We start from the raw sequence: 236,714 nt of genomic DNA, 5'->3' as shown, positions 1-236,714 counted from the left end.
AAATATATTATAGACTATAAATAAAGTTATTCTCACTTCCCACCTTTTCTTTCTCTAATCCCATTGGTTTCACCAGGATGTTGTCTAAATTTACTCTGCATTTAATATAGTTACTGTAAATGTTTCCAAGATTAAGATTTAAAGCGAGCGATTACCCTTCTGTAAAATCATGAACACGTTTAGTCGGTCGTCTTCACGGTTTCCAAGTAGCAACAGCAACTGCTAGCAGATCCCAGACGCCACACTTCACACCACCACTTGAAAACAAAAATAAATTCACAGTGTTTGCTTACACCTCATTTACATTTCTCCACCGCTGTCAAGACAAATTTATGTTCAGATGCTCTCGCAGCCAGTTGATTACTTCATCCACAAAGTTGGGAAAATTTTAGTCAACGATGAGGTGAAAAAGCATCCAGAAAGAAAGAGAAACTGGAAGAACTAATGGACAGATGAGAGTGCTTTGTGTGTCAGGGTTAGATGTATTCTGGCTTTAGGTCTGCCAGTCCCCTCAGAGAAAGGTCTGTGTTTTTTTTCCCGATTCTGAACATGCTCTTTGAGTCTGGCCATGGCACTGGCATTTGATCAGGCCTTATTTTCCCCATGGCAGCATGAGTTCATGGCGCTGCAACACATAAATGTTCTCTCATAGCTTGGAAGGGAATTAGACGCTTTCAAAAGATGTTGGTTTTAGTTGTGGCTCATATTTGCATTTCTCACATGCTGATTTTACCGTAAACACAGAGAACCGTTCTGAGCTGCTTCACAAGAAATGAGGTATTTGAGTGCTACAGTAAAAGCAAAATGTCTTGTTTTTGTAGGTGATTGGGTTTGAGTGTGTCAGATCTGCTTGTCACTCTGTAAATACCTCATTCAAAACTGTCTGAGGGAAAATCTCCTGCATGCATCTTTAAACAGTTTTACCCAGTCTGACTTCAGGAGTGAAATAAAAGCTTCTGAGATGTAGCCAGGAAACAGATGTGTTTCTTTCTTAGCAGCGAGGGTTGAATTCCCTAACAAGGCGACATGGAGCACAAACACTCAGTGTGTTTCCATTGAAGCATTTCTGCGCTGTCATGTGATTCTCCCCACCCCCGAGTGTTCGCCAGCCAAATCCCCATCAGTGACGCTGTCAGGGTGTATCAGAAAGGAGCTGATAGATGTACGGTCATGTTGACGGGCTATCAGCTGTGCTTCTCGCCTTGCCGCCCCTGACAGCCGGCTGGCAGGAGAGTGATTCTCCCTGGAGAGTCGTCTTCGTAGAATAATGTTATCACAAGTCAAGTTTACCTCCGTGAGGTCAAATTAAAACCCCGCATCTTGGAAATGTGAAAGAGCTTTCATGATTGATGGAGAGGCTTAATGCAAATGTTTAGTGGCAACATGAGCAGTTTATAAAACAATGGGATGTTGTCTGCATTCTTGTTTAGCATCTCAAATTGTAATTGTATCATAAATCAATAAATGTAACGCTATACATTTGAGAGAAAATCTTTTAATTAAAATATGATGAAGCATTAGACACATTTTTGTAGAACAGTATTGGCTACTTTTTTTTAGCACTGGGTGTAAAAGCTGCTTAAAAAAACATTTTTAAGAATTAATCTAACCTATTTACATTAGCTTACACTGAATGTTTTGAAAAATAGCGTCAATTTGAGTGGATTTATTAAGTGGGGAAACAATCTCATGTTCAGAGATTATTGTTTTCTGTAGGATTTAGGCCTGGGCAAAAGAAAATGAAGGAAGGCTGGTTTTGTCTCTGGTAAACAACTTTCATGTTCATTTAGCTACATGCATTCGATCAAAATCTTGTTGAGATTATTAAATGCTTTCATTTGTTTTGCTTTATAGTTTTAAAATATTGCTAATGGGATCAATAAATGCAAAAACAAAGCTCAATGATTTTAACCTGGGTTTTTAGTTCCTGGCTATACAAATGTTTCTTAATTTAGAGTTAAAGTCTGTTTTGTTTTCAATGTTGGTTCATGGAAAACATTTAGCTCTGCTGGCTTCAAATCTTTGCTCTCATTTTAAATATTGATAAGTAGTGATCGATCTTCTCGATTCCGGGTTATTATCTATTGAATTCTCAGTAATCCTATTCTTGTTACTGTTCGGGGGCTTCTTAAGAAATCTGGTTGAAATTGTAATTTGACATTACCTTGTTTGCTCACCTTGTTTGCGCTAACATTCAGGCTTTATTTATTGTTATTATTATTATACAGAAAAAATAAAATTTTCTTCTCAGCTGTTACTCATGTTAACAAGCACCCTATTATCTATACATGGCATTAGAAGACATTTTCTTGGTGTTTTTTGTTCTGCACGTTCTTGGGAAGCTCTCGCAGTGTGTATAATTATTCTGAGAACAGCAGCAGGTGTTTATTCCTGTGAACTACGGAGGCACAATAGACCCCAGAAGCTTGTGTCACAGAGTTGGACCCTGGCCCTGAGTGTAAAAATAGCCATCTGACCCACAGTGTTATCTCTTCATTCCCACAACTATTGGCACTCTCTTTTACTCCCACTTAAGCCACGACAAATGCGCTGCCCATCCAGCAGTGCTCATAATTAAAATCTCTGTTGCTATGCAAGGGCAGTGATAAGTTCAAATCGAACTCAGATTTGCTTTCAAAAGTAGAAAAGCTCCATGCGCCCCAGCTTATTCCAAGGAGAGATGATTTCTAGTGTATTTGATTACTAATATGTTTTTTTTAGATTTGGATTTCTGTCAAGTTAGGGAAAGAAGCAGGAGGAGTTTTGTTCCAAATCTATTTTTCCTCACTTCACTTTGACAAAGCAAGCCACAGATAGGCAGCAAAATATCAATAGTGGAGTCTAAAGTGCTCATAGCTTTTTATAGACCAGTGTTTCTTAATTCAGGCCCTGCATATTTTGGATGCGTTTCTGTTCTAGCACACCTGATTCAAATGATTGCATGACCTCCTCTGCATGCCATCAAGTGCTGAAGAGGCCTGTTAATCACACACTTATTCAAGTCAGGTGTGAGGCAGAAGGGAAACACCATAAACATGCACCGCACTATTGAGAAACACTGCTATAGATAGATGCCAAAAGCTGTCAAATATGCACTGCTTTCATATTTGTTGGGGTTTGTTAGTTTTGGGAATCTGTTCAGAAAATCTTCAAATACAATTTTATATGTTCAATTACTGTCCAACGTTTTATCTGGGATCCCAAAATTAACATCTAAAAATAGATACAAACATATTGAAAATGCATTGGCAATGTTGAAATATCAGCAGTAATAAGTATTAACATCGAAATTAGTTCTGTTTTGGGCTTTTGGCTGATAGTTATGATGAACACATAATTCAAATAGATGTAAAAAGTATGAGAAATTATATTAAAATAATCATTAAAGGGAAATTAATCACAGTCAAAGTTCTGTCTCCCAAGTAAGATCTAAGACATTGCAATGCAGATCGATAAATCCCAACAACAGACTTTGCAAAAGAAAGCTGTAAGCTTCCATGTCAAAAGCATCTCTGGTGTCTAAAAGCATTAACATAGACAAATTTGCTAGAATAAAAAGGCAGATAATTTAAAACGTTTCAGTTCAGAGACGTGCTTTAAAACCGGATTGAAAAACGTTCTTAATAACATTACCTATAAATGACTGGTGCTGAATAAAGATGGTTTTAGTTGGAAGAATACAAAACTAATTTATTTGTGTCCCCTTTTAATAATGATTTTCCGTTATGGGTACCTTAATTCAGCTGATGACTGAGCAGGTGAAAAGCAGAAAAAAAATATTTTAAAAACCCTTGTAAACTTTAATTCACAAGATTTTTTTAAACAAACCCTTACTAGTCAGTGCAGTCATTCAGGAGAAACCGAAGACGGTGAATTTTGGGTTAAATATCCAATTTCTCTAACTTGAGTTGAAACAGAGATACCAGGTATTGGCAGAAACCTGATTTGCCTGCTGAACTTATATATTTTCTCCAGATCACCTGCACATTACAGACAGCACAAATCGAATAATGCAGAGGCATAGCTGCCTGCATTATTATTTTTATGAAAGTTGTGCCTCTTCATACGTCACTGTCAAAATTCAGGCAGTCTGATTTTGTTTTTTTATCACTTTCAAACACTCAGTTTTCATTCCGTTACTGAATCAAATAAAGAGACTCATCCTGTCGCTGTGGCTTGCATGCATTGGAAAACACGCAAATGCTTCATGACATCATGTTGCTTCATTTCATAATTAACTTCATTAAGAAGCAAATGCGAAATGAAACTTGTTTGTTTAATCGCCTGAAGACAGGCAAACCATAATTATGGTGATTACTGCACACTTAAAATGGCATAATTGTAATAATTAGTGAAGTGGGAGCTCAACCCCATGTCCCATTTTTTTTGTTTGTTTTTACAGCAAAGCATTAGCTTAATTTCACCTGTTATTGTTGCACATCTTACAAAATTTATTCTTTAAATGGTGACCTTTGCACTAATGGCAAAACATAAACAAATTCTGCAGTCAATGGAAAAAAATGTGATGCAAATGCAAATTGATTAGTATTTTCCCAAAGCTATTATTATGTGTCATCAAATGTCATGAACAAAACACGGACTAATGATGTCATTTCCCCCGTCTCATTCTCTCCTTCTTCGTGTGCTTTATGCTTTTCTGCATTGGCAGGATTATTTGATCTGATAATGGTGAAACCAGATGGTTAGAGAGGTTTGTACCTTTCCTTTTCTAATATTTGCTGCCTTCCTATCAACCTTCCTTTTTGCACGTAAGCTTTCCTTCGGAGGCAAATATCTGCCAAGCTCCAAAGTCGAAAACTGCTGGAGAATTCCTCACAGAAATGTGTTTACACCAGTATGAGATTATTTAACTTCTACCGCTCTGTTTATGTCCATCTGCTTTTAATTTCTCTCACCATGTGATCTCAATAAACACTTGTCAACACACACGGACGCTCCAGAGATGAGCAGAAGAGCAGTTGGTAGGATCCTTACCAGATCCTACCAATCTGGTAACCGATTAATAAATCGGTTTTATTAACAAAGCACTAAAACCATCGTACATGTGTTGTAAAAAAAAAAAAAAAGAAAGAAAAAGATTTTTATCCTAATTCCAAGTTTTGTGCTAAGGTACTGTTGCACCTTGTTCTCCTGTTATACCACTAGTGTTAATGTCACATGTGAATGCAAACACACAAGTGGGTGGGTGAAGCTGTGTGACGTTCATCCTGACAGGGCTGGAAGCTAATCTCTGCTGCAAATTGTCTCAAGTGTTTTTGCCCATCTATGTCCACAGCAGACAAACTGGTATTCAATCAGTCATCAGGATGATAATTGAAATGTTCAGCTTGCAAACTTTTGAACATGCTTGCAGCTTTAGACACATTATAATAAATTAAATTAACCTATATTGTCTCATTCGGAACCAAATAACTTTCTGTGTGGCTTTCCGCTGTGTGTGGGTGGTTTCTGCGCGCTGTCACTAACAACTTGTAATATAATTTTGGCATCGGCATCTGGACAGCCTGAAGAGAAATACATGCAAAAGTTTGATTCTGTTTTATCCCACGTAATGTCGCCTTGCAGAATTAATGAAAACATTTATGCATCTGAGACAAGAGTGAGGTAAACATGTGACTTTTTATTTGTATAAAATATGGCTTAACTTGCAGAGTGCTGGGCCACCCTAAATAACAGTTTCTTTTTATTGAAATCTAAAAGAAATAGATTTTCTGATTTGATCTAATGAACTTCTTCACATTTTATTAACATTTGAAGGTTTTTATTTAATATTTACATAACTTCAAAGTGTTATTGGTTCCAGCAAGGCAGCATTTATGTTGAGGGGGAGGCCAGAAGAATATGGGGTAAATATTTAAATTGGAGAGAGACAGATGGATGCAAACAAAAAGCAGAAGGAAACTGAAGGAAATTGTTTTAGAATGCACTTATTGTATAATAAAAACAAGAGGACAGATGGAAGACAGGGTGTATAATTTGACAAGATTTGACAAAAAAAATTGTGCTTTGTTTGACAGTTCGGAACTACATGCTTATGTTACATTTCTTTGTTTCTCTTATTTTTTTTAATGGAAAAGGAGGAGCTAGATCACAGATTCTAAATCCAAGACCATTTGTAGATTTTATGCATCATATATCACATTAAAAATTGTAAAAGTGTCCTTTTAGAAGTGATTATAAAATCCATGTGAAATACAGTACACTACTGCCTCCTCAGGCACAACAGAGCCAGTGCAACCAATTCACACTGGTTTCTGTACATCTCTCTGGTGTGATTTACACATTAGTGCAACAATCATCGTGGGTTTTGTCTCATCTCCCCACATGGGAACAGAACATTGGGTCCTGCTTACCTACACAGTGCCTCAAATGCAATTAGCCACTCTCAGAAACAATCACTTCTAATACCCACTGACACACAAATCTCCAATTCCTTTTTTTCCGTCCCTTTAATCGACTCTGCAGAGACGGCCTCCGTGACCTGTTTTTTTTTTAAGTCTCCGCATCCTCTTTTGGATGCATGACCGGGACGTGGAGATGTTCTAAAACCATCTGTGCCTTTGAACTAAATGTCTCTAGTAATAGAGCGGTAAAACCAAACAGATTCATCTCTGTGAAATCTAGAGGGCTGATCTTTTCAAAGTCCATATGCTAAATATTCAAATAGGAAGGGAGGATGCAAAAGCATGCATTGCACAGCAAACCCCTTGATAAAATTAGCAGAAAATGTTTAAACATTTAAATCAAGACAGAGACACGGCAACATCTGCCCTGTAGATAAATGTGTCACACGGGTGTAAAATGATAACCATCATTTGACACACAAAGAACTTTCCCACTTAAAAAAAAAAAAATCGAAAGCACTCAACTGAAGAGGTCCATATTTTCTCTTGATATCTAAATGTTCCTCCCTCACTGGTTGGCGTCAAACAGATGACACACCAGACAACAGATATATGAGCGCCTTTGGACAACACCCTGCATCAATCGTAGGAGTCAAGATAGAAGAACATACCAAACCGGTGAGTATAAACTCTGAAGTCTAACAATTGCGTACATATTTTTTCAATGGTTGTGTCATAAAAAGTGTCTGAACAAGTACACTAAAACTGAGTTTAGAATCGATTTATTCTAGCCGTTAAAGGTTGACTTTATTTACTAGAATTTATGAGAATAAGTACATTTAATTTTCTTTTGGGATCAGTAAAGTATTTTATTTTCATTATCTGCTGGAAAAAGGGAAGATGAGTAAAGTTTGTAGGTCTAACTTACAAAAGGAAACCATTTTTTACTTCTATGTGGATTTCAACTTTTGTTCTTCTATATAAAGGACTGTTAGTTTCAGTATCAAGACAAAGTGTGCGTAAAGTTGATGCTTATTGTGATTTTCAGCATATTTTAAAGGCATAAAGGCAACATCGCCAACTTAGCATAAGCCACTGAAAATAAAGCATGCTCAAATACATATTACAGTACAATTAATGAATATTATTTTAAATTGTTTGCCCCTTGACTGACTGGCAACCTGTTCAGGGCGTACCCTGAGTCTCGCCCAACAGGTATAGACAATGGATGGTTATTTAAAATGTTTTTTTATGACAGAAAATCTTTCAGGCGCAAACATTAAAAATTTTTCTAACAAAGTTTACTTTCATAACTTGACAGCACAAACTTTACCCCTTATAAGTCAGACACACAAGTAATTAAATTATATGCAAATGGTTCGAGTCACTTTTTCAACAACTCCAAAATTGCAAATTTACTCATGCTGTAGACGAAAAAACAGCCAATCATTTAGATTGTGCTTTGTTTATTTCACTGTCAAAAGATGTGCTTGAAGAAAAAAAAACAATTGACTTTGTCTGTAATCTCGAAGGAAAAGCTTATTGGTTAAAAACTTCAGTCCTCTGCAGGTGTGATTAATCCCACAGGAGTGTGACTGGCCTGAGGTGAGGCTTGTAGCAGAGGGAGGTTGGAAACACCATTCGCAGGGGGGCTGAGGCTAAAAAAGGTCTACAATAAAGCAGATCAGTCCCCTTGATGGCAAGGAATAATCACAGGCTGGTCTCAGTAGTCCATAGCTGGAGGCAGCTTAGGTGTAATGACTATAAGAGAGTGTTTAAGTTTCAGATTGTGTGCAGAGCAATAATCAGAGCTGCAGCAAACAGTTTTCTAGCTTTAAATACAATCTGCAGAGAAGATTGTGTTCCTACTTCCAGGAAAATATACAGAGATTGCAGCCAACACCTATGCGACCCTCATATATTAAATCAGCGTTTCATCATTCAAATGTATTACATTTATTTCCCATTTTAGCATTCTTTGTTCAGAAGTAGCTTTAGAAACAATCGCATGTAGCGACTGACCTTTAAAAAGCTCTACAACATCTACAATCATTTATTGTCAGCGCGCAAAGTATGACCTTTGCTGTTTAAAACTGAGAGTTGATGCTCTTTTATTCTCCTATGAAAGGACGAAGGAGTCTCTGAAGTGTCTTAGACATCTTCTCGTTCAGGGAGTCGTGTTTCCCGGAGGAGAGCCCACACAGACACAATAACAAAATAACAGCCTGAGGAGAGGTCCTGTTGGTGTTTGTAACATGTTTTTACTGTCTAACAGCTGCCTCTGCAGCCACTTTGTTCCTGCTGAGATTCGACTGCTCAGAGATCACTACCCACGGGGACTAATAAAGAACTCCAAACTGTCTGATGTGACAGTTTGGAGTTTTGCTCAGTTGGGAAAAGGCTAAGAGAATGAAACAAATCATGAAGATAACTCTGGGCTTTCATGGAAAAATCCTTTCTCGCTGTTGCTGTATAAATTGGATAACAACCACGACTTTTGTTCCGTTCTCTCTTTCAGAGTTCTTGCATTTGCTGGTCAACATGGACAGATACTTCTTGCCACTTAACTCAACCTCTGTTTCTGCACAAGTCCCTCACAACACCACAGTTAATGTCAACGCCACTGTTAAACATTTTAGCGTGTTTGATGGCTGTGAGAGGTACTTTGAGGGAGTTCTGTTTGACCTTACCATACAAATCATCAATGTAATCGTGGGAATACCGGCCAACTTGCTTGTCATTGCAATTCTTGTCCACAATCGCAAAGAACCGTCCACTTCAGACCTGTTCCTGGGTTGCTTGGCCTTCATGGATGCCTACTTTGGCACCATGACCCCCCTCAACTTTTTAAATCTTTACATCTGGCATAGCAAAGAGGTCTGGGCAGCTGTTAAGTTTTCCTTCGGTGTTAAAGACACGAGCGGCCCACTGTTTCTTTCTTGCATCTGCCTGGATCGATTTGTGGCAGTGCTTTTTCCGATCACGTTTGGGCAGCTGAAACCCATCAAATACAGATTAAACCTCACACTGCTGGTACTCTGCCTCACCTTTGCCTACTCTACAGCCAAGATGGTGGGCGGTTTTCCTAACTTCGAGAAGGTGTTCACCGGCGAGGTCCTTGCAACTTTTACCTGGATGGTGGTCTGTAATGCTAGCATCTTATGGGTCCTGAAGAAATCTCGTGGCGCCGGGAAAGACGACATGCATCCCATGAAGAAGAAGGCTTTCAACATGGTGCTCTCCATCCTCCGTATCATTATTTTCAACTATTTGCCCCTTGTTGCACTGTTTCCGTTTGAAGATCATTACACCCCCGATGTGTTTCGTTGCTATGTGCAGCCCGTTGGCTTTGCTTTTCTAAACATTAGCAGCACTATCCAACCACTTGTCTACTTGTCCCGTCTGGAGAAGGTTCCTTTCCTTCCAGATGCTTGCATTAAGAAGTTCACTTCCTGCATCACCACAGAAAAAAATAAAAATATATCCACACAAAAACCAACAGCTTAGATTTGTAAGACTACATTATGAAGACAAAATATACTGTAATGAAATAGACTGAAAGAGTTTTTTCCTCTAGAAATGTGTTTAGATCTAATGTTAATTTCATGCCAAGTAAATAAAAGCAGTTTTGAGAAAACGTGTAATGATATAATAATAGTTTGTCCATTTCAGCTTGATATTGTAACAACCTCATTATGACATGAAATGTAGTGGCATGTAATAACTTTTACTCACAAGTCAATTGTTTGGGTTTGGCGCCCTCTTGTGTATAAAAATAAACCATAAAAAAGAAATGATGTCATTTAAAATATGAAGTTTTGTCAAACTTTCCTTTGCTATGCCATTGTGTTTTGTGCAACAACGATATGTTTTGGTCTACAGTAGATGTAACATTCCATTCAGTCACCTGAACAGAAATTAAACACTTTGTTTTGTTTTGGGGTTTTTTGTACGTGAATTTGGCTTTATCTTTATCATATTCACTGAGCTAATCCCAAACATGTACATCTCACAACAAAAAATAGGACAAATCAGCCAAGATCTTCACAAAGAATCTTTACTACTGGTGACAAACACAACAAGGCAGCAACAAAATTACACAGAGGGGGAAAATACATCACTACAGTATTTTCTATTACTGTCCTATGAGCAAAACAAAAAGACACAGGCCGATCTTCTAAAGAACATATCAGATATAATGACACTGTTCACGTATTTTAATATTTGGCTCAGCTTGTGTTCCTGGAACTAAATGAGGAGCCTAAACCCTTACAAAGAAAGAAAGAAAAAAAGAAAGAAAACCTACTTACTGACGCAGCACTGTGATAAGCACCTTCTCTGGCATTATTCTCAGAGGGTGACTACTCTGTGTATAAAAATATGGTAATAAAGGCTCTGTGAATGTCTGCGTGAAAGCATACAGGAGCGAATTGTCCACAGGGTCAAAAAATGACACTGTTCCCTTGTTGTAATCCAGTTGAACTTTGACCTGTTCGAGCTTAGTTGTAACAGTCAGCAGGGTGGGTGGCGAGCTCATTGCTCTGAGCTCTCCGTCCCGGAAGCACAAAGTCCAAAAGCCTTTTTCAGGCCGAGCTGCGACCTCTGCGTTCCTCGGCGCAGACAATGAGGCCACGCCCAGGAGCCAGTCTTGATTACTTCCTGTTTCCACAACCCAGTGGTGGCTTCCTGAGCCGAGCGAGGTCATTCCTACCACTTCTGCACTCACGTGGAAACGCTCAGGATTGTCAGGGCAACATCTGGGCTGCTTTGAGTAGTGGAGGGAAGTGAGGTCTTCGGACAGGACGAGGCATGGGTGTGCTGTGTTTGGGTCTAAAGTTACAGAGGCTACAAAGCAGAAAATTAGCCAAAGAGTATTGATCACCTACAAATCAGGTTTGCGGTGGACAATTCTTCTGTTATACAATTGTTAAATATACTTACTGTAGTCAATGTTGTCCAGTATTTTCTCCCAGACACTGTATTTCAGGTTAGAGAGGTGTTTTGTTGCATCTAACAGTAAACCCGACATGTCATCAAAATCATCCTCCATATCTTTATCCCTGTGATTAAAACAGAGTAATAATTACAACATACATGTATTTTATGACATTAATGTTTTAAAATATTAGCAACCTACCTTCCCTGAGTGGCTTTAAAATTCTGAAAGAAACAAAACAGCATTAAGGATAAGTGTGTTTTTAACCCTCAGGAGTATTGCTGCGTTGTGCATCTCGAACCTGTAATATAATCATATCGTCTTCTTTGAGCTGTGTTTTGATGGCAGACATGGTGTCAGTGACAGAAAGCATTTCTGCTGAAAGTTGATTCATTTTTTGTTTGATCGATTCAGTCTTCTCCTCTTCCTCCTTCTTCACAGCTTCTCTCCGGACCGACTCTTCATCACAAAGGGCTTGATGTAGCTGCTCAAACTGGTTTTTTATCTTGTTTTGAGTTGTCAGTGTCTGATACTGTCAGGAAGATTATCAGAAACACGTTTTAATGTTTTCTGTCTTCCTTATGGAAATAATTGTTGCTTCTGTTTAACCATGCATTACCTTAATGTATGCCAACATGTCAGCAGAGGTCCTGTGTTTTCTCTTGAGGTACTCCAGTTTGCTTTCCAAGCTTTTCAGCCTGAACTCTAGTTTGTCCTGGAAGCCAAACATGTCCAATCAGCAGACATCACATCGGGTGTTTTTGATCTTGTCTCTTTCTCTCACACGACGGTTGACAATCAAGACGGACTAGTAGAACCGCATTCTGTCAACAGCTCTCAAAAAGGCGGTTTATTTCCCTTACCTTGCAGCCCAGAAGTGCCTCTTCAACCGGGGAACAGTCATGATTTTTATGAAGTTTGGAAGTCTGGCACACCACACAGATGGGCTGTTCGTCAGCTAGACAAAACAACTTCAACTTCTCCCCGTGTAAGCTGCACCTCCCCTGCTCCTCCAGAGAGTTTTGCCTCCTCACCTGCTGAAGAGCTTCACAGACATTCTTCAGGGCTAAATTGGACAGAGGAGGGCATTTGGACGCTTTCCTTCTGCAAACTGGACATTGCCTTGCCCTTGTGTCCCAACATTTCTTCAAACAACTCCTGCAGAAGCTGTGGCTGCACGACAGCAGAACAGGGTCCCTGAAGATATCACAGCACACTGGACATGTCAGATCCTCCTCTGGGAGAGACATGATCCTTACCTTACGAATGTCAAACGCTCAGTATTAAAAAAGAAAGCTCTTTAGCGTTGGTTCCAACACACGCCGTCCTAGAGTCTCAGTTTGTGTTAACTGCAAGCTGACCTATTGTTCTTGATGAGAAGAGGCAAATGCTCCTGGTTTTCCTGTGCTTGGCCTCTGTGGGTGTAACATCAGTCATGCAGCAGTGTGAGAAAGCCCCGAATGTAGCATGGCTGGCAAACAGGAAATAAAGCCTCATTGGCCAGTTGAGAAGGAACTTAAAACTGGTTGGTAACTTTCTACAAGGCTGGAATGTGATCTTTCAGGACATAAATTTGAATGTTTCAGTTGCGACATCTGTGTTGACGGCTCAAAGCAGCACAACAAGCTGCTTTAAATGTTTAAAGCTCCTATTGCTTTAAACAATAGGAGCTCTAAACAATTTTCCCTGGCAAATGGCCATCAGATCAGAGGAAAGTGAGATATAAATAGTTCAACTATTTTTATGTATGAGCGAATTTAGTGACTGCAGTTTTGTGTGTTTTGTGAATTTGGAAATTAATTGGCTTGAAATCTCAATTAAAATAATTTTCACATCACTGGCAAAATACGAGGTTTTCGTGGCGTTAAAAAAAACAAGATGAATACAACTTTTCCCACCTTTCTGGATAATTCAAGTTAAATTACGTATTTACAGAAAAACCTTTGATATTAAATAAAAATTTCAAAGTTGCAATTTCTTGGTTGCAACCTTTAACCAATACTTTATAAAAACATATTTGATTCTACCAGTGTAGCACATTAAATGGATACACTAAAATGGCAAGAGCTAAGCAAATAAATGAACCATAAGAAAATGATCAATTATCAGAAACTAAAATGAAAATAAATTAGTTCAATCACTTAAATCATAACAGCTTCAAGATGTCTAAAGGTGTGTAAAGCTTAAGCAGCTATGTTAGAGGATTTTTTGTGCCCATTTTTTACACCAAACACATTAGTTAAATTTTTTATTAAATTGTAAAGGACACATGTCAGATCAAAGGTGGAAAAAGCTTCATCTTGTTCTAATTTTTAACATCACAAAAACAATAAATTTGAACACGGGTATATATACTTTGATAACAGCTGCATTTCCGATTATATTTTAATAATATTTGTCAAAATCTCAGTGCTGCTGTACTTTATTCCTTCTTTATGTTATCCTGCTTTAGTCTCTCCTGTAACTCGGTGGAAGCCAAAAATAGATTAAAGACAGAGAGCATTCAGATTAAAAGTTTCTGTTAGAAGAAAGGATGTATTTTTAGGTTTTGGTGACCATTTCTACGCTGTGATATTATTTTAGATTGTTAGGCAGTTGTTAAATATATCATTTAAATAGTTGTGCTTTTTATGAATATGAAATGCTTAACAATTTAAATTCAGCAATTTAAATCCTGGTGTTGCTTTTAAACACCATGTGAGCTGATGAATGCCGAATACATTACTTAAGTTTTAAGCTACATTAAAAGCACTTTTGAATATAATACATCAATGTCACCCTCCCATTATCAACTTGTTTTGGCAACATTTTTTTATTTATTTTTTTGGTATTGTCAGTCGGGCAGAATAAGTCATATATAAAATTGTATTCTCTTTGTAATCTGATGCCGAGTTGCAAAGTTGGAGAGACAATTAACAGCAATTAAAGTGCCATTTTGATAAGACTGAAGGGAACCAGCGAAGGAAATGTTTTGCATTAATATCAGCTGATTCTTGGGTCCTTTTCGGTTCACACCAACATGCCAAAGTTCCAGTATGCCACCAAATAAAGTATTTTGTATTTAGTATCATTGTATTTTGAAATACAAAGAAGTTCTAAATAAAACTGATGTTTACACATTTTATATAATTTCATGCCAAACATGAGTAGCTGATCAAACTGCCTCCCACAGTCTCAGCGCATGCCCACTGTGTGTGCATGTCTGTGTTTTGCAGCGGGTCAGTCGGTTCGTGAGAGAATCTGGAGTGATGCAGCTCCTCACATCCTATCCACCATTTCCACTGGGTTTTGGCTCCTCCAGTCTTTGGTTGCCATGGCGATGACGTCAGATTGCACCGCCGTTTCAGGCCAGTAGAGAGAATCTTAAAGGCGGCGCAACAAATCCTGCACAATCGGCTGCAACAGGGAGCCATCATCCTGTGTATCTCCGGCGCTCAGATTCCCAGCTCCTACTCGACCATCCTCCCATCTCTCTGCCCAAAATGCGCGAGATTGTGCACCTGCAGGCGGGCCAGTGCGGAAACCAGATCGGAGCAAAGGTAGTTAATGTTTTATATGTGTAGACCTTTGCATCGTGGAAAGATTTGTGCAGATTTTCACGCAGACGCACCTCGGTCGGCGGCCACTAACCCATCCTCTCGGAATTCTCCAGAAGGAACTCCGTGCAGCGAATCAGAAAACGCTGCGGCGCTTTGAATATGCAAAATGCAACAAAACATTAATCATCAATTTAGCGCGTGATATTTTCTGCAGTGCATGCGCTGTGGTAATTATTTAATTGCAACAAAAGCAAACTGGCTATAGAAATGAATATAAAATCAAATGTTTATAAATATATATTTCCTTACTGTAGCATTAAATTTTTAGGTAATCAGATCGTGTGTTGTGCGTCCTTACTGTCGGTGGAGGAGCAGCCTCCCCTCCCCCTTTTTTCTGACCTATTTTCATCAAACCACTTTCAGTCCAATCTTTTCTGCTTGACCAATTATAACCACACTTTTCTACGTTTAAATATTAGATTGCATATATCTCTTTTTATATATAATATGCAAAGAGATATTTATCAGATCATTGCCATCAGAAGTAAACATGTTTGTTTACTTCTGAGAAAGTGTTTCAGACTGATGCTTTGCTCTTTGGATCTGTTTTTCACCATTTAGTTTGCTTTTGATAAACCCTCTATTTCTGCAAATGCAAAGTTGTTATATGTTTTTCATACCAGTAGGTAAAAATGTGAAATAAAGTTAACTTGTTGTTTTACTTCACTCACCACCACGCCTGTTTTTCCTCACAGTTCTGGGAGGTGATCAGCGATGAGCACGGCATTGATCCCACTGGTACCTACCATGGAGACAGCGACCTGCAGCTAGACAGGATCAGCGTCTACTACAATGAGGCCACAGGTAGGCTGCCGATCCAGCATTAGCAATGCTAAACAATAATAAGATTTCATGGTTTTAATCATTTCTCAATATTTTCAGGTGGGAAATATGTTCCCCGTGCCATCCTAGTGGACCTGGAACCCGGTACAATGGACTCAGTCAGATCTGGACCATTTGGGCAAATCTTCAGACCAGACAACTTCGTTTTTGGTACGTTTGGCAAATTTAATGTGAATCCACTGTTTTTAATTTTCTCTGTGAATCATAAATAAAGTGGAACATTTTGACCTACAGGTCAGAGTGGAGCTGGGAACAACTGGGCTAAGGGTCACTACACAGAAGGAGCGGAGCTGGTGGATTCTGTCCTGGATGTGGTTCGGAAAGAGGCCGAGAGCTGTGATTGCCTCCAGGGCTTCCAGCTTACTCACTCGCTGGGTGGAGGTACTGGCTCTGGGATGGGCACCTTGCTCATCAGCAAGATCCGTGAGGAATACCCCGATCGCATCATGAACACTTTCAGCGTGGTGCCTTCTCCCAAAGTGTCCGACACCGTGGTGGAGCCCTACAACGCCACCCTCTCTGTCCACCAGCTGGTAGAGAACACAGACGAGACATACTGCATTGACAATGAAGCCCTCTATGACATCTGCTTCCGCACACTGAAACTCACCACTCCCACCTACGGAGATCTCAACCACCTGGTGTCGGCCACCATGAGCGGGGTCACCACCTGCCTGCGATTCCCCGGCCAGCTTAACGCTGATCTGCGTAAACTAGCAGTAAACATGGTGCCATTCCCCCGTCTGCACTTCTTCATGCCAGGGTTCGCCCCCCTCACCAGCAGGGGTAGCCAGCAGTACCGCTCCCTCTCAGTGCCTGAGCTCACCCAGCAGATGTTCGACTCCAAGAACATGATGGCCGCCTGCGATCCACGCCACGGCCGCTATCTCACCGTCGCCGCTGTCTTCAGGGGTCGCATGTCCATGAAGGAGGTGGATGAGCAGATGTTGAACGTGCAGAACAAGAACAGCAGCTACTTCGTGGAGTGGATCCCCAACAACGTGAAGACCGCTGTCTGCGACATCCCGCCACGTGGCCTCAAAATGGCCGCCACTTTCATCGGCAACAGCACGGCCATCCAGGAGCTGTTCAAGCGCATCTCCGAACAGTTCACCGCTATGTTCCGCCGCAAGGCCTTCCTCCACTGGTACACAGGCGAGGGTATGGATGAAATGGAGTTTACTGAAGCCGAGAGCAACATGAACGACTTGGTGTCCGAATACCAGCAGTACCAAGACGCCACCGCGGAGGAGGGCGAATTTGAAGAGGAGGGAGAGGAGGAAGTCGCATAAAATAACCTCGTCTCACACAGCTGCTATACCTCATTTTACATCACCCATCTCCCAGCCCTTTTTTTCTCCACCCTTCCCTTCTGAAATGGAGAAGTTCTCCACATTGAGCAAACTAGATTGCTGTTGCTTTAGTGTCAGACGTTGATATTAACTGGTACTAGTGATGTGATTGGTTTACAAAGTCGTGTATGTTGTGAAAGCACTGGATCGTTGAGCTCCATACATTTGTCTTGTCATTGCCTTGCTATTTTCAAAAGCAAGTGATTTTAACTGTGAAGCCTTGAAAGTGAAGAATTTAATAAAATCACATTGAAAGGCCTGTTCCATGCCTCTGAGTTCATTTAGTGTAATCTCAAACGTCTGCGTAACAATCAGTGCTATTTTGTTGAAGACAATCCTGAGGATCTATTTGTGGTATCTTTAGTCGTATTTAGATACTTAACCTAAATTCAAACCTTTTGAAAACAAAAGAGAAAATTAGAAAAGATCTGTCTGTTAAATATTACGATTATTTGATCACAGTCTGTAATTTAGGCTGATAAATTGAAGGAACAAGATTTAAAAGCCACTTGCAGTCATTTTATATTTTTCTTCAAATATAGAATAAAAATTGGACAAAAATGTTTATAGAAGTGTTGATGCAATTTAGAGACATGCAAAATCTGATGAAGCTTTTCTAGATTGTAAATATTCTACATAAATACACCTAAAAGCAGTAATTACTAACATATAAATATTTACCCAGCCAACTTCATTTTCAGCATATCCAGTCTAATTTTACCAGCTTAAATAATAACTCCTCCAATCTTGGCTCCCATTTATCTCTGTTCTTGAGAACAAACAGTTTGTTTGGTTTAAACTTGCCTTCCTGTGCTTAACGCAAAATCTTTAAAAGATAAAGCACAGTTAAAACTGACACTGATAAAGACTCGTTTAATTAATTTGTAAATCATCTTTAATGTTTTAAATATGTTTAAGATTACTGCAATAACAGTTCAAACTAATCAGTCAGATTTAAAGACTGGATATTTATGTACTGCTTTACATGGAGTTCAATAAAACATAACATTTGACCCCTTACAGATTTCACTTTTGCTACACTGAAAGCTTTGTTAAATACAATCTAGTGCCAGTTTGCCCCCAGCAGTGAGTCCCTTAAATCCCTGTGGAGGAATCCTGACCCACTCTCGTCTGCAGAGTAGTTTTTAATCCAGCAACAGGTTGTGTGGTATCCAATCCAAGTGATCTGCGATTCATGATTCATGCCAAATTATCTCACTTGATTCCATCAGGATTATCTATTGCACAGTCAAGTCAAGCATGCATGCACTGAAACAGCCCAGATTATCACATTATCACCACCTTATTTGACTTTCATTATGACTGTACTAGTTTCATGTTAAATGAAACAGAATCCATGCCTTACAAAACGTTCCTTTTTTTATTATCAATTGACAAGACTCCCTCTCCAAGGTCTTGGGAATCATCAAGAAGATGTTTTAAGAAATGTGAAACTGTCCTTTCTTTTATGTTTGAGCAATGGTGATTTTAGCCTTGCAATTTTCCAAGATATGTTTTTACCCACACTTACAGAAGGAGTTATCACTGCACTCATGCTTTGATAAACCAGTTTTTCCTGGAAAGGTTCATCAGTCTTCCATGCCTTCTATTTTTGGATAAACGTTTTCATTGTTGCTGTTCGCTGGAGATCAAAAACCCTGGGGAGTTTTCTGTAACCCATTCATGTTTAAATGACTATTCATCTTTCCTTGAATTTCCTTAAATCTTGGCACACTTCACGTTGTCTATTCTGGTGATATAGTGATTCTCTAGGTCAGACCTGGGTGTGGCTACTGAAACTAAAGCAAAGGAATATGGTTAATCACAGTTAGTTAATGTTTTAACAAAGTTGACTACTGCTTCTTTAGAAAGGGCCAGGTTTTATTTGGATTGCTTTCCCTTAATTAACCAAATCATCAAAGAAAAACTGCTTCCTTTACATGCTCAATGTAAGAAAGGGGAGCAAAAACCAGGTTTTAGCAGAACCATGAGGCAGGTGAATTTTGACACAATTTAAATTCAATCCATTAGATATTGTAGAAAGCTCTACCCTAATCATCTATGGACTGAGTGAATCTATCAATTTCTCCCAAAAAGGTCAAAAAGTCTTTGTGTGAAATTATTAGTTACTAAGGTAGTCTCACATTGTTTTGAAAAATGCTGTAAAAATGCTGCTTCACCTTAATGAAAGGCTTTTCAGTACCACAGGAAAAAAGATATAATATATAATTTATAATCAATACCTCAATTAAAGAGACTTATAGCCAACACTGTTTATATTTTACAATCCAATCTGATAACTTTGCTATCAGATTATGATAGCAAAGTTACTTGGAGCTATCGGTGACAGCCTTTCATTATGAATAATCAGTTTGTAACATACAGTAAGTCCATGGTGTGAACTGAAGCCTGGGACAATGAAAGTTCAGTCTGTTTTCTATGAATATCGGCTGGTAGAGAGGAACAGCGCTTTCCTTCTGCTAGTTTTTCAACAAATGACTTAAACCATGACTCTGCATTTACTCTTCTCACATTCTTGTTACAGGAAATGCTTATCTGCAAAGTTGTTTTATCATTCTGAGACTTTTTGTACAAATACAATGATAAGGTTTCTCATCCTGAGAATATTTTGGTAAGTTCAGAAACTGTACGTGTTGATACTTAATTATTAGTTTAGACATCTGTTTCCTCAACCACATTTTGTCCACCATCTTCATGCTCGACCGACACGTTCAGTAACACAAACTAATATTTCACTATTTAATTGGTAAAAGCATAAATAAACATGCAGAATTGATCTGATGAAATGTATGAACCATACCACTGTAAATAATGATTGCTCCAAGAATACTTCAAAGTGTAAACATTTGATAGCTTTTTTGCTTTTGCTTGGAGAAAATCAAAACTGTTTTATATTTACACAGCAGGTTAAGGTTAAAATAAAATCATGTTTGATATAATTCATCAAATAAAAAGAGACTTCCATGTTCATTTCAAATGAAATTAGCTGAAAAAAATAATCTAACATTATAGCATAGATTTAAAAGTGACATCATAATGGGCTTAATCAAGTGATGTGTTACATTGGCATATGGATACTAACCCAAAAAAAGAAAAAGAAAACATATAATAGCTACAATTATTAATGCCTATGAAATACTGCAGTATCAAATGTGCTTATCTGACATTCAGAGTTGATTGAAGTGTTTAATTGTTCTTGATTCCCTCCATAAGATCGTCGAGTGCAGTTCAGTGCTTGTTTAAAAAGGAAGCAGTGGGTTTATGCATCATGCTGTGGAGTTTAAAAACTCACTCCCCATCCTCTCTTGAACCTGAAGTTCTTCCTCAGTTTATCAGCTTAAAGCCACATCACTTAGCAACACCGAGTGTTTGCAACTTTTTGTCCGTTTTGGTATTTTGCACAAATCTCAAATGAGTCTCTCCTCCTTTGGTAGCTGTAAGGCATCTGGTGCGGCCACGCTGCAAGGGCCAGAATTTTCCTCAGCGCTGGGCCTGTAGGTTCCTTCGGTTTGTCTTTTCTTCTTCACCACAAAGAACAGCCAGCCGAGAACGCCCAGAACTATGGCCAGAATACCCAGGGTGACTGTCGGGGCCACGATAACCGCAATGTTTGGTCCCTGAAGGAGTTAAACAGTTAGTTCACAAGTTCACAGATTCCATTGCCACTTCATAATATAAAGTAACAAATGCTTCAGTTGCATTTTTGTGCTAACTCTAGTGGTGACGCCAGAAGTGTTGTTAAAAATAATCACTTCTTAATTCAACTTTTTATCCTCACAGATCAGGGGGTTTTTTTCAACTACATTTTGAATTTTGCTAATTATTTCTGCTTAAACATGTCCTGCTATAGAACAATTAATTAGTTTATACGATTTTCGCATATCTTTATCTTGAGTTACATTATTTTATAGAGAACATTACAAAATAATTCCACTTACTGTGTTGTTAGTGGGACTGGCGGTCGTAGCATTGGAATTTCCTGTATAAGAAAATGCAAATCTAAACGTCACTTTGGTCCCAGTGAAACTGATTATAAAATCATTGTCGGAGATCTTTTTCTGTGCCACACATACAATTTTTGACTGACCACAGGACACAAATCAAAAACAAACCTCAGAGACTCCTATATTTATTAAACGGCTTGTGAGTAGAGGCACAGTTTGACCTGTGAGTCCAAAAATTAATTTTATAAGACCATTTTCTATAATATACTTAGTGAGTTACATATTGTGAATAAATAGTGAAGTAAACAGTAAAAGTAACAAAGTTAAATATTTTTAGCTTAGCTTCAATGTTTTGTTTTTATTTCCAGGACCACTATAGAAGAAAACAAGTTTTTGAAAAATATCCACCTACATTCAGTAGCTGCTCTTTCAGGTACGCCTGTTCACATGCTTGTTGACACAAAGTGTAACTGGGTCAAAGACATGGCATCATCTTAATGCATTCGGGAATTTAAATGCAGTTAAGATGACTTGCTCAATTTCAAACCGATCATCACAAAGAAAAAGGAAGAATATTTTGGGTATGGTCATTGGTGCCAAATGTGGCAGATATGCTGATCTGAGTATTTTTGGAAACTGTTAATCTGCAAGGACTCACACCAATTTCCCAGAGAATGGTCGAAAAGAAAGAAAATATCCAGTGAGCGGAAGGAGAACGGACAGACTTCTTCGAGATAACAGAAAGGCAACAGCAGATCCAGAAACTCTTTGCTACAGCAAAGATATTTAGAATACTCTGATTGCCCGAACATGTGAAACCTTAAAGCAGAAGGGCTACATCAGCAGAAGACTATTTTAGGTCTAATTTCTTTCAGCTAAGAAAAATAAATAGAAGCTCCAATTCACACAGGCAACCCTCAGTCCTTTATATTATTTAAAAAATGTCTGTTTTGCTGAATTTCTATGCTGCTTCACATGGCACTGTGGTGACCTCCTCTGTCACCAGATCTCAATTAAACAGAGCACCTCTGGACATGGAGGAAGGGCTCGTCACATCAGGGATGTGCAGCAGACAAACCTGCAGAAATGTGTGATGCTATTATGTCAGCATGGACCAACTCTCTATAGTATGTTTCCCATAACCTTGTAGAATACAAATGCCGTACTAGCAAGGTAAAATGGCCTGAGTGTCCATATCACGAAATTAGCAGCTCTGATCTCATAATGTTGATTTAAACATTGGCTAAACATAGTAACAAAATTGGTTTACAAGTCATAACTGAGATGTAACAGCCCAATAATTGGATAAAAGCCTTAGTTAGGATCAGCAAATTGACAAAATGCATAATTTTCCTACATGGAACCTTAACAAGAAGTCCATGTTAAATCATATTTTTCTCACAATGAAAACCTAACAAAAATAAAGTCAAATTACTAACACCAGTACATTACTTTACATTACTCCCTACTCTTTTTCTAATTTTGTTTGCAAAAGATCAAGACAAAAAAAGCAAACCAAATCTGCAGCTCAGCAAATTATTTGTTGACCACTTTCGAGAAACCAGCAGCAGATACTCCTCCAGTCAGGCACTGCTTATCAGCCATTTGATCCTTGTCCAGCCATGTAACCGCTCGCTTACCTCATGAAGTTTCATAGTAACTCCTTAACCAGCAGAGCGAATAAGCAGCAAGATGAGAAACATAGCAATGCAGAGTCAACATCCCATTCAAGTTTGAACAATATAGAGGGGGAAAAAAACTCAAATTTGCCCAGTTTGCTTGTGTTAGGTATCCTGAGTCGTGTTAAAGAGAAAGTCTTGTTTTGAAAACTGAAACCTGCGCCTAAGGTATCCTGAGTTAATCATTCACCAAATGGCAAAGAGTGAGATTTTCAAAGACGAAAGTACAACTTGATAACAACCGAGGGTCAGAGAAGGGACACTGCGAAACATTTTGTCTAAATTCAAGATTAAAGCAGGATTGTGTACCTTGTAGGCAGCCTTGTCTCTTAAAAATACACCTGTCTCTTTAAATGTAATGCTCTTAGGAAACACTAACAAGCCTTTACATGTATCCGATTTTGTCTCTGAAGATTTGTTTTTGAAAAGATTTAAAGTTGTGATTGCGTGTGGGTGTGTGCGTGTGTGTGTGTGTGTGTGTGTGTGTGTAGGTGTGGTCGGATGCTTAGCTCATTTGTGTAGGAGTGTGGAGAATGGTCGCTTACTCACCCCATACGGGATTACTGCTCAGCACCAGCAGTAAAACGCTCCCAACCACGGCTTCAGGTAAGGGCAGCACCTCTGGACAGGCTGCCATCTCTGCGGGGCAGGCTGGGGTTACTGAGCATCAGCTTGGGTCCATTTCACTGCTTCCACCACTCGCTCGGGGAACTTAACGCCTCCCTTTAACTGCTACAAACACAGTGTTATTATCATTATTATTAAAGAGGAGGTTTATGTTCTTCTGAGTTCACCCAGACACTCTGTATTGTTGTATTGTGTGGCTGAGTCAGGCAGCTGATACCACAACTGAGTCACATTCATTCTGCTGCTGAATCACCATCAACCTGCTCAGACTGCTTGAAAATAATAATAAAAACCCCCCCTATAAATAGATAATGTGTTGCAATCCGAATATAAGTTTAAAACAGAAAAGTTGACTTTCAATTCATATTCTTATCAGATCTATTGACTAAGTTAAATAAGACAACACCCAGCTACCTGCTTTGATCCGGACGGTCGAAGCAAATCGGGAAAACATCGAACAGGTTGATTCCTCTCGCACGAGCAGCTTCCGCCTTACTTCTGCGCATAAATAATCATCCGGATGGAAGAAAAAATAGATCCAAAGTAACGTAAGGTACTGAAATACTGCTAAAATTGATTCAAAGTGTTTTTACCACCGGACTACATCCAAGGTTGCTCTTCCAGTAGATATTTTATGCAAAGCAGTTTTTTTTTCCAAAGATCCCCATTGGTCACATGATTCAGTTTCGTGTTACACTACCTGTGCACAGTTATCTACCTGCAGCGAGGCGGACAGATCCTCCTTTGTACCAAAGTCGAAGAAAGCTGCAGTTTAGTGAAGCAGAACAGCTCCTTCCCCATGAAGCCCTTGAGGAAAAGAATAAAACATCTCAAAATCCGTTTAATTGTCTGTTTCCTAAATGTTAAATATGTCTCAAACCTTTTTGTGATGTGAATAAGCCTAGTTTCTGTCACTTGCCCCAAACTGCACAAAGACAATGTGAGTTCAACTGCGCTCCCTGTCCTGTCCAGCTCTTACCTAGCAACCTGCTCATGGAGGTGGCACTAAACAGCGCCTCCATCAGGTTCAACGGTTCCCATCATGAGAGGGGGTATCAGCATTCCTGAGATATTTTAAGGATGAATTTGGGAGGCCAGCTACTCCAATGCACTCTAATCCTCCAGTAATCTCCACTTCTCAGACTCGGGGTTGGGGTGAAAGGAAAAAATTGCCTACTTCAAGTCTAATCTCCGCAGACCTGAATTTATTAAGATCATTAAGAGGGCACTGAGGTGTGTTTTGTTACGCTCCTATTTAAAACTATATCAAGTGTATTGGTGTGCAGTGTTCTCAGTGCATTGGTTTGTGTTTTTACTATGTCTTATTATCAGTGGTTGATAATACAGGTAAAAGAATGAGAAGGAAAAAAGTTAAAGTCAATTTTCAGAAATGTCTATGAAGTGTAGAGGATGTGCGTTTGTTACATAAAATCATCTTCTTTGTTAATTAAAAGGCTATAAATAAGTGTTTGTCCGCAGAATAGCAGCTTAGTTTAAATGAATATGTCCAATTAATATAGACAGGCAATGTCTGCAAACTGGAAAACACATAGCCTTCTGGACGCTGTACACATTCTTTTAAATGTTATTTTTGCATAACTTTGGCTGTTTTTATCCTTAGGGCATAACATGTGAGCAAAGTGTTTATTTTGAGAAGAATTTGAAATGTTTGCAACATTTTTTCAACAATTTCACTCGCCCTTTAAACCAAGTAGAACAATCTGTAATTTCTTTTGTGCCATTGTAATAAAAATGTTTTTATTACAATTTTATTTTTAATTTTACTTTTTGGTCTCTATTTCTTTGCGTGCAAAGGAAAGGTTTTTCTAAAAAAAAATTTATAAAAAAAAAAAGTGACTGAAATATGTTGGTACATTTCTATGAGAAATGTACTCACATTTATGTCTCACATGATGAAATTTCTAGAAAAAAAAAAAAAGCCAAATCTATTTCATGAATAATTGTAGGATATTTCTAACACCTGTATCTTCTGCACCATGTACTGCTGACGTAAATTTCTGGCACACAAAATGAATGCAATTTTTTGTCAATCAAAACCTAAACAAGATATTTATGGTATATGTTGCGACCGAAAATAAGATTAATTGAAAACAATAAATGTAATTTATAGTTGTCTGGATGTATGTTTTGTTTAAAAAAAAAACAAAAAAAACTAAAACTGAATAATCTATCTTTTATTCATGCAATGTTGTTAAATCTATCTGAAAAACAGTCAAAACCAGATTGCACCTTTGCAAATGTACAAAAATCATATGTTTTGTTCTTGATACTATGTATCAAGGACATAGTCAGCATTTTCCGACTATTCCGGTACTCTTGTTATGTACAGTGATAGATTTTCTTTGTTTGGACTATCTCAGATAATTTAGAAAGTTAAAAAAAAGTTTACAGCTGATATTGTGTGTTTTTACCACTAGGGGTCAGTAAAAGCAGTCCGTCTCTGTTTTCAAACAAGCGCACTGCACGTCTTCCACGTACTTACGGCTTGCCATACTCGCGGTGACATCTGGGTAGGACAGTCAAAGCGGCGGGAGGGCGGCAATTTATTGTTAAATACTAAGACACATTACCTAGTTTAACGTTGACATTGTGAGAAGTTAAATATTTTTCGTGTGGTTGAGCCGCTAAACACGGAGGCGTGTCTCGGGTACATCTGTTACTAATACTCGCGTGGCAGTGCCGCTGTTAAAGCTCCTCTTGGAAACTGGACGTTTGTTTTTATTAGCCCCGAGTTTAGCGCCCCAGCAACAATGGCAAAGGTACAAGTGTTGAATGTAGCCGTCTTAGACAACCCGAGTCCTTTTGGAAACCCTTTTCAGTTTGAAATCACCTTTGAATGTATGGAAGACCTTCCTGAAGGTGAGTACCATCGCAGAAAAACCTTCATATAACTGCTTGTGTGACGCTAAAAACAGACTCCTCGGTGGAGGCTAACGGCTATCGGTTTACTTCGGTTAAAGTTAACAGAGCGAGCTGTCCAGAAAGACTTTTAATACAGCTTGACTTAAATATTCGTCGGGATAGACACTGAGAATATTCGCATAATACGGTTTTGTTTAAATATAGCCTTCTCGATTTGACTTTTAGAGAAAAAAGAGACAGCAAGTTCAATTTGTTGCAGTTTAAAAGTGTAGCACGAATATAAAATGACAGTTTTTGCTACGCAAGTAAAAATAAACACTAATGGACAATTTCAATGTTTTTTTTTTTTTTCCAACACATGACGTGATATTTATGAAATACAATTAAAGAGGAAAACTAGCTGATTTACAAACCGGAAACTTCTACATTTGGTAAATTTAGCTCCATAACATTTATAGCCAAAGATAAGAGCCATCCTGAAAGGTCCAAAGAGCCACTTGCAGCCCCAGAGCCACATGTTGCAGATAATTGGAAAGTCATCAACAACCAATGAAAAGATTAAGCTGAATCTGATCAACGATACTGCCAATAGGTTGACTGCAGCACTGAAAAAGCTGCAGGGATTTCTAACAAAATCCCTGGAGCTAACAAAAGCTGCAGGGATTTTAAATGATGTGACAGCAATATTCTGTATTCTCTAATGAATACAGAAAGTCTTCTGATGGCATAATTGAATGTTCTTCAGCATCTCAAAGAATTTCCATGAGGTCTGGTATCTGTGGTGGCTAATCCATGTGTGGGTGGAAATTCTGCCTCACGCTCCCACAATCAGTCTGTTGATATCATTTTTCGGACTCCTAATGCTGGAATAATTCAATTTGAACAAATGAGACAACCTTAAACTTGCTTCACTTTTATGCATTGTAGTTAACTCCTTTTTAATGTGTAACTATAGTATATCTTTTTAGACCTAGAATGGAAGATCATCTATGTCGGTTCAGCAGAAAGTGAGGAGTATGACCAAATCCTGGACTCTGTTTTGGTTGGGCCTGTTCCTGCTGGGAGACATATGTTTGTTTTTCAGGTATGTTTGTTTTCAGAAAATGTAAAAATAGAAAAAAAATACTAGAAAGGTTACTGTTTACCTGTCTTATGTAACACATACTCCATTTGAAGTTTTAATGCTTCTGTTTTTTCTTTTGTCAGGCTGACGCCCCAAATACTGGTTTGATTCCTGAAAGTGATGCTGTTGGCGTAACTGTAGTTCTAATTACGTGCACTTATCGTGGCCAGGAGTTTATTCGTATTGGTTACTATGTGAACAACGAATACACAGACCCAGAGCTTCGTGAAAATCCTCCAATCAAGCCAGACTACACACAGGTCAGACTGGTTTATTTATGGTAACATGGCTTTTGCTAACATAAATGTCTCAATGTTTTAAAATAAAGTTCATACACATAAAATAAAAAATAAATATTGACTTTACGTGTCACTGGGTAGTAATATTCTATTTTTGGTTTTAGATAAACATAAAAGGAAAGAAATGGATGGTGAAATAAATAATGATGACGTATTCACAATTTTATAAAATGGCAAGTGTAACCTCATATATGCTGAGAATTTTGCTAAATTATATGAGGAAAAATAGAATGTAGTTTTCAAATTCCCTTCATTTATGAAAGGGAAAACACTGTCCCCTTTTAGTAAATTATGCATTAACTGTGACAAACCAAATTTAAATTTCACTATCCTGACTGATACTTTCTCTCTGACAAACCTATAGTGTCAAGAAATCATTTACAGATATCCCAAAATACTCAAAAGATCTTAAAAAGCAACACATCATGCATAGATGATCATGCCAAAGACACTCGGTTGAGAAACGGTGTCATTTACCTTTTCCCTCTGGAAAGGGTCACAAAGACATTTCTAAGAAATTGGGATTCTATTGTCTATCTGCCAAAGTTAGTTCCAGAGTGGATTGATGATTTATCTCTGAAGTCACAAAAGAACAAATCAAATATCTAAAGCACTGCAGGTTTTACTTTCCTTCCTTAAGGTCAGTGTTCATGATTCAGTTATAAGAAGAAAATTGGACCAAAATGGCACCAAAGAAGAGTTTCAGATTGAAAAACCACTGCTGACCAAACCTCACAAAGGCAACTATAACATTTGCCAAATAAGACTAACCTAGAGTGTAGATATAGTATTCTGTGGGTTGACAAGACAAAGATTAAACTTTCTGGAAGATGTGCGTCCTGTCACAGCTGGTGTAAAAATAACAGCATTTCGGAACAAAAACACATCATACCGAGAGCCAAACATGTTGAATGTATTGTGATGGCTGGGAACTGCTTTGCTATTTCAAGACTTGGCTAACTTGCTATAATTAAAGGACCAGGAATTCTGGTTTCTACCAGAAAATCCAGAATTTCTGGGCCATCACTTTGTGACCTTAAGCTAAGGCTCATGTGGGTTACGCAACAATAGAAATGGGTCAAAGAACACCAGCAAGTTTGATATCTCAAAAAAATAAGTTGAAGGTTGGTTCTATTGGAGCTTAGAAATCCAAATTTGAATATGGTGGAGTTGCTGTGGATGGTGTGACCTAAAACAGTCTCTTCATGCCTGAAAACCCTCATATGGGACTGAATTAAACACATTCTTCAGAGGACTGGGGCAAAATTACACTACAGTGGTATAAAATCATCAGGATGGTTGGATAGCTTTTTTCCTCTTATTATCACTATTTGAAAACAGCATTTTGTTTTCATTCAAGCTATTTTTGTCTGATATTAACATTTGTTTGATAATCTAAAACAACTGAATCAATAATGCAAAAACAGAGGAAATCTGATAGGTGAAATCTGTAGAACATATTGATAGATCCATTCTAAGAAACTTTAACCATTTGAAGCCATTTCAGGGTTTGAGGTTTTTCTATCAGACCGAAAACCTTATTTAAAAATACCACAGATAAATATTAGCAACATATTTATTTAAAAGCAAAACACATGGTCTGTGTTTGCCTACATTTTTGTGCTTGCAAATTTAAAATATATAAAAATTTAAAAAAAACTTTCACACCATCAAGCATGCTTTTATGGCCCACCAAAGTCCTGTGAATCGCTAATTAGCCTATTCCTGATTATGTAATTTGCAGAGATTTTCTGCCATTTTGCAAGCAGTGACTCATTCAGATATCCGCTTCGATCGTAAGTTGCTGTGAGATTTGCCGTAATGAGAAAGGATTTTGATTGTAGGTGTCACATTTTTCAGTCATCTCACATGTGGAATAAGAGTTCACCTAGAGGCACAAAAAAGAAGGGTTAAAGCTGCAAAGTGATCACTTAATGTACTTCCTCATTTCATATTAAAAATGTCTCAAGTCAAAGGTTGTAAGATCCAAATTTCCACTAAGTTGTTTTTTCTTTGACAGTATTATTTTTCCTACAGTTTTAACTTTACCTCAGTAGTTAATGGCAGTCTAAAATACCTTCAAACATTCACCATATTTATTTATTATACCATAAATCTTACTGTTCTACATGGTAACTCATTCTGTTTTTTGTTTTTTTCAGCTCCAGAGAAATATCCTAGCATCAAACCCACGTGTTACAAGATTTCACATAAACTGGGAAGGCTGCGCCGAGAAAATGGAAGACTGTGAAAACGTGGATCCTACATCAAACTCCATGCTTCCCCCACCCTGTCTGCCAGGCAAGGTCCCACCAGTTGGCATACTACCAGATAACTCTATGGATTGCTTATAGAGATACCCAAAAGGTGATGATGGCAAGTTATCTTGTTTTTAAAGGATGCCTATGGACATTCTAGTGTGGGTTAAATGACATTCAGATCTCTCAGCCTTACTGCTTCAGTTTTTCCTGAAACATCCTCAATCCTCACTTCCGGTGTTTATTCCTATGAGATTATGAACATCTTAATGGAATCATTGTTCTTTTGAAGGTGCCGTTCTTGTGATTATCGAAAGCTACATTGAAGTGTTAAAAATAAACGGCTATGAAATGATGCAGCTAAACTAAATTTAACTATATGCTGCCCTATGACTTGGCCACATTCTTTGGTTGCAGAGTGGATTTGTAACTGTTTTGACATTACAGCACTGAAGTATTCGACATAAACAGCAATATGTATGAAGAAGTTTGGTAATTTAATAATATTTGTGTGAAATTGCACTTAAACTTCTACTTAACTTAATTTTTTCAGAAAGGCTTTGTAAGAACTGTATCACTTCCTGTTTTGTTTGTTTCTTTTCTGATTGGAGTTTTGTGTTACAAATAAAGAAAGGTTGTTATAGTTTTCTGCGTGACTGGGGTTCTCATTGTAATTTGGAAGACAAATTAAGTTATTTTATTCATAATATCTTTTTTACAGCTACCAGTTCCCACCGATTTAAGCTGAAGTGCCAGCTGTGTTTCTCTTTGTATTCTCACATTTTACTAAAAATAGCCCACGTTAACGTCACGCCCAGTCACACATTGGCGGGGTAAAGGAGGTGAGCTGTGTGCGTAACTGAAAAAAGTTGTTCAATAAATGAGATGAAGACTGTAAAATGTACTTGCTTTGCTAAAATAAATAATATAAATCCCAACATTTAATAATATAAAGCCAGAAAATACACGTTCATGCGTATTGGTTACTAACAAGTGTGGAAGGCGGGATCTAGCGTTCAACAGGCGAATCGCATCAATCCAATATTTGGATATTTTCTACTCAACCAATGGGAGGTTCTTGTGTGACACATATCACGCAAGTATTTCGGTACGAGGCCAATCAGATACGAGAAGAGGCGGGACCAGGTGGATGGATGACTGGAGTTTCCCTTGCGGTCTGAAGATTAATGGAAGAGGTCTGTTGATCTAAAGAATCGACTATCAGGTGGTCGGTCCCAGGATTTTGTTGCACCTCACGACTGATCAAGAAACGAATGGAACCATATCAATTTAAATATCCGACTGCAGGAAAAACGAGTCAACCGGATATAAATTCTCTCACCTAAATATCAACTGACAAGGCCTGAGACAGCACCTGGTTTATTAAGGCCAGGATCCGAAATGCTAACGTTAACTTGCTAGTTAAAAACAAAAAAGCATCTTTCGACGATTTGCATCGGGACCGGATGTTGGAGAAAATTACGTGGCTTCTGGAATAAAGAAGAAACCGAGTGACACCCGCAGGATTCGTCGGGGCTGTGTTGGAAATTTGTATGCTAACGTCAGTAAGCTGATATCCGCTGGCTATCTCCGCGAGCTAACGCGCTAGCTTAGCTAACCTCAGCAGTTAGTTTTAGCTGCAGACTTGGAGACGCTCTCTCTCAACTGGACTTTTTCCCCGAACTCACAATTCAACGGAAAACTGCTGGAGGAAAATTTTATCACCTGGGTTTTCTAATAATGATAGCTGTCAGCTAGTAGCCAGCTGTCAACTTCATTGAGTCCTACGACTTCGTTAGCGGAGCACGTTAACTAGGCGACTTCTAAGAAAAAGTCATTCGGAGCCAAGAGACCCCACCATCAGGCTGCAATCATGGGCAACACGCCCACTGCGAAGAAGGGCAATGAAATGGAAAGTGGTGAGTACCCCCGTATTGACAGCATCCCCTATAATTGAAATGCAACATGAAAAAAAAAAAATACTCAAAATTACAGAATTTTGTTTATAATAAAAAATAATAATAATACGCATTTTGGATTTTTCACTGGGATGGTCAAGGTAATGTTACTTTTGCTTATTTGATGACGCATGCACAGGTATGTTTCATAAATAAAACACACGCACACACAGCAGCTCTATATCTAACTTCATGTAAGTGTAGATTGTTTTGGGTGTAACCATTTACTGCAGTACGTTCTCACTGTGGCAGCAATTTATCACCTCTTCAGAGTTTCAAGAGCCAAACATCCTTCGTGAAATGCAGCGTTTTAGACCTCAAAAGCTTGAGAAATTTCCATTCACTTACACACACAAAAAGTCGAGCCAAATTGTTGGAGCGCAGAAACTGCTACACAGTCTCATCCTGTGGGAAAGCTCGTGATCCTTATCCCCGGGTTAAATTCAGAGGTACCAGTGGTTACGACAGCAAGATCTTTTAAAGCAGTCATAGGTTTTCTTGTGGTTTCTGTTGTTTTTTTTCCAACTTTACAGTTTTGCATGTCGGAAAACATTCTTAGTATTCACCGATTGTAAAGCTATAAAAATAGGAATGGAGATACAGTTGTTTAGTTTGCATTTAATGAGTTGCATCTCAAAGAAAATAAAGGGTTGGGATTGTTTTTTTTATCAGCAAAAGAAATAAAGATACCAGGGTGGAGTCATATGATGCACCAGAGTGATCTTCTCCAGGCAGAAACTTGGGAGCTGAAGAGTCTCTTGAACACCATGTGATGAGCAACAACTCCAACAAAGGCACTTGTATGTGTCGCAAAGTTTTTGTGAGCACACATTGTTTCTGATGTAGGGAAATTGTTTTATGCTGTTGCTCTCTGCAACTTTTGCTCATACGTATAACTGATGCAAAGTTTTACCACAATAGACTACAAGTTATCAAAAAACTGGAAATACATCCAGATGAGTTTCTAACAACTGAGTGATCCAAAATATTTACTTTGTTTCAAAGTTTTCTGACAGTTTCTTTGCTTTCTTTTTTTTCAATCAATCTCACCAGCCGTACAGAATACTCAGGATGGTACTGCTTTGTGTATTTACTTATAACGCCATAAATAATGTCCAAGTGTGCAAAGTCTAAACGTGGAGCTGTGAAATAATCATCAGCTCCTTGTTACTGATAGAGAGTAAGTGTGAACCCCAGCCTCTGTAACAGTAACCCACAGTTGATTTAAAAAGTACATTTTTATGCTTTAGAATTTAGGTACAGAGGAGGTGCTATATTCAGGTCCATGTATCATGCTTCACATTCTTATCAGCCTGTTCGCTGTTGGTCCACCCTGATCTCCAGAGACAGGTGCAGACCAGGGATTTTAGAGCCCCACACGCAGAGGTGTCTTTTTTTTTTTCCCACTGAGCAGCCAGAGATTAGGCACAACATGGCAGGACATTTTGGTTCCTGCGGAAAAAGGAACGTGCGCGTCGAAGGTTGCTTCAGGTGCGCGGCCTCTGTCGCCATAGGACATTGCGGATTGGGGAACAGAAGTAGTGAGCTGCTGCGCTGGTATAAAGGGCTAATTTCTGGCCCACAGGAAGAAGCAGGGCGGACAAAACTGTGAGCTGCAGCAGGAAGTGAAGGAGCGAGGAAGGTCCAGCCCCGGCTTCGCACAGTCGGCCGTCTCCTCTCCTGTTCTGTAGACTACACACAGGCTAATTGAAAGTTTGTACCTGGTTTTACGTTGTTGTGGACTTCCCGCTTTGTAAAAAGGTTCGGGCATACTGCAGAGTCTCGAAAGCTAGTCTCGAGGCTGTTAGTGCGCCTTCTGTGGCCTTGCAGGATGTCTGTTATTCACAAGCTGGCAGGAAGGTTGTTTCACCGAGGCGGACCGTGTCTGGGGGACGTGAGCGGTGGAGAAGGCACACATCCCCGACCACAGGAGGAGCTAGAGGCCTGCCACTCCAGTGAGTTGCCTTTCTGGAACTTGACAGAGCACGGGGTTATGGGTGGAGCTGTTTTTCATGCCGTGTCCCACTTATGTAGCCAGTCACAACAGAAATGTAGTTGTCTGAAACATAACCTCTGTGTATTTTTTTTCTCTTAATAAGATTTGCTACTAAATCCATTAAATGGAGTGTTAGGTGTTTAGTGGCTTTGGAGTGACCTTTCTTTCTGGGAAACATTAGTTGTTCTTGATTTATTATTTATGACAAGTTTCTACAAGTTTGTGCATACTTTGGAAAGCAGTGTGAAATTTATGTTTTCTAACTACATATTTTTCATTTCTGGGTCTTCGTACTTCATAATTTATGACTGCTATTAAGATGTAGTTGTATTTCCACCCTCTAGTAACATCAGGACAAGTTAAGACTATGTGATACGTACCTTGAACAGCATTGGTTTAAGTTATGTCGTACATTAAATCGCGTTTTCAGAGTTTTATCGTCCAGTACTTTGGTGCTCTGTCAAAGTGCAACTTTCTTTCTATAAATATCTGCATTGTTCACGTCCTTCCTCCTCTCTGCACACAGCTGGTTTGTGTAGCAGCCAGGTTCGTGTTTGGATCACTCTCATCACTTCCTGTCTCTACATAAAGGGGCTTTGTTATAACCCTATGCTGATTAGCAGCAGACTATGCCGTTGATATGCCAATCAGCTGCTTCGGGCATCTTGGAGAGCAGAAATGGCAACTTCTGGCGCTGACCTACAGCTAAAACATGCTACATCCATCTATTTTCTATATGCTTTCTGGAGCCTGTAAAGCACTCAATGTCCTGTGAAGCTAATTACTGCACTCCTATTTAGTTAATCCAGGAACATACAAAGTAAAACTGTGGAGATATTCCAGAAAACCTTCTGTGGTGTTTGTCAGATTCAGTTGCATGCTACTGCGAGTGACCTGTTTTGCTCTGCCTGTAGCCAACCCGCATCAATAAAGGTACTAGTTTATTCTGATTCTTACTTTCTGAGCTCTAGGTGGCAGAGATGAGACGGTGCAGAGGTCAGTAATTTTACACTTGTGCCTATTAATACATTTATCATAGTGATACACATGGAGCTTCCTCTGACAAATGATTACACATGGGTCAGTGTGAGATTATTTAATACAGAAAAGCAGCAATTATTCATAGTGCTGCTGAAATAGCATAAAATATTGGCTATTGTGGTTGTAATAATGTTCCATAAAACTTTTTATTATTGATTGTGATATAGATTTTTCTGCCTTTTTGGTTTTCTGCCTCTTTTCAAAGGAACACTTGAACTAAGGTTGGGCAATAAAATACATGTGATGCATATATTTTTAATCGTTGTGACAGAAAGATCATCAAATTCTCCTCAGTCCTTGTTTTTGAAATACTTTAAACACTCATTAAGATCTTTAGGCTCTTCAGTACCTAAAGACTAAATCCAACAGGTGGCTTATTTTGGAGCCATCTATTATGAATACCTAGCTGAGATTATAACATGCTGATATTAGATGATGGTAGTTGGGCTAGTTGCTCAGGTAAAGCCTACATTTAGCTGGTTAGTTTTAAGATGGTGTTACCTTTTAATACAAGTGATGGGTGGTGGTTCTTTCATTTTCTTATAATGAGTATACTTTTTTCTTTCCCTCACTGGAAATATTCATAAAGCCTTATTAGTCGATCTTCTCAATAAGGAGAATGTTTAGGAATCTTTCAGCCAGCTGTGACTTTGTATTTTCTACAAAATTTTAGCTCTAGACCATTTCGAAGTTGGACAACCGCAAACGTTTCGCGTCTTTTTGCTGGAAGAGGCATTGTTAAATAAACTGCCTTTCTCTCACTGTCAGACACAGGACCACAGTTTTCTAGCATCAAAGATAAACTGTAGTGCAGACTTAAGGTCCAACATGGTCGTGCTGAAGTCAAGCTGTCAGGACCCAGTCACATGGTTTTCAGATGTTCGTTTTTGCACAGATCCTTCACGGTCGATAAGGCCCACTGAGCCGAGCTCCTGTATAACCTTCTCACTGCAGGTCATGGTGTTTGACCATACATATAGTTTACAACAGTGAAGTAAACACAGCTTTTATGGCACAGAGGATCAACTATTATGAGTTCACAAGTTCAGAGGAGGAGGAAATAATGATTGACAAACTGGAAAATCTTGTTTTATTTTCCATGATATCAGAACATAAGAAGAGACGGAATTGGTAAAACTTTCTAACGCTAAATTGGACCAGAATCGACCGGGGGGAGTTAATGTTTCACTACGTACTTGTTCACAGCGTCGGCTCCTCAAAATGATCCATCCTCCTCTCAAGCTGGAACACCGGCTTCTGGAAGTTGAGTGGTTGAGGCTGTTTTCCACATTAATAAACACACGCACGAAATTCAAACCAATCAACAGTTTCTCATAGAGGGGTTGTGACAAGAAAGGGTGTTTAACATGTGGCTGAGAACAAAATGATGTGGTTTTCGTCACGTAGATGCGACAATGAGAACTGATTTTGACAGTTTGACTCGACAGCATTGGCATGTTAAAACGAAACAGTTTAAGGCAATGTGCATCTGTATTTACGCACTTATTTAGAAGTTGCTGTGAATTTAGGATTCCTGTCACCAATGTTTTTTTGTCAAACTCATGCAGGTTTCAGGCTAAAAAGGAAAGCCAGCAAATGGCTAAGATGAAATTCAGACTGTTTTTACCATGGTCCATTGTTTGTTTTTCTTTTTTTGTGTGTGTAATACTAATGCTAAATAATTGACACTGACACTACAATCTGAATATTGTATCTTTTTTCAAGGTATAACTAGTGGGGATGTTGTTTGTGGACAGAGGTTTGTGATGTGGTTAACTGTAGTCATTGCAGTTGTTCAGCTTCTATATTTAAAGCTCATCAGAAGAATCTTTATCGAGACTCACTTTTCTGTTTTATTTGTAGGAAAATGGAGCTAGCAAATTAATCAGCAATGCAGCACAATAACAAGAAATATGTGAATTAGATATTCACTTTCACTTCTACGCTGTTCTCCTAAAGGGGGCTTTCTGGTGCTATCGCAGTAAGTTTGAGATGGGCCAGAGGAAGGAACGGCTCACATTTTTATATTAATAAAGTTTCAGTTTTGCAGTGGAATAACATGAGCGCACTGTCACTGATTTTCACATTCTTCGTTTTGATATTACCCGTCACATGGATTACATAAACACTGATTTGATTCCATAATCTCGATTTTTGACTTAACATGTTGTTTACTATGAGGAGATGCTGTTAACAACTCAAAATGTTCTTTTCTTAAAATGTTACGGATCAAATATCAGCTGTTGGGAACCATTCACCAACACCACTTGTTTAAAGCAACATTGATGAGTTATTGGAGCGTAGAGTCTGAGAAATTTGTGATTTATTTATCTAAATGTTGATATGAGATTAATAGATTGTCCAGTTTCCTAAAAAGCAGGGATGTTGGTCTTTACAAATCATGTGATAACTTTAGCTTCATCTTACACACCCCCCCAAACTGATCAAATTAGTAACCAGATATGTATTATTAGATCATGCTTATGTGTGACCATGTGGTTTTTGTTTTGTTGGAACAACCCACCTGGGAAATATCTGGTCTCAGATTAGTCATGAATGAAACTTCAATAGAAAACTGTGTTTCTACTTGACTTTTTATTTAAAATGGACAAATGGAGAATAACATTCCTATCTAACTTCAAGTTGACTTGTATTTAAGGTTGTCAAAATGAGAAGTATGTGATATGTCAATATTATAGCTGGTTCTGGGACTCGGAGTGCATTCACACCACCTACAGTTTGATTTAAGCCTACAACTGCTAAAATCGGACGCCACTCCACGTCTTCGTCAGAGCTAAACAGGTTTTCCAAGGGGTTTGGTTCTTTTGACACAGTGCAGCATGAAAGTGAACCTCCCCACTTGTGAAAATGTAACAAGTGTTGCAATTTTGGTCCCCAAAAGCCTACTGGACTATCACGTGTGAAATCACCCTCTGAAACTACTTTAGCACAACAACGATGTCTTTGGTTGAAAAGACGAAGGCAAATGTGGTGCTTGGGTGTATTTCTACTTTTGCGGCAGGCAAAAAGGAGAAGCCAAAGGATGTTACGTCCTTATCCAATCTGTGGAGCAGTGTAGTGACCACAAAGCTGAATAGTAACAAAAGCCTGGTATCAGCAAAAGACTGAATATACCAACAGCATAATCTAACATTATCTGTTTTAAAAGTTAGCAATGCCCCATTTTGGCTCTATGCCTACGGGTACAAATTGACGTATGGCTGGTATGACGACTGACCGGTCCATTGGGGGAAATGACCAGCATCATCTCCCTCTTTATTATCTTGGCTCTAGCTAATAAAAAAAAAAAGTAAAAGAAAATGTTAAATATGCTGCATTTTTCTGGGTGAACTCTGTTAATTCAAGAAATTAAAAATCTTGTGTTGTTTGAAGACAGAATCTAGCAAAAGCTAACCAGAAGTTGGTCAATAACTGTAGCAACCTACCCTAGCAACTGTACTTCTTTGACAAATAAATTATAATGCAAAATTGTCTGTTACACTAATTTGACAAAAGTATTATTAAAAATACATTGTCAACTTCAGTGCTATTTACAATAAGTAGAGCCATGGCTTATTGATGTGCATGTTTCCTGGTCATACATAGGTTTAGCTGTGTTTGTGGCAAAAGTGAGGTTATTTCTTAACATTGATTCTTTAAAAATATTTTTATGAACTGAGACTCTCTGGCTGTCCTCACATGGCTGAATTTAAGTTAAAATAAGATGAAACTAGCAGAATACCAGTGAGAAATTCATGAGTTACTGTGTTTCTGATCAGTTAGTAATTTTTCTGGCCACTGTGTTTCAGGACATTAGATTATAAAACAACTTTCCATTGGTGAGTTTTTGAGTAAGGGCCCCCTGGCTATATGCAGCTGATGTCAGAAATTGATTTTTCAACTTTGCAGACTGGCAAACACATTTCTAGCCTAAATAGCACTCTTGTTTGCCGCCTTAACCATTTTATTCTGCGCCACATTGTCCTTATTTCCATCTGACCAAGACTGCCTGTCGACTAAGACCTGATTTTCCACACTTTTATGGTGTAAATGTCAGTTGGCCTGCCCTAATATAACCCTTCTGCTTCTGCGTCAGAGTGGGCCAGTGAGGCCCAGGGGAGAAATGTCGGATTGATTTTTGGAGGATCAATTCAGCACTGGCACTATGTAGGCTCTGCTACATTTGGGCTTAGAGAAAAATTTTGTGTGGCAGACCGTTTCCTGTTTTGCTTCTCTCCTGAGAGTGCCACTTTTTTTTTTTTTTTTATGTTTCTTGAAAAGCACCCAGATCCTCTCTAAAGATTTGTCATCAAAGATGTGAAATCTGATTGGGTCTGCTAATTAGGGAAAGTTTGACTGCATCTATTGGTGTCTGCTGCATCTCTGGGGCCTCTACTTGGGCCTAGTTTTCCATAGGACTTCATCTCGGGGCCGGTTTAATATACCAGCTAGTGTTTTATGCCCCTCCCCCTGGTGATTATGCCCCTGTTTAGATCAATATATAGCCTCTGTGTGTGTGTGCATGTGTTTTAACATGAGAGGGAACAGCAGAGAGCACTTTCTGTACAGAATAAATATTGATACAAACCAAGCAAGGGTCCAATTGATCTGAATGAGTGTTAACACGAGCGCTGCTGCTCAGTGGAGGTGGATGCTACTTTTTTAAACCCGGTCTCTGGCAAAGAGACAGTCTTTGAAAAGCCTCAACACTTGTCCGCTTGGCAAGGACACCCGACTGGTTTTCGTCAAGGTTTTGGTTGCTGATCTAGTCAGATAGCTCTCCGAGGGGGAGGACAGGTCATGAGTCACTAGCTGCGAGGAAGAGGCAAAGGAAGAAGTACAGGGGAGACTTTGCAAGGCTAATGTGTGACAGGAAGAGCTCCAGAAGGCATGCAAGCAAGAGGGAGTCATCCTCGCGCTCAAGCGAATCTGGGTCGCGCTCAGCAGAGGCTGCAGCACCAGAGGTACCCATAGTCCTCCCAGATGGTAAGGAGTTTCAGGGTACAGCGGGAAGCGTTTTTTTTTTTTTTTTTTTTTCTTGTTGTTCACTTGTAGCGCCAAAGTAGTTCTGACATCTACAGAAAAGCTGACTAGATGAAGCCCAGCATCCTTCAGGACAGCTACCGATCCTCCAGCCACTACATCCTTGTTTTTTCCTCCACATGCTCCAGCATAGTCCAGTAATTGCTCCATTTTTGGCTCTTTCTCCTTGGAAGTGGAAGTAGAGCAACTTTCTCGGAAAATGTTTTCTCCCTGGCGACCGGCTCCGCTTTCATTTGCTCTCTGTGGGAGCTGCGGCGCTCCTGACATGTTTACGTGAACTTTAGTCTTTGCCATTTTTGCTGGCTTTCTCCCATCCTATTGTTGGAGCTGAAAGTCTTTAGAGGGTTTGCAGGAAATTGGACCACCTAAGCAAAGATGGAGGTTTGGTGTTTGGTTGCCGTGAGGCTTTCATTTCCAATTCAGGAGGAGTTTGGTTGCAATTTAAGTTTTCTCATTCAAACACAATGCAAGATTATCATTTGTGTCAACATTTATAGCCCTAAACTGATAAATGAATTACAATTCACTTGCACTTTATTGACCACTGGTCGACTTTATGTAACGTGCCCCAGGCAGCTGCTAGGTATTGATTAGCTAGATAGAAAATTTACATAATCATGAAAGGCTTAACTAGAGTTCTGCTGTTTTTCCTGTTGATTGTGACTACTAAGTAGTTTTATGATGGTATAAATATTCTTTTCTATTGTTTTTTTTTTCTTTCAAATTTGTTAAATTAAATACACAATTGAAATTGCAAGAATTGCAATTGTTAGTCTTACTTCACACAAGTAATTTAGCAGCTTGTAGTCCTTTATCTAACAGCAGCTCTTTGTTTCTAGGTTCCGTCGTTGTCTGTCCAAGGCTGACAGTAGAAATAGCACTATTCCCTCGGTTACTGTGGCCAGTGCTCACATGGTGGGGAGGAATGAGGAAGGGCTAGTTATCTGCATGTTCCCACAGAGCGCTGTGAGAAGCCCCATAAAGATAAGGGGCAAAACTGAACTTCTCCATATGACGACATGTGTGCCAAGTTGTAATTAATCTGTCCACGGCTGTACATGTCTTTAAGCTAACAATTGTATGTTTAATGTTTACTTTCCACCGATCTACAAATTCAAGCAGGGATTGAGTCGTCGTCCTGCTGAAACTGCTCGTGTTTAACCCTCATTTAGTTGTTTATGGTATGTTTATCAGCACAAAAATAATGTGATCTCAGGAGTCTAGCTCAAGTTTTTCTTTTTTACTAGTGTTACTCAAAAAGCCAACGTCCTCAGAAAAATGGGCCATTATGCTACACATGGCAGTATTTGGACACAAAATTACTTTGGTCATGGGGAGCTGTAAATAACCAGCCAAGCGGGAACTACCGTTAAGCCTGTCACAATAAGCAATTAATCAATTAATTGCGTGGGGAATTAAAATGAGCTCGGTAATTTCCATCCAATGCTTCTTTTTATGTCACTTTTGTTTATAGACACCACAATCCATTTAATTTATGGTTTTGGTTGTACATGGGTGCTTTGTTTTGTTTTTATTGTTTCTGGTTTTTGTTTTATTTTGGATAAAATAAAATGTAAGTGGTTTTACAAAGTGAAAAAGATTGGATTTTGAGAGCGTGAACTTGCTCTCAAAAACCTCATGCCAGTATCAATTTCAATATGTTATTTGAAAATGGTCAATAACTTTTTTTTTTCATCACAATAATTGGGTCAATTTATTGTCCAGCAAAAGTTGTTGTGGTGACAGGCCTAACTACACTTTCCAATTCCTGTTTTCCTCTCTGCACGACATTCAACTCATAGTCTGCAGCTTGACTTGTTTGTATTTATTTTTTATTTTTTACAAAGTCATAAAGCTTTCTTGCTTATTTAAGTCTCCTAGTTTGCTGAGCAATACTTTAAGTCACAGGTTGAGTTAGATTCTGTATATCGTTTATTTTTGGGGTTCTTATGTTTTCACCTCAGTTTCTGCACTGAGGTTTCTTTGACACAAACGAGTGTCCACCTCTGGGCATTCTTTGATTCATTTTTGTTGCTGTACTTGTTTTTTTGTTTGTTTTTTTTTCTTTTTGTGTTTGTTTTTTGGTTCAAATCTGTATTTGTTTCTGTTTGCAGTGAAGGAGTTTCTTGCCAAAGCCAAAGAAGATTTCCTGAAAAAATGGGAGAATCCAGCTCAGGTTAGTGAGGAAATGATCAGTCCATTTCTTGTTACTGTCTGTGCTGTTCTCTCTTCGATAGTGAAGATAATACAAATATGCTACACAGAAAATGTTCTTTTTCGTATGTTTTTTTTTTTTCTTTAGTTATGGTTTGATCCTGGTTTAAGCTTTTCTTAGGCTTTTGCTGATGTCCTGCTATTGGTTATTTGCTGGCTTTTTTATTTTACAAGACCAGGACACCCTCTGCTGGACATTTGTGAAATTACACATCAATTCCTAAGCCTTAGCTGCACAATGTCACAGTTCATTTATTTTAATAAGGATTAATTTTAATAGACTTTGTTTTCTGTGTCTAGTTTAGTTTTCTTACTGATATTTTGTTCTGCCCTTCCAGCAAACTGCAGCGTTGGATCACTTTGAGCGTTTGAAGACCTTAGGCACTGGCTCATTTGGGCGCGTCATGTTGGTTAAACACAAAGAGACGGGACAGCATTTTGCTATGAAGATACTTGACAAACAAAAGGTAGTTTAAGCTTGATGCACGACCTTCAAGTCAGAAAATAGCTTGGATGATAGCACTAATATACAGCACCTTTTTAAGTAAATGTCTGTTAAAAGACTGATTTGAAAAGCACCTTTTTTAATTTCAAGCCGAAACAGAATGTGTGATTAAGCCTTCTTCCATGATTTGTTTCCCAGGTAGTGAAACTGAAGCAGATAGAACACACACTGAACGAGAAACGCATCCTGCAAGCTGTCAATTTCCCCTTCCTGGTGCGACTGGAACACTCGTTTAAGGTGCGCCTTGAAATGTTTACCTGTGCATTTGTTAAAGTGTGTACGCATCGTTTTCTGCACCCTCCGGTGTAACACTTTTGCTGTCTCGCTGTAGGATAACAGTAATCTGTATATGGTGATGGAGTATGTGCCTGGGGGGGAAATGTTCTCACATTTAAGGAGGATTGGTAGATTTAGGTAAGTTCACTTTTTGAATTGGCTCAGGCCACGTCGTTTATCCACTTTGTGTTTGACTGTAAATATTGAGGCTTGTATGTGTTGCAGTGAACCACACGCCCGCTTCTACGCAGCCCAGATTGTACTGACCTTTGAATACCTTCACTCCCTGGATCTCATCTACCGAGATCTGAAGCCAGAGAACCTCCTGATTGATCAGCAAGGCTACATACAGGTACATAGAGATTTTCGCAATTACTTTTAAGCCCCCCGTCCAATCGATACCAATTTCTATTTTGTCTGTATAAAGCATGTGGTCAGGGATTTTGACCTGCCTTCTCTGCTACTCTCTTTAGGTAACAGATTTCGGATTTGCAAAAAGAGTGAAAGGCCGAACCTGGACGCTTTGTGGGACTCCAGAGTATCTGGCGCCAGAGATCATCCTCAGTAAAGTAAGTGTTGAGCTTAGTGCATTTGATGCAGCTCATAGTCCTGCAGGAAATTCAGTAGCATGTTCCTCCGTCATATTGGGTTTTGTTAAATATGCTCTGTATTTTTCTGTTTTCAGGGTTACAATAAGGCGGTGGACTGGTGGGCTCTGGGGGTTCTGATATATGAGATGGCTGCTGGTTATCCTCCCTTCTTCGCGGACCAGCCCATTCAGATTTATGAAAAGATTGTATCGGGGAAGGTGAGTTCAGGGAAAGTCACATTAATCACACTGTCTTGTTTTTGACAGTGAAAATTTATTTCCCATTGCTATCAAAATTCCCACTGGTTTAAGTGACAGTGTTTCAGCTGCAATTGTATTATTCCTCATGAAATAAATTTTACATGTTGCGTTGGGGGGTCTAAAGCAGACTCAGTTGTTTTATATTTAGTTTAGGCCTTTTCTTTGTTACGAAACCCATATGATGCCGATTTTAGCTGGATAATTTTGTCAAATCTTGTTCAATAATCACTACCTGAAATCAGTTCACTTTTTCTCCGTCAGGAAAAATGTGGGGGGAAAAATCACTGAAATTGTATGAAATTTCCAAAAATAAAATTTTTGCTGAATTACTCTTCCATTTTAGTCTCCGCAGTTTTATGTCAATTCCTGTAAATTTATTTTCTCTACTGTGGTTCATGTCCTCACTTATTGTTTGGAAGTGAAAATTTTTGCTTGTTTCAGTGGTAACTTGCAGACAGAACTTGTTTTTAGGACCTGCGACTAACCTGACATTTCTTTAAGTAAAATCTATCACTGTCATGTAAATAAACATTTTGAAAAATTATTTTTGTATTTACATATTACAAAACAAAACTGCTCACGCTAACGGTTCATGAATGCCGCGTTTGCTGTTTGCAGGTTCGTTTCCCGTCCCACTTCAGCTCTGACCTGAAGGATCTGTTGAGAAATTTGCTGCAGGTGGACCTGACCAAACGCTTCGGCAACCTCAGGAATGGAGTCAACGATATCAAGGGTCACAAGTGGTTTGCTACCACAGATTGGATTGCCATCTACCAGAGAAAGGTGGGGCTGGCGTTTTTTATTCTCATATTGTGTAGAGAGGGTGTTGTGTTACAAAGGCAGAGAAAAGCCTTCAAACAAAACAAGATGGAGTTTAAATTAAACTTTGATAAGTGGAAATAGCTCTGGCTGTGCTTCTAACAGGATCTTTGTGAATTGCAAATTACTAAACCATGAAGAAATTACAATTAATAATATCAGAGAATTTATTATTACCACTCTTGCACAATAAGTACCAATTAAAGGAGTAATATGAGAAAAAAACAACGTTTTAAATAAACTTTGTGCAAAGAAACATACGTATTCAGCCCCCTCTTTTCTAATCCCACTAAATAAAATCCATTGTAAATGATTGCTTTTAGAAGTTACCTGTTTTTTGCAGATACATCCGTTGGAATTCAAATACTTTATAGATCCCAAAGGAAAATTAAATGCTGTTATACCTCACATTAATTAAACTCTTCAAAGAGTTATTGTAGATAGTGAAGGCAGTTGTCACATGTTGGTGTTTCAGAACCTCAAACCAATTGAAATATTAGTTGAGGACAACACAAGTAAACACAAAGTGCAGTTTTACAATTAAGGTGTTTATTACTAAGGGAGATAAAAATCCAAACCCACATGTTCCTGTGTGAAAAAGTGATTGAAAACATGGATCAGTGGGGAAGCCTCCCATATTTGAGCGACCAAAATTTACCCCAGGAGCCCAGCTATGACTCACCCGAGAGGTCATAAAAGACCCTAACAGCATCCACAGTCTCATTCACCTCAGTTAAGGTCAGAGGTCATGTCTCCACCATAAGAAAGAGACTGGGCATTAAACGGTTACATGGCAGAGTTAAAGATTAAAACCACTGCTGAGCAGAAAAAACATTAAATCTTATTTAAATTGAATTGGATCCCCAAGAATTTTGGAAAAAACTTTTTTTTTCAAGCAGGAAAGGAGTTGGCGGCACTGAGTGATAAATCAATTTTATCCTTAAATCAATTTTTATCTATTAAATTAGCTGCTTCTAAAAATTACATTCTTGGAAAATCGTGATTTTTTTTTTTTTCACCGATTCACTCCTTGGTGTTTCCATAGTTTAGAGTGATGTCAGCTTCCCCAGGGTTTGCCATCTTGTTTTGCAGCTTGTATTTTGCTAGACTTTGAATTCAGGTCAAACTTCGGAAGGGATGACAGAAAATATTTTGAAAAACTCGCTCTTATTTCAATAATTTGTCATTTTCTTTAAGAAAAGGCAAGAGAAGGAAAGAAATGATTAAAATGGGATTTGGTATGAAAAAAATCAGAGATTTTATCTTGAAGTTGTATCGCCCAGCCCTTGCATAAACACGGCCAGAGCTACAGTGGTTTAGATCAAGGCATTAAGATGGGCTTGTTAAAGTCCAGATCTAATCCTTGTTATCTTCCGTGTGTTTTATACAAACTTTTAAAAAAGTCCAGTTAAGAATTTGTGACATGATTTGGAAAAAAGATGCTCACAGATCCCCCCCTCCCATCCACCCTGAGCTTGAACTTTATGTAAAAAAAATAAAATAAAAAATCTGGTAGAAAATTCAGTTTCTATGTGCACAGCTAGTAGAGAAACACTTGCAGCTGCTAGAAAGTGTTTATTTTGAGCCGAGTATAAATGCAGGCCACAATTTTTAGACTTTTATTTGTAAATCCTTTCTAATACAATGTCCTTTTCCTTCTGCTTCATCACTTGACATTCACTTGTGATTGGCTGTCACACAAATCCCAGTAGATCTCACTGAAATTTGTGAATGTAGCCTGTGATTAATTATCCAGTTTGATCCATTTGTAAGGGGTGGGGGGTTGATTTCTTGTATGACTCACTATGTCATTATATTTGCCACCTTGTCTGTTTGCAGGTGGAAGCTCCTTTTATCCCAAAGTGCAAAGGTCCTGGTGATACGAGCAACTTTGATGACTACGAAGAAGAGGAAATCCGAGTTTCCATCACAGAGAAGTGTGCAAAGGAGTTTGCAGAGTTTTAGACTCCAACCACGAGTAGCAGAGTGAGGGACAGAGATTTAGAACGTGTACGGGGATCCGAATACAGGAAACACTAGGTTGGACTGACAACTTGCTCATTTGTAATGAGGAAAACAATGTAAAATCATCCTCTACCCCAGCTTCCCTACTCTCCCCCCCAAATTGGTAAGACAGGCAAAGTGAAGAAAGCTCTACAGAACCAGCAGTGTTGCCTTTTCTGATTGTCTCTTTGCTATTCATTTATTTCTCCCTCCTGTGTTTGTGACTGGGCCTGGACAAGGACAAGCATAGTTCAGCTACAATTGTATCTTTCTGGAGGCATAATGACACATTCGCAGTCTTTTTAAAGGCGGAGGCACTGATTTTTTTTTTTTATTTTTTTTTTCTGTGACGGTACTGAGTTTGTTCGGCTCCTTTTTGAATGGGCCCACTCTACAAGCTTTTAACAACTGTAGAGTGATTGTTGTATCCTGTCAGCCTGTTTCCCTCCATCTCTCCAACCTGAATCTGTCCAAGCAATACCAAGTCCAACAGATGTGCCTATCATAATGCCAACTGGTTGGAACAACTGTGTCTAGTCGGTGCAGAGTTTTGGCTGTGGCTATGTCGACCCTCGTGGCCATTTGATTGAAAGCTTGAAACCTGTCTGCACCTGCCTTTGTCTGCTCAATGTGGCATGATTAATGGGTGGATGATGCACTTAACTGCTTGCATTCGAAGCAGTTGGGACCTGTTCGATCAGAGTGAAAATTATTTATCACAGTAAACTTCATCTAGGTCTTAATCCTTTTGGGGACCTGAGAGAAGTAAACGTGAGGTCTGCATTTAAGTCTGTCTTTCTCTTAGATGAATTTATTAGAGCATTTTACAACTACTATTGGTGATCATTTTGTCCTTTTTATGTCAATCTCTGTGCTTGTGTGTTACTTAGTGCTCTAGGGTGGGTTAATAAGCCGTGGTTTAGCAGCTGCTAACGTTGTGGTCACACTCCTGATGATTATTCGTTTGATTAATTTTCATATTTCATAACCAAACATAGGAAAATCCATCTTTTCGACATCGTCTGTTAGCTGTACAACCGAGATATAATTTTGTCAACTGTAGATTGCGGTTGTCTACATGTAACTGATGGTGGATATAAATACGCAAAAACAGTAGCAAAACTTTTTAACACGGCGTGCATGGCATTTTTGTACAATATCACTTTCAAAGAGAGAAAACTAGAGGATTTATCTGAGCTAAGGTATCTGAGATTATGGATGAGATGTTTAATATTAAAATGACGTGTAATGATTCATTGAACATGGAAGAAGACCCAGTGAAATGCGTCAGCCTTACTGGGCCTTGCTCAGCTTTCACTCGTAGGGCGGACATTTGCAGATTACTGTCGCTGATGTTGATATTTTTGCTTTTACTTCTTTTTTTTTTTTCTCCCCTTTCTTCCTTGAACACTGTCGCATGGTTTTACTGCCCAGCCAAATTTGGGGGGCTTGTTTTGAGGTCGTTGTTTGGTTTCCAGCTTCCTTTGTTTCAAATTCAACTAAGGAAGCTGATCTGGAGTTGTCCCCTTTTTGCCAAGTTTATTTCTGTGGATGCAAGACAATCACAGACCAAATCTTAGTGCTGGTTTGTTGACTGAACCCATTGTTTTGTTTCGAAGGATGTAGGCTCTCACCAACCTGCCCCTCATTGGCCCGAGGTGCTAGACTTTGTCCATCTCACTACAGAAGCTTCTGTGAATTGTTTGATTTACATCAATCTATTTGTCAGAGTCTTGTAACATGACATTTTTAGAATGTTTGTGACGACATGATTTCAGTAGGCAAGAGTAATTGTTTGGCAGTGTCTTAATGTAAGTGAGATCAACCACAGGATACCTTTTGAATGTCTTGGTAAGGAGATGTTTCAGTGCTGTTTGAAAACCTGATGTGTATTTTATTTTATTTTTTTTTATAACGTGTTTCTTTGGTGAGCTTGGTTTTCTTGCATGTTGTACAGCAGAATAATGGAAAGACCTCTGGACCTGAGACATCTCTACGAAAAATCATTGTTTCTGGAGCTAACAGTCTGTATAATCTTTTTTTTTTTGTTTGTTTATTTCTTGGACATTACACTAAATTATGCCGCGTATCATTGACATGATTTGTCTGAATAATGAAGCACTTGCCACGCATTTTCTAATCAGTTTCAATAATTTGTGCTTACTCTGTATACCTTTGTATTTTAAAGAAAGCACATGTAATAGTTTTTCATCCTTTTTCTGACAAACAGCTAAATCAGAGTTTGAGATATAGAAGACGAATCGACTTGATCCACTCCAGACACTAAAGACATTAAACTTCTTTTTGTTACACTTTTTCTCACACAAACTTTGTCAGCTGTCTCATTCTTTTTTACCAGCTAGACACTATCGACTGATCTGTGCTACATTCATTTTGTCTCCTGTTTGCCTTCTATTTCCACACACTTTATTCAAGCATAACACTTTTTACATCGGAGCTGTTTTGCGTTCATATTTTCTAATTGTATTTTCAGAAAAACAAGGAAAAAAAGCAAAAACAAAACATCGACCTTTTTTTCCTCATGACCTGGGTACAGTGCTTGTGTAGTCTATTGTACCTTTTTGGGAAACAATACTGTATATCTTTGCCTTTGACAGTCTTAACTATCTTACCCTCTGGAGAACTTGAGAGATACCCTTAGAACACAATGAGTATGTTTAAAAAATATAAACAAAGTAATATTTTGCAAAATGTATCATTCCAATAAAGTTTTACTTGTTAAGACTAAAATGTGTGGCTTGTAGTAATCTTTCACTTTATGCAGTGTGTAATTTTATAAATAGATGATACAGATTTCACTTTTTCCACATAAATCTTAAGTCCTTTGGTTGGCTACACTTACAGTTGTGTTCAAAATGATACCAGTTCAACCAGCATTGGTTCATGCATGAATCGCTCTGGAGGGGGGAGTAACGCACAAAATCTAGCTTCCTTATTCTCAGTAGCAAACAGGGTATCTCTACTTCTCTGAACATCCATAAAAGCAATAGAAAACTTGCTCAGTCCACAACTAACATGAAAAGATTTTATTTTCTGGCTGTTGCCCCTTTCTAATATCACCCTGGGTAACTGCCCATGTTCTCATATGCTCATATCCACAACTTTCTTTAAGCCCAACATCTTCATCTCTGCTTTTTGGTAGGAATTACATTCTAATGTGTTGGAAAAAAATCGTATCTGTAGGTGTAGAATTATTAACTGAAATGTCCCAAATAATACACTGGGATTCAAACTGTGGAGTCATTTATTCTGTATAAAATGCATTCAAAAGTTTATTTAAGGACGAGAGCAGCAAATGTAGAGGATTGTGACAGTCTGGGTGAAATAGCTTCTTACTTTGTTAAAAAAAACATTTGGTGAAATAATTGATTGCAGATGGGAAAACACATAGAATTATAGAAAATTACAGACTGCCTGACTAAAAAGTTTCCCAATGTTTTAAAATGGAAAATTAAACTAAGAAGAAAACAGAACTCTACTTATCAAGCAAATCAACGAGTTGCCAACAAGGATTCAACCAATGGTAAGCTCCAGAATGATCAACAATGATCTCTAATTATCAGTGAATGTTGCAACAATTAGAAGATGCCTATCAGCAAGAAGACCTGCAAATAAAAAAAAAAAGACATTGGCTGGATGGGCAGCGCATGACAAACATATTGCAACATGTTATTGTCAGATGAAAGCCAGATTGTGTTTTCAGTTTAGACACTAAATCTTAATCCACAGGACTACGAGACATGGTGGCTAAAGCATCATAGTGAGATATGTATCAGTTTGAGTTCATAAAAATACTTAAGACTTAAGGCACTTATCCTTATGTGAGGCTATATTGTGATTAAAGCTTTAGATGTCTCTACTAGTGGAATATTTGTTGTTCCACTGTCACATTTAAAATTTTTAAAACATAATTTGGAACAACTAAACTAAGCAATGCAACATTTTTATGGATGAATTCATTAAAACGGCTGTGACATTGTTTGGATAAACGGATTACTAGGGGTGGATCTTAAATTACCACAGAAAGAGGAGTCAGATTCAGGAAAAAGTAAAAAGAAATACAGTGGACAATGTGCTGAACTGAGTATTTTGCCCATGAAATTCCATGAGTCTTTGCAGCATTGTGAGTCACTGGTTATCTAAAACATTTAACTTTGACAAAACTGAAAAATCTGTAAGGGGCTAGGGAGGAATTACTTTTACAGCATAATATTTTCATCTGTTAAGCTATGAGGTAGTGGTTTGGTAAAGGTAAACCACTTGACCATTTGCTAAAGGTAATAAAGATGTAAATGAAAAACAGGAAAGAATAGAAACTTATTTATTTATCTATACACAAGAAATATGACTAAGGGGAACTGAATGTGAATATAGATATAAAATTAAGGCAGCCACCAAACATTGCCTTATTGAAAGCTGTAGTTATCACATCCTCTAAAATATAAAAGAGAAAAATATCATTGTGTTCTTATCTGGAGCCTCATTGGATTTTCTGGCTACTCTAAGAAAAATGGGAACTAAACTTCTGCTTAGGACTTAGGACTAGCAAAAGTTTAGAAAGAAAAACATATACAACTCAAAAATTTAAATGTCTTTACATTCTTTTTTTAGAGAATTTAACATAAAATATAATTAGCAATTAAAGGATCTGAAATGTAGAACTGCTAGTAGTATTCATACAGAAAAATATAGCTTGGTAGGTATGTTAGCAGCCATAACCTGAGGTGTTTAATCATTTCTACTGGTTGTTCTGTGCAGGATTCCATGAACAAAGTAAATGCAAATTAATCAATAAACAGAGCAATTGATACATATTTCCCCACTATTGTCCCCATAAATCTAGTTTGACTCCTAGTAGACTTACTTATACATCTATATTTTCTCTCTTGATTGATTAATATTAGTTTACCCAAACAATGCTGCTTCTTTAGTGACCACCTCTCCTTTCTTAAGTAAAGTTGTACACAAAATGTCTCCTAATGCAAAAGGGCCGAGAGAAACCTGGCGCGGGCGCTCGCTCCCGTCCAGGACAGCAAATTCCACCTTAAAAGCGGCCTCTAGAGTGAAACTTTTCGCCCCAACTCAGTCAGTCCACCTTAAGCGCACACGCAAACGCAGGAGGCGTAGAGCGAGGTTTCCGCTTCTCAGTGTGGCTCGGACCGCGACTCACGAAAAATCGCCGTGTGTAACGTTCAAGCTTGACGCACTTAGGTAGAAGGGGAGAAAAAAAGCGAGGAAAAAAAGATGTCCGAATCCAAGTACCGCGAGTGGATTTTGGATACTATCGACTCGCTGCGGTCTCGAAAAGCCCGGCCGGACTTGGAGAGGATTTGCCGAATGGTCCGGAGGCGACACGGGTCCGAGCCTGACCGAACCTGCGCGGAACTGGAGAAACTGATCCAGGAGCAAACCGTGCTCAAAGTTAACTACAAGGGTTCCATCTCCTACCGGAACGCCGCCAAGGTTCAGCGGCGGAGCAGAAAGAAAGACGATGTTTCGTTAGCCACGGCTGCGAGACGGAGCGCGATGGAAGAAGCCAGTCATTCCGACCTGAGCAACGGGGATAGCGCTTTCGGTGCCGTGGACCAGGACGAGGAGGATTTGGAGGTAATGCAGACCCGATGCAGGGGGGAAGCCACGGTTGACGTGTTTACATGTCATTGTCATGTCACGTCACGCAAAACGTACAGGTGGAAGTTAAAACAGTCATTGTGCAGTTGGGGGGTGAAAAAATGGTGGAAAAGCTCCTCTTTTTGTTAGTAGAAGGGGAGTGGTGAGGGGAGTGATTTGCAAGTGCACCCAAAAAGTGCCGCAGACGGGGAGCGGCGGTTGGAGCTCGCTCGAGCGCTGCCGAGGTGGAGAAGAAAAGAAGGTGCGCGTGTAGCTTGTGCGAGCGTGCCACATTTCATGCTGCGCCGGTTGTTAAAGAAGCACAATAAAACAACTGCGCAGACGGTTTAAAAACGGACAACAATCATAAAGTTCTCCCATTTGGTCCGCCCGCAACAATCCCAGCCTCCATTTACAGCAGGCTGGGGGGGGGGGGGCAAAAGCGCTTTTCAAGCCACAAACTCGGCGTTAAGCGAAAGGGGGAGAAACGGGTTACAGTTAGACCGGAAGTAGACTGATGCAGCCTTCAAAATAATAGCTTTCAAATAGACTCTATTTAAATAGACTTTTATTTTCGAATTATTTGGGCTGGAATTGCTTGTTGTTATTGCCTCACGCTTATCATATGGGAGTGGGTAAAGGTGGGGGAAAAAGTGTCGAACACCGCGGATGTAGAAGCCTGATCGGGGACGACGGGACGGTTGATCGTTGATTTTTTTTGCTTTTTTTTAATGTCTGGAAACGAATTGAAACACTACCTATGGTGGATTGCACCATGTGGCCAAACGTATTTTCGCGGTCGGTCGCAAGGGCTTGTGTTTATAAAACGATTAAATCCATAACTGTATACAACAAAGTCACCAACAGAATATACGCTATGATAAATCATTATTTTGTAATTTGGTTGTATTTTTATTTCCCGTAGTGGACTGGGGGATTTTTACACGGTGCATAAAGTCGAACCCCTAGATCCATTTTCGGACAGCCTCCCAAACCCGGTCACGTCCAAGACGTGCGTTGACTGTCGTTGTGGTTCCTTCAGTCCTGTGCACAATATGTATATTTCCCCTTATTTTTAAAATCTCTGACAACTACTTGCAGTGTGACGTTTGAGTCAAATCAAAGCAAAGTCGCTTGACTCGCAGGAACCGGCGGCTGTAAACTAAAAGCGATCGCAAACTGTTTTCCTGGCGCTAGATGGCGGATGCGCCCATCCGATTTGGGTTAAGCCGAGATCAAAATTGACTTTGTTCTCTGAAAGACGTGTGTGTCGCTTAAAAAAAAAAAACACGAATGCGGCTGGTCAGTGCGACCAGAAGGCTGCTGTTTGACAATCTTGCAATGCGGGGCTTGCGGATGTAGGTGCCTAGGTGTCCGATAACGGATTCATTTCTTTGCGCTGGCTCGTTTTTACACTAAACTGTTGACCCGCTGCAAAGTCAAAGTAGGCTGGCGATCGAGTCGTCTGCTGACGCTGATCGGAGAGCTTTGTTGAAAACCTCGCGTTTGTTTCTATTGTGCGGATGTTTTGAGCCGCGACTGGGGAAAAGCCCTCAGACACAATGGCGAGGTATTTGCCGCGGCTCCCAACTCCATGCGCACTTTGGAGGAAATTTGAGACAGGATAAAACGCCTCCCATCGGCCCTTTTCGTGCTCCCCGTGTGTTATTAATTTTACCGCTCAACAAGGCCTCTAAAACAAAGAGGGGGGGGCACGCCGAGCGAAGCGGCTGATTTGTGTGAAACATCCTAGTTCAGAACCCGAAATCGCGATGCTTTTGACAGCGCTTTTTAGTGAAAGTTGTGCAAAATGCCATCCTGTGGGGTGAATTCCACAGAAGCGGCTCTTTCCACAGGAGCGGGGCGGGCTTTAATGCGCTCTTGTGCACGACTGCTGGTATAGGACACGCAGTCGCACACAAGGTAATTTTTTCTTTTCCTCCCAGGGCGCCGTCGAGGAAAAAAAAAAAAAAAGAAAAAGGAAAAAACCTTCTCTTTGCCCGAGTACAAGTGATGAGCACAGATGGTAAAACTAGTTACCGTCCACCAGACTGCGTTGTAATCACGTTTTCACGGACGGCAACCCGTTTGTAATGGCAGGACGCGCAGGCACTCAGAGGCAATCATTTACCAAATTGCAACATCAGTATGAGCATGTTGTTTTTTTTTATGATGTGACACCGACATACAGTCAGTCCCGCTCAACTGTCTTTGCACTTTTTAAAGTGTTTAAGTTTCAAAAAGGTTTGAATGGTGAATGATTGAGGTTTCTAAATAAATTAAATTTGGAAATCTTACATGATTGTGTCTGGCAGGGTGACACCTCTATGGCTATGGACACAGACAGTAATCCTGATGAGGAGGGGGCAGAGGAGAGCCGTGATGGGCAGGACCGACCTTCTCCCAGCCCCCAGCGTGAAGGAGCCCCAGTGCAGTGTGCCCCTGTACGGGCCGCCTCTGCTCCCTGCTCTCCCTCTGGCTCCCGGCCTAGCTCTGGCCCCAACTGCAGCGCTGGCTCGGCTCTGGACTGTGCCGCGTCCCAGAAGCCAGGCGAGAGGCCCAACTCCTTGCCCCCCTCCAGCCCCGCGGTCCTAACACACAATGAATGGGCTTATGATTCAGCTGTCAGCCCAGTGGAGCGCCAGCATCCAGGAATGCAGAAGGACAAAGGTATCCACACTGCTAGACACGGGATGATGTGGGCTGCCGGCGTATTTTTTTTGGGCACTCTGATATTGTTTTATGTGTGGGCTTACACTAAGCTTTGCAGTGGATTCCAAGCTGTGATGGGAGCTTTCAAGCAGCTATGATTAATTATTGGATATTTACAGCAGAAATGCAGTAAAGCCAGATGCAGTGCTGTGGGAGGAACTGATGCATTTGTGAGAACTTCATGCAGATTAAATTTTCTCACCAGTTATTTAGGATTCATTTAATCCGCTCTCTTGGTAGCATTGCTTTATGCTACAGGTCATCTTTAGGGTAAAGTTGGTCCTTGTAGGATTGTGTTGGATGGGTGAACAGCTGTTTTCTAACCTTGTGTTTGCAGTAGAACTGAAGCCAGCAGACCACTCTGGAACGATGATCCCCAGCGCTTTAACCAACGGAAAGAAAGAAGCAGAAAGCAGGGAGGACAGCAGCAGCCTCTCATCTGACCAGTTGGTACCCGACTCTACAGCACGCCCGGTAACTGGCCTGCCATCCGCTTATTGTGTCAAACAGCATCTGCATTCTTCCAGCTGGGATTTTTACTTGATGTTTTCATTTTGAATTCATTCATTTCGGTCAAAAGGAGGAAGTCAGGAATGTCTCTGATGGAAGATTACAGACGGTGTCTCCACCCCCTGAAAACGGTGAGTGTTAGTTTACCAGTTAATCTTTTGTTTCATGTGGGTTTCTTTTACATAAAATATTTATTTTTTCTGTACTGCTCACTAACTTGGAAAGTGATTTCATAATAAAATGTCAATTTTGATAAAAGTCTGTGTTTAAAATCTATCTCTGGCTGCCATTTGGCTTTTGTTTGCCTGAAGGCTTGCTCAAGATTTTTTGAGTTTTTTGCAAGCTTGTCCTGCTACCTTCCATCCAGATGGTCTTTGTTTAGACCAAGTTATTTTTCTCTTCTTTGCTACTGCTATGCTGCACGTTTCCTAACAGTTTATAGTTTTTGGTAAAGGAAGTTCTGTTTTATCATTTGAAACCTGTGAAGTGAGTTTTCTTACTAGTTTTTATTGGGACATTTGTGGACAAAGGACATATTAGAAATGGACATCACCTAGTCATTTTTACCACCACAGACACCACGCCTCTATATGTTATGCTTCTGTTGTTTGCCCAGTAGGGACATCCCGCTGAAAGATGCTTATAGATCCCTGTCATGTGTTTCATGCATGCCAAGCAGCATGATGCCCATCGTTGGTGTTGTTCAAATAGACAGGCCCACTTAGGAGCTGCATCATTCACCAAGCCCTCTCTGTACTGAACCGTGAACCATTTCTAATAGAAAAACACATCATACCATGACAGCAGAGGCTTCTGTACAGAAAACTAGATACAAGAAAAAAACAAAAAAGATATTTTCTAGTTAACGTTTCATCTCACAAATGAATATCATTACGTATAGTTGAATAGATTTGTTCTCCTGGAAAATATTCATACCAAACAGAAGTGATTTGTCTTCAGATGACCAAACTGGCACATATATAAATAAAAAGAATAGCGAACAAGATATAGTTTCATAGAATAATGAAGCTTGTTTTTGTCTACAGGTACGCTTAAGAAGATCGAGCCGCCCTTCACAGCGGCTGAAGGCGGTCTCATCAATGGTGGCACAGCTGATGAAGTGTGAGTATCCTGCTGTTATTCTGAATCTATAGATACATTATTCAGTCACTCATGATAAGCTAACTTTCTATAAAATTTTAGTATTTTCCACATTTAACAAGTAGGGAAAATAAATTCCAGAATATACAAAGACTTTTGTGTTGCAGCATTATATGTTCTGGCCTTTAACAGATAAACTTACATTTCCAAAAATAAGTTTCTCAAACACTGAACAGGTTTCAGCTGTACCATACAGTGCATTGCAAAGGTATTTATTCTCCTTGAGGTTTTTTTCATATTGTCACAACCAAAACATCAACGGATTTTTATGACGGACCAACAAACAGAAAAGTGTAGCTGTGAATTGGAAGAAAAATGATTTATGTTTAACGTTTTTCACAAGTATAAGTCATAAGTGTGGCATGTATTCTTATTCGGCGCCCCTAGTGGGGGAAGCTTTGTAAAACTTCCTTTCCCCGCAATTACAGCTGCAAGTCTTCTAGGGTGTGTCTCTACCAGATTTGCACATCTAGAGAGAGAAAATTTGTCTTTCTCTTGTTTGCGAAATAGCTGCAGCTCAATCAGATTAGATAGAAAACATCTTTTTATTTTTCCAAGTCTCGCCACCGATTCTCTGTTAGATTTAGGTATGGACTTTGAGGCATTCCAGCACATGACTACGATTTCATCTCTATGTAATCGTAGAGATGAATCAATCACTGTTTTGGGTATATGATTTTTGCAGAATCTAACAGGTTTTCCTCTGCGATTGCCCTGTATTCATCTCATTCATCTTTCCATCAACTCTGATCATCTCGACAGCATAATGCTGCCACAGCCATGGGACAGCGTGTTCGGAGAAGTGCTAGTTTTCCAACACACATGATTATTAGCGTTGAAGTTTGTGGCTGTGTTATGACAAAATGTGGGGATAGTTTAAGAAGTATGAATCCTTGTGCTGCGCTCCGTATTTAAAATCGAACAGTCACGTCTTGCTTTATCTAACATACAGAGCTCTGAGTTTAAAGCTTTCGTCTTCAACATCTTGGTATCTCAGATACCACTTGAAGACCTTGAAAACTCAAGCTTTTACAGAGTTGATGGATAACGAGTGGCTGTCTCAAGATGTAAAGCTAGTTTTCCTCTAATGGAAACACAGTTCTCTAAACATATTCTTTCATGTGTTAATGTGTCTTTCAATGAGGCAATGTTAGGCCCACTGACATCACCTCACCCAGCAGCTTTGTGTTAATGAGAAACAAGCCCTTGAAGACTTTATTTTTAGTCCACCTGATTATGAATATAAACAAACTAATAAACTTGTCATTTGCACAAACTACCATAAGGAAAGCTTGAAAAAGCTACTCAAAGTGATACATAAGATTAGTTTTGAAGTTGTTTGTAACTCTTTGTGTTCCATCTTTCTGCAGCTCGGTGAAAATGGAGAAGATGAACCAGAACTTGTTGCAGTGGACTGTGGCAGATGTGGCCAGTTACTTTTCAGCGGCAGGCTTTCCAGAGCAGGCCGTTGCTTTCCGAACACAGGTTAGTTCAGTTCAGGGCGCTAAAAGACCATAACTTCCCTTCATCTGGTAACACTGAGGTAGAATATTTTCTCATGCGTTTTGATTTTCCCTCAACAGGAAATTGACGGGAAGTCTCTCCTCCTGATGCAGCGCAGCGACGTCCTGACCGGCTTGTCCATCCGACTCGGCCCGGCCCTCAAAATCTACGAGCGCCACGTCAAAGTGCTGCAGAGGACCCACTTCCTGGAATGCGACGACATCTGAAGGGATGATCGGCATGACAGACGATGCTGTATGAACTAAGACATGCATGCAGTCCCTCTGCCATCTGGACCCCACTGCCCGCCTTCATATATATAAGTAGAAGGTGCGTGGAGTGGGACAGGCTGCGGTGGAATTCGGCTTCACTGTGAGAACGACCAGAAACTGAAAGACAGTCATCCTACCTCTCATTGTGGTCTTTGGTTTTTCAAGCGGTTTTCATTTCACTCCTGTGGCCCCTTTCTAGACAAAAGACAGCTGCAGGCAAAATCTGTTTAAGCGGAGCAGCGCTGACCTTTCTGCAAGAGCGAAACTTTGGGTAGCAGACGGTAAACAGAGCTGCACCAGGTGGACCACCACAGAGTTGTGGCGCATTGCTGCCACAGGTTGGGGTGTCTTCCCATCAACTTTCTGTAACATTTAAAACTGAAGGTCACAAAGAACATTAAGCACACCAGCTGTTGCTATGTGATGAGATCTAAGCGTCAAAGTCGATGTGTCTGCGTTAAAAGTTAGTTTCATTCCTGAGTTCCCATTCCACCGGTAGCTGCTGCAGTGGATTATTGCCTCAGTGTCTCTGCCACACTGAGATATAACCCTTAATGTGTTTTACTATCTGTTCAGTCTTAGTTATAAATGATTGTGGTCTGACGATACAGATTGACTTGGGGGAAATAATTCCAGGTGTAAGTGACCATAAAATATGCAGCCCAATATAATGTGCTCTTACATTCAAGCAAAACAAAGTAATAATGTTGCAAGAAACGCTGCTCTTGCTGGTTATGTAGTTTGAAATTCAATAGAGCTGCTAAGCGACTGTTTACGGATAACTTTAAGAAATGCAATATTTTATGTTGTTTACAATTGGTCTGTCCTGGCGTTGTGTTTTGATGGCCAGTTGAACTGTGTAACATTCCATATTATGTAGTCTTCATCTCAAGTGTAGCCTCTCCCCTTTTTATCTGTAATATGAAACAATTCTTCCAAAGTTGGAAAATAAAGCTCATCTCTCTCAGTTGGTTGATTTTTTAAATTGTTTATTTACTTAGAACCTCTCTGGGGAAAAAAGCAGTTTCATTGCATGAATGAGGAAAATATTCCAAACTTTGAAAACAAACATTTTGCTTAAACAAATTTCTGCTCATTTTCTTCCTGAAAAATCTTGTAAAGTTTGCATCACGGAAGTATCAGTAACATTTAGTCGCAATAGCAGCCCCAGGCTGCCATCGGTTAAACTAGCAAAATTAGCCACTTCATTTCCCATCTGAAGGGTAAGTGTCCAATGTTTTTTTATTTATTTATACAGTAGTATGAAAAAGTTCTTGCCTCCTTCCTGTTTTCACTTTCAGTGTTTTCAGAACATGAAACAATGAAGTGTAATAAATATTCAAAATTGAAAATCAAGAAGGGGTCACTCCATTTTCCACACATCTCTCTCTCTCTATAAACATAAATATATTTGGAGCAATTTGTAATGTGTATCTTAAAACATAAAGTAGCAAAACACAAAATGACACATTTCACTAAATTACACACTTTATGGTAAGACTTTACTGCAATTTGCTGCCTTTATTTGCCCATAAAAGTCCAACACCCAGAGAAAAAAATGACCAAAAGGCATTTACAGTGCATCTCCTTGAATTAGAACACCATTAAAAAGTTGTTTGTTAAATGCTTTCAAAAAGTAAAACTAGAGTTTATATATAATCTGTCACAGATAAATGTATCTCAATTGCTTATTTTGACTCATACTGTGTGAAAACCCAAACTTCACTGCCTAAGCAAATTAAAATACAACGAATTGATGGTCACTGGAGGGTAAGCAAAAGAAGCCGGCCGTTCAATGTGCTCTATCCAAGCATATACTGTAGTGGGAAAGTTGAGTGAAAGGAAGAAGTGTGGTGGAAAAATGTGCACAAGCAACAATAATAGTGGCATTTTTGATTAACCTTTTTTTTTGACTGTTTAAGCCAGGGCATGGGGGAGATTTACTGCAGCTGGAGTCAGTGCCACACACAGACGTCTCATGGACATGAGCTACAGTTGTTGAATTTGTTGTGTTAAGCCACTCTTGAGCCATTTGAGGTCCAATGGGAAGTTTTCACACTAAGTGATGATTTGGAGAGCCGTATCATCTGCTGATGTTGGTCCACTGTTTTCTCAAGTCCACAGTCAGAGCTGCACGAATCTATATTTGACTGTTTGGATTGGATTTCCGAAACACATGAGCTCTTTTGTGGTATTCTATTTTATGGAGATGCACCTGTACACCCCTAACCTCATGGATGTGAGCAGGAATGACAGTTCTCCTCGCCAGACTCTATTACAGGATGAAGGGCAGTATGGATGAGCGGAGGGTGGGATAATCTCTAAACTCCTTTAAGTAGCTGCGATGTTTGCCTTTAGCCCACACAGTCATCTGGACGAAGGCCACGATGGTGAAGAACGCCACGGGCACACACTGGGTCATCACCGTGAAGCCAATCCAGGATCCCAGCTGTGAGTGAGAGGTTCACACACACAAATGGTTTAGTACTAACAGAGCATGTTATGCGTTTTACCAGTAGGTGGCAGCAATAGCACATATTGTTTACACAGATTAAAGCACATAGAAATATCTCATTCCTTTTCGTGTTAAAATTTGCTAACTAGCTTATTTTAAAGCACTTGATGTGAGATACCTTGTTCTTAAAATTGTTCCCCACATCTTTAACATACAACTACATAAAAAACATTTTCCACTCAATGTAAATTCTCTGAAATAAAGCATATTTCTTAAAGTGACAACTTGAAAATATTGATAAATGTAGCTCCTTACCTCATATGTGTAGTTGGGACAAGAGACTAGCCAAAAAATCCATGTGAAGGGATTTTTTGTTGGATAAGGTATTTTCTTGACTTTTGAGCCTGAAATAATGAGAAAATTTCTGATTAGTTAGGGAAAAACCAAAATAAACAGAATAAAGACATGGGTATTTATAAATACAAAAAATACAAATACAAAAAAATTATTACCTTGAACTTTTAGGTTACGAAGTGCAATGTGGATTGAAAAATTTCCTACTTGGCAGAACTTTAGTCATACAGAAATCAAATGATGAGAATAAAATAAAGCTCCAGTTCAATTGATTTAACATTTGCAGGATATCAAACCCAAAACTTACCAGGAAAATGTAAAGCCCAGAGTTCACCTGCTGCTGCCCGTAATCTAGAAGTGTTTTAAAGAGAAAATACCAACGATATCAACTCTGCTTGATTTGGAAAAGGAAATATTGCAGTGGTCAGCTCTTACAGGGTGTGGTGTAGAGTGGATGGTTGATGTAATATGCCATCCAAGCCGCAGAGCACCAGTAATAGCCACAGTTCTGGAAGAGAAAGTAAGCTTTATTTATAGAGTCCATTTCATAAAAAGACATTTTTAATAACACAATAAATGCAGACCATAAAGCCAAGAATAAAATATACCCAAATATAATAAATGAGTAAAGCTAAAACGACTCCAAAAAAAGTGATATTTTGAATTTGCTTTTAAAGAAAGACATCGCAATTGATGTGACTCTTCAAGTGAACAGGCCTGTAATGATAGAAAGAGCCATGAGTTGAGTTTGAAATGAGTCCAGGCATGAGGAGAAGACCTTTTCAAGAATAGTGTAAAGGCCAGTGATATGTGCAGCATGTGTTTCTAAAAACTGAGCACACAATCTAAACCCAGGTTCATTCAAACTGGCTGATCTCTTTTGACTTTCCAATTGTGTCAAACAAGATGGCAGCGTGTTCAAGGTGGGGCTGTTAATAATTAGCCTATCAAAGGTTTGTGGAAGAAAACCCAGAAAGTTTGACCCAAGTCATACAATTTAGAAGACAATTATCCCTGATATATACCAAATCTTTTCTCACATTTCTCACTGGGCAACTATTTGATCCCCACTTTAATACTGGGGGGAGGGAGGAAATCACAAAAAGTGACCAGAAATTGCAATTTTAAGATTGCAGAGAAAAGTAATGTCAAGGCCTACATAGGTCATAAAATTGAAAATGTAAATCTGGTCATGAGAAAACAGAAAACAAGTAAAATGGTCTGTGTCAAGCTGTAAGCTCACTTGAGCATAAAATAGCTTCACCTTAAATATGTTTCTGAGAGGCATGGTCCCATGGGAGATACGATGGACAAACAGAGTCTCCAAAACCCTCTTGATGTAGTGGAAGGAGTGACACATGCAGGCCAAGCTGCAACAGAACACACACACATATAAATACATACGTATTTGGTCATGATTTAAACTTTTAAATCAGGACTAAACATTATACTGGCACCTGAGTCAAGACTTGTCATGTTTGGGCAAAAGATTAAGACACTGGAAAAAACTAATTGAAACTTACTGTACAACCCAGTGCTTGCTGCTGGTGAAATCATACTTTGGAGAGTAAATGAAGGGAAGGCGGAAGTAGAACATTAGGTAAAGAATCAACGGACCAACACATTCGGCTAAAAATACCTGAAACGAGAAATTACAGCCAGTTTATAATATACATATAGTGCTGGCCACATTTATTGGTGCAAATGGGGAAAAATGTGTATATATTTATTTTTATTGCAGGAGCATAACACAACACTAAAGTTTTAGTCCAGTTATTCAATACGGGAAAAAAAAACATCTGCTAGAAAATAGTTAGTTCCTCTAATAATATTTAAATATAATTGAAGATTTTTTTTTATATGCTTGACTTTTTAAGCTGTTCATAATTTCCAGGAACTTCTAATTAATAATTCATATCTTTCTGTTTAAACAAGGCCTATTTCAGGTCATTAGGCTGAATGAGGACCCATATTTACTTTTCTAACAGGCACAGTGAGGGCAATAACGTGGGATATGAAAAGAATATTAAAAGTTCACTGTAGTACAAAGTAGCATTTTGGGATCACTGTGTCTGAATCACAACCACTACATAATATCAATGGTGAAAACCAGGATTTCTGGGAGCAACCTCAAAAAATGTCTTCTGCCCACTATCACAAACATAAACATGCCGTTTGCTAAAAGCTACAGGGACTTTAACAGGAATATTTTTTTTGTTTTCAGACATAAACCTCCAGATAGGTTTGAAGCGTGGAATAAGACCTTAAAGCCACAAGCCATGTCGACTTTGACATGGTCAAAGTCGAGGATCTGTAATGGGAATCTTGTTAGAGTCTATCACATAGTGACTTCTTTAAAATAGAAGAACATTATAAATCAAACTATGCTGCTAAAATGAAAATAGGTCATTGCTGAATCTTTTTGTTTGATCAAACACGTTCGACCAAATTAACACCAAAATGGTTAAAAAGATTCAAAACTCAACCTCTGTTCACAGCCATCTGACTCCCATGACTCTTACAGTAAACCTGCACAGCACTGTATGAAACTTAGTCACCAGGAAACTTTAAATACCGGATATCTGAAAGGAATGTTGGTGGTGTAAAATATCTGCCAAAAGGAGACCTAACATGTAACTGACACCAGTAAAGGCCTTGGCTTCTCCAGGAGCTCATTTTACAGTGGCACCTCAACGCAGAAGCAGTTGCCCTACTTTCTCTGAGCTGTCACATTTAATGCAAAATAATACACCTATAAGGCAAATCTTACAACATGTAACACTTATACGATCAAGCGGAGCATCTCAGCTGACAGTGAAAACAGATTCTTGATTTAGCACCTCCAGGAGGAGCCTCGGCTCAGGTTGCCTGACCGGTAGCACCTGGTGGTTTCGGCTGGGGCAAGTCGCGGTTCTCCACCCACACCGCCACCTGTGAAGGTGTCGGGGGTTGAGTTTATGTTTGGGGGGTGTGGGGGATGAAAGAACGGTGTAGGTAAGGGTGAATAATGAGGCACAGTAAAAGGCAAGTGAGAGGTCAGAGGGATAAACACCTTCGGCAGAAATGGGGCCATGAGATTATATGTCCTGCTGGAGAGGACACGCAGTGCAGGGGGCGGGAGGGAGCGTGAACGACAGCAAATCACCTCTATCTGTCACTGGAGACTGGTATTTATGCACAGGAGGTACTGAGGGTGTCGGTTTATATTTAAAGCACATGAATGTTAGGGGACTACTGAAGCGGATTCAACGCCTTGAAAAATGAGGTGAAAATCTCTCTCTTTAGGTTTTGGCTTTCAGTTATGTGCAAGACTTCAAAAGGCAGACATGACGATGAAAAAAGCTATTGAGAAACAGATTAGAAGATCTTGCATACTGGAAAAACAAATCTAATTTATCAAATTAAGTGAAGAAAAGCTCTTTTAGTCAAGCAAAAACAAGTTTAAACTTTTAGCCACATAACAATTGATTAACATTTCCCCATGAAATAGTCAAAAACATTGAGTGTATTTGTGTGGTCTTACTGTTCCCCATGTGAGCTGGGGTCCCAGGTCACTGAAATAAAAGCTGGCTGTGGTTCCCACAGGTAGCATTTGGAGAACTTCCTCGTCCCTGAGACACTTGGCCTCTAAAACAATTGATAATCAGACAATATATCATTATACTATCCCAATACTCTCTAAGCAGCGACTCTGCATACATCAGAGAACAGGATGAAAAGCATGCAGATGTACTTGAATCCAAACGCAGAGACTGTCTGGCTGGATACCACTTTGGATCTGAGAAATAAAAAACACAGTGTGGGCTTCACTCTTGGTATTCTAAATATTAACATATATATATTTTTAAATGTTTGTACACCAATTTGGCTATGAGCATAATTTCCAATAACCAACACTGTGAATGATAAACTTACATGATTTGTGAAACAAGGATTTAATATCCAAAACTGTGGCTGTTGGCTCCACCTAGAATGTGGAGATAAAGAACATGCATGCAAGATCACTGTCACACTGTGCCTTTAAAATTCAACATAAATTACACTTGTTTTATACCTGTGTGCTTTTTTCATTATCAGTTCCCCACATCATGTTTATGCAAGCAGCTTATCATGTCTGTCTATCTTCATGACATGCAGCACAGGCATGTGCTGTAGTTGGAATAGATCATTCTTCAGGGATGAAAAGGGAATTCTCACCTCCTAAATGCAACGCTTGCTCAATAGACACGTAACTGATAATGACACAGTCAGGTAACGAGTGGATTATTAGGGATTTATTTGTAAAATGACACTTGTGCTCAAATCTTTTCAATTTAATTAAAAAGATTTGACTCATAAAGATGTGTATCTGCAATAACAATCAGAATATCCCTAAACTTATTTACACTCATTAGATGTGCAACTGATAAGAACACGATCAGGTAATGAGTGGATTATTAGGGATTTATTTGTAAAATGACACATGTGCTTCATATTTTTCAATTTAATTCAAAATATCTGACCTGAAAAGATTTATACCTGCAATGAGAATCAGAATATCCCTAAACGTATTAACAACACAGAACATGAGACTCACCTTGTCCAGCAACAGCAGCTTCTCTTTAGTCTTCAAGTCCAAGATCTCCACCTCAAAGTAAACAATCCTTTTAGCCTTCTTGGGCGCTTTTGACTTTGGCTTGGGTGTAGGCTTCTTTTCAGCTTCTGCTCCATTTTGGCTTTTTGCTTCTAAGGCTAGAATATCCATGATATGATGGTGTTTGAGCCAAAACTTCGAAAGTACAGTGAAGTAAACTGTGATGTCCTAGTTACACTAAAAGTAAAAGTTCCCAGGCTTTTGTCTTGCAAAATCTTAAGATCCAAACTGAAGATATCTCAGTGCAGAAAAGACAAAAAAAAAGTCTCTTCCAGAGTTCAGAAAGGAGATGGAGTTTAAATGAAAAAGAAGAGCTGGTTTGAGACTATGAGACAGACCTGCTCAGTACCTGAACAGCAGCCTCATGGACATCCACAGTCCTTGCATGAAACAAAACGCACCGAAGACGAAACTGGAGAGCCCCAAGACATAATCCATAGCGCACCATTTGCAAGGCTAAATATAAGTTGCCCGATTCGCTCAGCACCGGCTTGGTAACCTCAGGAAGCCGTATGAAGCTCCGTTCGGTGACACATGCCAATGCGCCTTCATTAGACTTGTAAAACACATATCCTGTCTGTTTTGCTGCACACTTGGTTGCAAAATCTCCATCTGCCAACACATGGTACCCCAGTCCCCCACCCTGAGACCACCCATGGAGCTGGCAATCTCTTCTTCTGAAACTCTGGAACAAAGACAACATGTTCATCTCTGGAGCTCTGTGTTAAATCATCTCTGAAAGCTTTGTGGTGGGAGGAGAGTGGAGAAAATGCTGATTGGGAGGAGATCAGAGATATCTTTCATCACAACAGGGTCAGCGAATCAGCTCACATAGCCAGCTGCATATCTGTATACTACTCTATTTATAACAGGTTCGAGCTGTACAACCAGGCAGTAAACAACAGTAGTATCCGTTCTCGTTGAGGCTCTGATTAAAAACATTCCTGTGTCACGCTTAATGGTCGGCAAAGACTAAAAGGAGCAAGAAATCTGAAAATTGGATAAATATGATGCATTTTTGTATACTTGGTAAAGGAAAGTTGAAAATGCAGAGTGCTAACTAAAGGGGTTTTCTTGTTTTTTAAAAAAATTCTTGATTTCTGTACTCAAGCACACAAGTTTGAGTTATAGGTTGTTTTTAAATTAAAAGGAAACTTGAACACTTTCTGAGAAAAACAGCTAAATAAAAGCGGTTTCCATTGTCCTCTAAACATGAATCTAAAATTGGCCATGCACTGAGTGCAGCTGGGTAACGAGCTTTAAGGTTTTTAAATGTGTGGTTTTATGTAAAATGGACTTTTCTTTGCTTTATATAATTTTATAATGTTATTTCCTCACCAAAAACCCACCTGGAGTTTGCTTTGATTCTTTTGCACACCTTTAAGGAATCCTTGACTCTCCTGTGGCAACCACCGCACTCAGCTCCTCCAGACTAGCAGCAGCAGCAGTTAGCAAACACCTGGTGGGACTATGTGTCTGCTGAGAAGTATTTCTAAGTCCTAAACTCATAAATACAGTGGTGAAAGGGAGGAGCATTGTTGTGATAAAGTGCTAATGGTGGAGATGGTGGCTCAATTTCAAGGCGTCAAAATGCAAAGTCAACTTTCTTTACAGTAAGTCAGGTTTGACATATACAGCATTTTTATAAGACCTAAAGGTACCTCGTTACTTTTGTTGTGTTGCTGAGAAATACATAATACCGCCCCTTTAAAAATCAAGACATTTTGTTATTTTTCCAGCTTAAGAAAACTTTAAAGGGAAGAGGTCATGGTGACACATTACATTGTAAGGTAGTATGATGTCAGGGTTGTAAGACTCTGCAAATGTTAGATGTCTCTCTGCTTCAACAGACCTGAATGAAACTATGAGGTCATAGCAGGACTGGAGAATGTGACTGCAGACGGAGGAAGTAATTCAGCCATTTGATTCAGCCACACGTGTCTCACCAGAGACTCTTGTATGAACTTGCCAACAGTGAGCTTATTGTTGTGTACAGTATGAACCTATGCAAAGAACCACAAGCCACGCATTTTCTTATGTTAAACTTGAACAAGGTTGACAGGATTTTGTCGTAAGTACTTTATTGTGCTACAACATTCACACCTTGAAAACTGGGCCAAAGTTTGAGGTTTTTTCTGCATGTCATGGTGTTCACTGTTAAACTTGTATAAAATTGTGTATAACAGGACAGCTGGCGTACATAAAGTGAAAGGACACACTGGATTGCAATCTTAGCATGTACTTGACTAAATTACATAGAATAGGATATTATGAGACATTGACAAATCTATGCATTCTCAGTAAGTCTGTAGTGAGTTACATTTATCACTCTGAGGCCTGTTTGAATTCTTAGAAATATTGCATTTTCTCTGAAGCATTGCATCTACGCCCGGGAAGACAAACATCTGTTTTAAATATTTTCAGCTTGTGGATAATCACTGTAGAATATCCCTGACTGTTTGGAAAGTGCCTGACAGCGATTCCCAGATTGACGGGCAGCAACAATTGCTTCACTAAGGTCATTGCTGACGTCTGTTCTTGGCATTGTGGCAACACGCACCTCAGCTGGATGCTCAGGACGGTCAAGCTGCCAACTCTCCCGTTTGAGGTGGTCACACTTCCTGGTATTCAATCCATCAAATGCATTTGGTTGGCAGCACTGACAGATACTCTCTCCTCTTGAATTCTATGAAAAGGCTTTAGTTTTTTTTTTCTCTCTTTACTTACAGTTTCAGCTCCTTCCGTTTTGTCTAAACTTTTTTTTTTTTGCATTTTTATTCTTCTATTTTTGTCACACTTAAATGTTTCATATCATCTGGATAACCTAAGCAAGTGAAAACTTAGGTTTTCAAATGGTGAGTTCATTAACAAAGGGGAAAGCTATCCAAATGAACCTGAACCTATGAAAACAAACAAAAAAACCTGACCATAAACTCAATAAAGGCGTGTTCCACCTGTGATAATAGCAAGTGCTTTTGAAAACTATCAATTGACATTTAACATTGATGTGGAGGAATTTTGGTCTATTGTTCTTCACAAAGTTGTTTTATTTTAGACATATGAAAAAATGCCTGAGCATGAATAGCCTGTTTTAGGGCGTGATGCAGCTTCTCCAGCAGTCACCTAGTTACTGCATTAGAGGTATTCAGAAGTGGACTGGCTGGTTTCGTCGCAAACTGATCGCCTGACACACTCCTTCAGGATTTTCTTGTAGTGTGCAGAAGTTGTCTTCTACAACTTGCCATCAATTCTGGCAAGTTGTAGAAGACCTTAAGAAACAAAGCAGTCTCACACCATTGTGTTATCACTACCATATTTGACTGTTGGTATGAGGTTCTTTATTCTGAATGGTTTATGTCAGATGTAACAAGATATTCACCCTCTAAAAAGTTACAGTTTGGTATCAATGTTCCCAAAAGTTATTGGATCGATGGGCCTCAGTGTTCTTCTTGGATAACAGTAGTTCTTGCTTTCGAACTTTTTCATGGATGCCATGTTTTTTCCTATTTTGTTTTTATTATTGCATTATGAGCACCTTGACTGAGGCAAGTGAGGGCTGTGGTGCTGTAGATGCTGTACTGGGTTCTTTTGTGATATCCTGGATGATACCTGGATCTGCTCTTGAAATAATTTTGGAAACAGCGAGCTCAAGTGGCGGCAGTGGCAGTCAGCCAATCTCTCCTGGGAAAGTTCACCACTGTTCTATGTTTTCTCCATGAGGGGTGGATTATTTTCTGTGCTTCGGCTTTAAAAAACTGTTTGTAACAACAAAAAAAAAAACAAAACGTGGTTATCACTGTCAAATAATGATTTAACAAGGGATAATTACCAAGGTCAGGGATAGATTTCCTCCAGTAAAAATGTAATTCCTGATTATGCATTTTCTATTTACTCAGGTTTCAGTTTATTTTTTTTTTTTGAGGATCTGAAACAAACCTTTACGATACATTTTGACAGATATATTGTAAAAATATAATTTTAGTGAAAATTTCTTGGATATTTCTTGCAGAAGAAATCGCATAAGTTACAATTTTTGCGTTTGAGGAACGACTGTCATGTCTAATAATATTTTAATAAACAGGGTTGATTTATTTTGAAGGGCACAAAAGCGGAAACCCTCCTCGTCAGCAGACGCGTCAAATAATGTTCTGAATATACAATAAGGATTAAACAATAGATCATTGCCAAATTTCAAAACATAACATACTAGTTTCAATCGTGGGAGTTCGGTTGGTTGCCCGGTTCAGTTTTAAAAACAACGAAATCCACCGACGCACCTTTAACTAGGTCAGATGAAACCGGAAGTTGTTTGGAGGGAATCCTCTCGACCTACATTCGTCAGCTTCTTCCAGAAGTTTCTGTGCCCGGCTTCTCTTTAGCGCCGCGGCATCTCATCTCTAAGTACACTTTGTTCTTTACTTTTTTTCATAAAAAAAATCTAGATAAATAAGCGGAACCTTTGTCGTCGGCTTTTCCGCGCAAAAACGAAAGTTTTCCTCGGACTGTCACGGCCACCGGACGGTTTTTGCCCGCCGGAGGTGACACCAGCTGCGGCGTGGGAAAGCAAGTTGAGCCGCCGCACACATGACCACCTGGATGTCCCCGCTGGCTGTGCTTTCATAACGGGGGTGGGGAAAGCTGGAGCTGACCGTTCAGTGTGATGGGTAAAGATTATTACAATGTGCTGGGAATAGCCAGAGGTGCATCCGACGACGAGATCAAAAAGGCGTACAGAAAACAGGCTCTGCGCTTCCATCCGGACAAAAACAAGTCACCCGGAGCCGAAGACAAATTCAAGGAGGTTGCTGAAGCTTATGATGTCCTCAGTGACGCTAAGAAAAGAGACATTTACGATCGTTTGGGAGAAGAAGGTACCTGAACTCTCTCACACAAGTTGCATGCTGCTTTCTAGTTTTCACCACTTTACCCTAATGCTAGCATAATTCGTCCTCACATATTTTAATGCATAATTGCAATCGATGCATTATTTGCAATAGAGTGGGGTTCCCTGCATCCTTCTGCATCAGCTGTCACACTATGTAAAGGTCTGTGCACAATGGATGCAGCTGAAGAACCTGCTGGAAACCAAAGGCTCTGTCCTCTTCTCCCATTCTGCTGTCTCACATTACAGTTCTGGATTAGCAAGTAGAAAACACACAGATTTATATGTTAATGCTTAGTTTTTGTTTTTGTGGTATTGGGGCACAGATGAACATGCTTAGATTTATGGGCTGGAACCGGAGCTGGTCCGATATATAAGCGACTTTAGGGCCAGGATTATGTAACCCTCGGCTATCGAGACACTAGAGGGCGCTATTTCTTCTGTAGCTTGTTCTAAAAGCTCTACTGACATAAACAATAGTTAATTAAAGAGCTGTGGTAAAAGTATGCACCCCTTCAGCTTCTGCTTTTTTGGCATTGTTGCATTAAATTGATGTTATTTAAATAGGACAGTGCATACTAATGAGCATGCACCAGATAGCTAAATGCTAATTCGTCATTTTGACTTGCATCATTAAAACAATCAAATATCAAAGTTAAACTGAGCAAAATGTAGTTTTCACATTTTATTTCAGGTTATTTAAATCAACCAGGTACTATGTGCATATAATGAACTGCTCTAATTTAATTGTGATTAACCAATTTTTTTTTTTTAGCAAGCTGAGTTCTGTAGCCACGTCCAGACCTGGTTACTAACTTTACTGTTAGCATAAGCTATTCTGAAAGATCTCTAAGAGCAACAAATTGCCTCAATCTGAAGAAATTCAAGTACAAGTGAGAAACAAAGTCACTAACATTGCTAAGGGTTCTCTAGGGAACCATGTTATCCAAAAATAGAGAAAACGTGGAACCCAAAACAAAATAAAAACATTACAACGAATGTTTGCAAATTAACATTAGTTCCTTATAAAAACAATTAATTCGACTCGTCCACACCTTCCTGATTCCATCCAAACCGAATTGCGCTTAAAATGAACAAGTCAGACAATATGTTAGGTGAATAATAGAAAATATGAATTCGTGTTGCTGCGGGGACTCAAATTCTACCCAAGGCCTCCTGAAACTTTGCTCAGGCTCTAGCAAAACTATAATTTTTGTGCTAAGAAGCTGCATATGAGTTATTTAAATGCTGCTTTCAAATCTAAAGTGTAGATCCAACCATCACTTGATTCTATTTTCTTGATAGCTTCTTTGTCTGTCAAAATTTTAAAGAAATTAAATGAAGATTTTTGAATCATTCCGAGGCAGATCTTATTTATTTATTTTTTTGTCATTTCTTCTTTCCATTGATACTAACGTGCAAAAACTTAAGCCGGATCTTTGTTGCCTTCCTCCTGAACAGGATTAAAGGGTCCAGGAGACGGCAGAGAACACTGCGGCCCCACCTTCAACTACACCTTCAATGGAGACCCCCACGCCATATTTGCGGAGTTCTTCGGCGGCCGCAGCCCCTTCGATCACTTCTTCTCATCGTCCATCGACGGCGACATTGACGACCCTTTCTCCCCGTTCGGCATGGGAGGAATGGGCGGCTTCCAAAGGTCCTTCAAAACCCAGCCCGGTGGTCTGCACAGGCCGCACGAGAAGAGGCAGGACCCGCCCGTGGTGCACGAGTTGAACGTGAGCCTGGAGGAGGTTTTCACCGGCTGCACCAAAAAGATGAAGATTTCCCGCAAGAGAGTGAACCCCGACGGCTGCACCATGCGCAAAGAGGACAAGATTTTAACGGTTAATATCAAACGCGGGTGGAAAGAGGGGACGAAAATCACTTTCCCCAAGGAGGGCGATGAGACTCCGACCAACATTCCTGCCGACGTGGTTTTTGTGGTCAAGGACAAACCCCACCCTGTGTTCAGGAGAGACGGGTCAGATATAGTTTATCCTGCAAAAATCTCCCTCAGAGAGGTAAATAATCTGGTATATTTCCTTTGATTTATTAATAAAAGTTCAGAAAATGATCATAAATTCTTATTATTTTCCCTGTGTTTGCCACCAGGCGTTGTGCGGATGCACGGTCAAAGCGCCCACTCTGGACGGCCGCACCATCACTGTTCACTCCAGGGAAGTTGTGAAGCCCGGGATGAAGAAGCGCATCACGGGAGAGGGGCTTCCTCTGTCCAAGTGTCCCGACAAACGAGGAGACATGATCTTGGACTTCTCTGTTAAATTTCCAGAGAAACTGGGCGAAAACACACGAGACGCACTAGAGCAGATCCTCCCCATGTGACCAAAGCATCTCCATCGACACTTTTAACAACAAGCTACCATTTCCAGTCATGTTGGCGTTCTGCGTCAAGTTTCGGCCTAAATGATTCAGGATCGGGTTTTATTCCCGTTTGGGTTTCAGAACCAAATCTGGTTTGATGTGAAGAAAGAAAAATCAAATGTCTTTTAAAAAGTTTGCACGGCTGATTTTGCTTCACAGCAGACGTTTTCAAGTGATGTGCAGTCAGCTACTTAACCCGAACCTCAGGTGCATTGATGCAGGCTTGAGCGTAGCTGTACGCAAACAGAATCAACTTTGACTAAATCGCATATTTCCTATTTTGTGTCGTGGGGAAAATTCCACGACAACTCGATTGTGATCCTGTTGAACTTCAAAAGAAACAAAATAATCCACCGAAAGTCTTCTGAAGGCTTAAAATGTGAGTCGTGTGTTTGGAGTTATGATGCATGCAAACGATCCCAGTTGATTACAGACTGCTGAGCGGTGTGACACGGTGGGGAATAACAAATCCTTTCGTGCCTGGGATGAAAATGTAGGGGAAGAAAACAAATATCTTTATCAGATCAGTGAGCCTGATCGTTAAAGATGTTACTTTGCTCCATATGTACGTTGTTTGTTTTGTGCCAAACAGCCGTCTCTGTGTAATTAAATTATATGTGCATCTAATAGTGTGAATCCTGCTGTTTTGCTGATTACATAAAACATTTATTTTCTACCAAAATCACATATTTAATACATGAATTTGTTTTTGCCAGGCAGAAAGAAACTTCAGTATCATTACTTTTGTTTAATTTCTACTCTGTACACTAACCTATGTTTTGATTCCAAGCTGTTCGCTCCCTGGAAATGAGTGGTTCCACGGCTCAGACTGATCACTGGGAGATTGTTTGATGCTTGAGTGGGGAAAAAATGATTTGAGGTTACAAAGTCGGGAAATGTGTCAGTGCTGCTTTTTTCTGCTTTTCTTGGAACTTTAGGTTTCAGACACAGATGGGTGGTTTAAACTTAGAGATGTGTCATCTCTGTGATGTTTTTTGTATGCAAAAAGCCTGTTTACTTTGTTCCTCCTTTAGGGGGAAACCATAGAGCATTCATGTGTTTATGCTTTACAGTCTGTGGCTGGGGGTTCAGAATCCTTTTATTTGTAACAAGAATGATTTTATCACAGGATATTTTTTTTATCCTTTTTGATTTGACATTAAAGAAACTCTAAACCACACCTTTAGCAGTGTTTTATTTTAGTATTTTTCTCTTGTATGAGAACTACAGAGCTGAATGTTTGTTTCAGTAAATAGTGATCCGTTTAAAATTCTTTCTCAATAGCAAATATTGGCAGAAAACCTAAGGGCTGTTAGCAAAAATATTTCTTTTCTGCAATTAACTGAAGCTGAAGCTTAAATATAAGTACAGACATTTGAGAAATGCTTTACAACGTAAATTTCTCTTGAAATCTGAATGTTACACAGGACCAATAGAAATCTATATTTGAGACAGACATGTTATGTTATGACACTGCAGAATGATATTAAAACTAACAGCAACATTTATTAGATGTAGATATTTTATCATTAGATAAGAAACTGTTTAATAAAAATGTTCTGAACTTTAAACCTAAAAATAGTAATAAAATTGCACTTATTTAAAAATATCAATAAATGCTCAACGGCAGATAGATTATCAAAACTTATAAGCTGTCCTTTTTTGAAAGTTAATGTAATATTTGCGGCTTTAAATTTGTTTTATTTAGCTGAACTAAGGGCAAAAATGGCAGCAGTAGTGGCGATAGTCTGACTCGTGGCAATTAAAATGATCAACCGCTAGAGGGCAGAAAAGAATTACATAAAGGAGAAATGCAACAGGATGTGTTTTTAAAAATCATACCGTAGAAATAATCAGAATTCGTAAGCACCACTATATAAACCTTTACTTTTTTATTATTTACTTATTTAGCGTTAATTTATTCACATATCTGCCACATTCCTCTCATTTAATGACCATGTAAATCATAATCAATGAAACCATCTTTTCACATTCTAGATTATTCACTCGGTATTCGGGGGAGGAGTTGTTTTTTACGAGGTTACATGAAGGCGTCATTGTTCCACCCAGCTTGGCTGGCTCTAAGCTAATTCTACAACAACACACCGCTACTAACACACACGCTGTAATTTCCCACCAGTCTGATCGGGATAACTAAACATCGCAGCTAGAAGCGGAGCAGCGTGAAGAGCGTACTTCAATAGAATAAGGTTATTTTATGAATATTATCAGTAGGTAGGGGGTTAGTGGGCTGCTCAGCTAACAGGAAGAGCTAAAAGTCGAGCCCTGCCATGTTTTCGCTTCTCTGTTCATGTTTACCGATCGTGCTAATTAACCTCAACACTTCTTAGTAACCATATGGCGACAAGAAGCCACAGGCACCTGTTTAATTAGTGTTATTTTGCTGTTAGCTCTGTAGCTGGGTACCTGTCAAGTGTTGTGTTTTGCTTTAACTGGAAGCCAGCTAGCAGCTAGTGTTAGCCTCGTCTCATGCATTGATTGTCCAGGCTGCAGTGTGGTGTTAGATGAGAAGTAACTTCAGTATATGTAACACATTTCTTTAGATTTAACACTGAGCTTGCCTCTTATTTGTGAAGCAGCTCATGATACTAAAGCTTTTATATTGTATTTATATTGAATATTGTATTCTCCCTGGCTCTGTTTGATGTATATTAATAACTGGAGTTTTTGTTTCTCTTGTCCAGCTGATCACAGAACCCAGCTATGTGAGCTGCTCTGATGTGTGTGTTCCTACATTCATTCAGTGCCCGGCTGATACAGCTTTCAAACTGGTCTGGAGGGCTTTGACGTAAACACTGAATAAATCTGCTGCTGAGTCAGCACTCCAGGTTTATGTTGGTCTGGATTGTGGGGTAACTTCCTAGAGCGGCGTCCACAATGCCTCTGGGTCTGGGAAGAAGGAAGAAGGCGTCCCCCTTGGTGGAGAATGAGGAAGCGGAGCCCATCCGCGGTGGTCTCAACATGCCGGGCATGGAGGGCTTGGATGGAGGAGTCGCCGGGGAGGCCGCAGGGTCTGACGGCCTTCCTCCCCCACCAAACAACATGAGACCCCGGCTGATTTTTCACACCCAACTGGCTCACGGCAGCCCCACAGGCCGCATTGAGGGCTTTAGCAATGTGCGAGAGCTCTATTCCAAAATTGGAGAGGCCTTTGGCATCCCAGCATCTGAGGTCAGTCAGACTTTAAAAAATGTAAGATGTTTTGATTGGGATGCAGATTAAATGGTACAGTTTCTCTCCACAGGTTATGTTTTGCACGCTGAACACTCACAAGGTGGACATGGATAAACTTTTAGGGGGACAGATTGGACTGGAGGACTTCATTTTTGCCCACATTAAAGGCCAGAAGAAGGAAATAGAAATCTTCAAAGGAGAAGACGCTTTAGGACTGACAATCACCGACAACGGAGCAGGTTATGCTTTCATCAAGGTGAGGAAAGTTTTGAAAATCTACAAAGAAGGGCCAGAACCTGGATTGTTGTGTGTAAATATTCATACAGTATTGACAAAATGTTGTGAGCTGGATTGTTTTTACCTGAAATGTTTTAACTTTTGGTGCTTTGCAGAGGATCCGGGAGGGGAGCATCATCCACCAAATCCAGGTCATTAACGTCGGCGACATGATCGAGTCCATTAACGGCCATCGCCTCATTGGCTGTCGACACTATGAAGTTGCCAAAATGCTGAAGGAGCTTCCTAAGGGGAAAATGTTCACCATCAAGCTTGTGGAGCCCCTCAAAGCTTTTGGTAGGTTAGAGAGAATGGTGACCTAAATTATGCAGCCTCATTGTCATATTTCTTGTTCTCTACTGAATTTACTTTAAGATATCAACTGCAGCAGATAATCCTGCATGGACTTTCCTCTGCATGGACAGAGGAAGTCTGATACTGACTTCCTCTGTGGCTTTGGTTCATTATTTAACATCCTGTTACAAAACAAAAAAAAAAAAGCATCAAAATCCCGAGGTAATAAAATAGCTGCAGTATCTTCATAAAATGACCTGAAAAGACCAAAATAACTGCACTGAAGCTGAGCTAATTGTCAGAAGTGGGCATTTGGCGATTTTGTCTCACACTGCTACAAATAATAAGTTGAACAATTGGAGATTTTCAAAGATTTCACAGGTATTTCAAAACAAAACATGATTTTTGAGTTTCTAGCTCGAAGTCACATGCGTGTACTTTACGCTAAGTACATAAAATGTTTTGACACAGATATGATAGGTCAGAGGTCGTCAGGCTCCAGGTCGGGCTCGGGGGTCCAGCTCGGGACGGGCAGAGGGACCCTTCGTCTGCGCTCTAAAGGTCCCGCCACAGTGGAGGAGCTGGTGAGCTGATCACAGGAGGTTTTGGGTTGTTTGTTTACTAAATTACCTGATTATGCACATTCATTTTTGTTTTGCCAGCCTTCTGCATTTGAGGAAAAAGCGATTGAGAAGGTGGATGATTTGCTAGAGAGCTACATGGGCATCAGAGACAGCGAACTGGGTAAGAATTGGTGTCTGTAGACACAAATCCTATTTTGTGTTTCTGACCGATTAAACAACCTGTTGTCTCTCCTCAGCCGCCACTATGGTGGAGCTGGGCAAAGACAAGAAGAACCCAGACGAGTTTGCTGAAGCGTTGGATGAGACTCTGGGAGACTTCGCCTTCCCCGACGAGTTTGTTTTCGACGTCTGGGGCGCCATCGGTGACGCGAAGGTTGGACGTGTGTAACTGCAGGAGCTAACGGAGCAGAGGGCCCTGTGCGGGTGTTAACACTACCAGAACACACAGCACCACCATCATGAGTTTATTTTTATTCCAGTGTACAACACTCCTTCTATTTTTGTGCATTTCCACCCTTTTGGGAGCCAGAGCGGGCCGTCCGGTTACACGAAGGGGAAGGTGACTGCCGTGACTTTCTAAAGTGCTTTAATGTGTCTTCCAGCGTTTTTCCAGAAATGACGTCGTTGAGCACATTGCGTGACCCCCACCTCTGCCCCTCCCCCCGCCCACCGAAAACCTCCCTGCATGTTGACGTTGTAGTTGCCGGCAGCGGAATGAGCGCCGACTCTGTTGTCTGATATGGGAGAAACGAGATCTTTGATATTAAAACTACGTGTCTTTCTGCACTGCAAACCAACAGCAGAGGTGAGGATGAGCCGCACGTCGCCTCACCTGGTTAGATATTGCACTGCGTGACTTCCCCCCTGAGCTACAGTGCTGTTCTGAACCACTTGATGTTACTGTGATGGGTCAGTTTTACAAGCATGTGCTGTTACATTTCTTATTTTACATTTCTTCCTAACATCTGGTCTTATGTTAGAAATAAAATCTCTTGTTACAAAGAGGTGATAGTAAACCGTAGCTTTACACTAAAAACTTAAGCGGCTCACTGTTAGTGAAGCAGACCGGAGACTCTGCAGTGTTAAAAGGAAATCAGTGTTTACTTCCTGTTCCTCAAGGTCAAGCAGGAGGTTGGTTTGTGGACTGTGTCGACTTATTTTTTTATAGCTAGTGTTTTTATATGAGGTGATGTGATGTCTATTAAAAAAAAAAAAAGATTAAGAATTGTGTTAAAGGATGAACATTTTCACCATGTCGTCGCATCTTTATTACTAAGAGAGTTGTAACAAAGAAACAGTAATGGTTTGGAATTGCTGTACAAGAAACAAAATCTGCATTTCATCCATTTTTAAAAAATTTTTAATTTAGATATGTCGGCCTTTTTTTTTGTTAACGCTCAACTGCATGATGTTGATCCTGAATGAGATGCTGCTTCCATCGTGCAACAACACTTAATTTAAGAAAAAGAAACAAACCCTTTTGTTGTTCTAACATTTTCAGATGATCCAAATGTGAAGAGGCTATTTTGTAGTTTTGTTTCATTCCTCAGAGTTGATAATAAATCTACATGGGTGATGTAATTAACACTAATAATTATTTTGATGGCTTTGTGTTACACGGTCCATGTTCAAATACAGCGCAATAACAACACCCACGCAGCATTTTCTGTTTGGTCTTTCTTCGTGATGTTTTTGTCTTTTGCCCACTTTAGCATCTGAATTTTTTACGGGCGCTCACAGAAGCCACCTAGAAGGGTGTTTGTGTTTCTTCTCCCTCCTTTGTCCTCCTGAAATATGCATGGCGTTTATTCAGACGGTGAAATCACTGTCAGCGGCTGTCGGCTGGTGTAATCAGATCGACCTCGGCTCACTTGATAGCTCACGACGGACTCATCGAGGTCACTTACAGGCCTTTGTCAGGAAGGTGGCAAATTAGAGAGCCAACGTGGAAAATGTTTCCTCTCATTGTTTGGAAAATGAATAGAAGTCTAGGAAAACAAACAAGGAGCGTAAAATTAAAAAGGATTTGCATGTAATTGAGTGAAATAAGGATTTAATCTCTCAGCAAAATAGGCATTGGATATTGGAGGAGAAGCCTTTGTGTTCAAGCATTTTCTTGTATTGGTAACCAGCGTTTCAAATATATCAAGCTGAATTTTGGCATATTTTCTCTTTTAGCAAATGAATCTGGATCTAAAAGCTCAGACTAGAATAGAAATATCCTTTATTGTTCCACAGTGGAGAAATTCAAGTGTACCAGCAACAAGTTAAGCTGAATGGAAGCATAGTATTATGATTTTTCTTTAAATGAATTGAGAAATGTTGCTTGGAATTGTATTCCAACTATCAGAATCGCGATAGGAAAAAGCAGTTTTTAGAGTATCTGACAAAGATAATACAATTAGATGATACAATTTTGGGTTTTTTTTATCCAGTACCTTAATCACTTTTTTATGAAATTAACGATTACCAACTTGTTTGCAATTTGTCAAATGAGATGTAATCATGGCATCAAAGTATAACTTGAGGCGTTCAAAAGGTAAAATATTTCTAATAAATTGAGAATTAGATTCAATTTAATTCTTTTCCCAATATGCTTCACTTGTTAAAACAACATAGTGAATCCAAGATGACCCCTAAATATGTGGTGTTCTAATTATGTTTTTTTGTGTTTTAATTAATACTATTTAGTATTTTAAAAAATACTAGAATCACAGGTGGTATTTGCATTTTTTAAGAAATACATACCTGGTTTTGAATAAATTAAGATGTAAATGAGATCTCTGGATTCAATCATTAACATTCACAACAGCTTGTTCCTTGTCCTTTGGTAAATCATTAATCAATCTGAAAAGCAAAGGTCCCAACACAGACCCTTGTGGTACTCCATAACTATTTATCAATAATCCCAGATTTCATATGCGTTATTTTAAAAGAACATCTTGTATGACAATCCAGTTTATTGCTGTTAGTGAGTAGTTAAAATTGGGCAGTCTAGTTAATAATAATCAATGATTGATAGTGTTCCATAAATTTTATGCTTACTCTTTTCTGAGCATTGACGGATCACAGACCAGGCAGTTTTTATTTCACTCACTGAGCTGAATAGAGATTTTTATCTTTTCAGCCCAGCTTCTGCTTCTCAAAAAAAAAATTAAAATACTGAAAGAAGGAAAAAAATGGACAGCCGATCAAATAATTCTTATACACACTGGGTCTAACAGAATAATACATTAACTTGTTTTCTAGAGTATTCAAAGCTCTTTTCATTGGAAAAATGTATTGTTGTGCCTGCTAAATGAGGGGTGGCGACCTTTACCTTATTTACTAGAAGTGAAGTAAACCAGTTTTGCAAGTCTTTGTTGATCTATAACTGAGGTTGCTGTTAAAGTGTGGCCACATTACTCTCTGGACCCACCTTGGAGCTCTTCCTCTTCTTACGAACAACAAAAGCTGTTATAAGAACGACTGGTCATGGCTCTGCGACCCAGAGCTTCTTCCCAGCCAGGAAAACTTTCCCTGCCTCTGATCGCCAAGGTGACCTCATCCCTTCGTCCACGAGCTGTTTCCTCTCGCTCATGCTCCATGCTGGAGGACGAGCTGTCTTGTCCCATCTGCTGCGAGATCTTCAAGGAGCCAGTCGTGCTCAAGTGCAGCCACAGCTTCTGCAGGGCCTGCCTGCAGCAGTTCTGGAACAAGAAGAAGGCGCGGCGCGAGTGTCCCGTCTGCAGGAGGAAGTGCTCTCTGACAGAGCCCACGGTCAGCCTGGCCCTGAAGAATGTGGCCGACACCTACCTAAGGGAGCAGGAGAGGAGGACTTCGGTGGCCGGGCCGGGGACGGGGGCCGGCGTGGCCGTGGAGGAAGCGGCGGTGCTGGAGGAGAAGTGTGCAACACATGGGGAGGTTCTCAAACTCTTTTGTATGGATGACTTTGAAGTCTTGTGCTGTGTGTGTCACACTTCCAAGAAGCACCAGGGACACAAAGTGTGTCCTCTAGATGAAGGAGCCCAGGATCTGAAGGTAAAAATAACTATTCAACGTTAGTAATCTATCATTGTACAGCTTAAATGCCTACTTTAATTGCTCTGAAGCATTAAAACCCTTAAATTCTTTAATGATTCTACAGATGGAAATATATTGGCTGGATTTCCTCTGATTTCTGATGTTTTTCTACCCCCAGTCAGAGCTGAAGAAGGAGCTGACCCCCTTGAAGAAGAATCTGCGGCGCCTGTATGAAGCCAAGCAGGAGTGTGATGACACAACTGTGCACATCAAGGTATCAATAAACAGATCCAAGAAACAGTAGACGACCTGCATGACTGCTGATGTAACTTTAACGCAAGCTGAGTCACGCACTGTTAGTGTGTAAACACCAAGAAGCACAACATTTTAGATTCTTAGATGCTTTGGAGTTCCCAGAAGGTCCATAATTAACTTTTTCAGATAAATCTATGAAACATTCACAGACGGGAGTTGGAAACTAATAATTAAACGGTTATGACAGAGTTATTTACAGGTATTTTCATCAAAGTCTCAGTTTCTACCAGTGCGTTACTTAGGCATGACCATGAGAGGTCAGCTGTAAATCATTAAATCACCTCTTGTTTTTAATCTTTTTTCTTGTTACAACCACAAACGTTGATATTTCAAGACAAAAAAGATGTGATGTCTGTGAAGTGGGAAAAAATGACACATGGTTTTAAAAGATTTGTAAAGTGTTTCACATTTTCAATTCAACCTTGTTACTTTGGTAAAAGAAATGTGAAAGAAATGCAGTACAACTGATTGTATGTAAATGTAACTTCCTTTCACTACATTTAGAGCATTGGGCTTTTCATGTTGTGTCTTTACCACCTTTGCAAAGCTAGATATTAAAATTGCAAATTTGCAGAAGGTGGGGTGACCGCAAATGCTAGGCAGAACTTTTCAGATTTTTAATTGGAAAAAAAAGATGTTGTTTTCTTCAACTTTGCAAAAATGCATTACTTAATTTTAATTGTTTTTCCACATTGGGCACAAGCATCAGCTTAGCTTGCTGGTGCCTCAGGCCATCTCAGAGTCCATTGCCTTAGTGAGTTTACAAAAACACAAATGCAATGGCTAATCCAGCTAAAACCTCCTATTTCACTCCCATTGAAAATATTGAGTAGCATCTAAACCCTTCCTTTCCAGGAAGCAATTCATCAGCAGACTAGATTTATTAAATTAGCCTCTTCTGGCTGAGAAATGTTGCCTCTGACTCGGGGATGCCTAATCGGGCTAATTTGGTTCACTAAGTAGACAACATGCTCCTGCTCCACTGGTCAAAGGGCCTGGAGTCCCTTTCACTAAACATATGTAGGCTAGTTGGGCAAACTTCCATCTATCACTTGGCATCTGTAGAGGAAAAAGAGCTGCTTCAGTCACCTTCAACTAGAAAGGTAATCATGTAATTTCCCCTTTATTTCCATTGTCTAAAGGAGAAAAAAATATATTTTTCAATAACTAAACTATGCAGTTATTTTAGTCCTAACATGCACTTCAAATATTAGTTAAATTTCATTATTAAATTAAGGCAGAGGAACAGTCAGCATATTTGAAGTGATGATTTTTATTTCCATGAATGGCAGAACCAGACGCAGGCCACAGAGAAGCAGATACGGCAGGAGTTTGAGGAGCTTCGGGAGTTTCTGGAGCGGGAGGAGGAAGCGAGACTGGCCACCCTGCAAAAGGAGGATGAGGAGAAAAAGGAGCTGCTGAGGAAGAAGTCTGAAAGCATAACCAGAGACATCCTGACTTTCTCCCACGCCGTCATCGCCATAGAGAATGAGATTGCGTCCAGTGATGCTCAGTTCCTTCAGGTGAGTAGATTTACCTCCAGGCAAAAATAAAATACTCCTTTTGCCCCACGCTGAACATAAAGTATCCCAATTGTCTGTGGTGTCCTTTCAGAATTACATCAGTACAAAGAAAAGGTAAAGTTTTTTTTCCCCTATTTTTTTCCTTTTTAATATTATATTAAGTTACAGTCTAATTCTTTTTAGTACTGAATGATTACTGTGACATGTCATCACAGAGCACAGCTCCCCCAGAAAGGTCCGGAAAAAGTGTCAGATGCCCTTATAAATGTGGCCAAGCATGTGAGCTCCCTGAAATACCACGTTTGGGCAAACATGGTGGAACTGGTTAAGTACAGTAAGTACATCTTTCCACTTTGAATGGGCTGTGTGCAGCAGACACTTTTTAAACCAGATCAGATTTGTTATTTTGAGGTGAGCTTTGATTATTATGTTCTTGGAAGCCTGAAGATCACATATTTAAGATGAGGATGGATATCGCATTATATTTGGACTTTTAGTAATAAAGATATATTTAATAATTTTTAAAAAATCCATTCAGCATCAAAATTATACAACCAGACTGAAATACATTCTCACAAATTAAACTTTTCTTAGCAAGTTTCATCTCAATTAACCACTTAATTTAATTTGTGATATTTTCAGTGATTGGTCTGTGTAATAACACAAAGGAACATTCATGTAATTCATATTTCTTGGTTAAATGATTTGTTTTTCTTCTGATTTTAGCTCCCATCACCCTGGATCCCAACACCGCCTACTCCTGGCTGTCGCTCTCCTCAGACCTGACCAGCGTGGCCAACAGTGGATCCCTCAAGCAGCTCCCAGACAATCCTGAGCGTTTTGGTCACTTTGTGTTCGTGCTGGGGTCAGAGGGCTTCACTTCAGGCCGCCACGCCTGGGAGGTGGAGGTGGGCGGCAAAGAGGACTGGATGCTCGGCGTGGTCAAGGAAACCATTGACAGGAAAGGGCGAATTTCGGGGTGTCCGGAGGGGGGCTTCTGGATGATCTCTCTCTCTGAGGGCGAGTACTCGGCGATGACGAGGCCCAGCACGCCGCTCCACCTGGAGGGCGACCTGACCCGGGTCAGGGTGCAGCTTGACTACGAGGCCGGAGAGGTCATTTTCTCCAACCCTATGACCATGAAGCCCGTCTACACCTTCACTGACTTTTTCACTGAAAAGATGTATCCCTTCTTCTGCCCCGGAGTCAACATTAACGGGAGCAACCCCAAACCTCTGAAGATCTGCCCCGCCAAGGTGGCTGTGTGGAACAGCGCGACCTGGTGATATGGAAGCACTGATGTGTTAGATTACACATGTGATGATGTTTTTGGGCAGGTGTGAACTGAGCATGATATAAAGAAAGTACTATTTTTATTGTTTTTTTACATTAATTAACACCAGACACTCTTATACTAACTCCTTTAATCGCCTTTCTGTTTCTCAATCAGCCGCAGCAGAGAGAGCATCATTCTCCCCCTGATGGTAAAAAAAAACACACATTTTAAATCTCACACCACACCCAATTTCATTTTAATCTTACAAATAAAAGAGAGTTTACTGATATCAAGATTTTCATGTTCTACAAGGGTTCCCAGTCACTCTTTAAGGCAAAAATATGTTTCATAAGAATATCCTGAACATTAAATCAGAAGGATTGAGAAGACAACAATGCTACAAACATTGGTGCAAAAAACCCCATCAAAAATAAAAAAATGTTGCAATTGTGTTTCTTTCAATGATGCTGGAAATTCAGAAAATATACCTAAAATTTTAATTATTTTTTTAAATTCATGTGGTTATTTATCCTCACTGGTCTCTTCATTGTTTGGACCAACAACTGAACAAAACAAAAACAAAAACAATTAAGCCCAAAATGATTCTCACCACAGGTAGATTTAGATGTTGAATAAGCTTTATTTTACTAAGATGTTTATTTTTCATAGAACATGAGGCAGAGAACTCTAAAAGATAATTAAATAACTTAAAAGACATTCATTTTGATAAAATAAAAAATGTTTTTACATTTTAATGTAAGGAACATGTAAAGAAATTATGCAAACCCTTCTCGGTCATCAACAGAAACATCTTTACCGGCGTTATAGCAATCAGAACTCATGTTTCCACTAAGATTTTGCTGATTTGTTTCTGGTGATGACCTGTTTGACGTTAGAAGACCTTGTTACAATCTCCCTAAACTTTATTGACTCCCTCCACAGATTCTCCACCAGATTTAGGTCAGAAGTCTAACTGGGCTCTTCCAAAACATTCAAATAATTTCCAGTAAAAATAAATATTTTGGTAACCTGAATAGTTTCTGAATAGTCTCATTTTGACTTGAAATATTTTTTTGCAGTTTTTTTATTTTATGGAGACTGAACAATACTTGTAACTTTTCTTTTACAAAAACTCACGCACAATCATAAGTCCTGACATTTCCTGTATGACTGTCAGTGAATAAACTGCTTCCTCTACATTGTTTGATTTTGTCCTTATTTGGAGAAACTTACTCTGCAGGACAACAGAAAGTTCTCCACTGAACTCGTTTCCACCCATGCCACTGGGTGGAGCCAGGAGGGGAGTAGAGCTGTCGTTTTAAACATGAGATAAGAAACAAAAAGAGGAAAAACAGCAGGGACAGTTGATTTAACATATCTGAATTCTTAGTTACCACTTGGCAAGAAAATGAAATAAAAACCTTTAACGTTACATTAAAGTTCTGTGTTTTAGAACCGCCCTGTCCTTTAATGGCATACCAGTGACACTGTTGCCTGTGTGTCATCAGGACTGGCATCATGGCGAGTCCTTTTGTCTAGAAAGTCTGCATTGTTTATCAGCAGGTTGAGTCCGGCTGTCCTCACATGAGAGCCCTCCTGCGGCGCATTTATTCACGCTACAAAGGTCAAACCTGTCCGACAGAGACGGGAGCATCAGCAGCAGGCAGAGGAGGACATCACACAGGAAAAAGTGCTTCCCTCTCCTACAGATGTCTTCTGTTTCTGCTGGGGTTTTGATCACTCTCAAATGTTTCAGATCATCAAACACATTTTAATACAGGGCAAAAATAACCTGAGTGAAACAGAAACAGCTGTTTTCAAATTATGATTTCACTTATGAAAGGAATAAACTATCTTCACCAACCTGTCCCGTTGATTTTACAGACAATTGACTTTTTCAGTAATTTAATATTTTCCAACAGAGTTTAAAGAGTTTGAATACAAGTAAAAAAAAACAAAAAACTAAAGGTAAGACTCACCTGAGTTGTAGTTTCATCAGTTCACTGATTTTATTGGAGAGGATCGTTGGCATCCTTCTTCATCTCTGGGTTTTTACTGACTCCTTTCAGGAATAATCCCCTCTGAGGTTCCTCAAGGCTCCATTCACACACCACTTTCATTTAACTTCTACTAAGATTAGAATATTTTACAGCATCTCTCTGCTTGCACACTACTTTATATTTTTGTGTCAACATATGACCACAAGAGTGGATGGATAAGAATTTCTGCCTATGTAATGCATAACTTTCAGAAATCATTGGTTTAGGGCCCAACAAGGAAGATTAAAGGTCAGTACTCGACTACACTTGATCAACTTACAAATGAGCATGCTTATGGATTTAGATGAACATTTTTGTATCCACAGAAAATCTACGACAAAATTAGCTTTAGGGTTTTTGTTTTCAGTAACGTAGACTATAATAAAATTGTCTTGGTCTCTGTTAAAAAAACAAAAAACAAAAAAAACCACCACATATAATCACACCAACCTATAAATTACTGCAGAGGAGTTGTGTTTGAAATGACTTTGCTGTAGATTACGTACCTGTAAAGGTTAAATATTAGTTTATTTTTTTATTATCGCATAGCTTTATGTTTTCAATTTGCACTTGGCTGTTTCTTTATGTGATTCCTAATCTTCTGTACCCTTTTGTTATAGTTTAACCTTTATCTCTTTTACCTTATTTTCTTGGAAGCCACTTCAAATTTATGCTGGTAAACAAACATTCTTGCCTTACCTTGACCCGACTAATGTTCTGACACGAATAATAAGGTCTGGTCATAAAAAAGAGGCAAACTCCTAAGCATACTAATTGGCACTCGGGACGGCAAATAAAAGCAAAAAGGATATTGTGTGAACTTGCCAGGTACAGACAGGAAGACTTATTAAAGTTTGCTTTTCAAAGCTGCGAGAAACAAAGAACCTCTCGGTTACGAACACGAAGAGAATGCCAACCCCATTGACCTTGATGGGCATAAAATGTGATGAAAGCTTTGGCTAACAAGGTGCAGCACTGTGTGATGCCTCGGAGACAACACACTGGATGTTGGGTGTGAATCACACAGATTGTCGATGCTTCAAAGCAGGAATGACCCAAATTTGGCCTCATTCAGCAACATGAGAAACCCCATCAGATCACGCTCTCCATCTGGAAAAGAAAGATCAGATAATGTGCTGATGTGAACCTCTTCCTGTGAGCGACTGCCCTCCCAGCTGCACAATCTGACATCAAGCACTAATAAGCCAGGGACAAGTAAGAAGTGATTTTAATATGTACATATTTTTTCTGCTATGATTGCAGTGAATCTACAGTTGTTGTTTTGACAATGTCAGTGTGAGTTCCTCCATTGCTGTGTGAATAGTCTCATTTAGACTTTTCCTCAAACGCCTTTGATAACAAAACAGCTTTCCAAATGATTTACTTTGATAAAACAGATTGATTTGGTCTGACAGGCTATGAATTAATGGATGTGAATAGCTTGTTTTCATTTTTTAGAGAAATATGAGGGCTTTTTGACTGAAATACCACCTCTAACATTAAAAAAAATCTAAATTAAAAAAATTCATATTTAATATAAGTGAAAATTCATAGCAATAAATACATTTAAACTTTATTTTCATTCATCGTTCTAAACTGAAAGCTGGATAAACACCCCTTTGAAATGGTCTCCAATATACATGAAAAGCTTTTCAAAAAGAGGTGTGTACTGCAGAGCTGTTGGCATAAGTGCTTTTATATTACAGTGTATTATGTCCAAACTGTTTTGTCCGTTCATTACACATCAACAAAAATAAGCTGGTGGCAGGACGGCTTGAAAGTGGAGGATTTAAGGAATAAAAGTGGAAATAAAATGACTTCAGGTCAGACTTGTTGCAAGAGAGCTCACGTAAGCAAAGAAATGCTCCGGAGAGTAACGCGACTGCCCGACAGTGACGACGTAAAGCTTGGAGTCTAAACGTGTCCATAACTGAGACTTGAGCTCTTTGGATCCTTTCGCTGCTGGTGAGCGTAGAAACAAAAATATGAATCAGAGGGGTGTTGGCTTTGATGAAAAATGCTAAAAGACACAATAGAAGACAAAACATCTTAAAGGACACCACACACATTTCCTTGATGCTCATTTGGCAACAGATTCCTTTGGCAGTCCACATAAAATTGGCAGTGTCTCGCTCAGGCTTTGTGACTACATGTACATATCCATTCACACGCTTAGACACACTATACATATGGCACACACAATTCTGGTCACTTCAATTAGAAATTTGTTGAGGGGAGGAAAACAACCCGAGTATCACAGTTCATGTTATCCCAATGATATATTTCTGCTTTACGGAAATTGCTTATCTTATTTTTAAAGGCCAGAAAATTGAACGATTTTAAATTTCCATCATCTGCTCTTAAAATATGGACACTGGATCCCAAGACTCACTTTTGACTCACTTAATTATTAACAGAAACTAAAACATTAAGTATATGTGCCCGAAATTTTGCATGCCACTGTATGCCCAGTGCCTTGCAAAGAAATTCACAACCCTTAAACACCTCCAGACTTTCTCAAATTACAACCACAAATTTCTTATTTTATTGAGATTTTATGTGATAATTATAAATTTAAAGGAACGAGGTACGTAGAATGGAAGATGTTTTGCAAATGCAAATGTAAAAAGTGTGACATTCTTTTGTAATTTTGCCCCAGTTTGTGAAACCAGTTGTAAAACTTTTCACCGATTTGTCCTTTTGTAATCTCTACCCAAGTCTCCAACAAATTTCCTTCATAGACTGTCCTCTTTTTAGCTCCATCCTTCTTCTCTTTAACTCTGACACCTTCATGTTCCTGTTAAGGAAAAGCATCTCCACAGCATAATACTGTTCCCACCATGTTTCAGATAGAGATAGTGAAAGTTCAAGGTGATCTGTGTTTGCATTTGTACGCTGTGAGCCAAAACGTTCAGCTTGGGTGTCATTTGAATAGAACACCTTTTTCCACAGGTTTGCCGGGATTTCTACATGACTTGTGGAGAACTATAAAAAAGGCTTCTTTCTGTTTTCTTGTAACAATTATGTCTTTCTTTCCCCTAGTCGATAAATACCAGATTTGCAGAGAGCAGGACTAATAGTTGTCTATCCAAACGGTTTTCCCACCTGAGTTGTTGACTCCTGCAGCTCTTCCAAAGTTACCTTGTGCATTTAGAAGTCTTCCCTGTGATTCGCCACATTCTCACATCTGTCAGATCATAGACTGATCAGTGCTGATATGTTGGAAAATTAGAGTATTGTTTAATAATCTAACTCCTTCAAAGTTATTCAAAATTTGATCTATCTTATCTTCTTTCTGCTGTGCTCCTTTGTCGTCACATGTTTTGGTGTTTATGCTCTGATGTTTCCCAAATGAGCTAAGGGACTTTTACGCAGCTGCCTCATTAATACAGGGACTGAATTACACACTTTTAAACTTTGAGATTTATTTTGGGGTATGGGAGTGTAGTGATCTGAGCTCTACTGCTAAACTCATTTCCTCAGTAAGCTGCGTTGATGTTTGTGGTCATAATGAGGCAGATTGAGAAAAACTTCAAGGGGATGTGAATACCTTTGGCCCTGCACATGCTCTCTGTGGATACAGTACATGATGCAGTACTAACATGCACAGCAACAGATATAAGTACACGTAGCTTTCATTAAATGCACTTCTGTGTCCGCAGTTCTCAGCTGAAAAAAAAGGAAGGTGCATAAATAACATTTTCCAGTCAGTGTAGAAAAGGTCCATGTGTGCCCAGCACAGAAAACTCTGATCCTGAAAACACAGAGGTTCTGAGCCTTCTCTTTTCTTTTCGCTGTGGATTTCTCCTTCGTGACTATATTGATGCTGGTCCCTTTCTTCCTGGCAGTGTTCTGAGTTTGGTCTTTTCTCCTTCACAGGTGGGTGCTATCCTGCGTATCAAACCTGTGGCTCTCTGATAGTCCAGCACTGCACTTCCTGCTGCTTCCTTGATTGGGCACCAGGGAGAGGGGGTCTGGTCTTATCAGGTACCTGCAGATGGGGCACAGTCAGGGATCGCAAATTGAATTCGGTTCTAATTGTAGGTTTCATGCTGGGTTCACTTTACAGCGCCATCACCTATAAACTGTTTTGTTTTGTTTTTTTTCCCACTCACACAACGTCGTGCAGGTCGAGCCTGGTGTCTGGAGAGGGGTTGATGAGGATGTACGACAGCCTGTTGCCTTGGTCTGTCATCCCATCTGACACCAGAGGAAAAGAGGTTAGAGAGGCAGGATATAAACTCAGCACAGGATACAGAGCAGGAGGAGCTGCATCCGCTCAAACGGCAGAAGTGCAAAGTTTGAAAAAGCACAACAAAAAGTGAAACTTACTAAACCCAGTTGGAGAAAGGCCCAAATGTTTCATCCTCGTTCGCACCAGTGAATTGAGCTCTTGTCGTTCTGAGCGCCTGAACAGATTCAGCCTCTGCTGGCTGATCCGCTCCGCCGCGCTGCCCGGGCCACCTTTGGCTCCACTCGATCCCCGACCCCCCTTCCTGCTCAGCCGTCTCGCCCACTGCATGCTCTTCCTCCGGAGCAGCGGGTGGTCCGAGGAGTGGGAGGAGGTGGAGACGGGCTCTGAGGAGGTGGAGTTACGGTGAGCGCCGGTGCGGGACAGGAGGGGCTCTCTGGGTTCTCTGGTGTCCTCGTAGTCTTCAACAGTGATGGATACCTGGGACTGAAGAACATTTAAAAAAATAACACTTTTTTGCCTTAATGTGGTTTGATTAACATGTTGCAGAGCTTTGATGGCTTTAATAGTTCCTCAGAACTGTTTGCAATTTCACAAAGATAGAAAATAAGAGGTACAGAAATATATTTTGATAAACCATTAATTTCTTATTAACAAATTTAGCACACTTCACAATGTTTAACACTTCAGACAAGTTCAGCTTTTTCACAATAGCATAATCTCACTCTCAAAAATGTATAATATATACAGTATATATATATATCAAGTTTTTTTTAGTAGTGTTTACTGTGTGCGTCACTCTTCAAGAAGGGAAAGGCAAGAGAACATGTAAAACTAAAGCAGAAATATGTTGAATCAAAATAAAATAGTTGCACGCATCAACTGATGAAGGAGCAGGACTGAAAAGCTTGAAGTATGAATAAAGAGAAATACAGCATGATGAGTTTTAATTGATCCACATTTCTTCTTAAGTAGTCCTATCATCCTATTTCTGGTCAAAGTTTTCTCCAGTGCACCATCTAAGCCAGAGAGACGTTAGATTCTCACAGAAACAACACATTCAGGGTCAATTTTTACCACTGAAGTTTCCACTGGAGCTTGAAATGAACCCTTGGAGCTCCGGGACAATGACAAGTCTCACCACCACAGGCTGTTAGTCACATTACTCAAACTGTTACCCCTGCACTCGTTAATTATAATATACCAGATGATAATCAATCTGGGCAGCATGCATGAAGAACAGATCCAAATTTGGAGCAAAAACTATCCTGGTTGTTTGGAAAGCCAATGCTGCTGCAGCTGCTGAAAAAAAGGGAGTTCCTTTGTAGCGGCACATTGCCGACCTGGTCAGGAACTCAAAGGTCACCTTTCCCATCCTGGTCTTCGGTGTGATGAATGGTGGTTCTTACGCTGCCAACAAGCTCACTGTGCAGGAATTCATCATCCTGACTGTAAGCAAATGCTGTAACGATGGAGTATGAACAAAGATTTTCTCTATTCATACTGAGGTGTGTTGATCATCAAAGGTCAGCAAATGGCTAGAAGAACTCAAACTTCCCCTATAAGTGCACTAATTAAAATGTTTAAACCAAATGGAAGTAAAACAAACAAATCTCCCCGGCGCTGACTGAAGGGGATAGTGAAGATGGAAACAATTTCTCCAACAAGACTCTGAAATTCTGCTGAGAAACTTTAACTGGGATTTTTGCCAGCAAGCAACATCCCTACTGGTAAGTACGGCGAGGGATCTGTATTGCTGGGGGCTTGTTTCCCTTCCAAATGCCATTCTGAACTGTTTGAAATACCAGGAAATATATATATATTTAATATAGGTTCTCATTAAGTTTTAACAGTGTAATAAGTCATGCTGAAATCAAACAGAAAAAAAATCACCAAACACAAAAGATCCTCTGAAACATGAGCTGAAGAAAGTAAAGCAGAGAACTGAGTTTAATTTCACAAGCCACACCCAGACAAACTAATGTGTTGGCAGTGTAAACAAATTACTTAAGTGAATCCTGTCTGACAACACGCAGGAGGTTTCAAAAAGAAACACATCATGCATTGATCTAAAGGAATTCAAGAACAGATGAGAATAAGTCACTGAAGGTTACAAATGCATATTAAAGCGTCGGGATTCCACTGAACCACAATGAGAGCTTTTATCCAGAGATGAATACATGGAGCAGTGGGGGACCTTCCCAGGTGTGCAAAGCTTCCCATTTCACTAAAAGAGTGCAGCAATGTCTCCTGCAGGAGGTCACAAAAAACCCAAGAACAAAATTGAAAGCAGATTCAATTCAATTGCCTCAGCTAAGCTCAATTAAACAAAACTAAATTGGGCAAAAATGGCATTAATGAAAGTAGATCCAGTCCAAAACCGTTGCTTAGCACAAAGGCCCAACTCACATTTGCAAAGCATGATCGCTGTATGATGATTGCTATAGGGATATTTTATTTGGGGTTTTCGTGATGTGTTTAACACGGAAGTTATGACATGAGAACAAGGCTGACCTCAGACACTGGAAGCTTGTGGGCCTCTGTCCGGTAGATGCCTATAGGAATGTCTCCTGTGGAGGAACATAGTTTCTGATAGAGCCTCCCGTAGGTGCGAATCCACAGGTCGTCCTCTGTGATCTTCATCTGGAAACCAAACAAAACAACAATCGGTCTCTGAGGCGATCCTCTGTCCACCCAAACTAAAATCCAGCCACTTGTTTGTTTGTGCTTTAGCTACTCACGGCGCAGAGGAAGCCTGAGCCAGGCATGGAGTCTAACCCCAGCAGCAGCCTGGTGATGGAGATCATGTAGTCCTTCACAAATGACTGGCGCGGCATCACAACAAACAAGTCAACGAGACACAAGTCATTACTGAGACAGAAGCCACCTGAAGAATGATGCTTGTTATTCAAGGAGAGTGTGTTTGACACCTGGTAGAGGAGAGTGTCCAGCATGCTAACGCTGAACACCTTTCCGGCGGCAAATGGCAGGCGGAACATAAAGACCAGGTTGGAGCCCTTCTCTCTTTCTTTCTGCAGATCAAACACAGCGACGTTCAGCTAGGTGTCAGGTTTTATGGGCTTTCTGAGCGGATCAGAGGAGTCTCTACCTTCTCTTCATGTGTCAAATCTCCCCCCAGCGAGGCCGAAACAATACTTAAGGATTTATTACAGACAGACTGACATTCAGTCTTAAGATCAAATTCAACTGTCCCTGATTTGTATGCGGTGTGAGAATAAATCTGATAGACAACGTAAAAAGCTTTTACTGCTGAAAGAGGGAGAGACAATGGTTTTCCTAATGATGTTGGGCCAATTTGAGAGAGGATGTCAGACTGTGGCTAATTTACTGCTTTGTTAATGGCTGTTATTAATGCCCAGAGCAAGACTCACTAGCTGTCATTGAGAATGTTAACAATGACAACAAATTGCCAGATATTAGAGCAAAAGCTCATCCTACCATCCTATTTATTCATTTCTGTTCCACTCAGACAATGAACTTTCATGAAAATAAAGCATTTGTCATGCTTATTTCCTTTTTGATTAATTTTTGACTCATAAAATTAATCAAAAGGAGACAAAGGCTTTGGACTTTACCTTTTCCAGTTTGGACAAAGCCAAGGAATAGTGATCTTTGACTTTGAACTGCATGAACCGCATGTTTGCAGGATGTGTGAGCTCTGTGATGATACTAAGAGCTGGAAACAGTCTGGGATTGAAAAGCACAGGAAAAATAAGAAACATAATACAGGAAAAAGAACATATTACTTTTGCGTGTGAAATTGCAAGTGAACGTTTGGGTGAAATTGACCTGAACAGTGTCTGGACGTTAACAATCGTTTTGGCGTCAGCCATGTAGTCCTCCTCTGCAATCATGGAGCTCTCTTTGTCAAACACCACCATCGTGTCTGCAAAAGTGATTCCACATCGCAGAAGGCTGTCCAGACTGCAAAAAGGGAATCAGTTTTGTTTTTTTTTCCAGAATAATCAGTATTTACACTAGTAATTTTACAAAGTGGAAACATATTTGTGGCAAAGAGATTAGGCTCAACTACTCAACCTTGCAGTACGCCCTAAGTCACTCTAATGCAAGAGGAAATATATAATTAAAAGAAAACTTTTATTGTCTGTCACTAAAACAAAAATTTGTGTATTTTTTGTTAGAAACACACAAAATTTGAACAAAAATATATGGGATACACAAATACAATTGTGAAGTAGAATGAACAGGATAGGAGATTTTCTACTTTTTTCTGCAAATACCAGAAATAAAAATGTCAAGATCAGTCAGATTGGATTGAGAGTATACGTAAGCTGCAATTTTCACATCTTGGTAGAAATTCTCAGCTGCATTTAGAGCATAAATCTAAGCCCCTCCACTGTAGCGCTAATCCTCAGCTCAGGGTTGCTGGAAGGCGAACTTCGACCTCTATCTGAAATCTTTTGCAGCCAGTAACGAGTTTTCTCTCATATTTGCCTTGTATTTGGCTCCATCTATTTTCTCAACTGTTATCAGTGTCCCCACAGGATGATGCAGCCATCACCACGTTTCACCCTGGGGATGGTGTGTTCAGGGTGATTTACAGAATTATCCTATGAAATGGTCTGCATACTGACCTAAAGGCTTCACTTTGGTCTCATCTGACTGACCAACTTCTTCCACATATTTGCTTCAAACGTGTCTAGTTCCATTAATGTTATGATTTCAATAAATTGCATTCAAGATTCTGTATATAGTGTGAACATATGTGTAAAAAATACAACACTTTTGCAAGGTACTGAAACTAGGAAACACACATAGATTAGTATAAATGTAAAAAATATAAATTTGGTCTTACTTTTCAATGGAGCCCACTGTGTAGAAGACCATTGGGAACCAACAGATGGCTTCCAGAAAATCAGCTTCAGGTCTAAGCAAATGGGGAAAACAGATTTCAGAGTGTTTCCTACACGCCACAGAGAAGAGCAAACGTTCCCACAGCTACAGTCTGCCCTCCCTCTGCGCTGAATTTACTGAAGAGACAAAAGGCCTTCTGAGAAAGCTGAAAATAACGGCACTACGCAGCAGTGACTCAGCATTTTATTGCCTTTTTATTGGATTCCACTCTCATTTGGCCGACTGCGTTCGTGTAGCTGCCACAAAAACAGGACGTGTGCTGAAAGCATTCAGCTTGTCACCAATCATGTTTACTGGCATGGTCAGTGGCTCAGTTTTTCTTCCCCACTTGCTTTTTTAAGAGGGGACCAATTTTGCCATTCTGCACAACCTAGATTTCGAATCCCGCTGTCATCATTAAAAGCCGCGATTATGGACAGTACCAGGATGTGACCTGTTTAGAGTCTGAATCTGGTTTTACTACGGTACACAGGATGTAAGGAAAACCAGGAAAAGAAAAAGGTCTCACATGCTCTCCAGCAGTAGCACGATGGGTTTGAGCTCCTTCCTTGTTCGGTAGTAAGCCCGAAGAGGCACAATGAAGTTGTACAGACCATTTCCTGCGCTCTCCGCAGAAACAATGATCAATTTGTTTTTGAAGCCGTAGGAACGTGCATCCTCAAAAGGGATGTGGGGACAAGGCTGGAGGAGAAGTGTGAGAGATTATGGGGTTGTCTTCTGGTATGTATGAGTAAAGATAAAGAAGCAATTTGGGTTGCAAACCTTATCCATGCGCAGGCAGCAGAAAGGCATTTTTTCTTGGAGAAGATGGCAAAGTGCAGGTGAGCTGCCGATATACGGAGAGTTCAGCGGGTATCCCTTCACCCACCTGCAGCCCAAACTCACATTTACCTTTGAATCTATTCAAACAACCTCCTATATGATTTGCTCTACTCACTCGCAGTGTCGACCCCACCAGTGGGCACTTTCATCTTTATCGCCGTCATCCTTGCCTTCCTCTCCTCCTTCGTCCTCCGACTGCTCCCCCAGCAGGTCAAAGGTTGGGTTGTTGACTCCGTCCACCAGCTCCAGGACCGGCGCGATGCTGTGCCGTCTTTCGTCCCCTGACTCTCCCATGACAGGCAGAGCCAAGGTGTTTGCACCCCCGATCTCTACCCTGGAGCTGCTTCTGCTCCCTCTGCCGCTGCCGAGGCTTGTGCCTCCGGGGTCCTGGCCCTCTGGGCTGCTGTCACTGGAGTCCTGCAGGTCAATGGCAACGGTGCCTGAAAACATACCCATAAGGTAAATATCGACCATTTAAAACATGTAAAACGGTTCAGAAGTGTGGGGGCTGACAATTTGAGTGTGACAGTTTTATTTTTGTCCACTTGGTGGCAGGTTTGTGTAACGACAGAACCTGACCACAGGCAAGATCCTTTCTAATCAAATCCAGGTGCAATGAATTAGAGTAATATTAAAAGTCAATATGTTTCAGTAATACAATTAAAAACTGAAACTCATATAAGGATTGAAGGAACAGAGTGAGATAATTCAAGCAGTAATTGCTTTTAATTTTGACTAGAACATAACAAATAAGATCCAAGAAAAGAGGATTTATAACTAGAAACATTCTGCCAGGCCAATATTATGGCCTCCACAGCCACTCTGCAGTCAGTGACAGCCTCCACAAGGAGGGATACAGCAAATAGGGCTGCTGCTATAGGAGCTGGTTGTTCACAGAGGTATTCAAGTATATTAATCAAAAGTTGAGTGGAAGGAAAACATGTAGAAGATAAAACTGCACAAGACACACAGCATGGGCCACCAGAGTTGGATAGTAACTACTTACATTTACTCAATTACATTTACTTGAGTAACATTTTAGAAAAAAAATTACTTTTAAAGAATATTTTTACTACACAGTACTTTTTACTTTTGCCTTAGTAACTTTATTATGAAGAGTCTCTACTCTTGAGTAAAATTTCTGAATTCTCTACCCATTGAATGAAAAAACAAACATGTTTTAACCAAAGATTCAAACACATTCACACACCTGCAGCTTTTGTTAAAGTTTCTTAAGTTTTTTATTGAAAGAAACTGATTATGCAACTCTTGCCTGATTTTATTATTTTTGTTACTTATATAAATTATTGTCACCAAATTACCAACATTTCCTCTTACCTTTATATTTTGGTCCATCTGATTATGTAATTTTTAAAATTAAATGGTTGATATTTTGATCAGTTACTCAGTACTTGAGTCGACTTTTTACCAAATACATTTTTACTTTTACTTGAGTAAAAATATGTTGAAGTAGTTCTACTCTTACTTGGGTAAGGATTCAAACGTAGGACTCTCTAGATGCAAGGCAGCAGTGCTACTGATGGTGCCACAGTGCAAATCTGTAAAACATATAACCTAACCCTATAACTTTCGAATGCAGAAATAAATTTCCTTTGGAGATGCTCATAAAAATGCAGAACAGTTTTGAAAACAGTTTCGATGAAAGATTCTGAATGATGAAAACACTGAGATAGCTTTCATGCAGTCATTCTGTCTTACTGACCCATGCTGGCGATGATGCTGTGCACAGGCAGGCGGGTGAGTCCATGGTAGATACTTTGGTGGACTCCTCTTGAGTTTCCTCCCGTGCCTCCCCAGGACGGTTCCCTCTGACCCCTGACAAATGCCGAGTTTTCCTCTTTTGATATGTTGATGTAGAAGCATGTGTCAGAAGCCCCCATGATGTGGCACGGTCCAGGATTCAGCAGGATGTTTGTGGTGTCCAGTCTCCGCACTGCAATCAAACAGACCCCAAACCTGCAACCACGCAGGCCTGATCAGCTCTGAGCGATAGATTTCAATGAGTAGCGCGTAGTGGTGCTTTCACTCACTTTTTATGTGCATGAAAGGACGCAAAAGTGAAACTCTTTCCTTGGTATTCTCCAAAGAATTTACTTTCTTCCAGACGAATGTGATGCACCTCGTTGGCTGAGCAGCGTCTATACGTTCGGTGCCACTGGTCTGGTGAACCTGCGCCGCCATCCCTGAGACAGAACCGAAACACGTGGGAATTGTTGAGGTGTGACCTTTTACAATGTGTTATTTGAAGCACCCAGGGTCACATGAGAGGATATTCCATCAAGGTTATAGTGGCGACATCTTACATCTCTATCTAAGCTGCTAATCAATACTACAATCAGGGCGAGGAGGGAGACAAGGTCTCGCAGCTCCGGCTTAGTCATTCGTACTGTTAAAAGGACACCAGCTCTCTCAGAGGGGATACGGTTTTACACGCGGGGGCTAAAGAGGTGACAACAAGAAGCAACAGTGTGGAGGTAGTGTGACTGTGGACAGTCTACAGAAGAACAAAAGGCTCCATATAAATAGAGTGTTAAGAAATGTTCAATTTACAGGATCTGGCTGTGGGGCAGAAGAGAAGGATGGCAAGTTTAAGTCACCATCAGAGCCAAAACCCAGATGGCGTCAAGTCCAGATATAGATGAATTCTCATGAAAACACCTCGACACATTCTTTAAAGGGTAATTTAACATATAGGTTGGATTTAACAAACAGGTTTGCACTTCTGCTTTCCTGCTTTTGAATAAATAAACATTTACATAAGTTTAAAATAAATTGAATTTGAATTAAAAATGCCTTTATTTCAGGTACAGTTGCCTTACAAAACAATAATTGTGTATTGTTTGGTCAGATTTTTTTAGTATTATTTTTGATTGCATTATAATACCAATAATAAAACTTGAATTTCCATATTTCAGTGTACTATTGTTCCTGAAGTATTAACTTACAAGTTAACAAATGTAATAAAACTTCAGTTCTGCTTAAAATGTGTATGTAGCTTTAAGCCTTAATAGTTCTGTAGAATTAGCAGTCAGTATCTTACCTATAGCAGACAGCTGTCAGAACAATCTCAGTTTTCAGCATCAGAAAGAAATTCTCACAGTAAAGTCAACCTAACTGCTAGTCAGATCTGGGTTATTTACACAGAAGATTTATATTTTTAATAAAACAGCTCAATTTTAAGACAAACTTAAAAGTTTAGACCAATCCCATACTAGTTGCCAGTTCCCCTGTCTGGCCCAAAGACCAAACAGTGCACACTAACAAATGTTGATCTTATGGTGACAATGTTCTAGGGATTGCCAGAAATTTTAACCAGAACATTATAAGTTAAAATGAAAAACAACTCTCTGAAGAGTATATGAAGAGGTTTGGCATCTTTCACAAGCTTTTTAACAATTGAGATATTTTTTATTGAACAATAAAGCATGTTAAGTTTAACTGGCAGCAAGACATTTTGTAGAAACTCAGTAAGTCAGTGTAAAAAGCAACCAACCAGTGTTAACCCAAGAGCACAATTTGCTTTTAACAACATGCAACTCAGTGTCCATATTAGACCTCTGTTTAAAAGATGGTAGTCTAAATGATTCTACAACAAAACTTAAATTAGCAACTATGACACATGACCATAATAGTTCTTGTATAACGAAATGTATCGTAAACCTGTCTGATGACTCTTTGTGGTTTTTTAGTTCCTCCTGAGACTCTTAGAGTCAGACGCTCTTAGTGCTATGCGACATAAGAAAACTCTGACAGTTTTATGTTAACTTATTCTCTATAAAAAAAAATTTTAAACTTTAAATTAGCCACATTTTAGTTATTTTTACCCTCCAGATAAGTGAGGTGTAATTACAAATTATATTAAATTTGTTTAAATATTAAATATTTAAACATTCGCTTCCTGTGCTACATGACAGAAAATCCTTCGGATTCACATCATACATGAATGTGTCCCAGAGCAAATATAAGTATCTATTTATTTTGACGCATTGTACCTGTTAAGGACTTGAAAAGCTCCGGCACGTTGCTTGAAGGCCTCTTGGGGTGTAGTTCTGAGATACGGGCGGGGGGAAGAAAAGATGTAAAGACAAAAGCAGCTTTGTTTTGTTGGTTTATCCCTCTAGTGTTTAATTTATTGGTCTTGAAGGGAATATCAACATTTAGACAAAATTAAATGAATGAAAGGTGGTAAACTCACTGTCCTCTGGAGGAGTGAATCAATAGAGTAATAAGAGTGGAGGTACCAGGGCATACACAGTTTAAAGCCAGCATGGCGTACTTAAATTCCTCTTCGCACACCACATGATCTGCAGACAGAAAAACACATTAAGGACACATCAGCTAAGGTTTTTATAGGCTTCAGTAAAGAAGAATTGCTCTTCATGAGTGCCAAAGAGTTATAAAACTGTTCAACAAACAGTCTTCAGAAGTCACCAAATACAAATATCACTTAAAAAGATTATTACTCTACTTTTTATTGCAGACTGATTTCAGAGATAATTTAAAATCTGTTAAAGTTGACAAAAACAATCAGCTTTATTTTAAATGCTTAGTCCTCTACAGACCTCTTAGAAAAAAAACCCCATCCATCTCCTTCACCAAGACCTTATTTAAAGGTGAAAAATCTACCTTAAACAATTTTTGTACCATAGTAAATGGTACATGGAATTACTTTCTTGAAGTTTTTGTCTTTAAATTGAGAAAAAGTTTAAGGGCGGATTAAAGAAAAACACACAAAGTGGTGTTCTCTCTTACAAGCGGACACATTCTTTTGTCAATAGAAAACTGCTGGATTCAGCTTCTGGTTCACTGAAGTGCTGTGGCAACAACATGCTGCCACCACGTAAGCCACGAAACACTCGCATGCATCTCCTGCACTTGCCTTTGACCTGCTGTTTACGTACACAAAGCATGAAGAACCGAGCGCATCGAACTCACGGCTCAATCAAAAATCCACTCACAGCTTGTTCAACTAAGGGGAAGAATCTCAAGTCGTTGTTAAAGTTTGGAGAGAGATGGAAAGCTGGAGCAACAGGTCAGAGTATTCAGACACATTCATCAGCTAACACCTAATGGAGCCATGTGGGTCAACCACACAACCCGAGCAAACACAGACCACACTTTCCTTTCAGAGTCTCCTCTTTCAAAGGAAAATCTGATCGACCGGTTAATGTTTGTAGAGAGCCAACCAGTGAAAAGGAGCCAAAGGAGAATCCATTTCCTGTGCTGGATATTTATTTTTTGATTGCAGTGTCTTCAGTTCAGTGCACAGGCATATTAGGCTGCCTGTTAAGCAAGACAGTTGATCTGGGCAGTAAAAGCACAGAATGTGCGCCACATTAGGTTTTAATTGGTGACAGAGCATCAAAGCCCGAGATGGAGAATTGCACTCAATCGGCTACTAATCTAAGAAGCAGATGGTCATATAAGATAGAAATGCAGCTTGTGTTAAAATTAATGAGACGTGTGACTGAAGGTGGCTAGGTGATAAACATGTCAATTAAAAAAAAACAAGGGATTGTTATTCTTCTGATTAAGTAGCAATGTTTCTTTGGCTCAGATCAGCACATCATAATGCAGCGCACACACAAAATGTGCTGTAGTCTCTCGGTATCCAACCTGTCAGCTTATTTTGAAGTTAAAGAGACATGGGCATCTGCTGCTGCTGCAGAGGACAAGACAAAAATAAAGAAATGAAGTAGCTTCTATGGAGCAGTCCTTGTTATTATAGTTATGCACATACAGTATTTCCACTGAATAGCTCAAATTCCAAGAATGCAGAGAAAGAAGCCACTGTCTTTTGATTCTTCCTCTGGTGGTTTCCTTCCTTCTTTGTCTACGATCACGATCTGGTTATTCCTCTTTCTCTCATGGTTGTGCATCCTTCAGATTCCTGAACTAAGACCTCAGGACTAAATCAAAGACTTTGTCCTAATGCACACACATACACATAAACACACATTTCCTTTTTCCTTTCATTCTTGCTCTAAAGACCTTCGCTCTTTTCTTTGTGTTTTCTGCTTCAGCCCAGGATGAAACGTCTAGACCGAAGCCTGCATGAACGCATGACTCATTGCAAGTGCAAATATGGTTATTTGCATCATCTGAAACAGCGCAATTAGGACCTGACCACAGGTCCACCAGCTTAGCTAATTAAATCAGTAACTTTGTTACTGCGTGGATAAGTGGGCTGCTTTTTACAGTGTGTAGCTACTTAAGCAGAGCACGCTTGGGGGGCAAGAGAATATTTTTGCTCAATAGAAATTGGATGAATAATCAAGAGACGAGCCGGGTTAGGATATGTATTGTTCCTCGACGTTTCTGGGTCTGCTACTGCATCACGGCGACTGATCTTTTCTAATGAATGTTCAACTCCCATTAGGCTGAGTTTGCAGATCAAATTAAATTGTGTATCTCTTGCTCATTAATGCCTCCCACACCATCACTTCAGGAGTGTTTTCTAAGTGGTGTCAAAATTTGGCATCTGTACTCACACTAACGTCCGTGTAACTGTACACTCTGTGAGTCAAGCTATTGTGATTTCGGGATTTGGAGAACAAAATGAACTCAGCTTGTTCTAAACAAATTTCCTCATTGAAGCATGATAATGCAATGTAAATTAAGGAATTAAGAAATCACAAATTTGCTACATTTTGAATGTCTGCTTCATCAAAGAGGGGACATCTACAAGCTATTAGGCAAAGCACAATGAGCGAGTCATTTGTTTAGTAAATGAATAGAATAGGAACATATTTGTGCGTTCATGTGAGAATGGAAAACATCAAAGTTGTTTAAGCTGTTTACTGTTCAAAGAGTTTTCAGACTTCAAGCAGAAGATTCCTCCCGCAGAGCTCCGTGTTGATCACGTTTTGAAGAAAAGGTGTGATTAGGGATGAACATGAAACTCTCTTTGTGCACAACAATTCCTGCTACTAATAACAAAAGCCCCGGCCTGTCGGCGTAGTGTTTTAACAGCGCTGTGGGAGGATTTTCTTTGCTAAAGTAGAGGCAAAGAAGGGGGGGATTTTCTTTGCTAAAGTAGTAGAGTAAAACATTAATCATCGATGGAGACAGCTGAGATTGAATTGGGTTTCAGGTCGTCCAGGGCTGCAAGCAGAGAGACGTGCAAGAGGAAAGACAGGACGTGAGAGAGCGCAGGTCCTTGTCGTTCACTCACAGATGACGTTGTGCAGGATGGAGATGGAGACTCTCCAAAGAGCAACATTTGAAACTCGCAAAAGGCTGACAGGCAAGCTGTGCCAATTTGTCCCACACTTCCTCTGAGCTGGGAGGAGAGATAGGGCTGCATGGGCACTCTGAGGGAAAATACATGCTTTAGGATAAAAAGTCAAGTAGACGGTTCAGGTAGAACTGGGGACAAACTATTTCCTTTGTTAAAGTGGAAAAAAAAGCACAAAACGCACGAAATAAGCTTCCAAACAAGATTAGGAAGAAATATTATTTCAAACAATTTGTTGCTTCCCAACAATGCCAGCCTCTTTGTTTTCACACTTTCTGCCCACCTGCAAACTTGACATGGAACTTGTTCTCCGGCTTCAGAATCTGGACGTACAGGGGGCAGTTTGGAGCAAAGTCTTTGACTGCCCAGGCTCGGAGGATGGTTTGATGGTCCTGCCAAAAATAAAAAAACAGTGTATTGAGTTGTATTGATCACAGAAAGTGGGAGGGAAGAGAGAGAGAGACGGTAAGGTACAAAGACATCATAAGAGGCATCAGACTGTTATAGCATTCCTCTTGAATGCACCAGCCTGATGTTGTGGCGCAACGTAGTCCTGAAAGTTCAAGGCAATGAAATTTGGACTTCTTGTTGTCAGATTTGTGAAGATGATTAAGAATTACTTGTGAAATGAGGGTCATGAGATGGCTTTTAAAAATTGTGTGAAAGTAAGAATGACATAAAGCTTTACAATTACAACTAGCACTTATTTTGATCTGAAGAGGATGAAAGTCTTGCTCTAAATATCCATTGAATAAAATATGTGATGTCTTGAACTACACTTCACCAAAATACTTTGTTGGTTACACCTTTTGAAAATTATTGAACCTGTCAGGTGCTTCTTTCATATCTGCAGAAGTTTTCAAACTTCACCATCTATAGACTTGACTGAATATTTCAGCACTCCTTTAAGGAGAATTGGTAGAGTTCATTTAAATTGGTTGATTTTCTGATACAGCCTTAGCTTTTCAGGCCACTTAGCAGGTTTCTAGAGGATTGAGGTCTGGGCTTTGGGAAAGCCATTTGTCCCCATTTCAAAATCATCTGATCAGAATTTAGCTGAGGAGCACAAACAACCCAGAAACTACCAATAATCAACCAAAAATCATCCAGATTATTTTCCTCAAAAGATCTGGATGGACGGTAAGGCATTTTATTTCACAATGACTGTGAAATAAAATTAGAATTATGCTTTAAAGTCCTGCAGGAAGAGCAAAAACTTTAGCCATGATTAATGCCGAAGCGAGTCGGGATCAAACAGGGAAATGTTGAAGCACGTACAGCAGCAATGCGGTCCACTTCAAACCGGTTACTGAGGATAAAGCAGGCCTCAGCATCGTCCATCCTGCAGGTAGTTAGTAGAGCCAGCAGCCACAGGAGCGAGAGAGGCAGACGGAGTGGGAGGGAGAGAAAGAGGAAGAGAGAATCGGGGGGAGGCCGTGAGACACAGGAAGAAGTGTGTTGTCATGTTATTGTCAGAGAGGACAAAAGAGGAAAAAAGTGGGACGACAGAACAACAAATGTACCAATGTAACTTTATTGCACACACCATTTTAAGACGAGATAGTGGGAGGTGAGGGGAATAAACAAGGAGGCTTTTTCCGTGACACTAGCATAACTTGTTTTATTTGCAAGTCAGTAACTTGCAAAAAAGTATTCATATGCCTTGAACTTTTTCACATTTTGTCACAACCACAAACTTTGATGGCACGTTATAGAGATTTTTAGTGACAAATAAACACAAAGCATCGAATCATAAAGTAGAGAAGAAATAAGCAAGTAAAAACCTGAAAGATGTGACCTGCATCTATTTTCGGTCCCCTCCACTCTGATACTCCAAAATAAAATAGAATGCCACTGATTGCCATAAGAAGTTACCTAAATAGTGCATAGAGTCAAAGTGTGTGTAAATTACTCTCAGCATAAATAAAGCTGTTGTTTTTGCATTAAATATAATAAAAAGGTTCAAGTGGTATGAATACTTGGCATGACATTGTATCCAAACTCAGAGGGTGGAAATTACAGGTGTTACTTTTGGCCTCCAGACACTTCAAGAATTAATTCTGAGCTGCATATTAAATATTATTGACCACTGTGGAGCTTTTCATATCTCCCCAGTTTAATAAAACTGTTGTAATTAAGCTTTTAATAGAGACAGCCAGCCATGATTACTCACTTGGCCCTCATAAGGTCTTGATCTTTGAGGGCAGACCCCTGCAGGTAGATGACTCTCAGAGCCCAAAGAGGAACATGAAGGACCCTCCTAACCTGGACGTCCATCTCAGCAGGGCAAAGGATTACCACATAGTAGTCCTGCACACACACAGGAGGAAAAATACAGCCCAAAAGGCTTGGGCTTTAGATGTTTATGTTGACCACAAAGATGCTTACAGAGGCCACCGACAGTCAAAAAACGTAGTTATTTATTCACTTAATGCCAAATTTCACATATCAAATAAAAAAAAAAGCCTAAGTCATATTCAGCCTACATCTACATTCTGCTCTCAGTAACAAAAAGTAAAATGATCCCCAGAAAAACAAGTAAATATTCACACCTTCCAGCAAACAGACTCACAGCTGTACCAGCATGAATAAGTCAGAGTTGGATCCTTGCTATTGCAGGATTAATCCCCTGCTTTGCCCTCGGCTGCTTTTGCTCCTGGAAAGGTTTAATTATAGGCAACAAACACACTTCCACACATTCAACGGACCCCTGAAAACCTTCTTGTCCTACTTCAAAGCAGACCTGAAGCCGAGGGTGAGCAAAGAACTCGTTGAGGAAGTCCATGAGGAGGTCAATCTTGAGGCAGCTGACACACAGCACCACGTGTTTCTCCGTCTGCGCCCTGTAGCGGCTGTAGTTGCCTCCGGATTTCTGCCGCTCCATCCACAGAAAGGCCAGCTGCTCAAACTGCATCGAGGACGACATTTATCACATTCAACAGATGGAAAGCGGATTAGGTTAGCTGGAATAAAGCAAAGACCCAGGTGGTATATGAAAAGAAAAACGATGCCTAGTGTGTGGTGTTTCCATTTGATCAGGGAAAGTGTTTGGGGACAAATTAAGATAAGTGGAGATTTCAGGAGTGTGGGTGAGTGGAATGTGATAGTGCACATTAACAGGGAGAAACACGTAATGGAAATATTAGTGAGGCTCAGACGAAACGGCACAGATGTTATCTGGTGCAACAGGAGGAGCGACGGATGGTAGAAAGTATTAAATCTGAGAAAATGAAGTGCTGAAGGAATGACGAGAGTTTCCTACACACTTCAGTTTGTCGTCACACACACACACACACACCCACACCCACACACACACACACACCCGCGCACACCCTCACACACACGCACACACCCCTGCATGCACACACACACAAATCTACTCAATGTGAAGGTCACAGACTCAGAGTCGACACTGACAAGCAGAAGCCCTGGTGATTGCGCTGATGTATATCCTCTGTTGGAGCAACAATCATTGCAATGAATGACAAATAATAAAAATATAGGATCTTCCATCTTTGTAATTAACTGTTTCTTTTCTTGCAAGTTTTCATTGTGCCTCAGATAAAATAAAACATTGTTAGCCATATATGCAATGGCTCTATCAAATGTATACACCCCAGTTAAAACTCCACATTTTGGTGATAGGAAAATGAAAACCAACTTGGGGCAACACAAACAAACATATTTACCAGTAGGACAATTTGTTAAAAAACAGAAAAGAAAAGAAAAATGTTGTGGTGGGGTAAACAAGTGGTCGCAAAGGTTTCCACACCCTTAATTTGCAGCGTTTTATGATTTAAGTTCAGATTTAAGTCCAGCATTCAGCAGTGTTGAGTCCAGAACTCTGCAGTGTGTTTTATGTCAGAGAAAAGGCAGTTATCAATAATTTAAGAAAATGACAGTCCCTGCATCCCAAAAAATGGATAAAAAGTCAATAAAGTCAGAGTTCAGGAAGGCTGCCAAAAGGTCATCATCAACAATGAAAGAGCTGCAGAAATTTCTGCCACGTTCTGTTTGTTTATCCTTATCTGACTAGAGGGAGGATGAGTCACGGTCCGATGAAACTGACAATTCACAAAGGTATGCTATACAGACAAACAACATCAATTATAAAAACAACACCTTACCCACAAAAACAGAATGATTGCATCATCACGATTTGCTTTATTTTAGATAAACCACAGGGTTTTTGTTGAGATGAATAAATATGTTAACATTTTCAGTCACCAATCGGTTTTGATGAAAAACCTTCAGGTGTTCGCCAAAAAAAAAGCTGCAGATAATTCTCAACACAGCAGTGAGTCCAAGTATCCATCCAAAAACAACAGAATGGTGACTGCATAGGAGGAGAATGATTCAAGTTTTAGACACCAAAGCCGGAGTCTAAATCTGACAGTAACTCTGTGAGGTAACCTGAAGATGGCGGTGGGATGTGGTGAACTTTTGCAAAGCAGAGTGCTGACTTATTGTCAAGTCAAACTGCGAGATGCTGATAAACTCCAACCGAAGAAGACTGAATGCTGAAATTGAACCAACAGGTGCTTCAACAAAGTATTAGTTTGAGGGTTTGCACACTTATGCATTGTTGTATCTTTTTTTTATTTTATTTGATTTTCCAGACATATCTAATTGTTATGTTGTAGACTTTTACAGTATAATGTCATATTTTAGGTGGAATAAGTTTAAAAAGTTTAGAAAATTTATCAGTTTTATTTTTCAAATCACAAAAACCGGCTGTTTCATCAGGGGTGTGTACAGTGTACGTCATTAGGATAGTATTTTATTTTGCCCCATTTTAAAATTAATGATGTAACAAGGTTCACACAGAAAATATCAAGATTTGTTTCAAGTGAACTCAAGTGATGAAACTGAGTTGTAATAAAGAAAATTTTACCTTTCTTCTAATCTTTGCTCAGAATCACAGTCTTAAAAATCCCATCAAGAGGCACAACCTCTAAAACTCTGGCAATTTGTCAAGAAAACCCAGACAACAGAAGTAAAAAGAAAAATCAGTAAATCAGGTGAGACCTGTGGCTGTTTGTAGCCCAGACAATGGTCAGGGTCAGACAGAGGTACACACTCGGTCACAAACACCCCCAACCACACACACACAGGATGGGGGCCAGCAGGGGCCAGCTTCTAAATGTCACAGGGTATTTAAGGATGAAAGATGTGGAGGGGAAGTGGAGAGCATGAGATATCAAAGTTAAAGAAACGTTTTGCATAAATTTATTCATCCAAGTTTCAAAAAATGTTTTGAAGCTAAAGTTTTTTTTTGTTGTAATGAGGGCTTTGTGCAATCACCCTGACCCAGCTGGAATACAGAAAGCTTTTGATCATGTTAACGTGGGATTCAGTCCCAGTTAAAGATGTATGACAAGCAGTTGTTACATTTAATAAATCAACACAGTTACATTTAGCTGCATTTTAGATGATTTATTACTTAAAATGAAAAATTGACAGTTAGTCAAAGTCACATTATTACACAGTCATCTAAAGCCCTGGAAAGTACTGTGTTCATAAATGTACTGTAATTTAAAAGCATTTAAATATGACTCATAAATGGCAAATAATTCAGGCGTTTAAGTCAAACACTTGTAAAACTGTTGGAGTACATTCATCCAGCCAAATATATTACCTGTATGCAGAAAGTTATTGACACTTAACATGTAATATCCAACCTATTATTGCAAGCAACCTGCTGTGATTTACTTATTGAAAATATTGATACTGCCAACATGATTTCTGTTCAACATATTGAGCAGCTCTAGTCTCAATATTGTCACAATCCTTTGCATTTTAGTTAGCAAGTTTTGATTGTTAAAAATGTTTAGATTTCTTTTTTTGCTTTTTTTTTTGTATTACTACATCCTGGCTACTTGTTTCCACATTTATCACAGATATGTAAAAGTGAAAACCTCCTATAGTTCAAACTTGGACGTATAATTAACAGCCAATAAATAGACAATCGTAAACAGCGTGTCTGATAAACTTAGGTTTTTATCTATATTTATTCATATAATTGTTTTGCCTACTTTATGTAAGTTTTATTGAAGTAATTTCTTGAGTCTGGCTATAAACATGCCTGGATCCAACCTTCCAAAAAAAAAAATGGTTAGTCAATTTATTCAGGGTTTCACAAGCTGGTGGTATAAACAAATTTTCACATCGTGTCTGGATTTAGATTTACTTTTACTTTAATAAATTGAAAAAAAAAAAGTTTACTTTATATGTTTGCTTGATTTAACAAAAAATGAAACAGTGTAAGAAATTTGTGAGGGAAAATCAGTCTGTGAAGTCCTGAATCTTCAAATAAAATGAATAATAATAATAAAAAAGATGAACCATCATTCAGGTTGCATTAGTTGACGTGAATAGCCCTTTGAATGGTTTTACAGGAAAGACTGATTTTAATATTATAGTGTTGTATATCTGAAATTAAATCCTAACTCACACAACTTGTAAACAGAGTTATTTCAACAGGGGAAGTCGATTTAAGTATTCTCGTGGTAAAATTGCTCATTTCTGCTGAAAAGAAATGAATTTTGAGTTGAATGGCTATTGAAAATGTCAGGTGCTAAAATTGGTTTTAGGTTATTGCAAATTAAAGTAAGAAGGAAAAAACAAAACAAAACAGTCCAGTGCACCAGCGAAGCTCATCATTAGCCTATAACTTATTAGTCGTGTGTCTATAGAGGGTCTCGATCCAGAGAGAGCTGCTCTGACTCTGACTGAAGGTAAGACACATGAAAACATCTGCTCAGAGGGAATGAATCCCATTAACACCTTTGCATGTACTGGGAGAAATACAGGCACAGCTTCCACCTCCGGGTTTACACAGATCTGATGAACAACCGCTGGGAAACCATCAAACCGATGCATTTCGAGGTGTTTTATCGGCCCCTGTACGTGTGTAAACAGTTTTTCTGAGTCTCCTTCATAAATTTTCTTTTTATGGAGCAGCTCAGAGACAGGGATGGGATTTAGGAAATCGAGAGAGTGTGGTAGACTCTCTTGTTGCTCTCTGAATAAAAATAGTGTCGTAAATCTACGTAGGAAGCTGTGAGTCATCCAATTATTGTGTGAAGGGGGAATGCAAGATTATTACAGATAAGGGGAGGAACTTTAATGTTCTTGAGCATATTAAAAAAACTAATAATCTTTGGAGAGTGACAAAGTGACTGCTAAATTAATCTTTGTGATATTTTCCTCCATGAGCATTAAATATGCGTGTACTTGGTTTAGCCAGAAAAAAAATGGGAATTATATTTGAAATATAATTCTGTCTTATGCTTTCCTAGTTTAATAAAACAAATTAGAGTAAAATGAATTCTTGCCTCAGGGATTCCACAGCTAACTAAGCAAACATAGCTTTTGTTAACATGACTTGAATAATGCCTGTATTCTTTTATGTAACATCATAAAAAATTGCTCTTCAACATTTACACAGATAAATCACAACTTTATATTGGGATGCTGTACAATAAACCAACAAGAAATACATTTTTCCCCACATAATAGCAAGTCATGCAACAGATCCTCAATTGGAATTACGTATGGACTTTGACTAGGTCATTCTAACACAGGTCATATATGCCCCTCGCTTCACCATTTAGCATCTTTTGATGGTGCGTCCACACCAAATGCGTTCATGTGCTATGTCTATGTGCAGCATTGGACGCGTCCAAATGCTCAAAATGCTCTAAACAGTTCAAATTGCGCCGCGCTGGACGCTCAGAACGCATTTGATGTGAATGCACCGTAACAGATTTTCTTTGTAGATTGTCTTGAATTTAGTTGCCTGGATCTTCTCAGTAACCATCACACATGACCCCTCTAAAAACAAGAGAGTGTTTATGGAGGAAAATATGCACACATGTATTGTATGTATTTTCTGACACCTATAAACATTGTCGAAATTCTGTCCCAAGGTTTTCACAAATATTTTAATGGAAAAACCACAAAAGCACTTAAAGGTCAGAAGTGTGCTGGTATATCAAACTAAAATAAAAAAAGTGTTGGTAACAGTGATATCACCTCTACCCAGTAACATATGTTGTGGTTCTAATGTACAAATGCATTTGCAAAACACTGTACATATGATCACTGTTTTGTTACCTGGATGGGAAGCACGATGAGTGCCACGAAGATCATGATGACCACCAGTAGCTGTGAGGGCCATATCTGCGGCGTGACGTCTCCAAAGCCCACGGTGGAGAACGTGACCACGCAGAAGTAGAGCGAGTCAAAGAGGGTCAGGTTGTTTCCAGCTCGCTCCAGGTGCTGGATGCCGCAGATGCTAGTGCAGACAGAAAGAACGGCAAAGTGAGCATCAAAGACACTTCCCATGCTGCGAGAGGCACGGGCACTCATGGGAGCCATTATTCAGGCGGAAATGTTTTTCACACCTGTGCAAATATCTGTGACTTTTTATGTGCAAAGACGGGGGCGGCTGCATGCCTGAACGCCTTTGTTGGAAATTTCTGCACGGAGATGTTTTGTGGCTGTTATCGTAATATTCAGCTGAGATGTGAGTCAACTGGGAAAATGTCAAACTCAAAGTGGTCAGAGAGCTTAACTCAATAGGTTCTCCTTGAATTGCTTGTGCCTTTTGCCCCACGTGTGAGGCAAGCTGACACATCCTCCACTTCACTGAAGCCATCACCTGCTGTCATTTAAGAGCACCTTCTCACTCCGGCAGTAACCAATTACCTCTCTTCTTTCTGCCGTTCTCTCTCAGCTCCGATAGCGGCAATTTCCAATCTCTTTAGATGTCTTCCTCTTTTTCCTTCTATTGCTGCCTTATCTCATCTTTTTTCTCTCCTCTCCTATTCCATCTCCACTTCGAGCTTTGCTTTTCTTTGCCTGTTGCCACTCCTTCCTTGTTAAGTTGTGGTACTCACCATGTAAACATGAGACAGACGAGTGTGCTGATCAGAATCACGACCTGATTAAACATGGCTGAGTGTGTCCGCTGGATCGCCCTGTGGAGATCATTCTGCAAGACGACACAGAGAAGGATATTTATTTCAAAAACAGATGGCACAAGATGATTGAGAGAATGTGGAAAAATATACGAAATATTAAAATGAGATGAGAAACTGTAACCCTTGGAGTACATGAAGCAGCATGGATGGAGTATTGATGGGAAGAAGAAGTGCATACCAATAAAACAAAAAGATGAGAAACTAAATTGAGATATGCAGTTACGGCAGATGTTTATACACACTCATCATGGATATGGAAATCATATTAAATTGGGAATTTTAACAATGAATTCTGATCTTTTTTACGTATAGAAATTATTTTTGCTAAAAACCTGGTTAAAAACCAGGAAACAAACCAGTTAAAAAAACGCTAACAATTCCTCCAAAAAGAGTAAAATAAAGATTTCACTCCCTTACAAATTCCCTTTGTTTTGTTTTTTTTGTCACATACATTTAGTAATGATAACCTAATTAAATACAAAGACCAGTTTCAAATTATTTTATTAGGGAAAAAAACTGGTTCAATTCAATTCCATTCTATTCTATCATTGTACCTGGAGATGTGCTATATTTTCTTTTCTTTACTGTCTATGAGTAATTTATGTTTTTGTGTCCAGCATAAAATTCTTTGAAATTAAATTTAACTATAAAACAAACAAAGCCGTCACAGTATCATAAGCATGGTTTACTGTCAGAATGAAGATAAGCAGGTTCTTCTATTATTTCTTGATTGTGAAGATCTGGTAGTAATCAAATGTGTTTATGGCTAGTGAAATTAAACCTAAGCTCATTTAATTTGTGATATTACAGGAAGAGTGGTTTTATTCCACAAAGGACAGATTGATATGGATAGCTGTAGCCCTTAATAAATTAAATCATCATTTAGAAAATAATGATTTAATGTGTAGTATGCAGAAGGCGCAACTTGCTAATGTAAATTTACCCAAACATAGATAGGAGTGTGAAAATATTATTGTATATTCAATTCTGCCATGTCAACGTCAGAGAAAAACACACATTAAGTCCAAACCTATGCAACAAATTCTTGTATTTAAAAGTATGAGGTTTTGTGTGGCACAGCTGGAAAAGAACAGATAGATAATTAATAGGAGTTCAACATAAAATCATGGGACTCTCTCCTATGATGAGTGAATGCAGCTTAAGAACTTCAGTGCTTCACTTACTATCATGTTCTCCAAAGCATGTTTGGCCAACCAGCAATTCAGAAATACAGGGATGAAAAGATTTCTCAAGGAGGGCAAAATCACCTGTCAGGGGGGAAAAAAAAGAGCAATGGAGTTTCTGTCTTATCACCTTTTTTATTACAATGCACCCTCCTGAAATCTCTGGTGAGAGAAGAGATTATGTGAGGAAGAGCCTCTTGTTACAACCTCAGTGTATCACTGTAGCCGGGGTCAAAACGAAAGGCCCGACTTAGAGATTCCCATACTACCGGAGTTCAGTAAAGCATATATTTCCCACTCACAGTGATCATGAAGGGAACGGTGCTGATCATCTCCAAAATGAATGGAACACGTAGGACTTGCTCCCAAACGTTTCCCTGGAAACAGAAACCGCACACAGAGAGGTCAGGAGTCTTCACTGTTGCTGCGACTTTAGGAGTTAACTCATGTCGCTTGGAGGGGGAAGCTTCTCCACCATAAAACACATCAGGATGTACACAGGTTATAAAACTCCCCTGTGTAGGTTTAAGAGGCGAAGCAGCATTACTCAGTTTGCTCTAAGCCACGCTGTTCAATTAAGATGTCAGCCGTTGCCGTTTTTATGTGTCTGCTGCCTGCATGCTGACCTGAATCCGACTAGTGTAGGTGGACAGTCACAGGCTGAGTCCACAGGAATCAGTCAGCTTTAAATGCTAAGACCTCCATCCTCCAGAGGAATCTGTGGAGTGAGCTCTTCATAGGCTTGCAGTGTCAAATACATCAAAAGCAGGGCAAACCCTGGATGGATTCTGCCCCCTCCCAGCTGCCTCCACACGGGGTTCCCCTAAAGCTGCTCTGATATATTACAGAACCATGCGAGTAAGCTAGAAGGCCTCTCAAACTGGAAGAGCAAACATGAAGACAAAAAAAAAATAAAAAAGAGAAACATTCATGCATATCAAATCCATCCAAATGTTTCCAACGCTGCCAGTGGACATCAGAGCCTCAGACTTCACAAAAGGCTTCAGAGTGGCCATCGAGGGCCACAAGTGGCTCACCTTGTAGCTGAGATATACGAGCAACATAGTTTCTGAAAAGCTGATGAAAGCCACAAGCACCTGCAAAAAGAGAGGGAGAGACAGTAGGTAAGAGACGGTAGGTAAGAGACGGTCGTACAGACACAGAGGCAGAGCAGACGGGGAGAGAGAGAGACAAGAGCAGAGAGAAATTAGGAGGCACAGAGATGAAGAGCGTAGGAGGAATCAGTGGGAGGGCTGATGGTTTTGCTTCAGAGGGAATAGGTTTAAATGAACCAACAGACATTTTTGTGTCTGATCTTTTTTTATATATATATATTTACATGTGTATGTGTGTAATCACTCTGCTAGTGTAAATACATTTTAACTACAGTAATTTCAGCTCTATGTGTCAAAACCCTGAGATAGCATGACACGACTTTATTGGCAAACAAAATGCAAAACAAATGTTGGCATGTAGGCATACATGAGCCAACCACAAAGTGAAAACACCTGATAGGTGACACTGATCATGTTTAGATGAAGGTTGCACAGCATCCTGACATTATAATACACAATAACAGTCAATATGAGCACATCCTGCCACCACAATCAGTCTAACCAGAGGCAGTGTTCTCTGAGAAACAAAATACATAGCTAAGAAATTACAGTAAAACTTAGTTTTGAAAAACGTATTAGGCCTAATTTTTATTTCTTATCACTAAAAGGTTCTGCAACAGGTTTAGCAAGGATGTGCAGGATACACCAAGTAATCACTGTCAACTAGAATCGACAGATTATTTTTTTCTGATCAGTTAGCCTCCAATATGCAAGTGTTAGGTCAGGTTGTGTGGAAGTTGTTAATGTGGGAAAAAGACTTTTGTTGATGTGTCTTTCAACAAAAGAAAGACATCTTTCTTTTGATGATGTGTCAAAAGAACACATCATCAAAGATAAAATCCTGTTTTTATCTTTTTCCTGAGATAAAATCACAGGAAGCAAAAAGACAAGACACTTTTAGAAAGGAAACTATTTTCTATGGAGGCACTTTGGCTAAAAAAGGAAACTGAACATATTACAGCAAATTTGCTGCATTTTATCCAGTCCAATATTACCTGCTATGTATCATGATGGATTGCAATATCTTAGTAATCCCATAGAAATGTCACAGTTAAGCTAGCAGGAAACTAATGGCAGGAAATACATATATAGACTGATTCTATTTCCTAATGCCAGCCATGCTAACCATACTAAATGCTTTCATAAAGTGTGACTTCTGTAACTTTATTTTGGTGAAATTATGTTCTGAGCTGTAAAACTGACACACATACTGCATTAAAAAAATGATTATTGATCATTCACAATAAAAAGGCTTCACAAGGCTCCATTTATAGATAAAGCAAACAAGTTAATCATTTACCAAGTTAACAGTTATTTAAAGTTCTTAAAGACAAATCAGCTAAAATCAATATGAATGCTTTTGCTACATCCAGGTCCAATGCAGCTTGATGCGTTTGGTGCAATGAGAAATAAACTATGTGTTGTGTTCTATTAGGTTTAGGTGCTTGAATAGCACAGTAGACAAATAAAAATATAAGGTCCATCTTCTTTATAATGAAAAACACAGAAGTGAAGGGACAAAAATCCAGCCTCCCTTCAATGAAGTGAACAAACAATCAGTAAAAGGCCTAAGCTATATTGTGAGATATTAAAACCTTACTTAAGTTCAAGGTCATTTATTATTATCATCACATTCTTGATTTTAATATTGCAGCTGACTAATAAATGTCCCATATACATTAGAAGATGGGACATATGCTAACTCTCTTAGTATGTGTGAATGACTGTAGGCTGAAAAATGTTTAACAAGGCATGTGATAAGAAATATCTGACCTGCAGCGCCCACAGCGGTAGAGGTCTGTCAACCCAGATGATGAGTTTCCTACAGAGACAACAGAGGGAAAAGGGGGTTGGAGGGCAGAGATTAGTTGAGTAAATACAATGTTTTTATAAATAGCTTAAAAATGCAAAATACAGGCAACTCTCTTTCCCCCAAACACTGCAACTGTGTCTACAAATACAACTCGAGTTGCTGAGTTAATTATGGTGTTTACAACTGAAACACCACAGAGGGCTCATATGGAAGGAGCAAAGTCATTTTTGCAGATTCACATTTGCATTCTTATTGTGACGGAACGGGTGTTTCTTTCTCCTCCAAGATGCGCTGGAGCGTAGGGTAGGCTGCTTGCCATGAATGTGATGCTGCCTGCAAAGGGAGGCAGCCTGAACTCACTATGTCAGGCTCCTTATTCATTTGGAGCCGGAGCTAAGCCAGTGTCATTAGCCATCAATTAGATCAATAGGTCCCCTGAACAGGAGATATGACACAGCCTCAGGTCTGATCCAGAGCTCTTCTGTCTCTGTTCTAGTATATTACATACTTTATCTCCACTAGATCGCTGTTGATTAGCCAGCGCAGCCACTACGTACATATTATGCTGACAGGTACTCAATACAGCTGGATTGTGACAAATGAATGAGGTCCTGCTTAATATCAATACTGCAGATTGCGCCGGTTCAGTGAAGCTGCATTGATTGTGTTATGCAGCGTTTCCGTCCGGTGAGCCGGGGGTCGTGGGTTTTTCGTCCTCCGGGATGTGTGGTTTCGTTCTCAGTGTCCGCAGGCAGAGGCCATCGCTCCTCATTAGCGCCGCAGCGGTTTGCATGCTTACCAGTCAAATTCACTCCAGGGACGGGTTGATGTGTTCTGCTTGGTGCAGTTGACTCCGTTGCCACTGCAGGGGGCAAAACAATAAAGAAGAAGGAAAAAAAAACATTTAAATATAATTTGTTTTCTCTGCCACATCTACAAAATTTAAGCAGAAACTCCAACATCCCTTTTTTCTCCTGCAAAAATCTCACGTGGAACCCATTTAGCAGGATGATTTACACACACCATCATCTCATTTATATTGACCTGGTGCTCCTGTGACTGTTATCAGACCCTTAAAGTCACAGAGTTTCACCTCATTAATCCCCCCGTGTTATCGCCGGTTTTCTCACCAGTCCTGCCTGTCCTCTTGTGGGTTGTCAAGCAGGACTCTGACGATATAGAGGAGGCAGCTCAGCACCTTCAGAGCAAAGTTAAACATTCGCACTCTCAGACCTGTAATGGAAATCGAAAGGAAATAGGCACTGAATGTTTTAAATCACAAAAAACACAAAGACACATTATAGTATTCTATGAGTTACTATTTATGCCATTTCAAAACGTATTGGCACTCCCGGTAAACAAGAATAAAAAGACTGAAAGTAAATTTGTTATGCTTTTAAGTCAAAATTTCACACTAAAAATTGCAGAAATACAACTTTTTAGAATGATTCCATTTATTTATTAATTAAAAAAGAAATAGGGAATAAAATAAGTCATTATTTTGATGACTTATTTCAGTCATAAGGCTGATGTGTCTTGATGTTTGTCAATCAGAAATTCGCAACAAGCAACTATCTGTTTGTCTAAATGTGTCCAGATCTTCAGTCAAACATCCATAAGATGAAGTTCTTGGTGTGGAAATAAAAAGATGAATCTGTGTTAAAACGTTTACCTTCTACTCTGAGTGCCAATAAGTGTGGAGTTCTCTATAAACGGCTAACAGGAAAAAGTTAAAAACTCTGAATGAAGCATGTTTAATCTTAACAACCAGAGATACAGATGAGGCCGTTTCAAAGAGAGGACAAGTTGAGAAAACATGATGAAATACAGAGCAAGAGCCACAGAGCTTGACGCATGAAACCCATCTTTTACACCAAAAGTGGGAGAAAATTGGGTGGAAACAAAGACGGCAAAACAGCAAAATTCACATTTTGTTTCCAGATGGCTGAAGGGGAGCTCCAGAATTCGAGAACTTACTGGATCTTTGGTTTTTGATGAAGAAGAGCTTCAGACGCTCCTTGAAAGTGTTCTCATTCACATAGAACTCCACCTGCACCCTATAAGAGAGGCATGGAGAGACGGGCAGTCGATAAGAGAGAGGTGAGGATAATGAGGAAACGAGTAAACAAGGAGGTGCTTTGGGTAGCTGAGGGGAGAAAACGCTTCTTTCATTGTGTCAAGAAACAGGAGCCGAGAGGAGCGAGAGGTGGGAGGTAAACAGCAAAAAAGAACAAAGGTGAGGAAAAGAAAGCGTACACTTGAGTAAATTGGAGATGGAAAAGGAGATAATGATTATTTGAGCAGAAAAGTATGAAACTATGACAGTGCGGCTGGCTACATTAAAGACTAATGGCTTTGGGAGGAAATGGTGTTCCTGCTTGTGCGCCTGCCCATCGGCCCAGACAGCCGCACTCGCTCTCGTTATCTCCACTGATTAAATATAGAGCAACAAATTACTTCCCTCTGATGTTTCTGCTGAACATGGGAGGCCATAATTACTGCTCTTTCTGCCTCCCCAGTCCGGCACCCCCTGTTAGGAGGGACACACACATACACACACCCACACACACGCACCCACCCACAAACGCAAAAACCCCCCGCACACCCGCTACCTGGGTATTAGTAATATCGGACCAATTATATGTCCAGCTGCTGTGGATTTTCATGTGGCGGAAATGGTAAAGAAACGGCTCCATGTGTGGAGTCACGTTATCAGACATGCTGTAAGGTGACTGCATTTCCTGTCTGACCACCTCAGGGGGGAAATTCTCCGCAGCTCTGCTTTGATTCAGTGAACAGAGCAGTGGATGACTCAGGTTGGACGTGAAATAAGTCTGGCCCCGCACGCTGGTGGTCTCCTTATACAACATGGGAGGATAAAAGAGGAGCAGAACAACCGGTGTCTGTTCTGAATGCAGGAAGAGGTGGCAGCGTCGGTAGGGGGTCCTCCCTGTGTTCCGGAGGGTTCGCTTTATCACCGGTCCACACGGTCTGACACACACCAAAGCAGCACACCTCTCAGGGAAGATTTGGGAGAGGGGCTAACTTCCTTTTGTTTCTATGGGAACGCCGTTTTTGTTCGCTTCCCTCAGTCTCACAGGAGCAGATGTGTGCAAACACGTTCCCGTGGATTGTGTTCAGCCATCGGAGTTGAAGGCCCCGCTGCAACTTGTCGACGGTCCCCCTTCTCTCCGAGCAGATTGGTGACAGCGATGCCTTTGCACACATAATGGGGATTGGGAAAAAAAAAAAACAGAACACAAATCTGCATAGCTCCATAAAAGGAGGTTTTACTTAAGCTTTCGCCTTCAATAAGAACAAGACGGTTGACCAAAAACATAAGTAATTGAGGTAAAGTTTTGACATCCAAGTGGACAACGCATTTTGACAAGATTAAGCTAATAATTAAGGACTAAGTGTATATATTTAGCAAATCTTTTTTTTAAAAAAACCCAATCTGTCTTTCTTTGTGTTTGTTTTTAAATTCCTAGATACTCTTTAAGATGCAAACTCAACCACTCAAGCAATCGACAGCTATGTACTGTAAGTACTTCCAGAATAATGCTGTAGCCTCCCACAGCTGTACGTCTGTTACCGTCCTCCATTTCTTCTGAAAAGCTTTGCTGTGTCAGATTCTTGTTTATTATTCTCATAAAAATACTGCATATGCTTTTATGATTTCTTTCTTCCAAGGTAATGTGTTCTTTTACAGCAGCATCCATCAGAAACAGCACTTTGTCATCTCAAGCTGACAGTGTTTTTCTATCATATCCAATGTCTTCAGTTTTTTTCCCACCGATTTCATTATTTCCCCAGGACATTTTAGGTGACTTATGTCCTTAAATTCAAATAAACACAATTTTCTTTGAAACTCAAATTTCTTTCTCGAAGCATGCTCAAACTTTATGTCTTAAAGCTACAGTGGCATCTAATATGAATGTTTTTAAAGCGGCGTTGATGGCTGAAAGCAAAGACAACAGTATCTTGCAGAAGTATTCTCTTCATGTTTCACTTTTGTGACATTATAACAAATTTCAAACCACTTATTGGGATTTAATGTGCTAGACCAACAAAGCGATACATAATTATCAAAATGAAAGTGGTTTATAGTCATGACCTTGTAATGAAATAACAGCTGCAAACCTTTTTGGGTTTTCTTTTACCAACTTTGCACATAAGCCCCGTCATATTGGATGTCCACAGGAGTTTTCAAATCTTGCCTCAGTTTCTTCATTGGATTTAGGCCTGGACTTTGACTGGGTCCTTCCAGCCCATGAATATGATTTGATCTAAGTCATTCCTTATGTATGTGATTGTATGTTTAGGGTCGTTTTCCCGATGAAAGATGAACTTCCACCCCTGTCTAAAGTCTTCTGCATCCTCTAACAGTTTTTCTGCCATAATTATCTTAATCTAAAAAATAATTACCTTAAGGCTCAGATTTGTGGAGCGCACTATAGTTGTCCTGTTGAGAGTTTCTCCCACCTGAGCCATGAAACTCTGGCACTCCTCCAGTGTCGCCATGGGCCTCTACTGCTTCTCTGATTAATGTGTGAAAATGTTCAAAGGGTCTTAAAACTCTTACAAGGCACTTTGAAGCACAGTAATCTTCTATGTTGTTGGGTTGGGGTCTTTAATTAAGGAAAGAATATATAGAGATGACCACTACCCATATGTACAGAAAAGCTAATATTTACTACATTCTTTAAGAAAATGTTTGTTTTCCAAAAAAAATTATATAAATCTGTGGATTAAGGAATAACATTTCAACGTATCAAATAAAAAAAAATCCTTTGATTTCTTCAGAAATATGAATTGAACAAAAACATAATTGAAATCTAATATATACAGTGGGGAGAACAAGTATTTGATACACTGTTGATTTTTCAGGTTTTCCCACTTGCAAAGCATGTAGAAGACTGTAATTTTTATCATAGCTACTCTTCAACTGTGAGTGATGGAATCTAAAACAAAAATCCAGAAAAATACAATGTATGATTTTTAAATAATTAATTTCCATTTTATTGTGTGAAATAAGTATTTGATACACCAGAAAAACGAAACTTAATATTTGGTACAGAAACCTTTGTTTGCAATTACAGAGATCAGACGTTTCCTGTAGTTCTTGACCAGGTTTGCACACACTGCAGCAGGGATTTTGGCCCACTCCTCCATACAGATCTCCTCCAGAGCCTTCAGGTTTCGGGGCTGTCGCTGGGCCACACGGACTTTAAGCTCCCTCCAAAGATTTTCTATTGGATTCAGGTCTGGAGACTGGCTAGGCCACTCCAGGACCTTAAGATGTTTCCTACGGAGCCACTCTTTAGTTGCCCTGGCTGTGTGTTTTGGGTCGTTATCATGCTGGAAGACCCAGCCACGACCCATCTTCAGTGCTCTTACTGAGGGAAGGAGGTTGTTGGCCAAAATCTCACGATACATGGCCCCATCCATCCTTCCCACAATATGGTGCAGTCGTCCTGTCCCCTTTGCAGAAAAGCATCCCCAAAGAATGATGCTTCCACCGCCATGCTTCACGGTTGGGATGGTGTTCTTGGGGTTGTACTCATCATTCTTCTTCCTCCAAACATGACGAGTGGAGTTTAAACCAAAAAGTTCTATTTTTGTCTCATCAGACCACATGACCTTCTCCCATTCCTCCTCTGGATCATTCAGATGGTCATTTGCAAACATCAGACGGGCTTTGACATGCGCTGGCTTGAGGAAGGGCACCTTGCGTGCACTGCAGGATTTTAATCCTTGACGGCGTAGAGTGTTACTGATTGTTTTCTTTGAGACTGTGGTCCCAGCTCTATTCAGGTCATTGACCAGGTCCTGCCGTGTAGTTCTGGGCTCATTCCTCACCTTCCTCAAGATCAATGATGCTCCACGAGGTGAGATCTTGCATGGCGCCCCAGACCGAGGGAGATTTTCCGTTATTTTGTATTTCTTCCATTTTCTAATAATTGCACCAACTGTTGTTGCCTTCTCACCAAGCTGCTTGCCTATTGTCCTGTAGCCCATCCCAGCCTTGTGCAGGTCTACAATTTTATCCCTGATGTCCTTACACAGCTCTCTGGTCTTGGGCATTGTGGAGATGCTGGAGTCTGATTGATTGAGTGTGTGGACAGGTGTCTTTTATACAGGTAACAAGTTCAAACAGGTGCAATTAATACAGGTAATGAGTGGAGAACAGGAGGGCTTCTTAAAGAAGAACTAACATGTCTGTGAGAGCCAACATTCTTACTGGTTGATAGATGATCAAATACTTATTTCACACAATAAAATGGAAATTAATTATTTAAAAATCATACATTGTATTTTTCTGGATTTTTGTTTTAGATACCATCACTCACAGTTGAAGAGTAGCTATGATAAAAATTACAGTCTTCTACATGCTTTGCAAGTGGGAAAACCTGAAAAATCAACAGTGTATCAAATACTTGTTCTCCCCACTGTATATAAAAAAAAGATCTGAAGCTGTAGCTCAGTTTAACAAAGAAAGCATGCTTTGAAGAGGATGACTGCACATCATTTTGTAATGTGGAGTAAATCTGTCTTAGCATGCACAAGTGTGGGCCAAAATAAGCAGACACAGTTAGACGGACAGACAGACTGAAGGAGACATGCAGAGGCGGATCTTAGAGAGGGAGAGAAAGATTGCCGAGCCTTGTTCTCCTGCTTTTTCCACCCATGCCTTCACTCTGTAATGACACAGCAGTGGGCCAACTAATGACACAGTAAAAGAAACTACAAAGCCTAAATGTGTGCATGAACACAGCAGCACTGTGCTGGCTCCACGTTTAAATTTAAAAGCAGTGATTGAGTGAATAAAAAAAGAAATAAAGAAGCCTTCTTTCTTATTAGGAGTTATTCAGCTTAATGGCTGAATGAGATTATCTAAATTCACAAGTGGAATCAAACTGATAGCTACCAGGCTGTGAAAAAAAGTCTCCATAACAGATTGGGTGTGGGAGAAATAAAAAAAATATCTTAAATATAAACTTATTTCCACTCCTAAGCTTGGCATGGCACATGAGGAAGCTCAGATCTGTGAATATCACCAGTGTTTGTTTCCTAACATGAAGCATGTCGTTTTTGTTTTGTCGAACCTGTGAAAACCATCTTTTAGTGCAGAACGCTGTGGTCTAAAGCATGTTGTCATTTTTCCAATCATTTCTATGTGATTCACCAACACCATAGAAGGGATTACACCCAAAGCCTTTCTCTCTACCTAAACTTTGTTGTCTTTCGAAACATAAGAAATTATGTCTGTGGAATAGCCTGGATGCCAGGAGCATCTGTGGCTCCAGCTTTTTATTGCAGGTCATCAGCTCTCGTGTTAAAAATCGGCGATGCCTGGAATGCATTCTCAGATGATAGGGATAATGATGTATGCCCTTGACCTTTCCTCGCTCTCTCTTTCCACAGGTTCGTGGTAGTACATGGTGAGTGTGCAGCGGTACAAGATTGTATTAGCACACAAGGGAACACAGATTTCAAGTCGTTTCTTTCTTAGTTCAAATGTTAGATTTTAAAGTATTCCTGTATTGTATATCCTTCTGCTCTTTCTCTCGTTGGATATACTGTCCAATAATTCAGTTTAAATCAGAAACTACTCTCCTCTATGAATATTTTTCCTCCAGTATCTCATTTCTCATTAGCACATCATGTTCCCCTCATATAAGGGGCTGCCATTGTTAATCTGGATGACTTCATCAACATGCCTCTCATTCCTGGCACACTGATAAAACTAACTGGTAGAATTTACTCAATAAAAGGGATGAAACAATTTGCAGACCTTTTATTTTTACAGTTTAATTATTTCCTTTAGCAGACGCAGAAGTTACATTTATCTAAATGTATTCAGATACATTCAATTTCTACATCTTTACATACCTAAAAAAAAATTCTACACTTGTATAAACTGAAAACTGATCCCCAAAACCTTGCAAGTTACACACCTTACACACCAATTTTCTAGAGGAATCAGAGTATTTTGATAATTTCATGTTAAGTTTCAATAAAAAATTACAACACAAGTTTTCATGGCCATGGCACAATTAGACACAACTAAAACAACAAATAATTCAAATGTTATTCTGGTTTGCATTTAACTACATCACCAAATTTATGTTAAACACTTTATTTACTTACAGTAATTGTAGCTAAGTTGAAATGTTCACTGGCCACATATTTATGAGTGAGATGTAAAATTTCAAGAACAAGTATACTTGACTTAAATAAAATTTTACAGGCTAAAATTCAAAACAAGTCGATATAATTTTAAAGTATTGAGCTGGAAGACTAGGGCCAATAGGTTCAAGAGGTACACAACTTTCAGTTTTAACTAAACTAAAGGATGTAGTAGAAGTGTTTTATATCTGACATAGTTTAATGATCTTATGTCTTCTTCATAAATTGCAACTATAACCCTGAGGTGCAGATCATCAGCTTTAAATTTGTGCTATTTGCACCCTAGAGGAAGGAAATGCTAAGAAATAAAAAGTCTTCCATAATTAGCTCTCTCTTTCCTAAAGGTTCAAAAGTAATTGGATAAATTTACATAGCCCTATATAAAATATTCATTTCCAGTATTTCTGTGTCACAAATCCTTTTAAAGGCAATGACGGCTCATAGACTGGAACCTCTACAAAGGGAAAGGGTTCCTTTTATGCAATGCTTTGCTGGGAACTAATCACAATTGACATAAGTTGCTCATTAGTAGAGATTTTTGTCTTCAGTTTTATATGCAGTTCATTTAGCCTATGAAGTAAAGGTGAGTTTTCCTGTGTATTTAGATGAGTTTATAGAAGCTCTCTTGGTTTCTTAAAAAAACGAAGTTCCTGAAAAAAATGCTTCTCAATCACAATAAAACAGACAATTAACAAGGGCAGATGAGTTCAATTACACTAAATGAGGCAAATGAATGACAAGACCCGGCTCTAACATCTAAAAGAGAGAACAGGTTCACTGTGCTTCAACTAGCAAAGGGCAGGAGAACAGCTTGTCCCTGACCCAGATACACAACCATCACCCACATAAAAGAGCAAAGACGGCAGGTGGAAAAGAAGGAGGCTGTGTGGACACATCCCTGCACGAGAAAAATCCATTTTCCAGGCATATTTCCGTATTTTATGACTTCCAATTCAGGGATTCATGTTAATGGAGGAGTCAAACGAAATGAAGAGCATTTTTTTAATACTCCTCGCTGTTGCCACCGAATTGATTTTAACACTCCAGTGCAGCAAGCACTTTCATAAGAGCATAATTATGACAGAGGCATTTAAATAGTCTGTTATTCTGTTCATTTACTAGTGCAGAACCAAGAAAAAAATATATAATTATCAGTGACAAACTGCACTAATGCAGCTTGGGCAGATTTCTACCCGACTTAATAATGAGTGTAGTCCGTAGGCCATAATTGTTTACAAGAAAATTAGCATTTAGTCCTACGGCATATTAGAGATAAAAACAAACATACATCTGATAAAAGATAAAAACTTTAGTGTTCATTACAAAATGCATCCGCTGCTCTCTGGCTTCTGTCTTTTTGATACACTTTCTTAGTTTTCCACAGGCATGAAAGCTGATGCTGAGAAATACAGCTTCAGTTCAATTTTAAACTCATTGAGTGACAGAACAAAAAGACAGCAAATAGCCCTGCATTAGTTATTCTAATCATGAAATAATATATGGCTTGACTTGGTGCTCAACTCTATTAAAAGTGCTTCAGTGAAATCCTATCTTTCTATCTCCGGAGACTACATTAGCTCCACTTGTGCACAGGCATTGCAGATTTGATTAGATCAATGGGAGATATGGGCCTTTTTTCACACTAGGCTTCAAAAAATCTCTTTGAGAATAATGACCGATTCAAAATGACTGAAACATGAGAGAAGAACTTTCTGTTTTTCTGTCCTTTCTGTCATTGAGCTGCTTTGGAGTTGAAATGTAATTCTTTTGGTGTTTGAGGCTATAGCACCCAACGGTTTGCCACACTTTGGATTTGGGTCTTATAGTTACATCAAATTTCCCACTGCAAGACCCATAAAAACAGTCAGATATTTGCTGGCTTGCCCCACGGCAATGTTTCTGTGCACAGCATGAAAACACTGAAGCGTTAACATTGCAAATTCAAAAACGTCAAGGTTTGTCACAGGAATTCAATAGCTACCTCATTAAGGCATATTTGCAGTCATAGATAGCCTAAAAACAAAGTCTTAGAGCCTTGAAGACCATGAGAGACAACCTGTTTACTGTCTGTTGTCAATACTACCTTGGGCTGTTGTTAGCATGTAATTAAAAGAGACATGGTGCAACCAATTTAAGCCAAACACAGTGCGTATCTAATTTGATCAATATGTTTATTCTGATTGGAAGTAAAATCTATGTCTAGAGTCCTGATTTCAGTCTGACAATCAGTTAAAAAAAGCTAAAGAATATGCAAAATGTTATATTTTCAGAATAGATACATTATTTGCCTTCTGTACTTTCTTCTGATTAGTCTCTCTAAATTAGTCTCAGGTAGGAGAGTGTGCACACATGGTTGTTTGTCCTGTGTGTCTCTATATTGCCTAGTGATGAACTGGTGACCTTTGGGGGCTGATTAAAATTCATTTATTAGAATATTTTTCAAAAAACGTTTTGGTCTTCACAGACAATTGAAGCCCAAATCTTCTAATCAACCATGTCGGCGCCTTAGTTTGTTTTCTTATGCATGTAAGGCGTATTTGCTGTAAAACATGCATTAACTTTTTCTGAGTTAATGCATCACGCTATAAAATTAGGAATTTTATAGCGTGTCCCTCCTTTATTTACTTTTTCGCTTCCATTCAAATGAAAGCCTATAAGTATCTTATTTAATAATTAGATTTATGTACCAAAGGAAAGGCTGATCAAAGGAAAAAATTATGCACAATGCAATTTTTATCCCCACATTTCTGGACAGAAATTGCTCAAGGCGATTTGAGGTCCTACATGAGCAGAATACAAATCCTTTGTGAAAGACTCGCTCACACACTGTTACGCTAACAGACATGAATATTGGCGTTATTGAGAGATCATGTTCTACACTGGTCTCACTAGATTAGGGTTTGATTAAAAAAATTAAGAGGGAAGAAAAAAAATTATTGGAGCAGCGCCAGTTGAGAAGGATACTGAGTGAAGCGGAGGCAAATAAGAAATTGTTTTAAGATCAAAAACCTGTGATTTGTACGATAGTGGTTTGATTGCAGCTGAGGAGATTTTGTTAGCTTTTAGTCAAGTTTCATCAAAACCGACATATGAGTTAAACTCAGATAGGAGTAACATTTTTGCATTAAAGTGCAAACTGAACTTTTTTGATATTCCCCAAGATTGAGTGTAGACACAACAGGATTTTGGTAAAATAATACAACTTCTGGTGCCAGGTTGGCAAATATTAAACTCAGAACCAGACAATAAAAATACAGTCATTTCCGAACAACCAAACATGGGTTAGGTAAATACGGGCAGTTTGTTTGACTGGCAAAGTCCTCAACAGTCTGAAGAAGATTTGTACTTGACTGTTTAGTCATCTGGCATTTCCTCCAAACAGAAGCCTCTGACTCACTGGCAGAAAATATAAATGTTGGTTTGATCAGAACAGGCACCAGAATGTTCCCAGTTTAATTTTCCTAGAAACTTCTCCAACAAAAGGATGAGTATTTGCATGCTTCTCACTTACAGTGCAGAAATACAGAACGGTAGGAACTCTGCAGAAATCAAACTTCACAACTTTTGTTTCAGTCTGCAGAGGCACATTTTTCAGGTGCAGCTCAATAGCTACGTACTTATCGGTATTTTTAAAAAGTTATTGAATGAATTCAATTCAAATAACGAAACTGAAATTCCAGGGTTTATTTCTGGAAATTGTTACATAAGACAAATTAAAAAACTAAATTTACTACAGACAAATTAGTTATGTCCATTTGTTGTCTATATCCAGGTATCCTGATAAGGTCATGGTAGGGCTGGTGCCTGTCTTCAGCTGTAATCGGGTTAGAAGTGGGATTCACTCTGAACACGTCGCCAATCTATCACACGGCAAAACATTGGCACACAGTACAAACAACCATGTGTGCACACACACACATACACACCCACTCCTGAGGACAATGAAGAACAGTCAAATTAATCTAACATTCTACTAGCCCTGTACTTTGAAATATATATTTCAGTTTCAAATTCACTTTTTGAATTTAGGTGCCTCCCTAAGCAAATTTAAGTAACTTACATCTAATTTACTGAGATCCAGCTGTATCTGTGTTTTTGTGTCTTTTGTCAAAAGTATAAAACATGAAATTCATGGAATGTATTGTTTTCTCTGTCTCTGTCAAAATGTAATTAAATTAAAGAAACAGCAGAGGTGAAAAAAATTGGTTTATGCCATGCATGGAGACATTTTTCAGAGAAAATAATAGGAGATCCCCATGTGTGAAATTAATCATTAAATCAAATTTATTCTCCAAAAGTCTCAACTGCAATCTTGTTCAACAACTAAATCACATCCCACTGGGCTTTAGGAACGGTTTCGAATAGAGAGAGAGAGAAAAAAAAAGATTTGGAGCCACTTCAATCAGACGCAAGATACAGAAAAGAAGGACAGAGGAGGGCGGGGGGGAACATTAAATAAGGGTGACACATGAGACACACACACATACACACACCCAGAGGGATGCAAACAGAAAGGAGAGAGGAATAGACCGGGCCCACTGAGGGTGACAGAAGAGGTATTACTGTGTTCTGTGATGTAAGATTTTTTTTTTTTAAAGCAGTACAGCCATGTGTCAGGGAGATAAGTTTTGTGTAAACATACTGAGATTCTGATGTTTGAGGTTGGATGTGGTCCTACTGGATAAAAGCAATCTGAGCACCGGCAGCAAATGAAGGATGCTAGAAATGGAAAAATATTAGATTTATGGACCAGGGCGGATAAACTCTGTGTGATTCAGCTGTAATTAAGTTTCTGTCACTATCAATCATAGCTCTCAATTTCCCTCTAATCAGTCCATTTCATAGCCGCGATTACTCCCCAGGCGCTGACATCAACACACTGCGTTTCTGCCTGACCACTCTCTCCACTGCCACAACTGCGCGAATATTTGCGGATTAAAGCAGCATTCATGCATGCTGATGGCACAAGGCTAAAGGAGCCAAAAAGAGTGACAGGTGTGCAGAAATTCAAAGAGGTTTTTTTTTCAGATAACGGTATCCTTGTTGCAAACTCTTTAAATTAAAATGCAAAATGGATGCAGAAAATTAAAAACATCAAGTGGAAATGATTATTTCAACATCTGAAATAAAACATTCTCATTTATATACTTCTATGGGATTTTAAATCATTTTTGTAGCAAAAACAATAAATAGACAATTTACTGTGGATAAAAAAAGTTACATTATGTTAGCTGGTTTTGTTTTTGCATCATTATCATTTTCTTTCTTCAGACATCAGTCGTCAACTTATGAAATTTGTCCTCCGGTGTGAGAGGTGCCAGGGATATTTTTGCATGTGCAACATGTTCTGCTAAACCTCACTAAAGTGGGATTCCATAGCCTTTAAAATTGCCTTCACGGTATGTCTAGCAAACTTGTTAGTGTACCGACTGTGATCAGTTTAGCTCAGTTTTTCAGACAGATGGCTTCTCATTTTGTAAAAGAATCGCTGCAACGATGCAGAATTCACAGTTGAAATCGGAGACAGTAAGCCGCCTGGTCCCCGAGGCAGAAAACAACCCCAGCTGGTACAACAATCTTCTGCTGAAAATATGTCTTCAGTTCTGGACCGCACTTGTTTACAGCAACAACTAGGGCCCTTGTCTTCTGGCAAACTGTTGTTTTGCTCTAATGAAGATCACATCTGCACCATCAGTTCCTGTTCTCAGCATATGCATTTACATACTGGAGCTAGTATTGTGTTTTTTTGTTGTTGTTTTTTTTGTATTTCCTGGATTGGCTGGTTTGATCTTGGGCTGAAATTCTCTTGCTGGAAGTAAATTTGATATTTTTGACATATCTCTCTAAAGTCAAGATCTCTTCATGACAAAAACTGAGAAAATATTATTTAATATTTTCTTATTTCTGTTTTCAGTTTTGTGAAATTGAAAACAAAAATAAATATTGTGTTAAGGTATTTGGATGAACCTCCATTACGTACAAGCACAGCTTTGAAGAAGGTAGAGTGAATGCTTGTTGAGATGTGAGTGCTTGAAGGTAGTGTTTATGCTTGTTTGCTTGTTCCACTTAAAGAATGCTCTTTTAAGTGGATAAGAGTCGAAATTCCCACAAGATTGTATTTATTTTTGCTCATGTTTTCAGGTAGCACAAATTGTCTCTTTGTTACAGTAAAGCAAAGTGCGCTGACCAGTGTGTTGTTGATGTTTGGAATCAACAACATGGAGTTAGCTTTAGAGCCACAGACAGTCCCTTATCCCCTTAGCTTTTAGGTTTAAGGGGCATGAATCCACCCAACACCACCATGTTACTGTCAGTGTGATGGTCTTACCTGAAACACTGTTAGTCTTGTAGTTACCATCAAAAGTCTAAGAGATCTTCAGAATGTTTGTTTACAAATGTGAGATAGGCCTTTGTGTTATTTGACTTTTTGGTCAGAACTGGTTTTTGCCATCAATCTCTCACATGGATACAATTTTGCCCAGTTTCTCGTTCTTTATAAAATCAGCACTAACTCTAACATAGAAGATTGAGGTCATCAGTTCTTTAGACGACGGTTTTGGTTCTTTTTGTGACCTTTTGGATGTGCCGTGAATGTGCTCTCAAGATAATTTTGGTAGGCTGACCATTTGTGGAAAAGTTTTCCACTCTTCCATTATATATTGGAGTCTCAGACCCTTAGAAAAAACTTTGTGAAACATTTCCAGTCTGATAAATGTCTGTGACAGACAGACTGGAGTACAGTGTGTTGCTTTCTGAACCTACTTCATGCTGTTAGAGAGGTTCTCAGGTGAAGTAGTAACCAAGCCTGAGTGTGTATAGTGACATTAAAGCAAAACAATTAATGTGGTTAATTATAGTTCACGCATGATTAAGGGTAATGGCTCTATTTTCACATAGGGCCACAAGTAATTATATAACTTTTTTTGGTACAATACTGACATTTGTTTGACGATCTGATACATTTAAATGTGACCAAAACAGCAAAATCGGCAAGACAGCAAACAGTGAGATTGTACAATTAGTCTTTCACTAATATTTAAAATAAATATGCAATTTCTAAACATCAGAATCATTTTATTGGCATAGGTTACTGTTATATAAACATATTTTTGGCATATACCAAAGTAAGAACTATGTAATATTACACAAACCTGACACTAGGTGGTGGAATAGAAAATTTATTTTTTAAGATGTGATCTTTGACCTCCATTTGGTCTATGCTATTCGATTTACTATGAGGAGAAATTACCCTGGAATCTTATTGTTTTTTTTTTTTTAAATGAACATCTGGGGAAGCCAGGGAAGCATCAACTCACACCATAAGTCTTGAACCACAGTACTAGCCAAGTTGATGGTTTGGCCAATTTAACAGTGTGTATTCCTTTTCTCTCTGTTTTAAGAGGATGATGTAACTGCATTGACAGAGAGAATCCCTTCTTGTCTCGCTGACTTAGAAAAAATAAAACCCAACAAAACCTCTGTAATCAGGCCTCTGAGGTCACACTTCACTGGAACATCAGTCCTTGGGCAATAGCTAACAAATTACAGAAGGCCAGAGGAGCCACAGTCAGAAAGAGCAAACAGGCTCAGGCTTCTGCTGAGCAGCCAGTGACCCATGGGTCAGGGAGGAGATAAACTGCATGATATTATTTTCCTTCATTAAGCTACAAAAACAGGAACCATAAACTGTACTAAGAGAAAAAGGGAAAAAAAGCAAATCTCTGTATTATCACATGGACATAACAACAGTTCTCCTATTTGGTATGCTGGAAATGTTTAGACTTGGACTGGTGAGTTCACCCAATTATCAGATTTTAAAAACACCCACTCAACTCCACAAGCAAGTCCTCTGGTCCTCGTTTCCACCTAGCAACAAGACACATTGGGCTTGGGGAAGGGGGTAAATTTTTCCATTTGACAGCATAATGAAATGAGCTTATTAAAGCAACGAATTTCATACAGCACATCAAATCGTCTGCCCTGCAAAGTGGACTGTAGGCAAAGGTTAATTGCCAGTTATCCAGAGCATCCGTTTAAGGTTGACTGTCTAGGTGGCAGATGTTCTGCTAATCTCAGAAAATGTGGCATTGATGAATATAAGTAGGAGAATGTTTTCAATGGGCCTCTTCTTGTTGCTGAATGACTTGTTCCAAATCTCCTCATTTGCACATTGTTTTTTTTTTTGTTTGTTTTAATTATATAATAAAGCATTGTATGTTTTTACTGCTGGCCTCCTGCTCTCATTTTGGCTTTCAAAGGAATTCATTTGAATACTGGGGTGTGCAGTTTCCAGTTACGATTTGTAACACTCGCTTTTGCGCACACAAGGAAAAGAGGAACTTGTTGCAACATCCAACAGGTCGACAGCGTGGCTACTTCATATACCTGAAGCACTGAGCTTTGGCATAATGGGCTCATTATGTCTCTGCGGGCCACTTCTTCTCATCCCAAACTGACGTGATGCTCTCCCCGTTTCAGCGATGCGCAACAGATGCAGCGCGCCGTGCGTAAAACGCTACAAGGAGAGATAAGCTGTTATCTTACCTGTCATCAGTCTGCCAGTCCCCGAGCAACAGGTCTCGGAACCGGTACCGAGGGGGCAACGGGAGCACCTCCTTTTCAAGTTCAACCATGGTTCACCTTCCTCAAAAAAACGGAGCTGGAGAGAAATAGCGCCGCAAACCGCACCTCCGGACCGAGAAGGTGGCTCCTGGAACCAACAACTCCGCTACTCTTCCTTCTGCTATTCACAACGTAAATGAAAGACGAATACATTGGTCCGTCTCATGGCACTGTCCTCAGCCTCCCACCTTCAGAGAAAAATCCACTACTTCCTTTCCAGTCTGCGCAACAACAAAAAAAGAGCAGCTTTACTGCAAGTCGAAATGAGGCAACAGGTCGAGGAAGCTCATCCCTCGGTGCTTGGAGGGAGGGGAGACTCCACTCTCAGGCTGAGCGCAACTGGTTGTCTCTCCCAACGGCAGCATCCTCTCCTCCCCGCCTGAGCTCCACATGGACGCACTGAGGGGCAGGCGCGCACAGAAAGGGGACAGCTTGCAGATGCAATTATGAAATCACGGCTTAGAACAACATAAAAATAGCAATTATCAAAGAGCGATCTTCACAGAATCCACACTGAACTGTGACAGCATTTACTGCTCTGCGATCTGTCCCATATTCACCCTTGACCCCCCAGAAATGCCAAACACACTCAGGAGAGGCTCAGAGGCGTGGAACTATCCGCGCTTTCTCTTTTATTTATTTTTCACCTCAACTCCACTGCTGACTAAATAGTCACTTTAAGGTGGATGCAGTTAGCTATAATTAAGTTTGGAACAGCACAGCTGAAATATACAACGGAAATGAGTTGATTTGTAGATGGTGTATATTCATTTGAAGACATTTAACGCGATTCTGGGTGGCTTGCCAAGTAAGCTGAGAGGCTGCTGTTCTTTTATTCATAAACTAAATTTAATTAGAATACTCAGTAGAAGCAGAAGATGAGAAAAATAAACTCATTTTCATCAGGAAGAACATGTTGGTTTCCTCACTTATTTCAATTTTTTTCAAATATGTAATTTCAACAGCCAACATATGTAATGTAATTTTGCAACGAATTCACTTCTTTTTCTTTAATGCAACACCCGACTATGTGCAACATTTTATTTTATCTAGAACTCGGAGGATGAAGCGGCATTAATCTTCTGGTCATAGGAGAAAAAGTAATGAAATTCAAATGGGGTACTTAGGAGGGCTGGCAACAGATGTTATTCAAATTAACCTCCATTAATTAATATTAATCTCCCTCGACCTGGCCCTGGCAAATCAACACTTATGTGAGCTCAGGTGTTTATCCAATAAGGAACACTCATTTAATTAGATGAAGACTTGGCGTATGTGCAATTTGATACTGCTGTGTTTGTGCACTCCAAATCTTTAATCTACCTTTATTTGATTTATTAACTTTTGCTTTATACTCATTTTGGGAGCAGAAGTTCAGGAAGATGCATCTATTTCGCCCTCTAGTGGTCATCGAGGAGCAAACATACAATCTGCAGGCAGCCACATTGAATCAGCTCTTGCAGGATGTGTTGAGATGCAAGTTTTAAAAAAAACAACCTTAATAGAGATAAGCTCAGAATAGCACTGTACGGTGGTGAAAATAAAATACTCTTGAACTATATTAAGTTTATAAAAGGACTGACAGAAAAGTAAAAAAGAAATCAAAAAGGATTTCTTCTGTAACCATGGTAACCAAAACAGCGTATTTCAGAGGAAACAGTCGTGTGTTTCAAACCTCATTTAAAGCCAATTTCCTCCTTCAGCGGCTGATTGTGAAATGAGGTATTTTTAAATACCTTAAAAATGCAAAGAGTAGAAAACAATCTTATGTAAAAAAGTTATTTAAAATATTTTTGCTTTTAAATCAGTCTGTTTGATGGTTTCCTCCATTCGGAGTCCAGCTTCAAACTTCTACTCCAAAGTCACATTGACAGAAGCCAAAGCCTCCACCGCCCAGTCGGGGTACTGATCCGGCGATGGAAACATTCGCTTCATGAACGTCTGTATGAACTCAGGGAAGCGGCCTTCCACGATGCTCTGCCTCACAGAACGCATCAGGGTGAGCTGTATAGAAAAAAAACATTCATGAACAGAGGAAAGGATCATTTGATTACTGTAAACCTCTAGAGATCCATTATGATCTGCTGTGCATCTTCTGAGAAAAAAAAAGGGTCAACTTCAGGTCAAGATATTCTGAGCAGTCTGAGTTTTATACAGCGGCAGCAGGATATTTATTTACGTTATTACTGAAGTCTGTTGAATTCTAATAAATCATTAAAACAGATTAAGGAAAAAGGAGCGCCTAAGATACCACACTGAATTAAAGGTGCAATAAATAACAGTCAGTGACATCTAGGGATTCAATTTGAGAAAGCAACAATGTCAAATAAGAAGGTCTCACTTTCGCCTCCAAACTATCCTGACTAGCTCGGTTTGGATAAATATCCTCTGGGGATATTCTGGATTTTTTAATAGGTCTTTTGTGCTTTGCAGATTGAAAGGTAGGGATTCTGCAAACTGCTATTGCCTCCCACGGATACCATCAGGCACAAGTAGATTATTATCTAAAGCTTTTAGAACCTGGTTGAACATTTCTGATTGTTTGTTTTGTTCTTTAAGCCATTGGTAAAAAGAAAAAAAAAAAACCTCTGAGGGGGTTTAATACAAAAAGTGTCATTGTCCTGCAGGGAATGGGATTTTTAAATAATGTTTTGATACCTAATGGTGTTTCAGGTGTTTTAGGACTTACAAAGTAAAAATCATGGTAAATAATTTCCAATGTGTGTGTTTTTAAAAAAAATATGATATTCTGTACATTTCAGCTGAAAAACAAACCGATCTGTTAGTGTCAGAAATTAAAAAAAAGAAAAATAGATGCTATAACCTGGGTGCACATATGAGCGCACCCTTAAACTAAGAATTTGTTGATACACAAAATTCAGTCTTATTCAGTTGAAATTATTTATCATTGTCTTCCTTCCCCACCTCACTGCTGTATTCAGCACATGCGAGAATAACATCTATGTGAGCAATTCATCAATATCTACCATGTGATATTCAGTCATTTCTAATTCCTTACTAACGCTTTGAGTTTGATGGAAAAATCTATTTATAGGATTTGATTTTCAGTTTAAAACTGTTACAATAATAAGCAGGTACAAGATACATCACTGTGACAAAAGGTCAGCATTGGACAGAGTAAATTCATCCCATCGATACTGTATTTTAAACAGGCTAAATGCTTATTTGGAAGACATGAGCAAAGTAAAAACGAAATTGGGCTTCAGTGATGAGCCAAAACTATAACAGCTTGTGACTGCCAAGATTCTTAGATTAAAAAAGTCAAATTTCTCATAAAGCAATCTAATGATGCTGCCAATATTCCTCCCATTCTTCTTCTTCTTAACTCTTAAAGTAAGCTTTTATGGCACATAGATTAAAAAAAGACTTTTATAGCTATTCTGGTGATAAAAGGAGCCACTGTGAAACCAGAATGAGCAGCTTTATTCTTTGGCAAAACTATCATTTGGCAAAGCCACTGCATTCTGTCTTAAACACAGTATTATAACAACACTATTACATTTTTCCAACAGCTTCTTGTTGTTTATGTAACTGTGAAGCTTCCCATTGAGTGGATTACACTTAAACAACAGGATAGTTTGTGTTGCTTGAAAACAAAAAAAGGCCAAAAATTCAAGAAAAGGATAAGTATAACTAGGCTGAACATTTTTGAAACCATCTCGACTCCAACTGAACCTTTTCTCATGTAATCTAATACACTAATCAAATCTATAAAAAATAGAAATACTAACATTTAAATAATGCATTCAGCAAAAAAAACTGTTTTAAAACGAGTTATCTGGTAATACTAACAATTCCGAAGTTACATTTAGCTTGTAGGATTTTTCTAATACTGACCTGGTAGGCAATGTTGTGAATGGTGATGTGATGCATGGCAGCAGTGTCACTCTTAAACAAAGCATGCAGGTAGGCCCGACTATGTCTGAAATAAATAATAACGTTTAAAAAAAAAGAAAATGACATTCATGGGTTATATACATTTCAAGCATTTTCTGCTGACAACATACAGTAAGTCACCACTGATAGGTTGATAGGTCAGATATACATTATTAACAAAGTTTCAATGTAAAATAATCAAGAATTAAAAGCAAATTTCAGCTATTCCAGCTTGAAATGTAAATGGTTTTTCATCCACTTGCCTTTTGCAGGTGGGACACTGGCAGTCGGGGTCTATAGGCTGCAAGTCTTTGGCGTACTGCTTCTGCTTCACCTGAAGAGAACCCCAAGGTACCAAGGCAGAACCAAACCTCTGAGGAACGACAGCAATCATGGTCACAGACAAACTTAGAATCACTTATCAATGTGGATCAATCACCTTAAATAAAATATTCCAGGTTTTTTCAAGCAGGCGAAGTGAGGGAGCTTACTGCAGTGCGGGTTGGGAAGACGCAGTCAAACATATCACATCCCAAAGCGACACACACCACCAAGTCCACAGCATATCTGCCCCATGTGAGGGATACACAGGTTCTTGATTAATGGCTCAATAGCAAATAACTAGCACAGTTCTTGAGTTGTGTGCGTAAGAACACACCCAACACCCATCAGGTAGCGAGGCTTTTCTCGTGGCAGATGGTCAGTGCTCAGTGTGACCATCCGCCAGAAATCATCCTTCTCCTCTCCTCCACTCAGGCCGCCAATGGCAAAACCAGGAACATCACGTTTAGTCATTTCTGCATGAAGACAAACAATGAGAGAGGGAGACTAAGTATTGTAAACTTCCAAGAACAATGAGTCTTTAAAACTTTCAATATGGGGGGTTATCTTTATATATTTTCTTTTTTTTACCATCCAGACAGTCCTTGCGCAGCTCTGCATCTAGTCCTCCCTGGATGATGGCAAAAAGGTTCTGTTTATCTGGATGCTTATTAGCTGCTATACAACGATCCAGCCAACGAATGGATCTATGCATGGCCTCCTCCACACGCGGTCCCTTCACAGTGCTGCTGACTACATCATCCAGCTGCATCATTATGTCTGACCCTGCAAAAGAGTCAGACATAATGAAAAGCATTAACAATTAAAATGCTCTAAAACTAACTTATAGTACTTCACATTTAGCTCACCCAGACTATTCTGTATGCTAATGGACTTCTCAGGACTCAACAAGATCTCTTTGCCATCATATGGGGACTTGAATTTGACCCCTTCCTCTGTGACCTCTGAGAGTTCAACAAGAGACACCATCTGAAATCCTCCACTGTCCTGAAAGAAAAAGAGGAGAAAATAAAGTTTTTCATATGAATCTTATTCCATATCCCCTTGATATTTATTACAGGGCAGCACAGTATTGGAAAACTCTACAATTTGGAACATTATTTTTAAGTATTCTAATGACAATAGATTTTTCTTGTGTCATTATAACTTCCATCGCTCTTTGCGACCCTCAACATTGGAGTAACTACTGCAGTAAGGCTCCAATTAAGAGTATTAATGCCAGGAAATATGTAATTTCTTGACATTTCGATAGAATAGCTGGAAAATACTATATTCCAAACAGAATGTGATATTGATTTTGAGATGACAACATATTTCCAACATATTATGCAACCTTTGTCTATACTACAACAGAATACATACTGTATGTCTTAAAGCCGAAACTTAGCTCCCAAATTTTTTTTCCAAAAATTTAATGTACACTTACAGTTAGAAGATTTCTCCTCCAGTTCATGAATCCATGTAAACCGTTGGCTTTCTCTATCAACTCAGGTCCCTGGAGATAGTGAAGTAAGAAGAACATACATATTTACACCCCCTTCTAAAAGCACTAGAATGCAAACTAGTGAACTTGTGAGCTTATCATCAAAAAAAATACAGCGAGACAATACATTAATGTTTCTTCATTGATTTCGCAGGCATTTACATTTGGTAACATTTGGACTGAGTTAGGGTTGGAACCACATGAGCTCTATATTGGTGAAAATTTAGCAGTTAAAAAAAAATCATCCATCAGATACCGTTCCCTCAGTTTAACACAGGGTGAATTATGGACAGAACTGTTCGAATGTTTGAGGGAATTACAACCAATAACTCTAAACAATTTAAATCTAAACATATTTTTAAATAAAATACAAACGTTGATACGTCACTCTACCTACCGGCCTCATGCCCAGGTGGTACGTGTTTCCCAAGCAAATCTGACAACCGAGACCTTCCAGCTGATCCGCGGTGATCCCCTTCAGGGTTCCCTGTGTCCCAACAGGCATAAAAACCGGCGTGCTGACGCTGGAGTGAGGCAGAGTCAGATCACAAGCTCTTGCTTTCGTCACAGGACATTCTGCAACAATCCTCAGAGTAAGAGGCGGAACGGCGGCTAAAGTTTTCTTTAAAAACATGCTGTTTTGTTTGAGATTTCCATCTGCTTCAGAGATTATGGTGGCAGCCATATTCCTCCGACCATTGATGGAAACGACCGACAGTTGGTTTGACCAATTAGAGACGCGTTTCTTGCTCAGCACGACGAACACGCCTTTTGAACACCCAATGAAAACATAGTTCTGAGGCGAGTCTTCTGGATTAGCCAATAGACGTCTCGGCTTTGTAAAAAAAAAAAAAAAGTAGGTGGGTCTATTCTCACCGGTTTCGATCTGACGTCATGTCCTCAAACCGGATAGCGTTTGTGTAGAGGAAGTTTTGTTTTGCGAGTTTTCCGTCCGTTTCGACTCGCCGAGGTCCTAATTAATGCGCGTTGAAGAATACAAAGTTATGTTTCTCTGAATTACCCTCGTCAGACAGGCGCACCGGTTTTCAAAGTGAGATTACAAGAAGCGAGCTGCTTGAAGCCACGGTGCTGAGCACTTTCAGAGTAACCCGAGAGCAGCTCGCTGCTAAGCTAACATTAGCCTCCGGTCTGCGGTGTGTTGAAGGGCTCTCTGAGCTAACGAAGCCATGGGGAACCGGGGCATGGAAGACCTGATTCCCCTAATCAACAAGCTACAAGACGCCTTCAGTTCAATTGGTCAGAGTGTCAATTTAGACCTTCCTCAGATTGCTGTGGTAGGCGGACAGAGCGCAGGGAAAAGCTCTGTCCTGGAAAATTTTGTTGGCAGGTAAGCGAGAATGGTTAGGATAGATATCGGTTGCAAAGATCTTTCTCTTTTCTCTTGTTTGTGTTGGTACATTCTAAAAATGCATGCTTGCTTGTAATAAGAGTATGTCGGCAAGATATTTATCACAAAAAGTTAAACTTAACCTAGTTACGCTCCCTAGTACATGTTCAATGTAATGACTTGCGGGCATGTTGTAAACCAGCCTTTCTTGTAAAGTGGCTTCAACAACGTGCCTTTCTCACTAATCAGTTTGTCAGAATCGTTTAACCTGTGATTTTTTTCCCCCCTTTGCATATTTAGTGCCACACCCTGAAATTTTGACAGAATTCACAGTAATCAATAATTGTTACATCTGTAAACTGTAAAAGCTCTTCCGTGCAGTGTGTTGTTTTTTTCAGGCAGTGCAGATGGAGAACACTTCTCGATAATGTCACAACTTGTTTTGGTCTGCTGATTTTTATCTCGACTGTTTTTAGCATAAAATTAAAGCCTACTGTCACTCTTTCAAATGTCAACATTTTTTTCCGTGTCCCCACAATTGTAACAGACAACTTCCTACACGGTCTTCCTCTTTTGATTCTGTTTATGGTTAGCGTTTAGAAATGAAGGAAATGTTAAAGACATGTCTTTGTTGTTTGGACACTTGAAGTGACAATGCTTCCCTGCAGCTTGGCTTTCTGGTCTTTCAACAAGTTTATCCTTTTGTCCTCTCCCCCATAAGCAGGCAGTGAGGGTAAAAATCAAAACAAGTAGTTTCAAAGGAACTTGTTTAGCAGGTTTCCGGCCCATTCAGTGTTACTCACATTCACAGTGGTGCACGGTCTATCCTGCACTGCAGAGAAAATACATGGGTGGTAAAATGACATGCACACTGTCAGATAAAAACATATTCGAAACAGAATGCTTCTCTTAGGCAAGGGTAACTTTGCAGACTAATGTATTTCTACTTGGTGCACATTAATTCAAATGACTTGTTGTAACATCACTCAATACGTGATAATTGTATTTCAGAGGGCTCTGACTTTTAAAATATGTGTTATCCTTTGTTCTGTCATTTCCATTTTTGATTTCTTTCCACTGCCTGTGCAGTGATTAACGTTGTTTTTATTCAGTTGAGTTTAAAATGCCATTTGATATTCTTGCTTTGGTGCAGTAAAGAGCACTTTACAGCACCAAACATATCATAAATACTCAGTTAATACTCTACTCGTGGTTAACTGGCAGTGGTGTGCATGTGACTTTGAAAGCAGGCAAGGTGAGTTGTACAAATTGAAGCCATCTGTTTAAGGTGGAGCGTCACTACAATATGGAAGTACTTGGGTGGTGCTCCACATCACTATAACAACAAGCAGGTTTATGAGTCACTGTTGATGTTAGGGTGTGTTTGAGCCCAGGAGGAGTCAATAACATAAATGCTTTGTCATGTGTTGAGTTAGTGTTTTTTTATGCCAAAAGCTATTGTTAAATTGGATGCTTCAAGTGCAGATTTTTTGCAGTGGTATTAGACCGTCTTTGGTGTATAACTTTGTTACTGCTGATCTATAGTTCACACTTTGACGAAGATTGTTTTTTTTTTTATTGTTTTGCATAGTAAGATTAAAATCTTTGTCCAAGGAAAAAAGCCCCCATTTATTTTCTACAATTGAAATGCACACATAGCATGTCATAACATGCATTTCAGACAACAACTAGTCTGATCTTGACAGAGAAAATGCTTCCTCTTATTGTCTCGCCAGCTTGAACTTTTTGCTGACTTTAAGTTGGTATATTTAGAAGCAGTCCTGATCTGCAGACGTACTCATTTCAAGCAACAAATGTCTTGCACCAGTATTTTTGGTGCTGCCCAGATTTATTTCATTTTATTAGAAAAAGGACAGTTTGACCAGAAGACTCTTTTGCTGTAATTTCTAGTATTAGTCCAATTTTTCATCCATGTAGCCATGACTGAAGGCTTGGTGATCCATCTTCTTGAAGTCATTTAAGTCTGATTTGTTTATGAAAAGGCTTTTAACCATTTTGCAGCCACTATTTTAAGGAAGGAACCAGTCCCTAGATCTCTAGCTTTTGATGTGACTACTGCTTTAGTGATTCTCTTTTTTTCTGATCTAGAAGACTACATCAGTGGTGTCTGATTATTTTTTGGTTCATCAGTTAGACATGCTGTTGCTTAGAGGTGCAGAGGTTAGCTTGAAGTAAAAAGAGCTAATATAGGTTGTAAAATCAGTTTAATAACCAATGTTTTCCATGTTTTCTAGATTGGTTTCAAACACTGGCATCTGTATTCACAACATTTGCAGTTTTGTTGAAGCCTAGACAAATTTTTCTTAGATATTTTAGACCCACTTTCTGTCAAAACTTGGTGTTTTGCGTAACATATTCACTGCTGTATTTCTGTTGTTCCAATTAAAAAAGAAACATAAATTTTCAGATATCACATCTTTGTTTGCTGTTATTTCCTCACTGCACCAACGTTGCTATTTAGAGTCAAATCATGTTCACAGCCCTAAATAAGGATGCCGCCACTAGTTCACATAAATATATCATTGAATATATTAGTCTGTCCACACATAATGGTTAGATTTTTATTTTATTTTATCACCACAAGTTGGATGGATTGGATGCTTCAAGTGCAGATTTTTTGCAGTGGTATTAGACCGTCTTTGGTGTATAACTTTGTTACTGCTGATCTATAGCAGTAACAAAGGAATAGAGCTTCCTCCATTTAGCTCTATTTAGAGAATCGTCTGTCTAACTGCCTGATGAGCTGAGTTATTCAGGTTTTTAAACTTTCTCAAAAGTTGAAGTTGTCTGAAGTACAGTGGAAGTTGGCTTTTTTGTATGATGATCAGCTGAAGAGACACACAGGCATAACTAATGTGCCAGGGGAAAAAAAAAACCTAACATAGCATGATTTATTATTTTTGAGCAGCTGAATCCATCCTGTAGTTGGACATTTTGTTTGCCTGCAAAATTTTCATTCACTATAATATACCTTCAGATGTTTGATTAGAATATGAGTTGGTTGGAACACAGTTTTTATTATTATAACTTAAGTAAAGCATGTAGTAGAAACTGATTCTCTGCCTTGGAGTTTGCAGTAATAAGTATTTCTTTTGTTTATTTCCTCTTCAGTCTTATCATATTTAAAATTCTGAACAGTGAGACTTTTTTGCATAACATATAAACAAACAACAGTAACAGTAACATAGCAGTTCATCTTAGAAATTGTACTTTCCTGGCACAGCCACAATGCAAATAACCCACACTCTTAGCTGTATTTTAAATTATTCATTTTTGTGTTGTGAAGTCATCATACTTGGTAATTCAGACATCATAGCTGGCATTGCGGACTGGTCTGGGTGGAAAGAGTTATCAGATTTGTGACGTAAACCATGGCAAACAAGCCCTGAAACAATTTGCATAGGTTTAGGCAAATTGTTTGTATAGCTGTAGGCTGCTGTTTGTGAATGAGCCATCCAGCAGTTGAACTTTGGTGCTTTGTCCTGTTAACTAAAAACCTAACTCTTAAAATTAGAGGTGCACTGATTGCAGTTTTCTGGTCGCTAACCGATCTTTAAAAAGCCTGACATGCCGATACCAATTATTTTTTCTTCTTTTATAACTGACGCTGCCAGAGGGCACTGAAAACTTGCTAAATCTAGCAACAAAGTTCCCAATGATGATGTGATTATTGTCACCTCAGGACTGTGCAGTGACCTTCTGGGCGGGTCTGTCAGTCAATCTTCTCTCACTGCAGAGTAAAAGCAGACAGTGACAAATTTTCAGACCTTTGTGGAGTAAGATCAGTTTGCAAGTATCAGACAATTTTCAAAAATTAAGTAAATAGGCACCTAGTTTAAATCAAAGTTGTCTTAAAAAGTGGGCATTATCTCAACTCTGTTTGGTAAAGCAAACCTCTCAGCTGAAAACAGAAATCTGTCATCCCTGAAGCTTGTGGGATAACTAAGACATACAAATAGTGATTGAAGGGATTTTCCAGTAAGCAGTTGGATTTTAGTCGTGTCTGAGGAGGCTTGGGTGCATGGGGTTGGCTTTTGGTTCTCACAGTGACTGAAGGATGTGGGAATGCGGGTAGCCATGATTATGTGTTCTTTGCCACTCTGATGGCCCATTGAAAGAGCTCGATCAAACCACAAACAAATTTCTGTGCAACCATACTCTCTTAAGAGTTTAGTATAACCTCAAAGTTTCTCACACTGGAAGTGTGTCATTGTGAGCCAAGTGTGTGCTGAAATAAAGAAACTTTCGGCTGAGAGTTGTAACTGTTTAGGGAGGCTGCCCTACTCTCCTCTGATTCCTCCTCTTTCTTAGAGGGAGGCACACAGACTGATGCTCTTAGCTTGACTATAAATGATTGATGAAATGATACACAATCTGCTGAGCCTCCTCTATCATTTAAAGGCCATCAATAATAGAATCATGACCGCTTGCTTCTTTTTATTATGCCGCTGCCATTTATCCAATTTTCTCTCTAAAAACCGAATGGCTCACTTCTGCCTTTGTGTATCGTTTCCACTGAGAAGACACAAGAGAACGACTTAAAGAATAATTCCCTTTTGTGTTTACAAGTTTAAAAGTAACGGAGCTTTACTTTTATATTAAAAAAGTTTCACCCAAAGTTCCTGGTTAGCCTGGAAGGTTTAGCTGTTAAAAAAACAATGAAGTAACCTTGATTGTCAGTGTACTAAAAGGCTTTAGACAATTAGAAATAATCTTCTCTTTTGATCTGCCAATGTTTTTAGAGAGATCACTGCTGTGCTCAGTAAGCAGAATCTTTTTAGTATTCTGATAGTTGAGCGTCTTTGTCTTTTTCCCTCAGCTGGAATTGATTTTATACTTTGTCTCCTTCTCTCTCGCTTGCTTACAAGCTTCACACTGAGCGTCCTATACTGCCAAACATGGAGACAACGGTCTGAGTGCTTCACAGTTTGTCCATGACACAACACCAGTGCTAAAACACAGACATGTGGCATTTTGCTGACAAGTGCGTTTTTGTTCTGGGTACCATCCAGAAGGTTCTACTCTGTGTGACCACAGTCTGGGAGCATACCATGGCAACTCTTACCTTGTGGCAGACACATAGTATGTAATCTGAAATCAGATGGCTGGGTGAACATTGCCTCATTCTCTTCAGTTATGCAGGTCTGGCTCTGCTATGAAAATAAAGAGAGAATCATGTGGGTAGGTGCCATCCCGAGCCCTGCTACAATCATTCAGATTGAGTAATTTCCACCAGATGTATGTTTCTTACCACAGCAAAAGGAACTGTGAGGCAGAGAGGAGGAATAAGTATCATCAAAGGCTGACAGTTGGAACCAGAAATTGAAATAAACTGAATAAATAGAAACATTTATTCTAGACAGTCAGATTAGACTAGAATCCTGTATAATGTATATAATTCTGGTATTAAAACTGAACATTGCAAAGAGAATATCGATTCCAATCAATCCTCAATTTTCCTGACTCTTCTTTCTTCACATTACATGATGTTTAGTCACTAAAAATATAAATTATAGACAGTTAGAGTCAAATATATGAGGGACATCCATACTAGAAATGCCTGACTGTTGAAATATTACTATCTCACTAATATTGCATCAAAGCAGGCATCCCTGTGAGGTTCTGATAATTTGACTTAATTTATTTTGCTGCTTTAAGTTAGCCTAAACTGTTCCTCTTTTAGATCGATTAGGATTTAAATATTTGTATTTATAAAATACCAGTATAAGGAAGAATGTCACTTTAAGAGAAAGTTGTATTTTTCTTAAATGTATTAGTTCACATTTTTCCTTGGTAGCTCAAACTGTATTACTTGGGTTGAATATTTTGAGTAGCTGACTGAATATTTCCTACCTTACAACTGGAAAGGTTTAGTTTGCTTCCATACAGGATGCTGAGAAAACATGGGGTTTCAGCTGTATTGGTTCGTTGTTTAAGTTACTTCACCAGTTCTTTGCTTCTTGGTTGGTGGTGTACCTCAGACTGGTTTTGATCTAGTTCTTTATAGATGTTTATGGGCCCCCATTGTTCACTTAAGTTTAAAGTGCAGTAGTTATTTTGGCAGAGAAGAAGCCAGTATAACCAGTGAGTAGAATCTTCCTCTGAGCTTTTTGGATGAGTATTAAAGACAATAAATGGCTAACTAGGAACAAACATCCCTTTTCCATGGTTTGACCTAAAATAGTTCATTGCATCACCAACTTTTCTTTTTTGTTTTGAGCTGAATGAGCAAAACTGAACCAAAGTTTTAGCTGCAGCTGAAGAGCTGCTTCTCTATATGAACTATTGGAAAAGCCTTTGTTTCACAATTTGCACAGTCTGGAGAAAAGCAGTTAAAAATTGCAACTTTTTTTGCTATTAATAATTCTCACAATGGAATCGCAATCATATTTATTGGCAAGTTTGTGCAAACAAACAAGGAATTTCACTTTGGTTTTGCTTTACTCTCAATTTATGGTCATTTTAAAATTACGTATTTATGATTATGCTAAGGACTAATATGCTTAAAGTTGATAATTCCTCTCATGTCAGCCACATATTTTGTGCAAATGGCTTAAGGAGAACAAACAGACTGAACTCTTTCTTCCCACCTGCCTGTGTCTCAATGATTCATTCTTGCACCTGTAGCATTTGTTGTGGTTAGTTTGTGACTGAACTATTGTGTTGTGCACTGCTTTGCAGGTTGCATTTTGCAATTAGCCTTTTGCAAAAAAGTGGTCAACAGTAATCATCACAGGCCAACACCATGTCTCAGGTCTGAGACATGGTGTGAGGATGGTGCATATATGGTTTATTGACACATCTCTCACTGTCAGAAACCACAGGAGCGGCTTCTCACTTAGGCTATATATTTTATTTGCTTTATTCCAAGTAGCAGAATTGGTTTTACAGATGTAAAACCAATGTACCTTCATCATTTTAAGTGACAAAAAAAAGGTCATATGGCTAAACCTTATGATCAAGACATGTGATAATCTTTTTGATAATTCAGTTATTTGTACTTTAAACTTATTTGTTATTGTGCTATTGTTTAAAATGCTTCTTCCAGGGCGCCGCTCTTTGTTGCCACACTTCTTCTTGCAGTTGTAGCTAAAAACAGAAGTTGTTCCGCTGCTAAGAGGCAGTCTGCACCTAGTTTCACCCTAGCTTAATTATTTTAGGCATTTCTTTTACATTTAGAGCTGATTAAATAGAATTCAAATCAGATAAAATATAAATAAAACCGAATAAGGATTTAGAACATAGGTGTATTTAAATAATAAACCTTTTTTAGGATACGAAACAGAGGAAAATGTGTTCAAGCGTATTTTGTCACCCTACAGCGGAGAACAAATTACTACTTCTCTTACTCCTAAAATAAAACTTGAAGGTTTAAGCCACCGAAACCATCTTATTTTGCTTATCTGACTGATATGAAAAATGCTGTTGAGAAGCAGTTTTAAATAAACATGAATGTAATGCATTCATATTCATGAAGCACTTTAGTGACACTAAACCGGAACAGTGTCAGCATAAATTGTAATCATATTCAGAAAAATTAAAAACAATGTAAATTTTCTTTGTAAAAGTCTGTGTACAGTAATTCTTTGTCATTTTGTTCCACATTTATTCATTTGTATATTTTTCTGTTGGCAGCGTAAACGCTGATCAAGCATGAAACCTTAGGTGCTAAAAGGCAAACCTCCTAAAATTATGGTGTTGCAATAAAATCCTCAGGATTTTATAACTGAAAGCCTTTTTGACCAGATCAGCACAAAGACTCAGTTAAAGCATTAAAACAGTCACCTGCCCCTTTCACAGGTACAACAACTAAAATGTTAACATTTATTTAATCATTGTCAATAACAAAACTTTGAATCCATCATTTGAAGCAAGGGTATCTAACCACATAATTGAAGCACAATGATGATCGCTTGCTTTTTGTTCAGCTGCTAACGTTAATGTTGTTGTCAACGGCCATTAGATTGCATTGCAATCTGTGGTTTTTACAGTTATCTCTGCATAGCACATTAAAAGTCTAGGTAAACAAAATAAAATACATTTTATCATGATCAGCACTGTGTGAGCTGCACTTTATTCCCTCTGACTCATTTTTGCTTCAACATTCATCCTTTGTGTACATCTGCTTATCTGTGTGGACTGGTGCCTGTTTCCAGTGGTGATTGCTTAATGGTGAGAGGTGGGATACACCCTGAATGTGTCCATCACAGGGTGACCAAACTCGCTCCTGATGGGAATTTAAAACAATCAATTAATATCACATTTATGTTTTGTTCTGTAGCAGAAAGCTGGCATATCCTACGAGAATCACATAAAGATTTAAACTTCAAGTTTTGAGTTTGGGTAAAATGTTACAACTAGAATTAGCTTGGCTAACTTTATAGTATGAAAGATGCTTCCTTGTTTACGTATTTAATAACTGTAATCAAAAGTGGAACATGACTAGAGCGTTGTGTAAAATATTGCAGAATTTGTGTTTGAGTAAAATTTCCTTATTTTAGAAGGGAATTCAGCAAATGCATTGATCACTAAAGCTTTAATAACATTGTGAAAGTCACATTTCATTTAGAAAGGTAGAGAAAAAAGAATTTTCATTTTCTTGTTAAATTACCAAAGTCTATGATACAAATTGAACTCTACTATAATGAATAATTAAATGTTATTGCTTGTCAGTTAGACGTTTGTTCTGTTTGTTTTTTGTGTTTGCTCCATTGAATCCAGCATGTTTTCTTTGTATTTATTTTTAGAGCTTTTGTTCTGCACCTTTCAGCTGTTTATTTTTTCTGCCTCTCTTGCTCAGGGACTTTCTTCCTCGCGGATCAGGCATTGTTACTCGCAGACCTCTCATTTTGCAGCTGGTCAATAATATAGCAGGTGAGTACGCCTTTCCCAGGAAACACAAAATCCCAATTTTCTTTCATCACTGCACTGCATATGGCCTCTCTGTCACTGTGCCTCAAGCTAGGCACCCTATTTGCTACTTTCATGTCTCAAATTTAATTTTCTCATTCTCCTCACTGCTTTTTCTGTCTTACTCCCTGCTCCTTATTTTTCTGCCTACCTCTTGCAAACTCATTCCCACTCTTCTGTGCAGAATATGCTGAATTCCTGCACTGCAAAGGAAAGAAGTTTGTGGATTTTGATGAAGTGCGGGCAGAAATTGAGGCGGAAACAGATAGGATTACAGGATCCAATAAAGGCATTTCTCCTATCCCTATTAACTTGAGGGTCTACTCCCCAAATGGTAATAACATTGTTGTAATTATGATGCAAATTCTTTATTAATAAACATGAACGTTTACTTCATGTCAGGTTATGGTAAATTTCAAGAATAAAAGGAAATTTACATTATATTCTTGTTTTTTTTCCCCTCATGTGACAGTTTTGAACCTGACTCTTATTGACCTCCCGGGTATGACCAAGGTTGCTGTCGGAGATCAGCCCGCAGACATTGAGCATCAAATCAGAGACATGCTGATGCAGTTTATCATCAAGGAGAGCTGTCTGATCCTGGCAGTTACCCCTGCTAACATGGACCTGGCTAACTCAGACGCTTTGAAGATTGCCAAAGAGGTGGACCCACAAGGTGAAGCATGTAGTTTTTACAAAGTTCAACACTAAAACATCAGACTTGCAACATAGCATTACACTTAGCAGTCCGATACTTTGTATTTCCCATTTACACCACCAGTTGTTAATTGTTTGCTCCAGTAGACTTTGCTTGATGAAAGGTAAAGCATATTTGACTAAAACATGCTGCTCTTTATGAATATGTTCAGGTCTTCGCACCATTGGTGTCATAACAAAATTGGACCTTATGGATGAAGGCACAGATGCAAAGGATGTTCTCGAAAATAAACTGCTTCCATTAAGGAGAGGTCAGTATCGTGTAGCACCCAGATATATATTTACATGAAACATGTACAGACTGACCATATAATTGTTCAAAATGTGTGTACAGGTTACATTGGTGTGGTCAACCGGAGTCAAAAAGACATTGACGGTAAAAAAGACATCCGCGCTGCTTTAGCTGCAGAGAGAAAGTTCTTCCTGTCCCACCCCGCCTATCGACACATGGCAGACCGTATGGGCACCCCGCATCTACAAAAAACTCTCAACCAGGTCTGTGTCATTCTGTTTGTGTTTTGAAACGATCTCCTTGCGGATCCATGTTATCATGTACTAAAATACCATGACTATGGGTTTGCAGCAACTGACCAACCACATCAGGGACACTCTGCCCGGGCTGCGCAGTAAGCTGCAGAGTCAACTCCTGTCTCTGGAGAAGGAGGTGGAAGAGTACAAGAATTTCCGTCCTGATGATCCGACTCGCAAGACAAAGGCATTGTTGCAGTGAGTGTAGCTTTTGATGTCTCTGCAGAGAGATACAAATTAATGATTAATGTTTAGTACCTAAAGCCAGGGCACAGTAAGTGTTTAGTTGTACAGGCCAAAGTAAGATTTTGGGTTTTACTATTCCAGTACACAAATGTGCCAGTTGACACATTAAGGTTGCATATTGAGGCATCTTTGAGCTTCAGAACATAAAGAAATGTGAAGGGATTGTAAAGTTTCATAATCTAATATCATAGCTAAACTTTAAAGAGATCCAAACTCTTGTAAATGAAAGATGTCTTGTCTCAAACGCATAAAAAAGAGATGATTCTCAGACCTGCTGTCATTTCTGTTATAAATAAAGGATGGTCCAGCAGTTTGGTGTGGACTTTGAAAAATGCATCGAGGGATCCGGGGACCAGGTGGACACTAACGAGCTGTCAGGTGGTGCCAGGATCAACCGACTCTTCCATGAACGTTTCCCTTTCGAGCTAGTCAAGGTTAAGAGCGCCAGTGTTAATTTCTTTCTTGGAGTTTTAAGTAGTTTGTGTCTTGTCAAATGCACTTTAACTGTAAGGTTTGTTAAAAGTCTTTATCATCTAACTTGCTCTCTAGATTGTATTTGATGAGAAAGAACTGAGGAGGGAAATCAGTCATGCAATCAAAAATGTCCATGGTGTCAGGCAAGTACAGTCCAACTTCAAAAATTCCCAAGATAACACTTCTGAAATATATTTGACTCTGAATACTGTTGTCCTTCTTTTGTAAGAGCTTTAATTCAAACCCAAGTATTACAGACTAGCAGTACCAGCCAAATGTGATGTATTCAGAAACTGTCAGCTGTTCTATGAATTATGTTTTCCATTCTGCTGTTTCTTAGTGACTGCCTCTCAGAAATGCCACCCACTCATTTTCGGTTTGTGTCTACTAGAGTGTTCAGTTTATAAGGTGTTCAAGTAATGTTGGTCTCTATTGTGTTTTGTATTATGAGCCATCTTATGTGCTACATTCATTGTTAGCCTTGCATTGGCACTTCATATCTTCTCCCCATTTAGGTTGTCACTGTTTCAATCCTGTTTGTCTGCCAATTTAGATGTTTCCTCAACACCTGCTTTGTCATTTTGTTCCATTGTACTTTTAATTTTTGTTTTTTTGCTTCAGCCCACATGTCTGTTAACTGTTACGTGTGTTGGCTTCTTTGCCTCTGTCTCTGTGCATCCTCAGAACGGGGCTGTTCACTCCAGATCTGGCGTTTGAGGCCATCGTGAAAAAGCAGATTGTTAAGCTGAAAACGCCCTGTCTCAAATGTATCGATCTGGTCATTCAAGAACTCATCAACACAGTCAGGCAGTGCACCAGCAAGGTACTGCAAGAGTCCAGCATCTCCCGACCCAGCCAAGACTCAGAGCAGGGACAACCACGGGCATAGCAGAGGGCATGCTCTCACAGAACATTAGCTGTAGTATCTAGATTTAGTTTCTATGCTTTAATTGAGGAACGTCCCATGTAGTTTGCCCTCTGCCAGCCCGGCCCTGAAAGCTGAGTTCAGGCGGCGCTGTCGTGTTGTGGAGTGTTGTGACGGGTGGTGTGTGGTGATGGATTAGAGATGTTTTCAGGACTGAGATTCTGCTATCTCTGCTGGACAAGCTGCAGGTCTCATAGCTCAGTACATGTAAACAGCAGAATACAATGTATATCTTTACCACCCAAGTTTAGAAGGAAGTGGATCATTAGGGAACTAAACAACCTGCAGCTTGTCCTCCACTGTTTGAGTTCTTTCTAATCAACTAGAAAATGGCTTACTGAACAAACACTTCCTGTCTTCTTCCTTTCTGTCTTTCCAAATATTCCTCTTTCTTTTTATTTCCACCCCCTCCCACCACCTTCGCAACAAATTGCCAAACTAATCCTGTGACCTTTCAGAACGGGGCTCTTCACCCCGGACCTGGCTTTCGAGACGATTGTCAAAAAGCAGATCTGCAAACTCAAAGAGCCCAGCCTCAAATGTGTGGATCTTGTGGTGACTGAATTCACTGCTCTCGTCATGAAGTGTGCCAAAAAGGTAACCAGGGATGCATATCACAATATAATGCCATGACGGGAGAAGAGATTTTTTTTTTTTTGTTGTCTATGACTGCCATTAAAGTCCAGTTTTCATCCACTGCTCATCATTGCTTTTAAAGTCTGCATCGCCCCATTTTTCCTCTCTATTGATGTCGCAGTACCATTGAATATAAATATTTTTGTGCAAATTGTCCTCCGAACGACTCATTGTATACATATTTCTGTACCTCTGCATCAGCTTTTCAGATGTATTTTTTTCCCCACTCCCACTCTGCTTCCTTTTTACCCTTGCTGTTTAAGAGCCGATCGACTCAGTTGTGTGTTGCACGCTTGTTGACCCACACAGCAAAGTGACTGCCATTCGGCTATCACCTGAACTGGAAAGAAATTGAACTTATAAGAGCGGTTAAAAGGAATAATACTCCCAGAACATACCCTCTGTGGCTTCTTGGACAAAAGCATTTCATTTGTAACAGTGCATCACTGCCATCTTGTGGACAATTGAGGGCACGACACAGTAAGAAATGCTGTAAGATGCATAGTTGGCCAAACTTGCCTTTTCCCTGCCTTTTGGGTTTCCTCTGCTTCAGCCCAGACTGTCCTCTATCATCCAGTCTTTACTAACATTTGTTTATTCAAATCTGTACTACCAGTCACAGATGACAGTTTAAACGTTTATTGGCATGTCTAAAGTTTGTACTTATCAGTGTCTTGCTACCAATGTATGGTTTAGACTAAATGTGTCTTGATTAACATAACTAAACATATTTAAGGTCATCTTTGACTGTTGGTATATAGCCTCCAACACCAATAACCACCATGTCTTTACAATCTGTGGTGTGTTTGTGTTGGATTGTGGTTGCCTGCATTTGTGTGACACTAAAATGTCACTTGACAATGTTTTTACTCTTTTCTTTGTTTCCTACTTATTCTCACTTCTCACTCCTGTTTTTCTCTGATTCTTGTTGGTAAGTCCTACTAAGGTAAAGCTGTGCGTGAGTGTGTATATGTCTGTATTCCTGTGTTAAATGCTGCAGTTACATGATGTGTTTCCTTGCAGCTCAACTCCTACCCCAGACTGAGAGAGGAGACGGAGAGGATCGTCACCACCCACGTAAGAGAAAGAGAAGGGAAGACCAAGGATCAGGTGCGTTGCTAGGCTTTTAATCCAATGATCTAGTGCCTCGTTGATCATCTTGATCAGTTCATTGTGTTGCCCAAGGGCAACTTGAGACTTTACAGGACCTGGCATTATTCCCCATTGTTACCATTGGGCTTCTGAACCAAAGCTTTAAAAACATGTTTTAAAAGGTTTTGTGAGGAAATTGGGGATTTACTGTATGTGTTTTTAAGAGTAAGAGCACAATAACTACAGCAGAAGAGTTTATATACTACTAGCTAGAAAGAATGTTTGTGGAAGAGCAACTTTAGTTGGAAATCATAGGAGTTGCTTGGAGAAACTTTGTTTGTGAGACAGCTGCCTAGAATAGAGTAGAACAAGTCAAAGGTTGTTGACAAACTCTGATGCTAACTGTGCTGAGTAACACCACTGGCCTAATGACGCGTTTTGATGTTTTGAGAGGGATTTTAAAAGATCCATAAAGTCTATACTGGCAGCAGTGAAGTAATAAACACACACTGTTTGAATGTTAGCAACTTGCAGGTAGCAACATTGCTTTGTTGCCTCAGTCTGAAACTAGTCAGAACTCATAGCAGTATGCTGATTCTAGCTGATCCCTAAAGACAGTGTGTCACAGAACCACAGAGGGTCAACTAAGCTGCTGATGAATAAACAGACAAACACAGAAATCATTATTGGATAAACTGTAAAAAAGGTCTAGTACCCTTCTCTGTGAGATGATGGGAATTAATATTCCTTCAAAGCATGAATTTCTGATTTGAATGTCAATCTAGTTTAACTTTATGAAATAAATATCATTTTACAGATAATAAAACTCAGACCACTGTAACATTATAAATACGCAGTAAATATTTGTTCAGTGAAATAAAGAGTGGCCTTGCTGTTTCATGACAAATCTGAAAATTTGACTTGGGAAAATTTAGAAATTTTAAAAGAAAAATTGTATAGGAAACACTTTTTTATTTCTATGTTAAATAAAAAATATTTATAATTTATTGTCCGCTTAATAAACTTTTAGGTGTAAATGCATGAATTAATGCAACAGTTTAGACTCAGTGATTCATCTTTCTTGCATTGGTTGTGGAAGCAGGGCATTAAGAGCTGTGGTGCTCAAATGAGAACCCACATTAAAACCTTGCTTACTGGTAATGGTTTCTTGTGGTTAAAATAAATGGTTTGATGTTTATCTCCTTTAAAAAGAAGTATGCAGAAACAGCTGACGTGGATTCTAGCTTGGACTTTAAAATGTGGTAGTTTAGCATATAAAGGTAGATAAGATGAAGTCTAAGGTAAAGTCAGTAACTGACATCCACATTGCTTGTTAGCTGTTATGAGTCATCAGCTTCTCAAATTGCTGATCTTCCAGTGGCAGTGTGAGTGGGAAAAAACTCTACTGTGAACCTTTTTAACACCACTTAGGTTCCATCTTTGCATTCATCAGTAGATGACATTAAAAACTCTGTAGCTGTTCCCATTTAGGGCCAGAGACAGCTGAGGTTGTGTCCGCCTGCAGTTATCTACAAATAATTATCTGCCATTACTTCACTTTCTGTCCTGTTTGCAACAGCAAGCAACAACAGCCCAGCAGGGAACATTTGAAAGATGAAATGGGTTCTACTAAGTGCAGATTGATTATTATATGTATTTTATTACAGGAAGTGTACTCAAGAGCATTTATGGACCTTTTCAGACCTGTTTGTGCCCAATTTAAAATCAGGAATTAAATCTGTTTGGCAAAAATATTTCCTCCTTTCAGTTTTTATGCAAGCTCCAACATGAGTTTAAAAAGACACAAGTTTTGTGAGATTCTTCTCTGTTCATTCATTAAAAACAAAATATTTGAGTAACCAGCTGTGCAACAAAGACAGACAACGTGTCTATTTATTTGGTTGCCTTTTCAATATTTAAAATGAGAGAAGACAACTTTTCTTACAGAATTTGAGACAATTTATTTCTTATTTAATTCATTCTAAAACACAAATAAAATATGAGTGATTTCAGAAAAGATGACAGTAATAATGTCTCAAACAGTAATTTAAAAAGTGAGTAGCAAAACTTCTGGTCAGGATCTTGGTAAATTGGAAGATTTATAAACAGAAACCTTTGAGTAATACCGTTTTCTCAACTCAACCTCAGTGCTGCAGTACGCAGCCATGATATCACTTTTACCTGATGGATTTCAGTTGGTTTGTCTTACTCGAGCAAGCTTGAAATGTCAGATGTGAGACTCTTCACTTTCTAATTTGAGGCCTGTCTTAGTATGTTAAAGTCATCTCCGTCCTAATCTAATTTCTCTCTGTTAAAGGTTCTGCTGCTGATTGACATTGAGCTGTCTTACATCAACACCAACCATGAAGACTTCATAGGCTTTGCTAAGTATGTAACCATCCTTCCTGTTAGCCTATCTTACAGCTTAGTGTCTTGAACCCAGCCCCAGTACTTTTATGTTCATCCTCTCACCAGAATGAGTGATGAATCTAAATGTCACCAGTAGTTATACACACGTTATGTCTCTCTGAGGAGGGAGGTGGATGCCACAATAATCAAAATTGCCCCGTTGATCAAAGTTCCGTTATTTGTGAGTTTCTTTCCCCCTTGCATGAAACAATCCCATCCTTCCCCAAAAGTCAGACTTTTCTTGAAAAAAAAAGACAAAAAAAACCCATTCCTATTTGCATCTTGTTGTTAAAAAGCATGCTTGTTGAACTCAACGAAAGAGTGGCGCTCGCGATTTTTATCTGTTGCTGCTTTGTCTGGAAACTAATTTGCACACGGCATAGCTTTCATGTTTTTTGTGGTGTATCTCAAAGCAATCTAGAGTTTGCGGGTGGTTTCATGTGCTTCCTAGTGCCAGCAGTAACAGTAATTTGTAGTTGAGTGAAGCTCCTCTGCAGTGTGGATTTTTTTTCTGACAATGTAACAGAAAAGTCCCTTTGGGAGCATGTGTCAGGGTTTATGTTTTGCCTCTGCATGGCAAGGGAATTGACGCATTGCATCAAAGGTCAGCAAGAGCGGTTTAATGGTTTTCATGACATCACTTTCAGTCTTGACTACAGAAGGCTGGATGATGGTAGCTCCCCAGGGTACAGCAACAACAGGTGGGCATATGGGAAATATTCAAGGTTTTGTTTGTAACACAAGTGCATGGGAATAAATATCAATGAAAAGTTCACTGCATAATATTAAAGACATGTCTCACAAAGAATGTTAAATTAATATTCAAGAGCAACAATATTTGATATTGTATTTTTTTTTAAATACAGAAATGTTTTATGGTATTGTCTACATCTTCTTACTGGACAGTATAATTACTAGATAAATGCAATGTGGAGTGGAGGCGTTCAGAATGTGGTTCTGCTCAGGAAACCCCGATTGCTTCAGATTGTCTGAATTGTTTTGCGTGTTTCATCTTTCTCTTGACAATACGTCATAGGTTCTCTATGTTGATATTGGTCAGGCTAGTTTGCTTGGCTAATCAAGCACAGTGATGCCACAAAGTCTGCTGGGAAAACTTCTGTCAGTGGTCTTCACCTTGATTGGGTCAACCAAAATATAAAATGTTTATTTTGAAAAATGTTTCATAACATTCAAAGTTTCATAGAAACTGAATTTTGTGTTTTCCTTAAGTGTAAGCAATAATTATTACAATTAATGAAAACAAATGCTAGAAATGCCACTCTGAGTTTAACAAATATGAGTTTCACTTTTGAATAATTGAAATAAGTGAACTTCTTAATATTGTACTTTATTAAAATGCACCTGTGCATCTCAGAGTGCACAAATATTTAAAGCTTTTTAAAATTCTGTCTAACTTTGTGTTTTTGTTGTGAAATAAATAATTCAGACTTCTTTAAAATTTGACAGTTGATTTCCTTTTACGAATGAAAGCCAGAAGAATAATAAAAGGAAGCAACCATAGTGTTATTTAAAAATGCTGTGTCAGACATATATAGGAACTATACAAACATTTCCATCATTGTTGTCTGTCTGTCTTTGTGTGCGACAGTGCTCAGCAGAGGAACATTGCTGCAAACAAAAAGAGGGCAGTACCTAACCAGGTATGTTTTGACACTTTGATTTGTCCTTTTCTCGAATGCCAGGTTTAATCATCTTTTCACAGATGCATTGTATTACATAACCTAATTAATCAAATTGTCAACAAGCCACAGCAAATAATCAATTTCTTCCTCTGGTAATATTATCACCCAGTCTTTCGTAGTCCTGTTTATCTGTTTAACGTTTTAAAGCCGATATTTGTCTATTATTTAATGGTTTTATAACAACTTGTTGACCTTTTTGAACGCACCTTTTTTTTTAATGATGATGGTTTAAAGGGAGCGCTGTGTTAGATAGTATGAGGAAGAACCCGTTCCCTGCTTTCTGACACAAGCTTATCTCTTCAGGATCAACATTGATTTTCTGCATGTGATCCGGGCGTGTTACATTAGCACAACGATGATTAATAACTGAATGATGTTTGTTTTGCCTTCCTATTAACTTCCAAGCATCTTTGTGCTCATTAAAATTCAAAATGCGCATGGATATCACAACAATCATCTGAGTTGTGACATAACCAAATTGTGATATATCTTGAAGTAATTTTAATTGCATGTAATTCTTTTGCTCTGTTTCTTTCTCTGTCCTTTTTTCATCCTTTTCTCTGGCTGCCTCTTGGATTTCCTGATTTCTTGTTCCTGTTTGCTCCCTTAAACACTTTTTTTCTCTCTTCTACTATTCTTAATTTTCATTCACTTCCACCTCTTTATTCCTCACTTCTTCTACCTATCTTGCACTGTCCACTTCTCTGATTTCCAATTTGTTTTTGGCTTTAATTTTTACACTACCCCTCTGCTTTAACCCCACTTCCCTTCCTACTGTATTACTGCAGGGTGAGATTCTGGTAAGTACCCCGCATTAAACCACACCCTGCCAGGGGCAGCAGGGGTAGGCCATGCAGAAGAACTGAGGCCGTGTCAGTAAAGGTCAGCCAGTTCAGTTAGCGTCGAACACAAACTCCTCAGAGATACTTGAATGAACGTTGGCTCCTGTGTAAATAAAAGGTGATGCCGTCACTTTAATAAAATGTTTTACCCTTCTGCAGCTTGCCGGTTTAGGCGAGGCCCAGGAAGAGAAGGTAGATTCTCCAGACTTACAAAAGTGTCACCAGTTGTAATTCCAACTGTGGTGCACAGCTACCAGTAATTTGGACTAACACTTGACTTATTTAAACTGATAATGTTTTTCTTTTAGGAGGCAGTAATTGCCAGTAATTCTACTAACAATGTTCAAGTGTAAATTTTGAAAAGGGTCTTAATTTATTTTTGTAGTACGCTACAATCCTACCTTCTCTCCACTGAGGACAAGAGAGAGGATGAAGAACCCTACAGCCTGTAATTGCGGAGGTGTCAGTTCCTCTGTCACTTGGTGTTTACCTCTGCTGCTGCCTCATGCATGGTGATCCAAATGTTTGCCTTGTGAGAACCGTCCAGAAGGTCACTGGGGGAATAACGGGACCAATCAAATCAGCGACATACCCAAAAAGTGTATTTTTTTAATTTGAAAAATATAACTTTCTTTTTTTTTTTTTACATAAAAGTTCTAAAATTCTACTAACAAAATCAAATGTCTGACGATAATTTCTCATCTCATCCAATCTGTTTTTTAATTAATCTGGTGACTTGTCATGGCTTTGGGGTGTATGCTAATGGCTAATACGAAGTAAATCCTCGTCAACATATCTTTGTTTTAATTTCTAAAGTTTTATCAAGGCAAACTTCATGTTTATACACAATACATGCAAAATGTCCACACACCCCTAAAAAACAGCAAAGTTTTTGTAATGTAAGGAAATGAGACTAACAAATCATTTTAGAACTTTTTTCCACTTTAATGCAACAGATAAGCTCAATTGGAGAAAAAATATATATCTTTTAGGGGGAATAATAATACTGTGGTGTCATAAGTGTGTGTACCCTTAAATACTTTATTAGATACCTTTACATCCCTAATGAAAAGGCTGGCTCAGAGCATTATGCTACTGCCACCATGCACCACTATGTGTATGATACATTTTTGGTGATGTGCAGTTTTTGCTCCAAATACTCTTGCTTTTTGATGAAACATGGGTTTTATCTGACCAGTAACACATTTTCCTACTTGATTTTGGAAAACCCAAGATGTGTTTTCACAGAATTTAGCTGCTAGGTTTGGATTCCTTTTCTTGGTTAGAAAAGATTTCCGTCTTGCCACCTGATGACTGTCTCTACTGTTCTAAGATGTATTGAGTGCTTTGAAAGCTGTTTGTGCCCTGCTGCCCCAACTGATTCCTCATAACAATGAGATCTTTGCAGACCCTGGGTTTTATTGTTGGCTTGCTAATGAAATTTTAGGGAAAGAAAGGGGGCAAAAAACTACAGCTCAATTTGTATGTCTGGTTAAGCAGAGGCTGTTGAAATGATGGCAGGTTGATTAGGACACCGCTATATATCAAGTTATGAGGGTGTACACACTTATGCAAGCACAATATTTTACTACTTCACAAAAGATGTATTTTTCTTTCAGTTTTACATCACAATAAAAGTGGCAAAAAAACTAAAATGATTTATTTTGGTCCCATTTTTTTCCATATCTCAAGCTTTCAATATAGAACTTGGAGCTTTTATGTCCCCCGCACATGTCTTATGAAGCATTTTTGTTGTTGATCTCAGATGTCTGTCAGCTTTAACTAACCAACAAATCAGCAACAACATTTAAGCAGAACATTCAATATAAACATTTGTAAAAGGAAACCAGAGCATCTATGACTCCCCTTTATATCGTACACAGGCTGACTGTAAAACACAGGAAACAGTATTCCCAACTGACTGGATTTAAAGTTTTACTTTTTGTTTGGGTTTTTTTTTTCATTTCTGTAAAGCTTGAGTCATTACTCTCCAGGAACTCTGTTACCTCCTCTCCCATATTGATATTGGCACTATTACGCCAAGTAAATAAGCTCCCTCTCTGCCTCCGCCATCTCCCACTGAAGTTCTCTTCTGAATGGAGAGAAATTGTACAACCGAAGTCTGAAGAAGGATTTGACAAGAACCCAACACATTACCCAACGCCCCCCAGCTTTTATTTCACAACGTACTTCCTGATATTGTAGTAGGAGTGCATGGGAGTCGATGTAGAAAGATGTGATTTTTAGAAGAGCTTTTAAAACTAAATAACTTTTTTCTAAAATAACCTGTTACAGTTAGCTGTTTCTGTCTTGTCCTCCTTCGCTTAACATGTAACCAGCCGCTGTTTAGATTTGTTTGTCTGAAAACGCAGCATTTGTCGACTCAACTAACACATTCGTTCTGTATGCTTCTGAAGGAAAGCTGTTTAACATTTTCTCTGTGTAATCGAGCACCTCTGATCCTCTCTGATTAACTTCTGACGCCGCCGTCGACCTTTCGTATTTGCCCCTAAATTGGGGCGGGCACGCCCTAGAAAGCGTCTCACTTTCTTGGTTTGATTCATTTTCTGTTGAGTAAAACAGAACAAGGCTTTCATTTCTGTTCAGTAGTTTCAGTCTGGATATTTTTTTTTACATCTAACTGCCCATTCTAAGATGCACATTTTACTATCCTCTGATTATTCCATCCTTTTTGCACTTCTATCGTAGGAAGTCTTAACTATCACTAAAATCACATTTAAATAACATTTAATTTAAACGTAAACAAAACTAGTGTTTAACCACACAGGTAAGTCAGTGTTTGAATCAATAATTCATCATTTTTAAATCTTACTTTCAGAAAAGCTTAACTGTTTCTATTGTTTCCCCATCTCCCTGCAATCCTTGTCTCCTCCACACGATCCCTTCATTGTGCAGGTAATCAGGAAAGGCTGGCTAACCCTCAACATCAGCATCATGAAAGGAGGCTCCAAGGAATACTGGTTCGTGCTGACGGCCGAATCTCTATCCTGGTACAAAGATGAGGAGGTGAGAAGAACTGCTGCTTCATCGACTTCTTTAATGTGACAGAAACGGGTACATATCGGTTAAATTTCAGCAAATGGTGACGATGTTACAGACTGTATATATCCTTATGGAGGTTTGTTGTCATCAGAGGTGAGGAGCTGTGTGCATCCCAGCCTGGCCTAACCAATGTGCAGACTACTGTTCAACTGTAGCCATAGGAACAGGTAGTCTGAACACTGGGCAGGCTGGGTGGGGGGTGAAAAGGACTGAGAGGAAGGACCCAGAGGTCATTGCGTCTGTCGGTCGCTACACAAGGACTGTAGGACAGAGGACAAATAGCTTAAATATTATCTACTAGTCATACATAGAATAAAGTGACATAAATCACAACTGTTTATTGTGCAGAATAAAGTGTAGAGCATACACATTGAGACACTGCTTCAATATGAATCAGTGAAAACTGCTTTTTAAAATCTTAAGCAAGCAGCAGTTTTGAACATTAATCGGTAAAGTATCGAAAGAAATATTAGAGAAAGTTTTTAAAACTATTTTGCCTTAAATTCAAAGCTGTCATTGTTATTGCTTACTCACCACTCGCTCTCTCTCAAGCCTTCGTTGTCTTCTTCCATCAAAAACGCAATCTAAAACAATATTAAAGAACTGATTCAAATTAAAAAGTGAAACAGTTGTCTCTTTGTCTTCGTTTTCTCTTCCTTTCACTGACTTTCTTGCGGAAAAGCTTGGATAACAAGCGGGCTAGGATGGTGTAGGCAAACTGACGTGGCAGCCAAGCTGAAATGTTCCAGCCGGGATCTGACTTTGGAATTTGCAGGAAATCGTACTGGGTTACTGGGGCCGGAGGGGAGGGGGTGATTGTGTGTACAAGTGTGTAGGCGCTTGTCCTCACAACTCCTGCTGGGTGTTTGGGAAGTCGGACTTAACTCTACAAGTGTCTTTATGATCACACTCTGTGTTCACTTTATGCCTTTGTCCGGCTCTTTCCACCACATGTGCATTTCGTTCCTTCTGCACATGAAACTAAGGATTTACTCCGATGTGTGTGGATGTGTGGTGAGGGAGGGGGATTGTGTAGATCTTTGAGTGATGTAACTTTTGGGCCTGCGCCACTCTGTGTTAGCGCAGATGTAAATGCTTCCAGATGTCTCTGCTCAGCAGTGAAAGCTGGCACCCCCACCCCATCCCCCTAGAAACTCCTCCTTTTCTTCCTCCTCCTCATCTTCATCATGCATTTCTCCATCTCGTGGGCCTGGGGGTGGTCCACACTCAGGAAATGCATTCTTTCATGTTTGCGCATTGGTGACTCTGTAATAAAGCTGGTTTATCTTTTTTTAATGGTACTATTACATTGAATATGTTAAGGTTTAAATGCATTGTACACATCCAGGTTATTTAAATGTTTATTTTTATATATAATCATAAGAAGCCGAACGGAATAAATGCCATCACCAAAAGAAAGCGAAGTACATATTCTTAATATTTGAGATTGTTTTTTATGTATAGTTGAGCCATATTAAATAAACATGGTTAAATAAAGAAATTTATTAAAAATAAAAAAATATATATACATTTTGCTATGCTTTTCTCCCACGTTTAAATTTGAAGGTCATATTTACTTGGACACATTTTTTAGAAATCCTTCAGGGACTTCTAAATCTAATCTTCCATGAAGATTAGTTTGCACAAAAACATGACGAATGGTAATTTCCACATTTAGATGTACTATGTTACCAATAATGAGGTGGCTGTGGAAATATGTGCATCTGCTCAGCAGTTCTATAACCGGCATGCACATCTTCCTACAGTTATGGGATCATTAAGGAGACCAGGGGAGGATGCAGGGAAACAGAGATGTGTGATGAATAAATAATGCATTCATGTGTTTATAATTACATGATGGAAACTTGTGCATAAATACCTTTTACAGCAATGGCTTTCTTCCTACAGATTGCGTGGTTAGAAAAAACATGATTTTAGACGCCAGATGCATCTGGTTTTGATTTACTCTTTATTCCAAGTCAATATGTTTACCTGAGAATTTTTTTATTCAAAATACATCTCGTATTTGATCTGCTAACCATTATTTTTTCACCATGATCTAATTTAATTCAAAGTAGGATAGGCATGAACTGGATTCTGTGAAGACCTAATTATTATCAAATGTCCAGAAAAACCTTGATGAGTGACTTTGTGGAAGAAATGGACTGGCATTCATAGATACCTAACTTCAGCACACTTTAATACCTTTAGGTTAAATTAAAGCGTTGACTGTGAGCCAGACCTTCTTGTCCAACATCAGTGTCTGACCTCTCAGATGTGCTTCTGGAAGAATGGTTAAAACAAATCCACGTGAACACACTCCTAAAGCTTTTGGAAAACCTTCTTCCCAGACGATTTGAAGCTGCTAAGGTTGAGTCGACATATCAAACCCTGTGGATTAGGAATGGCAGAAAAGATTCTTCTTGTTTTATAACCCATAAAAAGTAAAATTTTATATACCAAACATCTTAGTAGTGAAATAATTTAAAAAAGAATGCTTTGTCCTTTCTTCAGAACCCAATTTAAACTGCATAATACCCTTATGGAAATCAAAATTGAACCTGTTTAAGAAGATGCTGTCTATGCAGTTTTCCTGCTAACTGAAGTAAGAAATATATATAAACATTAACAAAATGTCTCACCAGTTACCAAGGCTGTTTTTAACATATTTGTAACAAATAAAATTTTATCACATTACTTAATACAGTAGATTAGGATTAAACAGATGTAGTCATAGATATTTGCATGTATGAACTCAAAATGTCGGCACCTGTGTCTGTAAAGTTGTTTTTATAGTTTGCATCGTATTTAGTTACATTTGTTCTTCATCTTATTTAAGGAAAAAGAAAAGAAGTACATGTTGCCTCTGGACAACCTGAAGCTCAGAGACGTGGAGAAAGGCTTTATGTCCACAAAGCACATCTTTGCAATCTTCAACATTGAACAGAGGTCGGCACATTAGTTTACCCCAGCGGATGCACATCAATATTATCCTATTGATTTCTGTTCTCTTGCGTGGCGTAATGTTAGATATAGCCTGCAGAAAAACTTTGTTTTTCTTTGTCTGAACAGAAACGTCTACAAGGATCATCGACAAATAGAGCTGGCCTGTGATTCTCAGGAAGATGTTGACAGCTGGAAGGCGTCCTTCCTCAGGGCTGGGGTTTATCCTGAAAAAGACCAGGTATGACTAACAATTTACCAACATTGGTAACTCTTGGACTCCAACTTGGTACTTTTATTTTATGTTATGTAAACAAGGTAGTAAAAGACTAATAATTTGTTTTTAAGACTGTTTGTGGTCATTTCTACTCAAATGATGCCTTTATAATTCTGTGAAATATAGTATTCCAGCCCTCCTTTCATTTTATAATGGTTTTCTTTGGGGGTTTTTTTTGGCTAAGGTGGAGAACGAAGAGACGGTACCCACAGACACGTTCTCCATGGATCCTCAGTTGGAGCGGCAGGTGGAAACCATCCGCAACCTGGTGGACTCGTACATCGGCATCATCAACAAATCCATCAGAGACCTTGTGCCCAAAACCATCATGCACCTCATGATCAACAATGTGAGCGGAGCCAGCAGAGCCTGCAGGCGAAGAGCGTTTTGTCTCATATGTGGTTCAGACAGTTGGCAAAAGACAAACTCTTATCGTAATCCATTTAATTGAAAAATATTCACACAAACTAAAAAGAAAACAATATGTACTGCGACTCTGAGAAATTGCCATAGAAGTTTGGTTTTTCTGAAGGAAAGCGGTAAAATGAAACCCTTCGTCCATTCCTAATGGTCACGTCATAGTAGCTGTGGGAGCAAGGCGTCCCTATTATTACACATCTACAATATAAGAGCTTTTCTCACTATTACTGCTTCTTTAAACATATTCAGTTTCAAGTTCTAGTTTCTTACTCCAGAAAATTCAATAAATATTTTTACTTTTGGCTTCTGTTGATCCTGTGAAAATAAGTCCTTGTCATTGTGACGATCCTTCCAGGCGAAGGATTTCATCCACTCGGAGCTGCTGGCTTATCTTTACTCATCAGGGGACCAGAACAGCCTGATGGAGGAGTCGGCTGACCAGGCCCAGCACAGGGACGAAATGCTGCGCATGTATCACGCCCTCAAGGAAGCTCTGCACATCATCGGCGACATCACTGCCAACACCATCTCCACGCCAGTTCCACCACCCGTAAGCGACAATTGGCTCCAGGATTCCAGGTAGTTCAGAAATGTTGCTTTATCGAACAGTTTTTATTTTAGCATCAAATGATTTACTATTCTAGCGTTGGCTACATTTAAAGATATGTATCTGTTGCAGCCCAACCCCTCAGCGAAGACCACCTCCTTCATCGTCCCAGGCCCCCAACCGTCCTCCCGCTGTTCGGGGCCCGACTCCAGGGCCCTCCATGAACGCCACCCCAGCCTTTAATCCCTCCCCAGCGTTTGGTGCCCCTCCGATCCCCTCCCGCCCTGTTCCACCCGCCGGTGCCTTCAACAGCAGCCAGGATCCGTTCAGCGCTCCACCACTGATCCCATCCCGGCCGGCCCGTGTCCCACCCGGTGTTCCCAGGTAAGACTTTGATCAAAGCCGCAATAATCAGTAATCTTGTTGCACTTCATTTACAACATTTTATCACCAACATCTAATGATCGTGTCTTTCTAAAGTTGGAAACATTTAGTATGGTTTCCCCCCACCTCACCCTTTTCCTCCACCTTTATCGCATTTCTTTGAACTCATTCTTGTCTTTTTATTGTTGGTTTCCTCTTCCTCTCTACCTCTTGTTTCTTCTCTCTTTGGGTTGTTTGGTTTCATCGCTGTCTCTTTGTGAGCGCGTCTCACACCTTGTCTGTATCTTCTCTCCCCGTTGCAGCCGAAGACCCCCTGGTGCCCCATCTCACCGGCCCACCATTATTCGTCCTGCAGAGCCTTCCCTGCTAGACTAGACCTGTGGCCAAGCCCACCCTAGCATGCTTTTTTGTTCCTGGATGTGTTTCTGCACACTGTTGGCCTGGAATGGAGGGGGTCAACGGGAGGGGATGACTAAGTGACGTGTAGATTACAAGCAATGTTAATAAGCTGCTAATACTTTCTATTTACACGCACAAGAAGCAAAAAAAACATTTTATCACTTAAATTTTCCATTTGCCTGCCATGTCTTGCAAACTAAAACCCATCAAAGCCTTTAGCAAACATTTCAAATTCATTTCAAATTTTCTTTTAAATGTTCTGTTTTTTTTAATTCAACTGGTTCTCAACCACATGCTACATATAGTCTCATATTATCTGGTACACGGTGTCTCCCCTCCTCTTTTCCTCCACTCCCTCCATTTTTAGCCCCAGATACTCTGGGTATAGAATACATTATTGTTGATGTTTTACTGGTTTTTCACATCCCAATTCATTTCATACTGAAAACAGTTACTTAACATGATGGTGTCAGATATAAATAATTTGTTCTTGTGTTGTCTTCATTTGAGTGACTGTCTTTCCTGATGAGCATTATAAATGTAGCTTTAAAATTAAGTTCAGAGTCGACTCATAAAACACACCAAGACGAGATGCAAGTTATTCATAATCGTTCCGCCTCCGTTTCTTCATATAGAAAAGATTATTTTTGCTTTAGTCCAAGCACTTCTAGCCACTGGGGCTTTGCAAGAAACCACTCGTAGCACGGATGCTGTAGTCTGGACACTATGCACCCCCACACCTCCAGGAGAGGGAGACAGACTGAAGCCTGTCTGCTCTTTCAGAAACGTTAAAGTTTGATTAATAATCCTTCTTTTCTCTTAATCCCATTGAGATTTTGGTGAGGTTGAGTCTAATTCCTAGATTAGCTGATTCAAAAAGAGCAGATTTCTGTGAAAGAGGATTAGATTCTGAGCTGCTGAGTGTTGAGATGATATCTGGGTCACAGAGCAGGAAGATGTCTAGTTTCTCCTTAAGAAAATGTATTATTATTATTATTATTATTATTATTATTACAGTTATCGGTTCTGCTTCCTGGCGTCAGGTATATTGTAAATAGCTGGCCTTTACAGAAGAGATGTCTCATTTTCTCACAGGGTTTATATACATAAACATTAGGCATAATCATCCCAGGAAATGTAAAACAGCCACATCAGTCTTTACAGCAAAAAAAAGGACTGTCAATTCATTGAATTTTTTTTTTAACCTCAGGATTCTAAAAATAATTTTTCAGCTCCTATTATTTATAACCTGGGCATTTGTTCTTTTTCATGGTTTTTGGACGCACTTCTAGTAGCTTGATTCAGCTTCTATCTTACCCAATTCCTTAACTTTTGCTCCATTTATTTTAATTCTGCTGCAGCGACGGGTTTTGTTGGGAGTGTTACTGGGTCTTTACAAACACAGCTGTAATTATATGCTGAGAAATGTCTGATTGCTTTTTAAGGGTTTGTTCTTTATATATATATATAGATATAGATATAGGTATATATCTATATCTATATATATATAAAATTTTTATCTTTTTTTCATTCTTGATCTTCAGGTGTTGGGGGGGGGGGGGGGGGGGGGGGGGGGGAATGGTTTAAGTTGGGAGTGATAATGGGCCACTTAGATTTTCTTCTCTTTTTTTGTGGTGGTGATTTGGTGGGTGGGGTGGGGGGTTGGTGAAAAAGTGCAGGTTCCATCAGAGGAGCTGCCTAGAACACGGAGAAAAACAAATTACACAACCATTAAAAGATTGAAGAAAATGATTTATATAAATCCCAAATTGCTGTCTTAAGACATGATGTGTACTTTGTGCCTGTTTTCTTTTCTCCTGATCTTGCTTTCAGTGACAGAGCCTGAAAACCTAAAACAAAATCAGCATTGGATCCTAAGAATAATTACCATGATAGATTAAAAAAAAAGAAAAAAACTAAATTCCCACATGCCTGTCACTAAAGTTTGTCCATGTGAAGACTGTAAAATCTACATGAACATGTAGGAATACTGTCTGTGTGTATCATCCATCCTTATTCCCTCCCCTTTCTGAATCTGCAGGAAGGGGTTGGAAACCATCCCTCAAACATCTTTCTTTTTGTTTTGCAAACCCTTATGAAGTGCCTCTGTAGCAATTAATGGATTTTTAATAAACATCATGACCTGGTTTAGAAAGAAAAGTAAATAAAGAGGTGTGTTCAATAAAGGGACTGGTTTTGGTGGTTGGTGTCTTCTTGTGTCCTGTGTGGTCTGCTGTTTCTGTCATGGATAGAGAACCTTTATTAGTTTTCTGCTCCGGTTCCTAAACCGAAAAGATACACTTTGTATTTCAATTTCTTCTTTTGTTTTTACAAGTAGGTTAGTGATCTTTACCTCCATACTTGTTCTGTCATGCAAAAATATTTGCATAAACACAATAGAAGTCATATTAAATATGTTCCTTTAGGTCACATACAATTGTATATTTATGTTTGTTTCCATACATGCAGTTGCACTGCAAAACTGCATCACTGTAGGAAAGAGAATAAAGGAAGATTAGGCAGCAAACAATCTGCTTTTCTTCAAACTCAAACATTTTTTATAGAAACTGAAAAATTATTGATCCCATTTAATCCCACAGTAGCATTTGGAAAACATTCTGGATATTCTTGCAAATATCCTAGCTTCACATAGGTATGTTTTAATGGCAAAACTAAGGCTTTGAATAAACCAACGAACAGCCAAAATGGCAAACAGTTTTCCTTTTTTTTAACTTGTCTCTATATCTTTTCATTTTAAAACATTTCAGGCTGTTTTCAATAAGACAGTTTGGTTTCTGGACATTTCTCAATGTTTTCTCCTCCAATCAAACTTGTAATTATGACTTCGCTCAGATTTCAATGGAGGAATGCTATGATCTGCATGCACATGTTGCCTTTGTCCTTAAATAAGAACCATCTGTGTTTTTTTCCCAGAAAGAATGATCTCAATGTTTAAACTCCACTTTGCCTTTTTTAACACACCCCTTTAGTCACTGATTAGTTACCCATAATGCAGCAGTCATGTCCTGACTGGTGGATCTTGCCACCTCCTAGTAAGTTTGTTGCAATATAACAATGTATTTTCAGCTTTTCGTCTGTTTTTTGTCATGCGGTTGAAAGCTTAGTAGAATATAAGAAAGAAAAAAGCTTACTTCAATGTGATCCATGGTCAATTTTAGGGCAAGTATCAATATTTTATTCATGTTCCCTGAATTTTCCAACTGAACCCCCCTAAAATGTAAAACTGTCCACCGTTCTCTTTGAGTTATTGTGTAAATATCAGGTTGATGTTTGCTTCTTTGCAGAAAATCTGCAAAGCTATTTCTTTACTGCATTACACAAAGTCAACACACTAACGTAGGCTGATTGTTCCTGAACAGGCGCCCCCCACCGGCTCCGCGTGGAAAACAGTGGTGACCCCAAACCAGCAGGCATTGAACTTGAAGAAGTTTGGCAATGGAGACGCAGAGGAGCTGCATGCTTTATGTTCTTTACCTTTTCTAAAGGACATAAAGCCGCATCACAAGACGCCTTGTTTTGACATTTTGAGCTGCTGAAGCTTCTTCAGGGGCAATAAACTAACAAAGGTATTTAACCATTTAGTTCATGTTGGGAGTAGCCCTGAATATTATATAAATATTGAACATGTCATATCTTTTACAGAAAATTTGAGATCTGCAGGAAGATCTGTTTATTGAACCTTTATTATCAGACAATGGTAAAACCAAGAGGTGGACAAAAGGCCTTTTTTTTTTTTTATACCTTTTGTTTTTTCTAAATCCGAAGCAATCTTGTCCAAGAAACTGGTTGTTACATTTGAAAATAATTGTCAGAACGTAAGGACCCTGGTTAATTAATATAAAAACAACATAAAACAAAATACAGTGATGTGTATATATACAAGGCATCCATCTTTGTGAACATTTAACTTCCTCTGTAGAATCCCAGTGTTTGGTTTTGATGTTTGTTAAACAGATTTTTTTTTATTCTTTTTTTTTTTTTTACCAAGCTATGATCCAATGAGGGTAGTATTTGGAAATGATTTCTCTGAAGGTTTGAAATATCAATAAGACTGTTAATTGTATTTAATAAAATAACATTGGAGCAAATTATGACTTTCTAGATTCACTTGACAATATTTGCAAATATCAATACATTATGGCTTTTATGATTGAATGCTATTGTCTGTAAGTATATTTGATCATCAAACAGTTAATCTCAGCACTTCAAATTCATGAAATTATAAGTTTTACTTTCTCTTTGGTGTGATTATTATGACTTAAAGTAAATATACTGTATATGTGATTGTGTAACCCTGCACACTCATTTGAGAGGTTGATGACTCCACAAGTGGTTGTCGCTGTATCCAACCCTATTAATGAACAAAATGAGTGGAAGGAAGAAGTGTGGTTAAAAGAAGCATTCATGAATTTGTAGACCTGGAAAGTCATAAGCTCTAAACGTCAAGTATCAACACCCTGATTTAGGACACGAGTTTCAGCGTTTTCAGTTTTTATTATTAGCCACTTCTAAACCAGTGATGATATCAGAGGCATAAGGTGAAAAACAACTGGGCTGTTATGATACACATTTAATTTCACATTTAATCTGGAAATTAAGGTCCCAGAGTGGAGAAAAATTTGAGAATCAAAGCTGTCCGAGTCCACTGTGACGTTTCCAAAGTTGATGATTTAGGAAGTCATGTCATCTACTGCTGTTGGTCCACTGAGTTTTCTCATGTCCAAAGTCCGCACAGCAATCTGTCAGTTCTTTTCACAACAGTTCATTCTTTCCCCAGCTTCTACCTCCAGGGAGATACTTATTTATTTTCTTGCAGGACTTGGCACCTGTTGAAAGTATCAGGCCTCCTTTAACTATTATGTTATCACAATGTTTTATTGGTCAGCAAGCTAAAACGGGCCAGCTAAAATGAAGATAGCTAGAAGATTTGGCATTAAGAAATAAAACGCTGTAAAATCAAACCTTGAAAAATTAAACGTTAATAAAAAAACTGGCACCATTTTAGCTCCATTGCAAGCTGGCCTGACAAAACCCCCACAAAATCCTTGGAGCATACAGGCTGATTGCTTCCATGCAACATGTTAGTGACTCACGAAAAAGAACCTCAACTAAGCATTCAGTCTGAGCTCTATGAAGTGGTCAGACTTGATATTTCTGTATTTTATTAAGCCTGTGTCATTGGTTTTTACCTGTGAACCACAGTAATCAAATTAACTGATATTACATGCTCAAAATGCATCACAAACCTTCCTAAAATATGAGTTTCACTTTGGTAACTAAATTTCTCAAATTACCAACATCTCTAAATCATGGATCTGTAGATTAACATGATGCACTGGAATATCAATACAAAACTTACAAAATAAAAAGTAAAAAAAGTTCTCTCTGTCGTATTATCCTGTGAGGGATAAAAGTAATGTGCTGGTTCTGTCAAGTGCAGACCCGCTTGGTATTATCAAAGAGACGTCTCAGGGTGTAAGTCTGAGTGACAGCCACACCAAGCATCACCATCAGGTTCAGGCAGGACCAGAAGGACACTCGCCACAGGTTGTCCTCTAACAAGTAGCGGTCCCTGGCCTCAAAGGCCCGCAGCACAGCCTGGACCTGACGGGTCTTCTCCAGGTGCCGGTACACCGAGTCCATTGTTCTCTGAAACAGAAAGATTAAAAGACAGGCGGCATCAGTGGGAGGCAGCAATTTACAAGATACAAGAAGTTTTCCCTTCTCACCCTGATTTCTTCTATTCTGTAGTCCGCCACGCTTTCAGTCACAGTGAAGTCAATCCACTCCTCTTGGCCTCCAGATGTGTTGTCTTGACTGTTAATTACGACTTTGAAAAACACCATCTTCTCAGACATCTTACTGAAGCTGTTGTCAAAGCATAACCGGTAATCTCCAAATTCTGTACGATCCACCCTGACAGAGAAAACACAATGTGTAACAACAACGAGACGTTATTGGTAACCACGGTTTTAGCTTCAGATCAGCAGGAAAGCATTAGGAACACCCACATATGGATGCCGTCAGATGTCCTGAACTCAGAGACCACCCGCTGACCGCTGGGTGAGATCAAGGCAAACCCAACATCCAGACCGGATCCTGCGATTACCTTAAAAAAAAAAGGGTCACATATCCAGAGTCATCCTCACATTTTAACCCATGCAGCTGCTCAAGTTCGCCTCTTGGTATCTTTGGAACTGCTACCTGAAATTCAAACCAAATAACACAGAGCAGCCGAAGCTTTCTCAGGTTATAAAGTATCAGGTTTCAGTCTGACAAAAAGTGATGGTGACGTTAGTTTCCCATGATGACGCATTACTTTGGAGGTTCATGAGGATGCTCAACCAACCCTGCTTCTACCGCAGAGAGTCTGCAGCCTCCACAGGGTGCAGCATCAACATGCTAACAGTGGTGTCATTTTTTTATCTGTGTTTTAGACCATCAAGAAAAACAATTCAGGGTTAAACAGTCAAACTGTGTCTTTCTCTCTTCTTCAGAAAATAGCGTGCATAGATATACATGATTTAGGCTGTTCTGATTTTGTGAATAGAAATAGATCTGTTGGGCTTCTTCTCTGAGTTTGGTTGTACATTATGGATTCTTAGCTAGACGTTAGACTAGATTAATTAGCCACATTGCCAGAGGTCCTAATGTTTTGCTAATTCCTGTTTAGTAGCAGGCTAGGTACCTTAACAAGGAAACATATGTTTTCTGTCCTGCCCCATTATTGTGCATGTGCCTTTAAAACTTTCAGCGGTTTTCTTATCTCTCTGATAACAAGGCCAAAGTCCAAACTGCTGCTCGGTTGAAGCAACAGTTTGGACTCGGTTGCTTGCAAACTTTTAAAACAACCAACTAAAAGATACCCCAAACAAAACACTTAAATAGCAGCAAAAGGTGCACTGAAGTTCCTCTTCATATTATTTTTACCTGGTATTCTATCTCCATGGTGTCACCTGTCGTGGTAGTTTGGTAAAAACACTCTGTGCCGCCTGTGGGTAGCATAAATGTAAACTCCATGTTTTGGTTTGGCCCCATATCCAAAGCCAGCCCCACAGTCAGAATCAGACATCCCATCAGATAGAGCTGTGCAGACGAAGTCATCTTTGAAGGGTCCAGTAAATAAAGTGACTCCACTTCCACCAGAACCTGGGTAATTTCTCCTGTGCACAATAAGCCAAACGCACTGAATGTGTATAATTACTTCCTGTCATACTCCGGTGGTTGAACAATAGTCTGTCAGACAGAGCTTGCGTCCTGAGTCAAAGCTGAGTCAGTGGAGCCACTATCTGTGGATCAGAAGCGCTCTGCGGTCTGGACTTCACACTCAAACGACGTGTGCACCTGCAGTGTAATAAAAGTCATGAAAACAGCATGATGATTTAGTTTTTCTCTCGGTTATTATTTATTTCAGTTTCATTTTGCAGCAGAGATGAAAAACTGTGTGCAATAATACCCAAGTTTCAGGAGCGGATCATTATGCCATGACCTGACCAAACGAGGTCAGAGGCAAACAGTTAGACGCTGAGAGGTTGCTATGAGTTAACAGGGTTAAACCCAGGCTTTATTTTTAGCTGTGATGACACATTTATTAATGAATCAATCACTGACAGCTGTCGGAATAATATTTACGGTATATAAAAAACATGTAATTTAATTTTTCAAAAAGGGTTCTCATTTGCATTTTAGTAAACAGAGGCCACTTCAGAAAGTTTTATAAGGGGTCATATGGGGGTAATGCATAGCTCTGGGTTTGTGCACCAAATAAAAATTAAAAAATAGAACTTCATGAGTTTTATTCACCTTAATTGATTCTTCTTAAAAGTTGTAATTTAAGTGCTGTGGGGAAAAAAAAAATCTCTATAGGATTTTTAAAAACAACCTAACAACTGCCCCACAATTTTCCATGATTGTAAAAAAACTTTTATCTTCATTTTTAACTAAAGAGCAGTTCCCGACAAATCATGTTCTCTGACTCTAGGAGGCGCTGTTAGTTCTGAACATCCGAATCTTACTGGCCCACATATTTCTTTCAGCACACACAACACACACAAATGAACATAAACTCAGAAATTAAATAAATGTTCAAAACTCTTCACGAGTTTTGATGAGGATAAGTGAAAGTGAAACCAAGTATTTACTGATACTGTATAAACGGACATCTATTTTCTTGATGTCTGATTTTAATTCTGGATTTTTAAAATAATTTCTGTTTGGTAATTGAGGGGAAAAAAAGTAGCTTTCATAAAATTCAAAACATGCCATACATTTCATTAGTGCTAACCTACGTACCTGAAACTTGTGTTTTGGGTAGTTAGTAATTTTGGTAAATAGTTTTTCAGCACATCTGGTATAACTGAGTCATGTTTAGGTCTAATAAGCTTCATCAAACCACAGGACAACAAAGTCTTTGCCACTGAGTGCATTTGGAAACTGAAATCTGGCTTTTTATGTTGCTTTTGAAGTAATGACTTCTTTCTCTCTGGGTGACCTTCAGTCTCAGACTTGTTTCACTTCGGATAACAACAGTTTTTACTAGCCTCAGCCAAAAATCTCCTTAAGCTTTTAGCTTTTGGTTTTGTTTATCTGATTTCTCACCAAAACAGGTTAAACTCTGAGAACCAGTATATACTGTATATAACAGATGAATGTGTCTCCTTCAGCCTTGTGGAAATTGTGAATCAGACTCGCAAACATCCACAGTTTTCCTCCTGGTATCTCAGCTGAGATACCACAATAAAAATAGAAATACTCCATATTGTCTATTCCAGTAGTTTCTTGGAAATCTATTCCACTGAGAAGCTCGTGGAAGGAAACAAAAAAGGTTTTACTAAGAAAACGTATGTACATTTCTGAATTTAAAAAAATGTTATTTAAAAAAAATCCCAAAAGATTTGTGACATTTAGCAAATAGAAATAATTTGGGAAGAAAAATGTATACGAGTCTTTTTATTCAATGTAAGTATTTAGTTTCAACAGTTTTCACAGGCTGTCATGAATCAGTTTGTTTTGGAGGAAGTGAATATCAGATTACACCTGCAGACCTTTCCCTAAAGCCACATGTGGCGTGCAGACTTGACTGTGTCTAGGTTAGTTTTGATGTGTTCCCTCTTAAATATGGAGGGTGCATCGCCACAATGGAGTCAAAACTGGTGATCTGCTGATTTATACCCTTTACAGAGCTTTGAAAAAGCTTCTACATAGGACACATTTTACCACGCTACAGCCACAAATGTCTGTGTATTTTGGGGGGGATTTCCTTCGGCAAACAAAGAAATTATAAATGATATTTGTATCTTCATTTTCACCGAAAACGATGTCCTTCCCCCCCCTCAAAAAAAAAAGAAACATATGGTATGTATTTTGTCCTCTTTACTCTGAAATCTCCAAAAAGAGGAAATCTGCACAAATCATTTTAACACGTCCCCACATTATTTTATGAGGAAGTGGTCAACGACCAAAGGTCAGCTCAAAAGAAAATGTGGACGTGTCCGTGTTGTAAAATAGATAAACTCTTGAAAACATGAACGTCACAGGTCTGCATGGTGCTACAAAACCTTTGGGATGGATTTCTCCTTCTAGTCCAACATCAGTGTTTGACCTCATAAATGTCCTCTTGGTGGAATGTACAAATATTTCCATAAGCCCACCCCTAGATCTGACTTCTCTAAAGACTTCAAGCTCATAAAGATAACTGATCTAATACTTTAATGGAGTATTTTGGCCACACTGAAAAGAAGTCTATTTTTACCATTTACGCATCAATAGCCCATCATTTAAGAAATAGCCAGTAGAAATGGAGTCAGGCTTATCAGTTAATGCATCGTTAAACAAAGGTGCTAAAGCTGACAAGCTTTTGTCAGTTTTTTGGAGCTCCATCAACTGCTGTCTGGACAATGACAGAGCATTCGCATCCAACATGTCCTCCTCCACACTTTTCTTTAATGGGACACGTTCGGATTCAGCGTTGCACAGAAAACTTTCACTCAAGTCCAAGTCATCTTTATTGTCCTCCTGTTGACGCTTAAGTGCTGCGTGCGTAACTGCGCACGACGTGAACACATCAGGGAAAGTACGAACGAGCTCATCTGGACAGATGCTCAACACCGGGACGAGTGTAACGTCTGGAGTAACTAACACTCGACCCCCAGCCAAGTCGTTGCCCATGATCACTGAGACGGCATTGGGAAACTAGGGCGCACCTCAACCACAGCGTCACCAGACCACAGCTCAGACTGGATCAAGACTTTGTGCAGAGGAACACCAACGTCTTGCATTCCAAAACCACGAATTGGCACATCAGAACCAATTGCAGTGTCTCCGTTTAACGGCAAAATCCCCTCCAAAATAACGGATGGAGAAGCAGCAGTATCCCGCAATATTTTTACATGGATTTTCTCACCAGTAAGAGAAACAAACCCATCCATAACGAAAGGCTTAAAATCAGCATCCTCACAAGACTTTTTTGTTAAAAGTGACTGGGTAGCGTGATTTACAGTTTTAATTAGAGCGACCGACTTAGCGTTCTTTTTCTTTAAAACCGGACAGTTGGCCACAATGTGTCCTCTCTTTTTACAATAAAAACACGTTACATTAGTTTTTTAAATCCAACACATGGTCTGACTTACTTTCAACGCCACTGAGCGCAGCAGGTGTATCTGATTCTACACTTTTTACCAAAAGCTCATGCACAAATAAAGCTACAAGAACACCACGCCCAAATGTTCTAATTAAACCACCGCAACGCACGCAAACTGTTCCAAAAATGCACAGAAAAACCAGCATAACTGCCACAAACCCAAAAACAACCTCAGGACACAAGTTGCTAAAAGGTAAACTTTGTTTAAACTAGCCCCCATAAATATGTTACGTCCAACAAGGGCACAACATATTTGAGGACACGTAGGCATTTATTTTAAAACTCTCGAACTTTTCTTTTGGTTCAGCTGCTTTAATTTTCTGTGCTGGAAAAAAAATGATTAAATATGCTCAGTTCCCCGTGTCCCCCAAAAAGAAAGGGAAAACCAAAAATCCCAAAAGTATTAACAGAAAGTTGGACCTGGTGAGCCGATCAAAAAGAACAAAACGGTACAGCAGGGGGCCAACCCTAAACAGGGCCGTCGAAGCCCCTACTAGCACCGGACTGAAGCAACAAAAAGAATCTACTGCAAAGAAAGAATCTAAAACAGGTCAACCGGTCCCACCAGGCCAAAATCACCAGGAAAACAAACAAAGGCAAACAAAAATACCGCATGGCAGGCTGGAGACGTTAGCGGCGGCCGACAGCTACTGGGGACGAGCGCGCACCGCGTCAGGACGCATCCTCCTGGAGCGAGCGAGCGGAAGGGCGGTAGGGCCGACTCCAAACATGTCGCAACCCAGCCTATAGGCGGCCCAACAGCACCACAAATTAAGGAGACCAAGTTAATTACAAAAAGGAATGATCAAAACTCCAAAGTATGTTAAACAAAAGTCATTCAACTAAAGTCAATACAAAACAATCTAGAAGAAAAAAAATCAACAAAATATAATTATGTGCCCAAAGCACATAACAGAAGGAGTCAAGGGGAAAATTTCTAACCATAATGAGAGTCTATTTTTGCAGAAATAATATAATAAAACTGAAAAGTGGCAATAAACTTTTAACCCTACTTCACATAAACTTGATGAGGAGCACAAGGAAACCCACACAGAAGACAGAAAGCTAAAGCAGATGTTAAATAGACACGTTCTATGCTGCAGCATTCAGGAACCAGTTGAGGTCAGAAAAAAAGACCATTGTGCAGCGAGTTGTTCAATATGATCAATAAAGGCTATTCAACTGGACTGGAAGGTCACAACATCTACAAAATAAGAAAAAAGTTCAGGAGTAAAGGGTCAGTTGTAAGTTTAGTTTGACAATTTTTAACTATCTTAGATCAAACCTTTCACATAGACTTAATCACTGATTGTTTTACCTTTAAAACAAAACATTTTAATCTTGTTTTTTGCTTGGACAAATTGTAAAACTGGACTTAGTCATTCCCTATGAACAGTGAAAAAAAAACCTGCCAAAGAAACACAATCAACATTTTCAAAGATAAAGACTTTAGAAAGTATAAACAGGACCGTTTCCCTTGAATAGAATATTGTGGCTTTCAAAACAGACAGAAATGTTTTAGTGGTTATACTAAAATTATGTGACCAGACTTTATTTCCTCTGAACAATGATGAGAATGAGAAGATCCTAAACTTGACTCTGTGTACAAATGCTGCTGCTTAAACGTGTAGACTAGCCGCAAAGAAACTGTACAGATGAGAGGAAGTGTGAAAGACTTAGCTGTTGCAGTGAAGTGGGAGGGCGTGAAACAGGGTTAAAATGCACATTGTCTGATCTCCACTTCACTTATATGGTCGTCTAACTTCAGCCTTTATATTTTAAACTGAGAAGCGACCTTTATGTAAAGTTTCATTTTGATACGTACAGTAAAAGTGGATCTTTTGCAGCCTTCACAGGTGCTGTGGGGATACATCTTTAGATTCCAGTTGCTGTCTGTTTCTGACTACTCATGAGACATCTCCACTTGGACCAACCAGATGTGAGCCCACCCATTTTGCAATCTTATTGCACCTCGCTGCCTCTCCACTGTAGTTTGGTCTCTTCAGCCCCTAGGAAACAGCAGCTTTGACCGCTGGAGGATCGTTTCTATCTGAGATGTTTTTCAATTTCAAAAGTGGCGTGGGGCGTATGGCTCACGACCCCTCTGTGTTTGTAGTGGACACCCATGCCACCCGACCAGCTGTGCCACCTCGACTGGGCAAACAGAAGAAGCAAAGCGGGGTCGCGCAGACTCTGCTGTTCGTCCTGGTGACCCTGGCACTGCTCGGCGTGTTCTTTGAAGCTTTCTTCATCTATCGCCTCTACCAATCTGAATATGTGAGTATCACGTAAAGAACTGTGTCTGTGATTTGAGCTTGCGCGCGTGTGTGTGTGTTTCACTGTACATTTTCTGTTCCATTACCTTTACCCCCCTCCCATAGAATATCACTTTCATGATAAGAATTTAACCATCTTTACTACCAATTCTCGCTTTCAGTATTATTTTCATGTTTCGAGTGTTTTCTTCCACTTTTTTCATTGTCTCAGCTATTTTACTTTTTTTTTTAAATGGAGATATTCAGTTTTCCATGAATCATGCGTACATCACGATTCTATATTTAAACTGGTTAAATTATGCTTACTATAAATACTGGAAATACACTGAATAAATTGATTCTGTGAAGAAAAGGACTCAGTGAGGTGGACTGATAAATCTAGATGACAAACTTAGTATAAATATGGGTTAAAATTAAAAGCATAATCAAAAAATAAGGTTATAATTAAAAGTTTTTTTATGCACATGATAATAAGAGCCAATTGATATTTGAGAGAAACTTTATCTGCTTTTCCACCTAACTGGATTTCCAACGTGGAAACTTCAGTCTTCTGCTTTCCACAACGAGATGTTCCTTTTCTTAACGTCTCCCTTCATATGTGGGGCTCTTGAGACTGAGGGGTGAGTAAAAATGAAGGTCTCTTGTGACAGAAACCACACTCACATTTACTCAGATCATGTGCATGAAAGTTCCCCCCTCATCCCACTCCAATAAGTGCTGAGCTTGCATTTATTTTATGGTAAAGAGGAACAGAGGAACAGAGTGGACCACAGATGGAGAAATCTGGCGGTTTATACAGAACTCCTCTGACGTCTTTTGGAGTTGGACACACAGTCGCTCTTTGCCCCGAGATTGCGGACAGTGAAGACTCCGTGTTTGGCTTTCTATGAAATCCCGCTGCTGTCTGAGGGCAGCAGTCACGGGTTTTAGATTTAGGAAAAGTATTGATTCACTTTCTGTGGGTCTGCATATCATGCATGCTGCAAAAATTAGAGACAGCAAGGAAATGGTCTATTTCCTGTGTCATGATAATGATCTACCTTAGAAGTATTGTATACAAGCCTTACCCGAAACCCTTACAGTGATTGCTTAACACAAAACAAATGCTAGCATATGCTAAAAAAAAAGGTAATGATTCATTGTAATGCCTTAGACCTTCCACATTCCAATGCAACCTCATGTGCACCAGTGGTCATGCAACTGTGTTTGAATGCTTGCCAAGAAAGCATGCATGCCCTCAGATCACAGCTAATCCACCTGAATGTCCTTTTTCGTTTACCGTTGCAGGGCCCCTCAGGTTTCACCTCAAAGCAAATCAGCGGTATGTCTCAGCATTTTTCATTTGGCATAATAAAAGGTTTTGAGGTCTATTCTTCTGACCGGGAAACAATGTGTCTTACCGTCACACAGGAAACCCTCCGCCGGATACTACAGACCCTGATGGTCGTCTTCTTCCATCCAAACCGGTTGCACATCTCACAGGTGAAACCAGCAATTTTGCAACTTCTTCTAATGAAATGCTAAATTTTTCAAAACCAAGATAAAAACAGCACATCGAAACAGCACTGACACCATTGCTCTTGTTTTGTTCATTAGACGGCCAAGACGCCCGTCACGGCACACACGTCATGGCATGGAGCGTTATCGCAGAGCCTCTCCTGTATGAAATGAAATACGAAGACAAACATCTCATCATCCAGAAAGAGGGATACTATTACATCTATTCCAAGGTCTACTTCTCACAAGGTGGTGCTTTTTGCCATTCTGTGATGATGCGAACTAAAATGTATGCTGGAAAAGGCATCTACCTCCTGGAGGCCAGAGAGTATCTGTTAAAGAAAGACAAAGAAGACAACAGTTTTTCCAACAGTTTCCTAGCCGGGGTGTTTTACCTGTCCCAAAATGATGCTATCTATGTAAATGTTAGCAGCACAAAACAGATTATCAGACACAGATCTTATGAGAATGTGTTTGGTGCATATATGATATAGATATCAGACCGACAGGAGATTAAAAAAGAGCTTATAACTCTTTTCAGGGACATTTTTAATTGCCTTTTATACTTGATCGAAAAGCATTGTAAAAGCAAAAGTGCTGAAGACGTTTTTCTACTTCAAATCAAAACTTTGAGTGCTGATTTAAGATTTAACTGTTTGTTGTGTTGCTAAATATTATTTACTAACATAAAAAAGGATGGTGCACTTTTTATTTTACTGCTTCAAAAAATTATGAATGTTATTTATTTATTCCTTTCGTATGTAACTATATTAACAGTGCTGTGTTTATACAAAAAAATATGCAATAAAGTCTATATTGAACAAGTAAAAGTTTGTCTTTCTGCAGTTGCGGTCTTGTGAGCCAGTTGAATTCATTTCCTGTCATATCAGGCGAGGCTGAGCTAAAGGCAGAATGGTCTCAGTAAAAGAAAATGTGTCACCCACTCTCTCCAACCACAAAGTGTTGGTTTTTTTTGTATTTTTTTTTTAATTATTACCACTCCAACACGTTAACCTGAAATGCCATCAGCAGCTGAACATCTTCTGGTTGAAGCACGAAAAGTGCAGAAGTAAAATTTGAAAAACAAATTAGCTTCGATCCAAGTTTTTGGGGAGGAACACTGAGTCCCGTTTATGTTCTTTGCTCAAAAACTGGATGTCTTCTTGTTGACTGTAAACTTCCAAATGAGCAATTTCAATTCATGACTTGATGACAAATTCTCTTACTTGGTTTGTACAAAAAAAAAAGTCCCGTCACTCTTTGAAGTGCATATTTTCGCTCTTCATTTCTCTCACAGTCACTCTTACTCTTTCCCTTCATTTGTGACGGTTCGCAGAAGCCTTATGAAAGCACCCACTGACTTGTGTATTTGTAAACTGAGGAGGAAGTGGTGGTGGGGGCCGCTGGGGAGGGGTGCAGAGCAGAGGGGGGGGTTGTCAGTAGCAGAATGCCTGACTCACTTTCCAACCCCAGACCTGGAGCACGGTGGCTGATAAAGACGCACTGTCGCAGAGTGTGCATGTGTGTGTAGGGGGTGTGCGTGCGTGTTTGCATGTGTGTTGGCCCTTACTGATGCTTCTGCACTGTCGTCTTGAATGTTCAAGAATGAGTCATCATGTTCCAGCGCTGACTGTCCTGTGAGGTGTGCAGCTCTATTGTCTCAAAGGAGGGGGTGATGTTCTGTGCGGTTTGGATTCATGCCATATCATCATTAAACTCTAAACCAGATCTGACTTTTACAGAGAATTTGTGTGGGACGAGATTTCTCTGTCTGCAGTTATATTCTGAATCAATGAAACCATCTTTTTGTTCCACCAATGAAGCCAAATTGTGAAGTTAGACACAGGTACTCTGATGAAATGCTTATTTTTACACACTACATTGAAGCAAGATCAAACATGCGGCGTCGTTAAATGTTTTTCTCAGTGAAAGCACAAGTGAAAGTGTTGGCCGCTGCGCACCTCTCATGGTCCACGGCTAAATGCTGTCCCCTTGTGTCGGGCTCTTGAAGGGGAAACATACAGCAGGTGTTTGCTCTGAGCTGAACTCTTCCACTTTGATCCAAACATAATCAATTCAACAGACCCACTATAGTTGGGATTTATAAAAATTTTTTTTTACTTTTTTAAGTGGATATTTATAAAGTTGTTATGAGTTGTTATCAACATCTTCCATTCAGTTTGTAGTGATGTTTACATACCACAGCTTGGGGGAACTAAAATGGGGTGGATTTCTCAAATATTTGAAAGTGGTTCATAGAAACACAAGGATCCTTTACACTGCTTTTCCATTTTGCGTTAAACAGTGATTTACATGAAACTCTGTTGAAGGCACTGTTGATCTGCAGTTCGCTCCAGGGATGTTCCATGTGAGACACGTGTTCCTGAAAGAGAACATGCACAATGAAACCGGGGCAGAAATGAAAAAAAATCTGCAGTAATGCAAAACTCTGTGAGATAGTGTTTGCTTTGTCTACTTTTTTATGATAAATAAATTCCATTTTTGTCACTGCATGGTTTGTATTCACTGGAATCTTTGATACATTGTATACAGTGTTTAAGCTGGGAGTAATTTTCTTCTAAGTTGGCTTCTGTGAAAAAGTATTTTCCCTTAATACATGTATTCCATTTTCTTTCCCTTTCCATTACACTTAGATGTTTCAAGTTATCAAACATTTTTAAACCGATAACTTAAGTGCTTTTAAAGGATTACTAAGTAATTTTAACCAAATGTTAAGCCAGATCTCAGCCCAATTGCTGACCTTGCAAAATCTTAACAATGATTATGATTTTTTTTTTTTAAAGTCAGTTTTATGGCCTAAACCGCATCTGATTGCTGCCGCACTTGTGAAATCAAGAAATGACTCAATTTGAACCAGTCCTACAACAAAACCAAGACTAAAAAGTTGGGAAAAGCAACGCATTATGCCCCAGTCTGATGAAAGTGAAATCTCTGACATCTATCTGCCTGAAAAGGGTTACAAGATTATTTCTAAGGTTTTCTTAGAACCTTTGGGAATATTTTCTAAATTGAAAAAAAAGGGGGAATTTTTTGGGAATATGTTCTGCCACATGTAGCATATAGATGATGATCTGCTTTGCTTCATTAGGAAATGGGCACAGCTGGGGCAATCTACCAGAAACTGTTACTGCTTGTGAGCAGCGACTTTTATTGTATGTATATATCTATATCTATATCTATATCTATATCTATATCTATATCTATACAGTACAGACCAAAAGTTTGGACACAACTGTGTCCAAACTGTGTGTCCAAACTTTTGGTCTGTATTCAGTACAGACCAAAAGTTTGGACACACCTTCTCATTGAATTCAATTAGAAAGTGTGTCCAAACTTTTGGTCTGTACTGTATATATATATATATATATATATAAATTGAGCCTTTCAAGATAGCTTTGAAAATTGTCCTAGACTCCCTTTAACTGGATGTATTAGCCGCAGTGTTGCGCTAAATCAAGTGACAACAATGATTTAAATCCATTGACTGAGTCATTTTTGAGACCCCAAATTTAAAGTGAAAGTGAGAGGTTAAACATTAATCATCCTGCATAGTCACTAAAACAAAGTTCCGACCCTCCCTGTTGCTTTCGAAGAATGTGCCCTCCAGACAAAACATAGTACAGATCTGCTGTTTGAAAAGGTGTACATCATGACATCTATTGACCTAAATTAAAAAAAAATATATATATATATATAGTAATTGAGACCATTAATTCAGGTTCCTAAAGTCTTGCCATCAGTTTGTGACTTTAAGCTCATGTTCACTTGGATAATGGAGCAGGACATTGATCCAGAGAACACTAGCAGGTTCATTACTACATGGCTCAACAAAAAAACAGAAGGTTTTGGAGCAGTCTGGTCCAAATCTCTTCTAACTTGATGACAAGTTCTGTTAATTAAGATTTAGTCAACAGAACTTTCATGCCTTCCAAAGAGAATGATTTAAAACAATTCTTCAAAGAAGGATGGACCATAATCGATCCTCAACAAAGTAAAAAATGTTTGTCAAAAACCTCCAGACTCCGGTATGTATGCTGCCATGTTCACTCTGATTAGAGTCGTGTGTCAGATTAAAACTGCCTTTTTGAAAATAATGTTGAGCAGGTATTAAAAACAGCCTTTACTGGCCCACTTTAGAAATGTTTCTAATGAAAATAATCTGTATTAGTTATATTGCATTATGTGTATAATGTATATATATACATGTGTATATCTATACATATTAAATTTAGAATGGTAATAATAATTAATAATAGTATTATTGTAATATTTTCTGTGTCCCACAAAACTGTTGAGTTTTGGAAGCTCTACTATTGCTGTGGAAGTTTTTAAGAACTACTTATGATGGCTGGACCTGAGCTTTCCCCGTGACATTTTGGTGGAAATAATGTGAAGAAAGCTGATAAATATTTCAGCAGTTGTTGCCTCCGTGGTGTGGAAAGTAAGTAGGGACAAACCAAGTTGTGCAAATGACTCTAATAAATGAGACAGAGTGGGTGGGCGTAGCTGAGTATTTCTGCTATCTGTATTTTATTGTAGCTCCCTGGATATCATTTTAGTTTAATCGAAACCTTCGGAGGCAGCAGTTAAGAGCAGCCTGAGAAGTATGACTCTGTTGCTGAGGTTTGGAAAAGAAAAACTTTCACCAACTTGGAAAATATCTTTCCTGGCTGCGATGACTAACTTCATGTTCCGGTGACCTTTTCTGTAGCAGATGGTAATCATTTTAATTTAGGTCAATAGATGTCATGATGTACACCTTTTCAAACAGCAGATCTGTACTATGTTTTGTCTGGAGGGCACATTCTTCGAAAGCAACAGGGAGGGTCGAAACTTTGTTTTAGTGACTATGCAGGATGATTAATGTTTAACCTCTCACTTTCACTTTAAATTTGGGGTCTCAAAAATGACTCAGTCAATGGATTTAAATCATTGTTGTCACTTGATTTAGCGCAACACTGCAGCTTATACATCCAATTAAAGGGAGTCTAGGATAATTTTCAAAGCTATCTTGAAAGGCTCAATTTTAACACCATATTATAAAAGCCCAAGAAACTTCTTCCATCACTTCTAAATTAATACAAACTGAGAATCGAGTACTAAAAACAATATTTTTATTAACACCAGGACAAAACCTGCATTAACAATAAAAAAAAGCAGATTTCTTTGTACTAGAATGAGTAAAATGAACAATGACTGGGATGCTTAGCTTGTATGAGAAACTACATTTTAGAAATAATTCTATAAAACATTAACTCAGTTGTGTAGGTGGTGTAATTTAAAAATAAAACACAAAAGTATAACACAAAAACACCTCAAAGCAATTAAAGGAAAGCACATTTTCCAGTTTGAAAACTGTCAGGTGGATGGACATAATGAAAATATTTTAAGTGTATTCCAGTGAATCATGACAGAAAAAACAAACAAATATGTGTTTCACAGAAAAACACAGTAACACATAAGGTTATACATTCGTTGAGTATCGGTGGAAATTTAATATTTACAATGTCCATGGTGTAAATAAGTCCAGTCAGATTAATAAATAGCTTCAACATAAATATATAAATTCATAGCGCATGGCAAATAAAGTCAATAAACCAGGATTTAGAAAGAATTGGTGAAAATAAAATACATTTTCAAGAAAAAAATGCTTATTTGCCAATATTTTTGGCACTTCTGTATAAAACATTCTTGAAGATTGCTAATTACATTGTAATGTAAATAACTACAACCAAGAACTAGCATCTAAACAATTTAGTAAGGCCGTATCAGAGAGCTAAGATTAGAGATGAGCAAAACCTTATTTGTCCTCCCTTCGCAGAGTTACAGCATACTTTCTGGTAATTCTACTGGATAGTACTACTGGATAGTAATAAAAAAATAGCTGTAAGGCATAAAAAAAAAAAAATCAATTTGTAGTGATGATTTCAAACCCTGAGACTCATAAACATACAATAACTTTTTCTGACAGGTTTTGCTTGAGGACAAATTGTCAAGCTGGAAATTGTGAAGAAAAGTTTTTACCCCATTTTCTGAAAGAAATCCTCAAAGTTAAATTTGTCTGTTTAATCCACACTCTATGAAACTTATGCCCTTTCTGTTTATATCGGTTCCAAACAAATTCTACATACTAAACAACCTTCTATTCAGAGCCGGATTTCTACGGAGGAAGGGTCCATTTGTAAAGTTTCATTGGAGCTATTACTGTAGTTTCTTCAGCCAAAGGATGTCCAGATGAGTCACTGTCAAATCAGGGTTGATCCAGGCTTCAGGTTCAATAGTTATGTCAACTACAGCCCCCGCTGGCAGAAATATAGCCTTGCTGAGCAAGCCTGTGCTGTTTGAATGTTCATTGATCCATCCAATCAGCCTGGGTTTGTTGTTCAGGTTGATGGTGACGGAGTGCAACTTGTCTGAGACTTGTGTTCTTTCATGTGGCGACAGCGTTACCTGAAGATTTAGGATATAGTGTCCCTCCTTCATTAACATGATAGGCTTTTCCGATTCAGTTCCAATCAGGTCTGATTTTGTTACCAGGTCCCATTTAATGGTTTTCTCGGCTAATCCTGTGTCTGCGAATGAAACAAACGCTCCTGTTAGCTGGATGTTTTCTGAGTTGTGTATAAAATGACTGAAACTGCACCTTTACTATAACAGTAGTGAAAACTGCAGTCACACATTTTTCATGCAAACAAAAATGTTTACCTTGAGCTTTGAAGTTGACTAGTTCAATGGGGTTCTGTCAAAAAGAATACAATAGAAGTTAGTCTCGAAATCTGCATTTCTTTATGTCACAAACAGAACAGCTACATAAAACTTAAGATTTATTTCATGTGGGGATTAGGCCACCACCTACGCCTGAGAGAGAGAACAGAATAGATCTTAAAGAGGAAAATGAAGAGAGATCTGTTTAGTTTAGTGGCATTTCCCCGAATGTGTCAATGACGTCACTGAGCTTCCTCCAAGACATGAGGAGAGTGGTTAGACAAACAAGTAACTGCAACAAGTAACTCAGAAAGAAATGGAAGTCATTCGAAATTAATCTGCTTGCTCTCCAGGATTTGGGTTTCTTAAATACCTAGACTGCAACTGTTAGAAGCAAATGCAATAATCAATAAATACAAATTATGGAAGTTTGATCACCATGAGATTGTTTTATGACATTATGAGACTAAACAATTGAACATGGTGAGGTCAATGGGAGCAAGAGATGGAAAATGTAGTCATCTTACCAATATACCTTGTACCGGTAATGGGGATGAAATTGGATTGCTAATGTTCGCAGGCTGGAAAGGGAAACAGAAGCACAAAACACACCCATGATACATGGCACTAGAGGAAGTTACAAAATAGTGTTTGGAAATGGATATTTCCTTTCTACACCAGCAAAAACTTCCTTCAGGTTCCCTAAATGGCACAGTGAAATCTGGCATCAACGTGCTTTCAGAACGACGGTTGTGTATGACGTGACTGATCTTAGACCACTAAAGATTTATGGAGAAAGTAGTCTTGTGTCATCTCAGCAAAGTGCATGTTTTTTTTTTTGTTTTTTTTGTCAGACATTTTCTGCCTGAACTCTGAGAAAAAGCTGTGACTACGTAGGATCCGCAGCGGGGGTCTGTACGCAGCTGACTACCACAAGCACAGGTGTGTTTCTCACCAGCTGAGCTACTGCCTAAACCACATGAAAGAACAGAAGCGCTGCTGAGGTATTTATGTACGCCAGTAAGGACATTATCATTTTAATTCATTCAAATTTTAGATAACTTTTTTAGTTTAATTAGATAACTAAATTAAATTTTAGATTTAGTGTCATTATTGTTGATCCTACATTTTTACTCTCTACTTGTATATAAAAGCTCACCTGTCCCCGTGTGAAGAAGAACGGGATGAAGAAAAGCTGGGCTATGGTGAGAATACTGATCCAAATCAGGAGGATGTAGACCAGGGGATGCTGGCTCCTCTGTGGCATGATCCGTCCGATGGTTGCGTTCAGAGCCGTCTGAGCCCGGGGTACGCAGGAAGACAGATGTTGAGAAGTGACGACTGTTCAAGTCCTGAGTTTCCTCTGGTGTGCACCCAAGCAGAGTGAGGTCGCTTCCTGAGCTCAGAGCGTGATACGTTGAGGATGTTTTATGGTCGGCTCTATCTATCTGCAGAACAAAAAATGATCCAAGTGGTACTTTCCCTTTTGTGCTAGTGAAGGCAGACACAGTAGGCCCAGATAGTGTCTGCATCTGGGGGCTGGCCCTTTCCTTCCCACTCACCACAAGTCACACCGAAATAAGGAACAAGGCTACTAGGGAGAACAAGAAGAGGAGAGAACTACTGACATTAACATATGTGAATTATTAAACTTCCTTCTTTATGTATGCTTTCCAACACTGTAACCTTTCCTCACATTTATGAAGTATTTTCCCTAAACGTATGTCCAGGTTTAAACCAAATAAAGAAAATCTGAATGACAATAAAGGAGGCAACATCAGATAATAATAATAATGTTAAGAATTATTATCATTATCAAAATATTTTTTTTGGTCATTTTTTTTAAACTGAAAGGACACACACCAGAAACTAATAAAGTACCAGATCGAAGATGACGCAAAATTACCATTATAATAAAAACACAATATTCTATTCTATCAGTTCTGGTTTTCTTATCTCCTAATCCCAAAGTCAAAAAATGGTGCAATCTCTACCTTATCTCTTAATCTACACAGTATGGTGTATGATAGCAACCTAAATGTCACGCAGAAATAAAGTGAGCAACTAACAAAATGTTACAACACTCTGTTTACTATTTGCACCTCACAAAATTTCCCACCTGCACAAAAATTCTAGCTGAGGTCAGTTTCACTTTCTCAGTTTGTTCTATGCTCATGGAAAGTTTCATGGCAGAAAAACAGGATGGGCTCTGGTTCTGGTATGTGTCATCAAACCATATGGAGGACCAACAGACAACATGACGATTGAGGTGAGGTACTTTTATCATTTTTAACTAGGAATCAAGAAGCACTATAACATGGAATAGGTACCAACTATCATTTGCAGTACCTGAAACCCTGATTAAAGATTATTTTTTTTTTATTAGAATAAATAAATGAATAAACGTCCTGTGACGGTCACGTCAGCTGCAGCTGTGCACGTCAAAGTCATGTCATGTCAAAAGACCTCCCTTGTGTTTATGAAAAACAAAATGCAAATGAGAAAGGAAATAGACCTATATCAGCAAAGTGTTAGTAGAATGGCTTTGCTTACTTCTGCATTTTCAGATGATGTAACTCTTTCCAAACAAAAGTCAAAATCAAATGCCATTAAGCTGAATGATTCATAGTTTCACTAGAGAAAAACAGAGGAAGCACTGTACTACAGATGTTTTACAATAACTTGTGAGCCAAAGTCAGAGTGGGTGAGGATGGACACCTGAGACGTGATAAATTCACGTTGGAAACAAGGAGTCATGTTGTATCTAGTGGGAAACAACATCAGCGTGATGCTGTCAGTTTCCGGAAAATCTAGTGAACAAACACAGAAAATTGAAAACGTTGACACAGACCTACATGTGGTAGCACTGATGTCATGAAATACACACTGCATGGGAAAACATCTCACCAGTAAAACAAGACTCAATCCATATTTGATCAACTTTTATTCCTGTGACAGACACTGGTGTGCTACTTCTATGCTTTTCTCTAATGCTACTTCTATGCTTTTCTCTAAAGTATGATGAATTACAGCCATCTAGAGGATGACAGTCAGAAATGCACAAAGGTTGATGATAAATAGTAAGATTAATAGCCAGTGATAGACAATGCTTGTGATGCTTTGCTTAAGATGTCTTTTTCACTTAGTGAATGCCTTTAAAAATAAAATCATTCTTGCAGAATGACTGATAATTCATTAGCTGAAGATTTTCTTCAAACAACTTTAGTTATAAATGGAAATGCCAGAAAAAGATAAATAAACTTGTTAGCTGTTACATATACTATTTTACTACATATAATATTTCTACTAGAAAATTGAATACTTTTTTCAGTTTATCATTATTTCAAAACTATTTTTTTCCCAGCTGAAATTTTTACTTTAGGTTTTAAAGCAACTATTTCACATTTAAAGAAATTCAATTATACAAAACAATAAAATAAATGTACTCCTACTTGAAAAAGTCAAAATTTGTCATACCAGAAATTTCAATGTATTTCATTGTGATTTACCAAGACAAAGTAGCACATAACCGTGAAGTGGAAGAAAAGGATAAACAGATTTCAAAATCTTTTACAAATAAAAATCTAAAAAGCTTGTGATACATTGGTTTTACATTCCCTTTACTTTGTTGCTTTTAAATAAATATTGTGCAATGAATTGCTTTTTGAGGGAATCCTGTGTGTAATTTCATCTTGGTATAAATCCAGCTGTTCAATAAACATTTCTGATGTTTATTGGAGAACACTGGCAAACAAACAGCCACAATAAGACCAAGGAACATACAAAACAGGTCAGGGACAGTAGGCTTGGATTATTACAAGAGATCTTCCATATCACTGATAAATCCATGAGAAGTAGCAAAGGTATACCAAGACGAGACCATTCACCTGAAACCACTAACACAGTGGAGTCCAAAATGAGTCCTTTTAGTTTGTTCCCAGCTCCGATGCATCTGAATCAAATGAGGGTTCATTAGCAAGACTCAGCAGAACATTGTCATGTTGAGAAGGTAGTTGGGCCATTTGAATCAGAGGACTTGATTCAAACGAGGACTGAAGCAGGGCACCCATGACCTGAATCTTATATTAAAAAGAGACAGACACTTACCAAACAAAAACTCCCAGACGTAAGGTCTTTCTTGATTAAAAGTGAAGAATTATTTTATTTTTAGTTACAAAACAAAAGACAGTGACAAGTTTGTCTGCCTCAAAACACCCCAAGTGACTTGTCTCAAGGTAATTCTCGAAGTTTATATGTAGGAGCAGATGAACATGACTAACATTGCAGGGAGGGAATAAAATAGAAAAAGGGAAAGAGTCTGCATGGACTTCCTTTTTGCTCTGACTTCCACTCTTCTTGAGGTTATACTCCTCCAGACAGATGGTGTCTTTCAATTCTCTTTGGTGTCTGCTTCTTGTGCCAGGAGGGACTGAAACATCTGAATCATCATAGCATGGAGGAAGTCCCCAGAAATCACACTGTTATGTCTCCACAAGACAGCCGGAGGGATGACCTCTGACCCCGCGGCTTCTCTCTTTTCTCTGTTTCTTGTGAATACTGGGTTTTAGCACTGAAACCTTCAGGAGGAAAGTGGTCTCTTCTTCTGCATTTCCGCACTGGGGATTCACTCTAATTACAACGGTCCAGTCAAAGCACAAACCTCAATCCAATTAAGAATCAAAATTTTAAAACAGATATCGATTGATGCTCGATGTTCAATCTGTTTGCATTTGAGCTATTTTGCAAAGAAGAATGTCATTATTTAGTTGTGACAAAAATCACAAAGGATCTACAGTAATTGCGGATAGAAGTGGTTCTACAAATACAATTGTTCGTAAAATTTGAACAGGGTATGAACACTTCTGCAAATACATCACTGATCGATCTAATTGCATGAAAAATGACATAATTAGAAATTTCCATTAAATCGAAATTGAAAATCAAGCTCTTTTTCTTTTTATTAGAGGAAGCATAGTTTTTGTGTGTCATTTTATTAATTTAATTTGTAATTTTTCAATGTTGCAATGATGTGTCAATGAGGAAAGGAAAGGGGAAAAAGAAAAAGTCACAGCATGTAATTAATCATCATGTTTCACAACCTTAGGCTGTTTGCATTCCTTTGTCACAAACCATAACAGCAATCACATCTCCTTGACTTTTCCCCCTGCTCCTTCAGAATGCTTTCAGCAGGTGGCAGGATAACCCAAAAAGTGAAAATAAATTTGTCATCCATAAGTAATTACAGAATCTTTACTGGCAATGGAAATGAAATCATGTATTTTCTTGTATGCAGACACAGTAAGTTTCAGATCTCTGTGCATGAGGAAAACCATCCAAAACCAATTAGCATGTCTTGGTTAACAAAATTAAATAACAAAGATAACCAGAGCATGTACAGAAGATAATTTTTCAATAATACTTTTTAGTTTTTGCTGAATGGTTATTCGGCAGGAAGAAGGAGGTCTTAGGGTCACATCCTAACCAGACAACTTTCTTCTTTCTCAGTATACTGGCTCCCTCTCACATTCTAAAAATATGAAAGTAAGGTTTGCTGTCACCTCTTAATTGCCAAGATATATGAGTGTGAATGCTTGTCCCCGTTTCCCTGTGATGACCTGGCAATCTGTTCAAGGTGTACTCTGCCTCTCAGCCACTGACCACTAGATGAGCTCATGGCTCTCTCATTTCTTCAAGGAACAAGCAGGTAAAGAAAGTGGAAAATCCACATATGAACTAATGTGGTCCTATGTGTACCTGGTTGTACCCCTCTTGGTAGAAACATCAGCCATTAACCTTACTCCAGAACATGCAGTCAGGTTCTACCGAGTCTTCATAAGGGTTTCCTTATGCTGAAGCAGAGACATTAAAAGTTTTAGAATATTGGTCTTGAGAACTCAAGTTTCAGACCCAGGGAGGATTTTTGGTCCACTCTTCTTTGCAGAATTGTTTTAATTCAGTCTCTTTGTAGGGTTTTAGAGAATGGATGGCTTAATTAAGGTCATGCCAGAGCATCTTAATCAGATTTAACATCAGACTTCAGACATCAGACATCAGACTATGCGAGTCTAAAAAAATCCTGTTTTTGGTTCCCATCAGTCATAGTTCCTGAAGCAGCAAAGCCCCAGGCCATCATTCTGCAAAAGACATGTTTAGCTCTTTCTGCCATGTACTTTTTTAAAAAAAATGCCATGTTAGTTTGATCACATATGTATATTGGGACAGACCTTCAAAAATTATGACCTGCTGTGTGTTGATGATGTCAAAGTTCCTAGACATCATAAAGATATATTTTTATGCAAAATAAATGTTAAGACCGATTGCTGTTGTTTTTTTAGTCAGTGGTGGATTTTCCAAGTAACTGCTCCCTGAATGCCAATTATGCCAAGTGTGATTCTTAATTTTGAGCTGTTCCTGGATGAGTTGTCAATGCGCCATGGAGTAATTTTGGTTGGGTGGCTCAGTACGTATTTGACGATAATCGCTCTCACTTTGATTCCCTGGACTCTCATAAGTCTCTGAAATAGCTTTGTGCTCCTTCCAGACTGAAGTGTGTTAATCATGTTGTTTCTGCTAAAGGGGTTTCATGATTTCACAAGTCAGGCAGTAAACGGGCCTGGGTGTGGCTGGTCAAAGTGAAACAAAACAGAAAAAAAAAATGCTAATCATATTAATTAACGATTAAACAAAGTGGGGGGAAAAATTCCACATAGGATCGTGTTGGTTTGTTTATTTTCCCCTCAATAAATGCAATCACCATTTCAGGATAGCTTTTTATATTTACTCTGTTATTTATTGGAGACATCTGTGAAAGAACATACCATTTTTACCGTAAAAAGTGGCTTCTTTCCTCAACTGCAGTACAGAACAGCGCAGCTTAGCAGCCACTTGGATATTAGGAACAGCATAGTTGAACGATGTGCTGTAAACAAAGTGTCCTTTTATGAGTTTGTTAGTGGAACAGAACAGGAGCTGTAAGTGGGGCACGTCCTGACCTGGGTGGGACAGTTTAACGCCTCAGGAAATATCTGAGTGGATGGAAGCAGACAAACAGCAGGGAGGTCAGGGGTGGGGGTAACATGTGGGTTACAGTCTGATCAATACGCATCGACTTTCAGGGTCTGCAGACAGAACCCCTTTCGATTTCAGACCTAGAGCTGCAACAATTCACAGAAAACAGGTATGAGCAGTAATTGGGTTTTGAGCCCAACAAAATAAAAGGGGAGGAGCACTGTGAGAACTTCAACTCGTTAAGATTCAAGGGACAGAGCAGAACAACATGCTTCTACTCAGAAATGTGTTGTGAACTTAATCTAGAGAGTACTGTTCCCTCCAGGTCTCTGCTTGATTCCTCAGCTTCTTTTACCCACGTCCTGTACTTCTTATTGATGACAAACTTTGCCTCAAGGGGAGCGGTCGATCAGTTGGTGACCGAGGTCTGCTGCTGTCAAACTTCAGCTGACATGGATCTGTTGCACCGACGGACGCACTGAACAGTTTGGGGAATTTTCTTCACTCGCCGACTAGTTGCGACAGGACTTCAATTATTTTGTCTTCAACTTTTAAAAAAAAAGTTATACCTACGCATATACATAAAAAAAAACTTTACCAGACATGCAGAAGTTAAACTCAAGCGGGACTCACTGCAGCACGCTGCCCCGGGACGCGGAGCTGCAGCTGCGGTTGGCTGACAGCGGAGGCTCCGGGGAAGGGAGGGAGAACGGCGCAGGGATACATTTCCTCACCCAGCCCGAAGACCAGGGCTCGTTCTGTACCAAACGGAAGATGCTTGTCGGCTTGGATGTTATATGTCTCTGTGTTGGTAAGCAATTTATTCAAGTCTAACTCATAAACCTAAAGAAGTCACTGCTTTCGTAGACCGTTTTAAAACATGCATTTGATGATCAACTTTCTCTCTTTTCAAACATTCTCACATGCATGTTAGGAATAAAGTTGCTTTTCAGGGAGAAAGGAAAGCAACATCAAATGGAAATTTGGTAAAGTTAACACAGCTGCAAAACTGTTTTCCAGAAGTTCCAGACGTGGAAAATGTTCCAAGAGGAAGAAAACTCACTTGGGGGAGAAAGAGGGAGGGAGGTACGGCGCAGGCAGGGGTAAGGGGTGGGATGGGGGTGGTCATCTGGCAGCAGCAGAGCTGTCCCGAGAATTCATCTGTTCCCATAGCAACCCCACAAAGTCCCCGGGACAAGAACGTGGGAATTAGGATGAAAACATGCCTCGTGCTTGTGTTCTCGTGCTGAAAATTACCCCTCCTCACCGAGCTCTTTAGCCTGTCTCACTGCAGGATTACTGAACGTTATCCCCAAGTAATTTACCATGCACAGCTGAAAAATTTTGTAGGCTTATTATGTGATAAATTAGCTGGCAGAAGCACAAAAAGAATTCTTAATACCAATATAATAATTGGGGAACCTCTGCCAGGGCATAATTGTGATATGGGAACAGTAGAAATGAGCTATTATGAAATGTGGATGTCAAACTATAATAGCCTTACCTAGGAAGCAAATAACAACAAACAATGATTTTCCTTATTAATGTTCTAGCATACCTATCTTGTCTCGAAACAGAAACCATTGCCTGCTTCATGTTCAGACAAAATAACAAATGTAAACAGTCATAGTTGTAATACCAATCTACGTGTACAAGCAGATGTGTTTATTTAGGATCTTTCTGTTGATGGGATCAAGATTCATTGCTGTTATGTTTGGCTGGAAGAGCACAGGTGATGAGGCTGTTGTAGCAGTCTTAAAAGCCACATAATCAGAACTATTATTGTTGTACTTAGACTGAACTAAACTTTTCAAGCATTTGTTGAAAGGATATAAAGCAAATACTAATGTGAGAATGCTGCATCAAACTTAGAGTAAGTTTGTTCAACTGGACACAAAATATAATAATGTAATGTCAGTGTTTTTTAAAGTTTCATTCCTTTGATAAATCTTGATGAAATACTTCTTTAGGTTACTATTCCTATTACTAATAAATATGATTACATGGCTGATGTTTACGAGAACACGAGTAAAAGTTTTAAGGATGCATTTCAAGCTGGTTTAAAACTTTGCTCTGTGTTGAATCTTAACCTTGGAGTGGTTGAGTGCTATTTGGTAAATTCTAAAGATTGAAAGGGTAGATCGGTTTATGCATTTCTTTGTGACAAACACAGGGAACAGAGAACTGATGTTGTGTGAGTAAGTGTTGATTCGTTTAACTAGCAAACACGGGAGAGGTAGAACCCGTCAAGGCAGACCAACGGGTCTGCTCGTTGGCAGTTGAAGTGTAGAAAATAAAGAGACAAACAAAACTGCTTTGTGAGGCTCTTAGATTCAGTGACACACAATTCTTAACCCTAAAGGTATGCAATTAGCTTTTCACTTAGCACACTTCTTAACAGCTATGGTTGCTGGTTCCGAAAGTGGTTGGACACCTGTCATCGTCACTGAGTAGAGGAAAGGTCAGTTCTACTAAAACTCCAAGTGATCATGCAGCTTTCATTCTCGCAGAGCTTCTTTCCTTGACCTCTTTTATTCTTAAAAATTTTGGATTGAGCCTCAAGGGACTCAATCCAAAAGAGCCCCTTGAGGCTATCAAGGGGCTATCATATCAGAACCATGTACAATATGAGGTTCTGATATGTATCAGAACCTCATATTGATGTCTGGTAGACAGCAACTTGCTGCAGAAAAATTGCAGCATAAATTGGATGTAGCATAATTCCCAGATCCATACTTGGACTTCTTAGAAAAATGAAATGCTGCACAGACTTTGTATCTGCTGCTTTGTTGCAGCCTTCCTTTGGGAAGAATACATTTTCTTCATGGGCTAGGATTAGTTTTACAGTGTAAAATCTGTGTCATTTGTTTGGAGAGAGACCAGAGTAGTAAACTTTGCAACAACAAAACTTAACAACATATGTATCCTAATCTAAATGTAGAGCACAGGAATGTTATCATAGTTTGACAGATTCACTAGTATGTAGACATGAAGGATTTTGTGTCCATAGAAAAATAAAGTCAACAGGTGTTGAAGTGTACAAATCTTCTCTATTTGTATTAGTTAAAATAACTTGCATGTAAACGTGGTAGAAACAATTTGACCAACACATTTAGATTTATGCTTTCCAAAAAGCAGGTACTTTATATTTGTTGTGCCTTTTTCATCTTTTACCTTTATTACTGAAAAAGAGAAACAATTTCACCAGATGAGATTCAAGTGTTTGGAAGCAAGATCAAATGTCAGAAAACATAGCTTTGCGACATAATTGGTGAATGTTGTATTTGATTATGATTACCCCACATTTTTGTCTGTCCTCTCCTTGTTTTTCCATCACCACAATGTCCCTATCTCTCCTCCTGAACCTTCTGGTTGTGATCACTAAGACACGTTTATTATTTGTGGCCAGAGTGGATGGTAATCATGGCAGGTGGACTTCTACAGCCCCGCAAATAATGCGTTAAATCAGTCGTTTGCAATTTGTGATATTAAACACACTCTCATTGCTGTGTTGACTGTAATTAATCATATCATATGTGGCTCTAAAAGTAAATTACTATTTATAGAGTGACCTATCAGAATACATTTTTATCTGGTATTTGGGTTTTTCTTGGTCAGTACTGGCCATGCTTCCAAACTGTATTTATACAAGCCCGCATATCATTGGAAAGTTTATTTATTCTCTATTTATTCTTTATTTAACTCTATTTACACATTATGTAGAACAATTGCGGTCTGACTGATGTTTTCAGGCCTTTATTTATGTTAATTATGAAGATTTTTCACTTACAGCTAATGAAAACATGGCATTTAGAATTAGAATATTACATCAGACCAATGAAACAATATTTTTAATATACAAATGTGAGATTAACTAAAATAATTAGAATATCTGCTTAAACATTGTGCTTTTCAAAGGTACTATTAATGTGAAAAACAAGCCTGTTTGGAATGAGTATTCCCCTTTCATGAATGTGACTGGATATATTTAGGAGGAAAAAATCTTTGAGTGAGCATCAGTAAAATCTATTTAAAGCCCCCGCTCTATTGGATAAACTGCTACAAAGATTTAGTAAAATGCATTAAAGTGTGTTTTTCTTGACTTGCATTGGATCCACAGTGCGACCTCTTCTCTTGAAGTTGCAAATTCTTTGCATGCTGAAGTGACAGCCTTCAAATCACCACACCATAACATACAATTGGTAATAATTAATATTATTAGCCCTACAGTCTGCCATCTGTTTGATTCATCCTTGTCTTTGTTCTAGTATCTAGCATGCTTGCTGACAGCTGTTGCTGAACTTTGGCTCGTCTGTTGGCATTTGGAAGTGAATGGCCCCATTTATTGGAAATGAATCGGACTCTTCATTTCACAACCTGCTTATCGCTGACAAAAAAAAAAAAAAAATCCCCCTTAAACACATTCGTTAGATCTTCACAGACAGTTGACCTGGAGTATTATTCATGCTTTGGATGGGGGAATTTCACCCTGAGGCGTCATCATAATTACGTGATCACCTGAAGAGTGATTAAATCTTCTGAGGCTTTTGGAGCTTTTCTTCTAACGTTTAGCTCAATGCTGCAACATAAAGTTTCTATGATGTGGTCACATTTTTAGTCTTCAGGGTTATTGACAAAATAAGCGAAGGCTTTGACACCGTCTACCTGATTCTTACTCAACACCAGGTTTGTTGAAAATTGTTATTCTTCAGTTATAAGGCAGGGCTAGTTACAGGCCGCAAAGACATGCACATAATGCTTGCTTCACAAAGATGGATTGTTCTGGATCAGCTCGGCTCTCCTTGTGTAAGCTGCAGAATGCAAATGCCTGAGTTTAGTCAAGTGTTTGCTTGTGTGCTTAAGTATATGCATTCCTGGTGAGACTGTGGGGTTCAGACTAAAACAGAGCTGACAAAATCTGCGCCCTGTGGCCGGGACTAAGATTTAGGGTCCAAACTGTGAGAGGTCAGCAGATTTTGGGTGTTTGTCATTTCTGAAGAGCAAGCGTGGACAGGTCTTCCTGTCTTTTCACAGCTTTCCACCTGGTGTTCTTCTCCCTGTCATAACCCCAATAAAGGGGTGATGACTCAATAACAGTGAGACTGTTATTGAGTCTCACAAGGATAATTCAAGGATAATTGGGCAATATATGAAGGTGGCATTAGGAGACCTCCTCTAAGCTTATATTGGACCAATAGGAATGCCTTTAGGCTTGACCTTTTTCTAGAGGTTAAACACTGAACTGTGTTGTTTTCACACATTTGATACGCACAAGAGGCAGAAGTACAGAAAAAGACATGGTTGTGGTTTTTCGTAGTTACTGAACTAACAGATTCACAAAATGAAAGGTAATTTAACAAGCAACCAGTTTTACAGCAGAATGTGTACCCCAGCTGAAGAGTAAAAAAAAAGCTATATTGAGATTATCATCATTGTGGAAAGCAAGATCGGGTTCCAAGACGTGAAGCAGCATGCTGCGACCGTAGATGGCTAGTATCTATGATAGAAATCAGGATTCAAGCAGAGCTTGTTCATTCGACCGTATCTCCACTTACACAACAAATTCTTTGTCCCTCTCTTAGCTTCAAGCAAACTTTATTTTAGCAGTTCAAGTGTCCCAAATGTAAAATCAGTGGTCTAAATGTGTTCTGTTTTTTTACACATCTCCATGTGTTTTGGGCGGGTTTATGTTAGAAGGTTTTATTCCTCGTCTTTTGACAGAGAAAGCTGCCGAGTGAGTAAGACGGCTGGAGGCCAACACGTCACAGCACGTTTGCGTGTGCCTGCCCAGGAATATTAAATAGTTTGCAATGTGTGTAATTGGGTGTGCGTGCGCGTACGGGGGTGCGCGGGCGTGAGCGAGTGTGTGCGTGTGTGTAAAAGTGTATGAGTCATATGGCTTCTAATTCCAACGCTACTACAGCGGCCATGTGCTTGCTGTTTGTTGACAAATTCACCGGTCCTGTTTTTCTGAACGTCTTGGGCCCTGACTCCCTGAAGTTATGGAACAAACTGGCGTCACTCTGGGGCTGACAGATGGAGAGCTATTAAAAAGTGGCTCAGTCAAATCATTAGTCAGTGGAAGAAGTGACTTTGCATACTGCCTCTTATTAGTGTATTAATGCATCTTCTTTCCACTTGATAGCAAGGTCAGGGTTCAGAAATCCATTAAGAGTTCCTTTCTCCAGAAAGACTACCATCCACTGCACTGCACTTTAGTGTATTGCTTCGTTCTTCTGTTAGTATGTTACAGGACTGAGAAATGTCTCAGTTGCCTAAAGGCTGAGGGGCGAGTGAAAGCCGGAATGAGTCGACATCCTTTGGGAGGGATATGGAAGGATACAAGATGAAGATCTACAATACGGGGCAAAGGTTCAACCCTTGGGTACCTGTGGGATCCTACACACAGCTGTCTGTTTATATCTCAGGAAGGAATACTCAGAAAACAATTTTGGCTGCCGAAAGCTTCAAATGTAATTTTAATGAGACAGCTGCAATCTAGATGACAGTTCCATAAATGCCTTTGGTGGTTTATTGGTATTAGCCTTAATGAGTGAATGAAGATCTGTGCAGCATTTCAAACCTCAGCGCTCGTTAGTTGGAATCGGTCTGGAGAGGGGTCTCCACCAAGTTTTCCACCTGACTTTGATTACAAACAATAGCACTGCCTTTGAGTGTTTTAAAAGTAAAGGCTTTTCTTCTTCTGTTTAAACAAACTTTGCTCTCACCATCAAGAAATGTGTAATGTTTATTGTAAAGTATGTTTTTCCCTTTAAATCACCACACCCAGGTGTCAATTCTTCTGTTGACACGCAAGAATTGCTCTCCTCCTTTGAAAATAACCTTCATAGACCTCTTAGATAAGACACAACAACTACTTATCCAATGCCACTGGTTTGTCCTTCCCTCACAATCACTATCTCTGGTCAGGTCAGATGAACCCTGAAGAGTGTAACGCTGCTAATAGCCAAAATGTCACTAGGTCTGTGTAAACTCATCAAGTTTCTGTCTGAGTCAACATGCTGGTGTACCAAGAAAGTCCAACCATTTCTTCTTTTGATTTGTGACTTTTTCACAAAGCTGCATTTGATTTCAGGTCAACATAAGGCATGCAGTCCACTTTTGGCTCTAGTCGGAAGTTTTTGTTCTAGCAAGTTTCCTTTTAAATCAGACCTGACCAACATAATACCCATCCACAGGTACTATATACCTGTTTCCAAATATATAGTACCATCACTTCTTGTCAGCTCCATAATAAACGCATTTTCTGGAATCCAATCCACCATCTTGTCCTTTTTTCACATTGCCACCATTCACCTTTCTGTGTGCACCCTTACCCTCTCACCACAAAAGCCCTCCAAAGAACACCTTGAAGGTTTCCAAGGTGCATACAACTGGAACATGTCCCTTTTGTTCCTGCTGAATAAGACAGACATGCAAGACACTCCACTCATACCCTTAGCTCCGAAACTGGTCTCCAGGAAGCCAGGCATTGAAGTGTGAAGAGAACAGAAGCAGTTGTGGCTAGCATGTCTCCTCTGGCCAGTGGCAACAATAAAGGTGTTGAAGGGCATGAATTTTCTCCTGGTAGAATTTTTTTTAAAATAATTCAAGTTAAATCCAGGTAGAAATAGATGTGGTTTATTTTTGTTGTATGTCTGTTTATTGATTTAAGTCAATGATATCATTGTTTTTAGCTAGACTGGTGCTTTGAGCTGAATCACTGTCTTTCTCTGGGCATTTTTCTGTCTCCATAAGATGCATGATGATAAATGAGGCAGGGGGGAATTCTTGCTTTGGGTCCAGCTGCAGAAGACGTTGATGGTATCTTAGGGTTCAGGATATGAGTCTGTTGTGACTTCTCAGACCTCTTTGTTCTTCAGTGATAAATCTCTTTGTGGTGCCATTGGGGCAGACAAAATACATCAGAAGGGAAAGCAGAGAATGTGTCAGTGCAGCAGGAGTTTAATTGTTCTCCTCCCTGTCCATCACCTGAACTGGGTCACCAAGAAAGAACAGGGCAAGACATTGTCTACTGGCAATTGCATAATGTCGTTGGGCTTTAATTGGTGGTGAGAGTGAAACATAATTTCTCACATTGCCACAAAAGATCTAGCTCAGACTTTATAGAGATTACTTGGATGCCAGTTTTCTGGCATCACAAGCAAAACCCTCACTGCTGTTTATTGGCATATTAGGGAAGACATCAGGCTGCTCCTTACATTGTTACTGGGGATTATTGTGCCCACAAAAGCCTCAGAATATGTCAACGCATATCCAGCATTTTTCTTCCTCTTTTGAAAGGGTTGACTAGAAGAAAAATAAGCAGCTTGAAGATTTATGTAGAATACGTTGGTGCATGTAAGCTGGTCAAAGGTAAACAGGAGATGGACCATCTGTTGGGGTGGCTGCATAGCTCAGTCCCAAGCTGCAGGCCAGATAGACCTGTGTTGACAGGTCACTAATTGTGTGTCCTTCACTTCTGTCAAAGGGCAAAAGCTGATCCAAGCCTGTGCTATTGGGTGCTATAATATGGGTGGCCATTACTGCTGCTTAGATCTAGCTTTAGGCTGTGTCCCTTATCTATGAGGTTGAATAGACTGTATAACAGAAGCAGAATACACCAAGGTTATCTAGGCATGTGATTTTGTAAGAGCCTTTTGAATGTACAGTTTGTCCCTGTATTTTTTAATTATTCCTTTGGCATTGTATATTTTGATGAGTTGTTTTAATTCTGAGTTATTCTTTTCCCTTTCTGCTCTGGTGGTGTGTTTAGTTGTCTATTAGTATGTGGGTTTAGGCTTATTTGTATGTAATTGTGGGTTTTAAAGTGTATATGAATCTCTTTAGGCATGTGAGGGGTATTCTCTTAGTTGAGGCGGGGTCGTGTTTACAGAGCGGGTCCCAGCAGAGCCCAGATCCCTGACCCTCACATTCCAGAACCGCCACTAATCGCCTCCGTGTGCTGCTCCTCTTGGAGAAGCCCTTGTTGCATCTTTCATTACTCTGTCTATTGAATTGTTCTCTCACACAAGCATTACTGCCCAAATCATCAATAATCTTTCCCCTGACTGCCCATTTTAGCCTGTTTTTACTTTGACACTCCATGACAGGGAATAACTATAATTTACTTGCTTTTGCTCGCAATCTTTAATTACTTCCTTGTTATTTTCTTGTTGTTGGTTGTTGTTTTTCTCCTCTCACAGTGAGCTCATTCTGCACCGTGGTCATAGATGTGTAAATTAGAACCAGAAGAGTTTCTCAGAATGAGGCTTGTCTCCCCTCCCTTTTCCCCCTCTTTTCTTCTGTCCCTTTTGACTATTTGAAAGAATTCTGGCTCTGAACCCAGGCCCAGAGAGCAGCACATTTTGGTTCGGCTGTTTGAGCTGAACCATTTCTCTGCCTCCTCTCGGTTTCCTCGCAGGCCCTCCTGTTCTGGCTTTCTTTTAAGCATGTCTAGGCCAGGTGCAGAGGTTGGCTCACAACTGCCTGACAGATGATGTGACAGTCTCTGGAGGGTTTTTGTGTCTTGTTGTGAAAACAGGTTGTGTAGCTGCAAAGCAAGCAAGAGTTTGTAATGTGCAGCTAGGCCTGTGGATTTGGTTTATGTTCTTTTTTTATTGATCAACTAATTTTTAATGTGATTCACCTGATGATAAAGGTAAGTTTTGTAGTTGTTTTGAAGCCGGAGTGACTTGCGTCATGTTACTGTTAATACTGTTTAATGTATATTAGAGGCAAGTTGCACCATACGCAAAAACAGGGCTGTAGCACAAGCCATTTTCATTGCCACTCACTGGTTGATAAAACATACCTCTGTCTGGCTCAGCATTTCATGGGTCCCATTAGACACTGAGCAATGAAAATGATCCCTTAAAAAGTCCATGTTCGTTCTGTAACAGCACCGTGTTTGGACCCTAATGGTGGGCCTATCCATTATCTCTCTGTCAATGCAGCAACATATTGATTGCTGAGAAAGGACTGGCTCTATCGTAAAACCCGATGAGGCGTCCGAAAGGGGATGTTAATGGATTTCATGGACAAGCAAAAAGCCTCTGTCTCTGTTTGTCACAAAACTGCCTCAGTTATCCTTAACATATGTCAGTTATGTTCAAATGGTGACTTAGAGGACAAATCCTGTACCCAAATATCCTTTAAAACATTTTTAGCAGCATAGCAAATTGTTGTGAACTGTTGGGTGATACAAATTACTGTTTTAAGCTGGACTGTTGTAGATTAAACTGCAACAGAGAAACACACACTGAAATGTCTGAATTAAATATACATTTCCAATAGCAAAAAGCATGCAGGACACCCTTTCTCAAACAGTTTCCTGTTTCAGTTTCCAATAATTAGAAGTCTACTATTTAATATAACATTTTCTATAACACTAATGCCTCTTAGGATATATTATCTGCAAAACAAATTCATGAATATTTTTACATTTGGTTTTGTTACTTTGTTGCGTAACTTAACACAGCGCATAACTTGAATTCCACAATCTCTATGGTAAAACTTGGTGGCAGCATCTTGCTCTTGGGATACCCTTCTTCTGTTGGAACAGGGAAGTTGGTCAGAGTTGAATTGAGTTAAATCACTGAAAGAAAACTTGTAAAAAGCTTTATCAGACTTGAGACTGGAATGCAGGTTCATCGTTAGGCAGGACAACATCAAACATCCAGTCAGAGCTACAAAGGATTTTGATCAAAGCATGTTCATGTATTAGAACGGCCCAGACGAAACTCCCAAGTTGAGACCGAAATCCAATTAAGAATCTTTTGCAATACTTGAAAATTACTGTTTATAAACTTTTCACTCAATTTCTATTTTACATGAAATCACAAGATATAAAAGTTAGTGTCCAGATATGCAAAGCCGGTAAAAATATACCCCAAGAGAATTACGTTAAGCTGTTTTTGTCGAAGGTGGTACTACATAGAGTTGACTCAGAGGGTCAGAATATTAATGCATGGCTTTCAGATCTTTAATTGTTAAAAACTTTTTTAGGTTATTTATCTTTTTCCTTCCAATTCACAGTTATGGATTAATTTGAGTTGATCTGTCACACAACATTAAGGTTGGTGGTTGCAGCATAAAATGTAACGAAGTCCAAGTTGTATGAATCTTTTTGTGAAGCATGTCTGTACCTACCATTAGGAAGATTTTTCTGTGTGGTCTGTCAGGGTTGCAAAACCTCTGTGGTCGCTACACATTTTAAGCAGCTCTGCATCTCAAGATTTATAAGATTTCTAAATATGGAATAAAGTACATGCAGTCCCATATCAATTTACTGTCGAAGCTTTGTGTTTTGACTTGCTTTACATGATTTAAAATCAAAGACGTCAAAACAAAAGCTGAACATAAATGATTAAAGGATACCTGTGGGAGGTGTAGGGGTGTGTGTATGTATGTGGTGACTGAATGAGATGAGTGAGAGATTGGGGTCAGATGAGAGGTGCCTCCTATCTATCTCCCTCTCTTTGTTGGCGTCATGGCCCCTGCTATCTGTCTGCTGTGGGTTTTCCTCTCTGCTTCCCTGCTAAACTTCCTAAACATGGCTCTGTTTGGTCTTTCTGTAAGGGCAACTTGACTTTGAACAGAGTTCAACCAGTAAATCTTGACTGTACCAGACGTTTGTAAATCAAGTTATCATGCAATATGAGAATTTAGTCTCAGGAGTATTCAGAATTTTAAGTGGCAGAAGATAATTGCCATGGCAACTGTTTATCTGTACAGTGAGAGTGATCTTGAGTAGACGTGAAAGAGCTGAATGAAGACAATACAATACCTGACAATGGCTAAATGGATTATATTTAAACCTTAGATACGTGTTTCCAGACCACTGTTTGTGTGTTTGAGGGTGTGTTTGCTTGTTGTTTCTCTTGCCTGGATTTAAAGTTTATATCCTGTGCACTACAAAGTCACGTAGTCTGAAAGATTCCCTGGCAGGAGCAGTGTTTTTGGCCTGGGTGCGTTCCAAACAACGAGCAGGCCTGGGATGAGAGGGAGAGGCAGAGGTTAATGATTAGTCCCATGTTCTCACTGCATTCCACAGGGGGACATGGGATAAAGAAATGGAGGATTCTGGGTAAGCCTTTACAAGGTTACTGGCTGTTAGTTTAAAAGTACATTCATTATTTTTTTTGTGTTTGGGGGGGTGTACTGAAACAGAATTGCCTCTCATATCACTGAAGTTTTGCACTACTTTTAACTTTCGCTGTCTGACTGGGCTATCTGTTTTACAAAAGTTAGACTTTGACCTCTGTTTTGATAATCATTTACCAGGTTGAAAAATCAGGTTAGATGATTACTCATTACTGGTATAAAATTAGATCTCTTTGAAGAGTGAACTCATTGTTCTTCTTACTCTCTGAAGTTCTCTGGTTTTTGTTACTATGCTCTGTAATGCCCTCTTCCTCCTTCCTCTTTTTGATTTTCCACTTCTGAACTTTCCAGTGCCATGCTCATTTTTCCGTGTCTTTGTCTGTCAGTCCTCTTCCTTCTTCCTGCTCCCAATAGCCGCATCCAGGTTGATGCAGCTATGAGTGGAATGTCTTTCCCCAGTTATTAGCAGATTGTGTACCCAAAAGCCTGATACATAATATCGCTCCTTACTTTACCTGTATCTCATGACAGAAGTCAGGAGAAAGCCAGCCTTTTATGCTGCCAACAGCCTGTGTCTGCATCAAGGCTGCCTCCTCTCTCTTCTTTGTGTTTCTGTGATCCTTGATTCACAAACCACAACTCAGACATTCATCAAGTCATCTTTTGTTTTTGGCTGCTTCTCATTCCTCACCCTTTTTCTTTTTCTTCTCTCATCAGCTTCCATCCCATTTTTTGCATGTGAATTGAAGGCAGTGACTCCGTATGAACGAGGCTTTTTCTGCGGAGACGACAGCATCACCTATCCATACTTGGAGAGGGAGGCCATCCCTGACACCCTGCTCATCGCAGGTGGCATCGCCATCACTGGCTTAACAGTAAGGCCGACCATACATAAGTTCCTCATGTTTTTTTCACGCAGTAGTCCAGCGTGACATTAACAAACCAATTTCTGCTGTTTCTGTTCCAGATTGCTCTGGGCGAGTGCTACCGTGTGCGTTTTCGAGGCGTGCTCTCACGAGCTTTTGTTAGAAACCGCTACGTGTCGTGCCTGTACAAGGAACTGGGAAGCTTCCTGTTTGGTTGTTGTGTGGGCCAGTCTCTCACAAACATGGCCAAGCTCAGTGTGGGGCGCCTGCGGCCATACTTCCTCTCTGTGTGTAACATCACATATGAATCCATTAACTGCACTCCTGGCAGCTACGTCAATCAGGTCAAATGCAATCCACGCGATAACAAGTTGGTGATAGAGGCAAGGTGTGTGTCTATGTTTGTTCTTTAATTTATTTGTGCTCAGTGATAAAGTGCTAACTAAGGGTGGGTTATGGTGTTAGTTAATTCAAGAAGTAAATGTGTAACATGTGACATCTTTTATTAATCTTCTCTTTCAGGAAATCCTTTTTTTCCGGGCATGCTTCCTTTGCCATGTACACCATGCTCTATCTGGCAGTAAGTGCTTTACAAACACATTTTCCAAGAAATTAATCACAAACCTTCAAAAGAACAGACCACAAACCTAATCACAAAACCTGACCTTCACTTTCACTTACGAGCAGATATGCTGCAATTATTAAGGTGTTTTTTTCCCCTAAGTGCTGCAGCTCCAACTTTCTCTTTAGTGAAATAAAACTTTGAAGTACTGGTCCATTGAGGCTAGAGAACCAAATTTGCGAGTATTCATGAATCAACTCAACATAGATGAACAAACACCGACAGGCATGTGCTGTTTAATACATTAACTCCTGATTGTGAAGGAGGGGATGTTTGAGAGCGGCAGTTCCCAACATGCATCCTGCCTCAGATCGAAAGAACTGGAGAGACAGAGAGATGGTGGGGGCTGGAGAACGAGGGAGGCTGTTTTCCACAGGGAACATGAATAGATGAAGAGACTCCACAAACAGAGGAGGCCTTGTTGTGGTTCTCATTTAGCAGAGGGGGTGGAGGGCTGAAAGTGCCTGCTGAGAGATCGACAGGCTTCTTTCAGCAATAGACACCCTCTAAACCCCCTTCTCCAGCCCCCTCCCCCCTATCTCTTCATCTCTCTCCCTTTGAATGCACTGCCCAGCGCTCATGGCTGCTTTGTGAGAGAGAAGTGACAGTTAGAGGGAGACAAAAGCCTGTCATCATCCATACAGTGTCCACATTCCTTGTGTATTACCCATAATTAATCCATAATTGATCATTTCAGATGACCTAAATATTTCCATGCACATAGTAGCCCCTCTTATGTTTCATTCATTTGCTTTATGCCGCTGGAAAAGAAAGCCTCAGTGTGTCTAACTGGGATTTTATGTGATGTGCTCTTTATGCTGGTCTATGTGTGACATGGGGAAAAAAAATATGCCTGTTTTTTTTATTTTTTATTATTTCTTACCAGTAAAATCATTTGATAGGCCTAAATAAAACCCAGTGCTACCAACTACCTTTAGAAGTCACCCTGACATAATAGAAAACATTTTCTTCCATCCAAACAACCCATAACTGTGGTTGAGAAATTAAAGTTGAAAATTACTTTCACATAAAGAAGTCTCTATTGATGTCTAAATGTGGTTAAATAGTGGTTTGGTTCAAATGGTCTAACAAAGTCTGACTTTCAATTACTTTTTTCTTTAAAGGGGCCAGAAAAGTAAAATTTTCAACATTTCTTTCTGGCTAAATAGAGACTAGGAGTGACCAGCCTGAAGGAACTACTGAGCAGAAGAAAAAGAGTCTTCAGGGAATTATTGAAGAGTACACAAAAGAATAGAGACAGCAAAGAGGTGTACAGGAAGAAACTAGAGAGAAAACCACAAAAGAATAATATCAGAGATGTGTGGTTAGAGATGAAGAAGATCACAGACTTCAAGCAAACGGAGGATTACATAAACGGAAGTCTGGAAAGAGCAAATGAACTGAACGCATTCTTCCTCAGATTCAGTTCAGGAACAAACTCATCATTTCACCCTCCATTGACCCACAACTTTCCCTTCAAACCTCAGGGGTTTTATCTTCCACCTCAGTCATAGACTCCTCTGCTTCCTCAAGTTTGTTTTCAAGCAATTCCGGAGATGCTGCTGCTCCCTCTGCCTCTCCCTCCCACTTTTCTGTCTCTAGAAGTCAGGTGAAGAGGCAGCTGGAGAGGCTGAACCGTAAGAAGGCTGCAGGTCCAGATGGTGTCAGCCCCAGAGTCCTGAAGCCCAGAGCAGCTCTGTGGGATTCTGCAACACCTCTTCAACCTTAGCTTGGCCCAGAAGAAGGTTCCAGAGTTGTGGAAGACATCCTGTCTTGTTTCAGTACAGAAGAAAACTCACCCATCAGTCATCAACAACTGTAGACCAGTCGCCCTGACATCCCTCATCATGAAAGTGCTGAGAGACTCCTGTTGGACCATCTGAGTAAGCAGACAAGACATTTCAGGACCCCCCTCCACGGCTTACTGCCGTGGAGTTGGAGTTGCCATCATGCACAACAAACCCACTGTGATCTGGAAATAGGAGGCAACATTGTGAAAAATCATGGTCTTTAATTTTTCCAGTGCATTTAACACAGTTGAGTCTGATGTGCTCCATCAGAAACTTTAGAAGACACAGGTGGAGGCCTCAACAATCACCTGGATCAATGACTACCTGACAACTAGACCACAGTTTGAGAGACTGAAGGACTGAGTGCCTAACCAGGTGGTCAGCAACACAGGAGCACAACAGGGAACTGTACGCTCATCGTTCCTTTTCACTCGCTGCCCTTCAGGCTTCCAGCACAAGTCCAACTCTTGTAATCTGCAGAAATCCTCAGATGATTCTGTAGCCGTTGGGTGTATCAACAAGAAGTTGAGTCCAGAAAACTGGCGGACCGCTTTGTGACATAGTGTGGGAACAATCAACTCATCTTGAACGTGAACCAAACAAAGGAGATGATTGTAGATTCAGAAGAAACAGGGTTAGATCAAACCCTATTTCCATTGTGGGAGAAGAAGTGGAGGTGCATACCTTCTATAAGTCTGTTGTAGAGAGTGCATTGTTTTACAAAAGATGTAGAAGCTAAAAAATATTGTTTCTGGAAGGCTGCATACTTTTTTTTTCATAAATTTGACAGTTATTCTGCATACATATCCATTACCAGGTGATGAAGTTGATAGTTGTAACAGGACTACTGGAAAAAAGAAATAACAGGAAACAAAAAAATAATAAGAGGTGTTCAGGCAGACAGCTTTGCACATTGGCTAATGTTTCAATAATCTGTAGACGGCTCAGGCCTGTAGGTACATGCCTCTCGGACTGTAGCCAGCTGCTTGTGCATAAAGCAGTGGGAGTAACACCTGCTCACAGTAGAAGTTGAGAAAAACCCAATGAAGGTCGACTTTCCTGGAGGAATGTGGGCCCTGTTGTCTGATAAGCCCAGACAGACCTCAGATAACTTTATAAAGCACTTCCTGCCTCAACATCGCACTTAAATGTATTTTGAAGCCGCAAATTTCTATTTTCCCTTTAGTGCCGATGTGGTTGATGAACGTAGGGATGGAACGCGGCATAAAAACTGTTTATGGAGTCACGCCAAGTTTCTGTTTTCCCTCTGGGTTGCAGATGGAGCGGATGCTCATCTTTCACTTAAAGTACTTTGTCTCCGTTTGCAGAACTTTAGTCATTAAACATAATCACAGTTTTATGTGTTTGGGGCATGCATTAGCACACAAGCATCTACATGCATATATTAATAGTGTGAGGATTGTATAATAACAGTATTTATCTTCTTTTTTTGCAGTTCTACCTGCAGGCTAGGCTGTCATGGCGAGGAGCTCGATTATTGCGTCCACTGGTGCAGTTCCTCTTAGTGATGCTGGCCATCTACACAGGCCTGAGCCGAATCTCTGACTACCGCCACCACCCCACTGATGTCCTCACTGGCTTCATACAAGGGGGGCTCACTGCATACTGGGTGGTATGTTCAGAGTTACTTTCCCCTTTGCAAGATGAATTTCTGTTTCCTTTCGGGGTGTTGGGTTAAACAGTAGTCTCGTTCCACCATCTCACTCTGCTCTCTCATGTGGGGTTTGTGTATATCTCCTGACATGCTTTTTTTTTAAATCTCTGCTTGCAGGCTTTTCACATCTCGTCCATGTTCAAGCCCTGCACCCGTTCAGACATGTCTCCAACAAGCGTGTGCCTAGAGAGTCCACTGTCCAGCCAGCAAACGGTTTGCTAGCAGGTGGTGTCAGGAGACAAACAAGACGGGATGGACTGCAATAAAGCAAGAACAGATGTTGAAAAGATAAACATTAGTATATAAAGTAAGGGAATCATTTCAAGACAAGGATGTGATAGAGTACAATCTAACGCAAGCTTATACATCTTGACATACTCATTCACATGCTGATGTGCTTTCATGTAACATGTTCACACACTCGTGAAATACAACAGGCTCATACGGCGGTACGTAAAACCTGCCCAGTGAAAAGAATGAATATTTCAGATATTTTTTTATATAAATATAAGATATATACATATTTTACAAGATGATTTTATAAGCTGCTAATGTTAGACTTTTTTGGTCTTTTTTTTTATCCCCAATGAGGAGGGTTTTAGAGTTTGTCTTGGCTTTCAGAGCACATCTAATCACTCTTTGATCACGAGTGATCCATGGGAAAATACCAACCTCCTCTTTATTTTTGCTTCTCTGTTCAACTGGGAAAAGATCGACCAGCAGCTTTGAACCAGCAGGTTCAAAGCCACTTCAGATGTGAAGAGCGCTTTGCACAAGTCAGCAGAACTAGCAGAGATGACCAACGAGCACTTGCATAAGTGTGGGACAATCTTTACCTCTGGTGCTACGATGGGCCACCTTCCACATCAGGCTGCCTGGCATCACCTTGACTAAACAATCCCCAGTGTGTTTGCAATACAGTACAATACAATACAATGTTACCGTTCTCTTAGGAGTAGCCGAGTTGGTTTCGGCTTTTCTTCTACAACACCACTTTTTGTACTAACCACTTTTCTCAGAAGGTGGAGGCTTGACTGAAGTTTTTGTAACCTCTGACTTTTGCCCCGGACTCCAATCTCTAAGCTGCACCTTGATTTATGCCACTGAGACAGGAGACATTGCTCTTCTGTATATCAAAATTAATAGCACTTGACCGTAGATAACCTTCTAATTATAATCTATGTTAAATGTTTTATTACAACTGAATAATCAGTGTTTATTATTCTTAACTTCAAACTCATACACTATGATTTTGTCTTAAGATTCTAATTGTGCAAACTGTATGTAAATAACTGTCATTTTATGAACCACAGAATTTTAAAAGTATTAGTTCCAAGACTTGGACAAATTTTACTTGTTTGTGTAAGTGTATGTACAGGTGCAGAGTGTCACTCTTGTGCCTTTTGTAACAACTAGACTGAGCCACAGATATTATCACAAAGCTATATGTGTTGCGTTCCCAGTTATTGTTATTTGTTTATGTCTATATCTGTGAATGCCGCAGAGGCAGAAATAACCACTGTACTCAAAAAAAAAAAAAAAAGGAAAAAAAAATCCCAACCAAACCATTAAAGTGAATGTCAACTGTTTTCAACTTTTTCTGCTGTCTGTTATTTTTGGAAGAAGGACATGTGAAGCACGATTTTCTTTCCCATGTCTGCCTGCGGTACTGTTGCAAAATATGGTGTTAGACAAAGACAATGGGCCAATCAGAAACAGCAAATCAGAACCCTTTTCAAAACAAACAAAAAACACTTTTTGCAAGAAAGCACAATACCAGTTAATATGACAGAAAAACTAATTTATGTGAATTTACTTAGTAATTTACGTACTAAGTACGTGAAGATTCAGTCAAGTATAAGAGGTTTGAAACTCTGGAAACTGCATAGATTAGCAAAGAGATTCTGTTTATATATATAGAAACAAATAAAAAACAAAAAATTGTTTATCAAGGTTTAATTTAGAAAGTTGCAGCAATTTTGCAGTTTTAAGTTTGTTTGTATTGTCCTTGCTGCTTAATTTGTGTGGTGTAATCATTAAAAATATATTAGAAAACATGATTAATTTTTGCAATTGAGTGAAATCTTCACGTATGTAAATTCATTAGACACAAAGCGACAATATTTGAAGCATTTTTGTTGATGTTAACGATGGCTTACAGTTAACAAAAATCTCATATGCAAAGGGAGAAGAAAATACAAACCCCACATAGAAATGATCTGAGCAAAATTTGTTGCTTTATAAATAATATTTATTTTATTTATTTATTTGGTTATTGACAATTTTCTGGTTTAGTGGATGTCTCGTTGAGTTGTTCCAACTTGAACAATACATGCCCAGTGGAGGCTCTCTTGGTTTTCTTGAGCAGCAGTGGTTTCAATCATTTATTTAATTATCTTTAAAACTGTGTACTGACTCATGCACATCAGTCAGTAAACAGCTTTTAAATTGCTTCCGTGCAGGAAGTGAAGAAATCTGTGCTGGAACAAAACATAAAAGCAGAAGTGATAAGCGATATAGCCATGTGTTAAGTTTAGAGCCTTGTACTCCACTTCTGTTTGCAGTTTTCTTTATCTGGACTCCCTCTCTTTCCTTCACACCCTTCCTTGCTCTGCCCCTTCCCTGCACTTCTTTTAAAGTGCAGTGGAGCACGATGGGCTGTTTCAGGGGGGGCTCATGCTACCATGGAGAAGCTTAGCGCGACACAGGTTAGGACGTTTGAGGCATTTTCTTTCATTTCTTTCTTTTTTTTTTCTCCCCCACTTTCTCTCTCCGGTTCACTTCCAAGCTTACTGGGGGAGAATAAAAAGCAGCCCAGATCAAACAAAGAGAGCAAAAAGAGGAGGAAGGACGGCCCCGGTAATGGCTCTGTGAGTGTAACGCTAAACTAAGGGTGAACCAGTAATGACGGGAAAAAGTCCTGGAGCGTGTGGCAGAACAGATGGAAGTATACGGCGCATCCCAAAAGGCGCTATGCTTTATATTGAGACAGAATGTGACACTAAAGGTAGTGGATGATTGTGGAGGGTTTATTTTACAAATACAATTTTGGAGAGTGTTGAGTGCATTTTTATTTTTTTTATTTTTATTGCTTGGTGTGTTTTTAGGGTAGCGTCCCTACCAAATTGGCATCTATGCCCAGTCTTCACTGCAAAACAGCATAAGCTCATTTAAAATGTGTAGGGAGCCTGTATTGACAACAGTTTCCAAATCTTGAATGTTCATCTTGTTGTAGCTTTATTAAAGTTATTGCTTCACTGAAAGGTGAACCTCTGCTTCAGTTTAATATTCACAATGGAGATGTGTTTAGGGTGGCAAGCATAGAGCTGGGTTTGTTTCTCTAAGTTTTATTTACAGGACTCACAGTAAAGGGGATTGAAAACATTTGTGCAACTTTTTTTTTATGTGAAAAGTTTGAAACGATGTGTCATTTTCCTTCCACTTTTCAGTTATATGCTCTTGTGATGAGATATTACATCAAATCCAAATAAAATACAATCCGAAACGTTCAGGGAGTCTGAATAGTTTTACAAGGCTTTGTAGATCAGATGGTAGTTGCTAAGTTCATGAGGTAAGAATGTGATCATAGTTGTTTTCTTTCATACTGTTGTTACTAAGGAGACATGTCTCATTCCTGTGCCTATGCCCATGCTTGTGCGACAGGCACCCGTCTTTCTGCGTCTGCCTCTCTCTCGCTCTGCCTGTTATTGTCTCATGTATACCGGTAGGTGTGTGTGAATGAGCAGAGTGAGATGAAGGCTCCACATAGGCACATAGCTCACACACCCTGTCAGACGTCTCGTTTACTCTGTGAGTGGCAGGCGTCTTGCTAAAAAACCCCGTGGCCCGTTTCAAAACAAATGGGAATCAACAAGCAGGGGCAGATTCTCCATGTTTAGATTACTGAGGTCGAGTCAGAAGGGTCTCGCTATTTGCTCCGCTCTGATTGTGCACACAGGAGCAGTGGCCTTCCATTGTGGTCATTTAAAATGAGGAGGGGGGCTATTTGAACTCTAATCTCCACAGGTGAAAGCTATTTATTTCTGCACGCTTCGCTGTAAAATAAAATTAAAGCTGCCTCCTTACACAATACCTTTGGGGAATTCCTTGATAAGATTAGGACTGTGCGAAGCGGCACAGACGCAGAAATACCGAGTCGGACTCTGGAGCTGATTTAGATCAGCGCAGAGAAGTTTGGGGAAAAGGCACGTAGCTCACCGCCACATCTGCATGTCTGAGGAAGACGGGAACACCTGGATGTGAGATTCTTTTTGTCTAAGAAAGATAACATTCAGGAATTTGCAGATTATCTACATTCAGTTTTCCACACATTGCTTCTGTTTGACAGGATGCACACACACTGCAACAAATCTTAGCTTACCACAACTACCAATAGATGCATTTGTCCTTCATAAAGTAGCAGCTTTTCACTTTGTGTTTTCAAGCCACTGGCGGCTTAGCCACTGGAGGTATGCTGGCCTCTCGTCCAGCTGTAGTCCAATGCTAATAGAATTAAAACGGATTAAAGGCTTTTTAAGCACGCCTAAGTTATGGCTCTCCGCTGTTGGTGTATTTTAAACCTCCCAAAGTACTGACAGTCAGAAAGCACATTAACGGCAGCTATTAGGACTGAATGGGGGTAAATTGTGTCCTAATACAAGTTTGTGACCCAGGATTTCAACAATTCTTCTTCCCTTGTCTCTGATTATTAGGGATTAGGATATACTGACTCAAAGAGAAACATGAAAGATCACTTCAGGTAGTCAAAATGCTAACCTTGTGACAAAAGAAAAATATCCTTATTTATTTATTTAGAGAGATTTAACTCATTTCTTTATTATAAACTTGTAAATAAAAGGGGACTTTTAATGCTGTATAGTACTCTGTATTAACGCAGCTTAGAAATTTTTCACATTTTTATGTTATAACTTCAAACTTCTGTGTGTTTTATTGGAATTTTATATGAAAGACAAACTGTGACAAAGGATTCGTGGTTTTCAAACTATTTTACCTGATTGCTAAATCCACTAAAGAGAATTATCCCCATAGAATAACATATCCACCACCATCTTTCAGAATGATAGCAGTGTTTTTAGGATGATCTGCAGGTAACTTCAGAAAGTACAGGTCCTTCTCAAAATATTAGCATATTGTGATAAAGTTCATTATTTTCCATAATGTAATGATAAAAATTGAATATTCATATATTTTAGATTCATTGCACACTAACTGAAATATTTCAGGTCTTTTATTGTCTTAAAACGGATGATTTTGGCATACAGCTCATGAAAACCCCAAATTCCTGTCTCACAAAATTAGCAATAATGAACTTTATCACAATATGCTAATATTTTGAGAAGGACCTGTACTCACAAGGTGAAGATTAAAATTGCAGATTTCTCTGGCTGCAGAGTGTTGCTAGCCGCCTATTACCAACCACCCATTACAACCAGAATGACATTGGGAATACTTCCCACAAAAATAGACAAAACACTGAGACACAAGACATTTTGGTTTAACTCACTTGTGTACATAAATGCAGGCTGCTTCACCTCACATTTATCAGCACACATCTACCATTTAGTGTCTTCCACAAATCAATGAGGATTTAGGTACTGGTTCATTTTCAGAAGGTGGGGTCGGGCTGGCACAGGTTACAGTGGTTTCCAAAGCTGCAACTAATCAATTATGTAATTTTGTTGAGATTAAGAATCATCACATCAGAGTGATTCTTAATGGTTATCCCTGCTAAACTTGAAGCTTTACCTCAAGGTTTTCTTAAGCTGCTCACAAGTGGATGACAGCGTCATGGGCCATGTCTTACTGAGGCCGTAAGAAAAACAGCTTCAGTTTTGGGGGGATATGAGAGTAAAGGGGCTGAATACCAAAGCACATCAAATTTCCCTATAGTAAAAAAGCAGGAAACATACAATTTTGCATATATTTTCTTTTTTAAGTTATAGGCCACAGTTTACTTCCTCTTCCATCTCCAAGGTGGCTGTGGCATGCTCTGTTTTGCATCTCCCTCAGGTTCTTTTAACAGACTCTCTAATGAAGCTGGTTTTGTAGCCACTATGTAGCCACAATGAGTTACACAGGGAACAAGCTGGATTCAGCCAAGTTTCAGGAAATCCTTGGATAAAATATCACGGAATTGTGGGAAAGCAGAAACTTGAGCATCACTGGATCTCCAAAGAGGACAGGAAGTCCACCAAGGCTTAGCTAAAGCAGAAGTCCCGGAAAACTCCAGATTAGTCATCATGTTTGAAGCTTAGTGAATTGGTGACATTTCTAAAGTTTGTAGCACATAAATCAAAGTATGTAAATGAATCAGAGGTCTTTACAAATGAGGAATAAGTTAATATTCCTTATATTACCGCCAGTAGCTGGTTTCAGGCTATGAATCATGTGTGCAGCAGGTCATAGCCTCAGAAAAGTTCTCTATTCCTAAAAATATTTGGTTTAAAGCAGTTGAATAATTCTCAGACTACAGTAATCACTAAACATGACAGTTTGATGTTTGTTTTGTAGAAACAACTTTGAAGTATGAGTAATCTTGGATGTGTTGAGCTATTTAAGCTGCTCTTGCTTGATTTAGAAAGAAGTTAGTTTGTGTATTTTACCATTAAGCCTAATTTGCAGTGTCATTTCAGGTGTGACTAATAGTGTGGATCTGTCTGCAGACATCATCACTATACAAATCACTGCACTGATGGAAACTACTACTAGCTTCAACTTCAGCTTCAACTTCTTAAATATTACACTGCAGGACACATTTAAATATGTCATAAGTTGCAATAACAGGCTGAACCACACCTTTCTTTAGAACACATCTGTTAAGTTGTTAAATTGTGCCGTACTTGTTTGTGACACCATCATGTTTACAAAATATGACCAAAGAGACGAAACCATCTGCCAAAATGCTTAGAACTGCCATTGTTCAGTTTCCTGCTGCAGGAAAGTGTCACCAGTTGAACACTTTGCCATCTGGAACTCACACAAACAGACTAACAAGGTGATAACAAGTCAGTGCCTGTTAAACAATAAATTTTAAGTTTTTCTTAAGGTATAAATTATGGTGTTGATGTGTTGTTGGGTGGTTGTAAAAAGTTGCTTTCTTCTTGCAGATTTGATGCTACATAAAACATATATATATGTATTCACATAACTAGCTTTTAAATGTCATACATTCACCTTTGGGAGGATTGATGTGTTGAAAGGTTGCATTAGGCTTATCTGATGAGAGCGCACAACACAGTGTGTTTCTTTTAGCATCAAGCTGAATGGTTTAGAGCAGCTTGAGCTTACTTACCTGCGCCTTGTCTAAATAGAAAACTAACCATTCCCTCCCGACCTGCTCTCCCTGTTAACCACGAAACAATATAAATCCTGTTCACTTTCAGAAACCTTTCCAAGAAACTATAAACCTGACATATAAAGTTGTGACTCATAATCATGGCAAGTGCTGTGGACTTTGACATGACGTCGTGGGGTAAAACAAATTTATTTATCAGGAAGTAAACAAGAGACGTTGTCAGTAGAGATACCAGACCGTTTTGTTTCTGTCATGCAGGCAAAGCCAAATAAGAGATATTTACTGTACGTTGAGCCATAACTTACATCTTGCTGACAGAAGGCTGAAAAAAAAAAAAAAAAAAAAATCTTTGGAATGAAAACATCAGTCAAGACGTGTGAGGTGTCTGAGGCAACCACTGAGAAAAGGAGGGAGGTGTATCCTGGGTTCCAAGGTCAACAAGCTAAACCTCCTGCAGCCCACTGTTTCACGTGTGGTGGTAATATAATAGTGACAGGACACTCATGCAGTGTGTTAACCCCTGCTGGGGGATCAAGAAAACACACAACTTACCATTGTGCTCCTTAAAAGGTGGAATGTTTATGCGGCTCACATGTTGGGCCTGAGGAGTTGTTTTCACTGCAAATACGGAGCTCAAAGAAACAACAGTTTGTACAAAACCTACAAGATAAGTTAAGAACAAGACATTTGTTTCGAAGGACTCTTCAGATACATTTCCCTGCAAAAGTGTTTACACCCTTTGAACATTTTTCTCAATTTGTAACGTTGCAACCAAAAACTTTAGAGTCTTTTCTTTGAATTTTGCAGAATAACTCAAAGTAGCCTCACAGCTACAACATCACCCAAGCTCAGTCATTTTGGATGGAGGAACATTTGTTTTAAAATCTGGTCACAGATTGTAAATTGGATTTTGGTCTGGACTTTGACTGGGCCATTTCTGACATTCCACGGCAGCTCTTAACCTTTTAGTCTCCTCGTCCTGCTGGAAGGCTAACAGGTCTTCCTCTTGTATTTAGCTCCATTCTGTGTCTTGTGAAGAATTCCCCCAGCATGTTGCTGCCGTCACCATGTTTCACTGTGGAGATGTTTTGTTCAGAGTGGTGTGCAGCGTGAGTTATCCACCACACATGGTATTTTCGCATGCAACCAGGATTTTGTATTCTGAAAACCTTGAGGTTTGCAGGCATAAATGCTAGACTGCCAGAAATAAACATTTGTTTTACTCATGAAGCTAGGAATTTGGCACATTTTGTATTCCATGATGTGCATTTAAGTATGCTTTTAGCTTATCTTAAATAGTTCGATGAGCACAGACACAGCAGAAAACTGTTATTTCTTATTATCTAAATTATACTAAGTATTGAGCGGCATTATTACAACCCCCCAGTAAATCTGTCAAATAACACTATCCATTTTCATCCTTGTCTCTTGCATTATTTGTCTCTTAGTGTTTCTTTAGCATAAATTATCTTCTATTTGCTTTGGTTATGTAAGACACCAACTCCGTCAACACCCTGTTGTTGACAGGTAATGATCATGGCTGTGAAAAATCTAGAAGAATGATGGCACTGACAGGGAGAAGGGAACCACATACCTAGTTACCTGTCTAGACACAGAGCAGTTGGTGGGGAAAAAAAATAGCACACTCCAAAGATGTTCCTGACAAATTGACTCAAGTTTGTTGCAAATTATTGTTGCTTACAGGGGCCTGATACTTTTGATCAGAGGTGTTAGTAATAAGGTGGAACAGTCGGCCCTGTCCTGAAACTTAGACACCTAAAAGTGTACGCTTCCGTTGAAGACATTAACCAACTCACCTGTGTGTTCTTACTACACATAAGAAGGTCGGCTGTGAAAATCACCTACTGACCTGTTGGTTGGACTTAGGGTGAAGTAGCCTGAATGTTGCTGTTGTGTTTTCTGCTTTCCTCCTTTTTTGGCTTTTCAGGTGACTGTTGCACACATCAATCAGCTTTAAGACTTTTTGTTTATTTAAAATGATGCGTTCAAGTGTGAACAGCTACACTGAGGCTACCAGAAAAGCATATGACGCTGATGAATGTGCGTAAGCCTTACATTCTCCACTGCAACTCTTCTTCCAGTAGGACAGGCTTTTCTCAGGACTCTGTTGCAAAACAGAGAGAACATTGCATGCAAAGAGCAGCTCATAAACAAAATCAGCCAGTTGGGTAATTTGATTTGAATTTCTTGCATACTTTCTCAGGAGCACACTAACAGTAAAGCACATGCTACTGCTTGTAAAAGCGGCTGTTTGTGTGAATCGGTTGCGTTGTGTGTGCTATCGTGTAGGGGAGAGCATGCAGCATTCAGCATTCGCTCCACATATGAGGCACCGGGAAGAGCAAAAAAGGGAGTTTGTCAAAACGAAACTCATTGTTTCTTGGGTATTATCCTTCACAATGCATGGTTAAATCGGAGACGAAGGATTGCTGTAACAAGACACGCTGGACCTGGTTTTACCCGGCCCTGTGCTGGGACTCAGAACATCAGGAGGGAAAATAGTGAGGAGAGCAGAAAGGAGAAACACACGGGGAAAAGAGAGCAAAGAGAAGACAAAGTGGAGTGGGAGAGAAATTGGGAGAGGAGCCAGAAGAGAGATGAAGTATACAGATAAAAACAGAAGTTGAATTTGAGGCCATGTTTCAAACGGAGAGCTTTGTTTTCTGACAGAGATCCCTCTCAGGAGATGGAGCTGGAAAACAGATTATAGTAATAAAAGCCATCCAAGTTGCACAATGTGTACCTCAGCACCATGTGAACTGAAGCTGTTGTGCATCAGGCTGTACTGTGCTGTGACAGAGCTGTAAAAGCTTAATGAAGCCTTACTGAAGCTTTCTGTTTGAACGCTCATATACATTCTCTCAGGTAGATGGCTGCAAACATCTGTCAGAAATTTTAATATTTAGCTTTGGAAGAGACTTGCTTTTGTTTATTAGCTTTCTTTTTATAGGAAATTCACAGGGGGATCAAGTTGCTGCGCTCAGATGAAGCAGACTCTATATAAGGGAGCTGTGGTTTCGAAAGAACTTTAAGATTTGTGAACAGCAGAAAATGTGGATGAGTTCAGGGCCATAATACTCTGAGAAACACCTCGATTTACAATAAGTCCACAAGAGCTTCTACTCGAGCACCCGTGAAATTAAAACAGGCCCAACTTGGTGATTTACATGTTCAGTTTTGTGGGTGCAGATGAACAAAAATGTCAGTGTGTGTTGGTGTTGGCATGCTTTCTCTGCTGGCAGCGGGTAGAAGTCCTTTTGTGATCTCAAACTGTTAACGCCGGGGGTTTTAGGTTTCCTAATGAGCCAACTGGAGAGACTGGAGTTCTGTAACTATCCCAGCACCATTTGCGTTTCACTAAGCTCCGTTGGTCTGGTGCTCAGAATGACAAACACCCGTTGCCATTTAGCTTTATCTCCCCAACTGCCAAAACCACTCCAATTCCCAGTTTTGTCACTCTGAAGGTTGAGTGATGGTTGAAAATCTGAAACACAAAATTAATGTTAATTTTGTTGTGCAAGCTGTAGCCACCCGCTTCGGATGTTATGGTTTAATAAGCTTAATCTAAAGAGAAGACTGCAACAAGTAACATTTTTTCAGACATTCTCAGGATTTTAGGGAATCTTCCAGTAACCTCTCACAACCTGCAGACTGCTAATTTTACAATTACGGTAAGTTATGCAACGCCTATGACTTACAAAATGAACCAACTCACCAAGATTTATTTAACCCCCTTGGACAAATACTGTAAAGCAAGGGTATCAGTGAAGGAGATGAAAGCTATTTAGCTATTTTTTTACATAAAGGGCAGCAGTTGTATGGATACACAGTGGAAAATGTGTTTTTACGCTGAAAGCTAAGTGCTAAATAAACTTAATTTATTTAGAGCTTTTCTAGTCTTACTGACCATTCAAAGCACTTTCCACTATGCATCCAGTTGCATTCACAAACTGTAGTGTCCAGATTTCAAGACAAATATTGGATTGCAAAACTTGTTTTTCCTCACTCATTTCATCATGTCAAACATAAAAACAACATCAGGTTTGTGCAATAGTATGCATGGCTCTTTTCTATCACAAATATTTTTGGTTAAACTTTAAAATGGTGGTTGAGAGCTCCATGGTTATATTTATTTACAGTCTGGGGTTTAGTTTTATCAGTGTTAGGCTGTCTTAACAATTTGTGGTGAAGCAATATTTTAGACGAGTGGTAAACACCACATTTTGGGGTGAGACTTTAAACGATCTCAAAATGTTTGAGTCAAATCATCAAGAACTTGCATATAAAGTTTTACTTACTTATGTAAGTAAGACTAAATAAATAATAAATTATTTTTAATGCTACATAAATAAGTCTGCATTAAAAGGTGCAGTTTAGATTTTGTGCCTAGAAAAGGCTTTTATATAGATTGAACTTTTTCATTTTTTTTCCCATTGCAGATAAACCTGCAGTGAATCTTGCAAGGGATTTATGTGACCAACACAAAGTGGTGCATAATTGTGAAGTAAAAGTAAAATACTATATGGTTTTTGAAGGTTTTTAAAAACTGAAATCTGACAAGTGTCAGATTCCATCCTACAAATCATCCTACAAATCAATTCTTAATGTACTAACCTTCTGGTGCAATTACAGCTCAGGTTTTTTCGCTGTAATTGCATCCAAAAAACCTGCAATTACAGGTTTTTGTCTCAATTATTTCTGCAGAGAAAAGGTCAACTAATTAGAGCTTTTCCCAAATACCTTGAGAAGAGCTTTAGTTATTCCAGAGCTTTTCTCGTCAAAAATAATTGTCCATTCCACTTTGTAAAATTGCTCAAACTTTAAACAGATTAAATTAATGATATTAATGTTCAAGTGTTGCTAGCGATTCTAAATTAGATTTAGGTTTTGACTGGGCCAGTTTTACATCTGAACATGCTTTGAATTAAATTGTTCCATTTGATTTCTTTGTATACGTTAAAGCTGTTGGAAAATAACCTTCTACATCAGGCTCAAATATTTTACAGTCTTTACCAAGTTTACCATGCATCTAACCCTAACCCTTTAATCAAATTACATTGACCCAAAATGGTTTCTCCTTACATGCACAACTGTTCTAATGTGGTCATCTTTTTCATACCTTGTCTCGCTGAATGACAATAAAATCATCAAGAAAGGAGAATAAATTTCTTTGACCTTCATCACTTGAATTATTTATGCTCATGTAACACGGACACTTGGCATTAGCATTTGGAAGCCTGCTTCTGATATGACCTTGATATTATTATTTAAGAGTCAGAAGAAGGTAAAAGAGAAAGCTGAAGGAACCAAGTGGAAGAAGCCCATGTTGTCAAGGAGACAGAAAGAAACCCAAACTGAGTTACACAGATTGTCTTCTGTCTTTTCTCAGTGGACCAGAAAAGATGCAATCTAAGTGATGCGTACCGGACCATAGAAACTTCTGCTCTATCTTGCTGTGAGCACATGCACTTGTGGGTGGGTTTCTGGAAAAAAAGAAACAACACTGGACTCAATGAGTACTAAGAGTTAACGATTCATACATTTTGGAAGAAATATCTACTGACCATACACGTTTCCCTGAAGGGTGTAGAAATACAAATACAGCATCAATTTAATCATTACTGATTTAGATTTGTCCTACTATCTGATAAAACATGCCACAAGCATATACAATCCGTTCTGCTAAACAACGTATGTAAGCAGCCACAGGGTTTACATCTTTGACCTTGTTTCTATGTTTCTGACCCACATGACAAGGGCCTCCTCTTGTGTCTGGTGTGTAAAACAGCAAGAGGATTAGAAAGCAAACCGTCCATTCCACTCTGCTATCAAAACATCAGCGGCGTACACTATACACATACCAGTATAAGTTTTCAGTGCTTTCTGGGATTCATCTTCTTGGTGATCTGCTATCTGTGTAAAACTGTGCTGTCATAGCTGACCAAGAATGGCCAAGTTAATATAATTTCCAAAGGTGGCAGTAAAACCCTTCAGGTTAGAAAACCAACGAGGAAGAGGTTTTTTTCTTTAAGATCACTTCCTCAAACAGTTTGAGTGAAGTAAACATGACCTTCAGAATATTTGGCAAGATTTCTGTCCTAATCTTGTTCGTACGGATCCTACAGATATATGCGGCATCAGGTAAGAGTTGGAACTTCAGAAATTATGACATTACTTCAGAAACAACCTGATTTTGATTTGTTTGTTGTTTGATAATGTAATAATTCCTACTGCGTCATGAGATTACTTCCTGTCTTTATTCTGACTTTTTCTCAACCATTTATTTGGTTTCTTACAGAATGCAAATCAAAGAACATAACCTGCGCTGAAATCCGTGTTGCTGAGGGATTTAGATATGAACATGAATGCCCAGAAGGAAGTGAGATTGCTCTTGAACGAAACAATAAGGTGCGGCTATGTTTATTTCAGCTCCATTTTAGTCCATGTTCTGATTTAAATATTACTTTTTTCAGAGATATTGTAATCTTTATCACGTCTTGAAAGAGGAAGTGAAAACTATACCCGATCAGGCTCCTTGTATATTATGGGATACAGTGTAACCCTTAAGTTGTCATGATGACCTCATAGGCCTATTGACTTACATGTAATATTTTTGAGGATGATAGTTAAGGGGTTAAAATGGTGGCACTGAGGTTCCGGACACTTATTTTGTCCGGAACCTCAAAGTTCTCTGCTTGAAATTAAGAAGTGATATGTTTATAATTACATCGCTAAAGATAGTGTAATATTTTTTTATTGAACTTTGTTGTTAAGGGGTTAAAATGTGGCACTGAGGTTCCGGACACTTACTTTTTATGTTTGAATCATTGTGAAGCAGTTTGTAATTTTAACATCTATAATAGGTGCTATATGAATAAATTTACTGTCTTACTTGAAAGTTTCTTTTTTTTCTTTCGCAGATGAATTTCGGTTCTGCTGATCTACGCAAACAGTTGTTTAACTTTTTGCCACCAGTAGTGAAAATGGATAACCATTCAGTGATCACAGAAGACTGCCAGGATCTTAACATTACATGCACACTTACTACTGTAAGCTTATTTTAATCATAGCCTTTGAGAATGGGGACTAAGAATCCTAATCAAGTTTATTTTTCTACAGGAAAACCTCGAAAAACTAGCCGGAGAAAAGTGCGTGAATTTCAAATCCATCCCTGGTGAGTTCCAAAAAAATACTTCTTATTACAACAAAGTTCAATAAAAAAATATTACACTATCTTTAGCGATGTAATTATAAACATATGACTTCTTAATTTCAAGCAGAGAATTTTCCACCAGGCAATCCAAGTGTGAGTCCTGGGCCACCAATCCAGCATCAAAGAAACCTTGGATGTGAGTGAAAGCAAAATATCTGACTTTGTGTTTCTTCTTTCGGTCTGTTCAACATTTTTCCCCTTTTTCTGTCACCTATAGGGATTGCAGTTCTGGTGATCCTACTTGTTATCTTTGGACTAACGTCTTACTACTGCTGGAAAAACCATAAGAGGTGAGTCAATTTCTAAATCAGTAAATTGAATACGTTTTTTTTGTTTGTTTTACAAAAGACGATCTTTATTTTTGTAATGCCATTGTCTTAGCATTACAAATATAACACTTGTAGTAGCCTCCTGAAGGCCATAAATTACAAATTGTGTTAGAAATTTACATTTCAGTTTCAGCTCAAATAATGAAGTCAGGTCTTTTTTTTTTTTTAACTAAACAGGCAAAACATTACAAAACATATCAAAGCGTTTCAAATCTAAGTTTTATTTTCATGCCCATGCTCAGGTTTCACATCTCAGCACAGTGAGGAAAAAACTCTCTGCTGCTTCCTTTTTTTTTCTTATGGGCATTAATTCATTCTCACTTCTATTAGAATTCTCCTTGAGAACTGCCATCTTGAATCACCGCCGCTGCCATCTGTACTGTATGTCAAGGGAAAATTACTTCCAAACGGCTGCTGTGTTGATCTCACTGCATAAAATACATTTAGAATAAATACAAGTAGGCGCAGGAGTTGGACTTTTTTTCATTGCAACCTGTAGATCATAAAAACCAAATGTCAAATTTTAAAAATTGAGGAGATGGGCCCTAACTGAATCCACTCATTCATATATTTAAAACCCAAGGCTAATAATTGATTAGTGGATTTTCTTAAGGAATCAACAAAATGTTGTGATCTTTTTCAGAGGTGGGATAGTCAACTGTCTCCAAAGGTAGGCCTTATTCTTAGCATGTTTCACCACTTTTGTCTAAATTTAAGAAATATACTACAATCAGTAATTGCTGAATTTCTATCTTTAAATTGAGTTACATCCCTTACAAAAGTTATACTTTACTAGTTCGGTTTACTTATTTTAGCCATTAATGCTTTTCAACTTCCTCTTAAGAAACCAAGAAGGAAGTGGATTCCCAATAGTTCAAACAGGAGATTTAGAGGGACAAAACAATGCTGACGTCAGGTAAGCTGACATTGGAAACTAATTTCAGAGATCAGTGAAGGTAGGAACTAACTTGTTCATTCTGGACATTACAGGAATGGAGAAGATCCACGTGGATGTGGTGAAAATGACAGAGACGCACTTCAAAGTGTTATGAGGTTAGACTGATGCCTTTGCAGTTGACCCCCTTTTTCTTACCTTGTTTGTCAGGATTGACAGAATGTGTCTGTAAGCTCATAAACATCATGGAGTCTGGACTTTAATCTGCTAAAAGCTATTGATTCTTTAGGTGATGCCAAAGCTCTTCAGATCCCTGTTTCCTGAAAACGTTCACTTAACTCCAAAGGGATTATTAAAATTTGTCACGTTTGCGATTTTGTTTAAACTGATGTGTCACTTTACCTGCACAGCTTCTGAGCAAGCTGTTTATGCATTACTAAATTATGTTTAATATCTGCATTATAGTGGAAACAAGGGATCTCCCAACACCACCACTCCGTCTGATCACAATCCAATGAACGGGTGCGCTTTAAATACCATAATGTGTTTATTATTGATTCCTTTATTTATAGCTTGACAGTCTGACCTGAAAATAACTATTGTGTGTGTCAGCTTTAGGAAGATGAATGAGGAGCCAGGCGGAATAAATGGAACTAAAGGACGAGGAAATGTTTTAAGTGAACAGATAGTTTGCATCTATAAAATCTGTAAAATGTAAATACATCAAACTATTATTTCACTGTGGCTCAGAAGGTGACAGAGAAACGCAAGTAAGCTACAAAGGAATAAGTTTAGCTGCATGTGAGAGGAAAAAATAACAGTGTGAAACAGAATGAAAAGCAAAACAAGATAAAATAGCCGACCATGATGAACAAATCTGAAACATTTTGATGTGGTCAAACAAAATGACCTGTTGTTCTCACACCTTGTTGTGTTTCTGTTTCTGCCTGATAAATGATAATTGGCGACTACCTCACTGTGATCAGGGAGCTGAATGGTAGAGGGGCTGCTGCTCATCATCACACTGAAGAACAACCACTGCTGCCAGATCAGCAGTGAGGCTCCCACTCGCCGTGTTGTTGCACCTTCAAATGTGTGACCAAAGAGAAACCTAAGACATGTGCCAGTTTTTAGTCTGCCACACATGTTTTCCTGATTTGGCCCTGCTGCTCTTCAAGATTCCAAGAGGGAAATTTAAGTGCTTCTTTCCACCCTGCCAGTATCACACAGACTAGTTTAAACTTTTGAACTTCTTATCTCTGCTTAGAAAAATTCTGAATACCGCATGTCGCTTTTATTTTGCATCTCAAATCTCAGTTGCATTTTGTGTTTGTCTCCAGAACTGCCAATGGAGATTTCAACAGGTCTTATGTTGCTGTGACTTTGGTGAACGAGCTTAGCTCCAACCAGGAACCAGTCACCAGATGCTCTGCAACACCAGTAAGTCAAGAAATCTTTATATTAATGTTTTAATGTAAAAATGTTCCTCCTTTGTTGTTTTCTACCTAAATGTTTTATTTATTTATTTATTTTTTGCAGGATGCTGACGTGGAGTCAACATACTCTGAGAAACCAACAAATTAATTATAATAGATAAATATGATATACTATATATGTATAATGCATATAAATAATAATAATAATAATAATAATAATAATAATAATAATAATAATAATAATAATAATATCCCTGTCACTATGTGAGATATTTCCTGACATAACCTTTAGGCTTAAGTTATTTTATAAATTTCACACACACCTTTTGTCTTTGAAAAAAAATCTTTAATAATCAAAAGATGTGTGTCAAATTTGTCCTGGAAACAAATTTAAGCATTTAAATGTTTCTTGTTTCTTTATATTCTTACGATTTGGAAATTATAACTATCTCAACAACCGTATCAGGTATCTTACCCTGGTTGTCATGGCAATTATCAATATGATTTTCATGCAAGAAAATCTTGACTGTTGAACTTAACCAAAGGAGTAGGTGAACTACATACATGTCAGGAATATGTCACATATGAGGGCTAGAGAAAAATGTATGTCACTATATAAAACATATTATGAATATGTATAGCTAAACTAAATATATTTTAAACATAAATATTTTGGTATTGTATTTCAGTTAAACTCAATATCTTATACTCCTGGCAGATTTGGATAGTCGCATTTATTCTCAATGAAAGGAATAATATTTTAGACCCAGATTCCTGACATAAATCCAATAGGTAAAGATTAGGATGATGGCAGGGAGGCCCCCAATCTTAAAGACTTGGAGCTCCTCACCAAAAAGCAAATTGTAAAAATACCAGCAGAAAAAAGCCAAAAATCTGGTTATGCAAAAAATTCATAAGAATGGCTTTGTTACTGTAACGATTTTTACAGTTGCAAATCACTTTTACCAGCTATTTAAAAAAATAATAAAAACACATGAATTAATATTTTAAAATCAATCTTCCTTTTATATTGTTATAGGGGATGTCCGCCTCTTTTACTGTCAGAAACCCTTTGATTAAATGAACATAATAAAATTATTTTACGCATAAATCTGCCAGGTTAATAATCATGTATGTATGTACAGTAAGTATGTATTCTGTATCACAGCTACACAATTATACACAATAATCCTTACAAATTTGCCTATGTTGTCATTTTTTTCTGATAAATATTAATTTACATTTGTTATGCAAAAAATCCAGCATTTATATATTTTAGATTAATTAAGTTGTGAGGCATTTTTTTGTTTGTGACTGTATCGTTCTATCTCAATTAGTTTTATTGCATCCATTATCACTTTTATTACTGTAATCTCTTGCCTTTCAAATCTTAAATAAATGTGTTTTCTAATGGATCTCACTGCTTGTTTATCTCCATTCTTCACTGTTTTGTTACACCACAGTTTTTACCACCAGGTGGCAGTAAAGAGTCATGCGCCGTGAAGCACTGAGGAACATGGTCAACACTGATTCGCCTTTTATAGCTTTGATTGAGTTATGCAAATGAAATTGTGTTTTTATTCCGGATTGCAGAAGAATCTCAAACTGATTTCGGATTTCTATCATCACTCACTGGGAAAGTAACAACATGCTTTTGTTGGAGGAAAAAAAATTAAAAAATAAAATAAATAAAATCCCCATCACAGTGCAGTTGATTGGCTATTGTGTGATCCCTCTGTGCAATCAGGGATTGTGTTTGGGTTGGTCTCTGTATTCTTATACTGTAAAGTGCTCAGGCCTAACCGATAAAGGGGCTGGAAGTGTGCCACACATCACTTGGTAATTCAAGTGTTAAATGCTGTATGTCACAGGCTGGTTGCTCCTGTGGCTTGATGTATGGTAGTAATTACATTCATACACAAACACATAAGGGCTCATGCTGAACTTAATACATCTCCTCTCTATCTCCTGGGATCTGCTGACAGTCGCTGTGAGCCCCGGTTTGTCAACGTCTGACTCTATTTTAAGCTTCCCTAAATGTGCAGTGACCTTGAAAAAGGCCCTTTTTTACTTTGAGATAGTTTGAATGCCAGGAAGTGAGCATGGCAGGGGTTGCAGGCTTTGTTGCTCAAGTCGAATTTTTTTTTTTTTTTTTTGCAAGAAGGTGCTACAGTTGCACTGGTGAAAAGAGGGTGATTGAATGGTCAATGCCTCCAAGCCTAGTCTCTGAGGGAGTGTCAGGGAAAGGACATGAACAAGGCTGGCCTGATGCATGGATAGGTGCAAAACATACAGTTCATCTTTACTATATAGTATGGTAAAATGTTTGATTGCATGTGGTTTGTTTTTTTTTACATATGTTTGGTTGCAGCTAATTTTTAGACTTCAGTGAATTAGCTATTGATCGTCCAGCTAAGAAATAAAATGCAGTGAGAGCTGAACTCCAATCAAAGAGTGAAGATACGGGCGAAGGAAAGCTGCAATACATATGATTTAATGAGCCATTCCTAACTGATCTAGCTGATCATAATTTTTTATTCTTACCCCGGAGAGTGCTGCTGTGCACTACCTTGGCAAATGGCACACAAATGGTGTTGCAATGAGAAATCAGTAATCTGCACTCACAGTGCAGTTATTAAAAGATTACATGAGGGATCACACCACACAGTATGATTAATTAACCTTGACTGATGCTTTAGAAAGCCGAACACAGCAGAGTAATTATCCCCACAGGTCTGTGTGTACCTATACAAACATATATGAGATGCTCTGAAAGCGCCACGATAGCTTTCAGTCAGGGTTATTTTTGTTAAGCAAAGCTCTGCTCAACCTTCCCTTCAGGAGCCAAAAGCTGCCTGACATTTTCCCCAATGTGCTTCTCTTTACGTGTCTATGATCACTTTCCGGTGTGTGCTTTGCACACAGATCATTGTTTGAGTATAATCCTCATCCCTACCACCTGGTCAAATCTGCCTATGCATGCTGTGTGGCTCATAGGCGTGCTGACTCAGGAAGGAAATGAGCTGCTTGGCTTCAGTACGCCGTAACCCACGGTATTCCAGCGAACAGCACAATGCAGTTTGGGCCGGCTGAAAAGGCCAATGAATTAAACATAACCTCTGGGTGTAAAGATAACTTTTCAAATCCAGTTCGCATTGTGAGACGGGGATATTAAAGTTAATTTTAATACAGAATTGCAGAGAATTAATTATGACTTTGGGTGATTATTACCTTTTTATCACTCTGGCACATAACAAGCACACAAGCAATTAGGGTGCATCAGCTCGCGACTACATCCACATTAGCACAAAATATTTTACACCTTTAGACCACCTCCAAAAACATCCCTCAAGCATCACGAGTGAATATTATATATTTTTTTTATTATCGTGTTCTGATGCAAGGTCGCTCTGACCTGCAATAATAGAAACCCTCTCAGAAAACTGTCCCTTTGGCCCAGACTGCTTTCAAAGGAAAGACTGTGAGGAGGAAATGGTCAGTAGTATGCAATCAGATTCAGAAATATATTCAAAATCATGTTAAAAAGGAAATATTAAAAAGGATCTTAAATATAGATCCACATTAAGTTTAAAACTAGGTAAGCACTTGACACTCCATTTATTTAACAAAAAATGCTAACACAGAGCTGCAGAATGTCAAGAATAACTGATATCCTGTGAAGAAATCATCATCATTATGACCTGATCAGCCTCTCACATGCTGGCTGCGGAGCGATTCTAGCTTGGTGCACTTCAATGCCGCTGAAAATCAGTTCGCACCACGCTCTAAAGGTCTAATTCCAGAATATTAATTAAAGTCTGGACTTTGAGTGGGTCATTTGCAACACCTTGTTTGTTTTCTTTCCAAGCCATTCTGTGGGAGAGCTGTGGCTGTGTTTGGAATAACTGTCCTGTTGCATGACCCAATTTCAGCTAAGTCTCAGCTGCTGGGCAGATGGCCTCAAATTTGACTAGAGCACTTACTTTTGCAGAGACTTTAGGGATTCAGACTGTTTGATTATAGCCAACATGGAACGACAAGTGCAATGGTATGATGTTTTGTGTTTGGTGAAATGTTTGTTTTTTCTGTCCTCTGGACAATTTTCTAGAATTCGTATAGTTTGTTTAAATGCAACTTTGGAAATACAAGCTGTGCTACTGTTTTCTGTCCCAAATGAAAAGCCTTTCCCTTTTCACCAATTTCCACTATTCTTTATTTGCACTGTAACAATCTGTAACAGTTGACCTTCAAACAGAAGCTGCTAGAGATTTAGCTTACAAGTCTAATATAGGATGAACTTGCTGTGATGTCCACGGGTATTAGGTATTTCAGCTATCTTGAATGTTCCCAATTAATTAATAATGTTGCTGATGAAAGGATAACAACCGCAGATTGGAAGGAAATTACCTCATAATCTTCCTCATATTGACGAGATGCAGCATTTGTTTTTCTCCGAGACCAATGGTGGCATGTTCCCTCTTTGACTTTGTGTTGTCATTTAGAAAAGCAAACCACCAAAATTGCTTTCATGGAGGCACTTATGCCCTCTAATGATCACTTAATTAAGTGCTTTTGATTAGCATGACCTGGCTGCTACTTACCCATTTATGGAAAACTGAAAGAGTGTGGTTATTTCTCACATCCTGCTGTGGAATGGAATATGTTAAGTGTTGTGCAACTGAGGATATGGTTACCTAATGTTATAAACTGAACCAGACCAGATTATTTAAAAAAAAATGTATTTCTTGGTATGCAAAACCTTAGATTTAAAGAAGATTTACTTGCTTTTTAACATGATTGTACATATTCACACAAATTTCCCACACAGAAGACACAATGCCCTAGAAACATTGCTATCTATAGAATCCCACTGCACCCTAGTGCTCATATCTTCTGTCATCATGAGAACAAACTAAACTTATTCTATGTATTTAAGCATTACCTGCATATTTAATAAAGATCCAGATATAATACAAGCATGAACTCATGCCTTCAACTCTGGCGACATCCATTCCCAATTAACAGATTCTGAAATCAAAGTGTAAAAAAACTGATAATTATGTCTGATGACAGGAATAATTATCACTGACAAGTGAAAATCCTGTTTAAACCTTTGTAGTCAGCTATTTTCTGACCCAGATTTTTACAGTGTTCATGAAGCAGGGGTTTCACTGTTATTTCTAAGTTACACAATGTTGAGAAAATTTTTTTTTTTCAAAGTCATATCTAAATTTAACATACATTTAAATGTTGCATAAAGATACTCTGAGTACATACAAAAAGCTGAAAGGAAAAAAATTAAAGAAAATAAGGGAAACAATCCTTTAGCAGCAATTTTTCCTTAAATCTGATAATGGTTGTGCCAACCTTGGTGGAAACAAATGTAAACGTTTGTGTTAACTAGCAACGCTTTGAGGAATTACTGTGGGGGAAACATGGCCCACTTGCAATTCAGCTGAACTGAATACTTTTTGAATGTAAATATGTTTGTCTAGACTCCAAAATCTTTGTTTCATTCTGGAGACATTTAGAGGCGGACTTGGGTCAGCAGGTGAGCTTCGGATCATAGTTCTGCTGCATAACCCAACGCGTTTGTGAGTTTATACTGACAAGCTGCTGACTGGATGGTCTTGCTTCAGGATTTTCTGCCAGCATTCAAGTTTCCATCAATTACAGCATGTCATCCAGGAGTCAGACCATCACACAACCGCCAACAAGTTTAGGAGTTGCTATGATGCTCTCTTTCTGAAATACTGTTCATTATCCATCAATTTAAACAGGGCACCTTCCAAAATGCTCCATGTCTCTTTAGTCCATGTAATGTTATACTAAAGTTATTGGGCCTCATAACAATCCTTTTGGAGGGGAAATATATGAGAGTGCTTTATGTTATTTTTGGTCAGCAGTGGTTTCAGTCTTGAAAATCTCCCATGAATGTAGATTTTGCCCCGTCTCTTTCTTATTGTTAGGTCTTGAACACCCTGAGGTCTGCAGTGCTTTAGATGTTGTTCTGGATTCTTCTTTGTTATCCTGAAATAGTCTTTATTGTGCTCTTGGTGTAATTCTGTTCAGCAATATTCTGAAGTGCCTTTGAATTAATTTTAGAAATGGCGCAATGTGTTTCTGTTTATACTTTTCCTAATCCAGGTTGTCAGGTTCCAGTTAGGTGAATTCTTGATATTACAGTTGAGACAATAATCAACTGAGGTGTAGCTAACCACAATCTAGTTGATCACAAGTAATTCATGATTTCACAAGGGACACAATTATTTTTTAACACAGAACCAAGATGGTGTCAAAGGCTTTTTTTTTTTCTCATTGGAAATTACAGTTTCATTTCAATAGTACTTTTTGTATTTACCCAAGTTTTCTTAGTCTGCTTTTAAAATTTGTTTAGTGATCTGAGACATGCAAATTTTACAAAAGGCAAACAAAAGAAAGACATAAGGGGAAATACTTTTTCACAGCACTGCATATAAATAATCAGTCCACTGTTGCATCTGAACATTTTCAGAGGGATGATTGTTTGTTCACAGAGCCCCCTAATGAAGCTCTTTGAATTATTCAAAAATAAAAAAATGTCTTCTTAATGCAGATGATCAAAACTGTTGTGTGTACAACAGAGATGTTCTCCCAAGTCAAGCTTTCAAATCTTTTGCTGTAAATCCAAGTCAGGTCTCAAATCAAACGGGTAAAATTAACATTCCTAAATCACATGGCAAGAGTTTCTGTTGATCATAAATTTAAATGATTAACCTCAAATCCTTATATTAAACTAATGTACCTCTTGAATGTGTTTGGCTTTTCCAAAAAACAGACAAAAGGAGCAAAATAATTTTAGAAATGCATCTGCTAATAGTAAACGCTGAAAGAACATGCTGGACGTCTGCAAAAGGAGGGAGTTTAGTGAGGTCCCAAAAGTAAGCACAGCAGCAACTGAGATTACTATGTATGT

General features: G+C 39.1%; 18 protein-coding genes and 1 long non-coding RNA gene across 38 annotated transcripts; 12 read left to right on the top strand and 7 right to left on the bottom strand.

Moving 5' to 3' along the window:
* The first annotated feature begins 6,831 nt into the window (after window positions 1–6,831).
* LOC116735128 (G-protein coupled receptor 183-like) lies at window positions 6,832–10,308 on the top strand. Its single transcript, XM_032586751.1, has 2 exons — window positions 6,832–7,043; window positions 8,884–10,308. The coding sequence occupies exon 2, from the start codon at window positions 8,907–8,909 to the stop codon at window positions 9,870–9,872; it is 966 nt and encodes a 321-aa protein (XP_032442642.1). The 5' UTR covers window positions 6,832–7,043; window positions 8,884–8,906; the 3' UTR covers window positions 9,873–10,308.
* A 93-nt stretch (window positions 10,309–10,401) lies between these two features.
* On the bottom strand, window positions 10,402–13,213 carry LOC116736296 (zinc-binding protein A33). Its single transcript, XM_032588688.1, has 6 exons — window positions 12,165–13,213; window positions 11,921–12,016; window positions 11,603–11,833; window positions 11,503–11,525; window positions 11,307–11,425; window positions 10,402–11,210 (listed from the first exon to the last, which is right to left on the bottom strand). Exons 1-6 carry the CDS (start codon window positions 12,549–12,551, stop codon window positions 10,672–10,674), a joined length of 1,395 nt encoding a protein of 464 aa, XP_032444579.1. The 5' UTR covers window positions 12,552–13,213; the 3' UTR covers window positions 10,402–10,671.
* Window positions 13,214–14,455: 1,242 nt separating this feature from the next.
* On the top strand, window positions 14,456–17,357 carry tubb4bl (tubulin, beta 4B class IVb-like). The gene is made up of 4 exons (XM_032588689.1): window positions 14,456–14,840; window positions 15,596–15,704; window positions 15,783–15,893; window positions 15,978–17,357. The coding sequence occupies exons 1-4, from the start codon at window positions 14,784–14,786 to the stop codon at window positions 17,033–17,035; spliced, it is 1,335 nt and encodes a 444-aa protein (XP_032444580.1). The 5' UTR covers window positions 14,456–14,783; the 3' UTR covers window positions 17,036–17,357.
* A 615-nt stretch (window positions 17,358–17,972) lies between these two features.
* On the bottom strand, window positions 17,973–24,365 carry crb3a (crumbs homolog 3a). 3 transcript variants are annotated; one of them, XM_032588696.1, is made up of 6 exons: window positions 24,247–24,365; window positions 24,067–24,173; window positions 23,781–23,864; window positions 23,289–23,471; window positions 21,055–21,095; window positions 17,973–20,733 (listed from the first exon to the last, which is right to left on the bottom strand). In XM_032588696.1, the coding sequence occupies exons 4-6, from the start codon at window positions 23,374–23,376 to the stop codon at window positions 20,524–20,526; spliced, it is 339 nt and encodes a 112-aa protein (XP_032444587.1). In that variant the 5' UTR covers window positions 23,377–23,471; window positions 23,781–23,864; window positions 24,067–24,173; window positions 24,247–24,365; the 3' UTR covers window positions 17,973–20,523. The 3 variants fall into 3 exon arrangements, with proteins under 3 accessions (XP_032444587.1, XP_032444586.1, XP_032444588.1); XM_032588695.1 differs by having other exon boundaries at window positions 24,085–24,173; XM_032588697.1 differs by having other exon boundaries at window positions 23,289–23,468; window positions 24,085–24,173.
* A 1,498-nt stretch (window positions 24,366–25,863) lies between these two features.
* Window positions 25,864–30,575, top strand: asf1ba (anti-silencing function 1Ba histone chaperone). Its single transcript, XM_032588694.1, has 4 exons — window positions 25,864–26,246; window positions 27,218–27,333; window positions 27,456–27,632; window positions 29,834–30,575. The coding sequence occupies exons 1-4, from the start codon at window positions 26,138–26,140 to the stop codon at window positions 30,023–30,025; spliced, it is 594 nt and encodes a 197-aa protein (XP_032444585.1). The 5' UTR covers window positions 25,864–26,137; the 3' UTR covers window positions 30,026–30,575.
* Window positions 30,576–31,060: 485 nt separating this feature from the next.
* prkacaa (protein kinase, cAMP-dependent, catalytic, alpha, genome duplicate a) lies at window positions 31,061–49,386 on the top strand. Of its 3 annotated transcripts, none has more exons than XM_032588693.1 (10): window positions 31,061–31,848; window positions 42,082–42,143; window positions 42,520–42,648; window positions 42,825–42,923; window positions 43,018–43,100; window positions 43,188–43,314; window positions 43,436–43,531; window positions 43,648–43,770; window positions 44,431–44,595; window positions 46,471–49,386. In XM_032588693.1, the coding sequence occupies exons 1-10, from the start codon at window positions 31,803–31,805 to the stop codon at window positions 46,594–46,596; spliced, it is 1,056 nt and encodes a 351-aa protein (XP_032444584.1). In that variant the 5' UTR covers window positions 31,061–31,802; the 3' UTR covers window positions 46,597–49,386. The 3 variants fall into 3 exon arrangements, with proteins under 3 accessions (XP_032444584.1, XP_032444582.1, XP_032444583.1); XM_032588691.1 differs by lacking the exon at window positions 31,061–31,848 and adding an exon at window positions 33,479–33,842; XM_032588692.1 differs by lacking the exon at window positions 31,061–31,848 and adding an exon at window positions 39,623–39,910.
* Window positions 49,387–51,678: 2,292 nt separating this feature from the next.
* samd1a (sterile alpha motif domain containing 1a) lies at window positions 51,679–59,391 on the top strand. Of its 2 annotated transcripts, none has more exons than XM_032587126.1 (7): window positions 51,679–52,263; window positions 54,582–54,936; window positions 55,319–55,452; window positions 55,559–55,619; window positions 56,535–56,610; window positions 58,020–58,134; window positions 58,233–59,391. In XM_032587126.1, exons 1-7 carry the CDS (start codon window positions 51,901–51,903, stop codon window positions 58,377–58,379), a joined length of 1,251 nt encoding a protein of 416 aa, XP_032443017.1. In that variant the 5' UTR covers window positions 51,679–51,900; the 3' UTR covers window positions 58,380–59,391. The 2 variants fall into 2 exon arrangements, with proteins under 2 accessions (XP_032443017.1, XP_032443016.1); XM_032587125.1 differs by having other exon boundaries at window positions 51,738–52,263; window positions 55,316–55,452.
* A 16-nt stretch (window positions 59,392–59,407) lies between these two features.
* tecra (trans-2,3-enoyl-CoA reductase a) lies at window positions 59,408–66,714 on the bottom strand. 3 transcript variants are annotated; one of them, XM_032587129.1, is made up of 12 exons: window positions 65,810–65,922; window positions 65,288–65,382; window positions 65,149–65,200; window positions 64,967–65,011; window positions 64,757–64,860; window positions 62,757–62,872; window positions 62,498–62,603; window positions 61,669–61,741; window positions 61,541–61,584; window positions 61,392–61,449; window positions 61,195–61,283; window positions 59,408–60,873 (listed from the first exon to the last, which is right to left on the bottom strand). In XM_032587129.1, the coding sequence occupies exons 2-12, from the start codon at window positions 65,321–65,323 to the stop codon at window positions 60,700–60,702; spliced, it is 897 nt and encodes a 298-aa protein (XP_032443020.1). In that variant the 5' UTR covers window positions 65,324–65,382; window positions 65,810–65,922; the 3' UTR covers window positions 59,408–60,699. The 3 variants fall into 3 exon arrangements, with proteins under 3 accessions (XP_032443020.1, XP_032443019.1, XP_032443018.1); XM_032587128.1 differs by having other exon boundaries at window positions 65,288–65,465; window positions 65,810–65,913; XM_032587127.1 differs by lacking the exon at window positions 65,288–65,382 and having other exon boundaries at window positions 65,810–66,714.
* A 3,381-nt stretch (window positions 66,715–70,095) lies between these two features.
* dnajb1a (DnaJ heat shock protein family (Hsp40) member B1a) lies at window positions 70,096–74,313 on the top strand. Its single transcript, XM_032587130.1, has 3 exons — window positions 70,096–70,737; window positions 72,210–72,772; window positions 72,864–74,313. Exons 1-3 carry the CDS (start codon window positions 70,527–70,529, stop codon window positions 73,092–73,094), a joined length of 1,005 nt encoding a protein of 334 aa, XP_032443021.1. The 5' UTR covers window positions 70,096–70,526; the 3' UTR covers window positions 73,095–74,313.
* An 858-nt stretch (window positions 74,314–75,171) lies between these two features.
* Window positions 75,172–79,069, top strand: gipc1 (GIPC PDZ domain containing family, member 1). The gene is made up of 7 exons (XM_032586728.1): window positions 75,172–75,343; window positions 75,839–76,325; window positions 76,399–76,584; window positions 76,721–76,901; window positions 77,370–77,482; window positions 77,561–77,642; window positions 77,719–79,069. The coding sequence occupies exons 2-7, from the start codon at window positions 76,032–76,034 to the stop codon at window positions 77,868–77,870; spliced, it is 1,008 nt and encodes a 335-aa protein (XP_032442619.1). The 5' UTR covers window positions 75,172–75,343; window positions 75,839–76,031; the 3' UTR covers window positions 77,871–79,069.
* A 225-nt stretch (window positions 79,070–79,294) lies between these two features.
* Window positions 79,295–85,795, top strand: LOC116735106 (E3 ubiquitin-protein ligase TRIM39-like). Of its 2 annotated transcripts, XR_004342332.1 has the most exons (7): window positions 79,295–81,502; window positions 81,663–81,758; window positions 83,092–83,322; window positions 83,414–83,436; window positions 83,538–83,656; window positions 84,049–84,659; window positions 84,773–85,795. XR_004342332.1 is itself a non-coding variant. In XM_032586725.1 (6 exons), exons 1-6 carry the CDS (start codon window positions 80,957–80,959, stop codon window positions 84,606–84,608), a joined length of 1,575 nt encoding a protein of 524 aa, XP_032442616.1. In that variant the 5' UTR covers window positions 79,295–80,956; the 3' UTR covers window positions 84,609–85,795. The 2 variants fall into 2 exon arrangements, 1 of the variants encoding a protein (XP_032442616.1); XM_032586725.1 differs by having other exon boundaries at window positions 84,049–85,795.
* A 2,052-nt stretch (window positions 85,796–87,847) lies between these two features.
* kcnt2b (potassium sodium-activated channel subfamily T member 2b) lies at window positions 87,848–135,571 on the bottom strand. Its single transcript, XM_032586724.1, has 30 exons — window positions 133,642–135,571; window positions 118,882–118,961; window positions 118,035–118,137; window positions 117,704–117,766; window positions 116,865–116,913; window positions 115,014–115,073; window positions 114,279–114,353; window positions 113,977–114,060; window positions 112,709–112,803; window positions 111,924–112,104; window positions 106,549–106,713; window positions 105,979–106,115; window positions 105,084–105,147; window positions 104,089–104,197; window positions 100,764–100,872; window positions 100,561–100,617; window positions 98,599–98,751; window positions 98,271–98,524; window positions 96,663–96,987; window positions 96,488–96,593; window positions 96,234–96,406; window positions 95,667–95,738; window positions 94,640–94,774; window positions 94,426–94,537; window positions 93,760–93,861; window positions 93,571–93,654; window positions 93,344–93,472; window positions 90,970–91,315; window positions 90,753–90,837; window positions 87,848–90,628 (listed from the first exon to the last, which is right to left on the bottom strand). The coding sequence occupies exons 1-30, from the start codon at window positions 133,728–133,730 to the stop codon at window positions 90,511–90,513; spliced, it is 3,714 nt and encodes a 1,237-aa protein (XP_032442615.1). The 5' UTR covers window positions 133,731–135,571; the 3' UTR covers window positions 87,848–90,510.
* On the bottom strand, window positions 135,563–140,158 carry qtrt1 (queuine tRNA-ribosyltransferase 1). Its single transcript, XM_032586727.1, has 8 exons — window positions 139,839–140,158; window positions 139,385–139,453; window positions 138,807–138,945; window positions 138,529–138,723; window positions 138,275–138,413; window positions 138,108–138,183; window positions 137,880–137,989; window positions 135,563–135,723 (listed from the first exon to the last, which is right to left on the bottom strand). Exons 1-8 carry the CDS (start codon window positions 140,124–140,126, stop codon window positions 135,714–135,716), a joined length of 1,026 nt encoding a protein of 341 aa, XP_032442618.1. The 5' UTR covers window positions 140,127–140,158; the 3' UTR covers window positions 135,563–135,713.
* Window positions 140,159–140,333: 175 nt separating this feature from the next.
* Window positions 140,334–171,223, top strand: dnm2a (dynamin 2a). 9 transcript variants are annotated; one of them, XM_032586539.1, is made up of 22 exons: window positions 140,334–140,789; window positions 149,611–149,684; window positions 149,905–150,054; window positions 150,193–150,396; window positions 150,590–150,688; window positions 150,772–150,932; window positions 151,021–151,163; window positions 151,510–151,645; window positions 151,761–151,828; window positions 153,069–153,207; window positions 154,270–154,356; window positions 156,656–156,726; window positions 157,395–157,448; window positions 158,357–158,408; window positions 159,239–159,250; window positions 162,209–162,319; window positions 165,195–165,304; window positions 165,428–165,539; window positions 165,760–165,924; window positions 166,351–166,574; window positions 166,675–166,926; window positions 167,229–169,527. In XM_032586539.1, exons 1-22 carry the CDS (start codon window positions 140,629–140,631, stop codon window positions 167,299–167,301), a joined length of 2,658 nt encoding a protein of 885 aa, XP_032442430.1. In that variant the 5' UTR covers window positions 140,334–140,628; the 3' UTR covers window positions 167,302–169,527. The 9 variants fall into 9 exon arrangements, with proteins under 9 accessions (XP_032442430.1, XP_032442432.1, XP_032442429.1 ...); XM_032586541.1 differs by lacking the exons at window positions 153,069–153,207; window positions 167,229–169,527 and adding exons at window positions 152,370–152,508; window positions 170,706–171,223 and having other exon boundaries at window positions 140,335–140,789; XM_032586538.1 differs by lacking the exon at window positions 153,069–153,207 and adding an exon at window positions 152,370–152,508 and having other exon boundaries at window positions 140,335–140,789.
* Window positions 161,195–165,188, bottom strand: LOC116734984 (uncharacterized). The gene is made up of 2 exons (XR_004342304.1): window positions 162,890–165,188; window positions 161,195–162,615 (listed from the first exon to the last, which is right to left on the bottom strand). It is a non-coding gene; the product is annotated as an uncharacterized LOC116734984 (long non-coding RNA).
* Window positions 171,224–171,314: 91 nt separating the features above from the next.
* LOC116734983 (transmembrane emp24 domain-containing protein 1-like) lies at window positions 171,315–175,053 on the bottom strand. The gene is made up of 4 exons (XM_032586549.1): window positions 174,277–175,053; window positions 173,358–173,455; window positions 173,076–173,262; window positions 171,315–172,995 (listed from the first exon to the last, which is right to left on the bottom strand). The coding sequence occupies exons 1-4, from the start codon at window positions 174,448–174,450 to the stop codon at window positions 172,777–172,779; spliced, it is 678 nt and encodes a 225-aa protein (XP_032442440.1). The 5' UTR covers window positions 174,451–175,053; the 3' UTR covers window positions 171,315–172,776.
* A 4,683-nt stretch (window positions 175,054–179,736) lies between these two features.
* tnfsf14 (TNF superfamily member 14) lies at window positions 179,737–182,588 on the top strand. Its single transcript, XM_032586548.1, has 4 exons — window positions 179,737–180,262; window positions 181,549–181,582; window positions 181,672–181,743; window positions 181,858–182,588. The coding sequence occupies exons 1-4, from the start codon at window positions 180,041–180,043 to the stop codon at window positions 182,250–182,252; spliced, it is 723 nt and encodes a 240-aa protein (XP_032442439.1). The 5' UTR covers window positions 179,737–180,040; the 3' UTR covers window positions 182,253–182,588.
* A 12,963-nt stretch (window positions 182,589–195,551) lies between these two features.
* Window positions 195,552–214,139, top strand: ppap2d (phosphatidic acid phosphatase type 2D). Its single transcript, XM_032587235.1, has 6 exons — window positions 195,552–196,303; window positions 208,315–208,472; window positions 208,565–208,851; window positions 208,986–209,043; window positions 212,332–212,508; window positions 212,668–214,139. The coding sequence occupies exons 1-6, from the start codon at window positions 196,096–196,098 to the stop codon at window positions 212,770–212,772; spliced, it is 993 nt and encodes a 330-aa protein (XP_032443126.1). The 5' UTR covers window positions 195,552–196,095; the 3' UTR covers window positions 212,773–214,139.
* Window positions 214,140–225,694: 11,555 nt separating this feature from the next.
* LOC116736126 (uncharacterized) lies at window positions 225,695–231,174 on the top strand. Of its 4 annotated transcripts, none has more exons than XM_032588414.1 (14): window positions 225,701–226,027; window positions 226,185–226,294; window positions 226,807–226,935; window positions 227,006–227,060; window positions 227,164–227,235; window positions 227,317–227,389; window positions 228,072–228,098; window positions 228,273–228,344; window positions 228,419–228,481; window positions 228,789–228,845; window positions 228,942–228,993; window positions 229,305–229,378; window positions 229,664–229,763; window positions 229,863–231,174. In XM_032588414.1, the coding sequence occupies exons 1-14, from the start codon at window positions 225,952–225,954 to the stop codon at window positions 229,905–229,907; spliced, it is 1,005 nt and encodes a 334-aa protein (XP_032444305.1). In that variant the 5' UTR covers window positions 225,701–225,951; the 3' UTR covers window positions 229,908–231,174. The 4 variants fall into 4 exon arrangements, with proteins under 4 accessions (XP_032444306.1, XP_032444305.1, XP_032444303.1 ...); XM_032588412.1 differs by having other exon boundaries at window positions 225,709–226,027; window positions 228,936–228,993; XM_032588413.1 differs by having other exon boundaries at window positions 225,712–226,027; window positions 227,167–227,235; window positions 228,936–228,993.
* Window positions 231,175–236,714: the final 5,540 nt, after the last annotated feature.

This window comes from Xiphophorus hellerii, chromosome 16 (genome assembly GCF_003331165.1).
Source record: "Xiphophorus hellerii strain 12219 chromosome 16, Xiphophorus_hellerii-4.1, whole genome shotgun sequence".
In the NCBI taxonomy this organism is placed as follows: Eukaryota; Metazoa; Chordata; class Actinopteri; order Cyprinodontiformes; family Poeciliidae; genus Xiphophorus; species Xiphophorus hellerii.
This window is presented reverse-complemented; position numbering and strand designations above follow the sequence as displayed.

Excerpts from the sequence above, each read along its gene's own strand:
- LOC116735128 (XM_032586751.1), top strand. The coding sequence starts at position 8,907 with ATGGACAGATACTTCTTGCCACTTAACTCAACCTCTGTTTCTGCACAA.
- LOC116735106 (XM_032586725.1), top strand. The coding sequence starts at position 80,957 with ATGGCTCTGCGACCCAGAGCTTCTTCCCAGCCAGGAAAACTTTCCCTG. Across the intron at positions 83,323-83,413 it reads GTGATGCTCAGTTCCTTCAG|AATTACATCAGTACAAAGAA; the intron begins GTGAGTAGATTT and ends GTGTCCTTTCAG. Across the intron at positions 83,657-84,048 it reads GGTGGAACTGGTTAAGTACA|CTCCCATCACCCTGGATCCC; the intron begins GTAAGTACATCT and ends TTCTGATTTTAG.
- kcnt2b (XM_032586724.1), bottom strand. The coding sequence starts at position 133,730 with ATGGTTGAACTTGAAAAGGAGGTGCTCCCGTTGCCCCCTCGGTACCGG. Across the intron at positions 94,538-94,639 it reads AACGTCCAGACACTGTTCAG|ACTGTTTCCAGCTCTTAGTA; the intron begins GTCAATTTCACC and ends TTTCAATCCCAG. Across the intron at positions 93,473-93,570 it reads GCTCAGGCTTCCTCTGCGCC|ATGAAGATCACAGAGGACGA; the intron begins GTGAGTAGCTAA and ends TTTGGTTTCCAG.
- LOC116736126 (XM_032588412.1), top strand. The coding sequence starts at position 225,952 with ATGACCTTCAGAATATTTGGCAAGATTTCTGTCCTAATCTTGTTCGTA. Across the intron at positions 227,061-227,163 it reads GAATTTCAAATCCATCCCTG|CAGAGAATTTTCCACCAGGC; the intron begins GTGAGTTCCAAA and ends CTTAATTTCAAG. Across the intron at positions 228,099-228,272 it reads ATAGTCAACTGTCTCCAAAG|AAACCAAGAAGGAAGTGGAT; the intron begins GTAGGCCTTATT and ends CTTCCTCTTAAG.
- LOC116734983 (XM_032586549.1), bottom strand. The coding sequence starts at position 174,450 with ATGACTTCGTCTGCACAGCTCTATCTGATGGGATGTCTGATTCTGACT. Across the intron at positions 173,456-174,276 it reads CCATGGAGATAGAATACCAG|GTAATCGCAGGATCCGGTCT; the intron begins GTAAAAATAATA and ends TTTTTTTTTAAG. Across the intron at positions 173,263-173,357 it reads ACATCTGACGGCATCCATAT|GGTGGATCGTACAGAATTTG; the intron begins GTGGGTGTTCCT and ends TTTCTCTGTCAG.
- LOC116736296 (XM_032588688.1), bottom strand. The coding sequence starts at position 12,551 with ATGTCTCTCCCAGAGGAGGATCTGACATGTCCAGTGTGCTGTGATATC. Across the intron at positions 12,017-12,164 it reads AGGCACTTCTGGGCTGCAAG|GACAAACTAGAGTTCAGGCT; the intron begins GTAAGGGAAATA and ends TTTGGCTTCCAG. Across the intron at positions 11,426-11,502 it reads TTTAAAGCCACTCAGGGAAG|GGATAAAGATATGGAGGATG; the intron begins GTAGGTTGCTAA and ends TTTTAATCACAG.
- tnfsf14 (XM_032586548.1), top strand. The coding sequence starts at position 180,041 with ATGTTTTTCAATTTCAAAAGTGGCGTGGGGCGTATGGCTCACGACCCC. Across the intron at positions 180,263-181,548 it reads GCCTCTACCAATCTGAATAT|GGCCCCTCAGGTTTCACCTC; the intron begins GTGAGTATCACG and ends TTACCGTTGCAG. Across the intron at positions 181,583-181,671 it reads CACCTCAAAGCAAATCAGCG|GAAACCCTCCGCCGGATACT; the intron begins GTATGTCTCAGC and ends ACCGTCACACAG.
- tecra (XM_032587127.1), bottom strand. The coding sequence starts at position 65,977 with ATGGATATTCTAGCCTTAGAAGCAAAAAGCCAAAATGGAGCAGAAGCT. Across the intron at positions 64,861-64,966 it reads GTCTCTGCGTTTGGATTCAA|AGGCCAAGTGTCTCAGGGAC; the intron begins GTACATCTGCAT and ends CAATTGTTTTAG. Across the intron at positions 60,874-61,194 it reads GTCCCAACTACACATATGAG|CTGGGATCCTGGATTGGCTT; the intron begins GTAAGGAGCTAC and ends TCTCACTCACAG.
- dnajb1a (XM_032587130.1), top strand. The coding sequence starts at position 70,527 with ATGGGTAAAGATTATTACAATGTGCTGGGAATAGCCAGAGGTGCATCC. Across the intron at positions 70,738-72,209 it reads CGATCGTTTGGGAGAAGAAG|GATTAAAGGGTCCAGGAGAC; the intron begins GTACCTGAACTC and ends CCTCCTGAACAG. Across the intron at positions 72,773-72,863 it reads CAAAAATCTCCCTCAGAGAG|GCGTTGTGCGGATGCACGGT; the intron begins GTAAATAATCTG and ends GTTTGCCACCAG.
- samd1a (XM_032587125.1), top strand. The coding sequence starts at position 51,901 with ATGTCCGAATCCAAGTACCGCGAGTGGATTTTGGATACTATCGACTCG. Across the intron at positions 52,264-54,581 it reads AGGACGAGGAGGATTTGGAG|GGTGACACCTCTATGGCTAT; the intron begins GTAATGCAGACC and ends TGTGTCTGGCAG. Across the intron at positions 54,937-55,315 it reads AGGAATGCAGAAGGACAAAG|TAGAACTGAAGCCAGCAGAC; the intron begins GTATCCACACTG and ends TTGTGTTTGCAG.
- crb3a (XM_032588696.1), bottom strand. The coding sequence starts at position 23,376 with ATGGCAGCCTGTCCAGAGGTGCTGCCCTTACCTGAAGCCGTGGTTGGG. Across the intron at positions 21,096-23,288 it reads GAGCAGTAATCCCGTATGGG|GAAATTCCAATGCTACGACC; the intron begins GTGAGTAAGCGA and ends TTTCTTATACAG. Across the intron at positions 20,734-21,054 it reads CCAGTCCCACTAACAACACA|GGACCAAACATTGCGGTTAT; the intron begins GTAAGTGGAATT and ends TAACTCCTTCAG.
- gipc1 (XM_032586728.1), top strand. The coding sequence starts at position 76,032 with ATGCCTCTGGGTCTGGGAAGAAGGAAGAAGGCGTCCCCCTTGGTGGAG. Across the intron at positions 76,585-76,720 it reads CAGGTTATGCTTTCATCAAG|AGGATCCGGGAGGGGAGCAT; the intron begins GTGAGGAAAGTT and ends GGTGCTTTGCAG. Across the intron at positions 77,483-77,560 it reads CCGCCACAGTGGAGGAGCTG|CCTTCTGCATTTGAGGAAAA; the intron begins GTGAGCTGATCA and ends TTGTTTTGCCAG.
- asf1ba (XM_032588694.1), top strand. The coding sequence starts at position 26,138 with ATGGCAAAGGTACAAGTGTTGAATGTAGCCGTCTTAGACAACCCGAGT. Across the intron at positions 27,334-27,455 it reads GACATATGTTTGTTTTTCAG|GCTGACGCCCCAAATACTGG; the intron begins GTATGTTTGTTT and ends TTCTTTTGTCAG. Across the intron at positions 27,633-29,833 it reads TCAAGCCAGACTACACACAG|CTCCAGAGAAATATCCTAGC; the intron begins GTCAGACTGGTT and ends TGTTTTTTTCAG.
- prkacaa (XM_032588691.1), top strand. The coding sequence starts at position 33,719 with ATGTCTGTTATTCACAAGCTGGCAGGAAGGTTGTTTCACCGAGGCGGA. Across the intron at positions 42,144-42,519 it reads AATGGGAGAATCCAGCTCAG|CAAACTGCAGCGTTGGATCA; the intron begins GTTAGTGAGGAA and ends CTGCCCTTCCAG. Across the intron at positions 44,596-46,470 it reads TTGCCATCTACCAGAGAAAG|GTGGAAGCTCCTTTTATCCC; the intron begins GTGGGGCTGGCG and ends GTCTGTTTGCAG.
- dnm2a (XM_032586539.1), top strand. The coding sequence starts at position 140,629 with ATGGGGAACCGGGGCATGGAAGACCTGATTCCCCTAATCAACAAGCTA. Across the intron at positions 150,933-151,020 it reads TACAAAAAACTCTCAACCAG|CAACTGACCAACCACATCAG; the intron begins GTCTGTGTCATT and ends ATGGGTTTGCAG. Across the intron at positions 157,449-158,356 it reads CCAGGGTACAGCAACAACAG|TGCTCAGCAGAGGAACATTG; the intron begins GTGGGCATATGG and ends TGTGTGCGACAG.
- tubb4bl (XM_032588689.1), top strand. The coding sequence starts at position 14,784 with ATGCGCGAGATTGTGCACCTGCAGGCGGGCCAGTGCGGAAACCAGATC. Across the intron at positions 14,841-15,595 it reads GAAACCAGATCGGAGCAAAG|TTCTGGGAGGTGATCAGCGA; the intron begins GTAGTTAATGTT and ends TTTTCCTCACAG. Across the intron at positions 15,894-15,977 it reads ACCAGACAACTTCGTTTTTG|GTCAGAGTGGAGCTGGGAAC; the intron begins GTACGTTTGGCA and ends TTTGACCTACAG.
- ppap2d (XM_032587235.1), top strand. The coding sequence starts at position 196,096 with ATGCAGAAGTTAAACTCAAGCGGGACTCACTGCAGCACGCTGCCCCGG. Across the intron at positions 209,044-212,331 it reads ACACCATGCTCTATCTGGCA|TTCTACCTGCAGGCTAGGCT; the intron begins GTAAGTGCTTTA and ends CTTTTTTTGCAG. Across the intron at positions 212,509-212,667 it reads GGCTCACTGCATACTGGGTG|GCTTTTCACATCTCGTCCAT; the intron begins GTATGTTCAGAG and ends CTCTGCTTGCAG.
- qtrt1 (XM_032586727.1), bottom strand. The coding sequence starts at position 140,126 with ATGGCTGCCACCATAATCTCTGAAGCAGATGGAAATCTCAAACAAAAC. Across the intron at positions 138,184-138,274 it reads CGCTACCTGATGGGTGTTGG|ATATGCTGTGGACTTGGTGG; the intron begins GTGTGTTCTTAC and ends CACATGGGGCAG. Across the intron at positions 137,990-138,107 it reads TCTTCCCAACCCGCACTGCA|AGGTTTGGTTCTGCCTTGGT; the intron begins GTAAGCTCCCTC and ends GTCGTTCCTCAG.